Genomic DNA, 288,358 nt, shown 5'->3' on the forward strand with positions numbered 1-288,358 from the left:
ACACTTAATGGGTAGATATGTGGTATTCGGATCCATCTTGTGTGTTTTTTATGAGAAAATTCCTCAAAGATCTGATCATTTAACTTTCATATACAGTCACATCTTTAACATATATGGATATAAAACCACCTTGGATACTGATATATTTCTATGCTTTTCTTCATTCTACCACTACAAAAGCTACAATAAGTTCATGTTAGCAAGTGAGGAAACTAATTGTAACAGCAACTATGAAAGTCTTATATTAAACTTAAATCTTATTTACAATATGACTGAGAGAAAACAGAAGATAGTGATGATAAAAAGCAATATATCCAAATATAATTAGAACCTTATTACACATATGAGAAATTAGTGGCGATATAAGGAAAAATAAACAAAACAAAACCAAAAAAAAAGCCATTACAGCCAATAAAAACGACGTTCAAAAGGATCACTAGTGCACATATGGTCCCAATAAACTGAGACCATAAAATAATGACGATAAAACACTTGGTCCAAATAAAATTAGAACATTATTATTACACACATGAGGAATCAGTGGCAATATAAGTAAAATAAACAAATAAAACCAAAAATGTCATAACAGCCAATAAAACATATAGAGAACTAATTTGTAAAAGGATCACTAGTGTACATATGGTCCCAATAAAGTCACTGAGACCATAATAATTCAATGGAATATTAGCGACTTAATATTAAGGAGGACTTCAATAAGAGGCAGGATTTATTATAACCAGCATCATTGAAATTATACTTTAACATACTTCCATATTGGCTTTGGTTTTAAATTGTGGTTGATAAATATTAACTAAAAACTGATTACTAAATGCAATAAACCTAAAATCAACCAAATATTACTGTTATAACCTTGTGTACTGGAGAGGACCTGGGTATATAATATTGGTTCTGTATTGATATATACACACCAAACTGTTGATATTATAATTCCCAGGTTTCATTCATATCACAGATAAAGGCTGATTTGTATGACTTTCAAATATGTTTAACTGAGTCACAGTCTGGTATAACTGTTTACATCAGTGAATGTGGGTCAGACAAACAGTTTCACGTCGTGTTTATCAAGGAAATGGATCAAATCAAAGATGAAGTTGAAGATTTAAGCACATGTGTTGTTTTGTGACTGTAAACACCTACTAACAGTTAACAGAGTAAGTTCAAACATGCAGTTCAGTGTTTTAGTAGCATGCAGGTTTTACATTATCTTTTAATGTTTTTATATCATTCAGTGCACATTACCAGTTGTTGCAGGACCGTAGCCCAGTGTGAAGAAGGTGCTCCCACACAGATGACTGGCACAGCTGCTTTTGACGCTCACCTTCTGGACCTCTTTAACTGGGGTGACACTGCTGGGCCACCAATTAAAGGTTATCACCTGGAGGCATGAAAAAATGAGCTCAGGTGAGATTAAAAAAAAAAAAAAAAGCAATATACATTCATTGTTTGTTTATTTCCAGCATTTACAGAACACATGCAAATTCAAAATTCCAAAAAAATCATTCATCTACATTCGAAAAGGAGTGGGAAGAAGAAGAAAAAACTTATTAATCCCACCCCCATTCTCATCATCAAATAACTGAACATAATAACTTTTAATTTTTTTGGGTTTCTGTAAATTGGCTTAGAACAGGGGTGTCAAACTCATTTTGGTTCAGGGGCCATATTTTGCCCAATAAGTCTCAAGGGGGCCAGACCAGAAAAATAATGACTTAATAACCTATAAATAATGACAAATCCAAGTTTTTCATTTTGTTTTAGTACAAAAAAACCCCCAAAAAACAATGAAATTATGAAAATATTTACATTTTACAAAAAAGATGTGATCTGAAAAAACAGAAATTTCATTTGAAAAATTAGTGCAATTTTAATAATATTATGCCTCGACTTATTATTTATACATGTACATTACACACAGTGTTACATAAACATTTAGTAACAGGCAGAATATTGTCAACATTTTGGAGTTTGGAACTAAAATTTGAACAATTTCTACAGTATTACATCTTATTATTAATACAACTCCAGATCACAGTGGATCCATGAATGCACCAAACATTTAGTAACAGGCAGAATATTGTTAAAATTGCACATTTCGGGTTGTTCATATTTGTTTTTATGTATTTATTTGCATTTTATTGTGAAAGAATAGTTTTGTTAATGTAAATGTTTTCACAGTGTAATTTTTTTTTTTTACTTAAAATTTTCCCACATAATTTTTCACAAAGAAAATTTGTAGTTGTCATTATTTATGGGTTATTGTGTTGTTATTTTTACTGGAGATCACATTTGTCTGTATGTGGAACCTGAACCAAAAGGATTTTGACAGCCTGGACTGTTCAGGTTCATTTTTGCACTTTCATCCTGCGGGCTGGAATGGAACCTTTGGCGGGCCAGATTTGGGCCAGATTTGGGACCCTGTTTGACAGCTGTGGCTTAGAGTCTGGTTTGACCAACTCTATATATAAAGGTGTCATAGAGATACTTTTTTGGTGTGATCTGGTGCCTTATAAATAAAATTTGATTGATTTCTCCAGTAAGTCGCTTTGGAAAAAAGCGTCTGCCAAATGCATAAACATAACCATAAATACTCACTCCTGTCCATTGACTTCAAGCCAGAAACAATAAACAAATAGGCTTATACCAAATTAGAATGAACTTCATTTGACAGTATTACATTATAGAACCAAAATGTGTGTAAAAAAAAAAAATAGAAACAAAGTACAGTCCTGGTGTGTTACCACAGGTAACAGTTAACCGTCAACTCACATGATAATAACTACATACCACAATGGTAAAAACAAAAAACTGCAATACCACAAGTGGTAAAGAACAGCAATAATTACATACCAACAATGGTAAGAAAAAAGACACAAAAAGCTACAATAGCACTATGGTAAAGGGTAGCACATACCAGTAATGGTGAGAAGGTAATGGACAACACATACGAGGGCCGTTCAATAGTTCATGGCCTCACCCAGAACAGAACAACACAGACTGATAATTATATTTATTTTTCAACATAATCTCCATTTACAGCGTGCACTTGGTCCATCGATGTTCAAGCATCACTATCCCATCACGAAAGAATGTAACATCCTGTATTATAACAACCAGTATTTCTGGGTGAGGCCATGAACTTATTGAACAGCCCTCGTACCAACCAAATGAGGAACAACAAGCACACATTAACATTTAAGACAGATATTGATGGAACATTAGTATTAAGACCATCCATCTTTATACTGGTACTTATATGAGAAGCATTTCTACACTGAGCCTCTTTATTCTGCTGTTTATCACATTAAAGGACTTATTAATGATCTATCTCCTCTTATCCCCAAAAATAGTCTTACTGTGAACAATACATATGTGCAACTTTAAAGGTACCAAGTCCTTTCTACTTTAAAATATTGTGGCGTGTTGCCGCAGTGCATTATGGGTAGGGGTATTTTGTTGTAAATGTTTTATTTTATGTGCAAGAATTCAGCAGTGGTTGTTGTGTTAGTATTGAGTTTGACTTAATATGTGTATGGCAATGTTTATTGGCCTTTTGTTTATTTTTTCTGTATTTTTGTAATTTGTAAAGTTGCACTCTTAGAGCCATAGGCAGAGCAATGACTATCCTGTGTAATTGGTCCAACACTGATCTTATTGCTTGCCAAATTAAAAGCACAACTTATGCTCATACTTAACACAGAACTAACTTCCTGCCAAACTTCCACCTATGCTACAATATGATCTCAAGGTATTTTTAGAGTGTTATGAATAAAGACTCTGAAGTTAAAGCGTGTATTGAATTGTAGTGATATGCACTGATTCTGTCCATATCTGCAGTATGTAAGATTTATGTGACCACTAGAGGGAGTAGTGAGTCAGAGCTCCTAAAAAAACAACTTTTAAGAAAGTGACAAAGTGATGAAAGCTGGAAGCACTGGTGGTTTCACCACTGGACACAACTCTAAATGAAAAAAAAAAAAAACGGAGTTTGATGCTTAAATCACAGCGTTTCTTTATAAAATTTATGAAGGGTATAAAGTTATTATGCAATGGTATTATCTTTGTCAGTTTGCTGATCCCAGTTTGGACCAAGGTTATTATTGTTAGCGAAAACTAACGAAATGATGAAAACTAGAATTGTAAAAACATTTCGTTAACTGAAATAAATAAAAACTATAATTAAAAGAAAAAAACGATAGCTACTGAAACTGTATTGTGTGTTTACAAACTAACTAAAACGATAAAAATTATGGACAAAATTCCCTTCGTTTCGTCTTTGTCAACATCCGACTGATATGAAATCGATTTATTTCCCTCAAGCAATTTTAGCTAGCGGCACCATACGACACTTCACCGTCCGTCACTTCTCGTCACTTGTCATTTAGATTCATCTTCTCGTTCCCACTCTACCTGGAAACATGGAGACTAAAGTTGGGAAAAATCAGCAGAGTCCTGTCGGGGATTTATTTGAATACGACGACGAAGAAGATAAAAGATATGAAAAAACTAAAACTAAGCATTTAGACCAAAACGAAACTTATAAAAACTAGCAAACCTGCTCTAAAAACTAATTAAAATGAACTGAATTAGAGGGGAAAAAAAACTAAATAAAACTGAACTATAATGAAAAATCCCAACTTTAGAACCTTGGTTTGGACCAAACTAGACAGTTCTGACATGTTTGGACAATTCCAAACAGACCTTTAGAGCAGTTATTGACAACACAATCCATACAGAAAACAATGGTGATTTGTGGTTTACTGTGGCTGTTTTCTGTCTAAAACAGAGCTAAGCTAACAGAGCTATATGTAAACCAGGGGTGTCAAACTCATTTTAGTTCAGGGGCCACATTCAGCCCAATACGATCTCAAGTGGGCCGGATCAGTAAAATAATAACAGTTAAAAATTAAAATTAAATTATGATCATGTTACATCACAAAATCTGAATAACATGAACAACTACAAATGTCTTAAGAAAAAACAACTGCAATTTTAACAATACTAGGTCTCAGATTATTAGTTTATCCTTCACACATGTGCATTACAACTTACATTACAATTATAAATACACAAAACATTTAGTAACAGGCAGAATATTGGTAAAATTGGATTTACTTATCTTAAGACACTTGAGGTTGTTCACATTTTTGTAAAATAACAGTTTTTTATATAAACATTTTCATGTAATTTTACTTTTTTACACTAAAACTAAAAGAAAATGTGCTGTTTTCATTATTTATCGGTTTAATATGATCGTATTTACTGGTCTGACCTACGTGATATCTAATTGGTCTGTATGTGGAATCGAATTAAAATAATTTTGACATCCTCGATTGTTAATATCTTCAGTGTAATTTTGTATTTCACAAATTCATTCCAGGGGCCGATTGGATCCTTTGGCGGCCGGATTTGGCCCCCGGGCCGCATGTTTGGACACCTATGATGTAAACTATCAGCTGACACAGAATGTAAAGATTATAAATAGAACTGCTTTAAACTTAAAAACGCTAATCTAATAGTACAAATCTATGTCAGAGCAAACCAATGAGCAACTACAAACCTGTTCTTCATCAAACACGTCATAGTTAGCCACGATATCCTGAACCTCATGACGGCATCGTCTGTCTGGTCTTCTGTAAAACGACTCTCCTCGGTGAACAAGGCAAGGTTACCTTTGCTGCACCCCATATCTTGTTGCAGGATTTCAATTAGTAACTGCCAAAAACAAAAGTTCAGAGTCATTATTAATGAACGTGTAAGTATTACAAAATGTGTCGCTTAATACTTACTGTTTTCCTTTCTCCAGATTCAGTACGTCTGACTTTTGTGAAGCCAACTGTTTGAAGTCTCTCACATAATATCGCTGATAGGCAATTTTAACCTGAAATGTGCATAAGCAAGAAAGATTATGAATGTTTTATCATATATACAGCCATTTTCAGCTTCTACAAATCAAGGTTTTTCTATGATAGCTGTAAAACAACTAATGCCTACACAATTAAAATAAAATTCTGTATGCAATTGAAAAAAAATAAAACAAAAAAATCAAAAACTTAACTTTAAGACTACAACGATTAGATTCATCACTGTAGCTTTTATCTAAAAACAGTTTTCATCATTTACCAATTTTATTAATTTTAACATAGTGAAACTGCTTTTTAGATGCCTTAATGGACTGGCCCAGAAGGCTCTGAGTGCCTGAGTGTTCGCTTGCGAGTCATGGCAAGGTCACCAAGCAGCCTCAAATGGAGATAGCAAAGGTCCTTACAGAAAAAGTGCCTTTGCTTGGTCTGCATTCTCCATGAAAGGAGCTAATCTAGGTGCTTAAATTGCCACCACGATCACTCCACTCGTCGGGGGAACATTGTCTGGTGGTCCCCAGACCTTGTACAAGACAATCCAGACAGGCTCTTTTCATGGGTCGTTCCACGTTGGTGGACGTTCTACCAAGTACTATGAGAACAGAGGCATCCCTGCCTATCTTCAAGAAGCTCCTGAAGACCCAGCTCTTCCAGGAGCACCTCCTGTCCTAGCACTGTCAGACATTCCATTTTAAATATTTTAATAAAGTTCTTCCCAGGCTTATCACAGATTTTCCCAGGATTATCTCTGGACCTGCTGCGTGGTCCCTGCCTCTCTCCTGCCTTCATCATCATCACTCACTTATCCTCAACTGCCTCCATGTGTCTCCCCTGCTCCCCCCTTCTCCCCTTCTCCCCCAGTCTCTATCTCTATCGCTCTCTCTTTCTTCTTTACTCTCTCTCTTTAACCCCAACTGGTCCTGTCAGTCCGTCCATCCTCCAGGAGTCTGGGTCCTGCTCCAGGTTTGTGCTGTTTAAAGGGAAGTTTTTCCTTCCACTGTCACCAGTCCTAGTGTTGCTCCTGGAGGATTCTGTTGGGCTTCTGTAAGTTGGCTTAGAGTCTGGTTTTTGACCAACTCTATATATAAACTGTCATGAGATAACTTTTTGTTGCGATCTGGCGCTATATAAATAAAATTTGATTGATTGAGTGATTTAATTGTTTGTTCCCCTGTAAGTCGCTTTGGAAAAAAGCATCTGCCAAATGCATAAACATAAACATAATCTGTGGAACCTACTCTCTGTTGAAATAAAACTTTGACAAGCTTAGGTTTATTCAAAAAACTTACCAAAAAAAAGGATGTGCCATAAACAGTGTACTCATGTTTAATGCTTGTATAATGTTTATCTGTTTTCTTTGTTTACCTGATTATTTTCTTTCCTGTACCTCAGTTTTGTATTAAAAGGTCATTGTCCTCTTCCATTCCTTTCTGTATTTTAACTTTCATAAAAGCCCATCTAGGGACCGGTACTGCAAATCAGCTTTTTCTATAAGCACTATGATGCATGCATGGGATGGCTGTGTTACAGTTGGTCTATGTCTTTGTATCTGTCCCTATCAAATAACCAAATAAATAAATAATAAAATAAATAAAAACTGATAACCTTGTCTATAACTGTAACTCATATAGTATCCTACATTTGCAAAACTTCAACCGTGGATTGTGATCTATACTCTGAAATCTGCTACCCCCGACACGCTGCAACAATACATCCATGATAAAAAAAAAAAAAGACAAATGTAAAAAAAAAAAAAAAGTGCATGAGCTGACACAGCCATGCCTCTACCTTAGGTTCTGGAGGCTGGAGTTGCTCAGATAGACTTCACATCGGTCATCACAGTTTCAGGTACATATGAAGTTTCCGGTGGATGAGGAACAAACAAACCAGTGTTTCGTGTAACAAAAGTGTCGAGTTCATTAGGAAATAGAACAGGCATGGAGGTCCACCCACTGCGTCCAGTATCCAGTGCTGTTCTCATTGTAGTTCATATGTCGGTCAGTTGGTTGACTCTGGTTTATTCCACCTCCATCAGCAGACCTCTGCTATCTGGGTTTACATCAGAAAGAGGAATAATATAATAAAACTGAATATGATAAAAAGGTCAGTGTCAGAAATAGACATTCAAGAGTTAACTCCACCTCTTTTTTTTTTTTTCTTTTATCCCTTATTTGGCTTCTGCAGCTTTAACCCTTTCATGCATAGTGGTCACCCCAGTGGACAGCTATTCTACAGCTGTTCTTTTGTATGTTCATGGATTTTGTTGTTTCTTTCTTTCTTTGTTTTGTTTTGTTTTTGTTTTTTTTTTTTACACATATCTTTATTAAAGTTTTAAGGACACTACATATATTTTCTGACATGAATTGGTAACATTATGTAGATCTCTCCTGAGGATAAACCCCCCAGAATCACAAGCCCTCCCCATAGTTTTCACACATTTATCAGTAAATACATGTTTCTGTGCGTCAAAAATTAAACGTGTGGTGTCCAGCTGAGTGGACATTTTTTGCAACTTCATGAAAAACACGCTCATAAGAATTATTGTTCATTATTATTATTATTTTATTTAGTTTTTTAAATTATGTTTATTTTATTTATTTTAGTTTTTATGTATTTTTCAGAAGAAAATTTCAACCGCATTGTTTTTTTCATGCCTAAAGAGGAATAAAAACACTCAGGAAAAAAAATTGATTAAAGGTTCCAATAATTGTGCATGAAAGGGTTAAGTTAACTGATTAATTCCAGTCCTCCAGCTTTTTATACCTGTAGGAGTTTCTGTTTTTCATCATCAACAGGAACAGAATCAATGCAAAAGCCAACAGAGCATTATTTCTCTAAATGGGTGCTTCTATGAAACTGGGTTTATTTTAGTACCTGACACTTTACCACCTTTTTACACCCAATAATAAAAGACAAATTTAGACATATTTCCCCCCTGGATGTACCTAATGATGACTTCAGATAAATGCAAAAAAAACTTATACTCTTGCTCTGAGCCATCCCACAATTGAATGAGATTTTAATCAAATAATTGGGGCCAAAAATAGGACCAAAACTGGGACAGGAAAAGCGACCTAGGGTGTGAGTGCATTTTATTTTGAAAACATGGCTTGAAATGATCTCATATACTGCTATAAATAAAGACACTGTGTTAAATTTGATGATGCTAGTGTTTTTTCTAATCCAGACATGCAGGTTTTTCATGACTCTCAGTCTCATTCCAGATTTCGTATGTAACGTATCGTGTCCACTTGCGTTACATACAGAACCTGCCTAGTTAAACGCATATAAATCGCAAACGATTTTGCAACAGCGGTCATTTTTGTGAAACACTCTGCCTTGCATAATTAGTTAAATTGCCAAATGTACCTCTGAGAGAAGAAAGAGATATTTTTTTAAAAAATAGTAGTGCGTAATTTTCGTGTCCGTTTGACCGTGTTACATGCGGATTTTGTATTAAACATAATGTAAAATAATATAAAAATGTGTTTTATCTGATAAATAGTTTCTCTTTTATCTCAGTAAGTATTTATTTTTTAAATACACCCAAAGTGCTTCCAAATTTGCTTCATAACACTAGTCTACATCTGGTTTGAATTTTTAGTCCCATGTCCTGTTTTTAGGGACCAGTTTCATAGAAGCACCCGAAGATGTAGGTGTATTTATATATTTACGTAACTGATATATGTTCATTTTTAATTGTGCAAACACAAATGCACTTTCTGTGACAGGCTTCCTATTATGCTTATTTTGTGTGTTTTTTCTATGATATGTTTGAGTGTGTTTTTCCTTGTCATGTTTAAGTGTCTTCTTTGGTCCTTCATAGATCTTAGATGTGTTTTAATGATTTTTATGGTCCATTACTTGAATTTATGTTGAGAACCTCTGTCTTTGAATAATTTTCGAATATTACCTGGAAGACATTTTGTTGATGCCCTAAACATGAGTTGTGCTGTTTAGTAATCCACCAAATCTAATAATTTGAAGTCTACTGACTGGAGAAAAAGTGGGTTGGTGTGGTCATTGTAATGAGCTTTACGAACTGTTGTAAAAGCTTTTTTTTGAAGGCAAATCAATGGTCTCATATAGCGCTATAAATAAAGACACTGTGTTAAATTTGATGATCCTAGTGGTTTTCTAATCCAGACGTGCAGGTTTTTCATGAATCTAAGTCCTCATTCCAGATTTTGTATGTAACGTATCGTGTCCACTGGCGTTAAATACAGAACCTACCAGTTAAACGCATATAAATTGGAAATGATTTCGCAACAGCGGTCATTTTTGTCAAACACTCTGCCTTGCATAATTAGTTAAAATTCCCAAAATGTCCCTGTAAGAGAATAAAGAGATATATATATTTTTTAAAAATAGTAGTGCGTAATTTTCGTGTCCTTTTGACCGTGTTACATGCAGATTTTGTATTAAACATAATGTAAAATAATATAAAAATGTGTTTTATCTGATAAATAGTTCTCTTTTATCTCAGTAAGTATTTATTTTAAAATACATCCAAAGTGCTTCCAATTTGCTTCATAAACACTAGTCTACATCTGGTTTGAATTTTTAGTCCCATGTCCTGTTTTTAGGGACCAGTTTCATAGAAGCACCCCGAATATGTAGGTGTATTTATATATTTACGTACTGATATATGTTCATTTTTAATTGTACAGCACAAATGCACTTTCTGTGTGACAGGCTTCCTATTATGCTTGTTTTTGTTGTTTTTTCTATAATATGTTTGAGTGTGTTTTTCCTTGTCATTTGTAAGTGTCTTCTTTTGTCCTTCATAGATCTTAGACGTGTTTTAATGATTTTTATGGTCCATTACTGCATATGTATGAGTCATGTGAACAACTGAAAATATCCTTGTTTTACTGATTAAATTAAATTAAATTAAATTAAATTAAAAACATGAAATTTAAGCTTTTATCACTTTCAGACTGTTTTTCCTGGGTAAATTCCACACGTAGAAGTATTTGATAATGAGGTCAGCTCTATTCACAAATATTTTGTATAACGTGTGAGTGGAAACATGTGCCCTTGTTATTGCCACATAGTTTACGATGCTGTCACAGTACACAGCACTTCAAAGTCCTGATGAACTCTGATACGTGAACGTGCTTTGATACGGCAGCTTTGTTGATAAGTAGAAAACAAGATGCTTGAAATTCTTTACAGCGTGATTTGGGCTTAACATGATGAGACAATGACACAGCGTTAGTACAAGACGTATTTATCTTGTCAAAAAAAACAGAAGAGGAATATCTCACATGGGTAGATTGTCCTGGTATCGTCATCGGTTGCTCAGGAGTCATGCATGTAATCATGTCGTCAGATACGCTGATGTCTTCACAGGCAGGCCTGGAAGAAATGAACTGTTAGTGATTGAATGTCGGTCATATTTACGCAACTTTTTCACTGGACCAGCTCCATTGTTTTGTGTTTGATATGCAGATGACACAACAATGTACAAATTTTAAAACAAAGCAATTTTAACCCATGAAGACCCAGCGCTACTTTTATGGCAGATGAATATGAATATTTATATATAATATGAATTTTTACCTCTGCCAAGTGAAATGGTGGAGGTTATGTTTTCATCGGGTTTGTCTGTCTGTTTTTTCTGTTAGCACGATAACTCAAAAAGTTATGGATGGATTTTCATGAAATTTTCAGGAAATGTTGATTCTGACACAAGGAACAAATAGTTAAATTTTGGTGGTGATGGGGGGGGGGGGGGCTGATCTGCCTTGGTGGAGGTCTGAGCTCTCTTGAGTGCTTTTCTATTTCTCTATATTAACCTTTCTTGCTAGATTTATTACCATTTATTATAACATTATCCTCAATATCTTGCATTTTTTCGGTGAAAATCAAGTATTTCCTGTGTTTAATTCACTGATCATGTAGATGTTCATAAAGCTCAGATTAAAGGCAAGGGTTATTATATCAGAAAACAGAGAAAACTGAAGAAAAAGTGACTTTTCAGTAAAAATATATCAATAACTGAACCTAAATCAAGCATGCATGTGTGCCAGTGATGAGTACTAGAAAATTAACCTTTTTCTTACACTTACACATGACTAGTGGCAAAATACAATCTGAATCAGAATCAGTTTATTTGCCATTTGCAGGAAAACTGCATTGGAAAATGAGTTGTAGGAGCTCAACATAAAAATACATAAAAGACAGTACAAGGTAAAAAAAAACAAGAAAAATTACATGAATAGAGTAATAAAAAGACAGGTGCCCCCGTAGATAAACTGACGCTCACTTGGACAAAGTGCATGAATATAAAGTGTGTTATTTATACACAAATACAAAAATAAAACACACACCATACATTATAGTATGTGATATGGAGTTGTTAAGGTTACGCACAGCACTGGGAAGAAACTGTTGGCAGACCGAGAGGTAGAACATTTGAGAGAACGATAGCGTCTGCCGGATGGAAGAAGAACAAAAGACCAGTGCCAGGGTGACCAGTTGAATCATCATTAACTGCAATAATTTATGTAACAATTAATCATCAATCAAAATTTAATGACAGCCCTATCTGTGATTTTGGATACGTTTAAATGAAGTCTAATGTTAACTTTTCTGAACTATTCTAATAAAATATGATCCCAAACTGTTTAACTGTGATGTTTTGAACTTTCTAAATGTATCTCAAATGGACTGACTAATCATTCATTACTTGGACTGCTTTAATATGGCCACAGTTTTTTTCTTAATTTTTTAATTAAATGAACTCTTGTTGATCTTGAACCCTGGAATGAACTCTTAATTGGCACTTTACTGCTGTACACTTTATAAATAATAATCTTAGTTATTTATGGGTAACTTTTTAACTTTTGAGGGGTATTTTTGATTGTTTTTTATCAGTATTTTATCATTTTTATCAGTATTTTACAGTATTTTACTAATGTTGCTGACAATCAGGAGTACAGTGTTTTGTTTCTGTGTATTTTATATGCTGAAATGACAAATAAAGCGTAATGTTAACTTTCTTGAACTATTCTGATAAAATATGATCCAAACTGTTTAACTGTGATGTTTTGAACTTTCTAAATGTATCCCAAATGACTGACTAATCATTCATTACTTGGACTGCTTTAATATGGCTACAGTTTTTTCTTAATTTTTTAATTAAATGAACTCTTGTTGATCTTTGAACCCTGGAATGAACTCTTAATTGGCACTTTACTGCTGTACACTTTATAAATAATAATCTTAGTATTATGGGTACTTTTTAACTTTTGAGGGGGTATTTTTGATTGTTTTTTATCAGTATTTTATCATTTTATCAGTATTTTACAGTATTTTACTAAATGTTGCTGACAATCAGGAGTACAGTGTTTTGTTTCTGTGTATTTTATATGCTGAAATGACAAATAAAGCGTAATGTTAACTTTCTTGAACTATTCTGATAAAATATGATCCAAACTGTTTAACTGTGATGTTTTGAACTTTCTAAATGTATCCCAAATGACTGACTATCATTCATGACTTTGACTGCTTTAACCCTTTCATGCACACTGGTCACTACAGTGGACAGCGATTCTACAGCTGTTCCCTTGTATATTTATGGATTTTGTTGTTCTTTTTTTTTTTTTTTTTACACATATCTTTATTAAAGTTTGAAGACACTACATATCTTTTCTGACATGAATTGGTAACATTATGTAGATCTCTCCTGAGCACAAACCCCCAGAATCACAAGCCCTCCCCATAGTTTTCACACAATTTATCAGTAAATACATGTTTCTGTGCGTCAAAAATTAAACGTTGTGGTGTCCAGTGAGTGGACATTTTTGCAACTTCATGAAAAATAGGTTCATGAGATTTTTTTTTTTTTTTTCATTATTATTTTTTTTAATGTATTTTTACTTTTTTTTTTTTTTTTCAGAAGAAAATTTTCAATCGCATTGTTTTTTTCATGCCTAAAGAAGAATAAATCACTCAGGAAAAAATTTTGATTGAGGTTCTCATAATTCATGCATGAAAGGGTTAATATGGCTACAGTTTTTTTCTTCATTTCGTAATTAAATTAACTCTTGTTGAACTTTGAAGCCCTCGAATGCACTCTTAATTGACACTTTACTGTTGTAGTAGTAGTAGTAGTTTTATTTCAAGCAAATAGAATCATCAGATAACAAAGAACCATACAACATGGTCAAACAAAATTTTTCTCCCCTCCAAAAGGAGTAGGAAGAAGTATAACTTACTGACTCCCACCCCCCTTTTTACAAACTAATACTCAAACTAGATCCACTTTCGTTGCTTTGTTAGCACACATTTTCTTCTGTACATTTTTACAATAACACAAACCATTCACATACACTTTTTTGATCACCTCACACACAATCAGATTTACATAATCAATTATTTATTTATTTATTTATTTATTATTATTATATTTTAATATAAATTATAATATTTACATGCACTTTAACCCTTTCATGCACAGTGGTCACTCCAGTGGACAGTTACTCTACAGCTGTTCTCTTGTATATTCATGGAGTTTGTTGTTTTACTTGCATACCAACCAACACAGTGAATGCTTATGCACCATCCCATAATACACTGCAATTCATACTGTTACTGTAACATTTCCTGTTCTTGATAAACCTGATCTGCAGCAACATATTGAGTGTAAATCAGTTGTTAATTGTTATCAGACTGTAATTAACAGGTTTGTTTGTTTTGTTTTTTTTTAAGTTGTTGTGTTTTGTTGTTTTTTGCATATTATTTGAGTGAGTAATAAGTACTATTATAGTATGTTAAAATGTGAGAAAACATCAGATTAGCAACATAAGAAACATTTATTTCATAGTTGTCACACAGTATGACAGTAAATACATGTTTCTTTGCTTCAAGAATTAAATGCATGGTGTCCAGCTGAGTGGACATTTTTGTAACTCCATGAAAAACAGTTTCATTAAAAAAAAAAAAAAATCAATCCCATTGTTTTTTTCATGCCTAAAGAGGAATAAAAACACTAAGGAAAAAATCTTGATTAAGGTTCTCATAATTCATGAAAGGGTTAAATATTTACTCCAAATATATTGATCAATAAATGTGATATCTTCTTATCATGATAACCAATTAATTACAATAATATCTTATTTTATGCGTACTTTTTTGTTATAACTAGATATTTTCAGTTATTCGGATAATGTTCTATATTTTGTTGTTATAGTGGATTTATACATCCTTTTAAATGCACAAACTGAAGAAGCACTTTAGAAAATAATAATCCTAGTTATTTATGGGTAACTTTTTAGGCGTTTTTTTTTTTTTTATTGTTTTTTTATCAGTATTTTATTATTTTTTTAATCAGTATTTTATTGTATTTACTGAATGCTACTGACAATCGGGACCTGAGAACAGCATTTCATCTCTGTGTATTTTATATGCTGACATGACAAATAACTTTAATTTGATTTGAATGAGTAAAGTTGTGAAGTGATTTTTTAATAGCCCTGTTACAATAGACCTAGATCATATTTTATGCGTACTTCTGTGTTATAACTCGATATTCATTTATTCAGATAATGTTCTATATTTTGTTGTTATAGTGGATTTATACATCCTTTTAAATGCACAAACTGAAGAAGCACTTTAGAAATAATAATCCTAGTTATTTATGGGTAACTTTTTAGGAGTTTTTGTTTTTTTATCAGTATTTTATTATTTTTTATCAGTATTTTATTGTATTTACTGAATGCTGCTGACAATCGGGACCTGAGAACAGCGTTTCGTCTCTGTGTATTTTATATGCTGACATGACAAATAACTTTAATTTGATTTGAATGAGTAAAGTTGTGAAGTGATTTTTTAATAGCCCTGTTACAATAGACCTAGATCATATTTTATGCGTACTTCTGTGTTATAACTCGATATTCATTTATTCAGATAATGTTCTATATTTTGTTGTTATAGTGGATTTATACATCCTTTTAAATGCACAAACTGAAGAAGCACTTTAGAAATAATAATCCTAGTTATTTATGGGTAACTTTTTAGGAGTTTTTGTTTTTTTTATCAGTATTTTTATTATTTTTTATCAGTATTTTATTGTATTTACTGAATGCTGCTGACAATCGGACCTGAGAACAGCGTTTCGTCTCTGTGTATTTTATATGCTGACATGACAAATAACTTTAATTTGATTTGAATGAGTAAAGTTGTGAAGTGATTTGTTAATAGCCCTGTTACAATAGACCTACTTAACCTGTCAGACTCGAAGGTCGAGTGACATGTGAGACTTTACGAAACCCAGTGTCGTCAGTCATTCGTCATGGTCTGATGAGCCTCTGAACATTTGGAAGATTCTTTCGTCTGTGGTGCAACAGCTTCACATCTCCTCTTTTGTTTAAAGAATGCACACACTGAGCTTTGTTGAAGAGGATTATCACCACCGCGTGACTTAACACTCCTGAACAATGCATCATTAAGTGTCTCGTTTGGTGGAAACTCACATCTGTTCATACCGAACATCTCGTGCTATTGATTAAAAGAGTTGGCACGACTCTAGGGTAGATTTAGGTAAAGATAGTGATGATTACCTCCGACCAGAACACGAGCAGGGTGATCGGTTTCATCAAAGAAGCGACCGTGGATGGTTATGAAGGTTCCGCCCATGACGCTGCCGGAGGATGGTGTGACTCCTTTCACATCTGAACAAAACAAATGACAAAAACACTTTACTGTACCTGAAAAGAACGGCAGAACTGGTACTAAAAGCTACCGTTTCACTTGTCATCACATGTTTCTTTCATACCTGCGTAAGTCTGCAACATGCCGAGCTTCCCCAAAGACGTGATCCTGTATACCGACTTTTCGGGCAAACTCCTACAGATTTGAAAGAAAAAGAGTGAAAAAGTGTTGTTTGTGCTGTTGTATTGTTCTTATTTATCAAATTGCAAAAAGTTCAATTGTATTTTTTTTTTTACAGGGTGGGGAAGCAAAATTTATAATATTTTGAAGCAGGGACTGAAAGACAGTGTATGACCAGTTAGTTTATTGAAAGTCATGAGAATTTAAACCTTCAAATCATATTTTACTGCATTTCTAACGGTCTTGTTGTCTACCTCAAGTTCAATTGCCATTTTTCTCATGGATTTGGTTGGATCCTTTAGGATTTTGGATTTGAGAGCTTTAATAAAAGCTTTGGTACGTTTTTTGTTGCTTCCTCCACTTCCAGACTTTCTCGTAATAGTTTTGCTCATAGTCATTCTCTTCTTTCCATTATAAACAGTCTTTATGGACACTCCAACTATTTTTGAAATCTCCTTTGGTGTGACGAGTGCATTCAGCAAATCACACACTCTTTGACGTTTGCTTTCCTGATTACTCATATGGGCAAAAGTTTCTGAAAAGGTATGGATAATAGTGTTAGGTATGATTATGACATCAGTATATGTTTGGTTTCAAAACAATTGACGTAATGCCTACTGAGAAAAAAACAACTAAATGTTCATTGTAAATTTTGCTTCCCCACCCTGTATAAGAAGATATCAAACATTTTTTCAATACAAATTAGAAGATTTTTAGAAGATTTTCCTAAAATAATGATTTGCATAATATACAAGCAGAGGAACAAGACTGTGTTCCTTATTTTAAAAGTGAAACTACTATGACACCTTTTCCTAAGAATATTAAATCTGTCTGAAATAACTGTTTTCTTGCTTGTAATATGCACTTTTTTTTATTTTATTTTACTGGTTTTACTAATGTAACAAATGTAATAAAGCATGACTCCTGCTACTGAACAACTCTTTAAAGCAGGGGTGTCAAACTCATTTTAGTTCAGGGGCCACATTCAGCTAAATTAGATCTGAAGTGGGCCGAACCAGTAAAATAATAATGTAATAATATATAAGTAATGTCAAGTCCAAACTTTTCTCTGTTTTAGAGCAAAAAAAAAAAGTAAATTTACATTACGAAAAGGTTTACATCTGCAAACTATCCTTTCAAAAGATGTGAATAACATGAACAAACTGAAAAAATAAGTGTCATTTTAACAATATTCTGCCTCAGTTTATCATTTACACATGTACATTAGAACTTACAGATCACAGTGGATCTACAAACACACAAAACATTTAATAACAGGCAGAATATTGTTAAAATTCTACTTATTTCTCTTAAAACATTTCAGGTTGTTCAAATTTGTTCAGGTTATTCACATTTTTTTTGCGAAATTATACTTTGTTTTAGTGTAAATACATGTGTAAAAAGAGAAAAATTTGGAATTATCATTATTTTTATGTTTTTATTTTGATAGTATTTGACTGGTCCTGCCCACTTGAGACTGAATTGGTCTGAATGTGGAACCTGAACTAAAAGATTGCTAATATTTTAGTGTAATTTTTGCATTTCATAAATTCATCCCAAGGGCCGGACTGGACCCTTTGGCGGGCCGGATTTGGCCCCCGGGCCGCATGTTTGACACCTGTGCTTTAAAGGATAGCATTACTGTCCTGGCTCCTACTTCAACTTATAATACACCATTCTATGCTATTAAAAAAGGCCCATGGTGCAAAAGGCTCGAGTATCAATTGGACCCAACCCTGTTACAGTTTCGTCCTCTGTTCCTAGAGATGCAAATTGGTTAAATGTGATGCTTTTTGTTTTTTAGAAATCTCTTTGTCACCAGTAAAAAAAGCTAATTAAAAAGTTTAGATTGTAGTTTTAAGGTCTAATATGATCTTTCAGTGGACACATTTTATTCTAGTGTTGTTGTTTTTTTTTTTTTTATTTTAAATCTAGTCAAGCAGAATTTGCTTAACCTACAAGATGATATGGATGTATTTCAGAACTCCTGGATTTGAGGGGAGTTTAAGCCTAATATCTACATGTGACGCATTATAAAATGACAAAGTCCAGCCCCTTCTGGTGAGACCCATAACTCTGGGAAAAAAATGAGCATATTGGGCCACCATTTACACACATAATGTTGTCAAATTAAAAGATAATTTTACAAGCCAATAAAGTTGGAGTAGAAAAAAACACCTTTTTTTTTTTTTTTTCTGTGAAATGACTTTAGGTGTGTAGTTTTTCAATAGAAAGTCGGACACCTTAACAGTTTTCCAAGGTGTGTCTGAATTGACTTGTAAGATTATCTATTAAATGTGTAAATGATTGTATAATTTTAATGGTATGAAAAAAAATGACTTGCCTGGAATATTATTGTTTTCCGAAATATCCCATGGTAATGAAAAGGAATGAAAGATTACAGAATACAAATACAGAATTCTGAAAGACACAATTATTTAATATTTTCCACTCTGTTATGTGTGTTTTTTAGGCTCATAAACTTCTTGGCTGGTTTTACTCATCGAAAACAGACACTGAAAATGAATGAAAAATTTTCTTTCTTTTTTGTCAATGCGTCATTGACTAAATCCATTTGTAACGAACTGTACCAATCTACATTTAGATAATAATAGTGTGTAAGTATTAGAAATAACAGTTATTACGTTCTGTGCTGTTTCAAACCCTGTGATATTTTACTTGGAGCTCAAATACGCATTTAGCAAATGAAAGTTAAAAGTAATTCAGTATCATTCTTTACCTTCCATAGTGACTATCCAAAATGTAACTCATGTTGTGATGCCCTGTTGGACACAAAACATAGTTAGCATATTGGAAAAAGGGTGTTTTTAATATTTTTTCTGCTGACAGTTGCTTTAATCTTACCAACGTAACTTCCCGTCATCCTGCAGCTCATGTATCCCCACCAAGACTGTTCACTGTCCAGTTTCAGAAGGTATCTTAAAAAAACAATGAGTAGTATTAACAAAACATGAATCAAAATGTGATTTTTATTATTACCACTTTATTTTCAGCGAAACTAAATACATTTAAATACATTTAACTCGGAATGATTAATGATGCTATCCTTTTTTTTTTTCATATCTTGACACATAACTTACAGGTCATCTGAGTCGGGTTTAAGCAGCTCACACGGCATTCCTGTCACGTAGGCTCTGCAATACACAAGACCATTCAAAGTTACCACACAAACAATCATATTAACCCTTTCATGCATGAATTACGACAACCTTGGCCACAATATTTTTCCTGAGTGTTTTTATTCCTCTACAGGCATGAAAAAAACAATGCAATCAAGTTTTTTGTTTTTGTTTTTTTTTAAGATGTTACAAAAATGTTCACTCAGCTGGACGTCATGTGTTAAATTTTTGAAGCAAAGAAACATGAATTAAAAACGAATATCAGAAAGTGATATGGAAAACTATGCAATACAAACACTTATCATTCACTTCATTGAGATAATATGCAAAAAAAAAAAAAAACTTACATACTGTTAATTACAGTCTAATAACAATTGATTTACGCTCAAACATGTTTTTGCAAATCAGGTTTATCTAGAACAGCAGAGTTACAGTAATAGTATGAATGTCAGTGTATGGGATGATGCATAAGCATCCACTGTGTTGGCTGATATAGAACTAAAACAACAAAACCCATGAATATACAAGAGAACAGCTGGAGAAGAACTGTCCACTGTAGTGACCAGTATGCATGAAAGGGTTAATGATCAAATAAATAGATTTCAGTTAATGAAAAGTTTTTGTTAGTGGGATAGATTCTCGTCATCAGAACTTTTTCCAATATTACAGGTAATGCTTGAATTAGACAAAAGCTTTAAGTTGATCTAACTATACATCTGTTTCTTTTTACCTCAGAAATCTGGCATTGACACCATTTGAACTCTTTGCAGTGTTGCTCCCGTACACATCAGTAAATATCCGGCCACGTATAGTCAAAACGCTCCCTGTGTTGTTTTGAGAGAAGAGATTTATTTTCAAAGGTTCATTTTTCAGGTGCATTAAGAAAATAAAAATCCCTGTATAATATAGACAGATACTATATTTTACCTGGAAGGGTGCTGACTGGAGTCACAGAGTATATAGTAGGTGTGCGATACCAGGCAACCTGAGAGGAGCAATAGTAAGAATAGATAAAACAGTGTGAAAAAGGCCAAAAATCTAACAGAACGACTGATCGAGAAACAGACCATATTTACATGGTGCCCATTTTCCTCTGACATTACGCTCATGGTTACAAGCTTAACCTGTTAAACCCTGACCATATTTTCAGGCGAAAAACGCCCTAAAAAGACATACCCAAAGTAAATGAAGAATTACTTCACAATAATAAGGTTCATATGGATGTTCTTGGTGTCTGTGGACATTTACAGACCTCACAGAATCTATTCCCATTGTCTAAAATATTGTATCTATTACTATGCCTGAGTAAACTGTAACAAACTAAAAGAGAAATTAGTAATAGCAGTAGTAATAGAAGTTTAATAACAGTAGTAGTAGTAGTAGTAGTAGTAGTAATAGCAGTAGTAGTATTAATATAAATAGCAGTAGTGCTATGGACTGTATAGTGTGTGTGTGTGTGTATGTGTGTGAGAATGAGAGAGAGAGAATCAGATATAATCCATTTTTTATATTATCCAGGTTGGATCAGTAATAGTAGTAGCAGCAGTATTAGTTCTCTCTCTCTCTCTCTCTCTCTCTCTCTCTCTCTCTCTCTCTCTCTCTCTCTCTCTCTCTCTCTCTCTCTTACTCACTCACTCACTCACTCACTCACATTGCATTTACTTCTCTTCAGACATTTCAAGTTGTTCATATTTGTTCAGATTATTCACATTTTTTTGTTTGTTAATATAAACATTTTCATGTAATATTACTTTTTTTTTTTTTTTTTTTTTACACGAAAACAAAGATGAAATCTGCAGTTCTCATTATTTATAGGTTATTTATATAGTATTTTGCTGCTCTGACCCAATTGAGATTTAATTGGTCTGTATGTGGAACCTGAATTAAAATGATTTTTACACCATTGATTGATATTTTCTTCAGTATGATTTTTGCATATCACAAATTCATCCTACGGGCCGGACTGGACCCTTTGGCGGGCTGGATTTCGCCCCCGGGCCACATGTTTGACACCTGTGTTCTACATATTTACATGGTGCCCATTTTCCTCTGACGTTACGCTCATGGTTACAAGCTTAACCTGTTTAACCCTGACCATATTTTCAGGGAAAAAAACGCCTAAAAAGACATACCCAAAGTAAATGAAGAATTACTTCACAATAATAAGGTTCATATGGATGTTCTTGGTGTCTGTGGACATTTACAGACCTCACAGAATCTATTCCCATTGTCTAAAATATTGTATCTATTACCATGCCTGAGTAAACTGTAACAAACTAAAAGAGAAATGAGAATTTTTTATCCTCGCCTGTTTTTTTTTCGGTTGGATTGACGATGATATGCATAAATTAATTGTTCGAGTCGGAGATTTTTAATAGCGTATATTTCACGCCACAAAGATTAAAAATCATGTTTGAACATTAAAGTTTGCACTAAAATACACTTTTGATGTACTTTTATTAACATTAGGGTCTAAACTTTGAGCAAAAGTTGAAAAAAAACATCCATTGTCCTGATTTATTATATTTTTATAGTAGATGAATATTAAATATTGCAAACACAAGGATAACGTCCCACTCTGGTATTTTAGTTGTAAATACATGGAACTAACAAATTGTTACCACTTAATCATTTCCCTTTTGATCAGGAACTGAAAATACAGTGGATATCGAAAATGTGGATGGATATTGGACCTTTTTTTAAGTAGTAGTAGTTTATTTCGAGCACATAGAATTATCAGATAACAAAGAATCATACAATATGGTTAAAAAAATAATAAATAAATACGATTTTTCTGCGCTCGAAAAGGAGTGGAAAGAAGTATAACTTATTGACTCCCACCCCCTTTTTACAAACTAATAATCAAACTAGATCCACTTCCTTTGCTTTGTTAACACACATTTTCTTTTGTATATTTTTTACAATAACACAAAACATCCATACAAACCATTCATGTACACTTTTTGTAGTCACTTCGCACACAATCAGATTTGCCTAATCAACCGTTTTTAATATGCACTCGAAATATTTACTCCAAATGCAATGATCAATAAATATGATAGTATCTTCTAGGGCTGAAAAATATATCATTATCATATCGATATCTAGATATGAACATTCAAGATATTAATATCGAAAAAGCAACGATATAAATGATTTTTTTTTTAAATTTTTTATTTAACCTTTATTTAACCAGGAAATGTCCCATTGAGATTAAGAACCTCTTTTACAAGGGTGTCCTGGCCAAGATAGGCAGCAGCAACACAACACATAGTTACAAGAATACATACAACATACACACACACTCGACAAAAACAGATGATAAAAATTGCATGTACAGGCAGATTAAGAAAAGCAAGTGCAAGATATATATATAGATATAGATTTCCCCCACGCTCACCCTGCATTTACAGCTCTGGAAGTCACAACAAATTTCATTTATTCGTACTTTATGTTAATGTTGATGACTGGCAGTGAGTTCTTATAAATAAACCTGCACTTTCCACATTCTTTTGTATTATGATGTTTGTATTTTTCTGAAAAATGCTTGATTTTCACCGAACCCGTAGTCATATCATATCGTATCGTTATCGAGATATCTGGCATGAATATCGCGATATGAAATTTTGTCCATATCGTTCAGCCCTAGTATCTTCTTATCATGATAACCAATTAACTACAATAATATCTTATTTTATGCGTACTTCTATAATGTTCTATATTTTGTTATTATAGTGGATTTATACATCCTTTTAAATGTACAAACTGAAGAAGACATTTTTAAGTTTTGCTCCAGATTATTCCACAGTTGTACCCCTCTAACAGAGATACACCAGCTTTTTATGTTTGTTCTACACTTAATATTCTTGTAGATTTCAGTTCTCCTTCAATTTTAAGTAAAGAAAGTTATTTGAAACCATTAAACAGATTGTTAGCACAAAGTAGCAACCTGATTTACAGCTAATGCTAACTCAACTTTGGATGTTCAGAGCTGTTGTTGACTGAATAAATCTTATTTTTCCCAGTGATAAGCAGCTCTGTCATAGGAGTTAGACTGACAGTATATTCTGTCATGTCCTGAATTTTAGCAGAACCTAATAACAAAAACTGACATACATTAGGCGCATTAGCTAATGTTAGCATTAATTAACTAGCCTGCTAATGTTTTATTTGGACTTTCACAAATTGATAAAATAAATCCAGATAAAAGATATATCATCAACCTTTTAGTAATATTTGCAAGTTTCACATTCATTGCACTAAATTTGCACATCAGCGTCCAAACATTATTGTTTTTAAAGCACATTTTTCCAAATATTTAGATAATTTGAAGAACATTAGAAACTCTAAAGCAAATAAAATTTTAAAAAAGTCAAACATATAATCTTATTTAATTTATATAATTTATATTTTATACCTTCGAGCTTTTTTTTTATTTTTATTTTTATTTATTTTTCTATTTTATTTATTTATTTATTTATTTATTTTGCGTACATTTGTTTCTATGTATTGGAAATGTAAAATATTTTGTGAAATGTGACTATTTATTTTAATCCAACTTTGATGTATACTGTTATGTATATATAATGTTCAATTGGTCATTGTTCAATAATAATAAAAAAAAAAAAAAAAAAGAAGAAAAAAAAAAACTAGCCCGCTAATTAGCATATGTAGCTAACTTTGGTAGGGAGGTAAGTTTGACATTATTATTATTAAATGTGACAGTAAGTGTAAAGTATTAAATCGCTAAAATTACTTGATATGTTTATCATATCATTAGTTGGTAAGGTCAGTGTTTTTCTATCCTCGCATCCTTCTTTTCATAAAACCAACATTGTTTTACGCTAATTATTATCAGTAATGTTAGTTGAGAAGTGGCCAAATTCTACTTATAGTTGTATACATCCATTCAGATTTTCAGTATCAGGTGAAGTGATTTTTACAAAGCATGAACACAGCAATATATGATTTTAATATATTATGTGTATTATGTCCATAGTACTTCCATCTGTAATGTCATTTGGAGGCTTCTTTTTCACTTTGACTTGTGTAAATAAGTTCAATCAGTCAGTTCGGTCTATTTTTTCAACACTAGTATCTGTAGCTTTCATGTACATGCGTGCAGAACATAAATGTGTGTGCACAAACGATACAGAGGTCAGGTTTTCATTTGTGAGATAGATCCTCCACTTTGGTTCTGACATATTTATTTGGTATTTAAATGTAAAATTTTAGTAAATAGCAAAAAAGGAAACTCACATAAATGCTGCAGTGGTACGGTTTGTAACTGCCTCTGCAGATTTTGCTATCGGGAATGGGAACTCCGTCCACGATGACATGGGCCACGTATTGTCCATCCGGCATTGGTCTGAAACAGATGAGATGAATGATTTTAGACAGATTTCAAGGCTACATAGCATGATGCAGACTGTGTTTTCTGTGAGTCTGTGTTACCTGGTGTAACATGTGATCATGGTGCGTGTGTTGAATCTCTCTCCACGTCACAGGGGACAGACAGAGTGTCTGACACCAGAATCACAGCATATCCAGTGTCAGGGTCTGGATTCAGCTGAAACTGCGATTCCTGGGCAAAACCTGCAAATAATGCAAAAATATTGGACAAAAAATGTATTTAATTGAAGTTTTTTCTGGTTAAGGATGTCAAAACAAGTAATAAATTAAGTAAGAAGTCCTAATGAATAAACAGGTTTAGCATGATGAACTGATTAAACATTTTTATTTTCTCACAAAATTCTTCAACAGCATGAACACATAACATCACATTAGGTGTGAAGCACCGAGGGGTAGGATTAAATAAGTTCATACTTCTTCCTACTCCTTTTTGACCATGCATACTCAGACTTGTTATGTGCTTGAAGATAGATCTGTCCATTTAAATGTTATTTTGTTTATGTCTTAATTTGCTTTGTTTTGTCTTATTTTTTCTTTGCATGTTCGAAATAAAATAAATAAATAAAACAAAATAAATAAAATAAAATACAGTGGCATTACAGTAAATCATTGTGTTTTGGGTTTTTTCCCTTAATTTTGCTTCCTGTTTTAAAAAAAAAAAAAAAATCCTATGAGTCTGGTGTGGGACCTTGTGTGGATTCTGGCACACATAGATTATTGGATGGCAAAAAGTGCACGTTTTCTGTTATTAATTGTTGTGTTATGAGTAGGGATGTAACGATTACCGGTATAATGTATAAACCGTGGTAAAATTGCAAACGGTTAATATAACGTTCAATTCTAATTATCATGATAACCGTGTTTGATTACTGCACTTTTCCAGAGAAAAACACACACCCATACTGACATAACAGAAAAGTATGGATGTCCGATATTGGCTTTTTTGCCAAAAACCGATATGCCGATATTGTCCAACGCTTAATTTCCGATTCCGATATCTACCGATAACCGCTGCCGATATATGTGGATATTAAACTAATTTTAGGTAACATCACATATCTCCTGTCATGGAATTAACACATCATGCCTAATGTTATTGTGATGCCCCATTGGATGCATTCTCAAATGCAACAAGGCTTTCAAAATGTAAACACTGTCTGTGCAAAGAATACATACTTCAACTTAAGTTGTGGAAAAAATGCCATATTTATTTATTTTCTCTCCCTCCCTCCATGAGTCTATTACAGTGTGGCAACTCTACTGTACAATTTTGAAAACTGCACATTTCTTTCAGCTACAAACAATGCTTTGTTTATGTGTCAGTAAATGCCAGCGAAATCAAGGCATTATTTTATCAGTTTTAATGACAGACAAAAAAAAAAACGATAACGATATTCACCGATATTACATTTTTATGCCAATATCGGGCCGATAATATTGGCCCGCCGATATTATTGAACATCCCTACAGAAAAGTACATAAATAAATAAGTACATACATACATACATACATAAGTCCTTGAAGGCAACACAAATGAATACACAATAAAGTAAACAATATGACAAAGTGAACAACAACAGCAATCAAATAAAACATAACAATCAACAAACACCCAAAAAACAAGGAACCATTTTTCTAATGCAACGGAATTTCAACGCCATAAGAGTCTTACCTTCCCCCAAAAGGGTAAGTTCTGTTCCTCCATTCTGCTCCAGTGCGTGGAGAAATGGAGTCCAGGCGCTGAGCATCTGAAGATAAGGATAAGATGATGCACATTTCTTACTTTTCAGCAGTAGGTAAGGAGGACACATTAAAAACGGTTAAATTTATGAAAAAAGGCTGTTCTAAATTACATGTTCATGTCTTTTGAGGTCTACTTACTACAACAGCACCACAGTGTGAGGATGAGTGCTGCAGACCAGAGAAGACTCCTGGAGGAGGACTCCATCCTGGAGATATCCCAGGTTTCCCTGCTGTTTACCTGTGAACGGCTGTTTAGGTGCTACTGTGGAAATCTAGGAACCAATAAAGTACATAAAAAACACACTCAGGTTTGCACGTTTCTTGTTTTGTTCTGATTAACAAATGAAATTCCAGTCACTCATCTTCTGTCTGCATGTGCTTCAAATGACTGTATCATGTTTTAACTGTTGTTTTTTTTTTTACCTCCGCCAAGGAGGTTATGTTTTTGCCAGGGTTTGTTTGTCTGTCTGTCTGTCTGTTTGTTTGTCTGTCCGTTAGGTGCAACATAACTCAAAAAGTTATGGACAGATTTTGATGAAATTTTCAGGGTTTGTTGGAAATGGGATAAGGAAGAAATGATTAAATTTTGGTGGTGATTGGGGGTGGGGGGCCCCACAGGGGGGGCCACTGATCAGCCTTGGCGGAGGTCTGCGCTCTCCGAGTGCTTCTAGTTTATTTGTTCGTCTGTCTGTCTGTCTGTTTGTCTGTCCGTTAGTGTGCAACATAACTCAAAAAGTTATGGACAGATTTTGATGAAATTTTCAGGTTTGTTGGAAATGGATAAGGAAGAAATGATTAAATTTTGGTGGTGATCGGGGGTGGGGGGCCCCACGGGGGGGCCCATTTCCAACAAACCCTGAAATTTCATCAAAATCTGTCCATAACTTTTTGAGTTATGTTTGCACACTAGCGGACAGGACAAACGGACAGACAAACAAACCCTGGCCAAAAACATAACCTCCTTGGCGTGGGGGGGGCCCAAGGGGGGGCCACTGATCAGCCTTGGCGGAGGTCTGTGCTCTCTGAGTGCTTCTAGTTTTATTATTTTACTTATTTCACTGCTTAAAGACCAAAACAGCAACCAGCAATCAATCAAAAGCTAAACGAGCTAAAATCTTGTCAACTTTTTTTAACCACTAACCCTATCAGTAATTTACATAAAAAAGGTAAAATGCAGTTCTCAGTTTTTCATCGGCATCAGACATGGACACATTTATACTCCATCTGTGCAAGTGTGTCCACAGTACTTCCATCTGCCTATTATCTGGATATTATCACAACACATCCACCTGTTTTTATGTCTGAAGTACCACCTTATCAATCAATAAATCAATCAATCAATTAATTAATCAATTCTATTTATATAGCACTTTTCATGCAAACGTGCAACACAAAGGGCTTCACACAATAACAATAAAACACACGCATGCACACATACAGAAAGATCTTCTATTGGTCGGTACTGAAATAAGAACAGCCTTCATGAGAAAAGATGGGAGCTGAGGAAGCACGAGCATAAGTGAGGAAACACCAGAGGCAGGATAAAAACTCAAACTAGAAAGCAATTTAAATCAACCAATACATAAGTAAATAAATAAGTCAAAATAAAATAAAAATAATAAGTAATAAAATAAAATGCCATCTACAAAGCAGATTCATAGAAGTGAATGAATAGATAAATACACAATAATTGTAATAAATACAAAATAAATAAAGAGATGAAGTTTAATTAAAAGCTAGGTTAAAAAGGTAGGTCTTGAGTTTGCTTTTAAAAACATCAACACTCAGGTCTTCAGGCAGGCTATTCTACAAACGTGGATCATAATAATGATAATAACAATAATATCATGTACATACTGCAGATGCTGAACATTCTGCACATATTCTACTACTTATTGCACTTCTTATTAGATGCTATCTACGTTTCATTGACCTGTATTTGTACATGTGTAATAATACAGTTGAGTCAAACCTAATAATAATAATAATAATAATAATAACAATAATAATAATAATAATACTAATAATAAATATATGTACATACTGCAGATGCTGAGTATCTGCACATATTTTACTAATTATTGCACTTCTTATTAGATGCTATCTGTGTTTCATTGCACTGTACTTGTACATGTGTAATAATACAGTTGAGTCAAACCTAATATAAATGAATATGAATGAATAAGATGAATTTCCCCCAAGGGACAATAAAGTTTATTTACTTACTTTACTTACTTTACTTTTTACTTGACTTGACTTGACTTTTTACTTTATTTTACTTTTACTTTACTTTATTAATAATAATAATAATAATAATAATAATAATAATAATAATAATAATAATAATAATAATAACAATAATTGACAAAAAATCTCCGTTTCATTGCCCTGTACATATACATGTGTAATAATACAGTTGAGTCAACTAATATGAATGAATACGAATGATTAAGATGAATTTCCCCCAAGGGACAATAAGTTATTTTACTACTTTACTTTACTTTTTACTTGACTTGACTTGACTTGGACTTGACTTTTTACTTTATTTACTTTTACTTACTTTATTATTATTATTATTATTATTATTATTATTATTATTTTATTGTTATTATTAATACTACTACTACTACTACTACTACTACTACTACTACTACTACTAATAATAATAATAATAATGTCCGACAAAAAAAATCTCCTTTTCATTGCCCTGTACTTATACATGTGTAGTTGAGTCAAACCTAATACTAATAATATAATAATAATAATAATAATAATAATAATAATAATATAATAATAATAATAATAATAAATTAATCCAAATAAAACACACTGATTTCTACAAAAACCCTGCACAACTCAAATCTGTTTAATACAGTAACATCTACAACAATTACCAACAATGCATTTAAATATCAATAAATTCAACTAATCTGATTTTTTTTTTTTTTAAAAGCGGGTTGTTGTTGTAACTTACAGTGGTCTCTGAGGTGGTTTTCCTGTTAATGTCTCCGTGATCGGTACAGTCTGTTGATGGTCTGTGGATGATCTTACCTCTGCACACACTCTTTATATGGGTGTCCGCGCACGCGCCGCCCCTCACCTGTAACAGGGTGGAGTCTCGTGCACACATCCACCCGTGGGACACAGCTGCCATCTCCACCAGAACTGAGCACCGCGTTTTCACAATGACACCCCAGTGCAAGTGGATAAAAATGGACGGTGAGTAACAGCTGCAGACGGGAATCACGTCAGTCACATTTAGATGGAAGTGAAACCTCAAATTACACCCGACCTGTCATGGGTCCGTTTGGAGATTTTATCAAACTGTGGAAACATCCATTTAAAAACTAAAGTTCTGCACGTGCATGTGGAATAATAGGAGAAATAAAAGCGTTCTTTGTTCATAAAATAGTCCCTGGCACATTTGAACTCACCTCAGCTACTTTACTGCCCCCACCTTGATTTAACCCAGGGGTGTCAAACATGCGGCCCGGGGGCCAAAACCGGCCGCCAAAGGGTCCAATCTGGTCCGCGGGATGAATTAGTGAAAACGCAAAAATTACATTGAAGATATTAACCCTCCGGTATCCCGTCCAGCAAGGCCCTTACTAAGCACTGTGGAATAATGTCACAAAAAATTTCATTCAGTTTGTTTTTAATTCTTTTACACTTTTTTCTATTTCATCAACTTGAGCCATAAAGAAAAATACCAAATACTCAATAATTTCACATTTTTTAACCCTTTAATGCCATGTTTGTAATGTAAACAAACCATTTTTTTGGGATTGCAAAAACCACAAAAAATTATTTTTTTCAATATACTACATAAATGTGGATCACATATTATTTGATTTTTTCATCCTGGCATATGTCAGTGATTTACTCCAACATTGGTTAATTTGCATTATTATTTTTGGCGCTAGATCAAATGTTCAAAAATACTAGCATCTGTCACCAAGTGTACGTAAAATGCACACCTATAAATCAACTATTAAATATTACGTATTGATTTATTTTTTCTGCTCTAATTTGATTTTATTTTTGTAAATCAAGGTCAGCCCTAATCATACAGATCAAATGGGAAGAAATAGTGCATTTTAGGCACACTTGGGAGACAGATGCTAGTCTTGTAATTTCCTTTTGTTTACAATGTGCAAATTTGAGTTGGTGGTCAGAATTTTAAAGATCATGCAAAAATGAACAACTTTGAATTCTAACCTTATTTACATTGTGAAAAATAGTAAGAAGTTTTTTTTAACACAAGTGCAAAGTGTGCCTAAAAGGCGCACCTGGATACCAGCGGGTTAACAATCAAGAATGTTAAAATAATTTATGTCAAGTGGGTCAGACCAGTAAAATACTATCATAATAAACTATAAATAATGAAAACTGCAATTTTTCTCATTGTTTAGTGGGGGGAAAAAAAGTAAAATTACACAAAATGTTACATTTACAGACTAGCTTTTACAAAAAATGTGAAAAACCCAAACAAATATGAATAACCTGAAATGTCTTAAGAGAATTAAGAGTAATTGTGTCATTATTCTGTCTGTTACTAAACGTTTTGTGTATTTGTAGATCCACTGTGATCTGTAAGTTGTAATGAACATGTGAAAATGAGAAGCTGAGGCCAAATAATGGCATAAATTGTTAAAATTGCACTTTTTAAAAAAATAATTAATTTTGGTCATGGTTGTTCATGTTTTTCCACATGTTTTTAAAAGATAGTTTGTAGGAGTAAAAATGTTGATAGTATACAGTAATTTTACTTTTTCACTCTAAAACATAGAAATTAGACATACATTTTGGAATCAATATTATTTATGTATTATTGTGTTATTATTGTAATCATCCGGCCCACTTCAGGTCATATTGGCTGTATGTGGCCCCTGAACTAACATGAGTTTGACACCCCTGATTAACCCTTAAAGACCTACACTGTAAAAAAAAAAAAAAAAAAAAAGACTGTAGAATAAGTTAATAAAACTGCAACATAAAAAATGTAAGCGAAAATACAATGCAAAGTTGTTTAATTGAAAAGATTTTTGTGTTAACGATTAAATCAAATATAGCTGCAGTTTCTACAGGAAGAGTGTGTAATCAAAACCAGATTTATATGTAGAAATTATATATTTCTATTGTTTGAGAAAATAAAACTGTAAATAGAAAAACAATGTGGTGCGTTTAAATTACAAGACTATAATATTGAAATAACAGCCTATTTGCTTTTTTAAAAAATAAAATGTAATTTAAAAAGTAAACATTTAACATTTTAAACAGGTAAACCAACGGACAGCTATGGCCCAGTTGGTAGAGGCGGGTCCAATGACCAAAGGATCAGCGGTTCGAATCCCGGCTCCGACTGTCCACGTGCCACTGAACCCTAAATCGCTTCCAGACAGTTGGGCCTGGTGGCTTTGTAAGTGCTTTAGGCAACATGACGGTGTATAAATGTGCCATATAAGTGCAGTCCAGTTAAATTGATGTTACCCTTTCATTGCATACTGGTCACTCCAGTGGACAGTTATTTTCCAGCTGTTTCTCTCGTATATTCATGGGTTTTGTTGTTTTAGTTCCACATCAGCCACACACAGTGGACGCTTATGCACCATCCCATCCACTGTAGTTCATACCATGAATGTGTGTGACGGACTGCAGTGGGACGAATAAGAGTGAATGGTTGGATGTGAATGAATAGTTTATATAGATAGAGTTATAGAAATGCTTTTGTTTTTGTTTTTTTTTACTGTTTCTTAATGTTTTAGCTTTTATTAATGTCTTTTTTTTTTTTTTTAATGAGAACATCAGCCTGTTCAGGGACTACAGATGGAAATTAGCATTAGTATTAGAACCTGGTACACTACATCTGTCCTTTTTAAGGTTAATGAATATTTTGATTTGTCCTTGACTAAATAAATAAATAAAATGGAAAAAAAAACAAAAAAACTTTGCTGTTCTTGATAAACCTGATCTGCTGTAATATGTTTTGGTGTAAATCAATTGCTAATTGTCATTAGACTGTAAATAAACAGTTTTTTGTTCTTTTTTTTTTGCAACATTATTTTTGATTGATTGATTGATGTATTTATTTCGAATATGAATGTCAAACAGAAGAAAATAAATAAACAAACACTTAAACATAAGACATATAATACATATTGGAAAAGGAGTGAGAAGAAGTACAACTATATAACTCCCACCCCTTCTCCTTATATAATGAATAACAATAATAACATTCCTAGTCTAATCGTATCTATACACTATGCCATAATATGACTGATACTTACTAGTAAATAATTAGGTTTCTGGTTTTATATTATTATGAACAAATATAATATGATTTACATAAACACATAATACAATAACACATATATGTACAGGGTGGGGAAGCAAATTACAATGAACATTTAGTTTGTTTTTTCTCAGCAGGCATTACGTCAATTGTTTTGAAACCAAACATATATTGATGTCATAATCATACCTACACTATTATCCTACCTTTTCAGAAACTTTTGCCCATATGAGTAATCAGGAAAGCAAACGTCAAAGAGTGTGTGATTTGCTGACTGGCACTCGTCACACCAAAGGAGATTTCAAAAATAGTTGGAGTGTCCATAAAGACTGTTTCTAATGGAAAGAAGAGAATGACTATGGCAAAACTATTACGAGAAAGTCTGGAAGATACTATTAAAGAAGAATGGGAGAAGTTGTCACCCAATATTTGAGGAACACTTGCGCAAGGTTCAGGAACGTGTGAAGGCAGTTATTGAGAAGAAGAGGACACATAGAATAAAAACATTGTCTATTATGTACCTTTTCTTGTGGCAAATAAATTCTCATGACTTTCAATAAACTAATCAGTCATACATGTCTTTCAATCCCTTTCAATCAAATATTGTAAATTTTGCTTCCCCACCCTGTAAATACATATTCATACACAGATCTATACACACATATACAACCTACAATATATACACAACACACATACACACCTATAACATACATTTACACACACTTACCACATACTTGTATATCTTTATCACAAGCCCTCCCTCATGATCTCCATGAATTGAGTAACAACTAGTATTAGAGTATGATAAAATGTGATAAAATGGCATTAGTGGCTTAAAAATGTTTCATTTCATAGTTTTTACACAGTTTATCACGTTCTGATAATGCGTTTTAAATACATGTTTCTTTGCTTCAAAAGTCAAATGCATGGTGTTCCAGCTGAGTGGACATTTTTGTAACTCCATGAAAAATAGGGTCCATAAAAAATTTTCAGTTGCATTGTTTTTTTCATGGCCAACAAGGAATAAAAACACTCAAGAAAAAAAGATTGACTAAGGTTCTCATAATTCATGCATGAAAGGGTTAAATATATTTGTTTAAAATGTTAATCTACATGTAACTCTGTAAATTTGTTATGGTTTGATGTGGGTTTTTTTTTTACAATATTATTCTGGTAACAACAACTGCTAGTTTTTTCCCATAAAAACAACTGTTTTAAGGCAACTTCAAATGTTTTTTTCTGCATTTTCTCCACATCATTCCCTACATTAACCCTAAAATCCCTATTAATCTTTTCATGCATAGTGGTCACTACAGTGGACAGTTACTCTACAGCTTTACTCTTGTATATTCATGCGTTTTGTTGTTTTAGTTCCATATCAGCCAACACAGTGGACACTTATGCATCATCTCATAAACTGCAATTCATACCATTATTGTAACTTTGCTGTTCTTGGTTGGTTCTTGAGTGGAAATCAATTGTTAATATTTATTTTTTGCATATTATCTCCATGAAGTGAGTTAATAACGTGTTAATATGATATGTTAAAATGTGAGAAAACATCAGATTAGCTGCATTAAACATGGTTTCATTTCATTGTTTTCCTATCACTTTATCATATTGTGTTTTAAATACATGTTTCTTTGCTTCAAGAATAAAATTCATGGTGTAGCTGAGTGGAACATTTTGTAACTCCATGAAAAAACAGGTTGATTTAAAAAAAAAAAAAATCACGTTTTTTTTTCATGCCTAAAGAGGAATAAAACACTCAGGAAAAAAAAAATCTTGATTAAGGTTCTCATAATTCATGCATGAAAGGGTTAAATATATATGTTTAAATGTAAATCCACATGTAACTCTGTAAATTTGTTTATGGTTAGATGTGGTTTTTTTTTTTTTACAATATTATTCTGGTAACCACAACTGCCAGTTTTTTTCCCATAAAAACAACTGTTTTAAGGCAACTTCAAAATGTTTTTTCTACATTTTCTCCACATCATTTCCCTACATTAACCCTTTCATGCATAGTGGTCACTACAGTGGACAGTTACTCTACAGCTTTAATCTTGTATATTCATGGGTTTGTTGTTTTAGCTTCCATATCAACCAACACAGTGGACACTTATGCATCATCTCATAAACTGCAATTCATACCATTATTGTAACTTTGGCTGTTCTTGGTTGGTTCTTGAGTGGAAATCAATTGTTAATATTTATTTTTTTGCATATTATCTCCATGAAGTGAGTAATAACTAGTATGAGAATATTTAAATGTGAGAAAACATCAGATTAGCTGCATTAAACATGGTTCATTCACTGTTTTCATATCACTTTATGATATTGTGTTTTAAATACATGTTTCTTTGCTTCAAGAATAAAATGCATGGTGTAGCTGAGTGGACATTTTTGTTGTTGATTAAAAAAAAAAAAAAAAAAAAAAAAAATCAATTACATTGTTTTTTCTTCATGCCTAAATAGGAATAAAAACACTCAGGAAAAAAAATCTTGATTAAGGTTCTCATAATTCATGCCTGAAAAGGTTAAATACTTCTAAAGCGGTGTAACTACTACAGCTAGTCACCTACATGTGTTACATAATTACATATTTGAATGCTTTTACTGGTGTCTTGTCTCTACCTTTAAGCTTATGACGTCACGTCTGACAAAACTCGATTAGATCTTTACCATTGTATTTGTATTTTATCTATCTGCAAATAAAATAATAGAAATTCAAAATCAGCTTTCCATGTATTCATAAAAAACAGCCGTTCCATCTGTGTGACGGTGCAACAGGGTTTAAGAACATTATTTAGCATAAAAAATGATAATAATTCCTCATAAAGCAACACTTAGAATGACAACAATCACATATTTGTAGATAAAATGCACAGGAAGAAGATGGTAAAAATGTATTTGCCTCTGAGATGTAGTGGAGTAGAAGTATAAAACATTTCATCACAAAAACCATACGACTGACACACCAATTTAACCCATAAAGACCCAGTGCTACTTTTATGTCCGTTCCCAAATGAATTTTTCTCTATATATAACCTTTCTTAAGTGATTTATCACCACATATCATAATAGTATCCTTATACCACAGGTGTCAAACATGCGGCCCGGGGCCAAATCCGGCCCACCAAAGGGTCCAGTCCTGGCCCCTGGGATGAATTTGTGAAATTCAAAATTACACTAGGATATGAATCATTTTAGTTCAGGTTCCACATACAGATCAATTTAACTCAAATGGGTCAGATCAGTAAAATCCTATCATAATACCTATAAATACTTCAACTCCAAATTTTTCTCTTTGTAAATGTAAAAAATTTCATGACATTTACTGTATTATACTAAATCAAACTATCATTTCAGAAAACACGAATAACCTCAACAAATATAAACATTTTGAAATGTCTTAAGTGTAATTTTAACAATATTCTGCCTGTTATTAAATATTGTGTGTATTTGTAGATCCACTGTGATCTGTACGTTGTAATTTACATGTGTAAATGATAAACTGAGACATATATTGTTAAAATTGCACTTAGTTTTCTAAAGAAATTTCAGTTTGTTCGTGTTATTCACATCATTTTAAAGGATGGTTGGTAGATGTAAACATTTTCATCACAGAATTTTACTTTTTTTGCTCTAAAAGGTAAAAGAAAGTTTGGAGTTGACATTATTTATATACTATTATGTTTTATTTCTCTGGTCCGGCCCACTTCAGATCGAATTTGGCTGAATGTGGCCCCTGAACGAAAATGAGTTTGACACCCCTGCTTTATATTTTGCATTTTTTCAGTGAAAATCAAATATTTTCTTATATTTAATTACTAATTACATACTTTAATCATCATGATGAGATTACATTTAAGGGTTATTATGTCAAAAACAGAGAAAACTGAAGAAAAAGATGATGTTTTCAGGTCAAATCTATCATTAACTGACATAAATCAATTGTCTCGATGCACTGTCATTTATATCCAACTACATGGGTTTTACTGGTGAATCAATTGTTATAGAAGACGACGGTGGTTTCCACGGTAACTACAGAGCTTCTGAACGCCAAATGGGTCATATCTGATGGCCATGAAAAGATGACAAACTCTATTTTATGCCAATTATTTCAACATATTGATAAGATTAATGGTTTTAAAGTTATTAAACAGTTAGATCGGTAGATGTTTTAATCAGTGGTGAATATTTGGGTCTTTATGGGTTAATATATAACAGTAAAATGCTTCAACTTGATCACTCAGTCATTGTTAATATTTTATTATACTTGCACTGTATTGCATTATTTTCATTACTTTTTCCACATCTTTTAATTGTGCGATAGACAATGCAGTGTTGCAGCCTGAGAACATTTGTTGCAGCAACGGTAGAGAAAAGACACAACATGTTCAGCTGTAAAAGAGATTAAACTATTATTACTTTACAATCACAAGCCAAACAGACGGTAATTAGGCTGTTAGTGCAGCCTACGGCTAATCATCGGATTTAGCCTCGGTTGGATGCTTTCGTTTGTTTCTCCCTGAGGCTGTCGTCTTCAGGACTCCTGCAGAGAACAATGGAGCGTTACAGAACAATATTACCATCGTGGAGTCTAAATACAAGCAGTAAAATCTACACTTTGAATGAGATGCGGAGGTTGAAGATGCGGCGTATATACAACTAATTTATAATAATAAAGAGGGGAAATTCACTGATTTTTTTATTTTTTATTTTTAAAATTTTTATTCAACAGTATATTTTATAAATGTTGCTTTCGAGTGGGTCTTAGAAGTGATTGAATGCCTTTTTTTCTTTGAAGTCTAGAGGCACCTGAAGATTGAGTTTTATGCAAGAAAAATGAAATGGAAAATGGAAAAATGTAAGAAAAATGAAAAAAAAAATTCCCCAGGCCGTCACTCTGATGAACCCATCCAGTGTCATACCCCCCTGACTCCAGGTCACCAACTCACAAACTTATATTTTGCACTCTTGTTAAAACTGTCTAATTTGCACCTATGTAAAAGCTGTAATTTGGCACTACAATTACAAGGGTGGGGGGAAGCATAAATTTACAATATTTTGAGGCAGGATTGAAAGACAGTGGTATGATCAATTAGTTATTGAAAGTCTGGAGAATTATTTGCCACAAGAAAAATGTACATAATAGAAAAAGGTTTTATTCTATGTGTCCTCCTTCTTCTCAATAACTGCCTTCACACGCTTCCTGAAACTTGCGCAAGTGTTCCTCAAATATTCGGGTGACAACTTCTCCCATTCTTCTGTTAATAGTATCTTCCAGACTTCTCGTAATAGTTTTGTGCAAAAAATATAAGAATTCTTTCAGGACAATCTCGAATTCTATTAGGAGAACTGTCAGATTATATCAAAATGTATGGAAAATAGACTGAATCATTTCACAGCCAAAATTCCAGTCAATTTCAGCATAGGTAAGCATACAATTTCGCCATCACTATTCCAGCTGAATTATTTTCATATCTTAGATACAGTATATGTCCCTTAGGTTAATACACATTGTAACCAGGGTGCCAGCCGTTTGGTCCAACCTTATTCAATGGCCGTATGTAAATGTCATTGGTATGTAAATGGACACATTTGCATAGGGCCATCATGAGTTAAATTCTCCTAGGACAGATTGGAATTCCAATCTTCAGATCCTAATTTATTGTAGGATTTCAGTTTGTCCTAGGACAAACTACAATTCCTATCTGTCCCAGTAGGATTAGGAATCCTACTGGATTTCAATCTCTACTGTGACATATATATACAGGGTGGGGAAGCAAAATTTACAATGAATATTTAGTTGTTTTTCTCAGCAGGCACTATGTCAATTGTATGATATATATATATATATATATATATATATATATATATATATATATATATATATATATATATATATATATATATACATATATATATATATATAAAAACATATATTTTTACAGACTGTATTCCTGTACATTTCCACTCACTGTATAAATACTTCAACTTGCACTTTCTGTACATATTACAATGTAAAACCCACTGTAAATAATATATACATAAACATATATTTTTAATAGACCAGATCCACACATCCACTCACTGTATAAAAACTCCAATTTCCACTGTACATATCACATTGTAAATCCACTGTAAATCTCAACCCATTGTTGTCTCTGTGTGTAGTGGACGGTTTGTCTGTATTATGTCAAGGTCACATGTTGTCTGGGTTCATGTCAGAACTGTATGTCGTGAGCGATGTAAAAACTGAAGCCAAATTCCTTGTATGTGTTCACGTACTTAGCCAATAAAACTGATTCTGATTCTGATTTTTTTTTTTACTTTTTTTTTTTATTGTATACATCAGCAGCAAAGCAGTTTATCAAATCATTTAAGAAGCAATGTGTAGTTCTCCACTATGTGGACATTTAGCTGGCATGCAATTTTTTTTCATAATGCATACAAAAATGTGAAAAAAAAAAAAAAAAAAAACAGAAACAAAAAAACCCCAAAACAAATAAACAAAAAAACCCAAAAAAATATAAATGGGTGCTTACGGTTTCAGTATTTCTCACAAATAAAAAAAAAAAAAACCAATCATAGCATTACAATACTTCTGGGTTCTTCAAACATCACACATATTCACGCAGAAAAACACGAAACGAAGAAAAAACACAGGGAGATTACAAAAAAAAAAAAAAAAACAAAAAACCAAAAAAAAAAAAAAAAAAAAAAAAAGGGACACCTTTAGAGGAATAACAGAGATTCTGGATGGCTAAAGGATACAAACTTGATCCATTTGTCACAAATATGATAAAATGTATCGCTCTGGATTCAAAACCAAAAAAAACAAACAAAACAAAAACAAAATGCTAGACATACCCACACGCACCCCCCCCCCCCCCCCCCCCCAAAAAAAAAAAACAGGGGGGGTTCCATTAATCACAAGACAAAGAAGGAAGTGATTCAAAAAAGTTAAGAAGGGCTGCCATTTATTATAGAACTTAAAAGGGATGGCTTTCAAAGAATACCCAATCTTTTCAATTTTTAAGAAGGACATAATATCTTTAAGCCACTGAGTACTAGAAGGACTCTTTGTGGATTTCCAATGGAGGAGAAGGTGGCGTCTTGCCAATAGTGAGGTGAAAGCGATAACCTCCAACTGGTTAGAACTATATCTGTTGGAATCTTCCGGACAGCCAAATATGCCAATATGAGGAGAAGGATCTACTGTGATTGAAAGTACCTTAGAAATTATGTCAAAGTACTTTTGCCAAAATGAAAAAATTGCTGGGCACAAATAAAACATATGGGATAGATTACAGGGTGAAGTATGACATTTATCACAGCTATCAGTAATGGTGGGATAGATCTGCGACAAGCGCGACTTAGAAAAATGAACCCTATACAACACCTTAAACCGAATAAGCGTAAGTCGAGCACAAGTCGAGCTGGTATGAATTCTGTTAAGAGCAGCATCCCACCAATCGTCCTGTAAAGAAAGCCCTAACTCACTCTCCCAAGCAGTCTTAATTTTAGTAGTAGTTGAGCTGTCTGCAGACAAGAGTTTATTATAAATTTTTGAGATACATGACTTTTGTGAGGGGTCAAAAGAGAGAAACTTATCGCATAGCTGGTTTGAGGGTGAAGAGGGAAAAGTTGGAAATATAGATTTAGCATAATGTCTAATTTGTAAATAACGAAAGAAATGAGAAGGAGGAAGATGAAACTCCTTTGATAAATCTGCCAAAACTACAAAATAAACCATTGTTATAAAAACCTTTAAAAGTTCTGAGGCCTTTATTGTGCCAAATGGAGAAAATGGGGTCGGATAAACCCGGTACAAATGTAGTGATTTTACAGGGTTTATTTACCAGTGTGCAAACAAAAATTCAGAATCATTGAAATACATCACAATAATAGCTTACAGCATGTGTCATGATCAAAATGACCATGTCAGTTGGATAATAATTATTTGATTAAATATAAAATTAAAATTTTTATCAAGATTAAAGGCTGATTTTTTCTTCCTGAGTAAAAGGTGAAGAAACCATAGAATTACTTGTGGTTTAAATTGATTACATATTGTCAGAACTTGACTTATATATTATAAATTTAGAGCTATAACATTTAAAACTATTGAAATGATGAAAAAAAAAAAAAAGAATCAACAGTGAATAACATTTCTGAACCTCTGAAATATTTTGTAATCCTACATGATATGTACAGGGTGGGTGAAAAGTAACTAGGCATTAAAAATTGGTAATAAAATCCATATTCCTTTTTACAAATTCACTGAAACAAATGGTACATGTTCTTTATTACATGGGAAAATTAAGTCAATTTTCATATTTCACATGAGCACTGGCAACCAGTTTCCATAAACAGCCAGGGATGGACTGAACAACCTTCTAAAGGACATTGTCCGGGATATCACTGAGAACCTCCTGAATCCATGACATAAAAAAAATAAGAGATTAAGAAAAAAGGAAAATAAAAATCCCCCTTGGTGTTGTCTGTTTAAAAAATGTTTTTGTCATGACTTCAGTGAAACTAAAAATTTTATAAGCAATTTCTAATGCCCAGTTACTTTTCACCTACCCTGTAAACATGTACCCGAAAGAATTTTTTTTCTATTTTATTTCAATATGGTCTGTAATATGAATTTATATTAGGACATTTGTTATTATAATGTAATAGCCCCATGATAGCAATGAAAAACCCGAAAACCTTTTTTTTTTTTTTTTTTGTATGATTTTATTTAAACTTTTTCAGTCCACAAAACCAAGACATATACTCTTAATGAGTACAAACAAACCAAAACAAACAAACAAAATCAACTTGAGACAAACAAAAAAACCCTGAAAACCTGACAGTGTCAAAAATACTGTCAGTAAAATAAAATAAAATAAAAGAGTCACTCAGGTCAACATAAATAATGATGCTAATATGGCTAGTTATTAAAACACATCAACAAAATAATATTAAAAAGAAGAGAAATTATTTGAATGCATATTCAATCAAAACACTGGTTCTATTGATTACCCCTGGAGATATATTCAAAAGACAAAACATGTACTTTATTTAACCCATAAAGACCCAGTGCTACTTTTGTGGCAGTTCTAAAATTTATTTTCCCTTCTATTTAACCTGTCTTAAATGATTTATCATCATTTATCATAATTTTATTCTCCCCATTTTACTTATTTTTTCAGTCAAAACTGGCATTTTCCCACATTTATTTTACTGATCATATACTTTCATCATCATGCTGAGATTACATTTGAGGGTTATCATACCAAAAACAGAGAAAACTTGACAAAAAGGTCACTTTTTAAGTAAAATCTATCATTAACTGAACATAGTCCAAGTGTGTCCATCCACTGTCATTGATCCAGCTCCATGGGTTTTACTGGTGAATCACTGTTGTAGAAGATGACGGTGTTTCCGCGGTAACTACAGAGCCTCTGAACGTCCAAATGAGTCATATCTGATGACCATGAAAGCGGGAAAACTGCATTTTACCTGAATTATTTACATGTATTGATAGGATTAGTGGATGACCGGGTATTAACCCTTTCATGCATAGTGGTCACTATAGTGGACAGATATTCTCCAGCTGTTCTGTTGTATATTCATGGGTTTAGATGTTTTAATTCCATGTCCTCCTGAGACCCAGCAATGCATTTTTGTCCTCTGTTGGGGACTAAAGTTTGACAGTTTTAATTAAAAAAAAAAAATGCTGTTCATTGCAAAGGACAATCTATTAAAAAATGTAAAAAAAAAAAAAAAAAAAAAAAAAAAAAGAAAATAATTTTTAAAATGTATCTGAAAAAGCTGTTGCTTTATGCAGTTTCCAATCAAGATGACTGTTAATGTAAAAAAGCTAAAGAGTTTCACTTTCCTGGATCTCAGGAGGATATCAACCAACACAATGGACACTCATGCATCATCTACACCGACATTCAGACCATTACTGTAACTTTAATGTTCTTGATAAATCTGATCTGCACTAACATTTTTGTATGTAAATCAACTGCTAATTTTCTCAAACAAAAAGTTGGGTTTTTTTTTTGTTTTTTTTGCGTATTATCTCCATAACTATGTTTATGTTTATGCATTTGGCAGACGCTTTTTTCCAAAGCAACTTACAGGGGAAAACCAATCAAATCACTCAATCAATCAAATTTTATTTATATAGCGCCAAATCACAAAAAAACTTATCTCATGACACTTTATATATAGAGTTGGTCAAAACCAGACTCTAAGCCAATTTACAGAAACCCAACAGAATCCTCCAGGAGCAAACACTAGTGACTGGTGACAGTGGAAGGAAAAACTTCCGTTTAACAGCAGAAACCTGGAGCAGACCCAGACTCCTGGAGGATGGACGACTGACAGGACCAGTTGGGGTTAAAGAGAGAGAGTAAAGAAAGAGAAAAAGAGAGAGCAATAGAGATAGAGACTGGGGGAGAGGGGGAGAAGGGGGGAGCAGGGGGAGACACATGGAGGCAGTTGAGGATAAGTGAGTGATGATGATGAAGGCAGGAGAGAGGCAGGACCACCGCAGCAGGTCCAGAGATAATCCTGGAAGAATCTGTGATAATCCTGGGTAAAAACCTTATTAGAATATTTAAAATGGAATGTTTGAAAGTGCTAGAAAGGAGTGCCTCGGAAGAGCTGGGTCCTTCAGGAGCTTCTGGAAAGATAGGCAGGGATGCCTCTGTTCTTGTAGCACTTGGTAGAGCGTTCCACCCAACGTGGAACGACCATGAAAAGAGCCTGGATTGTCTTGTACAAGGTCTGGGGACCACCAGACTACATTCCCAGACAAGCGCAGTGGTCGTGTGGGTAGTAATAAACTAGTATTATAATATGACAAAATGTGAGTACACATCAGATTAGCTGCATTAAAAATGTTTTATTTCATAGTTTTCACACAGTATATCACTTAATGATGATGGGTTTTTAAATACATGTTTCTTTGCTTCAAAAATTTAACGCATTCCGTCCAGCTGGAGTGGACATTTTTGTAATTCCATGAAAAGTAGTTCATAAAAAAATTCAATCGCACTGTTTTTTTCATGCCTAAAGAAGAATAAAACACTCAGGAAACAAATCTTGATAAAGGTTCTCATAATTCATGCATGAAAGGGTTAAACCACAGGTGTCAAACATGCGGCCCTGGGGCCAAATCTGGCCCACCAAAGGTCCAGTCTGGCCCCTGGGATGAATTTGTGAAATGCAAAAAATTACACTAGGATAGTTAATCATTTTAGTTCAGGTTCCACATACAGATCAATTTAATCTCAAATGGGTCAGATCAGAAAATCCTATCATAATACCTATAAATACTTACAACTCCAAATTTTTCTCTTTGTAAATGTAAAAATTTTCATGTCATTTACTGTATTTACACTAAATCAAACTATCATTTCAGGAAAAACACGAATAACCTCCACAAATATAAACATTCTGAAATGTCTTAAGTGTAATTTTAACAATATTCTGCCTGTTATTAAATATTGTGTGTATTTGTAGATCCACTGTGATCTGTACGTTGTAATTTACTGGTGTAAATGATAACTGAGACATAATATTGTTTAAATTGCACTTAGTTTTCATAAGAAATTTCAGTTTGTTCATGTTATTCACATCATTTTAAAGCACAGGTGTCAAACATGTGCCCGGGGGCCAAATCTGGCCCGCCAAGGTTCCATTCTCCGGCCCCGCAGGAGAAAGTGCAAAAATGAACCTGAACAGTCCAGGTTGTCAAAATCATTTTGGTTCAGGTTCCACATACAGACAAATGTGGTCTACAGTAAAATAACAGCACATTAACCAATAAATAATGACAACGACAAATTTTCTTTGTGAAAAATTTAGGTGGAAAAAATTTAAGTGAAAAAACAATAACATTACACTGTGAAAATATTTACATTTACAGAACTATTCTTTCGCAATAAAATGCAAATAAATACATAAATAAAAACAACGATGAACAACCTGAAGTGTGCAATTTTAACTATATCTGCCTGTTACTAAATGTTTTGTGCATTTATGGATCCACTGTGATCTGGAGTTGTGTTAATTATAAGAGATGGAACATTGTAGAAATTGTTCAAATTTTAGTTCCAAACTCCAAAATTTTAACAATATTCTGCCTGTTACCAAATGTTTATGTAACATTGTGTGTAATGTACATGTAAAAATAATAAGTCGAGGTATAATATTGTTAAAATTGCAATAATTTTTCAAATGAAATTTATGTTTTCAGGTTTATTCACATCTTTTTTGTAAAATGTAAATATTTCCAATATTTAATTGGGGTTTTTTTTTTGTACTAAAACAAAAGAAAAACTTGGATTTGTCTTTATTTATAGGTTATTAAGTCAGTATTTTACTGGTCTGGCCCACTTGAGATCAAATTGGGCTGAATATGGCCCCTGAACCAAACTGAGTTTTGACACCCCTGATTTAAAGGATGGCTTTGTAGATGTAAACATTTTCATCACAGAATGTTACTTTTTTTTGCTCTAAAAGGTAAACGAAAGTTTTGGAGTTGACATTATTTATATATTATTATGTTTTTATTTCTCTGGTCCGGCCCACTTCAGATCGAATTTGGCTGAATGTGGCCCCTGAACGAAAGGAGTTTGACACCCCCTGGGTTAACATTTAGATCAGTAGACGCTTTTGGTCACTGGTGAATATTTGGGTCTTATGGGGTTAAAATGATCCATAAAATCATAGTCATTCTCACTTTCTAGCTGCACATTAATCAGATATTTTGCAGAATCACGGCCTGTATCTATGACTAATATTATGTATGAGTGTTTTGACTGAACCGACTGTGGCCTGCAAACCTATATTTTATTCCGTTCAGAGGTGTGGTAGATAAGAAACTTCTACACATCACATTATTTTTTCACACACACCTCCGTGACATAACATACATAACATAATCACCCACAAGAAATGTTCTATACAAAACATACTTGAGAACAACAGCAACCTTCAGCGCTTCAGGGTAATATTAACAGGATCGAGCGCTGTCCATTCTTTCCTTTGGTTATTTGAGCTCAAACCGTTAATCATCGTGTTTTACAAGACAAGATGGAGACGATGACTGAGACGTACCTGTTGTTTGAACTTTTATCTTGAATGGTATTCACAGTGTCTTTCAGTCCGACAATGAACAGGAAACAAGTTCATACATTTGTGACAAAAAGGAAGAAATTATAACACGTTTTGAGGTTTGAAAGAAATGACTGAAATATTATTTTTCCCTTGAAACATTAAATAACAATAAATTTAAAGTCAAGCTTCTATCATTAATCTAGGAGGTCCGATTTTATCCACAGATTCTAGTTATTATCTGATTTTGACTTTTATTTGACAGGTATGCAGGTTTTTTAGCCCCTAAGCAATATGTTTAAGATTATATTCATATCCATCACTATGTTTGTTCTATAAATTTACTCTTATTTCATGACATTTAAAATACAAAACATACATATACTGTAGGATAATAGGAATATAACTATATAATTGATAGTAAACATGGTTAGAATACTCTTTATGTTGTTGTACAAGGATGTACAACTAAAATATGGGAGTGCAACTCAAACCCAGCGACACACAATGAGACAATAGGAGTAATGACAGTATTATAAGGCGCTATGGTAATAAATTGTAAGAAAGCAGATTAAAATCTATCATTGTGGTCGAAGCTGTGGATAAAGTGCAACGAGTTATGATAGAAGGCGTACAATAAATAAATAAAAGAAATAAAATGAAATAGACTAAAACAGAATAAAATTTGACAACATAAATGGAATCAGAAGTGAATGATATAAGGAAATGACGATAACTACACTTCATAAAATGATGGAATGATAGGGTAGGGCAGAGGTGTGACAAGAATTGTGTGTGTGTGTGTTGTGTGTGTGTGGTGTGTGTGTGGTGTCCGTGAGTGTCGACCGGGGTGGGGGGGTGGGGGGGTCGGCATTGTTCCATTCCAGCTCTGGCAGGCTGAACAGGGGTTGTCAGTTCAGTATAAATCAACAAATCAATTAAATAAGTAAAATAATTTAAAAAAAAACTTGAGTACAATAAATAATATTCTGATAATACTATAATAATAATAATTATATTATTATTATTACAGTAATAATTGTAATAATCTAAATAAATAAATAATATTGACTCACTGATATAGAGTAAATTTAGTATAAATCAATAAATTAATTAAATAAGTAAATAATTTAAAAAAAAAGGTTAAGTACCAAAAATAATATTCTGATATAATAATAATAATAATAATAATAATAATAATAATAATAATAACAATAGTTGTTGTAATAATCTAAATAAATAATAATATTGACTCACTGATGCAGAGTAAATCTAGTATAATCAATAAATTAATTAAATAAGTAAAATAATAAAAAAGTAAGTACCAAAAATAATATTCTGAAATACAATAATCATAATAATAATAATAATAATATAATAATAATAATATAATGTTTTGGTAATACTACACTACTACAACAACTACTACTACTACTAATAGCCATAATAATTGTAATAATCTAAATAAATAAATAAATAATTTTTGACTCACTGATGTAGAGTAAATTTAGTATAAATCAATAAATTAATTAAATAAGTAAAATGATAAAAAAGTTCAGTACCAAAAAAAAAAAAAATAATAATAATAATAATAATAACAACAATTGTAATAATCTAAATAAATAATAATTTGACTCACAGATGTAGAGTAAATTTAGTATAAATCAATAAATTAATTAAATAAGTAAAATAATAAAAAAAAGTTAAGTACCAAAATAATATTCTGATAACAATAATAATAATAATAATAATTGTTGTTGTTGTTGTTGTAATTATCTAAATAAATAAATAATAATATTGACTCACTGATGCAGTGTAAATCTAGTATAATCAATAAATTAATTAATATGTAAAGTAATAAAAAAGTAAGTACCAAAAATAATATTCTGAAAATACCATAATAATACTAATAATAAATAATATAATAAAATGATAATAATAATAATAATAATATTTTGGTACTACTACACTACTACAACTACTACTACTACTACTACTCCTAATAGTATAATATTGTAATAATCTAATAATTAATAAATAAATAATTTTGACTCACTGATGTAGGAGTAAATTTAGTATAAATCAATAAATAATTAAATAAGTAAAATAATAAAAACAGTTAAGTACCAAAAATAATATTCTGATAATAATAATAATAATAATAATAATAATAATAATAATAATAGTTGTTGTTGTAATAATCTAAATAAATAAATAAATAATATTGACTCACTGATGCAGAGTAAATGTAGTATAAATCAATAAATTAATTAAATAAGTAAAATAATAAAAAAGTTAAGTACCAAAAATAATATTCTGAAAATACAATAATAATAATAATAATAATAATAATAATAATAATAATAATAATAATAATAATAATATTTTGGTAATACTACACTATTACAACAACTACTACTACTAATAGTAATAATAATTGTAATAATCTAAATAAATAAATAAATAAATAATTTTGACTCACTGATGTAGAGTAAATTTAGTATAAATCAATAAATTAATTAAATAAGTAAAATAATAAAAAAAGTTCAGTACCAATAATAATAATAATAATAATAATAATAATAATAATAATAATAATAATAATAATAATAATAATCGTAATAATCTAAATAAATAAATAATTTTGACTCACTGATGTAGAGTAAATTTAGTATAAATCAATAAATTAAATAAGTAAAATAATAAAAAAAAAGTTAACCACCAAAAATAATATTCTGATAATACTATAATAATCATCATCATCATCATCATCTAAATAAATAAATAATATTTACTCACTGATTTATCCATATTATAGTTTTACTTTAAAAAGAATTAGAAAAAAATCGTGCAAACAACCTCAACATATGACATTATTTAAATAACACTGATAAAAATGTTCCCAAGTCTCAGCGCTGACAACTGTGAGAAAAATCTGATCAGTGTTATGTGTCAAACTGTCAAAACACTGTGCTATTTTTAAAAAGAACAGTAATTACACATAATAACAGCAGCTTAATCAGCTACTGTTCAACATGATAAATACTCTAATACACAAACAGCCTGTCACGCATATGACCTGTCAACCTGTGACTTATTCCAAGAATGCATAAAACAGGAACGACAGCAGATATAAATACGTCTGTTCGGCAAGTTCAGACGGTGACGTGACTGCGTGTTTTGGCTTCCTCTGTGGTGTATTTTACAAAACATATCCTGTGATGAGAAAACCCAAAAACAGCAACAGGATGAGGTCACTTCACAAGGTTTTTCACCACTTTTACTGGTAAAAAAATAAAAATAATAATAGTATTTTGAAGGTTATTACAGTAAATTATTGTTTTGGGTTTTTGTTGTTTTTTTTTTTTACATTAGAGCCATTTTGAAACATTCACTTATATTTAGAACCTTTCGTGGAAATCTGTGTAAGCACACTCAAAATTGCAACTGCTGACTAGTATTTACTCCAAATGTCTTATGCAACACGCAAACGCCTCAGTTTCTCAACCATGTAAGAGGACACTATGTAACTGTCACCGGACATAGTTGTCATTTCAGCAGAAACCACTCATCCTCCTGTGTGAAATATGACGAAAGATCATTTTAAATTTAACCTTTCCCTGAAACAAAATGAGGACACAAATCACCAAAATAGGCATGACTTTATTATTTTTTTGTCCAAAACTGCTGCATAACAAACTAAAATCAATATGAAAACACACAATACAAATAAAAATAACACTTCAGCATCGCTCACAATGAGAACAGGTATCAGTATCGGGTTTTAATTGTGGATCTATAGTGAGTAAAAAAATGTCTACAGAGGAATTGTCTCGTTCACAAAGTGGCGTGTTGAGCTAAAAACGCTCTGATTCTCTGGAGGAGTTCTTTCTTCACACTGTCTGGAACAAGCGCTGCAGAGGAGAGAGAAAAAGAAGGGATGAAGAACACAGTTAACAGCCTGTGGGTTTATTTATTATATATTCTATAGAGAAGGGGTGTTAAAATTATTATAATTTAGCCCAAAATGATCTCAAATGAGCCAGACCAGTGAAATCATAACATAATAACCTATAAATAATGACAAATCCAAATGTTTTTCTTTGTTTTAGTGCAAAAAAGTGAATTTAAGTTATGAGTTAGCCTATAATATGAATTTAATAGGCTAACTTGAGCTGAAAACCTCAAGTTTTTAAAGAAAAATAAGTGTAATTTTAACAATATTAGATTAATTTCAACTTATCAGGGTTTATACACATTTTTCAAGGTCAAATTCAAGCACATTTCTCTTATTTATTTATTTTTTTAATTTTTTAATTTAATACAGAAAGGTCAAATTCAAGCACTTTAAGCACTTTCAGGGGTTATGTTTAAATTATTATAGTTCAGGGGCCACATTCAGCCCTAAATGATCTCAAATGAGCCGGACCGGATCTGTCATTTTTTTTATTTTATTTTTTATTAGAAAAGATGAAAAAATATCTCCATGTCCTTTTCATGTTTCATATTTTAAAACATACAAAAGTAAAAAACGAACATATGAACTGGGTGCTAACAGTTTCGGTATTCTCACTCAAAAAGAATCATAGTGTCACAGAAAGGTCAAATTCAAGCACTTTAAGCACTTTCATGGGTTATGTTTAAATTATTATAGTTCAGGGGCCACATTCAGCCCAAATGATCTCAAATGAGCCGGACCAGTAAAATAATAACATAATAACCTATAAATAATGACAAATCCAAATGTTTTTCTTTGTTTTAGTGCAAAAAAGTGAATTTAAGTTATGAACATGTTGACATTTCATCCTATTCTTTCACAAAAAAAATTTAATAGGCTAACTTGAGCTGAAAACTTAAAGTTTTTAAAGAAAAATAAGTGCAGTTTTAACAATATTAGATTAATTTCAACTTATCAGGGTTTGCACACATTTTTCAAGGTCAAATTCAAGCACTTTTCTGTTATTTTTTAATTTTATTTTTTTATTAGAAAAGATGAAAAAATATCTCCATGTCCTTTTTATGTTTCATATTTTAAACATACAAAAGTAAAAACGAACATATGAACTGGGTGCTAACAGTTTCGGTATTTCTCACTCAAAAAGAATCATAGTGTCACAGAAAGGTCAAATTCAAGCACTTTAAGCACTTTCATGGGTTATGTTTAAATTATTATAGTTCAGGGGCCACATTCAGCCCAAAATGATCTCAAATGAGCCGGACCAGTAAAATAATAACATAATAACCTATAAATAATGACAAATCCAAATGTTTTTCTTTGTTTTAGTGCAAAAAAGTGAATTTAAGTTATGAACATGTTGACATTTTCATCCTATTCTTTCACAAAAAAAATTTAATAGGCTAACTTGAGCTGAAAACTTAAAGTTTTTAAAGAAAAATAAGTGTAATTTTAACAATATTAGATTAATTTCGACTTATCAGGGTTTATACACATTTTCAAGGTCAAATTCAAGCACATTTCTCTTATTTATTTATTTTTTTAATTGGAAAAGATGACAAAATATCTCCATGTCCTTTTCATGTTTCATATTTTAAACATACAAAAGTAAAAAACGAACATATGAACTGGGTGCTAACAGTTTCGGTATTTCTCACTCAAAAAGAATCATAGTGTTACAGAAAGGTCAAATTCAAGCACTTTAAGCACTTTCATGGGTTATGTTTAAATTATTATAGTTCAGGGGCCACATTCAGCCCAAAATGATCTCAAATGAGCCGGACCAGTAAAATAATAACATAATAACCTATAAATAATGACAAATCCAAATGTTTTTCTTTGTTTTAGTGCAAAAAAGTGAATTTAAGTTGTGAACATGTTGACATTTTCATCCTATTCTTTCACAAAAAAATTTAATAGGCTAACTTGAGCTGAAAACTTAAAGTTTTTAAAGAAAAATAAGTGCAGTTTTAACAATATTAGATTAATTTCAACTTATCAGGGTTTTGCACACATTTTCAAGGTCAAATTCAAGCACTTTTCTGTTATTTTTAATTTTATTTTTTTATTAGAAAAGATGAAAAAATATCTCCATGTCCTTTTCATGTTTCATATTTTAAACATACAAAAGTAAAAAACGAACATATGAACTGGGTGCTAACAGTTTCGGTATTTCTCACTCAAAAAGAATCATAGTGTCACAGAAAGGTCAAATTCAAGCACTTTAAGCACTTTCATGGGTTATGTTTAAATTATTATAGTTCAGGGGCCACATTCAGCCCAAAATGATCTCAAATGAGCCGGACCAGTAAATAATAACATAATAACCTATAAATAATGACAAATCCAAATGTTTTTCTTTGTTTTAGTGCAAAAAAGTGAATTTAAGTTATGAACATGTTGACATTTTCATCCTATTCTTTCACAAAAAAAATTTAATAGGCTAACTTGAGCTGAAAACTTAAAGTTTTTAAAGAAAAATAAGTGCAGTTTTAACAATATTAGATTAATTTCAACTTATCAGGGTTTGCACACATTTTTCAAGGTCAAATTCAAGCACTTTTCTGTTATTTTTTAATTTTATTTTTTTATTAGAAAAGATGAAAAAATATCTCCATGTCCTTTTTATGTTTCATATTTTAAACATACAAAAGTAAAAAACGAACATATGAACTGGGTGCTAACAGTTTCGGTATTTCTCACTCAAAAAGAATCATAGTGTTACAGAAAGGTCAAATTCAAGCACTTTTAAGGGTTATTTTCAAATTTTTCCAGCACAGCACCTTATCGCTAGGTAAAATACATACACTACAAAAAAAAAAAAAAGTTAAGGATAATTTTTTTTTTTTTTTTGTAATTTTTGCCATTTGTAAATAAAATGTCTGTTCATTAAAAAATGTATTTCAATTCAATTCACATAAAAAAGGAAAAAGCGCTGTGCAAGCATCCCAATTAAAAAAAAAAAGCCCAAAAATTAAAAATATCCATAACTTTTTGTTTGTAGTGTGTCTACATGAGCACAAACAAGCATTGATGTTTTTTTTCAGTTTTTACCATAATGATGTACATTGTATTATGCAATAAACATCTAAAATTATGTTTCGTAATAGCAAAAAGTTTAGAAATTCAAGGAGAACACAAAGTTTTATCCAAAAAAAGGGAAGCCACTTGGCGTTCTTCAGACACATTCGCCCCGAGACAAAAATTAAGATAAAAATGTACCTGGAGTCGACCTGAATGCACCTGATAATTTTGTTTTTTGACATAAAGTTTTATTTTTCAAAATCTCCGTTCTACAACTTCATTTCTATATATAGTAATTATTTGTTTTAATCTGTTTATTTCTTCGTATTTTATGGATTGTTTGTTTTATCTTGTTGTGCAGTGTCCTTGGGTGTCTTGAAAGGCGCTTATAAATAAATGTATTATTATTATTATTATTATTATTATTATATTAATAATAAAGTATCACTTCTTGGAAAACAACAGTACATTCATATACAACTACAACAACAACAACAACAACAATAATAATAATAATAATAATAATAATAATAATATAATAATAATAATAATATAATAATAATAATACAAGTAGCTTTGGCTTACCATCTAACCAGGCAGAGTTAATACTAAAAATAAACAAATAAATCACATCTCAGAGTTATAATTGCATGCACTTAAACTGAAATTCAAGCACTTTTTAGACCTTGAAAACACAACAATGAAATTTAAGTATTTTCATGGATTTCAAGCACTCGTACGAGCCCTATATTATTATACATGTGCATTTTACAACATATGCATTACAAACAAAACATTTAGTAACCTGCACACGTAAGATTGTTAAAATTTGGGAGTTTTAATATCTTCAGTGTAATTTTTGCTCTTTCATCAAATTTCATCTCACAAGCCAGATAGGAAACTTTGGAGGGCTGATTTTGGGGCCACGGACCTTATGTTTCACACCCCTGGTATAGAGCTTTGTCTTAGTAGTATATTGTCTTTTTGTTATATTCTTATTTTCATTAAAAGTTGAAGCAGCTCGTTCATTTATAGTGTGTAAGAGGTTATAGGTTGCATTTTGTTTATTTATTTCTTAGATGTGACCACCCTGCTCCTCTCAACCATCGTTCACCGTTCCTTCACCAGACTCCATCGCCACTGCAGACGGCGGCAGCATCGTTCGTTTCTTCCATACACAAACACACGCCCAGACACTCCTCACACTATTGACCTACTGACTCAATAAGGATGTAACTACTCATAAATCACATGACACATCGCTGTTGTCTTTTTACTTGTACTTTTACTGCGATTCATCAAGTGCAGTCTTACCTGTCACAGGCTATACAGGGTGGGGAAGCAAAATTTACAATATTTTGAGGCAGGGATTGAAAGACAGTGTATGACCAATTAGTTTATTGAAAGTCATGAGAATTTATTTGCCACAAGAAAACTGACATAATAGAAAATGTTTTTATTCTATGTGTCCTCCTTCTTTCTCAATAACTGCCTTCACACGCTTCCTGAAACTTGCGCAAGTGTTCCTCAAATATTGGGGTGACAACTTCTCCCATTCTTCTTTAATAGTATCTTCCAGACTTTCTCGTAATAGTTTTGCTCATAGTCGTTCTCTTCTTTCCATTATAAACAGTCTTTATGGACACTCCAACTATTTTTGAAATCTCCTTTGGTGTGACGAGTGCATTCAGCAAATCACACACTATTTGACGTTTGCTTTCCTGATTACTCATATGGGCAAAAGTTTCTGAAAAGGTATGGATAATAGTGTTAGGTATGATTATGACATCAATATATGTTTGGTTTCAAAACAATTGACGTAGTGCCTGCTGAGAAAAAACAACTAAATGTTCATTGTAAATTTTGCTTCCCCACCCTGTACATTTAAATCAGGGGTTAACAGAAGTGTCTTAAATCACATAAAGTGAAAAAATATGAAAGGATGAGTGCATTTTATTAGAAACATGTCTGTTTTAGCTATAACATTACAGTTCTGCTTTTTTAATCTATTTCCACCACTGACTTACTGTGGGGATTTTAGTTTCAACTATCCAATTCCAATCCAACTTTATTTGTAAAAGTACTTTAACCCTTTCATGCATAGTGGTCACTACAGTGGACAGTTATTCTACAGCTGTTCTCTTGTATATTCATGGATTTTGTTTTTTTTTTCTTCTTTTTTTACACATATCTTTATTAAAGTTTTAAGACACTACATATCTTTTCTGACATGAATTGGTAACATTATGTAGATCTCTCCTGAGGATAAACCCCCAGAATCACAAGCCTTCCCCACAGTTTTTCACACAATTTATCAGTAAATACAGTTTCTGTGTTGTCAAAAATGAAACGTGAGGTGTCCAGCTGATGTGGATATTTTTGCAACTTCACGAAAAATTGGTTCATAAGAATTTTTTTGTCATTATTACTTTTTTTAATGTATTTTTAATTTTTTTTTTTTTTAATTATTTTTATTTAATTTTTTAATTTAATTTTCAGAAGAAATGTTCTATCACATGTTTTTTTCATGCCTAAAGACGAATAAAAACACTCAGGAAAAAATTTTGATAAGGTTTCTCTAATTCGTGCATGAAAGGGTTAAACAACCACATTGGACCAAAGTGCTGGACAGAAAAATAAATAAAAAACCAAATAACATAGTGAAATACAAGAGTAGATGAAAAGACATAGAAAAACTGTATAAATAAAAATACAAATTAAAAAAAATTAAAAAAAAAAAAAAAAAAAATACAGAAGATAAATCACCCTAAATAAAAGAAAGAAATACATGACAAGAATTAAAAACAAAACAAAACAAAACAAAACAAAAACTAGGCTGTTGTATCTTCACAGCCTGGTTCTCAGTGATAATGTCCGCCTGTTGTCCTTTAACCTTAACGATAATACTACTAATAGTTGGTTAAATGGATCTAGGGTGATTCTATATTAAATATTTTAAAGTGAAAACTTAGCAAAGGCTAAACAATAATCGTATTTTGTATTATTATGTTGCAACCACAGAAGAAAATATGGGCCTACTTGTGAATTTACAATATGGAAACACATGCATAAAGATATTAAACATATTCCGTTTTTGAGTATTTCATTTTATTATGCCTTCTTTTTAAAATATGTTTTGCACATTGTTATAAAATTGTCATGTTCCTGCTCTGCGTGAACCTCTGTAGTTACATAACTTATGAACATCACCTACATGGTCTATTTACTTCTTACTCTTCTTTAACTCTCTCTTATTCTTTCCTATCTTTATGTTATATTCATACATTTAGCTTGTTTTGTGAAACTGATGTTGCTGCAATTCTGGCCAAGTCTCCCTGAAAGAAGAGATGTTGTACTTGTATCCTTCCTGGATGAGTAAACTCTTCTTTTATATTTTAATAAAACTATTTGTAGGAGCTATTTGTCTGTTTAGTTTTTGGTTCAAAGTTAATTTACCTTTTTTGTTTATTAATTTAGTTTTTTTTTTTTTGCTAATCGTTTATTTTGATTTGTTTGTTTTTTATTTGTTTAATATTTAGACCATATTTTTTTATTTTCATGGTTATTGCTTTCATTCTTTAGTATTTGGCACCTTTTTGTTTTGTGTTTTTTTATTGGTTTAAACCAGGGGTGTCAAACATGCGGCCCGGGGGCCAAATGCGGCTCGCCAAAGGCTCAAATCTGGCCCGTGGGATGAATTTGCAAAGCGCAGAAATTACACTTAAGTTATTAACAATAGGGCTGAACGATATGGACAAAATTTCATGTCTCGATATTCATGCCAGATATCTCGATATCAATACGATATGACTACAGGTTCGGTGAAAACCAAGCATTTTTCAGAAAAATACTAACATCATAATACAAAAGAATGTGGAAAGTGCAGTTTTATTTATAAGAACTCACTGCCAGTCATCAACATTAACATAAAGTACAAATAAATTAAATTTGTTGTGACTTCCAGAGCTGTACATGCAGGGCGAGCACGGGGGAAATCTATATCGTTTATATTGTTGCTTTTTCCATATTAATATCTTTAATGTTCATATCTCGATATCGATACGATAACAATATTTCTTTCAGCCCTAATCAACAATCAAGGATGTCGAAGTTGTTTTTGTTCAGGTTCCACATACAGACCAATGTGATGTCAACTAAAATAATAGCATAATAACCTATAAATAATGACTCCAAATTTTCTTAGTTTAATGTGAAAAACATAATATTACATTACATCTATAAATAAGTAATGACAACTCCAAATTTTCTCTTTGTTTTAGTGTAAAAACTTACATGAAATGATGAAAATATTAACATTTACAAACTATCATTTAACATAAAAAAACCCTGAAATTTTGAAAGTGAAATTTTAACATTATTCTTCCTGTTATTAAATATTTTGTGTCTTTGTAGATCCAATCCGTTAATATGCATGTATAAATGGTAAGTTGAGGTATAATATTGTTAAAATTGCACTTATTTTTCTCAAGAAATTTCAGTTTTTTTCAGGTTATTCACATCATTTTTGTTTGGATTGTTTGCAAATTTATATATTTTTATAATTTAATTTTGATTGCACTAAAACAAAGAGAAAAATTTGGAGTCATCATTATTTACAGGTTATTATGCTGTTGTTTTACTGGTCTGGCCCACTTAAGATCAATTTGGGCTGAATGTGGCCCCTGAACAAAAATGAGTTTGACACCCCTAATTTAGATCATGGGCACCTGGGTGGGCCTATGTTGTTTTTACCAGACAACCAGGCAACCGGACAGACAACCAGATAACCAGATAACCAGTCATTCACAGACAGACAGACAGGATGAACAGGAGAGACAGCACAAAAGGCTTTGGTTGTTTGCTGCAAAATCCTAAAAATAAACCGCTTGAAATACATCTATGGTATGGACATTGTATTTTTGACTGCGTAAACCACAAACCCATGGTGATCTAGTGGTTATTTGAGTTATGTTAAAGTCTTAAGTTCAGTCACCTTTAAGTAGATTTAGTTTTGATGACAAATAGCCGCTACATGATTCTTTTTAGGGTTTTATTGTATTGTGTCTTGTTAAATTTAACATTGTTGTGTATGAATGAATTAGGGATGTAACGATTACCGGTATAATGATAAACCGCGGTAAAATTGCAGACGGTTAGTATTACCATTAAAATTCTAATTATCATGATAACAGTGTTTGATTACTGCACTTTTAGGGAAAAAAAGAACATGTAAAGATATGCTTTTATGTCAAATATTTGAGTATATTTTTTATTTATTACAAATGTTATTTTATATACCTAATATTTGGAACCAATATTTACTTTTAAAGTCTTTGAAAAGGTTCGTTAAGCAACTTTGTGTTATTTATGCAATAAATTATATACATTTTTCAAATTGGATTTTTTTTTGTGCTTTTTGTCCTTTTATGTTGATATAGTAGGTTAAAGTGAAAAAAAATAATAGGTAGATGATATAGATGAAGTTGTGCTGGAAAAAAAGATACCAAACATGGGTATAGTAAACATTTCTTTACATAGTATATAAAGGCAAAATCAAAAGTACTTAAAAACGGCCAAAAAAGGCTCAGACCACTAAGAGTTAATATTCAAATGTTTCTGGCAACAGAAGGTACATTGTGCCTGTTATGTTATTTGTTTGTTTGTTTGTTTTTTAATTTAAATACAATTTGGTTAAATTATTTCAGTGTGTGTATAAGTACTTTTTGAACATTTTGAGCACAATTTCAACAATACCGCGATAATAATTAATGATGTGACGTTCACGAACGAATCGAATCTTTTGAACGGCTCTTTGAAATGAACGATGGGAACCGAGTCTTTGTAAAGAGTCATTCATTTTTATTTTTTATAACAGTGATTAATCACTGTTGTGTTTTGTGCAATTTTTTCTGTATGTTTACACACATTTATTGTTTTTGTTCTGAGGGAAATGCACTACAGTTGATAAGGTATTTGCGTAATTGCAATGATAAATCGCTTTTGTGTTTTGTGCATTTTTTCTGTATGTTTACCAACATACTGTTCTTGTTCTGAGAATTGCACTACAGTTCAGGTATTTAAGTAACTGCAGTGATTAATCGCTGTTGTGTTTTGTGTATTTTTTCCTGTATGTTTACACACATTTATTGTTCTTGTTTTGAGGAGAATAAAATGTTATTTCGTAAGAAAATGTTTTATTTTCTTCTTCATTTTTAGGCTACAGACTAGTCCACATAATGTACCGTGATGTTTTTGGTCAAATTCCAGCATTTGCCTAATGTCACCTCTCATGTCATGTATTTAACTAACTATTCTTTTTTACAGCAAGATAATATTTACTGCCGTGCCAATTAAACACCTTTAAAATGTAATGTCAATCATCACATGTAGCCTATTTAGTCATTAAAACATTGGTGTTTCAAAATAATGCAAAAAACATAAAAGATCCAGTCTTTTGAACAGCTCTTTTCAGTGAACGGCTCCTGATTGAACGGCTCCCTTCAAAGATCCAAAAGTCCCATCACTAATAATAATGATAACCAAGATAATTTTGGTCACAATAACCGTGATATGAACTTTTCATATCATTCCATCCCTAAAATGAATGAATACCTCTGCCTTTGGGTGTGACTTCTGTGACCAGGTCTTCCACTGTGACATGTTCCAGTCCCTTTTCTCTGATCACATCTGCACACAAGAGTTGACCAGACTTGAGAAAAACCTCCCACAAACACAAACACACATACTTTGCCAAAGCAGACACACACTCAGTACCTTTGCAGTGTGCCTTCAGCTGGTCCTTCCACCCACACTCCACCAGTTTTGCCCTGAGTAACTCTTTCAACCTGTGACCACATCCAGTTGACATTACACAGGGTTAGTGTTGTTATTACATAAGTCTCTGCAAAAGCTACTACAGCCTCTACACAACATGCCATAACCGAATCACTGCAGTGGAAGGACCGCTTACCGTTCCCGTTCCCCCATTTCTATCAGCTTCTGGTTTATTGCAGCCCTCATTTGTGAATCTTTACTCATGATCTACCTGAAAACAAACAAAAAAACAGAAATAGCGTCAGTTTAGGCGCAGAAATGTCACAGATATACATTAAACACATGAAAATATCAATAAACCGTTACCTTTGTGAAATAGATCAGCTGGGGAACACACGGTCCCTTTGTAAAATGGCGCCGTCTAAAACAAACAAAAGCTCAACAGTTCCGCCTTGGCTCCGTTTTGTGATATTTTTCTTTTTTCTCGTTTTAAGTGTGTTATAAAGATGCAGTAATGCGATGCAATGACTTTTTAGAAGAGGAACTATAGCATAAGTATGATTTTAACCTTTTCATGCATGAATTATAAGAATCTTAATCAAAATTTATTTTCTTGAGTGTTTTTATTCCTCTTTAGGCATGAAAAAAAACAACAACAATGCGATTGAAAATTTTGGTATGAATCTATTTTTCATGGAGTTCCAAAAATGTCCACTCAGTTTGACACCATGCATTTAATTTCTGAAGCAAAAAAAAACAAAACAAAACACATATTTACTGATACATCATGTGAAAACTATGAAATAATAATAATTTAAAAAATGCTACTAATCTGATGTTTTCTCACATTTTAACATACTCTAATACTAGTCATTACTCACTTCATGGAGATAATATGCATAAAACAACAACAACAACAACAACAACAACAACAACAACCACAACAACAAAAACACTGTTTAATAATAATAAGCAATTGATTTAGACTCAAACATGTCACTGCAGATCAGGTTTATCAAGAACAGCAAAGTTACAGTAATGGTCTGAACGTCAGTGTATGGGATGATGCATAAGTGTCCACTGTGTTGGCTGATATGGAACTAAAACAACAAATCCCATGAATATACAAAAGAACAGCTGTAGAATAACTGTCCACTGGAGTGACCACTGTGCATGAAAGGGTTAAAGTAAGACTTACATTAGTGACTTTGTGGAATAATCTAGAACAGGAGATAAAGGAAAGTACAAACATAAATGTATTTAAAAAGAGGTATAAAGAATTTTTTCTAAATAGGTACATGGAACATGAAGGATAAAAATAGTATTGTCTCAAAGACCAGTCGTGGTTTCTTGGAATTAGGAGCGAGTAATTCGAGTTTCAGAGATTTTCATATGTGTGAGTGGATTAAAGTGAGGGCAGATGTGAATGGAACTGTGGGTGTGAAATTATGGAATGGACCTTATGATGCACTTAAGTTATCTACTCCTTTGGCGAAGTTTAAAAAAAAAAAAAAAAAAGTACTTTAAGTTTAAATTTGTCAGAAATATTGAATTGAGATGATAGATGTGTTTTTGTTGTTGATTTTTAATTTTTTTTTTTTTTTAATTTGTTATTATTATGGTGTGAATGCTCGATGCTGTACACACTTAAGTTGATGTAAGCAGTGTATTAGTTGAAAAGGATAGACAAAAAAATAAGCTTTTGCTTCCTCCCTATTCCTTTTTTGCTTTTTGTGTTTATTACGATTGATGTACTGAGTATAATGATTGATGTAAAACCAAAAATAAATAAATTCATTCATTCATTCAAAATACAACGCAATTACTTTTAAAGCCTGCGTTTGTTGAAGTAGTTAATTTAATGTGTAAGTGCTGCTATATGTTTATGTTTATGCATTTGGCAGATGCTTTTTTCCAAAGAGACTTACAGGGGAAAACCAATCAAATCACTCAATCAATCAAATTTTATTTATATAGCACCAGATCACAACAAAAAAGACACTTTATATATAGAGTTGGTCAAAACCAGACTCTAAGCCAATTTACAGAAACCCAACAGTTATAATGAATAAAAGAATGAGAATTAAAATATATTGAAATGTGAGAATTTATACTTGTGGTTACAGTTAAATAAATAAATTAAGTCTATTTGTGTCAGTGGTCCTTACATCCTCACTAACAACGCTCACCTTCAATATTTAGTTTATTTTTACCTATATATGTGAAATACTAGCTAAAAAAATATTCATAACAGACATAAAACACAGTGAAAACTAGCCTGTAATTACAAGTATTAAACGTCTATTAAACTCAATTTCCCATCAGCACCTAACAACGTTACGTCCGCCGTAAAATGGCTCCGGCAGGAACAAAAATACAAAACGTGTGTCCGGCTGGGTTCATACACATCATCTTTCACCTGTAAAGGAATTAATTCACATTCATTAAAATATGGCTGCGTCGAATTACTCCTTGAAGGTCAACAGAGACCTGTTAGACCCCAACTTTGAAAGCTACAGGTTATCTTGGAACGCCATTCCGACTTAACAACGTGAACTGGATGCTGGTGAGATAAAGTACAGTTCAGTTAGCTAGCTGAAGTTTAGCATCACAGCACAGTGACAGCACAGATTTAACTTCTAAAACATCTGCAAACAAACAAATTAATATGTTCCAGTGAAAAACGAAAGGCTACACGGGCTGCTCATTTAGAAAAAAGTATTTTGTCAATTGTAAATTGAAGCGTTAAAGCTAATTTTTTAAGCGTCTCATGGTTTTAGCTAAATTGTTGTAAGTAGTTCCTCATTAATCTCTAGGGATTTGGGACCCTCCTGAAAAGACTATAATATTTTATTTCAGTATTTATTATCATTAACACAGAATAGCTATAATGGTAGGGACAAAATGAATGTAAACATGACTGTAGTTATGCAGTTGATGAGGGAAAATGTTCTATTTAACCCTTTCATGCACAGTGGTCACTCCAGTGGACAGTTCTTCTACAGCTGTTCTCTTGTGTATTCATGGGTTTTGTTGTTGTAGTTCCATATCAGCCAACACAGTGGGCACTTATGCACCACCCAGTAATAATACACTGACATTCAGACCATTACTGTAACTGTACTGTTCTAGATAAACCTGATATGCACTAACATGTTTGAGTGGAAATCAATTGTTATCTCTTAGAAAAAAAAAAAAATATATATATATATATATTTTGCAAATTATCTCCATGAAAAGAGTAATAACTATCATTAGAATATGTTAAAATGTGAGAAAACATCAGATTTTATTTTATTTCATTGTTTTCATATCACTTTCTGATATCGGGTTTTAAACACGTTTCCTTACTTCAAAATTAAATGCATGGACATTTTTGTAACTCCATGAAAAAAACAAAACAAAAAAAAAACCTTGATCACATTGTTTTTTTCATGCCTATGGAGGAATAAAAACACTCAAGAAAAAAATCTTAACTAAGGTTCTCATAATTAATGCATGAAAGGGTTAATACTAGTATCACCACACACAAAGACAAAGGAAAGTGAAGTTATAAGATACTGTACAGTCAATATTTTCATTGTATTCAGCTGAAATGACTCACATTGCACATCTACTTGTTTAGAGCTCAGTTAGTCATGCACATTTAACAAAATCACTCTATACACATCATCTTTCAAGTATCATCTGAGAAAGCACTTTTTAACCCTTTCGTGCACGGTGGTCACTACAGTGGACAGTTATTCACCAGCTGTTCTCTTGTGTATTCATGGGTTTTGTTGTTGTAGTTCCATATCAGCCAACACAGTGGGGCACTTATGCACCATCCAATAATAATACACTGACATTCAGACCATTACTGTAACTGTACTTTTCTAGATAAACCTGATATGCACTAACATGTTTGAGTGGAAATCAATTGTTATCTCTTAGAAAAAAAAAAAAAAAATTTTTTGCATATTATCTCCATGAAAAGAGTAATAACTAGCATTAGAATATGTTAAAATGTGAGAAAACATCAGATTTATTTTATTTCATTGTTTTCATATCACTTTCTGATATCGGGTGTTTAAACACGTTTCCATACTTCAAAAATGAAATGCATGGACATTTTTGTAACTCCATGAAAAAAAACAAACAAAAAAAAAACCTTGATCACATTGTTTTTTTCATGCCTATGGAGGAATAAAAACACTCAAGAAAAAAATCTTAACTAAGGTTCTCATAATTAATGCATGAAAGGGTTAATACTAGTATCACCACACACAAAGACAAACGAAAGTGAAGTTATAAGATACTGTACAGTCAATATTTTCATTGTATTCAGCTGAAATGACTCACATTGCACATCTACTTGTTTAGAGCTCAGTTAGTCATGCACATTTAACAAAATCACTCTATACACATCATCTTTCAAGTATCATCTGAGAAAGCACTTTTTAACCCTTTCGTGCACGGTGGTCACTACAGTGGACAGTTATTCACCAGCTGTTCTCTTGTGTATTCATGGGTTTTGTTGTTGTAGTTCCATATCAGCCAACACAGTGGGCACTTATGCACCATCCAATAATAATACACTGACATTCAGACCATTACTGTAACTGTAGTGTTCTAGATAAACCTGATCTGCACTAACATGTTTGAGTGGAAATCAATTGTTATCTCTTGGGAAAAAAAAAAAAAATAAAAAAAATATATATATATATATATATATATATATATATATATATATATATATATATATACATATATATATATATATATATATATATAATATATATATATATACATATATATATATATATATATATATATATATATATATATATATTTTTTTTTTTTTTTTTTTTTTTTTTTTTGCATATTATCTCCATGAAAAGAGTAATAACTATCATTAGAATATGTTAAAATGTGAGAAAACATAAGATTTTATTTTATTTCATTGTTTTCATATCACTTTCTGATATCGGGTTTTAAACACGTTTCCTTACTTCAAAAATTAAATGCATGGACATTTTTGTAACTCCATGAAAAAAACAAAACAAAAAAAAAAAAACCTTGATCACATTGTTTTTTTCATATCTATGGAGGAATAAAAACACTCAAGAAAAAAATCTTAACTAAGGTTCTCATAATTAATGCATGAAAGGGTTAACCCTTTCATGCACGGTGGTCACTACAGTGGACAGTTATTCTACAGCTGTTCTCATGTGTATTCATGGGTTTTGTTGTTTTAGTTCCATATCAGCCAACACAGTGAACGCTTATGCGCCATCCCATAAACTGTAATTCATATCATTACTGTAACTTTATGTTCTTAGTAAACCTGATCTGCCGTAACATGATTGAGTGTAAACCAATTGCCAATTGTTATTAAACTGTAATTAACAGTTTTCTTAAACAAAAAGGATTTTTTTGCATATTATCTCCATGAAGTGAGTAATAACTAGTATTGGAGTGTGATAAAATGTGAGAAAACATCAAATTAGCTGCATCAAAAATGTTTTTATTTCGTAGTTTTCACACAGTATATCACTTTCTGATACTGTGTTTTAAATTTATGTTTCTTTGCTTCAGAAATTAAACACAGTGTGTCCAGATGAGTGGACATTTTTGTAACTCCATTAAAAAATATGTTCAATTAAAAAAAAAAAATCTATCACATTGTTTTTTTCATGCCTAAGAGGAATAAAAACCCTCTCACTCATTAAGGTTCTCATAATTCATGCATGAAAGGGTTAAATATCTGAGCAAATATTGGATGGAGGGGAGTCTATGTTATTTTCTTTGATGGATGCAACTCATGACTGTATAACTAATTCCATGTTTTTCTGATAATGTTTTATGTTTTTAATGATGTTAATAATGGTTATCATTTTTAGATTTGCATTGTTTATAATGTGAATTCTGATTGTCATGCATATTATGTATTGTTATGTTCTGTGTTGTGTGTCGTCCTTCTGTGTGGACCCCATGAGGATTAGCTTGTCAATTTGGTGGCAGCTAATGGGGATCCTTTTAAACATTCTATTCTGTATTTTATACTTCTATTTAGGTTTTAATTTTTCTTCTGTAAAGCACTTTGGTCCACTGCAGTTGTTTTAAAGTGCTTTACAAATAAAGTTGGATTGGATTGGATTAAATGTTAAACATAATGTTAAACATTAAACATACACACCTGGATTGGATGTCACCTTACACATTTTGCATTTCAACTTGTTACAAATTGTCATCTTGACTTTTAACATGAAGTGGAAAATGCAGATAAAGTTTCACAGATAAACATACCAAGGTGTTTATTTGCTAATATTAATTTATAACAGTTTAATAATCTTAATCCATTAATGCTATTATTGCCAGATACCAAGAGTATAACAGTATTTGTAGTTGCTAAGCCACATCCCATTATAAAACTTAACTGATAAGAAGATTAGCCTATTAATTGCCATCTTGCTTGGATATCTTCTTGAAGCTTTTTTCTTTGCATCTCTGCAGCTGTGGAGGAGGTGAAGTTGAAGGATACGCAGTACACCCTGGAGCATATGAGGGCTTTTGGCATGTACAATTATCTGCATATAGATCCTTGGTATGAGGACAGTGTTTTATTTGTGGACTGCAAAGGACGGGTTCTCAGTTTGACTGTCACTCTGGTAAGATACGAAACCTGATGATTTAACTGTTTTTGTATGTAGCACCTCTTTTCGCATGTCTCCTAGTAATGCTGGATGATTTGCAGATCTTGTTGTCATGAATACCTTTTAAAAAATACATTTTCTACAGTTTCATGAGAGTGGTAAAAGCTAGCAAGTCAAAAATACAATGCCTTCAGACACTGATTAATGCAAAACTTATGTGCTTATATTCATTAAAAAGACAGAAGACCAGTATGTTAATATAGGAAGAATTCATAAATATTATGTTGGTATTTATTATATATTTGGTGGAATAAGTCATGCTCTCACATTGCTGTTGGCTGCTTTCCGCTGCTTGCATATTTGTTTGGCTTGTGACCATCCATCTTCCTCTCGATCACATTCACTGGGGTTCAGGTGTGGAAATTTTGAGTAATTTTGTTTGTATTTTCCCAGAGTTGCATCCGATGTTTGTTGTGTGGTGTCAGAGAACTCTACAGGACATTTTAATACATCAGACACACCAGTAGGTGGTGACCAAGTACTTACCAACTACTGGTACAATAGCATCCAAGTCTGGTTCAGTGAGAAAACCCATAGTGTTTCAAAAGCAGCACAATGAAACTGGCTTGCTGTAATTGCAAGATTATTATATGTAAGATGATTAAGAGAGGTGTCTCTTTGGAGGGCCAAAACACAGCTTGAGCACAGTTTCAAACAAAACAAAAAAAAAAATCCAACTTTGGATCGACCTCAGCATCTCTTTGATTCATCACAGACATTATTTCGTAAATGACTCAAAGTACAGATCCAGGATTTTTTTTTTTGTGTGTGTAATATCAAGATATTAAGATGAGCAGAATCAGAACAGTGACCCTTTCAGTGAGACTTCTTTGATGTCCAAGAAAATTAGAGATAATTGGTGTTACAGAACTGTTTTTATGTCTAAACTGACCTGAATGATTAACATCAGACTGTAATCCAGAGAGACCAAATCTCTGGCTTTCACCGCTATCATTAAATAACTCTTTATGAAAATGGGTTGGTTAGATTCTAATTACAATCATCACATAATAATTATGCTCCTTGCCAAGCCTTTTGTATACATTAGCAGGCAAGTGATGCTTTGCACATTGCAGCAAAGCAGTTCACACAGTGTTCAGGGCATCAACACTACAGATGCACGAGAAAATGATCTCAAAGGTGCATCATACATTAGCTACCGATATAATAAGCAGTGTCATGTACCATGGCAACAACAGGGCAGCTGCTGCATAGTGCTTTTGAAACACTCTTACCTCACGCAATGAGTAATTGATGCTCATGTGGTGGCATATCTGTCTATTACTAATAAGTCAGGGAGATTCGTGAATCACATGTGAAGGCCAGTCACATGGACCTGGCCACATTGCGTTTTACCACTGTCTATCCTTTATGGAACTTGTTTTCTGTTATTATGTAAGTTATGTCTGTGTTATAATAGGTTTTTTGTTCCTGTAATTTTCTAGGAACAATATTTTACTCTGTGTTTTGATCAGATTTAGAGTTCTGACATGATCACGAAGCTGGTTTTCCTCCTTGGGTAGTTCAAAGGTCCTCTTTTCTATGTATCTCTCTGTGAGTTTCTATGAAATGAGAATCCAACCATCATGGCTTTGCAAGACACCAAAAGTACAGCGCTTGCAGTAGTCGGCCATTTCATGATGTTTCATTTCATTACAAGATTACAGGTTATTTTGTTGCTTGGTCTTGAACAAAGTAGTCCATCTTCTCTCTTCAGGTTGATAAATCAAATCTTCCTCAAAAATGGTTCCCTTTCTGAAGCACAACACAAGGTTTTCATGATCATCCAGCCAAAATAAATCAATTTGAAAGGAAAAAAATTGCACCAGAAAGTAGATTTGTATGTAGCTTTCAGACAGAACATTTTTTCAGTTTAACCAAATGCACACAAGAAATTAATAATAATAATAATAATAATAATAATACATTTTATTTGTTAGCTCCTTTCATGGAACCCAAGGACACTGTACAGAAGAGGACAAAAAAAAAAAACAATACATAGAATACAAAATAAAGAAATAAATAAGTAATTACGATAAATAAAAGATACAAAGGAAAAGAAGTGAAGAGATGCAGTACAAAGAAAGATGTAAGAGAAATAATTATGGTGTGTAGGCAATTTTGAACATGTGAGTCTTGAGTCTGGTTTTGAATATGGGGAGAGAGTCGCTATTTCGGATGGATGGTCCGAGAGAGTTCTAGAGCTGGAGAACAGAGCGAAATAAAGAAATGAAGAAATGAAGTGTCTTCTCTGTTATAGTGGTAATTATACCCTGTGGCCAGTGTAGCCGAGGGTAATGAACCATCTGATCAGATTAGATTAGATTAGATTAGGTTAAATAGAATCTTATTGATCCTTTGGGCAGAGCCCTCAGGAAATTGAGGCGAAATAACATTTCTGAACGTAACAGTGCATATAGTGATCTTTGTGTTGTTTATTCTAGTTATCAACAGTTTGATACCAGTTTCATCCTCAAAGAGACTGAAAACTGATGAATGGGACCAGTACACGTGTTTTTTTTTTCCAAGTTTAGGGACCCAAAATGAGCTGTTTTTCATGGATCGCCAATTGGACCGGTGAAATGTATAACAATAATATGATGTTTGATTTAAAGCTAGGAAATAGAGCCAAAAAATTTACCCTTGACTTATTACGATTTACAATTTTAATCAGTTGTGTTGCTTTATTCACAACCACACAATGACCTTGTAACCTACCTATATTTATCTAGGAGTTAAAGTTTTTCAACCAGCTGCTGTTACATTTCTGTGACAGTGTTGTGTTTTACATCCAGGACACCGCCTTAGGGAAACCCAGAGAGGTTTACCGAATCACCACAGACCCGAGTTCCTGTGAGGATCGTCTCTGTGCCTCCCTCAGCCTCACCTCGGCGACATGGGCAGCCCTGTCGGACGGCGCCGGCAGACTTTACCTCCTCCGAACGGGCAAGAGGGGCGACAGCTCACATATGAAGTGGGACGTGAGTATGGCCGGTCATGTTTACAGCTGTCAGACTACACGCGTCACATGATTCAGTATTTTGCATTCAGTATAGTCTAATATTCAGAGTAAGGATTAGAAGGTCAGTAACTAATTTGTGACCTGTTATTGACCTCTATTGGTGGATAAATGGATGTGCAACAGTGATTGATCCAGTTCCTTTTCTTCAGCGGCTGCCTTTGTCTGATGTCAGTGAGTTAATTTCTTCTTCCACTTACATATCTAAAATTTACAAAAGGCTTAGAGCACAGGTGTCAAACATGGAGCCCGGGGGCCAAATCTGGCCTGCCAAAGGGTCTGCTCCAGCCCGTAGGATGAGTATATGTAATGCAAAAATTACACTGAAGATATTTGCAATTAATGGTGTAACAGTCATTTTAATTCAGGTTCAACATGGAGATACATACAGACCAATTAAATCTCAGTTGGGTCAGACCAGTAAAATATTATTATAATAACATATAAATAATGACAACTGCAGATTTTGTCTTTGTTTTAGTGTAAAAAAAAAAAAAAAAAAAAGTAAAATTACATGAAAATTTTTACATCAACAAACTATCCTTTTACAAAAAATGTGAGAAACCTGAACAAATATAAACAACCTGAAATGTCTTAAGAGAAATAAATGCAATTTTACCAATATTCTGCCTGTTAGCAAATGTTTTGCGTATTTGTAATAATAAACGGAGGCAGAATATTGTTAAAAATGCACTTGAACAGGAGAAGACAAACCAAGTGCAATTTTACCAATATTCTGCCTCAGTTTATCATTGACACATGCGCATTACAAGTTACACTACAGCTACAGGTACACAAAACATTTAGTAACAGGCAGAATATTGGAAAATTGCATTACTTAAGACATTTGAAGTAGTGACTTAGAGTGTGACTTAGAGAGGGAGATATCTGGCTGCAGATGTTTTACCTGATGCACTTTTGTCTACATTTCATGAGCACTTTTTGAGTTGACTTTGGAAGCTTTGACTTGTCTATGTGCTTTTTATGTATTCATTTTATGTATGGAAGTCTGTCTGTAACTATTTAATGTACTGCTGCCCGTCTTGGCCAGGACACTCTTAAAAAAGAGATTCTTAATCTCAATGAGGTTTTCCTGGTTAAATAAAGCTAAAAAAAAAAAAAAAAGTTCATGTTATTCAAATTTTTAAGGAAACTTTGTAGATGTAAACATTATCATAATGTAATATTACGCTTTTCACGGTTATTATTTTATTGGTCTGGCCCACGTGAGATCATATTGGGGTGAATGTGGCCCCTGAACTAAAATGAGTTTGACACCCCTGGCTTAGAGGATCAAGCAGAAACATATTTTGAAGTATCACAATATACTATAGTATACGCCAAATAAGCAAAACATTTAAAAACAGTTATCGTGTAAATTCGCACACTTTTGTTAAAATAGTGTGTTTTCCAGGTTCTAAACTATGACAGGGTATGGTGGAATTTTTCAGACTTAGTCAAAAAAGCTGCTTTTCAGTGTTTGAGAAATCACACCTTCATCTTAGCATGCCTGGGCATAAGACTTACCATATCACATGCAATGTTGTCTTGAGGCAGCCCAGAAACTGGAGGTAAAGCAGTGAAATGTGTGTGGATAAAATTACAATGCGAGTGTAAAGCAGATAAGATGTATTCATCTTAGCACACTTGCATGGCAGTCGCTAGATGCACTGGCAGAGGTAGGGCCTCCAGGAACAAATGTAATCATCAGTTTTTGGCTCACCACCACGTCTCTTTGGCATTGATGAATGACATTTTTTTCCAAAAGAAATTGCTCACTTTTAGTTCTTTATGTGTTACAAACCTAACCAAATTTGGGGGAGTATGGTGATTTTTGAAAGCCTGAAATTATGTGTCCAAAAGCGAACGGCTTAACACCTTGTCATGTAATCACTGAGTCACTAAATAACACTGACAAAGCCCCAAATGAGCAGTAAGACTGTCATTAGTTTTACTAATGTGGAGCATATTCCAACAGATATAATTAATCATGCTTTTTTTCTTCAGAGTTTTTCACTTGTAAGACGTCGGAGTTTATTTGAGTTTCAGAAATTGACTGGTTAAGAATGTTAACCAGGGGTATTGACCTGGTCTCATATGAAAGACTGTAGGTGTATTCAAGGCTTAAACCTTTAGCAATCAATCAATCCAGGGTTCCCGCGGGGGTCTCAAAAAGTCTTCAGAATCTTGAATTTGCAAATCTGCATTTAATACCTTATAAAGTCTTTAAAAGGTATTACATTTGATACGGTAGGTCTTAAGTTATGCTGCCGTTAACTCAGTGGTTCCCAACCTTTTTTGGCTCGTGACCCCATTTTAACATTCAAAACGGAGACATTTTTTTGCTAAAATTAATTTGTTTTTGATCATGTAATAGTTTGCTATACTATGTTGCAAATAAATGTTAATTTTAGACGACATTTAGGCTATATAATGTATATTATTATGGATGGAGGCAGAAAAGCCAGGTGTAGATTACTGCACAAAGTGAGAATTTTATTTTCCCATCTGAAACCGACCACAATGAACATTTGACAGATAAACAGTACCACAGTGCTTCAGTTTCAGCTTCACAGTTTGTCATGTCTTTTATGTATTCTGATTGTCTCTCAACTCACCATATATTTTTTATTAGTAAGTTTTTATTTTTTTCAAATATTAGAAATGTCATGCAACCCCATTTGAATTCCAGGCGACCCCACGTGGGGTCCCGACCCCAAGGTTAAAAAACACTGCATTAACTTGTTGACTGTATTGTGTTTAAATGTGTCCAAGCTGCAAAGATAATGTTTGTCTGCTGCAAACTGAACTAGAACAACTGTTGCTAGAATAATTACCATATTAAGTCATTCATTAAAATACTCTGAAATTCAAAATTTCAACCTTAGCTTGTCATTGGACATCATCATTTCCCTCCTCTTGCCATAAAGCATTCGAGCAGCACTTGCTAAAAAGTAAACACATGCAATAAAACAACTGTTATAAGATCATAAAGCACTCATATTCACTATTTACAGCTTTAAAACTTCTATAAAATCTTTCTGAATCACTGTATATTATTATAAAAACCAACATGCTTCTTGGTCTCTCTTAGGCTCGGGATTGGCCCCATATTTAATGTTTGTGGAAATTACCAAAAATAGTCGCTTGCGCAATAAAAGGGTTAAAGTTTTAAAAGTGACTGAAATAATGAAACCAATTTGGAGTTCTGTTTTGACACAAAGATAGTGTACAGTTTATAAATGTCTGTTGTGTTTATGAGCCTTTAGTCACATTTGCAGTGGACTAGTACACCTGTGGACCTCTGGTAATTTATAATAAATGAAGAGGACATCTGCGACCTCAAGGGCTTTTTGCATGGAACTAGTATAAGAAATTAACCTCATAAAGCCGTGTTTCATGCAGAACATCGGAACAACACAAGTGAGGTCTGTTTTTCATCAAAATGTATTAACCTCATTTTCCAGCTCTGATGTCAAGGGCAGGCTCACCACTTACTGGCAACTGTTGTAAAATAGAAACAATGTTTGTTATTGTGGCTGTCATCCATCGCATCAACTTTTGAGATTGTGTTTTTCTGAAGGATTTAAGTTTATCCATGATATATCGTCTCCTGGATTTCTTCCCAAAACACTTTTAAAACTTTGATGCACCATCCCTACCTCAGCCTCCACCGTCCTCGACCTGGAAATGGACTGAATAAATGCGTGAGAGAAACAGAAAACATTGCAAATCACTCCAAATCACAGAAATGTCAATTTGCATGAGACTAATATTATCACAGGACCTCTCTGTTTGCAGGGTAGGCAATTTACTGTGGAATTTTTATTTTACAATTTACTGACATGGCAGATTGTCACAGCATTCAGATGACAGATAACCACAGCAGTTATTTTTAATCACCAGAGGTCCTTGGGTTATACTAATCTCATGAATCGATAATGCCTGTAATTTGTAAAGTTAAAATTCTGCCACAAATCAGCCAATTGTAGCAAACACAGAGGTCCTCTGACAATAATAGTCCTATGTCAATGCTTGTTTCCTCATGCACTGGCAATTATTAGTGAACATTTTGAAGGTTTTTGGGTGCAAGTTCAGGAGGTTCATGTCATGGAGATCCATTCACTAAAGGAGCAAATGTGAATCCTTGAGAAATGAAGGACATGCATGACTGTGTGCAGTACGGAACATTTTCTACATTTCCAAACACTCAACAGTTGTAGCTATGTAAGTGGAGGTCTATTAGGAGAGAGCCTTCAGATCTGGGAGATAATATCAGCAGACGTGAGGGTTATTTGTTAAATCCTCAGTTCGTGTCAGTCCTGTATGAATAGGGTTTTAGAAACAATGTTCTCCAGCAGATTCCATCAGGGATACAGAGGAACTGTGTAGAAATGGTTGTAATTCCTACATGGTTAGTGTAACTTTAAAATTAAAGCTGAAGGTTAGTGTAGTATGTGTGTTTAAGGAAGGGAGTATTAATGTGTAATGAATGATAAATCATGTTAACCCTCAAAGACCAAGATCTAGAAAGGTTTAATAACTTTTCAACCACTTGTTCTATAAATACATTTGAATAATTCAGTTAAAATGTAGTTTCTCAGCTTTTCAGTGGCATCAGATATGACCCATTTGGACATTCAGAGGCTCTGTTGTGAACACGGAAACACCATCATCTTCTGTAACATTGATTCGCCAGTAAAACTAATGTAGTTTTACAAATAACAGTGGCTGTAGATGCTTGTTTTTATCTTCAATTAATGATATATTTTGTTGAAAAGTCACTTTTTCTTCAGTTTTCTCTGTTTTGATATAATAACCTTTTTAATTTATCAACATGATCAGTAAATGAATTATAAGAAGATACTTGAATTTCACATACACATGCCAAATGCGGAAGATAATGTTATAATACATGGTGATAAATCAATTAGGAAATGTATAATGTAGAGAAAAATTAATTTAGAAGTTGCCACATCGTTCCAGGTCTTTAAGGGCAAAAACCTAGTCCAACTACAGCATATATTTTAATTAGGGCTGTCAAAATTAATGCATTAACGTAGATTAATCCATCATCATGATTAATCTGATCAAAAATTTTAACACAGTTAACCCATCAGCAGTGCAGAACGACTCTGAACGTCTCCGGCAGCACATTTTGGGCAGTTTTTCCAAGTAGAATTAGCGTCACACATGCGCAAATGGAAAGTTGATCCGGTAGTGACAGACAGGAGAACCAACCAATGAAGATCGGTTAAATGCCCTCTGGATTGGAAATTTGAGTACGAAAAACCTCGAGACGGAACAACTGACTCAAGTTGTTTTTTTGAAACTGTTGAAGGTGTTTAATAAACATGTGAAGTGCGTATATATTCCCTTCTTTCTTGAGTCTGTTTGCTCGTGCAAAATGAACCGCGATTAAAAATGAATGATATTTAAACGTGATTAATCAAAATTAATCCATAGCAACCCTGTGATTAATCTGATAAAAAATTGAAATCATTTGACAGCACTAATTTTAATCCAATCCAACTTTATTTGTAAAGCACTTTAAAACAACTGCAGTCGACCAAAGTGCTGTACAGAAGAATAATTAAAACCAAAATAGAAGAATAAAATACAGAAATAGATTTAAAGACATAGAAACTGTACAAAAAAAGAAAAAAGTGTTATACAGAAGAATAAATAAAACCCAAATAAAAGAATAAAATAGAAGAATAGATTAAAAAGCCATACAATTTAAAACAACAAAAATAAATAAATAAATAAATAAGAACAATAAACCACTACCAAATAAAAACAATAGAATTAAGATAGTACCTTCAAACATCTCACATGGTTTCAAAAGCCAAGGAGAAAAGATGGGTTTGAAGAAGGGATTTAAAAACAGACAGAGAGGAGGCCTGTCTGATATGGAGAGGCAGATCATTCCATAGTTTAGAAGTATAATATAGGACTACTGAACCTTTTAGTAACACCTGAACATATTATTAATCTGTTTACAATGTGTTGTAAACTCTATTGTATATAAATGCATTTGTCTATTAAGCATTAAATAGGAAGCTTAATGTAAAATGTGTACCCACAGAATTACAAATGTCCCATTATTCGGTCTAGGCAGCTGTTAAAAGAAGCCTTTTTCAACAGTTCAAATGCAAATTCACGGTTAAGAACCAGTTTCTGTGTTTAAAAGGCTTAGCAGGCCTGTTGAAATTGGCTGGTAGTAGTGAGGGATGGAGTCTTTGATAAGATTAGTCTTTGTGCACTTCATCCTGTTAACAGCCGTGCATGTGGGATCGGCAACAAATGAGAGCTCACCCTCTGAACAAGCGCACTTGATGCAATTCTGAAAGCGGAGTTCAAGAATGGAATTTGTAATGAAGATTTAAGCCCTTGAGTCAGTGGCTTCCAAGGTTGTAATTTTAAGTTTGAGCTCCTAGCAGTGTTAGAAAAGCCACACTGCATCCTTCATTTTGTGTGTGTGTGTGTGTGTGTGTGTGTGTGCGCGTGTGCTAATAAACTCACTCATAAACCAGATCTATTTATGTATGCACCTTCAGCATCTCATCCTGTTTTATAAAAAGACAATGAAACATGATGATGTACAGGGTGGGGAAGCAAAATTTACAATGAACATTTAGTTGTTTTTTCTCAGCAGGCACTACGTCAATTGTTTTGAAACCAAACATATATTGATGTCATAATCATACCTAACACTATTATCCATACCTTTTCAGAAACTTTTGCCCATATGAGTAATCAGGAAAGCAAACGTCAAAGAGTGTGTGATTTGCTGAATGCACTCGTCACACCAAAGGAGATTTCAAAAATAGTTGGAGTGTCCATAAAGACTGTTTATAATGTAAAGAAGAGAATGACTATGAGCAAAACTATTACGAGAAAGTCTGGAAGATACTATTAAAGAAGAATGGGAGAAGTTGTCACCCGAATATTTAAGGAACACTTGCGCAAGTTTCAGGAAGCGTGTGAAGGCAGTTATTGAGAAAGAAGGAGGACACATAGAATAAAAACATTTTCTATTATGTACATTTTCTTGTGGCAAATAAATTCTCATGACTTTCAATAAACTAATTGGTCATACACTGTCTTTCAATCCCTGCCTCAAAATATTGTAAATTTTGCTTCCCCACCCTGTATATATATCGTTTGAGCATCGTCATTGCAATGTACGTGTGCGCAATAGTCACATCGCAGGTCCTGCAATGTAGGAGGTAAATGAACTCAACATGTTCTCATCTAATTTCAAGGGTACCTGACACACTGCACACAGAGATCCACCAATCACAATTGTTCTTAATCACTTTGCCAAAGCAGACCATGCCCCTGCACATGGAGTGAGTCGCTGGTAACATTATTGAAAAATGAGCAACGAACAAGAGAAAATCACCGAAAACAAAGACTTGGGCCCAATCCCAATTCACCCCTTAGCCCCCCCCCCCCCCCCCTTTGTCCCTTGCACTTGGCACTACTCCTTGAAACAGAGCTGCAAGGGTTAGGGGTTGAAACATCCTCCTATGAAATGAGACAATCCTTTCCAGACCTGTTACATCATCAGCAGTCATCGATGCCGCTATAAACAGATGCAAGGCAAGTTTATTTGTATAGCACATTTCAGCAACAAGGCAATTCAAGGTGCTTCACACAGGACATTGAAATAAAAGAAACAAAAAGAAACACATTTAAAACATTATAAAAGAAACATATAAAAGGTGAAAATCAAAATAAAATAAAATAAAAATAAAAACACACACATATTAAAGTAAGAGTTGCAGTGCAGAGTTTCAAAGAGAATATAAAATTTAAAAAGTCAAAAGCCTTTTAGTCAAAGGCAGCAGTGAACAGGTGAGTCTTTAACCTGGACTTAAAAGAACTCAGACTCTCAGCAGACCTGATATTTTCTGGTAGTTTGTTCCAGATATACGGAGCATAGAAACTGAACGCTGATTCTCCATGTTTAGTTCTGACTTTGGGAACACAGAGCAGACCTGCACCAGATGACCTGAGTGGTCTGGATGGTTCATACTGGACTAGAAGGTCTCTGATGTATTTTGGGCCTGAACCATTCAGTGCTTTATATGCTAGTAAGAGAATTTTGAAGTCTATTCTCTGAGAGACAGGGAGCCAGTGCAGAGACCTCAGAACTGGGCTGATGTGGTCCACTCTCTTGGTCTTAGTGAGGACTCGAGCAGCAGCATTCTGGATCAGTTGCAGTCGTCGAATAGACTTTTTAGGCAGACCAGAGAAGATACTGTTACAGTAGTCAACTCGACAAAAGATGAAGGCATGGACAAGTTTTTCAAGGTCTTGCTGCGACATCAATCCTTTAATCCTAGAAATGGTCTTGAGGTGATAGTAAGCTGACTTTGTAATTGTTTGTATGTGGTTTTTAAAATTCAGGTCTGAATCCATGACAACACCCAAATTCCTGGCCTGGTCTGAGGTTTTTAACTGAAGTGACTGGAGCTGCATGCTGATTTTAAGACGTTCCTCCTTGGGTCCAAAAATGACTACCTCAGTTTTTAAGTAATATATCATGATCGACTGTGTCGAATGCAGCACTAAGGTCCAGTAACACTAAAACTGAAGATCTGCCATGATCTGTGTTTAAGCGAATGTCATTAAATACTTTGAGCAGAGCTGTCTCAGTGCTGTGATGTGGTCTAAAACCTGACTGAAAGACGTTAAAGCAGCTGTTGACTGTTAAGAAGTAATTTAGCTGTTGGGACACAGCCTTTTCAATGATTTTACCTAAAAAAGGAAGATTTGATATCGGCCTGTAGTTGTTCATTGAGGTCTTTTCTAGAGTGTTCTTTTTTAGGAGCGGCTTAATAACAGCTGTTTTCAGGGTCTGTGGGAAGACTCCTGAGCTTAGAGAAACGTTTACAATCTCTAACAGGTCAGATGCCATGACATGTGAAACTTTTTTGAAAAAATCTGTGGGTAAAACATCTAGACAGCAGTAGGAAGAGCTCAGCAGATGCGACAACTTTGTTTCCGAAAGTATTCCCCATGTCGTCAGTAGCTGTAACCGTCTCTGCTCCATGGGCTTTGGTCGTCTTTTTACGGCTATCAACTATAAACCACAGAAATGCGATCTTTAACGCATTGAAACGACATTAAACGGTCAATCAAATTATGAAGATATTTACGAAGAAAATCCATACATTTGCGTGTTTCTATTATGTCAATTTTCTTGTGGCAAATAAATTCTCATGACTTTCAATAAACTAATTGGTCATACACTGTCTTTCAATCCCTGCCTCAAAATATTGTAAATTTTGCTTCCCCACCCTGTAGATATACTAAACATGATGCTGGAAGGATAGATCTTACTTTTTCATTACCTAATTTATGAGCTTTTCTAATTTTAAACTCGCAAGCAGAGTCATTTCCAGTTTTACAGCTTCACTTGAAAGCTTATTTGCCCGTCAAGATCATTCGACACGACGATATAGGTGTATTTGAAGTATTTAAAGCAACCTCTCACCCAAATGGGACATGTTTGACACCCACCTTTGAACAGTCCCTTAAATCAGCTGAAGATATATATGTGAGCTCCAACCAGGCCAAATATAAACTGAAAAAAAAAAAAAAGAAATAAGTAATGGAGGATATAAGGCTCAACATTCAGTATTCTCATTGAATTATTTGTCAAAGTCTTACTTGACTTAAGCCTCCTCTCAAAATGTTAAAGCGATACACAGTGGGCGTTATTCCTTTTAACTCATTCAGGGCTCTCTCTCACTTACATCTACATTTTACAGTTATTTTCTTTCCTTATTTCTTTAGTATTTTAATTTTGACCTGAAATTCTATCTCACAACCAATAGCCAGTCCTGTTAACTGCAAAAGAGCAATTGGTGCTACTACTGATTAAACTTACGGTGTTAAAAAACGAAGTCAAAATATGTTACATTAACAGTAAAAAACAAAATTGGGCTGTATATCATACAACAAATTGATTTATTTATTTGTTTTACTAAAGGTTGATCATTACAAACAGCTAAACTAAAATGTCGGGGTTTCAAATGTAGAAGGTACCAAATACAGAATTATCACCATCATCATTTATCAAAGTTGATTTTAGTTGAATTTTAGTTGAAGTTTGAACTGACCCTCATTTAATAAATTATTATAATCGCTATTGTAATTATTACTGTTTGTCATGATTTTCTGTTGATTTATTGTTATAAAAAGTTAAGAAAGTTTTCTGATGATCAACAGATCAATAACAAACTGCTTTTTGCATTTGACTTGACTTCAATATCCATCGTTTTTACAGCTTTGGGAATAATTATTAGACCATTATTACCTATGTTTTTCTGTGGAAATTAAATTGAACAACCTTTAAAAATTGATGATTTTGTCTGAACTTAATCCAAGTGTTTAAATAATTGTACATTTATTACTGTGATCTGATCACAAAGTTTAAAGCAAATTAACCTCAAAGACCTAAAAACCCATCAGCGACCAAAATTATCCACTGATCTAAAATGTTCAATAGATTTTGGGCCACTAATCTTATCAGTACAATTAAAATAATTAGTGTAAAATGCAGTTCCGCAGATTTTCAGCAACATCAGATTAGTCTCTTTTGAGCATTCAGAGGCTCTGTAGTTTAACATGGAAACACCATCCTCTTCTGAAACAATGATCCACCAATAAAACCCACGTAGTTTGAAAAACGCAGACATTTATGTTCAGTTAATCATAAAAATACTTTTTCTTCAATTTTCTCAATTTTGATGTAATAATCTTTTCATTTGCGCTTGAGTTTATCAGAGCATCCTCATTACATATAGAAAAAGACCTGATTTTCACTGTAAAATACAAAGTGCATAATGAATGGTGGTAAATTACTCAATAAAGTTTTAAATGAATTTGAAAATCACCACAAAAATAGATCTAAGTCTTTAAGCTTTACTTTAACCGAAGCAGATTCAGGTGTTATTTTCTGAGGAAAACTCAACAGTTTTAAAGTCATTCCAAGGCAATTTCAATCACACAAATTTATGACATAACCTTCAATACAACACAACTCACATAAATCAGCCGCTGCCATCAGTGAGATATCTTATTTATTGAAAACCGATGTCAATCAACAAGAGCGATATTGGCTGACAGTGATGTTTGGTGGTCTGGGTATGAGACTTAAACAAACAGCTATCCACAGAGGAAGAGGCATAAGATGTGTTTTAGCATAGAACCACTTTGGTCTTGTAAGTATATCCCCGAAACTCCATTTCGGGAATATAATGGTTTTACCCTGAATGCCACTGGATGTCCTTCATGTGAACGTGATAACAAGGACAGATTTGGTTGGATTTCTTTTCCCTTGATAACCAACATAGGGGACCCCTAGTGGAAGAACCCGATCAATTTCAGCTTCTCTAAGAGTATTCTAAGTCATCCAAATGGGGGCAATTTAGTTGAACATCAGTTTTTGGACATAAATCAAGCAATTATAGGCTGATTGAGATAAAATTTGGCTCATATTGATCGTCTTCCAAATGTCCATTTTCCGGCTACCATCCAGAGTTCATATGGTGTCATTTTCATTCACTCGGTGGAGTTTTGTGAGGAAAAATTGGTTCTCTGACCATTATTCTGGCACTATCAGGTCCATGTATCTCAAACTGAATTCATATCGATTGTCTTAGAATTATCTTTCTTCATGCCACTACCTTGAGTTTACATGATGTCATATTTTGACACCAGGTGGTGTGTTTTTTCCAAATGGTTGGGGGATGTTTGATAACACTGGTCTACAATTTTTTAGCAATGATTTGCTTCAGACATTAAATGTGCTAAATGTTATGTATTTTAATAAGATTAATTGGAAAATAAATGACAAAAGTGCCGGTTTGCTGATGTTTTCAAGGTATATGATTAAGTGTTATTGCACATATATATTGGTTTATGTACATTTATATAATAGTTTTATAAAGCTTCCACTAAATAGAACCTGTAAAGTGAATGTATTCTAATGTGCAGACAGTGTTTTGAAGTAGATCTTGTAGCTCTGAGTCAAATATTCCTTTTGAGTCAAACCCATTCTCTCGTTAATTCTTGAATTTCACATTTTGACCCAAGGCTGTATCTTGGAAAGTTCAGCCAACCAGCATTTTTGACTTGATTTGTCTTTATCAGTGACTCTCATGTGGTAAAATTTCATTACTTTTATTCTGGAAGCATTTTCCTTGTAGACCAGTGTAAAGTTCTGAAAATATCAAATGAACAGTTATGGGTATTTCTATACAATGTCAAATTTCATATTAAATCCTTCCACAATCTGCTTTTTGAATAACTATTAAGTTGGTATCTTTTGCACATTGTGTCGTTTATTTGCTTTATCATATAGCAGAGGATTGGTGGGATTTCGGGGATATACCCTTGTTGTCGTCCCCTGACAGCGTAAGCCTTGTTATTTCAAAGCTCTATGTCATCATTCGGTAGTATTATTTAGAATGTATCAAGATAAGAACATACATTATTATTATTATTATTACCACAGATTATCAATGTACAGGTTTGTCTTACTGTCTGATTTAATATTATTTGTTAATTTTTTGGCCGTAGTCGCTGTTCAGTGAAGACATGGGGGAGCCGTTCATCATCCTCCACAGTATATCACATGTTGACGCTGGAGTCCACACCATCGAGGTCCTGCTTCTCCGCATCCAGAAGGACCCACAGGAGACAAAAGGAAGCGGATACTCTGTGTCCCTGGAGTGGATCACGGTTGGCAACACTGCAGCACAAGGTGAGTGGGAAGTGATTCTGATTAACAAGTGTACAGACTATGTGCTTTACTCTCAATAAGAATCTCAATATGAACCTTCCTGGAAATCTTTCTAGTATTTACCCTCTGTGGACAATAGAAATCTGCGTTAATTAAACCCTACAATAAAGTTAGCCATAGTGAGTCTTTTTTTTGCGTTTAATAATTATGTCCCAGATGAAATTAGCGCTCAATGAAGCAAACACTGGCAAGAGGCTTTTCATTAAACTTCTTGGCACCTGGTGTGAGGAGAAACATCCTGAATAACGATTCAAAGATTAGACCGACACAAACACAAGCTGTCTTTGGAGAGTCTCGTTCTCATTTTGTTTTGTTTTTGTGTTTCCATCTTTGTGTAATCCACATGTTTTTAAAGATAATAAGATACACTTGGCCTTCGTCTACAAATTAATTTTACACAAATCTGTAATTCACCAGCCGGAGGTGTAAATATAGACAGTACAGTTGGTGTGGCAATGGGGGGGCTGAGAACCGGACTTGGAAAAAGATTGAGCTAACTTTGTCAAAACAAGAATTGACAACAATAAATTAGACCTGAAAGGATAGGATAGGATAAGATAAGATATTGTAATATAATATAATGTAGGTTAAGATAAGATAAGATTAAGATAGAACTAGAAAAGCACTCTGAGAGCGCAGACCTCCGCCAAGGCAGATCAGTGCCCCCCGCCCCCAATCACCACCAAAATTTAATCATTTGTTCCTTGTGCCAGTATCAATATTTCCTGAAATTTTCATCCAAATCTGTCCATAACTTTTTGAAAGATCCGGATCAGTCTTTGCCATTTGATAGAACACCCCATTGTAAATCCCTGAGTCAAATTGCATGAGATTTGCACAATTCCCCCATATTGTGATTTCCACCATAAATATTTGTCCCATATTTATTTTACCTATATTTTAAGATTCCTTGCCTATGAAAACATACCATTAGCAACTGGATTCATAATTATATCCTTATTAGTTCAGTAGTTATTCACGAAAATCACATTTCTCATAATGGCGGTTTTCTTCTGGATCTAGCTCCTTAAGTATTAAAGCTACATGAAATCCGGTGGCATACTCCCGATGCGGAACTGACTGAGCTACACGATGGCGCTTGTCAGAAATTTCTACCTTTAATATTAAAGGCACAGTAGGCCAAAAAGTAAGGGCACCCCCATTTTTTATATAAATTGAGATAAAATCCGCCTTCTGGATCAGATCCGGATCAGCCTTTGAAATGTGATAGAGGACCCCATTGTCAATTCCTGAGTTAAATTTCATGAGTTTTGGTCAATAATTAAGCGAGATTTTGGGAAACGAAAATTTTGGCCCCATTTACCACAATGTTAACGAAAATTTCAAAGTGATCCAGAATCCAGGATTTCTTCCGGATCACCCCCAAAAGTTAATCATTTCTTCCTTATCCCATTTCCAACAAACCCTGAAAATTTCATCAAAATCTGTCCATAACTTTTTGAGTTATGTTGCACACTAACGGACAGACAAATGAACAGACAGACAAACAAACCCTGGCAAAAACATAACCTCCTTGGCGGAGGTAATAAGATAATGCCTTTTTTGTCCCTCAAAGAGGAAATTTGCATCAGAACACTGCAGAGTAGAATGAAGTGCACTCAGAAATCTAAAATCTCAGTCAATTATATACATCATGCAAGGGAAGAGTAGATATGAATGAGTTATAACCGGAGGGTATTACGCGATGGAAGAATAACTAGCAGGACAGAATAATATGCAGATTCACAGCGGCTGATAAAAAAACAAGGAAGATACAGATTTGACAGATAGAGAGATGCAGATTGCTAAATAATAAACATGTTCTCCTGTTTGATTATGTGACAGGATGATGTGGCATAGTAGCTAGTTTCAGTGCAAAATCTGTCGAGGCTGAGCACATGTTCTGTACAGTGAGCAGTCTATAACAATTTAGAGAAAAGTCAACAGAAAAAAGGTCAGGAGAATTTAAGTGCCTTTGACTTTTCCAATGCAGTAGCCTATGTAATCCACGCATTGTTACCTCCGCCAAGGAGGTTATGTTTTTGCCAGGGTTTGTTTGTTTGTTTGTTGTCTGTTTGTTTGTCTGTCTGTTAGTGTGCAACATAACTCAAAAAGTTATGGACAGATTTGGATGAAATTTTCAGGGTTTGTTGAAAATGGGATAAGGAAGAAATGATTAAATTTTGGTGGTGATCGGGGGTGGGGGGGCCCACGGGGGGGGCCCACTGATCAGCCTTGGCGGAGGTCTGCGCTCTCCGAGTGCTTCTAGTTGGTTAAAAAAACACACTGCATTATTTCAATTTCAGTTTTATTTGTAGAGCCCAGTATCCCAACAAGGTCACCTCACAGGGCTTTACAGAATTTGTTGAATATGAAAATAAGCAACAGTCAAATAATTAGTCAGGTAAACAGTCGATGAAGAAAATGGATTAATGTCCCCCATCCTTGGACCCTCCTTCTCATTAAGGAAAAACTCCAAAAAACCCTGTGGCAAAAGAGAAACCTCAGGGAGAACCACAGTGATGGAGAGATCCACTGCCATAGATGAAACCAGGACTGACGGACTTCCATTTGCTGATATAATTCCAGTCTGTGAGGATGCAGTAGGGTGGGGGCACATAATGTGTTGTTAATGTGTGGCAGATGTAAGTGCATAATGTATTTAATGGAGCTCCCATTACAAACTGCAAATTATAGGGAGGACAGTATCTAAGTGAGCCCCAACAGGTTTGCAACGTTTTTATTTACTGCTGATTATTGCCATTATTTTATGCCAAAGAAAAAGTATGTTTTAACCCATCTGTGCCTGTTTTTTATTTATTTATTTATTTGCACATCATGAAACATCAAGAGAAAATAAAAAAAAAAACATTCAAACAAGTAACATCATTGTGCAGGAGAGGATAGAAGCCAAAAAAGGCTTATGTGAATACCTCCTTGGAAATAAACAATACACAGGGAAAAAAAAAAAGATTAAAAATACAATATAACGGAAATAATAAACTAAAGTAAAGGCAATAAAAATACAAATCATCAAATACAAATCAAATGATATACAGCCTTACATTTTTTCATGACTTAGAGTCCTTTTCAGATGCTTTTTAAATAATGTTAAAGAAGATGTTGATTGAAGTGCAGGTCATAGATTATTCCAAAGATGTGGCCCACAGTATTTTAGAGCAGGGGTGTCAAACTCATTTTAGTTTGGGGGCCACATTCAGCCCAATTTGATCTCAAGTGGGCCGGACCAGTGAAATAATAACAGTAAAAAAAAGTAAAATTCTATTATGATCAGGTTTATGTCTTGAAAGTTTCCTTCAAAATCTGAATAACATGAACAACTTGAATTGTCTTAAGAAAAACAAGTGCAATTTTAACAATATTCTGCCTCGGTTTATCAGTTTATCATTTACACTTGTGCATTACAATTGCACAAAACATTTAGTAACAAGCAGAACATTGGTAAAATTGCATTTACTTTTCTTAACACATTTCCATTTGTTCATATTTATTCAGGTTATTCACATTTTTTGTGAATGTATAGTTTGGTAATGTAAACATTTTCATGTAATTTTACTTTTTTTACACCAAAAAACAAAGTGAAAATTTGGGGTTGTCATTATTTATAGGTTATTATGATAATATTTACTGGTCTGACCCACTTGAAATCTAATTGGTCTGTATGTGGAACCTGAATTAAAATGATTTTGACAGCATTGATTGTTAATATCTTCAGTGTAATTTTTGCAGTTTTTCGCAAATTCATCCCGCGGGCCGGATTGGACCCTTTGGCGGGCCGGTTTTGGCCCCCGGGCCGCATGTTTGACACCTGTGTTTTAGAGAATACTGATTCACAGAAGCTCGGCAGTGCAGAAGATAAAATTTTCTTGAATACGATTGTGATAGTTACACACAGAGAAGGCGCTGGTAGAAGATACACAATTTTCTTGACTTGTCTTAATTTATTTGAAAGGACAGGGGAGCAAATCAGCCATAAAACAGTCCACATTTTCACCTTCGCTTCCCTTGAACTCCTCATCAGACGTGCGCTTACTAATGCAGCGCACTGGCATAACGTTACAAAATCAGGTTCGACTCTCATGTAAAGTCATGAGGCAGAAAATACCTAGATGTAATATTGAAATGTAATGAAATATTCAGTTGACGATGCTTTGATTTCCCAGTCTTTTTCCTGGTTCTGTGGCCGATACAAACAGCACGCTACATTTCCTCTGTTTTACTGGTATTGTGAATCGTGGAATGTCACGTATCCATGCGTCTCTCATGCACTCTACCATCTTCTTTAATTTCCTCTGTGGTGTGCACCTTTCCCCTCCTGTATTTACCTCCCTCGCAATTGTGATCCAGATCTGATTTTATGATATGATATAAGGTTGGACATTGTGTGTATTTTACACTCGGTTAAACCTTCACTTTGTTGTTCAGTAGATTCCCTCTACCTTCATCAGGCGGGTCAACATATAATTGAGGGACTTTTAAGGTATAGTTGACATTTTTTGATGTTTTCAGACCTAAAATCAACATAACATTAACACCACATTGCATTTTTACAGAAAGATTCTTCTAAACATCATATATACATTTGAGTAAAATTGAAATTGAATGTTATTTATAAAGATATTGTAGTAACACTGTTGACGTAAGAGTGCAATAAATACACACTTGACTCACGCACTACTTCATATTAAATAACTAAGAAAGAGGAGAAAGAACATACCTTGGAGTCTTGCCAGTGTTTTCTTCAGGAGGAAATGACATCATGTTGAGCAGGTCATGTGATATGAAATTAGCACACGTCCTTCAGAGGTGTTTTTGGAATGGGTAACTTAGTTGAAAGTGATTTCTCAGACACATACAATTTATTTTCTATTTAAAATTTGATATATTGCCTAAAAAGAAATATCTGTCATGATTATCTCAACTTAATAAAAACAACACAATCAAAACAATTTTTGAAAAAACAAATTATGGTTATTTAGTTTCACTTTTCTCTCTCTCCATTCTTTGCTTATTTGGAAAAGCATGTTATACAAAACTTCCCTTACGGGTGCAATTCAATATCCACAAATCAAATTTGAACGAAGATGCTAATCCAAGATTTTTAGTCGAATATAGAACAAATAAAAAAAGAAAGAAAGAAAAGTGGGCGGGAGGAGAGCGCTTACTCCGCTACTTCATCAACAAGATAAAACTCACTAAGGTGTGTATGTTTACATTAACCTAAACAGAAATGTATATCATATAAATGTTTTCACATAACCCAGGGGTGTCAAACTCATTTTAGTTCAGGGGCCACATTCAGCTAAATTTGATCTGCAGTGGGTCGAACCAGTAAAATGATAACATAATAATATATAAATAATGTCAACTCCAAACTTTCCTCTATGTTTTAGAGCAAAAAAGTAAATTTACATTATGAGGTGGTTTACATCTACAAACTATCCTTTCAAACAATGTGAATAACATGAACAAACTGACAAAATAAGTGTAATTTTAGCAATATTCTGCCTCAGTTTATGATTTCCATGTATGCATTATAACTTACAGATCACAGTGGGTCTACAAATACAAAAAACATTTAGTTACAGGCAGAATCTTATTAAAATTGTACTTACTTCTCTTAAAACATTTCAGGTTGTTCATATTTGTTCAGGTTATTCACATTTTTTGCAAAATTATACATTGTTTTAGTGTAAATACATGAAAATATTTACGTTTACAAAACGAAAAATTTGGAGTTGTCATTATTTATATGTTATTATGATTGTATATTACTGGTCTGACCCACTTGAGATTGAATTGGTCTGAATGTGGAACCTGAACTAAAAGGATTGTTAAAATAATTTTTGCATTTCGCAAATTCAAGGGCCGGACTGGACCCTTTGGTGGGCTGGATTTGGCCCCCGGGCCACATGTTTGACACCTGTGACATAATCAATGTATTCAATTCACATCAATTACTGGTTTTGCATAGTTTGTCCATTTGGACCAAATAGTGAAAAAAGATTCCCTTTGACCCTTAAAATAAAATGTCAATTTCTCCAGAATGTAGATATCCTGTACAATATCGATCCATTCTTCAGTTGTGGGTGATTCAGGCTTTAACCATTTTCTAGTAGTTTCACATTTTAGTATATCTAGTCATTTATTGATTGTTTATTAATCTTTTATTAATAAGTGATTTTTTTTACCGTAATTAAATAATTATGGAATTTTTAAAGACATGATCATAATGAGCATTTTTTAACTTTTAATAAAGATGTATGCAAGATATATCCCATGGACTTCCAAAGTCCCTCAATTATATTTTGACCCAGGTATATCTAAGTGCAGTCTAATTTTCGCTGATATAAAATATTGCTATAAACTCGCTGCGTTTGCGTTTTTGCCACAAAAACTGGCCACTTTTTCTGCTTTTTCTGTCGTAGTAAATCTGTAGTTGTTAATCATCTATAAACATTATTTGTCAAGAAGTGGAGCTGAAATTTGACACAGCTTTAATAATCTTGATCTGAGACATGCTGACGGTCTTATTCCTTTAATACAGGACTAAAATTACTTTGCACCTTGAATACAGTGTCCTTTGTTTTCCACACTCAGGTCAGGAGAAGGTGTATGAGGTGAAGAAGAGGAGGGTCCTCAGGGGGAAGACGGTGCCTCACTACGCAGCGGTGGAGCCGCAGGGGAAGGGGCTTATGGTGGCCTCCGAGAAACCATTTACCTTCACACACGTGGACGGTCGCCCTGTGGAGCAGCCCGACCCAGAACCTATGGAAGTGGAGAAGACAGGTGGGTCAGAGGGGCTGATGGGAAATATGAAGACATACAGAAAATCCTTACTGTGGACAGGGATTCCGCTAAAATCCTAGACGTAGCCATGTATTTACTAACAGTGTTCTGGATCTGCGAAGAAAAAAACTCACTCTCATTTTATGTTTCAATGAATTTTATGTTTCCAATTATGAGTCTATAATTGGGTAGTTTAGTGTAAGTAAATTATTGGGGTAGAGGAATAATTACAACTCGTTTTCAGTCCCAAAAGAGAGATCTACACGTCTCACTATGTCTTTTGTCTTGTTTCGGCTTTTACGTCATTTTTGTCTTTGTTGCATCTTTTATTTCAGTTTTGTCTTGTTACATTTTTTAACAACTGAGGCTTCTTCTCTCATTTCACACGACTTTGTGATGGTCAACAGTTACGAACCATTGTCATACACCAGCAAAATGCATGTGAAATATAGAATAGATTTTTTTTTTTCTCCCAATAATCATACAATTTTATTTCTTTTTGAAAACAGTAGTACTACAACATGAGTAATAAATACCACAATTTTAACTCTTTAAGTGCCAGACAGTTAAGGGGCTAATAAGCCTTAAAAGTGCCACAGAATTTGGCCGTTTTTCAGTATTTCGCGTCGTTTTTATAATATTTGAAGAATCCTGCAGGAAACCGCTCGGTAACATCCGACCGATTGCTGATTAGATCCAAAATGCACCGGACGCAGCCGATTCATTATTGATCGTAATTTGCATAATTTATAATAATAATAATAATAATAATCTTTATTTATATAGCACTTTTCATACATTAAAAACTGTAGCACAAAGTGCTTTACATATCAGTTTAAAAATCAGTACCGCCCCCCACCCACACCCACCCACTCACCCGTGCACACACACACACACACACACACACACACACACACACATATACATGCAAACCCACAAGCTCACACATACTTAAGAAGACTGACTGAGCACGGGTAGACCAGAACAAAAATGTACAAGTAAAAGTAAAACATCAATTTAGGAGGCGCTGTCTCAGGGAGCCATCCGCACCAGGAGGCAGCCGCCAACCCCGGCGACCAGGCACCAGCAACACAGCCCCGCATCCCAACTAGTGGGAGAGGGCCAACTGGGACCCCCACCCACCAGAAAGGAGCGGACCCCAGTGAGAGAAGGCACCGCCACAGCCCCCAGAGTCCACAGCAGCCCCCCCGGCATGGAGGGCTCCCTCTGATGAAACACCGGAGAATAAGAAACATTAAAAAGATATAAAAATATTATTCGGTCGCGTGACCTCAAATTCCCGTCTGCTTGGTCTCAAAAGGGGGACACAGAAAGAACGTCATCGAAATGTGAGAAAGAAATGGGGGTGGATGGTTTGTTTGTACACAAATGTGGCGTGTTCTCCAAAGCCGATCTGATCGGCCCGTGGCACTTTACAGGTTGTTTTCGTAAAGCCGATTTAATCGGCCCATGGCACTGAAAGTGTTAAAGATATGACATACTTCTGATGTGGAGATATACAGCCAAATTTGCTCTGAAGCTCAGATGAAAATTTTTCTGGAAGTTTTTAGCAAATTCTAATTTTGTAAATATGCAAATGTGGATGTGCTTTCATTGAACATTTCATACATTTGTTATGAATAGAATAGAATAGAGTAGAATAGAATAGAATAGAAAGTCAAAAGTATAGACTCATTGAACTAAAAAGGCTTTTTTTCTGTACCACGTTTGTAGAGTTGTCAAGGTCTAACATCTGAGAAACTAATGGAGACATAAGGCTGATATTTTTGTATGGTGTGAAATAGGACTACTCACCTTATTTTCTGAAAGTATGAAGGAAATTGTAGATGGTCAGTTGGGAATGTCTGGTGATTTACAAACATGTCCTGAAGATTATTGATGCCGCACTTACATCAACTGGCAGGCAGTATAAACTTCCAAGTGACAAGTTAAATTAACAACTGCCTTATGTTTCATTGTTTGTATTGATTGTATCCAGAGGCGTTTTGGTCTGGGCCTGTTGGAAATGGAAAATGGCTTATGTGATTCTGATGATGCCATAGTAAGAAACAAGGAGGAGCTTGCAGTCTTCATAACTATAACAATACGACGCCACATAAATCAGAGATTTTTAATAATAACCATCACTATGACCACCTTAACTTACATGTCATGCCTCTGATCTGAAGTTATAAATAGGTTTTAATGAAGGATAAGTGCAGGTTGTCTTTTTGTTTTCTCTACATTATGCTTCATTCCCTTGAAATGAGTTGAAAGTTTGCCCAGAACTAATTTCCCAAAGTCATGATATCACATCAGACAGTCTTGCTCATTTTGAACACTCTAAGAAAACATTGAAAAGGTTTTGGCATTGATCATATTTATACTGAGAAAGTGCCATCTTTTTTTCTCTCGTCAATATCACAGTCTGAAACTGGCCAGAGAGCAAACACGGCTGTCTATGAAACTGTCGAAACCAAGTGAAACGCAAACATCATCTGGGCTCGGTCTTCCCTCCTTCCCCTAGAGATGACTTCACCTCACATTCATTTTGTCTTTTATGTAACATTATTTCCAGTAGAGTTGCTCTTGCATTTGCAGCTGCCTCAAAAAAAAAACAAAAAAAAAAACCTTCACTTCTTATACTCATTAAGAGGCTGAGGTTTGTGACATGGACTGATCTTTTGGGTTGTAACCATAGAAACGTCAAAGTGGGCTGTTACAGAGGAGTATTTCCAGTCTGGGGTCTGTCATGTTTGGTTTTCTCCATAAATAGAAACGGTATATCTACACACCATTTTTCCTACAAATACTCACATCATGATAAACTGTCAGAGAAAGTGCAGTTTGTTTTGACAGCATTCGGCCAAATGTCCACTTAGTAAAGTTAGTGACATTTAATGAACAGTATTCATCACAATTTTTGTTGTACACTTTTTGCTTCATATAAAAATGTCAAAAATGATGACAAATGTTATTCACTAGTCACTTAAGCCCAAAGTGATATCCTCAGTTTTTTCGTTTTTTGTTTTTTTTTTTTTTTTTCCATTTGAACAACACCCAAAGGTGTGAAAAGCATCACATTTTCTAAATGGAACAAAAATATTTGGCTTGTGTGCGTCTTAAATGGCTGTTAAATCAAAATGATCAAACTTGTTCATTTCTTTACCAGTTTCCATTTGTTACAACCAGTTTAAGATGGAAACCCTTTGACAGAAGTCAGAAGATTTATGTATTACATGACTATAAAAATACGTTTGCCTCACAGTGTGACCAGAGCAGAAAAACCCTCCTGCTTAAAAAACTGACCAGCTCTCTCACTTGCTAGGAGTGATATGAAAAAAATGATATCACTCTCATATCACTGGTAAATATGAGGTTATAGCCAAGAGACTGCAGTGGTGGAGAATCCCAGCTCCATAAAGTACAAATCCTGCCATGTATTGGTTCTACCTGTTCACTTAACACAAGTGATTCCATTAATTACACTGGGTTACAAAAAAATGTTTTTTGCAAGTTGTCTAGGTTTTTTCAACTGAATTAGGACCATTTTGCACCGCTAAATCAAAAAATGACATCTGTTTTTCTTAATCAGGTCAGGTTTTTTTGCTAATTTGATTTTGAAAAATTTGATCTTCCCACAAAATTGATTACATTTTTGTGACTTTATCAGTTGATTTTTTTTTATATAGTTCTCACCCAAAATAGGTTTTAAGAGGGAAAAAAATCATTTTCTAACAGGATTCCTGTTAGGTACAATGGTGTATTCACTGCAGATGTAGCAGAATATGCCAGGCTTTTTTTTGCAAGATCTTCTAGTTGAAGCCATTTCATTCACCTGTAATATTAAAAAAACCATTAATCATAAATTGGCAAAAGTAAAATCTTCAGAACTGGTTTATTGCAAGAAATATGAAAGAATTTTGTATCATATGATGTGAAAATGCCCATAAATGTAAGCAAAAATGCTAAAAAGCCAATATGTAGCATAGTTCAGAAAGTTGACCTGATTGAGCAAAATTAATGTGATTTTTGGATTCAGCACACCAAAATTATCCTAAATCAGCTCAAAAAACTTAAACAATAAATTTGTTGTTGACCAGTGTTATCCCATGTACCTGGATGAGGAGTTGTGCTCATCAAAATGGGCTGGTTCAGTGAATGGTTGGAACAAATACATGGCAGGATTTTATTTTATGGAGCTGGGATTCTCCACCACTGAGAGACTATAATTTGTCTAAAGACAGTGACCCTACAAGCATCCATAAAGATTTAGCATAATATATTCAGTTTGTTTACTTGAATAACTACTTACCAAAATGTCTGATTTTGGGTTTATTTAGTGCTTGTTTTAAGCTGTATCTTGGTCCTATGCAGTGAACTCTGGGAATGTTGTGTGTACCAGCAGAGATTTTGCTAAATACAGGGTTCCCATGGGGTCTTAAAATTCTTGAATTTACAAATCTGCATTTAATACCTTAAAAAAGTATTTAAAAGGCATTGCATTTGATATGGTAGGTCTTAATATATGTTGCCATTCACTGCTATAAATGTGCTACATGTGTCTGGGAAATGTCCAAACGGCAACGAAAGTAACGTTTGTCGACTTCCACTGAAATTAGGAACCAGTTACCGCTAACTTTGCAGCCCCCAGTGAGAAATAACTCAGAATGGTAGGAATCAAGGTGTTGGAGTAAATAAATACATTTTACTAAATTCCAGGAGTCACCAATTTTTGCCAGTATGGCCATAAAATAGGCATTAAATTCTGTTCTAAGTAGTTTTAAAAAGGTCTTTAAAAGTCTTACATTTAACTTATAGAAACCTGTACGAACCCTTTAAATAAGTGATATATTTAAGAAACACTTTGGTACATAATGGCACAAAAAAAACCCATCATGTTAGACTTTATTTTTCCACTTTTGGTTTAACAGATTAATCAAGCAAATGCCAGTTTTTGGACATTTATGTAGAACAGTATGTGTACATAAACAAGCAGACAAACGGAACAACAAGACGAAGTCAACAAAATAGGACACAAACCGGACCTAACAGGACTGGTTGTGGGCCTGTTGATGGTCCAGAAGCTGATCAGTGGCTTGTTTTGTGGCAGTCGTCTTATGAGTACGCTTCCTTTTGAGAGAGGAGCTGTTGATTAGAAGTCAAGCGAGGAGGCAGCTTCAAAGAGGATCACAAGTGGTTATAGGACAAACAGAAGAGAACAGAAAGTTAGAGACAGCCTTATGATGCTCTGATGGAGAACAGGAATACTGTACAGATACTGTATATAGTGTATCTGGGTGCTTCCATGAAACTGGTCCCTAAAAACAGGACATAGGGGCTAAAAATTCAAGCCAGACGGAGACTAATGTTATGAAGCAAGTATGGAAGCGCTTTGTGTCTATTTTAAAAATAAATACTTACTGAGATAAAAGAGAAACTATTTGTCAGATAAAACATGTTGTTATATTATTTTTTATTACATTTAATACAAAAATCTGTATGTAACACAGTCAAAAGGACACGAAAATTACGCGCTACTATTTTTAAAAAAAAAAATCTCTTTATTCTCTCACAGGTACATTTTGGGAATTGAACTAATTATCCAAGGCAGTGTTTCATAAAAATGACTGCTGTTGCAAAATCATTCATGATTTATATGCGTTTAACTGGGCAGGTTCTGCATGTAACTCCAATGGACGCGATGGGTTACATACAAAACCTGGAATAAGACTGAGATTCATGAAAAACCCACATGTCTGGATTAGAAAAACCACTAGGATCAGCAAATTTAACACAGTGTCTTTATTCATAGCAGTATATAAGGCCATTTACAGCCATGTTTTCCAGATCAAATGCACTGACACCTAAGTAGCTTTTCATGTCCCAATTTTGGTCCTATTTTTGGCCCCAATATTTGATTAAAAATTCATTAATTTTTGGATGGCTCAGAGCAAGAGTATAATTTTTTTTGCTGTTATCTGAGGTCATCATTAGGTACATCCTGGGGAAATATGTCTAAATTTGTCTTTTATTATTGGGTGTAAAAAGCTAGCAAAGTGCCAGGTACCAAAATGTACCCAATTTCATAGATGCACCCATCTATACTATGTGTTGTCTGTAAGTCTGTAAGTGATAAACACCAAAAACACAGAAAACATTAAATCTGTTCATGTCAAAAGATGGAGCTATGGATCATTTATGTCAATGGATACACTGGCTGTCCAGGTTTTGTGCCTTATCTGTTCAATAGCCGAGTTCAAACAGAAGAGAGAATGTAGAAAATTGAGAGACGAAATTAAATATGTGGCTACTCACCATTCTACTCTTCATTATTTTTTTTTGTGATTCAGCCGACAACAAAAGGTGATGATGAACATGTCTTTTTCTTCACAGCTCTGCCAGACATGTAGCAGGGCTGTTTGTTTGGTACATCATCATAACTGGACTGATTTCAGCCTTTGCCAGTAGTCACAGTGTGTTTCACATTTTACACTCCTGGCACTGATTTCCCTCCAAATGTGTGTTTTATACGGTTTGAGAAAGTGGGCCAACAGTTGTCAGTGTGTATGGATGGTGACTCAGCTCTGGCTAATAGTCTCCTTCTGTCTTATTGTACCTACCACCTGTAATTCCAATTTTCTTTTTTACATGACTTGTATTAAAATGATGATAATAATAATAATAATAATAATAATAATAATAATAAGAGTAGTACTAATAAGCATTTTGATTGACTGATTGGTTGATTGATGTATTCATTTCAATTACGAATGTCAAAACAGAAGAAAATAAATAAACAAAATACTTATACGTAAGACATATAATACATATTCGAAAAGGAGTGAGAAGAAATATAACTTATAAACTCCCACCCCTTCTCCTTAAATAATTAATAACAGTAATAATCTTCCTAGTCTAAGCATATCTATACTATATACTATACTATGACTGATACTGATTAAATAATTTCATGCTCATCTGTAACGTTTTCTGTGATATTCAATTAAAAAAAATCATATAACATGAGGTACTTTGGCAGCCAATTCTCTCTATCAGCACTATTGATTGGCTCATCATCACAATTAATTTCAGTGACCAATGTAAAAGGAATGGTAAATATTATTTGTACTTGATTTATTTCAGTGCTTTTTTTGTTTGGTTTTGCTCTAAAATTTGACATGAAAATCTTCATTTTTATGTTAATTTTTACTGCAAAACTGTTACAGAAATCCATAATTGGTCTCCTGAATTACTAATAACACTGGGTTACAAAAAAATGTTTTTTGCAAGTTGTCTAGGTTTTTTCAACTGAATTAGGACCATTTTGCACCGCTAAATCCAAAAATGACATCTGTTTTTCTCAATCAGGTCAGGTTTTTTTTGCTAATTTGATTTTGAAAAACTTGATCTTCTCACAAAATATAATAATTAATACCAAAATAAGATTGGTAAGCACACTTTATGAAACTTATGACTTGATTCCTGTTAGGTACAATGGTGTATTCACCGCAGATGTAGCAGAATACGTCAGGCTTATTTTTGCAAGATCTTCTAGTCGAAGCCATTTCATTCACTTGTAATATTAAAAAAAAAACATTAATCATAAATTGGCAAAAGTAAAATCTTCAGAACTGGTTTACTGCAAGAAATATGAAAGAATTTTGTATCATATGTATCAATGTAAGCAAAAATATTAAAAAGCCAATATGTAGCATAGTTCAGAAAGTTGACCTGATTGAGCAAAATTAATGTGATTTTTGGATTCAGCACACCAAAATTATCCTAAATCACCTCAAAAAACATAAACAATAAATTTGTTGTTGACCAGTGTAATCAGCCAACTGTTGATATGATATATGATGCATAGTTAAGGTCTTGTCCTTTTTCACTTTTTTTTTTTTTTTTTTTTTTTTTTTTTTTACAGTGGATTTAATGTGAATTCCATAGTGTCTATAGAGAACATCCCCTGATTATGAAGGTTAAAGGTTAACTCATTTTAGTATAACCGCAGGGAAATTCAGTCTCTGTATTCTATTTATCCTAATACATACAGTGCCTTGCATTAGCATTAACATTTAGCACATTAAACCCACTGAGCTGCCAATGAACACACCCAGGGGACCAACTCCAGATCTTCAAATGCACCGACAGGACCATGCACCTTTGTATATCTGTTTTTGATGGTGGGGAAGCTAGAGGACCCAGAGGAAACCCACATGGTGATGTGAGAACAGAAAAAATCACCATAGAAAAGACCTGGTCTGACTGAGAATCAAACACAACTTTATAGCTATGAGGTGGAAGTGATATGAACTACGCCACAGGATTGAATCAGTCCAAAACTAAATGTCATGACCCTGTATTTCAATCCAGAACACATTATTAAGTCAGTTTCCTATCACAATGAGTAGACGTATGTGCAAATTGGATGGTTATGAAAACTAACCCAGCCTGAAATTATGGTTGGAGTTAAATGAAGATTTCCTTTTTTTTTGTCAGACAGATGGAAAAAAATATATTTTTTTATCTACACATGTAACCTTCCTCAGGGGGGTCACTTGACGTTACTGGGACCTTTCATTGTCAGCTGTTTTATCCAGGTTTGCCAGGCAACAAGGGGACGATTATGCCCCTTGCTGCCTGACATCCCACAGAGGACCGCATCCCAGGTGTGGGATAAGGTGTAGGATCCCTCATCCCTGTTCATGTTCCTCGGGGTTCGTTTCCTGATTTCTGTGGCCTCCCTAATCTAGAAGTGATACTTCTTGGATCTGACAAAAAAGAAAAGGAAATCTTTATAATTTCAGGTGACACTATGAATGTAATCGGACTATTAAAGAGTTAAAGTACAAAAGCTTAAAATGACTAAACTGGGTTGATAATTGCAAAATTAATTAAAAATGGGGAAACTACTGTATTAGCACTGGTTGTCGGCTAAATTACTGTTTTAAACATTTTGGTATTGACCCAAAACACCACTTTCACCACAGTGGTTAAACCGAATCATCTTTAAGATAGGTTTGTTAAGATTTGTGCATGTTTATTTTATTTTTCTTAATCAATTGCTCATTTGGATTAAAGATTAGATGTACAAATAATAATAATAATAATAATAATAATAATAATAATAATAATAATAATAATAATAATAATAATACATTTTATTTGTCCAGCGCTTTTCATGGGACTCAAAGACACTTAACATCCAGCAGATAAAAACAGAAACCAAACACATTAAAAACAGATAAAAAGCAGGTACAAAAGGCAGGTATATGAATATATAAAACAATAGTGGTATTGTTATGAAGATAATTCATTTAGTACTAGACAGGAGCAGCCGAAACTAGTCACTGCTCCTGTCTGCTAAATGAATTATCTACACAGTTGTACTTGGTAGACAGTAGGAACCTTTGCCAGAGAAACACTGGTATTAACTCTCATTCGGCCTCTAAAAGCTCACTGTAAAACACCTCTCTGCAGTGTCTGGATCTGAACCTTATCATTTCAAATCCCCCAGCTGCATAAACCATATGTTGTTTTGAAAGTAATGAGCAATGTTTTACAATTAAATAATGATTTTTTTTTTTTTTTGTGTTCTCCGTTTTGCCAGCTGGTGGAACAAGGCGACTTGTTGAGAGGGTCAGTCTGTCCTGCAGCTTGGCAGCTGCATTATGGGATGTAGAAAACCCCTCACCTGAGGCTAGAATTCAGATAAAAGAACAAAATGTAGCCTGAAAGAAAATAATGTATGACTCTGCCCTCAGATCGCAAACAGATGAAAAGAAGAAAGGAAGTTTCAAAGGGATTTTATTCTCTATATGTTTATCCGAGAACAACCTCTGACTCCGTCCTCACAATGCGATATCAAGCATGAGGCGCTGCAATAGTTTCCCATCAGATAATAGCATTGTTTGTTCAGTTTATGATTATATATTTGTCAGAGTCATTTTATCTTGAATCTGCAGGCTGGTGTAGAAAACTTAGTCACTAGGCTTTTCAGTCATTTTCCAAATGAGCTTCTGCTGACTTCTGCTTCAATCATGGTTTACATCTGTTCCCAGCACTGCCACAGATAATTAAAAAACATTTTTCTTTCTGATGACTCCGAATAAATTACCACACTTGTTTGGTTGAGGATCACAAAATGCTAACACGCCAGGCAAGGCGCTGAGTCAGGCTGGTAACAATGTGGGCAATGGTGAGAACAGACTTTTGTTCTGCCAAGAAAACAGTGGAAATGCAGTGGCACAGTTCAGGAAAAATGAGTATAAAGGAAGTCTTATGCCAAAACTTGAACCGTTTGGTCAAATGTGGTATAATTTTACAGCATGTAGTCGCATCCCACTGTGTGATTCAGTTCTACTTCAGTAACGAAAACACAATTGAACAACCACACACCCCCTGTAAGGCTGCACAGTTCTCAAAATTTATCAAACGGGATAAAATTTTTTATATGGATTGAGATAGAAATACATATCATCGCTGTTTGGCGGAAACTTCTTATGTCCAAAGCGATTAGTTTTCAGGAAATTAGAAAAACAATGTATATTCTAAATTTTATCTACCTACCTACCCACCTAATTTTAGTTTTATGTACAGTTATTTATCATTCATGTATTATATTTATAGTTTTTATATAAATTCCATTTATGTGTAAATGTGATAATAAAAAACCTTGAGCATGAGCGTTGAACCTTGAATGTAGCCATAGTTTGGATATTATGATTACATATACAGGGGTTGGACAAAATAATGGAAACACCTTCACCTCAAGATGATAATGCCCCAATCCATACAGCTAGAATTGTTAAAGAATGGCATGAGGAACATTCTAATGAAGTTGAGCATCTCGTATGGCCGGCACAGTCCCCAGACCTCAACATTATTGAGCATTTATGGTCAGTTTTAGAGATTCAAGTAAGACGTCGATTTCCACCGCCATCGTCTCTAAAAGAGTTGGAGGGTATTCTAACTGAAGAATGGCTTAAAATTCCTTTGGAAACAATTCACAAGTTGTATGAATCAATACCTCGGAGAATTGAGGCTGTAATTGCCGCAAAAGGCGGACCTACACCATATTAAATTATATTTTGTTGATTTTTTAAGGTGTTTCCATTATTTTGTCCAACCCCTGTATACTTCATTGCGTTTTCAATTACATACTCAAAAACTCTTATTTGAGTATTTTTTGCCTTTTATATTGGACCTTCGTGGAAATTTTCAATGAAACATGGAACAAAAAGTGTAATATTAGCTTATAAAAAAGGTAAAAAGAAAACTCTTATTAGCTGTATTGGTAAACACATGAAAAGTAAGCTTACAATGCAGATATGTTTCCACACACTGATTTTATTGCAGCAGTTTAAAATGCCTTCTGCATTTATACCATGATGGTTATACTTCATTACACAGCAAGCACAAAACGGGTTGGATGTGGTTATAATTCCTGCAAGGTTATTTGTGCTACTGCTTACCATTTAAAAAGAAAGACAAACTAAAGCAAAAAAAAAAAAAAAAAATCAATTCATATTTCAGACTGAGCTCTGAATAACATTTGTGGCAAATTAGGGTGTCTGGAAAAATACAGTGTGATTTGTTTGTCAGTGGGATTTAGTTAAGGTACATCTCATGGCCTTTTCCTCTTCAGATTCATGCTGTTTTGCGTCACGTCATTTCCATTCTTAGTTAAAAAGGAATGAGACTCAACCAGATAACCTCTCAAATGAATACTCGGCTGATTTGAGACGTAAAAGAAATGTATTTTATTTTAAATACGCAGCCTTTTATACTAAAGGATTACCTCATTGCAGATAAAAGAGGTAAGAAAATCACATCAGATGTTGTTATTCAGAGCATTTTTCACCTGTTTCCCGGCTCCGTCTACCATTTTCTCCTTTTGATTTAAAACCTTGAAGCTGACAGTTTAGATTTTATGTGAATATCGTTTTAGATGCATATTACCTGAGTCATCTTCATCCGCTCACTAGAATTTCTCTCGTCAGTCTGCCAACTTTAGTGAACAGCTCTGAATTGCTGGAGTGTGTCCTGGCTTAAGTGGAAAAAAAATATTGAGTTGAACTGTTGTAAACACTCAAAACCAACACATGATAATTTTCACAATATTGTCAAAAATGGAGTTGAAGCCTGTATTTACATTTTCAACCCTATTGTGGTTTAACACTTTAACAACAGCAATCGCGCCGGTGCTGCATTTTGCACTTTAGAGCATTCATATTACTGTACCTCCTGAACCGTTTGCATTATCCATGGCTACAGAAAGCTGAGATCCTGAGCTTTCACAACACTATATAACACTTTTAGACAGCAGTGTGGGACTCTTTTACAAGTAGGAAGGAAATTTCTCTTTTAACCCTCCGGTATCCGGGTGCGCCTTTTAGGCAACACTTTGTACTTCATGTTAAAAAGCTTCATATTATTTTTCACAATTTAAATAAGGTTAGAATTCAAAAGTTGATCATTTTTGCATGATCTTTAAAATTCTGGCCACCAACTAAAATGTGCACTTTGTAAACAAAAGAAAATTACAAGACTAGCATCTGTCTCCTAAGTGTGCCTAAAACACACTACTTCTTCCATGTGATATGTATGATTGGGGCTGACCTTGATTTACCAAAATAAAATCAAATTACAGCAGAAAAATAAATCAATATATAATATTTAATTTTTTGATTTATAGGTGTGCATTTTACGCACACTTGGTGACAGATGCTAGAATTTTTGAACATTTGACCTAGCGCCAAAAATAATAATGCAAATTAACCAATGTTGGAGTTAATCACTGACATATGCCAGGATGAAAAAATCAAATAATATGTAATCCAATTTTTACGAAGTATATTGAAAAATTTTTTTGTGTTTTTTGCATCCAAAAAAATGGTTTGTTTACATTATAAACATGGCATTTAAAGGGTTAAAAAATGTGACATTTATTGAGTATTTGGTATTTTTATTTACGGCTCAAGTTGATGAAAGAGAAAAAAGTGTAAAAGAATTAAAAACAAACTGTATGAAATTTTTTTTTGACATTATTCCACAAGTGTGCCAAAAAGGCACACTTGGTGCTTAGTAAGGGCCTTGCTGGACGGGATACCGGAGGGTTAAATGAGCCTTGATGCACTTCACTTTATTTTAATTCTTGGGTCCCGGCTTATTTTAACATGGTCTTAACTTATTTATCATTTATTTATTTATTTATTTTTTGTCCCTTGTATTGTATCATTATATCATGATGTTTTTATCATGATTTTTACAGGTTTTATATAGGCATTTTTAGTGATATCTGATGACTTTTCTTTATTCTAGTCTATTTTAACCATGATCAGTGAGCTGCTGGGAGTATCTGTCCATGTCTTTTCTCTGTGCTGTTTTTATTCCTCTCCAGACTACAGAACAAATCTACCTATGGGTGTTAATAGTCACCTTGGAAATGTTTCAGAGACTTCAACCCAGGCAAAAAAAAAAAAAAAAAAAAGTTTGAAAAAGTTTTGTTATGAACATTTACAGATGTTTCTGATAATAAATATGCTAAAAACTTCAAGTCTGTTTTTCTTTTATACTAAAAGACACTGTTTTCAGCATATTGTGTTTTTATTCTTTCTTAGTATTTTAGTCATTTCACTGTTGAACTTATCGCCCAGTTGCTGTTCTGTGGGTACTGACAGGTGAATGTGTATGTGGCTGTCATATGCTGCTATGAATGTTTTGCATTTGCTTGTTTGTCCCTAATTTTTTTTGATGTTCAATAAGACAGGGTAACTGTGAACTGAACTGTCCCTTCTGGGATTAATAAAGTGGTCTGAATCTGAATCTGAAAACACACTATTTTAAGCATTTATTATTTGTAAAAAATGATAATTAATGGCCAGATATTGAAAGTTAAGTTCTTCCTGAAAACAACGGTGCACAAAAGACATTTTCTCATTTTATTTTCATTTTGTTTTATCGTTCTTTTATTGAGTCTGTTTTATCTTTTTGTCTGGTGGCGTGGTTTGGTCAGACCTCAGTTGCAGAGAGAAACTCACTAAATCAAATAGTGAGATGGTCCAGTCGCCTGATTGGTGAGTCCCGGTCTTGTCCCGCCTCCCTGTACACTAAACAGGTACAGAGGATGGCTTCATCAGTTCTTAACAATGACTCCCATCCTTTACGAGGTGAATTTCAACTCCTTTCCTCTGGACGGAGGTTCTTAGTCCCAAGGTGCAGGACACAGCGTTATAAAAACAGCTTTTTTCCTGTCTGTACTTTACTAACTTATTTAGTTATTTATTCCATTTCTTTGCTCTATTTATTACCTCCGCCAAGGAGGTTATGTTTTTGCCAGGGTTTGTTTGTTTGTTTGTTTGTTTGTCTGTTTGTTCATTTGTTTGTCTGTCCGTTAGTGTGCAACATAACTCAAAAAGTTATGGACAGATTTGGATGAAATTTTCAGGGTTTGTAGGAAATGGGATAAGGAAGAAATGATTAAATTTTGGTGGTGATCGGGGGTGGGGGGGCCCACGGGGGGGGCCACTGATCGTTAGTGTGCAACATAACTCAAAAAGTTATGGACAGATTTGGATGAAATTTTCAGGGTTTGTTGGAAATGGGATAAGGAAGAAATTTTTAAATTTTGGTGATGATCGGGGGTGAGGGGGCCCACGGGGGGGCCCACTGATCAGCCTTGGTGGAGGTCTGCGCTCTCCGAGTGCTTCTAGTTATTATTGTGACTTCAGATTTTTAAATTTTTAAATTTTATGTTCTTATCTGGTTTTTATCCCGGATTGTTTTGATCTTTTCTGGTTTTTACTGTGTTTTATTGCATCTTGTTTTTACTTATTTGATTTTATCTTTTTTATTTACTTATCCATGCTGCTATACCGATGAATGGTGGAACACTGAGAACTTTTTGTCCTGTCTGTAAGCGTGATCAAGTGCCTGTCTTGCATGTTTAATGTATGTGTTGTTGTAATGCCAAGGCAATCACTTAGACTGCAAAACAAATCTACCTACGGGTATAAATAAAGTAACCTTGACCTTGACCTTTTTGATACGTTTATTGCGCAAAAAACATCAAGACACCTAGGCAGCCTGTCATAATAGCAGTCCTAAAAGGGTTAAAATGTAAGACTATGCAGGAAAATTGGTTTAATAACCTGACTGTGAACCTGATTTTTGTACTCCTGCACTGCATAATGATAATTCATTTATTTCAATACTCTCCTCTCTCCTGTCACTGAATATTCAGCAGTAATTTCTTTCAGTGTTTGCACCATATGAGATGTTTTATGCATGGCTTTGAAACAGCTGGCACAGCACTGCGATGATCTTTACTGCCATTTCTTTCTGTGTGAATCCAGATCCTATTTACTTCTGGCAGCAGACAGTAGAGGACATCACTGTTTGTGTACGCATGCCTGAAGGTATCGCTAAAGAAGAGGTGCAGTTCAGGCTGACAGCAGACACCATGAGCATTGGAGTTCAAGGGTTTGCTCCTTTGCTTGAAGGCCAGCTGTATGCATCGGTTGACCCTGAGGCCAGCGCCTGGATCATCAAAAATGACAAAAGGTTTGCAGCTTTGTGCCCATTGTTGTTGGTTCTTAGTAGTTGTTTGATGAGCTCTACCACAGAGTACCTTACAGCAGTATTTCACTTGTCTAAAACACTGCTTTGGATTGAGGTCTGTGAGCAGTTTGACAAGTATCGCCTGCGAACATCAATTTTCACCTACAAACACTGTGAAGTACTCATTTTCCTTCTCTGACAACCTCACTTCGAAACATAGATCCAAGTAAATTGTGTGCACGTCCATGAATCTCAGAAAAGACAGTTGTTCTTGGAATCTGTGGCACATTAACCATTTGCAGTACAGGTCTGCGTGACAACTGATGTGCAGCAATACTTTTTACATATGGGTGCTTCTATGAAACTGGGTTCATTTTGGTACCTGGCGCTTTTTAGACCCAAAAATAAAAGAGAAATTTAGACATATTACCTCCCCAGGATGTACCTAATGATGACCTCAGATAAATGCAAAAAAAAAAATTATACTCTTGCTCTGAGCCATCCCAAAATTTATGAATTTTTAATTAAATATTGGGGCCAAAAATAGGACCAAAATTGGGACATGAAAAACTACCTCGGTGTCAGTGCAATTGATCTGGCCCACATGGCTGTAAATGGTCTTATTATCTGCTATAAATAAAGACACTGTGTTAAATTTGTTGATCCTAGTGGTATTTCTTATCCAGACATGTGGGTTTTTCATGAATTTCAATCTCTTTCCAGGTTTTGTGTGTAACCCATCGTGTCCACTTGCGTTACATGCAAAACCTGCCCATTTAAATGTATATAAATCGCGAATGATTTTGCAACAGCAGTCGTTTTTGTGAAACACTCTGCCTTGCATAATTAGTTCAATTCCCAAAATGCACCTGTGAGAAAATAAAAAGATATTCAAAAATATAGTAGCATGTAATTTTCGTGTCCTTTTGCCTGTTACATGCAGATTTTTGTATTAAATGTGATGTAAAATAATTAAAAAATTTGTTTTATCTGAAAAATAGTTTCTCTTTTATCTCAGTAAGTATTTATTTTTAAAATAGACTCTTAAGCGCTTCCAAACTTGCTTCATAACATTAGTCTACATCTGGTTTGAATTTTTAGCCCCCATGTCCTGTTTTTAGAGACCAGTTTCATAAAAGCACCCATGTTTTTCTTCACTTAAGACTTAATAAAACAAAGCAACTAATAAAACAATGATATTAAGTTAAACTTTGGATTGTGTTTGTACAGAGGAGTAAAATTGTTAGGCAAGCACTGAAAAGCGGTTACAGACTCTTAGGATGTTATTTCTGATAATTCTGATAAATACATAGTGAAGTACTGTGTAGCTAATGGACACTAAAAATAGAAATGAAGTGACAGTGGTTTAACAGAGTGTTAATTTAATTAAGGTAGTAATACAACTGCAAACTCCTGTTTTTTCCCTTCCTTCTTCTTGTACCTTGGAAATAGGTGTTGTGCTACAACCGTCTACACAGATTTATCAGTAGGAAAAGTTTGTTTTTTTAATAGGATAGGAATTGATATTGATTGACTTGATAATGATTGGATCTTTTTTGTACTGACTGTGACTTGATGTGCATGGTTCTCGGGATACCAAATGCAATGAAAATGGGGAAATGTAAAACGCAACTATCTCTACAGAACTTGACACAACTGTTGGACACATTTTACTGAATCAAACCCTGCAGGTCTTTTCCACCACAAAATCTTCAAATGCCACATTTTTCTAAATCGTCTCCTCTTCCTTATCCATCATGTTGGCTAACTTTGACCCCTGTTACTCTGAGGTTAGCTGAGTGGTTATCTTTAGTGATGTTCATGTTCATATTGTGGCGACAATTAAAATATGAATACTAGAAAAGCACTCAGAGAGCGCAGACCTCCGCCAAGGAAGATCCCTCCCCGATCACCACCAAAATGTAATCATTTGTTCCTTGTGCCAGTATCAACATTTCCTGAAAATTTCATGAAAATCCATCAATAACTTTTCAAGTTATTTTGAACGCAGACAGACAGACTAACTAACTAACTAACTAGAAGCACTTGGAGAGCGCAGACCTCCACCAAGGCAGATCAGTGCCCCCCCCCCCCCCCCCCCCCCCCGATCACCACCAAAATTTAATCATTTGTTCCTTGTGCCAGTATCAACATTTCCTGAAATTTTCATCCAAATCCGTCCTTAACTTTTTGACTTATCTTGCACACAGACAGACAGACAGACAGACAGACAAACAAACCAACGCCGGCAAAAACATAACCTCCTTGGTGGAGGTAATATCATATGACTTTAAAAATATAAGACAAGTTTGCTTGTTTCCTTAAAGTCACAATAGCTGTCAGTGTTGTAAGCATTAGTTATTCAATGTTTTGCTTTTTGTTTCTTTTTTTTTATTAAACTAAATCCTAGCTGCTGGAATTCTTCATTCCAACTGATCTTCATGATGTAGAACTTGATGTACTTGCACATTAAAGTTGCAGTGCTTGATAGTTTTTAGCATCACTGGGTGGGGGGAGGTGGGGGTGGGGTCCTCTTTACCTTTCAGCATTGTGTTATTTTAGTGATGTGAGCAAATACAAGACACCGCCAGCTCCATTCCTGTGTTTTAGTCTAATCACAGGTATTTTCAGACAGGGAGGTGGTTAAATACATGACAGCTGTAATTACCAATCACTGATCACATTCTGTCAGATGTTACTTGGATGCGATGCTACTTCTCACTCGATAACATGAAATAATGCCAGGTCTGTTTTTATATTTAGCATTTGGATTTGGACCAGCATGAGAGAGCTGTAGAAGACAGAGGTGGACTATTCTGAAATTCTGTCCTTTTTCCCACCTTATTTTCCCTTTTATATACAGGGTTGTGTTTTCAAGGTCTGAAAAGTGCTTGAGTTTTAGTTTAAGGGCTTGAAAGTGGATTCAAGGAACTTTATTGTCATACCAGCATACATTTACACATGAGATGGCACGAAATTTAGTACCTGAGGTCCCAGAATTAGCCCAACAAAATCTATATTTTAAACAATATATCCATAAAAAATACCTTTGTGTAATAAAAAAAAGGACCTCTGTATAAAAACACTTGTGTATGTGCAAAATGTGAGGAGAAGTACTAGCAATTATAACTCTGTAATGTGATTTATTTATTTATTTCTAATATTAACTCTTCCAGGTTACAAGTTAAGCCAAACCTACTTACAGAAAGGTGATACGTTTTGAAAAATTTAACTTTATGCCAAAAAAAGAAAATTATCAGGTGCTCTCAGGTTGGCTTCAGGTAAATTTTATCTTAATCTTTGTCTTGGTGCGAGTGTGCCTGAAGAACGCCAAGTGGCTTCCCTTTTTTTGGATAAAACTTTGTGTTCTCCTTTCATTTCTGAACTTTTTGCCATTTTGAAACATAATTTTAGATGTTTATAGCATAATGTAATGTGCATCCTTGTGATAAAAAAGTGAAAAAAAAAAAAATCATGAGTATATGTATTCTTATAGATATGCATTTTGCCCCAGTGATAAGGTTGTGCTGGAAAAATTTGAAAATGACCCTTAAAACTGCTTGAAAAGTTCTTGGATTTGTACAAACCCTGTATATTCATGTAACAGTCTACAAAATCCCCATTTCGTAAAGGCATAGCAGTATAAAATGAAAAATGCTTTGACACAGCTCAGAAGATGTAGTAACACTGTTGTTGATTTGTTAGAGAGAAAAAGTACCTGTATATTATATCGTGACAAATGAATCCTTTCTGTGAGTTGCAAACCTCTGTGCATGTCTATTTGACTCTGAGCTGAAATGTCTGGGTTTGGAAGTCAGACTGAGCATGAATAAGAAACTGTATGCATCTGCCTGCTGGGAAAGAGTCTCCTCGCCCGGGACAATGAGACTTCACATGCCTGGAGCCGAGCCGGGAAGGGGACGTTTCACACAAATACTTGTACAAATATTTTGTTAGTGGAGGAAGCATTTAGACCAGCAACACATCCTTAACCCTTTAAACCCTAACCCAAATGGTCCACCTGGACTTTTTTTCTTATTTTGACAAACTGAAAGATTAGGAAATGTAAGTGAGTCCGTTTGCCAATTTTTTCAGAGCACTTTTTTTTTCTAGATCTTTCAAAATCTAGCAATCATTTACAATTAGGCAAGGCAAGGCAAGTTTATTTGTGTAGCACATTTCAGCAACAAGGCAATTCAAGGTGCTTCACACAGGACATTGAAATAAAAGAAACAAAAAGAAACATATTTAAAACATTATAAAAGAAACATGTAAAAGGTGAATAAAAACAGCAAGTAAGAAAACAACACATAAAATCAAAAGAAAAAATAGAATAAAATAAAATAAAAATAAAAACACACACATTAAAGTAAAAGTTGCAGTGCAGAGTTTCAAAGAGAATATAAAATTTAAAAAGTCAAAAGCCTTTTAGTCAAAGGCAGCAGTGAACAGGTGAGTCTTTAACCTGGACTTAAAAATTAGAAAAATTAGGGATGCAAATTATCAATTAATCCATTAATCATTAGTTGGTTGACCTTATCGATCAGTTAACGATTAACTGATAAGCACCGATTTTCCTGAGAACCTGAATTTCTCTTTTGAAAGGGTCTAGAAGAATAAAAGCTAAATATTGTTTATATACCTCATGAAAAAAGCATGTAATATTCCTTAATGCAGTGGTTCCCAACCTTTTTTGGCTCGTGACCCCATTTTAACATCACAAATTTCTGGCAACCCCAGACATTTTGTTGCTAAAATTATTATTTTTTGATCATGTAATAGTTTTCTTTACTATGTTGCAAATAAACATTAATTTTAGATGACATTTAGTCTATATAATGTATATTATTATGGACAGAGGCAGAAAAGCCAGGTGTAGATTACTGCACAAAGTGAGAATTTGATTTTCCTTGGTCAGGATATGTACAGTCAGTCCAGCTTGGATTTACAAGGCTGACAATTAATACTGAACAAACAAGAACTCGAACTATGAATTATGAAAGAGCTGCAGCATCTGAAACTGACCACAATGATTATTTTATTATGTCAATTTATGTATTGTGATTGTCTCTCTCAACTTAATGTATGTTTTTTTGTTGTAGGTTGTTTATTTTTATCAATTACTAGAAATTTCAGGCGAACCCAAGTGGGGCCTGACCCCAAGGTTGAAAAACACTGCCTTAATGATTGATTTATTGTACCATTAGGTACAGTACAGGCAATGACATTTATGGAGTAGAACTGAATACATTCTACAGAGAAATTACATAAAATAAATGGATCTAAAGAGGGACAGTTTAGAAGAAATGGGCATTTCTGGCTCCGATCCGATACCGACCCAGTGTATGTAGGTGGGGGTGCACCACTCCTACAAACGGTCTGTGTTTGGCTCCACCATGTCCCTAAAGCGATTCTAACTCATCAGCACCATGATCTGGTTCGATGACCGGCTAGCCCAGCTGCGGCGTCGCAGCGTGGACAAACCGTCAGCCTTTGGACAGGACGTGGACAAGGGCAATTTACCGACAATTAATAATTGAATCGAGCAAATTCTTATTGACAGTTAATTGATAGTCGATTAGTTGTTTACATCCCTATTTACAATTAACTGCATGTTATAATACTGCTAAAAGGGCTTGATGTCCAGCTTCTAGTACAGATGTGAGTGAAATTACCATAATGACTCAATAAAAACTGTAAAGCACAGTTTCTCAGGTTTCAGAAACTGTTGGAATTTTTCCAATTGCACAAACAGTGAAGGAGTTACAGCTATCCAAACTACATATGCGCAGGGTGTGTCAGCAATGACACGTCAGGTTTTAAAGAGTTAATGGAAAGGGGAGATTAGTCTGGACTCACCGAGGTGTTTAACATGCTCTGCAGTGAGAGGAGAGTTGATGAGATTGACCCTAAAATGAGGCTGCATGTTTGGGGAAATCATGTTTGGATTGCAACAGTTCATATCCAGGTAACAATATAGTAGATATTACGATCAAGCACTTTGCCTTTAAATGTTATTAGTAGATATTTGGTGGCCAAGAAAGGACTGTTTCTTATTACACTTTTCACACTTGACAAATAGAAGGTACTTACTTGTATTTGATTGTTTTTTGTGAACAGATGGATATACAGGGTGGGGAAGCAAAATTTCCAATGAACATTTAGTTGTTTTTTCTCAGCAGGCACTACGTCAATTGTTTTGAAACCAAACATATATTGATGTCATAATCATACCTAACACTATTATCCATACCTTTTCAGAAACTTTTGCCCATATGAGTAATCAGGAAAGCAAACGTCAAAGAGTGTGTGATTTGCTGAATGCACTCGTCACACCAAAGGAGATTTCAAAAATAGTTGGAGTGTCCATAAAGACTGTTTATAATGGAAAGAAGAGAATGACTATGAGCAAAACTATTAGGAGAAAGTCTGGAAGATACTATTAAAGAAGAATGGGAGAAGTTGTCACCCGAATATTTGAGGAACACTTGCACAAGTTTCAGGAAGCGTGTGAAGGCAGTTATTAAGAAAGAAGGAGGACACATAGAATAAAAACATTTTCTATTATGTCAATTCTCTTGTGGCAAATAAATTCTCATGACTTTCAATAAACTAATTGGTCATACACTGTCTTTCAATCCCTGCCTCAAAATATTGTAAATTTTGCTTCCCCACCCTGTATGTTAATACAGTTTGAGTTTTACAAACGTCAAAGTCCGTCACATTCTCTCCTCCATGTTAGTTTGTGTGTCTGTAGGGTAGGAGAGGTTTTCCTGGAGCATTTTTTACTATATTACTTAAAATTCCCTTCACACCCCAATTGGAACCAATTAATTAAATGCTCTAACACAAAAATAAAAAGTTTTAGTCACCTGTGGAACGAACAGGACTGAAAAAACACCATCCAATCATTTTAACCAGCCCGTCGAAATAATTGAATGGTGATTTGTCTATCGAACTCAAATACCATTTGTCCCTCCCCCCTCCCCCCTGTGCGAGTACAATCCAGTACTCTGGAGGTGTGGCTTTGGGGGGGATATCTGAAGAAAGGGGTTTGGACTTTTTCAAAATGTAGCTTGCTCTAACTGTTTTCCAGGATCTCCTACCCCACCTTTAACCATTCATAACTGGTTTATCACCATTTATTCTATTCTATTATTCTATTCATTTTGCATTTTTCAGTAAAAATCTCATGTTTTCCTATGTTTAATTCACTGACCATGTAGATGCTCATAAAAGCTCTGAGTGAATTTAAAGGTTGTCATATCTAAACAGCAGAAAAGTGAGTTTTTCAACAGAATATAAGATTAAGTGAACAGAATATAACATTAAATGAAAAATAATTTGATATTTTATTTCATTCGATATTGGATTTTATTGGTGAATCAATGTTGCAGATGATGACTGTGTTTCCATGTTCAATTTGGAGCCTCTGAACGTCCAAATGAGTTATATCTGATCACGCTAAAATGCTTAGAATCTGTATTTTACCTGAATTATTTACATGTATTTATCGTATTAGTGGTTCAACAGTTATTAAACATTTTAGATCAGCTGCTGTTTAGGTCTTCAAGGGTTAAAGAATGCGGTCTGCATCATAATGAAATAAACAATTGAACAAATGATATGAAGCAACAGACATTTTTCAAGGGCCTTCACAGTCCTGCGTTCATTTTAAAATAATTGTCTTTATTACATTCCAAAGGAGGACGATGATTTGAACCTAAATAGTAATGCACAGAGGTTTGCCATTGAATAAACAGACACATTCCTCATTCTATCAATGCGGCAACAAACGCTGGATGGGAGCAATTCTGCAAATCACATTCTCACCAAATCATTACAAATGCAACCCCCGTGACCAGAAACATCACAGAGGCAATATTCAGGATGAAAATAAAATAATGAAACAAAAAAATTAGAAATGTATGCAAATACAATAATAACCAAAACTGGTCGCATCAGGCAAGTCACTGACAAAAAGTAAATGAGTTTCCTATCTTAGTCAGTGTGTGAGCTCATTAAAGTGGTAGATCACATTTAAAACATTAATAAATAATGTTTGTGGTCTTTTTCTGCTGTGTATTATTCAGTATCTGAAAGCACCCCTCTAAAAACCTGAAATTAGAAACAGAAATATACGCTCTAATTACATCCGCAGTGAACTCCAAAACAATAAATTATTATGGAAGCAGAGTCCGTTGAATACTTTTCATTAGAACTGGATCTATTAAACCTGTAGTCAGAGCTGAGTCACATCCTCTGCCTCCCATTTTCCACTCCATCCACTGTGAAGCATGTTACACAGACTGTTCATTTTCAGATAAACCATTATAGGACTGAATTGTGTCATCGGATATAAAAATAATACAGTTCACATTAGTGCTGCTTGACAAACAAGTCTTTATCCTGCAGGTATTTTGTCCTTCTCTGCTTTTTTTTACTAATGATAAATAGTTAGGTGGTAACTCCAGATAGTAAATGTTCCTTTCCTGCCCATTTCATCTGGAAGTACAGTTGCGTTTTGTTTTTTTTTTTTGTTTGTTTTTTTTCCAATTATACATTTACAGAAACATGTACTTAGACATAAGGGACCACACAGACACAATCCAAAAAAAAAAAAAACAAAATTATACAACAACCTACAGACCTATTCAACACAAAAAAGAGAGACAAAAAAACACAAAATACAACAACAAAACAACTAATATTATCAACTCCTCTTTACAATGCTCAATACAGTTGCATTTTAATTAATTAATAAAAAAAAAAAATGCATAAATAAAATTTTAAAAACAGGAAATACAGTTGCGTAAAAATTATTAGACCATCAAAAGTCATCAAAAACAATGGTTATGCCAGGGGTGTCAAACATGCGGCCCGAGGGCCAAAACCAACCCGCCAAAGGGTCCGATCCAGCCTGCAGGATGAATTAGTGAAACGCAAAAATTACACTGAAGATATTAACAATCAAGGATGTTAAAATAATTTTCACCATTTATTCTAATATTATTCCCTGCATTTTGCATTTTTCAGTAAAAACCTCATGTTTTCCTATGTTTAATTCGCTGACCATGTCGATGCTCATAAAAGCTGAGTGAATTTAAAGGTTGTTGTATCTAAACAGCAGAAAAGTGAGTTTTTCAACAGAATATAAGATTAAGTGAACAGAATATAACATTAAGTGAAAATTAATTTGATATTTTATTTTATTCAGTATCGGATTTTATTGGTGAATCAATGTTGCAGATGATGACTGTGTTTCCATGTTCAATTTGGAGCCTCTGAACATCCAAATGAGTTATATCTGATCACGCTAAAAGGCTTAGAATCTGTATTTTACCTGAATTATTTACATGTATTTATCGTATTAGTGGTTCAACAGTTATTAAACATTTTAGATCAGCTGCTGTTTAGGTCTTCAAGGGTTAAAGAATGTGGTCTGCATCATAATGAAATAAACAGTTTGAACAAATGATATGAAGCAACAGACATTTTTCAAGGGCCTTCACAGTCCTGCGTTCATTTTAAAATTTTAATTTATTTTTAAAAAAAAGCATAATAAAATTTTTAAAAAAAGGAAATACAGTTGCATAAAAATTATTAGACCATCAAAAGTCATCAAAAACAATGGTTATGCCAGGGGTGTCAAACATGCGGCCTGGGGGCCAAAGGGTCCAGTCCAGCCCGCAGGATGAATTAGTGAAATGCAAAAATTACACTGAAGATATTAGCAATCAAGGATGTTAAAATAATTTTAGGTCAAGTGGTTCAGACCAGTAAAATACTATCATAATAAACCATAAATAATGAAAACTGCAAATTTTTCTCTTTGTTTTAGTGGGAAAAAAAGTAAAATTACACAAAAGTGTTAACATTTACAGACTAGCCTTTTACAAAAAAAAATTGAAAAACCTGAACAAATATGAATAACCTGAAATGTCTAAAGAGAATTAAGAGTAATTGTACCAATATTCTGTCTGTTATTAAATGTTTTGTGTATTTGTAGATCCACTGTGATCTGTAAGTTGTAATGAACATGTGAAAATAAGAAGCTGAGACCAAATAATGGCATAAATTGTTAAAATTGCACTTAAAAAAAAAATAATAATAATAATAATAATTTTGGTCATGGTTGTTCATGTTTTTCCACATTTTTTAAAGGATACTTTGTAGGTGTAAAAATGTTGATAGTATAGAGTAATTTTACTTTTTTCAATCTAAAACATAGAAATTAGACATACAGATTCTGGAATTGATATTATTTATGTATTATTGTGTTTTTATTTTAATCATCCGGCCCACTTCAGGTCATATTGGGCTGTATGTGGCCCCTGAACTAACATGAGTTTGACACCCCTGGGTTATGCAATCCAGTCCTAACTCCTGTGTGTATCATGTGACTAAAACAGACAGAAAATAAAACATGGAATGCCTAAAAGCACTGTTTTTGTCAGTACAATGCCATAGATATCGATGGAAGAACTGAAGTGATTTTGGTTATTATCAAGAAAACATGGAAAATGAATCGATATCAGCTCTGAAATTTAATTCTTATGAGCTTTTTTTTTGTTTTTGTTATCATTATATTTGTCCAAACAAATGTACCTTTAGTTGTACCAGGCATTAAAACAAGGGTGGTCTCATAATTTTTTTTCCACAACTTGTATGTCAAACAAATCGTATTATTTGCTGAATAAATAAAATGTGTGATATGAGCCAAACGAACTACGAAATACATAGTGTGATCTGTTGTCAAAGTGACTTAGAGATGTGTCGTTTGGATGGAAATCAAGCTGGGGAAAGTGTTTGTCTGCATCTAAATGGCTTTTTACAGCGGAAAAAAATATCCTCAGAAAATATCTCCTATTGTTTGTATTGAGAATATTTTTCCATACCAATGAGTTATTCTCTTTACAGGCAGACAGCTGAGCACCATCCAGCTTTCCTCCGTCCGGAACTGAATTAAGAAGCTGGCTTTTGTGTCTTTTTAATATTTTCTCAATGTTGCCCATATATAGACCTGTTTCATAACCTCCAGCAGTGTAATTGAGTATGAGTGACGCCGGCCCCTGAAGCCTCGTGTTGACATCTTTATATGGAAGCTGACAAAACCTGTCCGGGTTGATGTGTTGAAGAAGTAGACGTCCAGAATATAAACTAAAAACTTTCCCAAACCAGACGGATGTGGTTTCTTAAAGGTGTTGTGTTTGCCCCCTAAACTTTTTATTGAAACCCAAGGTAATATGACATATATTTATTGATTTGTTACGTGGGAAATATGATTTGACACAGCAGTAGTTTGATGATATGTGTGACAATGTTTTTACAATTAACATTTTCATAAAAGTTGATCAATAATTATGTTTTCATCGGGGTTTGTCTGTCTGTCTGTTTGTTTGTCTGTTAGCAAGGTAAGTCAAAAAGTTATGGTTGGATTTTCAGGAAATTTTGATACTGGCACAAGGAACAAATGATTAAATTTTGGTGGTGATGGGGGGGGGGCTGATCTGCCTTGGCAGTCTAGTTATCATTTCTTTCACACTTACAAAATTTCATGTGATTCTTCACTAACATGGATATTTTTTTCTTTTTTTCTTGATTTATCAAAAGTGCTACATCTTATCCGTCTAAAACTGCAGCTGTGGATTCTTTATACCATTAAACCCATAAAGACCAAAAAAACCACTGGTAACCAAAATCATCTACCAATACTAGAAGAACTTGGAGAGCGCAGACCTCCGCCAAGGCAGATCAGTGCCCTGGATTTGGATGAAAATTTCAGGAAATGTTGATACTGGCACAAGGAACAACTGATTAAATTTTGGTGGTGATCCGGGGGGGATTTTTTGTTTTTTTGTCTGTTTGTTAGCAAGATAACTCAAAAAGTTTTGGGTGGATTTGGATGAAATTTTCAGGAAATTTTGATACTGGCACAAGGAACAAATGATTAAATTTTGGTGGTGATGGGGGTGGGGGCTGATCTGCCTTGGCAGTCTAGTTATCATTTCTTTCACACTTACTAAATTTCATGTGATTCTTCACTAACATGGATATTTTTTTCTTTTTTTCTTGATTTATCAAAAGTGCTACATCTTATCTGTCTAAAACTGCAGCTGTGGATTCTTTATACCATTAAACCCATAAAGACCAAAAAAACCACTGGTAACCAAAATCATCTACCAATACTAGAAGCACTTGGAGAGCGCAGACCTCCGCCAAGGCAGATCAGTGCCCCGGATTTGGATGAAAATTTCAGGAAATGTTGATACTGGCACAAGGAACAACTGATTAAATTTTGGTGGTGATCAGGGGGGATTTTTTGTTTGTTCGTCTGTTTGTTAGCAAGATAACTCAAAAAGTTTTGGGTGGATTTGGATGAAATTTTCAGGAAATGTTGATTCTGGCAGAAGGAACAAATTATTAAATTTTGGTGGTGATCCGGGGGGTGGGGGTGGGGAGGGTTTGTTTGTTCATCTGTTTGTTAGCAAGATAACTCAAAAACTTTTGGGCGGATTTGGATGAAACTTTCAGGAAATGTTGATTCTGGCACAAGGAACAAATGATTAAATTTTGGTGGTGGGGAGCACTGATCTGTCTTGGTGGAGGTCTGCGCTGTCTTTTCAAGAAATGCACTGATAGAGCGCAGACCTCTGCCAAGGCAGATCAGTAGCCTCCCTACCCCCAATCACCACCAAAATTTAATCATTTGTTCCTTGTGCCAGTATCAACATTTCCTGAAATTTTCATCCAAATCCGTCCTTAACTTTTTTTCTTGCACACAGACAGACAGACAGACAGACAGGCAAACCAACGCCGACAAAAACATGACCTCCTTGGCGGAGGTAATAAAATGTTTAATACCTGTTGATCCACTAATCCTACCAATACATGTAAATAATTGGTGTAAAATACAGTTTGTCATCTTTTCATGGCCATCAGATATGACCCATTTGGATGTTCAGAGGCTCCATAGTTTCCATGGAAACACAGTGATCCTCTTCAAACAGTGATTCATCAGTAAAACCCATGAAATTTGATAAATGACAGTGGATGGAGACGCTTGGTTTATGTTTAGGTAATGATGATAATACTGAAAAAGTCACTTTTTCTCGAGTTTTCTCTGTTTTTGGTATGATAACCCTCAAAATGGAATCTCAGCAGCATGATTTAAGTACATGATCAGTAAAATAAATATAGGAAAATACCTGATTTTCACTGGGAAAAAATGCAAAATGGAGAGGATAATGTAATAAATGGTGATAAATCACTTAAGAAGTGTTAAATAGAGAGAAATATTAATTTGGATAAATGACAGTGGATGGATACGCTTGGTTTATGCTCAGTTATTGATATATTTTTTGAAAGGGCCACTTTTTCTTCAGTTTTCTCTGTTTCTGATCTAATAACCTTTGTATTTACTCTGAACTTTAATGAACATCTACATGATCAGTGGATTAAATATAGGAAAATACCTAATTTACACTGAAAAAACACTAAATACAGAGGATTATATTATAATAAATGGTGATAAATCACTTAAGAAATGTTAAATAGAGGGAAATATTAATTTGGATAAATGACAGTGGATGGATATGCTTGGTTTATGTTCAGTTATTGATATATTTGTTGAAAATGCCACTTTTTCTTCAGTTTTCTCTGTTTCTGATCTAATAACCTTTGTATTTACTCTGAACTTTAATGAACATCTACATGATCAGTGGATTAAATATAGGAAAATACCTAATTTACACTGAAAAAACACTAAATACTGAGGATAATATTATAATAAATGGTGATAAATCACTTAAGAAATGTTAAATAGAGGGAAATATTAATTTGGATAAATGACAGTGGATGGATACGCTTGGTTTATGCTCAGTTATTGATATATTTGTTGAAAATGCCACTTTTCCTTCAGCTTTCTCTCTTTCTGATTTAATAACCTTTGCATTTACTCTGAACTTTAATGAACATCTACATGATCAGTGGATTAAATATAGGAAAATACCTAATTTACACTGAAAAAACACTAAATACAGAGGATAATATTATAATAAATGGTGATAAATCACTTAAGAAATGTTAAATAGAGGGAAATATTAATTTGGATAAATGACAGTGGATGGATATGCTTGGTTTATGTTCAGTTATTGATATATTTGTTGAAAATGCCACTTTTTCTTCAGTTTTCTCTGTTTCTGATCTAATAACCTTTGTATTTACTCTGAACTTTAATGAAAATCTACATGATCAATGGATTAAATATAGGAAAATACCTAATTTACACTGAAAAAACACTAAATACAGAGGATAATATTATAATAAATGGTGATAAATCCCATAAGAAAGGTTAAATAAAGAGAAAAAATCATTTGGGAACTGCTACAAAAGTAGCACTGGGTCTTTATGGGTTAATACTGTTTAGCAAGAGAGAACAAGATGGATTCAGTGTCAGAAAATAAGTAGCACTGTCGTTTGTTATTCCCACATTGCTGCAAATGGTGTAATTGTCACTGTGTTTTCACTACTTTTACTGACAGACACAGGAAATGTGATGTTACATAGCTGAGGGCAAAATGTGCACATGAAGTACATCTAACAAAGACGGAAATTTATTCCAATCCTATTCAGTATGCATACTGTATTAGTCCTTGAATCCACAAACACTGCTCATGAAAAGAGTCCTTTACAGTCATTTAGTGAAACATAGAGAGCTCATAATGGCGTGTGCGTCCTCGTGCTAAATTTGTCGTTTAACATAACACATTGTATAGAGAAAGACAAGGAGAAGCAGCTAATGAATGTTTGTTGTCAGATGCATCGTTGCTTTGACAACGTAGCAACAGTCATGACAGAAATAGATCTACAACATTAACTGATTATTATTGTAACAGTTATCAGGATGTTTGAACAGTTTCTATCAAGGTTACATTGGATTAAAGACAGTTTAATCTTAATGAATTCCATTTGGTTTAGTATAATATAGTAAATCCGTGAAACAAATGTGAAGATACTTGTCTTGTAGAGGCTTTTAAATATTAAGATTTGACAGCATTTTTTCTTCATACTGAGAAGCCTAACTAGTGTAAAACTCCATCAACCACAGCCTGTTAGTCTAAATATCTGAAGTAGATCTCCTCTGACCTTTCTCGTCACTGCTGTGTTTCACTGCCACTGATTAGTTGTTTATAACATGAATGCATCTTTCCCTGGCAATTTTATGTTTTACTTAAAGCATCTTTACAATGTTACAGATACAGATTTAGACTTTATATGTTATGTATGGGTCTGATCCAGCGGTAACACATGGACACATTTCCTGTTCCACAGTCTGTGTCATGTAAGCAGAATAACTTATGTGCATGTATTATAAATAGTTGGGTGGATATGTATAAGCACTTTAACATTAGTCGCTTTTCCATTGGGCATCTGCGCAAAACTTTACCGATATTTACTAAATGTCGAAAAAACAGAAGTGTGTAATGTTGGTTTTTCCATTAAATCACAAATACAATGATTTGTTTATTTATTAGCGCAAGATGACACGAGAAGTCATTCCATAAACATGGCAATGAACATAAATATGGTGTTGATTTACAGATATATTCATTATTATTATATATTACCCCCTCTAGCCTTTACTAAATTAAAAAATGATTGGGCTTCCTGGTGTGTCCACACATACTGTCATTTTTTATTTATTTGGTTTTTTTTATTTAACCTTTTTTTTTACCCGGGCAAGCAATTAAGAACAGATTCTTATTTACAAATGCAGCCTGATCAAAGAGTAATGGCTCCTTGAGGGGAAGGGGGTGAGGAGGCTAAAAGTAAGAAGTAAAAACAAGGTTAAACAATTACAAAAGCAAATAGTTAATAAATAAATACATTACAGCAATGACAGTGAGATATGTAAAAGACAAATACTCAACAGGTGCAACAGTCAACTAAAATTTGTTCCAGGTTTTGCTTAAAAACAGTGAGAGATGTGAGGACAGTGAGTTTGAGGGTGTTTTGTAGAGTGTTCCAGTCATTAGCTGCAGCAAATCGGAAGGCGCTGCGACTGAAAATAGTGCAGGCTTTGGGGATAGTGAGTTTGATGAGCTTACTGGACCTGAGATTGAGTGCAGAATGGGAGAGGTGAAGAAGGGAGGAGAGGTTAAGAGGGGTTTTTCTTAGTAAGGTCTTGTAAATGAGCTGGAACCAGTGACGGAGCCATCTGGTGTGGAGGGAGGTCCAGTCAACTGAGTTATACAGGTCACAGTGGTGAGTGGAAAAAGGAGCGCCTGTGGCGACACGGATGGCAGAATGGTGGAGAGGGTCAAGTCTGCTGAGGGTGGAACGAGAAGCCATCCTATAGATGGTGTCACCATAATCAAATATGGGCAGGATGGTCATTTTAACAAGTAAGCGTTTAGCTGAACGGGTGAAGGAGGTCTAATTCCAATACAGAAAGCTCAAGGGAGCTTTGACTTTGGACTGCAGGTGCTTAATGTGGGTGGTGAAGGAGAGGGATGAGTCCAACCACAGACCAAGGTATTTGTAACAGGTCACAAACTCCAGTTCAGAGCCATTGGCACAGAGGATTTTAGGGGCAGTGGTGGAATCATGTTTCCGGTCAAAAATAATGCATTTGGTTTTCTTGGTGTTGAGGGAAAGATTCAGGCTATGAAAATACTGCTCGATAGAACTGAGACTGAGTTGTAGTGTGGATGCTGTGGAGTGGAGAGAGGGGCCCTCTGAGTATAAGATGGTATCGTCAGCATATAAGTGGATCTTGGAGTTACCGGCGTTCTTGGCTACATCGTTAATGTAGATGGAGAACAGCGTTGGACCCAGGATGGAGCCTTGGGGCACCCCTTTAGTGATCGTGAGAGGGTCAGACAAGATGTTTTCAGTCTTCACTTGCTGAACTCGGTTGTTTAGATAGCTGGTGAACCAGTTGCAGGAGTGCGATGACAGACCAATGCTGGTGGTTAAACTCTTCTTCTGCACTTGTAACGCTCGTCAACATCTGTTTTTTTTTTTTGTTGTTTTTTTTTACATGACTCTAGTTGCGGAAAAAGGTCTTTCCATTGCAGTTTTGATGATATACCAATTGCTCTACGCCTGAAAAACCACCTCTTGCCAGCACAAAAACTTTTAATTGAAAAATGAGAGTTTGGGTGAAATTGTCATTTTTCCATTAGGCAAATTTTGATGTGCAAGTTATATTCATGCAATTTGAGGGTTAATGGAAAAGTGACTATTATGTATAACAAATTTTTTCACTTTTAGGTGAAAAATATAAAATTGCTGCTCGGTAACATGTGGACTTAAAACGGAAATCAATGTTTTAAGGTTTACACAAACATTCAAATCATGCTGTTATCAACAGAAATTGATATCAAGTAGAACAAAATGTTTTTGATATTATGTTCAACTACACTGAAAATAAATTTAGGAGCAGAATATTGAAAAGTCTCTGTTTTATTGACGTGAGAATGTGGTAACATGTGGACAGGTTGCCATAGTAACACGTGGACGACTCTTTACCATTGTATACATCACCCAAAATGTTGACTTATTTTTTTAAAACAACAAGCCAGATATAATCACAATACTTTATTACCTCCACCAAGGAGGTTATGTTTTTCCCAGGGTTTGTTTGTTTGTCTGTTTGTCTGTCTGTTAGTGTGCAACATAACTCAAAAAGTTATGGACAGATTTGGATGAAATTTTCAGGGTTTGTTGGAAATGGGATAAGGAAGAAATGATTAAATTTTGGTGGTGATCGGGGGTGGGGGGGCCCACGGGGGGGCCCATTTCCAACAAACCCTGAAAATTTCATCAAAATCTGTCCATAACTTTTTGAGTTATGTTGCACACTAACAGACAGACAAACAAACAGACAAACAAACAAACAAACCCTGGCAAAAACATAACCTCCTTGGCGTGGGGGGGCCCACGGGGGGGGGCCACTGATCAGCCTTGGCGGAGGTCTGCGCTCTCCGAGTGCTTCTAGTTTAATGTATTTAATACTACCACAGTGTTGTTTACAACTTGTGCTGGTCCATAGTGATATAGATAAATTACAAATAAAGAGTAATTTCTCGGTAACAGTTCAAGAGTAGTCTTTTTAAATGTGGCCAGCGTATGAATTCACAAACTTCATCATTCAGAATTTTAATTTCTCAAAGTAATAGACATTCTTTTGCATGTCTTTTTGTTAATTTAATGCAGCCTAGCAGAAGGTTGGGAACTTCTCCTATACTGTGGAAGTGGTATTTAAAAAAAAAATAACAGTTCTATGAAATAGAGATCTTTTGCTAAAAAATGAGCCCACTTCATAAATGATGTGTGCAAATTGATGATCACTTTCGCTTGATCAGACCCATATGCTTCTCACTTGTCTTCTTTTTCTTCTCTTCTGTAAAGTAGAACATGGAGAACATTTTTACATGTTTATTGTACACGTGTGTTTGTAGTCTGGAGGTGACCTTGCAGAAGCGCAGTGAGGGACCGATGTGGCCTGAGCTGGTGATGGGCGACAGAAGAGGAGAGTATGTGATGAGTGATGAGCAGGCTGCCCTCATTCATGAAAGACTGACCCACCTCACCTCTGAAGATCTGGTGAGACCACCTTTAACTTCAATAATATGTGCAGTCTGTTGAACCAGCGGTGTCATTAGATCAAAAACCTATGTGTGCACACTGTGTCATGGTATGTTCTACTGGTACCTGATTTCAGGCGAAAAGTGAAGGAAGTTAAATGCCTCCAGTCAAAAAAATGGCATGAAGAAGACCTGCTCACTGATTTGTATTATTACAGGCAATAACTTAGTATGAGCAGAGGTGCTAAATTGATGAATATTTGGGCTAAAATATATTGTGCAATACGATAATGTGTTTACTTTGCCCAACTCTTACTCCCTCTTCTGTACTGCTGTAAAGTGCTGACTACAGTGATCCTGAAACTCTTAACCTATAAATCACTGTTCAATATCTCGCTAACGTTAGCTCTTCATCCCTCACCTTTGCTCCGACTACGAAGAATATCTTGTGCTTCAACTCTTGAACTACAAAATTATTAACCCATTCAGGTGGTAGTGAAATGGTATACAAGTGCAGTACTGTGCAGAAGTCTTATACCACCGTTAGGTTTGTTCTTTTACCAAGATATAATGACCACACATGTATTTCTCAGTCTCTGTATCAAGATATACCTGGAATATACAGAAAATATGTATTAAAAATGTTTAGCAACAATAAATCCTGAAAAAAAAACAGTTCTGCAGACCAAAATGTCACATATTTATTGCAGTCTCCCTTTGCCCTTAATATGTCTGGAGGTGTTTGATACAAAATAATAGAATAGAATAGAATAGAATAGAATAGAATAGAATAGAATAGAATAGAATAGAATAGAATGCCTTTATTGTCATTATACATATGTACAATGAAATAAAAAAAAATGATGTGCATATGCCAAACATTATTTTTTAGGCTACTTTTATTTATATGATCAGAGGCCACCCTTAATAATGACGTTTAGGTCTGGCCAAAAAAAGTCCCCACCTGGTTTTAACTAAGCAAATATGCAAGATCCTTCTATTGGATAATTACTACACTAGTAATATATTTCAGCTGCGACAAGCTAATGCAGTGAGTAGCTTCTCATTTCTTAAACAACCATCAGTTTGTAGAGAGCAAAAAGTTTGGAACGTGTGTTAATGGAAAAAGGTCATGTGGTCTGATGAGTCCAGACTGACTTTGTTCCAGACATGTCAGAGTGAGAAGGAAGGCAAATGAAGGGATTACCCATCATGCCTAGCACCTGCAGTACAAGCCTGTGGAGGCAATGTTATGATCTAGGGTTGAATTTGTTGATCAGGTTCAAGTTCATCAACATTATGTGTCCAAGAAACAATGGAAATAAATACATTTTACAAAGATTATTGAAATGATGCCACAGTTAATGCACGCCATATTTAAGCTGAAGGCTAATTTTTTATTTATTTTTTTGGCCAGGTTGCATATATTTATTCACATATTCTCTATATCTTCTTGTTGTATCGCACTAAAAGAGACTGGTAAATGACAAAATCTTAAGTTTTCACCTGGGAGGCAGTGCAGAGGAAGGTCTTTCTCCATATTATTTCCTGTATACATGATGCTTATGTAAATATTTGGGGGCTCTGGTGGGGACTTTGCTGTTTTTATCATTAAAATACTGTGGCAGGTGCTGTGCATAACAACAATAATAATAATAACAATAATAATAATAATAATAATAATAATAATAATAATTGTTGTTGTTGTTATTATTGTTATTATTATTATTATTATTATTACCTCCGTCAAGGAGGTTATGTTTTTGCCAGGGTTTGTTTGTTTGTTTGTCTGTTTGTTTGTTTGTTTGTTTGTTTGTCTGTCCGTTAGTGTGCAACATAACTCAAAAAGTTATGGACAGATTTGGATGAAATTTTCAGGGTTTGTTGGAAATGGGATAAGGAAGAAATGATTAAATTTTGGTGGTGATCGGGGGTGGGGGGGCCCACAGGGGGGGCCACTGATCAGCCTTGGCGGAGGTCTGCGCTCTCCGAGTGCTTCTAGTTATTATTATCATTATTATTATTATTATTATTATTATTATTATTATTATTATTATTATTATTGTTGTTGTTGTTATTATAAATTGCATTTATAAAGCACTTTTCATTCAGCAGAATCTCAAAGTGCTACAGAATATGTGGCTTGCAAAATATGAAAACCTGCAAAAACCACTTCTGTATTTCTTTATTTGAGAGGTAATCCAAATACTCATGGCTTGGTGTTGGTTTTTGCTCAGGTCACATGACTGAAAACTGTGAATAGATCCAGAGCTCATATTGTCTTGAGGCCTAACCTTTTGGGCTAACCTCGTTTTTAATTACTGCAGTGTTGAATCTTTCCTTAATATATGTTTAAACAATCAAAACATAACATTTCAGTGAATCTGCCTTTGCTCGCTCACGGCGTTTCCGTTGACCTCACATACCTTTTTCTTTCATTAAACCGGTTTTAGGATTGTAGCATCCCTTCCTTTCCTAGAGGCTCCTTATCTCCACCGCTTTCCCCTTCAGTAGCTCTGAGCCCTCCTCTTCTCTCGGTCTACAACACCACACACACACCGCTTATATCATCACACCATGGTCTCTAGAGTCTGCCTCAGTCTTGTGTTTGACAGCATTTTTAGCCACTTTCTCTCACTTTCACCTTTCATTAGCATCATCTGGGCCCACTTGAGACGCAGGCGAAGCAAGCTTTTTACATGTTAATAAATGCAAAACAAGTGTACCCATTGCTTCTGTCGTATTCTGTTCCTCCCCAGAATGGGAACCCTGACAGGGACAAGCCCTCTTGTAACTCTCAGGAGCTGGAGGACTGTGATGGGTTCCCAGAGGACAGCTCCAGCCTCACACACTTTGATGGACAATCGCTCAAACCCACTCAGGTGGTAAGTAACTCCTCTCCCCTTTCCTCGTAAACACTTTCATCATTTGCCAGTCCTTAAACCACGAGCCCTCATATTTAACATTTTCGGCCATCTCTTTCCATCCCTCATTCCTCTCAAGGGTGCTATCAGCTATCTGATACTCGCTGCCTCTATAAGAGCACGATTTTATTCAGCCCTGCCTCCGGCGAATGAGCCGGCGCTGGCCTTAGCCCGTAACAAGCCACTTGACCAAAGAGGCACACACCTTATTTCCATCTCCCCTCCTTGTAACTTGATTAGCAAGAGGCTGAACCCCTGTACAGGATATCTATTTTTATAAACACTTGTGTTAACATATTCCTATCCTGCAAATTGAAAGCAACAGGTTAGAAGTTTCTGTCAAGGTGTGGTACATCTGAAGAGTCAGATTTAATCCTATTTATCTACTTTGTCATTGTCATGCATGACAGAAGGAGAAAAAAAAATATTACCATAATCTGATTTGCATCAAAAAAGCTGAATTCATTGTTACTTTGCTGGAGGTTTCAGACCATTCCCTGACAGATAGAAGAGAAAACAACATTGTTACATTCATAATGTAACTAAAATGACATCTACAGCAAGTAATAACAGTGCACAGCTATGTTTGGGTTAATAGTTTTTGCCGGTTGAAGCAAATAAAATGTTAAGATTTGATGCTTTCCTGTTGTAAAATATCCATTATTTAAGATCAGAGGGATTTAGGGGGTTCAAACTGCAGAGATGGAATAAAATTTTCATAATTATGTCTTCACTAGCGCATAATTATAGGCTTATTGATCCTTTATTTAACTTGGAAGATCCCATGGAGATACAAGCGCTGCGAAAATCCAAATCTTACCAAGTGTATTTTTGTCATTTCTAGTCAAAATATCTCATCATACTTAAAAGAAGACATAATCACCTAAAGAGTAACTTTTCAGTGACATATAAGAAGTTATTTTTAGACAATAGATCTTGAAAATCTCATTTCAAGAAATCTCACCAAGATAATTTTCACTTGTTCCATTGGCAGAATTTTTGCTTGAAATAAGTAAAAAAAAAAATTGAATTAAGCAAAAAAAATCTTGAATTTAGGAGAAAAAAAAAAAATCTGAGTGGAACTAGTGAAAATGATCTTGGTGAGATTTCTTGAAATAAGATTTTCAAGATCTATTGTCTGAAAATAAGTTTTATATCTCAGTGAAAATTTACTCTTTAGGCGATCATGTCTTATTTTAAGTGTGATGAGATATTTTGACTAGAAATTAGAAAAATAGACTTACATCTAGAATTTTTCGTGTGGGGTGTGACCACGGTTTGCGGGTGATTTACAAAGGTTGCTTGCACAAATTACAACAGGTGCAAAGTCTTGGAGACCGCCCTATTTAAATGAGGGTTTTGTGTGTGCTACTGGAGACAATACGCTGTAGAAACTGCTCTGGGATACACCAGCACTAATGGGAACAGTGAGTGAATGATCCAGACGCACGGAAATGTGACGTTGGAGGAGTTTTGTCATAGAAGGTATTGCATGACTCATTCATTCATTTATTTTTCCATTTCAAAGGTGTGTGTGTGTGTGTGTACACTGTAGCCTAATGTCGGTGCATATTTTTAATCACAATCATCAGGAGTGGAAGAGTCCCACAAAGTTTGTGTGGGGGGGTGTGCATACGTCTCAGTTATTTTTTCTCCCGTCACTCCAAAAATGTTCACACAAGGGTGAAAAATGCGTTCTCTGCATCTCGTTTCATCATTTCGATGTCCCCTAACCACTTCCATGTGTGCGCAATTACGCATCCAAACCGTTTGCACCTCCTTTTGAGATGTGTTAAATATAGATGCAGTTTCTATCAGCAAAATTGCTTTCGGGTTTGATAAATCACTTTGCACGTGCTAAATTAATATATTTACATTTTCTTCTCCCAGCACATGCACAACTGTGTGTAAACGCCCCAGATTGCATATTCATTGTGGCAAATGTACTAACTGGATCAGACGCGCTAATTTGCACCTTTGAAAGACGCAACCCTTATTGTGCACTGTTAGTAAATGAGCTTGTACATTTTTTTTTTGCATGTGCGATGAGTTTGCACACGTTTTAATGCATGCAAACCTTTGATAGATCCAGCCCTTTGTAAGATTTTGTTTTTTGCAGTGAGATCTCCTCTTTCAGGGAATACTGGTCAAAATGGCAGCAAGAAACCTGCCATTTGTACAAGACCATTACAGAAATTAAAAAAAGAGTCATAGACTATAGAAGAAATATCCATAAATGGTTGTAATCTTAATAGACACGTATTTCTGTGATGCAGTAAAATGCAGTATTAACCATTTCATGCATTAATTATGAGAATATTAATCAAGATTTTTTTTTTCTTTATTCCTCTTTGGGCATTAAAAAAACAATGTGATTTTTTTTTTTTTTTTTTTTTTTAATGAAGCTATTTTTCATGGAGTTGCAAAAATATCCACCAAGCTGGACACCATGTGTTTAATTTTTAAAGCAAAGAAACATGTATTTACTGATATACTGTGTGAAATCTATGAAATAAAAACATTAGATGCTGCTAATTTGGTGTTTTCTCACATTTTAACATACACTACAAACAAAAAGTTATGGATATTTTTCATTTTTGGGCTGTTTTTTTTCAGTTGGGATTCTTGCACAATGCTTTTTACTTTTTTGTGTATGAATTGAATTAAAACACCTTTTTTTTTAAAATAACCAGACATACAGTCTACTCTCGTTATACCGCCAACTTCCGTTCACAGCCAAATTGGCGGTATAGCGAAAATGGCGTTACAACGGGTTGCGTCCATAATGTGCATGTCTTTACTATATGATGTCTATGCTGCCCCCGTTAACCCGTTCTAATTGCGTTTCTAAATAAATCTTGATTCTGTTATGTTGTAAGGGATCATTTAAAGTGGGGAAACATTTTAAGCATTATTATACCGTGTCGGGAAATGACACCCCATCATCTTGAGGCTTTGGCATAATCCGACGTCCTCTTCCCGACATCCTGACCTACTGAGCGTTCTGCGATAAATGAACGGTGGCCGTTCCGTAGACCTACTCGTAGCTTGTCGCGATCAGCGTCTGGCACGTTTGTTTCAGTGCATTGTTAAAATTTATGTGTACTCGATGGCAATCACGCTGGCGGTATAACGGTCGGGAAATCAATGGTATAAGTGTTGTTTGTGCATGGAACTGGGCTGGCGGATGGCGATAGGCGGAAATGGCGGTAGCTAATAGAATAATGCATTGGGGATTTTTGTGCAATGGTTTTGGTCGGCGGTGAGCGAAAATGGCGGTATAACGGCGGGCGGTTTAATGAGAGTAGACTGTAGTTTTATTTACAAATGGCAAAAATGACCAAAAAAAAAAAAAAATGTCCTTAACTTTTTGTTTGTAGTGTACTCTAATACTAGTCATTACTCACTTCATGGACATAATATGCCAAAAAAAAACCTTTTGTTGTTAATTACAGTCTAACAAGGAATTGATTTACACTCGAACATGTTAGATCAGGTTTATCAAAAACAGTAAAGTTGCAGTAATGTTTTCAATGTCAGTGTATGGGATGGTGCATAAGCGTCCACTGTGTTGGCTGATATGAAACTAAAACAACAAAATCCATGAATATACAAGAGAACAGCTGGAGAAGAACTGTCCACTGTAGCAGGGCCAGATTAACACTTCATTGTACCCTGGGCAACAATATTCAAGGGCCCCATCATCACAACCCCAGGATCCCTATAATCTGGCAAAATACAGAATAAGTTCCAGGAATATATGTAAATATACCCCATACTTCAATATCTAACTATCATCAAATGCATTCTGATGTACAAATGTGTAAATGCTCGTAGAACTACAAGTGCACCACTATAGCCTCTTGTCAAGGCCACTCACTTGCATATGATGATATGAAAACAAAACACATTAGCATCAGTATAATCTAAAATTGATCCACTACATTAGAAAGAGAGGGAAGTGTCCTCCATTTTCACAAAAATAAATAAGAAACCATTTCCAAAGTATCCAGTATTTATTTAAGAACACTTTTTGCCGACACAAATGTATTGAATTGTCAGAAAACGCCCACAGACAAAACACAAACATAATCTGATATGAATTTTAAACAGAAATCCCCTTGTCACCTCAGAATTCAACAAGAGAGTTAAAGTAAGTGCAATGTAAACATCTTGAAATCTGCTTTCTCTCAACAATAAACATATCTCAACATTTTCATGAAGCCACCACAAGGAAAAAATATAATGCAGTATAATCTGCTAAAATAAACATTTTGGTCCCAGTTTAACTTTTAAACAGAAAACACATCACAATTCAAGGCATGTCAAGGCAAGGGTTAAACATTTTAATACTAAATACTACATATACTAAATACTATAAACATCTGGAAAACCATCTTTAAAACCGTTTTTAATGTCCCTCTCCTTTTTTAATTTCGTTTGGCGCTCCCACTTAGCTGCTTCTCCATGTTTGCAATGTTTTGATTCGCGTATGTCGCGTAGTTCTTGACGTCTCACATCCCGCTCAGTGCACGCACGTTGATTCGCGTCACCGCTAATTCGCTTTTTGGACTGACCAATGAGGAGAGGGTCTCAGCTCACGGTCACAGACAGCAGGAGCAGGGTTTCTGTGCAGTGCAATGGCTCCGGGCAGCGGACAGTTTCATTTATAAGCAAAAGATAACCAGATATTTTCGTTATGCCCGAGCTACCCAGGGCCCTTCAGAGGTCACGGGCCCCTGGGCAATTGCCCAGTTGCCCATATGGTTAATCCGGGCTTGACTGTAGTGACCACTGTGCATGAAAGGGTTAAAGGATGGGGGCGTATTCTAACCTCATACTGGCATCACTGGAAGAAAAAAAAAAAAAAAAAATAGAAGTAGATCTAGTGTTATAGATGCTATGATAGGACAAGAGACTATATATACAATTAGGCAGCTTTCCTAACAATGCATTGACAGTAAATAGCAACCTATGTATTTTGTATCTGGTTGTAAAAACCATACAACGGATTCATTGGTTAGTGTTGTGCAACTTAATATGAGTCTGGTTGGAAAGAAGTTGCATAGAGACGTAAAGTGCATCACCAGAATCAGATAGAACACAGATAAAAGTGAGCACGGCACAGTTCTATTCCTGGTATCAAAAAGGAAAAACATAACAAGAAAAAGCATGACTACTGAGGAATCCAAGTTTGTGTGTCAGTGTTTTTCTGCAGATTGTTAGCGTTCAGGTTGTCATCAAGACATGCTGTATGTTTTGACGTTATATAGAGATAGTATAGAGACGGAGGGATGATGGGAAGCCAGAAATCAATCCGATCAGTGTGTGAAGGCCTGGGGTTATGTTGTATGTGCTCTACATGTGAGCCACCAGGGTGCCCCACAGGCTGTTCTCTGTAAACAAACATGTTCCATCATCTGTGGAAATAATGAAATGAGCTGCCACGGAGCAGGAGCACGTGAAGGTTAGGAAGCAAGTCAAGCAGAAATAAGAATGATTGGGTTGTTGTTGTTGACTTGGAATGGGAGTCCCTTTGAACAGAGGTCTCCATGTTGTACTGTTGTTTTCTCCAGTAGCTCAGAATCACCGTCTACCCCTTCACTGTTTCTGTTTGATACTGAGTGTCCTCCAGTGTCAGTGGACGTTATTTAACCAGTTATTTCCTTAACTTTCCTCAACATTTCACAGCTAGATCTTCTTCTAACCCTTCTTCTTCTTCTTCTTCTTCTGCTTCTTCTTCTGCTTCCTCTGCTTCTTCTTCTGCTTCTTCTGCTTCTTCTTCACAGCTAGATCTTCTTTTTCTTCTTCTTTTTCTTCTTCACAGCTAGATCTTTTTCTTCTTCTTCACAGCTTGATCTTTTTCTTCTTCTTTTTCTTCTTCACAGCTAGATCTTTTTCTTCTTCTTCTTCACAGCTAGATCTTCTTTTTCTTCTTTTATTCTTCACAGCTAGATCTTTTTCTTCTTCACAGCTAGATCTTCTTCTTCTTTTTCTTCTTCTTCACAGCTAGATCTTCTTTTTCTTCTTCTTCACAGCTAGATCTTCTTTTTCTTCTTCTTCACAGCTAGATCTTCTTCTTTTTCTTCTTTTTCTTCTTCTTCACAGCTAGATCTTCTTCTTCTTCATAGCTAGATCTTTTTCCTCTTATTATTCTTCTTCACAGCTAGATCTTCTTTTTCTTCTTTTTCTTCTTCTTCACAGCTAGATCTTTTTCTTATTATTATTCTTCTTCACAGCTAGATCTTCTTTTTCTTCTTTTATTCTTCCTCTTCACAGCTAGATCTTCTTTTACTTCTTGCTTTTCTTCTTCTTTTTCACAGCTAGATCTTTTTCTTCTTTTCCTTTTTGTCTTCCTTTTCTTCTTCACAGCTAGATCTTCTTTTTCTTCTCCTTCTTCGTCTTCTTCCTCTTCCTCTTGTCCTTCTTCTTCTTCTCCTTCTTTCTCCTCCTCCTTCAAAAACCAGTTGATCTATCATGAGAATAAATTGTAGAGTTTAACTTCTGTCTGAATTTGTTTACTTTGTCAAGGTTGTGCGTTACAACACAAAAGAAAAATGGTATCTCTTTATCTTTCAAAACACTCTCTGCATCAAAAGGCCTTTATTCACTTCTGCCTTGTTGAAAGAACAGATTCCCCACTGTGTCTGGAAAAAGAGTGTATTTACTGGGGTGTCTTTACCGTCTTAAGCAAAAGGTCACAGTGGATATATAAACAGCATTCTATGGTATTTTGAAAAATATTTTGAGTGTATCCCCAGAATAAACATCTAATATTATCTGCTGTTTATGCCACACAAAAGCCCTGAAAGATCTGCATATTTCTGTATAGCCTATAGTAGTAACGCTTTTTGTTTTCAAAATAAAAGGAAGAGCCACGTTCAAAAGAGCAGCTAAGGAGGCTTGACCTTTCTGCTAATTAATGAGAAGGAAAGCAAGAGAAAATGCTAAATATTTCTCCCTCTGGTATCCTTGTTTTTACCAGGAGAGCTTTGTAAGAGTCCTTATTATAAAGCAGTAGCATTGAGGATTATCTGTTATATGAAGGTCATCCATAGAAAGACTCATTTACCCCATTTAAACCTTTACCAGATCAATAGGGACATTTTCTAAAATGCAATAAGAAATTATAATCTGCAGTTTGGTAATCCATTTGACCTTTTATTTAATTGACAGCATACAGCGCTGTACCAAAGTCCTAGTCCAACATTAAATTCATTCATTTTCATTCATTTATTTGTTTTGAGCAGAAGAAAAAAATTTAACATTTTTTGTGTGCAAGGAAGTAACGACAGAGCAAATACATTTATAAAAAAAAAAAAAAAAGGTGATCAAGACAAAATAGCAATTGCCATGTACTCTAGTAATAACAAAATAAATTCAATATGTGCTGCTCAAAAAGGAGTGGGAAGAAGAAAACTTATTAAATCCCACTCCCATAAATCAAATCAAATTTTATTTATATAGCACCAAATCATAACAAAAGTTATCTCATGACACTTTTTTTTTAGAAATAAAATCCATCTCAGAGTTTAAGATGTTCACCACCAGAATCAAAACCTGGTTAAAGACAAAACAACTGTTCTCATCTGTAAATATTGTGTATATTGTGTGGGAGAGTGGGTGAGTGAACGAATGCCTCATACATAAATGCAACACTGGATTATCGAATTCTATGGTATGACCATTTTAAATGATGTATATTTTATATTGAACTGCAATGTTGTGGAAGAGCCCAACCAGGGACTGGAGTTGAGAATTAGCACTAGCTATAAACCACAGGTGTCAAACATGCGGCCCGGGGGCCAAATCCAGCCCGCCAAAGGTTCCATTCCGGCCCGCGGGATGAAAGTGCAAAAATGAACCTGAACAGTCAAAGTTGTCCAGATCATTTTGGTTCAGGTTCCACATACAGACCAATGTGATCTCAAGTAAAAAATAACAACACAATAAACCCATAAATAATGACAACTACAAGTTTTCTTTGTGAAAAATGATGTGGAAAAAAATTAAATGAAAAAAAATAAAAATAACATTACATTTACAAAACTATTCTTTCACAATAAAATGCAAATAAATACATAATAAATACATACATAAATAATAAAAACAAAGATGAACAATCTGAAATGTGCAATTTTAACTATATTCTGCCTGTTACTAAGTGTTTGGTGCATTTATGGATCCACTGTGATCTGTAGTTGTGTTAATAATAAGAGATGTAATATTGTAAAAATTGTTCAAATTTTAGTTCCAAACTCCAAAATTTTAACAATATTCTGCCTGTTACCAAATGTTTATGTAACATTGTGTGAAAATGTACGTGTATAAATAATAAGTCGAGGCATAATATTGTTAAAATTACACTAATTTTTCACAAGAAATTTCTGTTTTTTCAGGTCATTCACATCTTTTTTGTAAAATGTAAATATTTTCATAATTTCATTGGGGTTTTTTCATACTAAAACAAAATAAAAAACATGTATTTGTCATTATTTATAGGTTATTAAGTCATTATTTTACTGGTCTGGCCCGCTTGAGATCAAATTGGGCTAAATATGGCCCCTGAACCAAAATGAGGTTGACGCCCCTGCTATAAACTCTATATGCAATCACACCAGCTGCAAACTTGTAACTATGTTTGACTGCATCACCCCTGTCAAATAAATAAATAAATACATTTAGAGCTGGTCGAAACCAAGGTCAAGGTTTATTTATATAGCACGCTTAAAAACAGGCATTACTGCCCCAAAGTGCCGTACATAATCATGAAACAGAATAACAGTAAAAGACAGTAAATACAATAAGATAATACTGACACATAGTTCATGCATTAAAAATATTTAAGCAATAAATATAAACACTAAAGGCAATAATGTAAAACTCTAAGGAAAGGAAAATGTCCTGCTCACCTCATATTAAAAGCCAGTGCAAAAAAGCCTCTGAAGCCAATTTACAGGAACAAACAGAGGATTTGTTGGTTCAGTGAAGTTCTAATGACCACGCATATGCATTTCCCAGTGTCTGTGTTAAGATCCAATCTGGATATATGTGAAGTACAGCAGTAAAAACAATGTCCTAAAGGTGGCCTTGGAGTTTTACACTGTACTGTATAGAGAAATGATTTCTGACAAATAAAATAAGACTGATGCCTTGTCCACACTAGCTATTACATATATCAGATATTTTCTTCCTCCATTTAAAAAACATTCCTTCCAAGTGACCTTCATTTTCTAAACTATCTCTGTCCCACTGGTGCCGTGATAAAAGACTTTAGGTAAGTCATTGTTTCTGCTTAGGTTCCTGACAGATTAGCCTAGGGGTCTGTTGTGTCCAGTGTTATCTGTGGTGTCCATACTTTAAAGGGGTCATATTTTGCTAAACCCACTTTTATTAATTTTTCGTACATTTATTTGTGTATATGGACCGTAATAGTTGAAAAAGTTTGAATTTGAACCCTCCAGGTGCTGCAAAGCTATTATATTTATTTCGGCAAAAATCGGTGGTTTTCGGTGGTTTTCTACAACCCGTTTTACTTCCTGCTTAATTTGTTGCGTCACGACATTTGCCCATATAAGGTCAAGACTTCTGACGAACATTTCTCAGAGTACGCCATAGTTGTTTATCAGCAGCAGCGGTTGTAATAAAAACTGAAAATATGTCCAAACTTCGAGCCAAATACCTAAAATGTTCAGTTGTTGGTTGAACAAGACAGAGCAGCACAGCCAACAACCTGGAGGGGGCGGGGCTTAAAGTGGCTCATTTGCATTTAAAGGGCCAGTGCTAAAAATGACCTTTCTGGTGTCATTACTCAGAAATAAGGTTGAAGATGGGCCTGTGGAGTTGAATTAATGAAGAATTCAGACCCAAGCATAGCATTTACAGTTTATGCAGACCCCCAGGGAAATGTTAAATTTAAAAAAAGCTAAATATGACCTCCTTTAAAGTCCACCAGAGACAATGGTTCATTCGAGCTTTTCTACCAGTTTGCAGTCTTTTTGCATGGGAGTGATATTTTGTAAAACCAAGGTTGTTTTGTTAAACAGATCATGTAAAAATATCCACACTTGCAAAGATTAGTCATGGCTCAAACACCAAACTTTATGATAGCCGTCAGTTAGTTCAAAATGAATATTTCCCATCCAACCATAAGCCGCACTTAGTATCTGAGAGCGTTCAGGGAGTCCAGGGTAATTTTAGTTCATAAAGGCCAAGGACAGAAAGCATTGAATCTGTGCGACCTTCGAGCCCTCTGGCGGCATTGTATGAGAAACCATCATCCTACCATGATGATTACAGATACATGGGCTCAGGAGGACTTTGGAAAATGTCCTTAACACCATCCGCTGCATCCAGAAACTGTACACAAGGAGGACAAACACACACTGGGTTCTACACGCAAAAGATGGCACAAACCATCCAGCGAATGGTACAAAAACACCTTCTGTGATGATTAGGGGGGTGTATTGGCGAGAATCTGGCAATACCATACAAATCACAATACTAGGATTACAATACGATATATCACAAAATATATATCATGATACTGTTAAAAAGGCAATTTTTTAAAAATGTCCTGGAAGAATTGAATTACACCAGAAATATGTACAATTACTAAACACTTATTTGATCAGAACAGGATCTAATGCTATATCACAAAATTTTTCTACCGGTAATTCTCCTAGTTTCCAAAGGAACTCACATCCGCCTCTCCGATGGTAAAAAGTGCTTCAAATAACCATTATTTAATAAAACAGTGTTAAATAATAATAAATAAGATAGAAACAATAAAGAAAACCTGAAACAAAAATGAACCTCCACCATATCTGCATTCGAATAAATACCTAAAAATATCGATACAGTACTTTTTAATATCAATACAATATTTTGAAATGAAATATCCCAATATATTGCAGAACTGATCTTTTCTAACACCCCTAGAAGAGAATACAATACAATACAATACAATACAATGCCTTTATTGTCATTATACATATGTACAACGAAATTAAAAGAGACAACTCTTTAGTGATGATATGAGTGTTTCAGTTTATTCTATTTTAGAAAATGTTTCAACTTTTCTGGAAATTAGGTTAGAAATGTAATTATCTTTTTTGAGATATTTTTCTAAAGCTGATACTGGCGTCATTTTTTTTTTTTTTTAATCCAAAATGAAACATGCTCTGTTAAAGGAAGTTCTTAATAACATCTGATAACACAAAAAGTACAATAAAAGTACTCATGGATCATTCCACAAGCTATTTCTAGAAACAACCCTAACTCCTTTTTCACCATGTTTGAATGTTGGAAATGCTGAAAAACATTTATAAGAGAATATTTTTCTTTTACTGGAACAAGTAGAACAAGCTCTATTCATTTGTGGACATTAGTTAATGTCCATCACTGATGCTTTTTTGTCTCTGTGTCTCTGTTTTATCTGTACTAAGTGATTTTAGTGTTTATTCTTCAGAATTATTCATCATGAAAACTCATGCAGTCACAAATGAACCCTTTCATAATGTAATGAAAGGCTGATAGTGAGTATTCAGTATAAGGTACAGTCTCTGTGCCCAGGATTGAAGTGAACAAAAGGCCTTTAATGTTTCATCTTCCATCTATTCTATAAATAATGCACATGGAAAAGCTGCTGTCTTTAAATATGGTGGTTTGTCTCTGTACCATGTGACTATAGAGGGACTATTTGATCTGCGTGTCCACGTTGATTCACTCAGGTGTACATGTACATGGAGGTTTTCCTGTGTTTATCTATACTTTATTACCTCTTTGTTCTTCATTTCCCACCCCCCATCGTGTGTTCCTTAATACTTGAATCCTCTCATTTTTGTTAAAACCTCTCAGCTTAGAAATGCAGCATCTTTGTTGATCTGCTTCTATGTGGTTCCAATCCCAGTGGAGAAGGAGTAGAATGGGCTTTATGTTTGTTTCCCAGGGGGAGGATGACTGATCTGCACTGACCCTATCTGTAATACCTTCACAATGGACTATATCTATACATCTTTTATATATTAAGCTTCGGCTTATCATGGATTTTTCAATAACAGAGATCAAGAAAACCTACCTCGAGCCTGAAATTTAGTTTATGAAAAACTGCCTTGAATGTTCAGTGAGTAGTGTTTACATTGGTTTGTATTTCCCAGTTAATTACACCATTATCCGTAAACTGGAATAAAATATTTTGACCTCTTCACTTGAAATGATTGTGACAATGAGCCCATTTACATGCACACTAAAACTCAGATCACCATCTGATTTATGGAGTTATCAGATTATTCAAGTGATCATGTAAACCAGGGGTGTCAAACATGCGGCCCGGGTGCCAAAACCGGCCCGCCAAAGGGTCCAATCCGGCCCGTGGGATGAATTAGTGAAACGCAAAAATTACACTGAAGATATTAACAATCAAGGATGTTCAAATAATTTTATGTCAAGTGGGTCAGACCAGTAAAATACTATCATAATAAACTATAAATAATGAAAACTGCAAATTTTTCTCTTTGTTTTAGTGGGAAAAAAAGTAAAATTACACAAAAATGTTAACATTTACAGACTAGCCTTTTACAAAAAATGTGAAAAACCTGAACAAATATGAATAACCTGAAATGTTTTAAGAGAATTAAGAGTAATTGTACCAATATTCTGTCTGTTATTAAACGTTTTGTGTATTTGTAGATCCACTGTGATCTGTAAGTTGTAATGAACATGTGAAAATGAGAAGCTGAGGCCAAATAATGGCATAAATTGTTAAAATTGCATTTAAAAAAAAAAAAAAAATTTTAGTCATGGTCATTCATGTTTTTCCACATTTTTTTAAAGGATACTTTGTAGGTGTAAAAATTTTGATAGTATACAGTGATTTTACTTTTTTCACTCTAAAACGTAGAAATTAGACATACATTTTGGAATCAATATTATTTATGTATTATTGTAATCATCCGGCCCACTTCAGGTCATATTGGGCTGTATGTGGCCCCTGAACTAACATGAGTTTGACACCCCTAATGTAAACAGTGTGATCTGATATGCTTCATCAAATAACAGCAGTTACCTGATTATGAGAAATCAGATTAAAAACACTTGGATTTTCCCCCAATACTCTGATGTCCTCGTACATGTATACCTGTTAATCTGATTTTTGTTCTTTTACATCTATGCATGTGTTAAAATAAATAAATAAATGTTAGAAAATGGAAGCATCATAGGAGCAAGCTTCCAAACACTGATAGTTCAGGTCTGTGGCACACTGTCACCGTCATGTTTAATATCTGCCAAAGCTGATAGTAACATGGATCTGCAATGAGGTGTTGACAGTTAACAGTGTTAAACCTACTGTATGTAAAAATATGGCCACAGCTAATTTTGAGTTTAGGTTCATTATAGAAATGTTTATGTTGTTGATGTTGATGTTTATGTTTATTAGATCTATTGAGGTTTCATGTAAATACTGAATCTTGAATACGATCATAATCTGAGATAAGATTCAAGTCTGAATAACGGTGAGTGAAAACAACCTTTGACCACAGTGAAGGTTCTGCACTTTGCTGTGCATGGAATAAAAGCTTTAAAAGAATCAGTCTGCTCCCTGTTTCAGTCTAAAGAAGTGAGACATACAGTGATATCCAGGTCCAACCTTGAGGATCACGTCACACACTGAATAGTAATTGTTCGGCAGATGCCTGAGGCAGGAAAGAGTTGAAGTCAAAAATGTTAATTCGTGAAGGTGAACAAGCAGCCTCACAGCAACATGATGGAAGTGATGATAAAGATGATGACGGTGACGTGGCATTTCAGCTCTTATTGCAGACATCTGTCCTTTCTGAACACTTGCATCTGCTTTTGCTTTTGTCGTGCCACCCTCTCACTTCCTGAGCTCCATTCTAAGCTCAGTGAAAAGGGCAGTATTCATTGAAAGGCTCTTTTTCAGACCGAGGACAGGTGATAGACAATTTCCTGTCCAGCTCTGAGATAAATAGCATTTTTTGGTATTGTATAATGTTGGTTATTTATCAAAATCTCCTAAAGCACATGTTAAACCTTGGTGTTAGAGGTTGTTACGTGCATTCAAATCTTAAGGCAATGGCTACCGCCACAGTACTGTGGCATGAAATATCGATTTGTCTATTGCCACAGAACCAATCAAATGATCTGAATTCTGCACTCTGAACATTATCCCAGTGGCTGATTTATATTCATTAAAAATCAGGCCAAATCCCTCATATGAGGCAAAAGAGTCACCAAATTTCATGTTGTTTTCCTGCATGCTGAAACTGAAAGTGTGAATAGGAATCAAACCAGCCCCCGGTAACTGGTACCCTAGCCTTTTCCTGTAACTGGATAGGCCACATACTGTTCCAGTATAGGGTGACAGGTTACAGGTTACCAGTCTACACATGATAGAACGAGGGCGCTGATCGGTTCTGTGGTAATAGGTTAAATTTTAAGAATGTTTAATTTTAATTATTTTATATAAATACCTAATTTCTCATTTTCTTTTATATTTCACTCGCACTTGTGTTTTTTTTTCTACCTGTCTTTCTCTTGCACTGGTGTGTTGTACGAGGGGCGACTGAAAAGTTTTGTGCCTAACATGGAAAGGATTAAGATATGAAGACCAAATTTGGTCCATGAAATCTTTCACATATCTTAATCCTATCCTCTAAATTTCTTGGTCATAGCGATCTTTTTCCCTGTTTTACAGGTCCCTGAACTTTCTGTATCAAGTGTTTCCTGAAAAATGGACAAACTTGAGTATGGGGCTGATTTGTGACTATGGATGAGACTTAGGTCCATCACTATCAGCCTGAGACCAAGGAGCAGTCCAACCAATGAAAACGTCCCATGTCACCAACCCCAAAGAAGGCAAAGGTCGTACGCGTACTTGATGACAGCCCCATACTCAAGTTTGTCCATTTTTCAGGAAACACTTGATACAGAAAGTTCAGGGACCTATAAAACAGGGAAAAAGATCGCTATGACCAAGGAATTTAGTGGATAGGATTAAGATATGTGAAAGATTTCATGGACCAAATTTGGTCTTCCTATCTTAATCCTTTCCATGTTAGGCTTAAAGCTTTTCAGTCGCCCCTTGTATGTTGCTGCTGTCAACTGTGAAATTTCCCCATGGTGGGACCAATAAGGTTTTATCTTATCTTATCTTATCTTATCTTATCTTGTCTTGTCTTGTCTTGTCTTGTCTTGTCTTGTCTTGTCTTGTCTTGTCTTGTCTTATCTTATCTTATCTTATCTTATCTTATCTTATCTTATCTTATCTTATCTTATCTTATCTTATCTTATCTTATCTTATCTTACCTTACCTTACCTTACCTTATCTTACCTTACCTTACCTTACCTTACCTTACCTTACCTTACCTTATATTCTTATCTTATCTTATCTTATCTTGTCGTATCTTATCTTATCTCATCTCATCCTTAGACAAATGAAAAAATACTGTGGTAATAGCCACTTCGAAATCTTAAAGATGATTCCATATTGTTCCTCACCTTCAGTCTCATGTTTCTTTTGGTTTGTTTTCCGGTGATTGTTACTAGTCTGTTGCATTCACATGAACAGAATGTTACATGGTTTTACAAAGAAATGAACTAGCACCGTTTTAACGCACCTGTTTATATTACTGCAAAAAATCTCACTACCCAATCAAAGATTAGATTTAATATTTAATATTGAAACAAAATGCCACTTGATTGCGATCGTCTAATCTATCTGTTGATATCTACATTTGTTTGTGGCTGTACTGCTTTTTTAAGTGCACACGTAATCTGCCACTAGTCTGTTTTTTGTGTCTAAGTTCCTGTTGCTACGTGACATAACTCCCACGCTGAAACTGTCAGATTTCAACAAAGACATAGATGTTTTTATGTGATGTTTTCCTCAAATATTTGACAGCCAACTTCTTACCAACAGTATTTTGCAAAGGCATTGTTGCTGCATCCTGTGATTTATTAAAAGATAGAAAATGCCAGACTTTTCTCCAGTGTGCTTCTAATAACGCATCTTATAACTTTGTGAAAACACAGTCTGAGGTGTAAAATAAGTATTGTTACTGTGGTAAAACTGCAGTCAGGTAAAAGTAAAGTTGATTGTGTTTGGACATATTGATACCCATAGTATAATCTGTCAGGTCTGAGATTAAATAAACATCACATTAAAGCTGCAGGAGCTGAACTCAGATCATGTCACATTGTTTAATGCTGTTATGGAAATCTGAAGCTACTTTTCCACACATCGGTGTTGAGACATAGAATAGAGCAGCAGAATGATATCATGGTCGCATCTGATCAGCAATTTTTAACCACATGTATTTAACCCTCCTACCTGTCTGAAAACAGATGAGATAAGACTAAAGCGTGGTGTCACACAGTAGATATTCTACATCCTTTCACACTACTTGAACTACAATATTCTCAGAGGTAATTATGACATGTTTTCCCAAAAAAGTAAAAAACAAATAAATAAATTCTTTAACTGCAGCTTTAACTAGCCTGGAATGGTCATTTCTCTGCTCTAGATCATGCTAAATACTGACTGCTTCCTATAAAGGCCATTTAGTTTATATTTTTTGTGAGGTTTTAATGCAGTGCACAATATTCCCCTGTATTTTTGTTGTATTTTAATATAAAAGACTGAAAAATAGATACTATACTTACTACTAGTAAGATGTCTGAATACATCTCTTTTACAGTAATTCAACATTTAGATCATCCAAGTTCATTTTTTTCTTACTCACTAGAAAAAAATCCAAATCTTACCAGGTGTATTTTTCTCATTTCTAGTCAAAATATCTCATCACACTTAAAATAAGACATAATTACCTAAAGAGTAGCTTTTCAGTGAGATATAAATAACTTATTTTCCGACAATAGATCTTGAAAATCTTATCTCAAGAAATCTTACCAAGATAATTTTCACTTGTTCCATTGGCAGATTTTTTGCTTGAATTAAGCAAAATAATATTGAATTAAGCAAAAAAAAAATCTTAAATTAAGCAAAAAAAAAATCTGAGATAGATATCTTGAGATATTTTGACTAGAAATCAGAAAAATACACTTGGTACGATCTAGATTTTTGCAGTGCTCATGTTCATTTCAGTTCATCCTGACTACATGGCATGAATGAGCAGATGATTTGGCGTCTTGGTGTAGGAGACCATTTTAGTTTTGGTATATAGTTTGTGGAAGTAAGACATCTTTGACTAAAGTAGAAACTACAGTTTTCATGTTACTTTCATCTTTGAAAATAGTGAACAACCAAAATAGTTCTTTTGTTTAGCTGCATTGAATAAAAAAAAATAATAACAGCTTCTTTCTTGTTTGCCTGAAATCTCTGCAGAGTTTCCTGTGCTTGGGGCATCTGCAGCCCATAATAACACCCCTCTGGTCCAGAAGATTAAAGCCTTTATTAATTATATTTCTTTGTTTCTATTTTCTGAAGTATAATAGCTTGCAGGTAACAGAGGAATTTGTCCAACAGGTTAATCCGCTGACTGTTAAATCCTCCTCATTCAATAACGTCTTTGTGAAGGAACAAAACACACTAGAAAATTGCCTTTACCTCGGTTAAAAGCGCATTTGTGGGTGTTAGTTGCTTGTAAGATCAGACCACAGTACATATCAGACAACATGAAAAGGCCAGAAGGTGAGCTGTACAATAACAAAGTAAAAGCCTTATGATTGGATTTTTCCTTTTTTAGAATGAGGCTGTTATTGAGTCACAGAGTATCAGAGGAAATGGTTTCATTTTTCTAGACCCAGGCCAGACTTGGGCTGAATGATGTATCAGTCACACAATAGGAATGCTTCGTGACCGACTCCAAGTGTCTCCACTCGGTACAGAAAAACAAATTAAAAGTACAGAGTATCCTCACACTGCGGCTCAGACCCAATTTCAACTTTATTGGAAACTTGATGCCTCATTTAATTTTCATTTTAAGGCTAAATGATGCCTTGGTATGTGCATATTCTTTATGATTCCCATATTGAAAGCTCTGCATCGCTCTGGTTTTACTCAAGACTGCATGGTTTACTGAAACGCCACTTTTTTTTTTTCTCCAATATTTTTTATTGAAGAAAAATAGAACACTTCCAATCACAGAAATACAATTTACTTTGCATTTGTTTTCAAGTATAAACATATATGTGTCACAGTAGAGGTTGAAATCCAGTAGGATTCGTAATCCTACTAGGACAGATAGGAATTTTAGTTTGTCCTAGGACAAACTGAAATCCTACAAGAAATTAGGATCTGAAGATTAACCCTAACCCTAACCCCCTAACCCCCCCTAACCCCTAACCTACTAGGACAGATAGGATTTCAGTTTGTCCTAGGACAAACTAAAATTCCTATCTGTCCTAGTAGGATTACAAATCCTACTGAATTTCAATCTCTACTGTGATATATGCATATAGAGACACATTTACACAAACAAACAAACAAACAAACAAATAAATAAATAAATAAATAAATAAATAAATATACACAGGGTGGGGAAGCAAAATTTACAATATTTTGAGGCAGGGATTGAAAGACAGTGTATGACCAATTAGTTTATTGAAAGTCATGAGAATTTATTTGCCACAAGAAAATGTACATAATAGAAAATGTTTTTATTCTATGTGTCCTCCTTCTTTCTCAATAACTGCCTTCACACACTTCCTGAAACTTGCACAAGTGTTCCTCAAATATTCAGGTGACAACTTCTCCCATTCTTCTTTAATAGTACCTTCTAGACTTTCTCGTAATAGTTTTGCTCATAGTCATTTTCTTCTTTCCATTATAAACAGTCTTTATGGACACTCCAACTATTTTTGAAATCTCCTTTGGTGTGACGAGTGCATTCAGCAAATCACACACTCTTTGACGTTTGCTTTCCTGATTACTCATATGGGCAAAAGTTTCTGAAAAGGTATGGATAATAGTGTTAGGTATGATTATGACATCAATATATGTTTGGTTTCAAAACAATTGACATAGTGCCTGCTGAGAAAAAACAACTAAATGTTCATTGTAAATTTTGCTTCCCCACCCTGTACATATACACACACACATGCATACAAAAACAACAAATGAGCAAGCACTCGAATTAGAGTGTAGCAAAAAAAAAGATAATTTAACTAGATTAAATGTATAATGAAATGAATAAATTGCACCCCCCCACCCCAAACCCTGCCCCACCCCCAGCTCATCCTGACCAGTACAAAGTAATGGTTGCTAAATTTATAAAATAAGAAATAAAGGCTTGCCATTTCTGGAAAAATGAAACTCGACCTTTTTTTTTTTAATCAGCCCAAGTAATGTGTGATTTTAAAATAGCCTTTATTGTCATTGTCTGTATAATGAGATTAGGAATTTTGGTATTGACATTGTCTGAAACACATCTGTACTGATTACACTGGGTTACAAAAAAATGTTTTTTGCAGGTTGTCTAGGTTTTTTCAACTGAATTAGGACCATTTTGCACCGCTAAATCCAAAAATGACATCTGTTTTTCTCAATCAGGTCAGGTTCTTTTGCTAATTTGATTTTGAAAAATTCGATCTTCTGACAAAATTGATTACATTTTTGTGACTTTATCAGTTGATTTTTTTTTATAGCTCTCACCCAAAAAAAATCATTTTCTAACAGGATTCCTGTTAGGTACAATGGTGTATTCACCGCAGATGTAGCAGAATACGTCGGGCTTATTTTTGCAAGATCTTCTAGTCGAAGCCATTTCATTCACCTGTAATATTAAAAAAAAACATTAATCATAAATTGGCAAAAGTAAAATCTTCAGAACTCATTTATTGCAAGAAATATGAAAGAATTTTGTATCATATGATGTGAAAATGCCCATAAATGTAAGCAAAAATGTTAAAAAGCCAATATGTAGCATAGTTCAGAAAGTTGACCTGATTGAGCAAAATTAATGTGATTTTTGGATTCAGCACACCAAAATTATCCTAAATCAGCTCAAAAAACTGAAACAGTAAATTTGTTGTTGACCAGTGTTATTAAACCTTTTCAAATGCCACATAGGAGCTGCTTTTGTTAAATATACAGAGTGGGGAAGCAAAATTTACAATGAACATTTAGTTGTTTTTTCTCAGCAGGCACTACGTCAATTGTTTTGAAACCAAACATATATTGATGTCATAATCATACCTAACACTATTATCCATACCTTTTCAGAAACTTTTGCCCATATGAGTAATCAGGAAAGCAAACGTCAGAGTGTGTGATTTGCTGAATGCACTCGTCACACCAAAGGAGATTTCAAAAATAGTTGGAGTGTCCATAAAGACTGTTTATAATGGAAAGAAGAGAATGACTATGAGCAAAACGATTACGAGAAAGTCTGGAAGATACTATTAAAGAAGAATGGGAGAAGTTGTCACCCGAATATTTGAGGAACACTTGCGCAAGTTTCAGGAAGTGTGTGAAGGCAGTTATTGAGAAAGAAGGAGGACACATAGAATAAAAACATTTTCTATTATGTAAATTTTCTTGTGGCAAATAAATTCTCATGACTTTCAGTAAACTAATTGGTCATACACTGTCTTTCAATCCCTTCCTCAAAATATTGTAAATTTTGCTTCCCCACCCTGTATATAAAGGCAAAATCAAAAGGACTGACAAACGGCCAAAATAGGCTCAGACCACTAAGGGTTAATATTTGAATGTTTCTGCCAACAGAAAGTACATTGTGCCAATTATTTTATTTGGCTTTTTTGTTGTTGTTGTTGTTGTTGTTTTTCCAAAATACATACAATAAACTAATTGGTCATACACTGTCTTTCAATCCCTGCCTCAAAATATTGTCAGTTTTGCTTCCCCACCCTGTGTAGCCTGCGTGAAATAACTTTAGGAGTGTTTATGCACTGCAAATTATTTGGTTCTTACTAAGATAAAAAAAACAAAACAACAACTTAGATTTAGAAGTGTTAGATAATTTATCTTGTTTTAAGAGTTAATTTCTTATTTGAAGTATACATACATATGTAGACATGCTCAGGGTGTGATTTGTCCCAAAAAAAAAAGGGGGGGTATTTTATTTTTTGGAGTGAGGGGGAGCAGGGCAGCAGTTATATACGTGGGGGTGTGGTCCATAACTAACGTAACTATCGCTAGCATGAAATGGAAGTGAAACTTTACATACTTTCAACGTCCAACTTCTGGTTCTGTGCCTCTCTTATACAGCAGATCTCACACAAAATTAAAATTAAAAAATAATTAAAATGTTAGTACAGTTAGAAATATCTGACGTGTTGAATGAAACCTAATATAAATCAGCAGAAAACTAATGCAGTCAATCCAAAATTGTCTGAACAGATGTTTTAAAGACATGTTTAGTGCAAAGGGAGATCACACTAAATACTACTTTTTACCGCTGTACATACTTCACATCCAGATTTATCTTCATACAGAGACTGAGAAATTCATACACTACAAACAAAAAGTTAAGGATATTTAAAATTTTCTGGGCTATTTTATTCAGTTGGGATTCTTGCACAGCGCTTTTTACTTTTTTGTGTGTGAACTGAATTGAAACATGTTTTTAATGACCAGACATAGTTTTATTTACAAATGGCAAAAATGACAAAAAAAACCCAAGAAATATCCTTAACTTTTTGTTTGTTGTGTATGCGTGGTCATAACTTTAGTAAACCAACAAAACTAATGTTGTCCAAAGACTTCTGCACAGTACTGTATAAAAGCATGAATAAATAAGGAGCATCAGTGAACATCAATCAGACTAATCAACAAAAATTGAGGAGTTTCAGGGCACGAATTTAATTATTTCTTCATCTATTTGCTATTTTCTGCTTGAGAGGGCTACTCAACGGCTTAAATTAGTGTCAAATTCTGCTCTTGTTGATTGTAAAACGTCCAATCAGTGTCAGTTAATTGATCGAATTAATCACACTGTCTGTCGCCACTTATAACCAATCACAGAGCGCATCTTTGACCGCAATGAAGCCTCAGAAATCAGCCTTTAAACAAAAGCAGTGAAATAATAAAACAAAGTAAATAGAGTCTGAATCAGAAATGACTTCACATGGACAGTCTTTCTCAGTAGCTGAAAGTTGGATGTTTACTAATATTTACCAAGTTCATTGTATTTGCTGAGTGGCTTTAAGGATTTTGCTGTGAACTTACTGAACCAGCGTTCTAAAGGCTTTGTTAAAACTCCATTTTTTCCATTTTTTAACGCTTTAACAACTGCAGTCTCTCCGGTGTTACGTTTTAGACTTTACAGCATTCAAATTACAGTAACTCCTGAACCGTTTGCACTATCCACAAAATTCAAATGACGTCGGAAGGCTGAGATCCTGAGCTTTCCAACACTTTATAACACTTTACGGTAGCAATGTGGGACTCTGTTACAAGCAAAAAGGAACTGTTTCAAAGACTTCCACACAGGCTAAAAAACACCTGTAAATAACAAAAAAATGCTCTCGTTTGGTCTTTTTATTGTTTTTTATTTGTTTATTTATTTATTTGGTCTCTTTTGTTTGTCTTTGTCTTTTTGGTTACTCTTACAATTCTATATAAAACTCAATAAAGATATAAGTCACAAAAAATAAATAAATAAATAATAATAATAACAAAAATTATGAAGCCATGATATGGGTATTGAATGTTCAAGACCAAAAAGCACATTTGAGCAGATCTAAAATAGTTGAAAGTTTATTTCTACAATCTCCAAAAGTTTTGTTATGTACATTTACAGTTGTTTCTGGTCATAAATATGCAAAAAAAAAAAAAAAAAAAAAAACTTTTCTTTTTTATTAAAACACACTGTTTTAAGCATTTATTATTGATAGTAGTGATAATTAATGTCCAGATATTGAAAGTTAAGTTATTCCTGAAAACAAAATTCAGACTTGCACACACTTGAATCTAGATTCTGTTCATTTAAATGTTAATTTGTTTTTTGTCTTATTTTGCTTTGTTTTATTTTGTTTCTTTGCATGTTCGAAATAAATAAATAAAGGTGGAAAAGAATTGGCAAAAAAAAGACATTTTCTGACACTTTTAGACTTTTAACCCTAAAACTGTCAAGCAGTATTTGTTTTTCGGGATGAACTGACCCTGTTATCGGTTTTCAACAGAAGGTGCTTGAGGAGTAAAAGTAGGTTATTCCATTTAAGGCATTGCTTATGTGCCATGGATGTTTGGCTGTCTTGCATCACTTTTACATCAGCAGATTTCACTGATTGATTAGTATTCCCTGGGTGCGGAACGGTATCTAATCATAGAAATCAATTTACTGAAGGCTTTTAACCATAATTGTATTGGAATTCATTTTAGCAATAAAGCCCCTTGTAACTCCAGCTATGAAATGGACTGTATTAATATTGTAAAAGATCATCAGTCAGCTTAAATCATATCTGGTTTCTTTACTGTCACTGTTTTATTGTTGTTGTTTTTTTTGTTTTTTTTTTTTTATTGTTGATCTGAAGTCATGACCCGAGCGTTCGCCATCGTGTTCATCAGCCGACTCGCACTCGCACACTCATGAACGAACGTCTACGGTTTGATCCAAGACAAACACAAGTGGCAGGAAAATGAGGTTTGGAGTGGAGGAGTGATGGTTTGCTAAAAGGCTTGTCATTGTGCACAACTATCAAACACCAACATATGGACTAGTTTTTGCAGAATTTTCAATGGCTGTCAAGTGCGCGCAGAGATGAGGAGGACAGCGCTGCCTGACAGCTTCAGAAACATGTTGGCGGTCGCAGGATGCGCGTCAACGCCGAGCGAGGGTTCGGCACGAGCAGTCAAATTATGAGGAGTGATCATGTCACAAGTTGTTTTCTTTCCAAAACAAATAGACTGTAGTTATTTGTCATGTTTATTCCTCAAAATAAATGCTATTGTTGAGCAAATACACTGGTCTAAATCGATTCAACTTGAATATTCAACAAAAGAAAAGTGAATTTTGTTTCTCGCAGGGGAATATGAGTGTGCAGAATTATCAGGCAAGTAAATCACACAAAGATTTTTCCCAACTCGTGTGTTTATTTTCAACTTTAAATGTAAAAAAAAGAAGTCCCAAGATTAAAAAAAATAATAATAAAATTCTGGCTTTAGTGCAATGAAAACTAAATTATGAAAATATTTACATTTACAAACTTTTCACCCAAAAGAAGTGAATAACCAGAAAACAATGTAATTTCTAAAGAAAAATAAGCTAAATATCAACAATATTACTTTTTTCTCTTCATTTTAGTGCAATAAAAACTAAATTATGAAAATATTTACATTTACACACTAGCTTTTCACCCAAAAGATGTGAATAACCAGAAAAAAAAATTGAATTTCTTAAGAAAAATAAGGTAAATTTTAACAATATTATGCCTCATCTTATCACTTATACATGTGCATTACACACAATGTTACACAAACATAATATTGTTGAAATTTTCTAGTTTGGAATGTGGAACTAAAATGAGAATGTCTACAATATTATGTGTCAACTTATTAACACAACTTAAAAATCGGATCTACAAATCCACAAAACATGTAGTAGCAGACAGAATATTGTTCAAATTGTACTTCATTTTCAGGTTGTTCACATTTTATTCTTAAAGGGTTTTTAGACTATTATTGGACTTTAGATCACATGGGGCTCAAACCAGTTCAACACCACAGACTGTTCAGATCTTCAGAGTAATTTTTGCACTCAATAAAATCATGCTGTGGGCCGGATTGGAACCTTTGGAGGGCCGGTTTTGGCCCACGGGCCGCATGTTTGACACCTGTGCCCTATAGCAACCATGTCAGCATGAATGTCCTTGGGGCTAACCCCTTTTTCTTCAGACATTTGATAAGATCACGGTGCTACAGATGGTTCACCAAATGTCTCTGGTACTGCTTTTCAAAGTCCTAAATTTATTTATCCAATGTGGGTTTATCTGGAAGGAAACCATACAATTAGTATCAGGAGAGGTTGAATTTAATGTATGCCAAGTTTCATTGCTGTGGAATAACTCCTTCTTCGTCAGGCTATGAACTTTTCAGCCCCCCCTCGTATATTGCGACATGAGGCTGCTGGATCCCCACTTAAAACTCTGATTTATCATCAACCAGGAAATGGACTGAAGAAATATGCAGAGGAAAACAAAAAATGGTGCATATCTCACCAAATTAAAGAAATGTTGATTCACGTGTGTGTTTGCTAAAACAGCGGGAGTAGTAGTTTTTACTTTACAAATCCCATACATGGTTGATCCACATGGGATGGAGATCACAGATGATGACCTCTGCAATGATTACAAACCACTAGAGGTCCTCAGGTAATACCAGTCCCATGCGAATAGAGCAACAGTCAACCTCCGTCATGAGCCTTTTTCCCACGAAATGCGACCGTTTGTACAATTTCTCCTTCCAAATGATGTTCAGAGTGCTGTATAGTCTGGCCTCACTTTGAGCGCTGGAGTTCTCCGTCTCAACATGAGTCTTATTCAGCGGTGATTGCGTTTCAGTCGAGCACTTGACACCGTACATTTCACTCTTGGTTAGTTGCAGATCTGGAATATGGTGTTGCAGGAGGATAATGGGTTTCTCATAGCTTCACATTTAATTTTTCTCTAGTCTTTTTCAATTAATTTTCTTCTTTTCTTGGCCATGCCTCAGTAGTTTTTCTTTTTCAGGAACCTCGTATCTGTCTGAAAGGCACTTAACAAGTCTCTTCTTTGGTCCATTTTACTGCCTAATGATTATACACACCTTAATACCTGTTCACTTTAGGCCACAGTCCCCCTCATCACACAAATACTATCACGGTACCGTCTTCATCCGCTTATCCGGGTCAGGGTCGCAGGGGCAGCAGCCTCAGTCGCAGTAATGTAGCTCAGTTTAATCAGCTTTGAAGTATATATGGTTTGCAGTTGGAAAATGTAACCAGGAATGATAATAAGATTAGAATATTCATCTAATAAGCAGTGAATCACACATTTACAGGCACGTTCAGGAGACACAGATGAATGAAGGTAAATGCATGCAATACTTTGTCTTTGGGTTGAATAGGGGTGTGTATTGGCAAGAATCTGGCGATACGATACAAATCACAATACTAGGATCACGATACGATATATCACGATTAGGGATGTAACGATATGAAAATTTCATATCACAGTTATTGTAATCAAAATTATCACGGTTATTATTATCATGGTATCATTGAAATTGTGCTCAAAATGTTCAAAAAGTACTTATACACACACTGAAATAATTTAACCAAGTTGTATTTTGAAAAAAAACAACAACAACAAAAAAGCCAAATAAAATAATTGGCACAATTTACTTTCTGTTGGCAGAAATATTCAAATATTAACCCTTAGTGGTCTGAGCCTATTTTGGCCATTTTTCAGTCCTTTTGATTTTGCCTTTATATACAGGGTGGGGAAGCAAAATTTACAATATTTTGAGGCAGGGATTGAAAGACAGTGTATGACCAATTAGTTTACTGAAAGTCATGAGAATTTATTTGCCACAAGAAAATTTACATCATAGAAAATGTTTTAATTCTATGTGTCCTCCTTCTTTCTCAATAACTGCCTTCACACGCTTCCTGAAACTTGCGCAAGTGTTCCTCAAATATTCGGGTGACAACTTCTCCCATTCTTCTTTAATAGTATCTTCCAGACTTTCTCGTAATAGTTTTGCTCATAGTCATTCTCTTCTTTCCATTATAAACAATCTTTATGGACACTCCAACTAGTTTTGAAATCTCCTTTGGTGTGACGAGTGCATTCAGCAAATCACACACTCTTTGACGTTTGCTTTCCTGATTACTCATATGGGCAAAAGTTTCTGAAAAGGTATGGATAATAGTGTTAGGTATGATTATGACATCAATATATGTTTGGTTTCAAAACAATTGACATAGTGCCTGCTGAGAAAAAAACAACTAAATGTTCATTGTAAATTTTGCTTCCCCACCCTGTACTATAGAAACAAATGTTTACTATACCCATGATTGGTATCTTTTTTTTTTCAGCGCAACTTCATCTATCTCATCTGCCTGTTATTTTTTTTCACTTTAACCTACTATAAAAACATAAAAGGCCAGGAAACACAAAAAAATATAAAATCCGATTTGAAAAATGCATATAATTTATTGCATAAATAACGTAAAGATGCTTAACAAACCTTTTCAAAGACTGTAAAAGTGAGTATTGGTTCCAAATATTAGGTATATACAAGTAAATAATATATAATATGTAATCAATTGAAACTATACTCAGATATTTGACATAAAGGCAGATCTTTACTTAGGTGTTTTCTCTGGGAAAAGTGCAGTAATTAAACACGGTTATCATGATAATTAGAATTTTAGAGTAATACTAACCGTTGGCAACTTTACCATGGTTTATCGTTATACTGGTGATCGTTACATCCCTAATCACAATTTATCATGATACTGTTAAAAAGGCAATTTTTTTTATTTGTTTCTGTTTTTTAAATCATTATTTCCTGGAAGAATTGAATTACACCAGAAATCTGCAAAAATACTAAACACATTTTTATTTGATCACAACAGGATCTAATGCAATCACAAAATGTTCCTGTGTTAAAACTTCTATTATATTTTACAGACATTACAGATTAAGATCATGTTCAAATGTTCATATTCTATTCATTCATAACTAACATCAGAACATTATTTTTGTGCAATCCCAACAAAGGAACTAAAATCTGCCTCTCCGACAGTAAAAAGTGCTTTTAGGAAGCTTCAAATAACCATTATTTAATAAAACAATGTTAAATAATAATAAGTAAAATATAAACAATAAAGAAAACCAAAAAACAAAAATGAACCTCTGCCATATCTGCGTTTGAATAAATACCTAAAAATATCGATACAGTACTTTTTAATATCGATACAGTATTGTGTAATGAAATATCGCGATATATTGCTGAACCGATATTTTCTAACACCCCTAGTCAGAGAGCGAACTTTAATTGAGTGCAATTCCAACATTTATTTCAATATAAGGTAGCTCTTTGTTTTGAATAATCCCTAATCGTCCAACTGAAGCAAAAAGGAATTTAAAAGTAAAAATGTGGGTCATTTAGCAACACGAATCTGTCAGATTGTCTGTAAAATGTCCCATCAGAGAGATTTTGAATACCTTGTTTTGACCCAAAACTAGGATCATGGTACCATATATCACGATATATCATGATACTTTTAAAAAGGCAATTTTTGTGTCTTTTTCTTTTTTAATTTTCTAGAAGAATTGAATTACACCAGAAATATGTACAAATACTAAACACATTTTTGTTTGATCAGAACAGGATCTAATGCTATATCACAAAATTTTTCTAATTCTCCTAGTTTCCAAAGGAACTAACATCAGCCTCTCAGACAGTAAAAAGTGCTTTTAGGATGCTACAAATAACCATTATTTAATAAAACAGTGTTAAATAATAATAAATAAGATATAAGCAATAAAGAAAACCAAAACACAAAAATGAACCTCTGCCATATCTGCATTTGAATAAATACCTAAAAATATCAATACAGTACTTTTTAATATCAATACAGTATTGTGTAATGAAATATCACGATATATTGCTGAACCGATATTTTCTAACACCCCTAGTCGGAGAACGAACTTTAATTGATTGCAATTCCAACATTTATTTCAATATAAAGTAGTTCTTTGTTTTGGATAATCCCTAATGGTCCAACTAAAGCAAAAAATGAATTTAAAAGTAAAAATGCAGGTCATTTATCAACACGAATCTGTCAAATTGTCTCTAAAATGTCCCATCAGAGAGATTTTGAATACTGTGTTTTGACCCAATGCTAGGACCATGACACGATATATCATGATGCTGTGAAAAAGGCATTTTTTTTTTTTAATTTCATGGAAGAATTGAATTACACCAGAAATATGTACAAATACTAAACACATTTTTATTTGATCAGAACAGGATTTAATGCTATATCACAATTTTTTTACTTATTCTCCTAGTTTCCAAAGGAATTAACATCTGCCTCTCCGACAGTAAAAAATGCTTCAAATAACCATTACTTAATGAAACAGTGTTAAATAATAATAAATAAGACAGAAACAATAAAGAAAAACAAAACACAAAAATGAACCTCTGCCATATCTGCATTTGAATAAATACCTAAAAATATCGATATAGTACTGATACAGTATTGTGGAATGAAATATCGCGATATATTGCAGAACCGATATTTTCTAACACCCCAAGGGTTGATATTGAAGAAGTAACAAGAAACTAAAACGAACAGAATCCAATAAAAAGGAACATGTTAGCTTTATAATTGTTATCCAAAAAAATGACCATAACTAATAATTCACATACTCAGGATTTCTTACCTGTGTCTTATTAAATACGTTTAGGTGTAAAAAAAAAAGAAAAAAAAAAAAAGAAAAAAAAAATATCAGTCAATAGTTGCTTTTCCATTGACCTTCAAATTGCCCAAATATAACTTATAATATATAACTTATAATTAAATATAACTATAAAAATTAAAAACAACAGTTTCACCAAAGTCTCATTTTTCGATTAAAAGTTTTTGCGCTGGCAAGAGGTGGTTTTTTGGGCATAGCGCAAATGGTATATCACACAAAACTGCAATAGAAAGACCTTTTTTCACAACTAGAGTCAGGTGAATTTAAAAAACAGATGTTGACGGACGTTACAACAAGCGAAGACAAAGAAACATGTCACGGTATGTGTTGACACACCAGGAAACCCAATCATTTTTTAATTTAGTACAAGATAGCGGGGTCATATATAATAATAATGAATACATCTGTAAATCAACACCATATTTATGTTCGTCACCATGTTTATGGAATGACTTCTTATGTCATCTCGCAGTAATAAATAAACAGATCATCACATTTGTGATTTAATGGAAAAACTGACATTATGCACTTCTGTTTTTTTGACATTTAATAAATATCGGTAAAGTTTTGCGCAGATGTCCAATGGAAAAGCGACTAATAAATCAGTGAAATATGTACAGTACAATCCAATCCAACTTTATTTATAAAGCACTTTAAAACAACCACAGTGGACCAAAGTGCTGTACAGAAGAATAAAAGCACAATACAAATTAGCCAAAGCATTAAAAACATTAAAATAAGATAAAATAAAACAAGTTAAAATATAAAAAACAGAAACAAAATGTCAACATTGCACGAGTGTTAAAAGGCCAAGGAGAACAGGTGGGTTTTAAGAAGACATTTACAAGAAGGAGATGAAAGTGAAACCTCAGGAAATAAAGATGCAGACTTGTTTGTCAGACTGGTTTTTGGGTTATTTTATATATTCATACCACACGTTCCTGTTCAGACTAAATGTGAGCCCTTGAATAATTCATGCAAATGTGGCCAATGATGTGTTTTTAGAGGTATTTCACATACCGGGAATAATCATCCATCAAGCAGCATTCTTTTCACATTTTATCTAAGTGGATGTGTATTAGATGTAGTTCATGCCTTCCACGGTGCAAATACCAAGATTTTCTAAAGGATTAAAGAGAAGGAAAGTAGCATGTTTCGTTCTCACATCAGTTAAACAGTCCATCTTTGTCTGAGGTAACCTTGGAGAATAATGACAGTACACTGCAAAAATCTAAATCTTACCAAGTGTATTTTTCTCATTTCTAGTCAAAATGTCTCATCACACTTAAAATAAGACATAATCACCTAAAGAGTAACTTTTCAGGGAGAATGACTTGAGAATTTGCTTGAATTAAGCAAAAAAAATCTGCCAACGGAACAAGTGAAAATTATCTTGGTAAGATTTCTTGAAATAAGATTTTGCAGATCTGTTGTCTAAAAATAAGTTCTTATATCTCACTTACAAGTTACTTTTTAGGTGATTATGTCTTATTTTAAGTGGGAGAAGATACTTTGATTAGAAATGATAAAAAATACACTTGGTAAGATTTAGATTTTTGCAGTGTAGCATTACCTGAATTAAACTGTGTATTCTCCGATAGTACACTGCAAAAAAGGGGTGTATAAAAACAAGATAAAAACACTAAATCTGAGGAAATACCTACTCAAAACAAGTGAAATATCTGTCCATGCAGCAAAATAATTTCACTCGACAAGATTTCTTGAATTACGATTGTTAAATAATAATAATAATAATAATAATAATAATAATAATAATAATAATAATAATAATAATAATGGATTGGATTTATGTAGCGCTTTTCTAGACACCCAAAGCGCTTTACATTATTGACCCATTATTCATTCGCTCTCACATTTACACTCTGGTGGTGGTAAACTACATTTGTAGCCACAGCTGCCCGGGGACAGGCTGACAGAAGCGTAGCTGCCAATTTGTGCCCTACGGCCCCTCCGACCACCACCAAACATTCATACACCAGTGTTAAATCTAGAAATAAGCACGTCTACAGATGTATGAACACTGTTTCTACAATCTGATATATTTACAGCTGCAACTGTTGCAGATGTTCATTAATATGCGCTGTCCCTAATAAAAAATAAATAACTAGAAATGCACTCGGAGAGCACAGCCAAGGCAGATCAGTCCTCCCCCCGATCACCACTAAAATGTTATCATTTGTTCCTTGTGCCAGTATCAACATTTCCTGAAAATTTCATCAAAATCCGCCAGTAACTTTTTGAGTTATCTTGCTAACAGACAGACAAACAAACCCCAGTGAAAACCTAACCTCCCTGGTGGAGGTAAAAATAAAAATAAAAAATTAACTCTTAAAACAAGATAAATGATCTAACACTTCTAAATCTAAGTTGGTTTTTTTGTTATCTTGGTACGAACCACATAATTTGCAGTGTAGCGGATGCAGACTCTTTCCTGTGTGTCTGTTTGCAGGTGAATCTGGGCAGCCACCAGTATCTGTTCACTGTCGACGTGAATCCGTCTGAAATGCCGTGTCTCTGCCTTCGACACGATGTCGACGCTCTAGTGTGGCAGCCACGTCCGGACCAACCCAGCAACATGTGGGAGCATGTAGCTACATTTAACGCCTTGGGTAAGACCTTGAGCTGCTGACATATTTCACAACATTAAAATGATGTACATTTATTTTGCACTTTTGAAGGGGCTGTATGTTGTATTTCTACTTTCAAATATTCAAAAATGATCTAAAATTATTATTATTAGAGTGTTTAGAATTAAGATCTGAAGTTATGAGAAAGATGACAATATATAAATATGAAGTGAATATTTACACTGATGGTCTGATTTCAGTGACCACTAGAGGGAGTAGTGAAAAAAAAAGTATTAAATGTCTTGAATTTACAAATCTGCATTTAATACCTTAAAAAATATTTAAAAGTTGTTAAATTTGATATGGTAGGTCTTAAGTTATGTTGCCATAAACTGCCATAAATGTGTTTAACCCTATAATACCAAACGTATCATATTTGATACATGAGTTTTTAAGCCCTCTACATGATCAGTGTGATATTTTTTGTCTTGAAAAACCTGCTGTATACAATTAAATACATGCAATACACAGATAATCCACCGGGGGGAGGACTTCATTCACCAGAGGCCTTTCCAGTGACACTAGAAGATTAAATTAATGAGGAAGGAGGCAGAACTTTGACAATTTTGAAAAGGAATTACCAATTTGTTAGACATGTTTGTGTTATATTGTGTTTTTGTTTGTTCAAAAATAATATTTGAGCATTGAGACCTGATGTATCAAATATGATACAAAATTGAAACTCATACATTGAAATTGATATTTGAAAAAAAAAAATTTTGGGTTGTTCAGAAGGACCAATAAAAGCTCCACTTTCAAAGAACTGGAATTTTCTGTCAATGATTTAATGGTTCAGGCTTTACAGGGTTAAATTTGTCTGTTAAATGTCCAAGCTGCAAAGACAGTAATGTTAGTCTACTTGATTCCACTCGTTCCAACCCGATAATTTATACTGAAATTAGGAGCCAATTATGGTTAACTTTGCAGCCCCGGTGAGAAATGACTGAATGGTGGGAACCAAGGCATTGGAGTAAATAAATACATTTTCCTAAATTCTAGGATTCACAAATTTTTGCCAGTATGGATGTAAAATAGGCATTAAATTCTGTTCTAGGTAGTCTGAAAAAGGTCTTAAAAAGTGTTTAAATGTAACTTGTAGAAACCTGTAGGCACCCTGGATCTTGCTTTTTAACAGCTTATCAAAGCTCAGGTGTAATTCTAAGTATAAGTGTTACTTTACTTTAACTTTTTCAAAACATAGTCACGATACACTTTTTGTCAGTGTGGCTGTGAAATATAGGCTGTGAAACTGGCATTAATTCTGTTCTAAGTCTTAAAAAGGTCTTAAAAAGTCTTAAATGTAACTTGTAGAAACCTGTAGGAACCCTGACTGAGTCACTCTGCTGGTCTTCCATGGTGAAGAAAACTAACACTACGTCAGAAAGTGGCCAGATGGGATGAGAACCGTTAAGAAACAACATTTAGTGTCAGTGAACGTGACGAAGTGTTAAAAGCTAGAAATGGACACAGCTCTAAAAGAACAGAATGGAGTTTGATGCTAAAATCACAGTGTTTCTTCTACACAGATGAGTTTAATTATGAGGCTTATGAAGGTATAAGGTTATTATGGGATGTTATTATCTTTGCTAAGTTGCCGTTTGTTTATTTGATTCCAAACAGATCTTTAGTTCAGCTGCTGACAACACAAACCGGACAGAAAACAGAGGTTATTTATAGTTTTACTGTGGCCGTTTTCTGTGTAAAAACAGAGCTAAGCTAACACAGCTATAATGTAAACTATCAGCTGATGCAGCATGTGAAAATTATAAGACAGTGTTATTTCTACTGGCTTAGTTTGAGGAAGAAAACTTGATGATAACATAACACAGATATGTTAAGAATGAGTTTTACACTTTATTCAGTGAGTCCTACAGTCTGTGGATACGTATGTGGGTGCTTCGATGAAACTGCTCCTAAAATCAGGACAGAGGGGCTAAAAATTCAAACCAGATGTAGACTAATGTTAAGAAGCAAGTTTGGAAGCACTTTGGGTCTATTTTAAAAATAAATACTTAATGAGATCAAAGAGAAACTATTTTTCAGATAAAACACATTTTATTTGACGTGTACAAAAATCCGCATGTAACACGGTCAAAAGGACACGAAAATTACACGCTACTATTGTTTTGAATATCTTTTTCTTCTCTCACAGGTACATTTTAGGATTCAAAGTAATTATGCAAGGCAGAGGGTTTCACAAAAATGACTGCTGTTGCAAAATCATTCACAATTTATTTGTGTTTAAATGGGCAGGTTCCGCATGTAACGCAAGTGGATACGATGGGTTACACACAAAACCTGGAATGAGACTGAGATTCATGAAAAACCTGCATGTCTGGATTAGAAAATCCACTAGAATCATCAAATTTAGCACAGTGTCTTTATGTATAGCGGTATATAAGACCATTTACAGCCATGTTTTCAGATCGAATGCACTGACACCTTGGTAGCTTTTCATGCCCTAATTTTGGTCCTATTTTTGGCCCCAATATTTGATTAAAAATTCATTAATTTTAGGATGGCTCAGAGCAAGAGTTTAATTTTTTTTACATTTATCTGAGGTCATCATTAGGTACATCCTGGGGGGAAGTATGTCTAAATTTCTCTTTTATTATTGGGTCTAAAAAGCGCCAGGTACCAAAATGAACCCAGTTTCGTAGAAGCACCCATATGTAAAAAGCATTGCTGCACATCAGTTGTCATGCAGACCTGTACTTCAAATTTTTAAAATAAATACTCACTGAGATAAAAGAGAAACTATTTTTCAGATAAAACACATTTTATGTGACGTGTACAAAAATCCGCATGTAACACGGTCAAAACGACACGAAAATTACACGCTACTGTTGTTTTGAATATCTTTTTCTTCTCTCACAGGTACATTTTAGGATTCAAAGTAATTATGCAAGGCAGAGGGTTTCACAAAAATGACCGCTGTTGCAAAATCAGTCACAATTTATTTGTGTTTAAATGGGCAGGTTCCGCATGTAACGCAAGTGGATACGATGGGTTACACACAAAACCTGGAATGAGACTGAGATTCATGAAAAACCTGCATGTCTGGATTAGAAAATCCACTAGAATCATCAAATTTAGCACAGTGTCTTTATGTATAGCGGTATATAAGACCATTTACAGCCATGTTTTCAGATCGAATGCACTGACACCTTGGTAGCTTTTCATGCCCTAATTTTGGTCCTATTTTTGGCCCCAATATTTGATTAAAAATTCATTAATTTTAGGATGGCTCAGAGCAAGAGTTTAATTTTTTTTACATTTATCTGAGGTCATCATTAGGTACATCCTGGGGGGAAGTATGTCTAAATTTCTCTTTTATTATTGGGTCTAAAAAGCGCCAGGTACCAAAATGAACCCAGTTTCGTAGAAGCACCCATATGTAAAAAGCATTGCTGCACATCAGTTGTCATGCAGACCTGTACTTCAAATTTTAAAAATAAATACTCACTGAGATAAAAGAGAAACTATTTTTCAGATAAAACACATTTTATGTGACGTGTACAAAAATCTGCATGTAACACGGTCAAAACGACACGAAAATTACACGCTACTGTTGTTTTGAATATCTTTTTCTTCTCTCACAGGTACATTTTAGGATTCAAAGTAATTATGCAAGGCAGAGGGTTTCACAAAAATGACCGCTGTTGCAAAATCAGTCACAATTTATTTGTGTTTAAATGGGCAGGTTCTGCATGTAACACAAGCGGACACGATTGGTTACACACAAAACCTGGAATGAGACTGAGATTCATGAAAAACCCACATGTCTGGATTAGAAAAACCACTAGGATCATCAAATTTAACACAGTGTATTTATTTATAGCGCTATATAAGACCATTTACAGCCATGTTTTCAAAATAAAATGCACTGACACCTAGGTAGCTTTTTCTGTCCCAGTTTCGGTCCTATTTTTGGCCCCAATATTTACTTAAAAATTCATTAATTTTAGGATGGCTCAGAGCAAGAGTTTAATTTTTTTACATTTATCTGAGGTCATCATTAGGTACATCCTGGGGGGAAATATGTCTAAATTTCTCCTTTATTATTGGGTCTAAAAAGCGCCAGGTACCAAAATGAACCCAGTTTCGTAGAAGCACCCATATGTAAAAAGCATTGCTGCACATCAGTTGTCATGCACACCTGCACTGCAAATTTTAAAAATAAATACTTACTGAGATCAAAGAGAAACTATCTTTCAGATAAAACACATTTTATTTGATTTGTACAAAAATCCGCAAGTAACACGGTCAAAAGGACACAAAAATTACACACTACTGTTGTTTTTACTATCTTTTTCTTCTCTCACAGGTACATTTTAGGATTCAAAGTAATTATGCAAGGCAGAGTGTTTCACAAAAATGACCACTGTTGCAAAATCATTCACAATTTATTTGTGTTTAAATGGGCAGGTTCCGCATGTAACGCAAGCGGACTCGATGGGTTACACACAAAACCTGGAATGAGACTGAGATTCATGAAAAACCTGCATGTCTGGATTAGAAAATCCACTAGAATCATCAAATTTAGCACAGTGTCTTTATTTATAGCGGTATATAAGACCATTTACAGCCATGTTTTCAAAATAAAACACACTGACACCTAGGTATCTTTTCATGCACCAATTTTAGCCCTATTTTTGGCCCCAATATTTGATTAAAAATTAATTAATTTTAAGATGGCTCGGAGCAAGAGTATATCTTTTTTGCATTTATGTGAGGTCATCATTAGGTACATCCTGGGGGGAAATATGTCTAGATTTCGCTTTTATTATTGGGTCTAAAAAGCCTGCAAAGTGTCAGGTACCAAAATAAACCTAGTTTCATAGAAGCACTCATGTACGTTAGTTGTTTTGGTAGTTCTAAGTGTTCTAAGAGTGTTTGGAATATTAGTGATAATCAGAAGCTTTGTAACAACACATCATGGGTCTCTCTTTTAGAAAATCTATTTTTAATGTTATATTAAGTGAAAATGTGGCTCTGCAGACTTAATGATATTGGATGTCTGTTTATCCTCATGGCGTATCCTATTTATGTGTCATGCATATATTCTACATCCTTAAATAAGACTCTCAGTGAACGCCTATTTAGATTTCTAATTTTGCAGTTTCATGCTCACTTGTGTTGAAATATGAACTTCCATGACTTTACTTACGTCCCCTGTCGAGCTGTAGTGCAGCAGTAAATAGATGACAGGAAGTAGTAAATGACTGTAATAAAACTGTAGTTAAGACAAGAGGTAATTTGCTGACATGTCTTACAGCCCACAAGGGTAAAAAAAGAAAAAATGAGCGTTTGAGAGGAGGATCTTCAGCTCTGGCCTCTTAATTTAACTCAAGATCTCCAATCAAACAGCTGTCAGTTACGTCCATATTTAGTGAGTCATCAGGTTTCAGCTCCGTCTTTTGCAAATCGATCTGTTCACCCGCTTATTCTCAACTACAGCGTCTGGAACCGGTTGGATTTCAATTTTCCATTTTGACATGTTTGACGTTTTCCTTTTGCCTTTTTTTAACACCGAGCTTTTTGCCAATCTGCCTGTTCCTCTACTGGATATATCATCCAATTTTAGAGTACAGATGGATCTCTGTGGACACTTTTAGAATTTACCTCAGTCAGCCAAAACGAGGCTCAGAGGAAGGTGTTTTGAACGTTGAAATCAAGCCTGTTAAGATGTGAAAGAAAGGAGTTTCTCATTGTAGGTACGCACACAAATTAAAAAAAAAAAAAACATAAAGTAAGAACAACAATGAAAAGTATGTGCATATTCAGCTGTGGGAAAGCAAAGTACAAACATAAATATATTTAAAAAGAGGTATAAAAAAATCTAAATAGGTATATGGAAGATAAGGGATAAAAATTGCTAAACACGAGATATTATACGTTGATATGGATATTTCTGTAGTATATGTGTGTGTTTTATATATTTTTATGGATGTGAATGGATTGGATGTGCATATGAATTGCAGGATATTGTATATATTAAAATATTAGAGATGATTTATAAAGTAAAAAATAATATTGTTCCAAATAGCATTCAAGATTTCTTTAAATTAAAAGAGAGTAATTATAATTTCAGAGGTCTTTATATTTTTGAATGGATTAAAGTGAGGACGAAGGTGAAGTCTAGATGTATTTGGGTTGTGGGTGTGAAATTATGGGATGGACTTGATGAATTTGAGTTGTTCACTTCTCTGACAAAGTTTAAAAAATGCCTAAAGTATAGGATCATTCAGGAATATTAACCCTATAACGCCCAACGTATCATATTTGATACATGAGTTTTGAAGCCCTCTACATGATCAGTGTGATATTTTTTTCTTGGAAAAACCTGATGTATACAATTAGATACATGCAATACGCAGATAATCCACCGGGGGGGAGGGATTCATTCACCAGAGGCCTTTCCAGTGACACTACAAGATTAAATTGATGAAGAAGGAGGCAGAACTTTGACAATTTCGAAAAGGAATTACCAATTTGTTAGACATGTTTGTGTTATATTATGTTTTTGTTTGTTCAAAAATAATAATGTTTTAGCATTGAGACCTGATGTATCAAATATGATACAAAACTGAAAGTCATACATGGAAATTAGTATTTGAAAAACATGTTTTTGGGTTGTTCAGAAGGACCAATAAAGGCTCCAGTTTCAAAGAACTGGAATTTTTTGTCAATGATTTAATGGTTCAGGCTTTACAGGGTTAAGATGAGATGCTCGATGCTGTACACTTTTAATTTAATGTAAGCAGTGGATCGGGGAAAAGGAGAGGCAAAACTAGAAGCACTCGGAGAGCGCAGACCTCCGCCAAGGCTGATCAGTGGCCCCCCCCGTGGGCCCCCCCACGCCAAGGAGGTTATGTTTTTGCCAGGGTTTGTCTGTTTGTCTGTCCGTTAGTGTGCAACATAACTCAAAAAGTTATGGACAGATTTTGATGAAATTTTCTGGTCTGCACCCCCCCCCCCCCGTGGGCCCCTCACCCCCGATCACCACCAAAATTTAATAATTTCTTCCTTATCCCATTTCCAACATACCCTGAAAATTTCATCAAAATCTGTCCATAACTTTTTGAGTTATGTTGCACACTAACGGACAGACAAACAGACAAACAAACAGACAGACAGACAAACAAACAAACGCTGGCAAAAACATAACCTCCTTGGCGGAGGTAAAAATAGCTTTTGCTTCTAGCCTAGTCCTTTTTTTTTTTTTTATATTTAACCCTCCGGTATCCGGGTGCGCCTTTTAGACACACTTTGCACTTCATTTTAAAAAACTTAATATTATTTTTCACAATGTAAATAAGGTTAGAATTCAAAAGTTGTTCATTTTTGCATGATCTTTAAAATTCTGCCCACCAACTAAAATTTGCACATTGTAAACAAAAGAAAATTACCAGACTAGCATCTGTCTCCCAAGTGTGCCTAAAACGCACTATTTCTTCCATTTGATATGTATGATTGGGGCTGACCTTGATTTACAAAAATAAAATCAAATTAGAGCAGAAAAATAAATCAATATATAATATTTAATAGTTTGATTTATAGGTGTGCATTTTACACACACTTGGTGACAGATGCTAGTATTTTTGAACATTTGACCTAGCACCAAAAATAATCATGCAAATTAACCAATGCGAGTTAATCATTGACATATGCCAGGATGAAAAAATCAAATAATATGTGATCCACTTTTTATGTAGTATATTGAAAACATTTTTTTGTTTTTTTCCATTCCAAAAAATGGTTTGTTTACAATACAAACACAGCATTTAAAGGGTTAAAACATTTGACAATTATTGAGTATTTGGTATTTTTATTTACGGCTCAAGTTGATGAAATAGAAAAAGAAGTGTAAAAGAATTAAAAACAAACTGTATGAAAAAATTTTTGACATTATTCCACAAGTGTGCCAAAAAGGCACACTTGGTGCCTTGCTGGATGGGATACCAGAGGGTTAATATATGTATTGTACTAAGTGCAATGATTAATGTACAAACCAAAAGAAACAATTCATTCATTCATATGCATGAGTTAGATGCACTGAAGTTCATGCACATCTTTACAGCTATGTTGTGTTTTCAGTGTTTTGAGTTCATCTTCTGTATCAAGGACATGAGAAAAAATGTTTCCTTGTCCATCCTCGGTGCCATTGAAAGTTATCCATAGACATAAAAACACAAATGCAGAACGCTCAGTTTTTCAAGCAAATAGAACATGTAGACTCATATCCTAAAAAAAGTGAATATCCAATAGGGCTGGGTAAAAAAATCGATTTAATCAATCTTAGATCGATTTCGTTTTAATTTTGCGGAATCGATTAATAGTGGATGAGATCGATTTTTCAGAGCAGAGCCGGGAGTACACGGAAGCGCGGCCGGCTCCGTCTTGCGAACCCCTGGGGAAGACAGGTCTTGGTCTCGCTTGCGACTGCTCTGGCACGGAAAACACGCGGAGGAAGGGTAGGGAAAACCCCTCCAGGCCTCAAGCGCGCACATCCCCCCACACACACACACTGAGTAGAAGCCACCAGCCATAAAACAGAATAAAGATGACAAAGAAGTCCGTTCTGAGCCACTGTAGAAACATGGCAATGTCTTATTTAAGAGCAGATTCAGCTACTTCCTGCTGAAATGTTATATTTATTTCCTTTCTAATATCAATATTGATACCAGTATTGATGTGTTGCATGACTGCGGTACTCAAATAATCAGGTTACAACTCAAAATTGTATTTTGATATCACTAAATTAATCTGAATCAATCAATTAATACTGAATCGAATCGATATTGGATCGAATCGAATTGAATCGCGATTAATCGATTCAGAACCTTATGAATCGAAATCGAATCGATGATGGAAATTGGCCATGATACCCAGCCCTAACGTCCAATATAGTTTTATGATTTTTGTAAAGGTCTGGTATGTAAAATGAGGTGGATCTAATTGCAGAAATCAAATATAATACAATAATCACCTGAAAATTACAATCTTTGTGTGTCTAGACCTGTGAAAGTCAAATTACACAGGGTGGGGAAGCAAAATTTACAATATTTTGAGGCAGGGATTGAAAGACAGTGTATGACCAATTAGTTTATTGAAAGTCATGAGAATTTATTTGCCACAAGAGAATGTACATAATAGAAAATGTTTTTATTCTATGTGTCCTCCTTCTTTCTCAATAACTGCCTTCACACGCTTCCTGAAACTTGCGCAAGTGTTCCTCAAATATTCGGGTGACAACTTCTCCCATTCTTCTTTAATAGTATCTTCCAGACTTTCTCCTAATAGTTTTACTCATAGTCATTCTCTTCTTTACATTATAAACAGTCTTTATGGACACTCCAACTATTTTTGAAATCTCCTTTGGTGTGACGAGTGCATTCAGCAAATCACACACTCTTTGACGTTTGCTTTCCTGGTTACTCATATGGGCAAAAGTTTCTGGAAAGGTATGGATAATAGTGTTAGGTATGATTATGACATCAATATATGTTTGGTTTCAAAACAATTGACGTAGTGCCTGCTGAGAAAAAACAACTACAGGGGTTGGACAAAATAATGGAAACACCTTAAAAAATCAACAAAATATAATTTAATATGGTGTAGGTCCGCCTTTTGCGGCAATTACAGCCTCAATTCTCCGAGGTATTGATTCATACAACTTGTGAATTGTTTCCAAAGGAATTTTAAGCCATTCTTCAGTTAGAATACCCTCCAACTCTTTTAGAGACGATGGCGGTGGAAATCGACGTCTTACTTGAATCTCTAAAACTGACCATAAATGCTCAATAATGTTGAGGTCTGGGGACTGTGCCGGCCATACGAGATGCTCAACTTCATTCGAATGTTCCTCATGCCATTCTTTAACAATTGTAGCTGTATGGATTGGGGCATTATCATCTTGAGGTGAAGGTGTTTCCATTATTTTGTCCAAACCCTGTAAATGTTCATTGTAAATTTTGCTTCCCCACCCTGTATGTTTGGAGACGACCTGAAGCAACTGAACTTTTTGTCTTTGTGTTGTTCTCACCTTTATTCAAGGCCAAATATTTCAGAGCAGGCAGCAAAAACAATAGCCTTTTATATCTTTACATTGACTTCAGATTTGTGCAGGTCGAATAGATGGAAGCAGAAAATCACGAGGCCACAGAGTCGACCTTCAGCCATCATCAGCCGGTCACTATTTGCATTTTCAGCACCAGAAGTCACTGAGTGTAGTCTGCTCACATTTTCATCAATGAAAACTAAATCCCTGTGACCTTCTCTGAATGAAAATCTAAAGGAAAATGGAACTGGTCCATTTCCTCCACCGGCTTATGCCTCCTGCTTCATATTTCCTTCCCTTCATTTCATTTCCTCCTGTTTTTCTTTCTTTTATATTTTAGGTTATGTGCAGGCCTCCAAACGCGATAAGAAGTTTGCGACCTGCGCTCCAAACTTCTCCTACGCCTCACTGTGTGAGTGTCTGCGCCGCGCGTTCATCTACAGGCAGCCTTCACCCGTGGAAACCGTCCTCTTCAACAGGAAGCAGGGTCGTCAGATCGGACAGGTTGCTAAGCAACAGGTGGCCAGCCTGGACTCAGACAAACCAATCCTGGGCTTCAGAGCAACCAACGAGAGACTTTACATCCTGACCTCCAGTAATCTGTTTGTGCTGAAGGTCAATAATAATTAAATCTGGGACTAGGTACATATTAATCTAATTAAAGCAGGTGAGATCATTCCAAAGTCAGGATGTGTTTTATGTCTGACAGCTCAGTCTGTACCTACGTTTGCTTGTTTCTGTCTTTTTTTTTTGTTCGTATAAATCATATATGAGCTGCAAAACATCTTTAAGAGCAAAAACTAGGGCTGGTCTTGAAGAATATGGTAATAAATGTCAAATATTAGAGCAGATTTCCAGAAAATTCATTAATAAAAGATACTGAAATGGTTAACCCTTTCATGCATGAGTTATGAGAGCCTTAATCAAGATTTTTTTTTTTCCTGAGTGGTTTTATTCATCTGTAGGCATGAAAAAATAATGTCATTGATTTTTTTTTTTTTTTTTTAACCTATTTTTCATAGAATTCCAAAAATGTCCACTCAGCTGAACACCACACATTTAATTTTTTAAGCAAAGAAACATGCATTTACTGACATACTGTGTGAAAACCATGAAATAAAAATGTTTTTAACCTCCCGAGACCCAGCAATGCATTTTGTCCTCTGTAGGGGACAAAAGTTTAACAGTTTTATTTGCTGTGCATTGCAAAGGACATTCCATTAAATTAATAAATAAATAAAAATGATTTAAAAAAAATGTCTCAGAAAAAAAAAAAAAGTTGCATTATGTGGTTTCCAATCACAACAATTGTTTAATGGAAAAAAGCGAAAATTTTCACTTTCCTGGGTCTCAGGAGGTTAATGCTGCTAATCTGATGTTTTCTCACATTTGAACATACTATAATACTAGTTATTACTCAGATAATATGCAAAAAAAAAAAAAAAAAAAAAACTCTGTTAATTACAGTCTAATAACAATTAGCAATTGATTTAGATAAAAGAATAGGAAACTTACAGTAATGGTATAAATCGTCCACTGTGTTGGCTGATATGGAACTAAAACAATAAAATCCATGAATATACAAGAGAACAGCTGGAGAATAACTGCCCGCTGTAGTGACCACTATGCATGAAAGGGTTAAATGCTTGAATTTGGGCATGAATCACACTTTCTGACTCCGTGTGTTTCGGTAACATTGTTTCCTGTATGCACTGTGCTGTATTAATTGTCTGCATTGTCACAAATATTTGTAATTCTCGGATTTCTGAGTCATAAATCCACGTGTAAGCATTTATATCAGTGAGTGGATTCTTTGGCTGCCTGTGTTCCACTGATAGTCGGTCTCATATTGTATCAGATGGTCAGTGGGGGGGGGGGGGGACTGAGGAAATCCCTCTCCTTGGCTCCGTTTACAATCATCAGTGTTGAAGTGTGAAAGAAGTAGTCGCATTCATTTGCATAAATTTACATGTTTTACACCTCACACAGGCTGCTGCTACATTAACGTCAAAACTTGGGCAGAAAAGATCGATGGAGGAAGAAAATGACGAGAGACCAGAAGAGTCGATCTTCATCCTGCTGCCACTGTTTATTCTAGAACATTTACACACACTCATACATACAACAGCATAGAAGGATATTAAAGGGATGTAAGTGATTATTATTAACCCTTTCATGCACGAATTATGAGAACCTTAGTCAAGATTTTTTTTTCTGGTGTGTTTTTATACAGGGTGACACAAAAAAACGGGAACTTTTTAACAATCCAATAAAACCAAGAGTGATGGAAGAAAAATATTTTATTCATAGTAATTGAAACCTTAAAACATGCCATTTAAGAAACAATGATGGAATTTTCATTTTTTTTTAAATTACAGGGTGACCCAAAAAAACGGGAATTTTTGAAGTGCGTATTGGCAGACATGAGCAAGTGGCAGCACTGCGAGACAGTGACCTTGAGCAAGTAAACACACCCCCATTTTAGTAACCATTGGCGGCTGTGCGAGAATTGTTCGGTAACCGTGTGATCTCAAGATTCGGTAACGTTCCCTGGCCCCCTAGATCGCCAGATTTGTCCGTTTGTGATTTTTTCTTGTGGGGCTATCTCAAGAGTAAAGTGTACACGACTCGACCGAGAACTCTGGATGAATTAAAACAGAGTATTCAGGATGAAATTCACAGTATCCCAGCTGAGACGTTGCAGCGGTCAATGAGGAATCTCAACAGCAGATTTCAAGAATGCATTCGTACAGGAGGACGCCATCTACAGGAAGTAATTTTTAAAAAATGAAAATTCCATCATTGTTTCTTAAATGGCATGGTTTAAGGTTTCAATTACTATGAATAAATTTTTTTTTTTTCCTTCACTCTTGGTTTTATTGGATTGTTAAAAAGTTCCCGTTTTTTTCTGTCACCCTGTACCTCCTTAGGCATAAAAAAAAAATTGTGATCGAGGTTTTTTTTTTCATGGAGTTACAAAAATGTCCATGCATTTAATTTTTTAAGTAAAGAAATATGTATTTGAAACCTAATATCAGAAAGTAAAATGAAAACAATGAAATAAAAACATTTATAAGGCTGTTAATTTGATGTTTTCTCACATTTTAACAAACTCTAATGCTAGTTATTACCTCATATAATATGCAAAAAACAACGATTTTTGTCTAACAAATAACTGATTTACACTTAAACATGTTACTGCAGATCAGGTTTATCGAGAACAGCAAAGTTATAGTAATGGTATGAATTGCAGTGTATTATGGGATGTTGCATAAGTGTCCACTGTGTTGGCTCATATGAAACTAAAACAATAAAACCTATGAATATATAAGAGAACAAGCTGGAGAAGAACTGTCCACTGTAGTGACCACTATGCATGAAAGGGTTAAGAAATATGCAGATTTTCTTTTTTTTTATGAATGATCTGTCCATAACATATCAAAACATTCTAACAATTGTAAGTTCCCTGATTCAACCAACAGTCCAAAACATTAATGAATTTAATCAGTATCAAAATAGGTGCAGATCTGTGTTTTATAACTGATTTAACTACTTTCTTTGAGCTATTAACCCTTAACAACCCAGTGTGACTTAAGTGTCAGTTCCCAAATTAATTTTTCTCTGTAACCTTCCCTAAGTGATTTATCACCATTTATTATAATATTCTATAATATTCAATATCCTCTAAATCAGGGGTCTCAAACTCAACTTACATGGGGGTCGCTGGAGGTATAGTCTGGGTCAGGCTGGGCCGCATTAACCATTCCACAAAAAAATGGGTTTCCTTTACTTGACATGCAGCTAGTAACATGCACTTTTTGATGAACTCGCCTTCTTTGAATGGCTTTCCGGCCCTAACAATCATCTCACTCACCATGTAGCTAGCTTTGGCTGCTGCTTCATCCTCTATAGTTGCTTTCTTGAATAAATCTTGTTGCCCCAATGGACATTTTTTAACATTGGCGACCCGGTTCTTTCTCTCATCTCCCTGGTATTTTGCAAACTCCTCAGCATGTCTACTTGAGTAATGATGTCAGACAGCGGCACATTTTGAGAGACATGACTGGAACTGGATGATGGCAGATATTTTCCATCCACTTGGTATCACTGTGGAATAAGTTTCAACTAAGTGAGTAACGGTTATAGTTCCTCAGGTAAGTAAGTAAGTAAATTTTATTTATAGAGCACTTTTCACAGACAGTCACAAAGTGCTTTACCAATTCAAATCAGAATCAAATTAAGTTTACAGAGACCCAACAGAATCCTTCAGGAGCAAACACTTGTGATTGGTGACAGTGGCGAGGAAAAACTTCCCTTTAACGGGCAGAAACCTCGAGCAGACCCAGACTCCTGAAGGATGGCCGTCTGCCTTGACCAGGTGGGGTTAAAGAGAGAGCGATAGAGATATAGAGAGACTGGGGGAGAGAGGGGGTGGGGAGGGGACACATGGAGTACGTTATGATGAATACATAGAGTGTAATCAGTCTGTGGTGGTCCTGGGTCAGGTGGGAGACTAAAAAGCCTTTTTGAACAGGAGGGTTTTGAGGTGTTTCTTAAAGCTCTCTACAGAGTCCATGGACCGTAGGTGTAGAGGCAGGTCATTCCATAGACGTGGTGCCACAGCTTTAAAAGACCTGTCACCGCGTGTGCTAAAACAGGTGCGTGGAACCATCAGCAGGTGCTGTCCTGAAGACCTCAAGCTACGAGTCGAGCTGTAGGGCTGGATCAGGGAAACAACGTATGCAGGGGCCTGGCCATGTAGGGCCCGGAAAGTTAGCACGAGAATTTTGAAATGAAGACGATATAGAACAGGGAGCCAGTGGAGAGATTTAAGGATGGGAGTGATGTGGGTTCTCCTGTTTGTGCGGGTCAGGAGCCTGGCAGCAGAGTTCTGGACAAACTGTAGACGGGCCAGCTCCTTCATGTTTAAGCATGTAAACAGGCTGTTACAGTAGTCTAAGCGAGAAGACACAAAAGTGTGAATGATCATCTCGAGCTCATTTATGGACACCATAGATCTGAGTTTGGAGATGTTACGGAGTTGGAAGAAACAGTTTTTAACTACAGGGGTTGGACAAAATAATGGAAACACCTTCACCTCAAGATGATAATGCCCCAATCCATACAGCTAGAATTGTTAAAGAATGGCATGAGGAACATTCTAATGAAGTTGAGCATCTCGTATGGCCGGCACAGTCCCCAGACCTCAACATTATTGAGCATTTATGGTCAGTTTTAGAGATTCAATTAAGACGTTGATTTCCACCGCCATCGTCTCTAAAAGAGTTGGAGGGTATTCTAACTGAAGAATGGCTTAAAATTCCTTTGGAAACAATTCACAAGTTGTATGAATCAATACCTCGGAGAATTGAGGCTGTAATTGCCGCAAAAGGTGGACCTACACCATATTAAGTTATATTTTGTTGATTTTTTAAGGTGTTTCCATTATTTTGTCCAACCCCTGTAGGTATTTGGAGTAGAATTCTAAAGACATGTCCTGGTCAAAGATGACACCCAGATTCCTTGGCTTGGTCTTTACCGAGGAACTCAGGTCTCCAGGTCTCCAGGTACGTCGCGGTTGGCTAGTTTGACAACCGTTGACAACAAATGCTGCCAGAAGCTGTCACAAGAATATCTACGGTAGCCCATTAACGGTAAAATAAATAAAATAAAATAAAAGCGTGGCAAGACGCGTTTGAGACCTATGTGTGGGCCTCACTAACACTGAACTTTGATGTCAAGTAGAGGGCAAAAAATATCATACCGCCGCGAGTTTGAGACCCCTGCTCTAAATTGAGCATTTTTTCCAGTGAAAATCATCTATTTTCCTATGTTTAATTGACTGATCATGTAGATGTTTATAAAAGCTCAGAATAAAGTCAAAGGTTATTATATCAAAACAGAAAAAAAACAAGTGGTGCCAGGCACAACAAACCCTGACCCTCACATGTACAGGTATTTCTCCCCATTATAATTAAATGGGAAGATCTTTTAAAAAATAAATAAATAAATAAATAAAAAATGTGAACTTTGACCTACCTTTCCCAAAATATAATGGGATCTATTCTGGTTCACTGGTAATCTATAAACCCAATTTGGTATGAATTCAACCAATAGTTTTGCTGCTAAAGTGTTAAACAAAGAAACAAACAAGTGGTGTCAGGCACAACAAACCCCGCCCCTCACATGTATTGTAACTTATTTTGACATCGATCCAGCTGATGTCATCATGTCTATGCATGTGATGATGTCAGCATATTAATTGCCTCTGTAGTTATTTATTTATTTAGTTCGTTCATTCGTTCGTTTGTTCATTCGTTCATGGTTGTGCATTTCATCAGTAAACATTCAATAATCATCAAGTAAACAAACATGTACAAACCCATGCTCAAAAAGGAGCAGGATGAAGAAAATCTTATATTTCCTGCCCCCTTCTAAATAATAATAACCTTAATGGTTAGCCATACACAACTAGCTATAAAATCATACTGTATAAAGTCAGACAAACCAACTAAATACATCCAAAGATAGTACCAAATGAATACAAAACCAAGTGCAAAACTACAGAAAGTACAAAACATAGGTAAATATAAAAAATAAAATATAAATGTATATGTGCCAAGTTTGAAGTAAACTGAAACAAAACTGATGTTTTTATAGACATGTGAAATTTGGCCCATTATAAGTAAATGGGAGAAAAGAGATTTTAAAAATTAATTAAAAAAAAAATCCCAAAATATAATCAGATCTATTCTGGGTCACTGGCAATCTATAAACCCAATTTTGGTAATCAATAGTTTTGCTGCTAGAGTGTTTAAAAACAAAGAAACAAACCAAATCAATAACAGTACCCCTTGCCTCCCCTTTGGTGGGCGGGGCAATGAAGAAAATGTGACTCTTTCAGTAAAATCTATCATTAACTGAATATAAAACCGTTGTCTTCGACTGCTGTCATTTACACTGGTCAACAACAAATTTATTAAGTTTTTTGAGCTGATTTAGGATCATTTTGGTGTGCTGAATCCAAAAATCACATTAATTTTGCTCAGTCAGGTCAACTTTCTGAACTATGCTACATATTGGCTTTTGAACATTTTTGCTTACATTTATGGGCATTTTCACATCATATGATACAAAATTCTTTCATATTTCTTGCAATAAACGAGTTCTGAAGATTTTACTTTTGCCAATTTATGATTAAATGTTTTTTTTAATACTACAGGTGAATGAAATGGCTTCGACTAGAAGATCTTGCAAAAATAAGCCTGATGTATTCTGCTACATCTGCGCTGAATACACCATTGGACCTAACAGGAGTCAAGTCACAAGTTTCATAAAGTGTGCTTACTAATCTTATTTTGGTATTAATTATTATATTTTGTGAGAAGATCAAATTTTTCAAAATCAAATTAGCAAAAAAAACCTGACCTGATTGAGAGAAACAGATGTCATTTTTGGATTTAGCGGTGCAAAATGGTCCTAATTCAGTTGAAAAAACCTAGACAACTTGCAAAAAACATTTTTTGTAACCCAGTGTTATCGAACTCAGTGGGTTTTACTGGTGAATCAATGTTGTAGAACAGGGGTGTCAAACATACGGCCTACGGGCCAAAACTAGCCCACCATAGGGTCCAGTCCAACCTGTGACATGAATTTGTGAAATGCAAAAATTTACACAGGACATATGAACAATCAAGGATGTTAATGTAAGGCTCAGAAGTTACAGTAATTTATGTTGAAGAAATGTAAGGTTTAACAGTGAAGTAAATTCATATTACAGGGAATAAGTTAATTCATGTATTTGTTAAAAATATATCGACAGTATTTTCCGAATTAACTATTGACATTTATGTTTGCGAATTATTATTTACACATTTAAATAATCTCATTTGTAGTATACAAGCAGCTAAAATAATCTGTTGAATCTGCCTTTCTAAATCACTTACATTTACTGATCTAAGTACTGCGAGCTCCTGATTGGTTAGTTCAGTCATGTGAGGATATGTGTCAGGAAGTGTTGTGGCGGTAGCTGTCATGTGTGAAAAAGTAAAGCCCTGTTCAAGAAGAAATCTGTCCCTATCCTGCTGCCTCGTTTTATAAAGAATGAACCATTAACTACCAACGAACCCTCACGTTACATTAACATCATTTTAGTTCAGGTTCCACATACAGAACAGTGTGTTCTTCAGTGGATCAGACCAGTAAAATACTATCATAATTACATAGAAATCACAGGTGTCAAACATGTGGCCCAGGGGCCAAAAGCGGCCCGCCAAGGGTTCCAATCCGGCCTGTGGGATGAATTTGCAAAGTGCAAGTTAGGGCATCAAACTCAAAAATAATATCATAATAATCTATAAATAATGACAACACCAATTTTTTCTCTTTAATTTAGTGCAAAAAACATTAAATTATGAACATGTTTACATTAAACTATCCTTTAACAATAACGTGGGAATAACTTGAACAAAATGAAGAAAATTAAGTGCAATTTTAACAATTTTCTGTCTGTTACTAAATGTTTTGTGCCTTTGTAGATCTGATCTGTAACGCATGTGTATAAATGATCGTCGAGGCAGAATATTGATAAAATTGTACTTTTATTTCTTGACAAATTCTGTTTTTTTCAGGTTATTCACATCCTTTTTGTTTGGATAGTTTGTAAATGTAAATATTGGCATAATTGAATGTTATTTTTTTGACTAAAACAATTTAGAGTTGTCATTAATTCTTGGTTATCATGCTATTATTTTACTGGTCTGACCCACTTCAGATTAAATTGGGCTGAATGTGACCCCCGAAGAAAATGAGTTTGACACCCCTGTTATAAATAATAACAACTCCAAATTGTGGCCTTTGTTTTAGTGCAGAAAAGTAAAATTACATGAAAATGTTTACATTTAAAAACTATCCTTTCACAAAAAATGTGAATAACCTGAACAAACATGAACAACATGAATTGTCTGAAGAAAAATAAGTGGAATTTGATCAATATTCTGCCTGTTAGTAAATGTTTTGTGCCTTTGTAGATCTGATCTGTAACGCATGTGTATAAATGATCGTCGAGGCAGAATATTGATAAAATTGTACTTTTATTTCTTGACAAATTCTGTTTTTTTCAGGTTATTCACATCCTTTTTGTTTGGATAGTTTGTAAATGTAAATACTGGCATAATTGAATGTTATTTTTTGCACTAAAACAATTTAGAGTTGTCATTAATTCTTGGTTATCATGCTATTATTTTACTGGTCTGACCCACTTCAGATTAAATTGGGCTGAATGTGACCCCCGAAGAAAATGAGTTTGACACCCCTGTTGTAAATAATAACAACTCCAAATTGTGGCCTTTGTTTTAGTGCAGAGAAGTAAAATTACGTGAAAATGTTTACATTTAAAAACTATCCTTTCACAAAAAATGTGAATAACCTGAACAAACATGAACAACAATAATTGTCTGAAGAAAAATAAGTGGAATTTGACCAATATTCTGCCTGTTAGTAAATGTTTTGTGCCTTTGTAGATGCACTGTGATCTGTAAGTTGTAATACACATCTGTAAATGATAAACTGAGGCTGAATATTTTTACCTCCTCCAGGAGGTATTGCGATCACTTTGCTTTGTTTTTGTTTGTTTGTTTGTTTGTTAGCAACTTTACAGGAAAACTATTCCAACCATCTTTACCAAATTGTACCCACAGATAGGCCTAGGCCCTGGGACCAACCCATTACATTTTAGGCCAAGTAGGCTAATGTTCAAGGTCACAGCAAGGTCACAAAATCAATTTTCGAAAATTCATAAAAAATTCAAAACAACTCCGATTAGCCTCCAATTTGATCCACCCATAGCTTATAACAATATCGTATATCTGACACAACAAAATTGTCCACATCCGCTGTGGAATGTGGACTCTGTGGACATTTCAATTTAACATTGAAAATCCCATTTTTGACACATTTTTCGTTATAACTCAACAAATATTGATTGGAATTTAATATAATTTGACATACACATGACTGGTACAAAGCCTCAACTTTTTCTGCTGTATGGAACAACCTTGAAACCGTTTAATTTAGAAAGAAATAGTCGATCCACACATGCACATCGTTCAGGGTGCTTGGTGGAGGTTTGCGTTTTCTGAACACTTGTTAAAATTGCACTTATTTTTCTCAAGAAACTTCCGTTTGTTCATGATTGTTTATGTTATTCACATTTTTTAAAGGATGCTTTGTAGATGTAAACACTTTCACATGGTAATTTCACTTTTTCACTGTTATTATTTCACTGGTCTGGCTCATTTCAGATCATACTGGGCTGAATGTGGCCCTTGAACTAAAATGAGTTTGACCCCCCGGTGTAGAAGATGACGGTGTTTCCATGGTAACTGTGGAGCCTCTGAACGTCCAAATGGATCATATCTGTTGACCATGAAAAGATGACAAACTGCATTTTACACCTTTTTTTTTTTTTTTACATGTATTGATAAGATTAATGGATGAATAGTTTCGATCAGTAGATGCTTTTGGTCGATGGTGGATGTTTGGGTCTTCATGGGTTAAACTTTGGTAAAAACCCTTTAAACCAGGGGTGTCAAACTCATTTTAGCTCAGGAGCCATATTCAGCTAAATTTGATCTGCAGTGGGCCGGACCAGAAAAATAATAACATGATAACCTATAAATAATGACAACTCCAAATTTTTGTCTTTGTTTTAGTGTAAAAACCCCATTAAATTATGAAAATACTTACTTTTATAAACTATCCAAAAAAAAAAAAAAAAATCTGAAAAAACTGAAATTTAAATAAAAAAAACGCAAGAAAATTTAGCACGGTTTTAACCATATTCTGCCCCCACTTCTCATTTCTCCATGTGCATTATGGATCAGATCTACAAAGACACAAAACACTGAAGAACAGGCAGGAAAATTGTTCAAATTGTGCTTAATTTTCTTTAGACATTTCAGGTTGTTCATATTTGTTCAGGTTATTCACATTTTAGTGTTAGAGGAGAGTTTGTAAATGTAAATATTTTCATAATTTAATATTATTTTTTGCACTAAAGCAAAGGAAAAAAAGTAAGTTGTTAATTCTAGATTTTTTTTTTTTTTGGCTTAATTCAAGATTTTTTTTACTTGAAGATTTTTTTTTTTTTTTTTTGGATTAATTGAATTTTTTTTTTTTTACTTAATTGAAGATTTTTTTTTTTTTGCTTTTTTTTTTTTTTTTTTTTTTCTTAATTCAAGATTTTTTGCCAAATGTGAGATTTTTTTGGCTTAATTGAAGATTTTTTTTTTTTTTTTTTTTTAACTTAATTTAAGATTTTTTTAACTTAATTGAAGATTTTTTTTTTTTTTTTGGCTTAATTTAAGATTTTTTTTTTTTAACTTGATTGAAGATTTTTCTTTTGGATTAATTCAAGATTTATTTATTTATTTTTTTACTTAATGGAAGATTATTTTTTTTTGCTTAATTTTTTTTGGGCTTAATTCAAGATTTTTCTTTAAACTTAATTGAAGATTTAAAAAAAAAAATGTTTGGATTAATTCAAGTTTTGTTTTTTTTTTTACTTAATTGAAGATTTTTTTTTTTATATAAAATTTTTTTTGGCTTAATTCAAGATTTTTTGCCAAATTTGAGATTTTTTTGGCTTAATTGAAGATTTTTTCTTTTTTACTTAATTGAAGACTTTTTTTTAACTTAATTGAAGAATTTTTTTTTTGCTTAATTCAAGATTTTTTCCTTTATTCGAGCTAATTTTTTTGGGTTTTTTTTGCTTAATTCAATTCAAGCCTATGGAATTTTTGCACTTGGCAGAAACATCCCAGGGGCCAAACTGGACCCTTTGGTGGGCCGCATTTGGCCCCCAGGCTGCATGTTTGACACCCCTGCTTTAAATCTTTGAATCCATGATAAGGGTTCACATTTCCGTCTTTTGTTGCCTTCGTCCTTCATTTATCACAGAAGCAGCTGCAACTCACAGTTGCTTTAAATCTTGCCCATTTTTCACATCTTCACGCTGATGCTATTAAGTTTTTCCAGTAAACAAACATTTCCTGCCATCCTTGTTCAGCAGTGACATTTCCTTTTTTCCATTTTCTGAAACGCACTCACCTGGTCGACCAGTCAAATAAGAATGATTCAGGAGACACACTAATGGATGTTTTTTTTTTTTGTAAAGGAAAAAAGACAGTTCACTTCCTCCTCTTCCTGTCTTCTTTTTGTGACATGAGAAAAACTGGCTGATGGAAACTCAACCAGGGATGATGGATGACGGCCTTTACAACCTTCAAAAGGTGTTTATATGTAACATCACATCCATGTTTGGGATTTTGTGGCAGAAATGTTTACAGCATTAGAGTCTTACTGATAGATCATTAACCCATAAAGACCCAAACATCACATCCATCGATTACCAAAACTGCCTACTGATCTAAGGTTTTAGCTCAATAGTTTTTACTCTTGTACTTTTTTCCACATCTTTTTTCCCCTTGTGGGACTAATAAAGGCATATCTTATCTTATCTTATCTTATCTTATCTTATCTTATCTTATCTTATCTTATCTTATCTTATCTTATCTTATCTTATCTTATCTTATCTTACCTTGTTTTATCTTATCTTATCTTATCTTATCTTATCTTGTTCTATCTTATCTTATCTTGTCCTATCTTATCTTACCTTGTTTTATCTTATCTTATCTTATCTTATCTTATCCTATCTTATCTTATTTTATCTTATCTTGTCTTATTTTATTTTATCTATCTTATCCTATCTTATCTTATCCTATCCTATCTTATTTTATTCTATTTTATCTTATCTTATTTTATCTATCTTATCCTATCTTATCTTATCCTATCTTATTTTATCTTATTTTAACTTATCTTATCCTATCTTATTTTATCTTATTTTAACTTATCTTATCCTATCTTATTTTATCTTATTTTAACTTATCCTGTCCTATCTTACCTTATTTTATCTTATCTTACCCTATCTTGTCTTATCCTATCTTATCTTGTCTTATCTTATCCTATCTTATTTTATCTTATTTTAACTTATCCTATCCTATCTTACATTATTTTATCTTATCTTATTCTATCTTATCTTGTCTTATCTTATTTTATCTTATCTTATCTTATCTTATCTTATCTTATCTTATCTTATCTTATCTTAGCTTATCTTGTCTTGTCTTAGCTTAGTTTAGCTTAGCTTATTTTATCTTATCTCTGCTATTATGCAATTAGCCTATTTATCTATTTATTTATTCTTCTCTCTTTTTTTTTCTCCTTTCTCTTCTTCTCTCCTTTTTCTTTCTTTTCTATCTTATTTTCATTTTAGGAAATGTTATTGTGCTTTCAGAATGTCAGCCCTTTTTTTATGTATTTGGCTGTAACTGTCCAGTCTGAGTAAACTTTCCTATATCTGTCATGTTGAACAGTTTTCTTCCCGTATATTTGCACTTCGTAATCTATGCGATGCTTTATTATGTTAGTCGTTTGTCCAGGCCAACAGATGGAAATTAGCTTCTCTGCTAAATCCGGCACATACATCTTGTTCTTTGCGACTAATGCCAATACACACTGACCTGTAACTAAATAAATAAATGCAAAAAAATACCTGTTGATCCACTAATCCTATTAATACATGTAAATAAGTGGTGTAAAATACAGTTTGTCATCTTTTCATGGTCATCAGATATGACCCGTTTAGACGTTCGGAGGCTCTGTAGTTACCGTGGAAACACTGTCATCTTCTACAGCATTGATTCACCAGTAAAATCCATGGAGTTGGATCAGTGACAGTGGATGGACACACTGGGTTTATGTTCAAATAATGATATATTTGACTGAAAAAGTCACTTTTTCTACAGTTTTCTCTGTTTCTGCTATAATAACCTTTGAATTTACTCTGAGTTTTAACCCATAAAGACCCAGTGCTGCTTTTGTGGCAGTTCCTGAATGATTTTTTCCCTATTTTTTTTAACTTTTCTTAAGTGATTTATCACCATTTACTCTAATATTATCCTCTATATTTAACATTTCTAAGTGAAAATCAGGTATTTTCCAATATTTAATTTACTGATTTTGTAGATGTTCATTAAATATCAGATTAAAGTTAAGAGATATTATATCAAAAACAGAGAAAACTGAAGAAAAATATTATTTTCTATGCAAAATATATCCATAACTGAACACAGTTTAACCCATAAAGACCTAGTGCTGCTGTTGTGGCAATTCCCAAATGAAGTGTGGCCTATTTTTAACCTTTCTTGAGTAACTTATCACCATTTACTCCAAATATTATCCTCTGTATTTTGTATTTTTAAATGAAAATCAAATATTTTCCCATATTTAATTTACTGATTATGTAGATGTTCATTAAAGCTCAGATTAAAGTTGAGGGTTCTTATATCCAAAACAGAGAAAACTGAAGAAAAAGATTGTTTTTAATGCAAAATATATCATTAATTAAACATAAAATAAGTGTCTCCATCCACTGTCACTGATCCAACTCCATGGGTTTTACCGGTGAATCAATGTTGTAGAAGATAACAGTGTTTCCACGGTAACTACAGAGCCTCTGAACGTCCAAATGGGTCATATCTGATGACCATGAAAAGATGACAAACTGTATTTTACACCAATTATTTACATGTATTGATAGGATTAATGGATCAACAGGTATTAAACAGTTTAGATCAATAGATGGTTTTAGTCGCCAATGGATGTTTGGGTCTTTATCTACATGATCAGTGAATTAAATATTGGAAAATACCTGATTTTTACTGAAGAAATGCAAAATAAATAGGATAATATTACAATAACATACATACATACATACATACAATAACCCATAAAGACCCAAACATCCACCGGAGACCAAATTATCTACAGAGCTAAATTGTTTAATAACTGTTTGTCCATTAATCCTATCAATCCATTTAAATAATTGGTGTAAAATACAGTTATTCATCTTTTCATGGTCATCAGATATGACCCATTTGGACGTTCAGAGGCTCTGTAGGGAATGTGGAAACACTGTCATCTTCAACAAAATTGATTCATCCGTAAAACCCATGGAGTTGGTTCAATGACAGTGGTTGGATACACTGGGTTTGTGTTCAGTTTATGATGTATTTTGCTGAAAAAGTCCCTTTTTCTTCAATTCTTTCCGTTTTTTATATAATAACCCTCAGCTTTAATCTCAGCTTTAATGAACACCTGCATGATCAGTGAATTCAATATAGGAAAATAGATGATTTTCACTGCAAAACTGCAAAATGCAGAGGATAATATTATAATAAAATGGTGATATATCATTTAGGAAAGGTTAAATAGAGAGAAAAATTTATTTGGGAACTGACACAAATGTCACACTGGGTCTTTATGGGTTAAGAAAGGGTGAATACAGAGAAAAATTTATTTGCGAACTAGCACAAAAGTAGTGCTCCGTGTTCATGGGTTCAAATACCAGTATGTTATCTTGTTATGACCCTGGGTCATAATTTGTCTATTTATATGTATGTGCTTTCCGTTTAGTGTGTGTGTGTTCCCCCCCCCCGTCCTGTAGGTGTGCTGTGCCCCTTTTGTTTCCGTTTGTTGCAGGTTTCTGATTGGTGGAGCATGATTGCCCGGCCCTTTAAAGATGGCCCTGGAGCTTCCATCCTCACTCGCTCTTGCCTCCTGCCAGCTCTCAACCCTGTGTTCGTGTGTGTGACCGTCAGTCTTCGTGCTTCTGAAAAATTCGATTGTTTGTATTTGTAAATAGTTTTGTTAAATTGAACCTTTTTCAGGTAGGAGAGGTCGGCTCTTTTGCTTTTCCCATTTTCTCCTGTTTTTGGTTAGGTAGTTAGGTAAGTTTTCTGTATTTTATTTCTTGCATTTATTTTGGATTAGGTAAGTTAGTTTAAACTAGAAGAGATTTTGTTTGTTGTTTTAGCCGCTCCCTCCCCTAACCCTTCCTTAGTTGTTGAGAAAAAAAATATTAATAATAAATATTGTGAACTTTTAGTTTTTGACTGACGTGTGTGCTTGGGAGCTGGGAGGGGACAAAAGTTGAGCACATTATGTGCGCCCTGGTGAACCCCTAGGCCGGTTAATTTTGCCGTATCACCTTATAAATATAGTCGATATCCCAGTGAGTGTCAGTCTTACTTTATATCCCAGTTCTATTTGTTAAACCAGGCACTTGGTCTTTAGTTTGTGGCCTCTCCTCTCTTGAGACACTTTGGTTTCAGAGGCGATTTGCTTCTGTTCTCTGAGATTGCTTGTGGGTAATCATCCCTCTCTCGGCTGTCATTATTTTGCTCCGGAAAACCTAGCTTTTCTCTTAGGTTTTCTTGACTTATTGGTGTGCAAATTAATTATGGTGCGCCGCTTGTTTTATTGGGTACCCAGGCATCCGTAGATGACTTGAAAGGGGCCTGTCAGAGTGGCTAACGTCTCTGAGGATGGGCTCTGTGTTTACTCCGACTCAAAGCACAAACATGTTGTCGAGCCGTCTGGCTGCAGAGAATTGGATAATGAAAGATAGCTTCACCCAAACCCTCGTATCACCTTAGGGTAAACACAAGTTGTTTCAGGTCAACTTTATCAGTACTTTGTTATAACAGCTTTTCTTGATTCATCTGTGTGTTTTTTTTTTGTTTTTTTTTTTGTAATCAGTGACACTAGGGTGGTCCAACAATCATGGTAAAAAAATAAAGTTTCAGATAACCTCAATTAGAACCCTGCATTAGGTTTTGGCTTTCAAAAGATGATTTAGGAAAAAATTTGGAAGAAAAAGGAGATGTTTTAGAGGTTGCACAAGTTGCTGGAAGTTTCCCGGAAATTGACTAATTTTGCATTTTTAGCATAGCCGAGCTGACCTGCTAAGACACAGGTGTCAAACATGCGGCCCGGGGGCCAACTCCGGCCCGCCAAAGGGTTCAGTCCGGCCCTGGGGAGGAATTTGTAAATTGCAAAAAATTACACTGAAGATATGAACAATCCTTTTAGTTCAGGTTCCACATTCAGACCAATTCAATCTCAAGTGGGTCAGACCAGTAAAATATTATCATAATAACATATAAATAACGGCAACTCCAAATTTTTCTGTTTGTAAATGTAAATATTTTCATGCATTTACACATAAAACAAAGATTAATTTCACAAAAAATATGAATAACCTGAAAAAAATATGAACAACCTGAAATGTCTGAAGAGAAGTGAGTACAGTTTTAACAAGATTCTGCCTGTTACTAAATATTTGGTGTATTTTTTTTATATTATAATGTACATGTGGAAATGATAAACTCAGGCAGAATATTGTTAAAATGACACTTATTTTTTCAGTTTGTTCATGTTATTCACATCTTTCGAAAGGATAGTTTGTAGATGTAAACCTTTTCATCATGTAAATTTACTTTTTTCACTCTAAACCATAGAGAAAAGTTTGGAGTTGACATTATTTATATATTATTGTGTTATTATTTTACTGGTTCGGCCCACTGCAGATCTAATTTAGCTGAATGTGGCCCCTGAACTAAAATGAGTTTGACACCCCTGTGCTAAGAGAAGCAGCAGTACTATCAAAACCAAGGTTTGAGTCACCGACGTTACACTTAACTGTGGGAGAAAATGTGATTTAACAAGTAGACGAAGCTAATTTATTGGTGTAATTGTGGATGGCACATTGTCGTGGAATGGTCAAATAAATAATATATTGTAAAAAATGGGTCAGAGCATAGGAATAATTAAACACTGTAAGAAATTTATTCCTCAGTGGTTGACCAAGCTATTATTTCAGTCATTAGTATTATCTCATATGGATTCTGCCTCAGTTGTTTGGTCAAATACTAATGAAAATAATTTACACAAATTGCAAGTCGTACAGACTAAAGCGGCACGAATTGTTTTGGGTTGCCCATACAGAACTAATAGAACCACAATGCACTACAGTTTGACATGGTTAACTGTAAAACCTAGATTGAAATATTCTTTATTATCATTTATTTGTAACATTATCGCAACACAAACTCCAGAAATTATTCATAGAAAACTGTCATTTTTTCCTGATCAACATAATTATCGTACAAGACAAACCACTGAAACATGGGGTGCTCTGCTTTTAGACAGAACAAATCAGTTACAGAGAACTGTTTTTTATCGAGCAATGGTTGCATGGAATGGACACCAGGGTTTTTGTTGTCGGAAAATAATAGAAAATGTTTTCAAAAGAAATGAAAACTTTTTTTTGTTTACACAACAGGCATGAAATGGAATGAGTATTGCTAATATTAAAAGATGTTTCATGATTTGTATCAGAAAGCTATTGTTTGGTGTAGGAGTACAAATGTATAGTACTTATTTTGTTTGTCTCATTTGTATCAGGCAATTGTATCAATTGGTCGGGCTCTAGAGAAAACTGATTTGAAACATAATGACGACAGACAGAAGGTCAAACACTTTTCTTGAAATATGTGGACACATCTAGTAGGGCAGTCAAAATTAATGCATTAACGCGGATTAATTCATCATCACGATAAGATGATTAAAAATTTGATTGCAGTTAACCCATCTGCAACCAAGGTTATAATTGTTAACGAAAACGGACAAAATGACGAAAACTAAAATTGAAAAAACATTTTCGTTAACTGAAATAAATAAAAACTCTAATTAAAAGAAAAAAACGATTACTAACTGAAACTGTATTGTGATCTTACAAAACTAACTAAAACGTATAAAAATTATGGATAAAATTTCCTTCGTTTTCGTCTTTGTCAATGTCGGATTGATACTAAATTGATTTATTTCACTCCAGCAGTTTTAGCTGCAGCACCATACGACACTTCACAGTCTGTCATGTGTGGTCACTGGTGGTTTCCAGTCGTCTTCTGGTCCCCACTACCTGGAACATACAGACTAAAGCTGGAACACAGCAGCACAGTCCTGTCTGGGATTTACTTTAGTGATGAGTGGGTTGTTTTTTTTGTTTGTTTTTTTTTTTTGTTTTTTTGGCGCACTGTGTGTGTGCCTGAGTGACAGAGACAGAGTGGAGCTAAAGGACAGAGTCAGTGTTGAACTAGCATGCAGGTAAAGACTGGAGAGTTTATCACCATGAAAAGGCCTTCGAAGGCCTTAACTGCACAGTTTAGAAGAGGAGAAAAGAGGAGGATGAAAACTAATCCAATTACAGAGGTATGGAACCTGTTAGAATGTTAAAAAACGTTTGACATTACTAGCTACAGCTAGCTGAACTGAACTGAAGCAAAGTTGGCTAATAATGGAACTGGAGATGATTAAGAGATGACATATCTGCTAAGGTGTGGTTTACTGATGATGGACTGGATTATATATGTTTATAAGTGGTTTATATATGTTTCTATATAGTTTATACATGTTTCTGTGCGGTTTAACTGCTGGTTAGCTGGTTTATATATGTCTCTATCTGGTTTACTGCTGGCTGCTTTGTGCATCTCATCACGCTTTGCACATCTTCGCATTGTTTTCACATAAGTGACGTTATGTATGGATCACACCCCCCCCCCCCCCCCCCCCCAACGTGCTATAGGGAATTTATACATTGTACTGAACATGTGTTTTTGTCTCTGCTCAGTCAATGAGTCGCCCTAACCCGACCCCCAAATAAAGTGTCCAGGGTAACCCATATCCGTGCCTCACTAATTTCTTTGAATAGGATGGTGAGGAAGATAAAATATATGAATTAACTAAAACTAATACTAAAACTAAACTAAACTAAAACTAAGCATTCAGAAAAAACGATAACTAATAAAAACTACCAAACCCACTCTAAAAACTAATTAAAATTAACTGAATTAGAGAAAAAAAAAGTCAAAACTAATTAAAACTAAACTATAATTAAAAATCCAGAACTATTATAACCTTGTCTGCTACAGAATGAGTCTGAATGCCTCTGCCAACACATTTCGAGCAGTTTGTCCAAGTAGAGTTAACGACGCACATGTGCAAATAGGCAGTAGATCTGGTAGTGACAGGCAGCAGAACCAACCCATAAAGATGGAAGATTAAAAAACAGCACGCTGGTCCTTGTTAAGGAAAATATGAGGACAAAAAAAAAACCAAGACGGAACAGTTGACTGATATAAAGTATTATACACACTCTGCAAGAAGGAGGTTTCTTTTCACCGAAGCACTTCCAGCTTAAAATGCCACAATTAGATACGTTAGTCTGGGATTCTGATGGTTAATCCACATGATGACAGCCCGCAAAACTACACCACGGTTGGTCCACGAGATTCAGTCTTTGATGGCCGACGTAAAAATTCAGTATGAGCTTGACGAGACAACAACGAGCGAGTTTATCAGCAACTTTGAGCAGACGACATGGAAGTAACGTGCCGCATCGCAATGACATCCAGGTACTGTAAAGTTGGTAGTATCCTGTAAAGGTGGCCACACACTGTGCAATTTTAGAGACGATTTCTCACTCGTACAACTCTTTCTGGGATCGGGCCAGATGTGTCTCTAATCGTGTGTGGTGCTTGGTGCAGTGTACAGACTAAAGCGGCATGAATTGTTTTGGGTTGCCCATACAGAACTAATAGAACCACAATGCACAACAGTTTGACATGGTTAGCTGTAAAATCTAGATTGAAATATTCTTTATTATCATTTATTCGTAAATTCGTAGATCTGGTAGTGACAGGCAACAGAACCAACCCATAAAGATGGAACATTAAAAAACAGCACGCTGGTCCTTGTGATGGAAAATATGAGGACAAAAAAGGAGAAGCGATTGACACCTCACGACCACCTCACGACCAGCAATCGTGTGTTCGCAAGGAAAATGGAGCTGTTTGAAATCCTGCTCGCTCCTCGTGAGGGTATCGCACTGTCAAAGCAGTGCCACGAGCCGATGTGCCTCAAATTCTCACACTGTGCATGTGCGAACACAAAAGTGTACAGTAGCGTACAAGCTAACAGTAGCTGGCTATTGGCCTAGTGCAGTTTAGCTTGTGCAGCTTACCTCTAGTTCCCGCCGTACCATTAACAGCCCATACTGTCCACGTCTGGACAACCAATTCCTGCACCAAACACGTCTTTGTCTTTTCTTCTTTTTTGATTCCCCGCAGATAATAGCACGTATTGCCAAAGCAGCTCGTTGGTTTTTGTTTAGCACTACCATTTCGTGACTCACGCCAATACACAGTCGTCTATGCACTTTTACGGATTCCTTGGTATTTTAACGTTGTATTTCCGGATCCAACACTCGAACGTGTGGTGCGTCCTCTGGTGTATGGTCCTACAGTGTGAGCAGTCAGGTCGCATACGAGCATCGGTCCGTACATTGTGAGAACATGAATTGTGAGCCTGACTTTACGATTGATTCGCACAATTTGAGATGGAGCTGCGTGCAATGATCGAAATAATCGCACAACGTATGGCCGCCTTAATGGAAACGATCTCCAGGAATAGGACCTGTTACCTGAGTCGAGTTGAGTCGGTTCCATGTAGTGGAAACGCGGCATTTGTTATCTCGAGATAATGAATTAATGTATTTTGTCATTACGAGAAAGCAATCTTTGTTATCTTGTGAAGAGATAACAACCGTAAAATAATGTTAAACCACGGCTGTTCTCAGCTTCCGTACCATAAGTCAGAGATTTATCGAGATTTATGTGATCCTGGAACGCCCACACCTCTTCATCCAAAAAAACCCCAAACAAAACAAAACTGTGAAATACAAGTGAAAGCTAAAGTCATGGACTGATGAGCAGGCCAACGTCTGCTGAACGTGAAGAACATGTTGTCCAGTAAAATGTAGAGCGACTATAAAGATGACCAATCAGTCAGGTTCAGCTTTACGTCAAAACAATTGTGAATTTTAATGAATTATCCAATCAAATTAATTAAACCTGCATGTGAATTATTACTGAATGTCATATGACTCCATCAGTTGCCTGAGTCAATGCTGTATAATCCTTTAAAAAGCATCTAGATTTTTTTGATAAGCCTTAATGTGATTAGCCTGAGTCTGCTGCATCCACCTCATATGAGCCGCTCACAGGTTGACTGTCAGTTTAACGCAGAAGACGTACTCATATATGCATACGTTAAATTAACTATAAGGCGGCAGACGGAGATGATGTCCACTTATACTGAGGAGTTTTTCTGTTTTCCCAGAAGAAAACAGGCTTCATTGGTTAAAGTTTAGAATTTAGAAATGCAGAATGAAGAAATAATGGAGGTGAATGAACTGAACTAAATTTGACCAACACGTTGAGACGATTTCAACACAGATGATTTGTTGTTTTTCCCCAAAGTCAAACTAAATATTTATTCACCCTGTGGTCTCAACCCTTTTTCCATACTGTATTATATTAAAACCCTCTAAAACAACAAACCCAACAGTAGCCTCAGACCTCTGCACAGTACCTATAGATAGATAGATAGATAGATAGATAGATAGATAGATAGATAGATAGATAGATAGGTGGGTCTTTCTATGAAACTGGGTTCATTTTGGTATCTGACACTTTTCCAGCTTTTTAGACCCAATAATAACAGAGAAATTAAGACGTATTTCAACCAGGATGTACCTAAAGATGACCTCAGATAAATGCAAAAAAAAAAAAAGTACACTCTTGCTCTGAGCCATCCCAAAATTAATCATTCCAGGTTTTGGATGTAACCCATTGTGTCCACTAACATTACATGCGGAACCTGCCTTTTTAAGCACTAAGAAATCATGAGTGATTTTGCAACAGCAGTCATTTTTCTGAAACACTCTGCCATGAATAATTAGTTTGATTTCCAAACTGTACCTGTGAGAGAATAAAAAGGTATTTTAAAAAATAGTAGTGCGTAATTTTTATGTCCTTTTTTATCGTGTTACATGCAGATTTTTGTATAAAGAATAATTCAAAAAAATATATAAAAATGTGTTTGATCTAAAAATTAGTTACTACCGCTATATTTACTGTCCACTTCCGCATCTGATTTTTGTAAAACAGCGGGTCACAGAGACAACTCTGACCAATCAGTGGTCTGCAGTGTTTACGTTTTAGTATCTGGTCCCCAGTCTTGAAACCTCGGCGGAGGGGATACCAAAAAACTAGTACCGGGTACCAGATTCCAGGACCTATTTTGTAATGGAAACGCAAAAAGGCTGAGTCGAGTTGAGTCGAGCCGGTACCACATAGTGGAAACGCGGCATAAGTTTGTTTTCTTGTAGTTACTGTAACTTACTTTAAGTTGTTGTTACCTCCACCAGGACGTATTGTGATCGCTTTGCTTTGTGGGTTTGCATGTTTGTGTGTTTGTTTGTTTGCGTGTTTGTTTGTTTGTTTGTTAGCAAGATAACTCAAAAAGTTATGGACGGATTTTGATGAAATTTTCAGGAAATGTTGATACTGGCACAAGGACAAAAAGATTAAATTTTGGTGGTGATTGGGGTGGGGGTGGGGGGGGCACTGATCGGCCTTGGCGGAGGTCTGCGCTCTCTGAATGCTTTTCTCGTTTTGTATTTGCATTTATTTATTTACAGTGTGTGTTCTGCTCTGTACATCACATGTCAGCAGCAGCTCTTGAAGGCTGCGATGTAGAGGATGTGGTACCTGTTCACATACATCTAAGTTCTGTATATGGTTCTCTATTACGAAATAATAAAATAAACTAGAAAAGCACTCGGAGAGCGCAGACCTCCGCCAAGCGCAAAAATTCCCCACATAATCGGTGATACAAATCCTACATTTATTTTTTAAAATAAAATCCGCCTTCTGGATCAGATCCGGATCAGCCTTTGAAATGTGATAGAGGACCCCATTGTCAATTCCTGAGTAAAATTTCATGAGTTTTGGTCAATAATTAAGTGAGATATTGGGAAACGAAAATTTTGGCCCCATTTACCACAATGTTAACGAAAATTTCAAAGTGATCCAGAATCCAGGATTTCTTCCGGATCACCCCCAAAAGTTAATCATTTCTTCCTTATCCCATTTCCAACAAACCCTGAAAATTTCATCAAAATCTCTCCATAACTTTTTGAGTTATGTTGCACACTAACGGACAGACAAACAAACCCTGGCAAAAACAGAACCTCCTTGGCGGAGGTAATTAATTTGTTGTCATGAGTAAATGACCATAAAATAATATGTAAATATGGCTGTTCTCAGCTTCTGTTTTATGGTGTTTACATTCATGGTTTTAACAAGAAGAGGCACTAGAATCAGGTTTCATTGTCCTCTTTCTGATGAAATCAAATGACTTTATATCACCTGAGTCTGTATCTTTTCTTTTACTTTAACAATTATTACACTGGTCAACAACAAATTTATTGTTTACGTTTTTTGAGCTGAATTAGGATAATTTTGGTGTGCTGAATCCAAAAATCACATTAATTTTGCTCAATCAGGTCAACTTCCTGAACTGTTACATATTGGCTTTTTAACATTTTTGCTTACATTTATGGGCATTTTCACATCATACGATACAAAATTCTTTCATATTTCTTGCAGTACACGAGTTCTGAAGATTTTACTTTTGCCAATTTATGATTAATGTTTTTTTTTTTAACCCTTTCATGCAGGAATTATGAAAATGTTAATCAATATTTTTTTCTTTATTCCTTTTTAGGCATTTAAAAAGCAATGAGATGATTTTTTTTTTTTATGAAGCTATTTTTCATGGAGTTGCAAAAATGTGCATTTATTTTTTAAAGCAACGAAACGTGTATTTACTGATATACTGTGTGAAAACTATGACATAAAAACATTAAATGCTGCTAATTTGATGTTTTCTCACATTTTAACATACACTACAAACAAAAAGTTATGGATATTTAAAATTTTTGGAGCTTTTTTTTTTTTTTTTTTTTTTCAGTTGGGATTTTTGCACAACGCTTTTTACTTTTTTTGTGTGTGAATTGAATTGTAACACATTTTTTTAATGACCAGACATAGTTTTATTTACAAATGGCAAAAATGACAAAAAAGAAAAGACAAAAAACAAAAACAAATATCCCTAACTTTTTGTTTTGGTGAACTCCAATACTAGTCACTTCACGGAGATAATATGCCAAAAAAAAAACAACTTTTGTTGTTAATTACAGTCTAATATCGATAACAAGGAATTGATGTACACTCAAACATGTTCGATTTGGTTTATCAAGAACAGCCAAGTTACAGTAATGTTATCAGTTGCAGTGTTTTGGGTATTGTGTTAGCTCATATGAAACTAAAATAATAAAGTCCATGAATATACAAGAGAACAGCTGTGGAATAACTGTCCACTGTAGTGACCACTGTGCATGAAAGGGTTAATATTACAGGTGAATGAAATGGCTTCGACTAGAGGATCTTGCAAAAATAAGCCTGACGTATTCTGCTACATCTGCGGTGAATACACCATTGTACCTAACAGGAATCAAGTCACAAGTTTCATAACACCAAACATCATATTTGATACATGAGTTTTGAAGCACCTCTACATGATCCGTGTGATATTTTTTTCTTGAAAAACCTGATGTATACAATTAGATACATGTAATACCCAGATAATCCACCAGGAGGGAGGAATTCATTCACCAGAGGCCTTTCCAGTGACACTACAAGATTACACTGGTCAACAACAGATTTATTGTTTAAGTTTTTTGAGCTGATTTAGGATAATTTTGGTGTGCTGAATCCAAAAATCACATTAATTTTGCTCAATCAGGTCAACTTCCTGAACTGTTACATATTGGCTTTTTAACATTTTTGCTTACATTTATGGGCATTTTCACATCATACGATACAAAATTCTTTCATATTTCTTGCAGTACACGAGTTCTGAAGAATTTTACTTTTGCCAATTTATGATTAATGTTTTTTTTAATATTACAGGTGAATGAAATGGCTTCGACTAGAAGATCTTGTAAAAATAAGCCTGACGTATTCTGCTACATCTGCGGTGAATACACCATTGTACCTAACAGGAATCAAGTCACAAGTTTCATAAAGTGTGCTTACCAATCTTATTTTGGTATTAATTATTATATTTTGTGAGAAGATCAAATTTTTCCAAATCAAATTAGCAAAAAAAACCTGACCTGATTGAGAAAAACAGATGTCATTTTTGGATTTAGCGGTGCAAAATGGTCCTAATTCAGTTGTAAAAACCTAGACAACTTGCAAAAAACATTTTTTTTGTAACCCAGTGTTATTAGTGAGCATTAACACATTTTGTAATTTTCACAGAGGTGTTAGTCTGTTACAGCTCTAAGAACAGCATATTTGATCCTCCTCAGACCCAGTAAATAAAGGTTTTGGTTTTTTCACGTTTCACCTTTTTTTCATGGACTGTCCTTTGCAGTCTTGTTTTTCAAGTAAAGCTGTGAAAGTCTTGTCCCCTACAGAGGACAAAAATGCCTTGCCTGGTCTCAGAAGTGTCTATAATGACCTAGTGTTCCAGGCAGACGCTGCTGTTGATCAGGTGTGAATGGATGCACCTGTGTTTCCACCACAGCTGAGGGTCATTGTCCTGAGTGGGTGTGGATATAAGGAGGCTGACACTCACTGTTCTGGTTGGTCGTGACCTCTGAAGAGTCAACAGCCCCATTTTGATTTCCCCACATTACACTTAGAAGAAAACATCACCGGTGCATTTTATTTTGTTTATCCCACCATTTATTTGATTTTGTGGGTCCAATACTTTTTTTACCCTCACCCACACTGGCTGCAGGGTATTGTCATCAGTTGATCATCCATCTGTCTGTGACAATCCTGCATCCCAGGAGGAAGAGGGGTGGGAAAAACATTTTTACTTCTGTAAACCGTGTGTGCCTGCATGGTCACGTATTACATCAAGACCACTTGTGCGCATGCGGGTCACTTCAGGGTCACATTCAGTTCATACTCAAAACTGATAGAAGTCACATTTATCCCTGTATAGCTTGAACCATTAAATTGTTAAACGGATCGTATTAAATGGTAGTTGAATGTGACTTTAAATTTTACAATGTTAGGTGAATATCATAAATCGTACATCATGAACCAAAATGGAGGAGGAGAGGAAAAGTAACATCATTAGTTGTCTGCTTAATCTTTACATTACAAAGTTGTTTTGCTTGAAGAATCTTTTATTTTTGGCAGATGTGTCCTCCTTTGTACTGAACAGTCAGTGTCAGGTCAGGTTCGTGTGTGCTGAACTCAGAGAAAAGGTCAGAAAAAGATCTTATCTTGCAGCTTTGTGGTAAAAGCGAGCTGAGTTCATCTTGATTATGAACTTAGGGACTTTCTATGGTCAAGAATTGCTCAAGTGTTAGAACTAGACGTACTTACGGAAACTCTTTGTGGTTTAACTATGCAGTGTAAGCTAAATTGTTGGTGCAAACGTCAAACCGAGGTGTGATTAACTCAGGTGAACTTTGTAATGTGTTTTTTTTTTTTTTGTTAGAATTAGCTAATGTGGAGTTATTGACGTAAGCTGTGACATGTTTTACCCAGCAACAAGTGTTCAACCAATCATTGAGATTATGTACCAAATATGGAAGTCTTCCAAGTGACTGGACACTATAAAATGTGATGACGAGATGAGACAAGGGAGAGACGAATAGTGCGTTTGATGCCAGACTAACTGGTAACTGACTTCTTTCCTTTTTGTAACCTTTTCCTATTTTTTGCCTGAAGCAATAAACCAAACTGTTGTTTTAACTTTTTAAAACCTCAAACCTTCTCTTTGGTGAGTTCTTCCATTTCTCCTGGTTGGGTTCCTCCATCCAAAACATAACTGGTGAGTTAATTTAAATTACGCGACCCCCCCCCCCCCCCCTCTCTCTGGGGCAGCCCGGATTTAACCGGACAGCCATTTTTACGGAAGTATTGGAGTAAGGTGGAGAAACACCGGCAGTCATGTGTTCCGCATGGGCAAGCAGTTTAAGTCAGAGCAAAGTGGAAAGAGTACCCGCTGTATAAAATATAAAGATGTCTGACGCAGTGAATTCATTAACCGAAATTTAACTGTGGTTTTTGAGATTTACTGTTACTGGCGTGTTCAAGAAAATCATTGACAGAAAATTCCAGTTCCTTGAAACTGAAGCCGTTATTGGTTCTTCTGAACAACCCCCAATTTTTTTTTTTTCAAGTATCAATTTCCATGAATGAGTTTCAATTTTGTATCATATTTGATACATCGGGTCTCAACGCTCAAATATTATTTTTGAACAAACAAAAACATAATATAACATGAACATGTCTAACAAATTGGTAATTCCTTTTCAAAAATGGCAAAGTTCTGCCTCCTTCCTCATCAATGATAACACTGGATTACAAAAAAATGTTTTTTGCAAGTTATCTAGTTTTTTTTTCAACTGAATTAGGACCATTTTGCACCGCTAAATCCAAAAATGACATCTGTTTTTCTCAATCAGGTCAGGTTGTTTTGCTAATTTGATTTTGAAAAATTTGATCTTCTCACAATCTGCGCCCAAACTTTATCTTGGTCACCAAGTTTAATACCAAAATAAGACTGGTAAGCACACTTTATGAAACTTGTGACTTGATTCCTGTTAGGTACAATGGTGTATTCACCGCAGATGTAGCAGAATACGTCAGGCTTATTTTTACAAGATCTTCTAGTCGAAGCCATTTCATTCACCTGTAATATTAAAAAAAACATTAATCATAAATTGTCAAAAGTAAAATTCTTCAGAACTTGTTTATTGCAAGAAATATGAAAGAATTTTGTATCATATGATGTGAAAATGCCCATAAATGTAAGCAAAAATGTTAAAAAGCCAATATGTAGCACAGTTCAGGAAGTTGACCTGATTGAGCAAAATTAATGTGATTTTTGGATTCAGCACACCAAAATTATCCTAAATCAGCTCAAAAAACTTCAACAATAAATTTGTTGTTGACCAGTGTAATCTTGTAGTGTCACTGGAAAGGCCTCTGGTGAATGAATTCCTCCCCCCTGGTGGATTATCTGGGTATTACATGTATCTAATTGTATACATCAGGTTTTTCAAGAAAAAAATATCACACGGATCATGTAGAGGTGCTTCAAAACTCATGTATCAAATATGAAACGTTTGGTGTTATAGGGTTAATATGTAATACGAATGAGCACACAAAAATCGGATTTCACCAAAAAATCCGAATTGTGTATTAAGACCTGCTGCTTCATGGTTAAAAAAAAACTTAAGACACACTAAAATATAAAAAATGCTTTTAGTGCACTTTTCCCATACACGCCTTTTTTTTTTTCCTGTTTCGCATGCTATATATACTTGTGTACTCTCTAATAATATTAATAACAACGCATGTCCATATCTTGTGTGTAGGATGTAATTGTGAATAAGCAAATTTGTCTATTAGGCTGTTTTTTTCTTTTCTTTGCTTCTATTCTATTCTATTCTTTTCTTTTTTCTTTTTTTTTTCTTTTACCTCTTTTGTTTTATGAGTACTTTGCTATTTTTTTTATTACTATCATTAAATATGTTATGTAGGACCAGGAGTGGGAGGGTGAGGGTGAGGGGGTGGGAAGAATGGGACATGCATAGTGCCTCAGAAATTGAATATTCAAATGTTGAATGTAACTTAAATCTGCACCAAAAAATGATCAATAAATATGTAAAAAAAAAAAAAAAAAAAAAACTCTAAAAGTGTCAGACTGAAAACCTAAAATCATGAATAGTCTTTTTACTCCACTTAATTACCAGTGTCCTTGAATGTAGCACCCATATCTCTGCTGGTTATGGTGACATCTTAACTGTGAGGACTGAGTGGCCTTGAAAACACAATTGGTTTATGATTAGATCTCGTTTACCCCTGATGAGAATGTTTTTCTCTGCAGGTATAATTGGCACCTTTTTTAAATGATTAAACCATTAAAGTAAACAAACCCACACTTTTCTCCACTACCATCATGTAGGTAGATGGTTTCTGGGTTGATTGCGCATTCTTAAGTAATGAATACATCCCCTCCCCGATGGGATCCGCAGATGAGGGGAAGTAATTAGACATTATGGAAGTCCGACCTGCATGGTTGTATCTCCACGGGCGGTCCATCTTACACATGAATGTCATAATTATCAACAGTTCGCATTAGTCTGGCAGAAAAGCTTTTAATAACGTAAGGATTCGTGATTTATGGTGCAACCGGTTTCAAACTATAGGTGGGTTAGAATAGAGGAGTAATGATGTTCACGGGAAATTTCAGAAAACACAACATGTTAGTTTATGAAAAGGATGCGACAATGTCTGTATTTGTGTTTGGACCCTCGGGACCATCATAGTATTTATTAAATCCTCTTGAGACCCAGCATTTTTACTTAAAAAAAAAACAACAGCAACAAAAATAAATGCTGTCCACTACAAAGAACATTCCATTAAAAAAAATAAAAACAAGTGGTGTCAGGCACAACAAACCCCACCCCTCGCATTTATTGTTGCTTATTTTTGCATCGATCCAGCTGATGTCATCATGTCTATGCATGTGCTGGTGTCAACATATCAATTGCCTCTGTATATGTGCCAAGTAAATTGAAAGAAAATTATGTTTTTATAAACATATGGAATTTTGCCCATTATAAGTATATGGGAGAAAAAAAAGATTTTAAATATTCATAAAAAATATAAATTTTGACCTACTTTTCCCCAAAATACATGGTGGGGAAGCAAAATTTACAATATTTTGAGGCAGGGATTGAAAGACAGTGTATGACCAGTTAGTTTATTGAAAGTCATGAGAATTTATTTGCCACAAGAAAATGTACATAATAGAAAATGTTTTTATTTTATGTGTCCTCCTTCTTTCTCAATAACTGCCTTCACACACTTCCTGAAACTTGCGCAAGTGTTCCTCAAATATTCAGGTGACAACTTCTCCCATTCTTCTTTAATAGTATCTTCCAGACTTTCTCCTAATAGTTTTGCTCATAGTCATTCTCTTCTTTCCATTATAAACAGTCTTTATGGACACTCCAACTATTTTTGAAATGTCCTTTGGTGTGACGAGTGCATTCAGCAAATCACACACTCTTGGACGTTTGCTTTCCTGATTACTCATATGGGCAAAAGTTTCTGAAAAGGTATGGATAATAGTGTTAGGTATGATTATGACATCAATATATGTTTGGTTTCAAAACAATTGACGTAGTGCCTGCTGAGAAAAAACAACTAAATGTTCATTGTAAATTTTGCTTCCCCACCCTGTATAACCACATCTATTCTGGGTCATGAATTCAACCAATAGTTTTGCTGCTACAGACATTTGAAATTTTGCCCATTATAAGTAAATGGGGAAAAAAAGACATTAAAAATTCATTTAAAAAAAAATTAACTTTGACCTATTTTTCCCAAAATGTAATCACATCTATTCTGGGTCATCAGCGATCTATAAACCAATTTTGGTATGAATTCAACAAATAGTTTTACTTCTACAAATATGTCAAATTTTGCCCATTATAAGTAAATTGGGGAAAAAAAAAAAGATTTTAAAAATTCATAAGTATCAACTTTCAAGGTTCAAGGTGACTTTATTTGTACCCGTGGGTAGATTTGTTTTGCAGCAAGCTTTCGCTCACTGCCGGTCGCTGCGTGCGCATGCGCCCAACACAAATCCTTTGAAAGAATTACAGTGGAGATAATGCAAGCACACACATCACAGACATAAGACATTATAAACACAGTACACGTGGTCACGTGATGGAACTTTTTCAATGGATTTGGTTGTGGGAGGGGGACAAGAAGAGAAGAAGAATGTTGTGAGGCAGACGGAGATGGGGGGGGTTAAATGAAAAATAAGAGACTCATCAGTTCTCAGTCCTGAGTCTTGGCCTTGGAAGGATGTTTGGACTGCAAAGGAACAGATTAGACCAGAGAGGCTCCAACTGCTTTACCGGCTCCCAGGAGAAACAGAATTAAATGGAGAAAAATGATTTGATTACCTCCGCCAAGGAGGTTATGTTTTTGCCAGGGTTTGTTTGTTTGTCTGTCTGTCTGTCTGTCTGTCTGTTAGTGTGCAACATAACTCAAAAGTTATGGACAGATTTTGATGAAATTTTCAGGGTTTGTTGGAAATGGGATAAGGAAGAAATGATTAAATTTAGGTGGTGATCGGGGGTGGGGGGGCCCACGGGGGGGCCCATTTCCAACAAACCCTGAAAATTTCATCCAAATCTGTCCATAACTTTTTGAGTTATGTTGCACACTAATGGACAGACAAACAAACAGACAGACAAACAAACAAACAAACCCTGGCAAAAACATAACCTCCTTGGTGTGGGGGGGCCCACAGGGGGGGCCACTGATCAGCCTTGGCGGAGGTCCGCGCTCTCAGAGTGCTTCTAGTTTCTGCTTAATTTAGTTATAACTTAGTTTTTGTTATAACCAGGCCTCAGCATCACTCCTCACTTCAGAGCAGGTAGATCCTCCTGCACAGTTCGTCCTTTTCCCTCAGTCCCGCGATTTGCCAGAGCGCATCCACGGTCTGTCCAGCGACATAATCCAACTTTTTTGTGAGTCCACAGCTCATCATGCAATTGTCTGACTGTGTCACCATCCGCTGTAATACCTTCATGTTGTCACTAACCGCTCCGAAGTGCTCCTTAATTTCGATTGACAGCAGCGGGGTCTCTGTGTGCTGCTGTCTTTACAACTTTGTGATAAACTAGGGCAACTCCAAGACCAATTAGAAGGTGTCCTGTTATTAAAAATCCAAACAGGTAAATATCATATCCTCCACCGACAGAACCCACAGCCATACTACCTCCACTTGTTCCAAGCGTCGATCGCATACTGCAAAAGTTCTGTCAGGGCAGGCGTGCTCCCCCTGATGCCTTTGTTCCTGAATGGATGAAAAAATCTTGTCAATTGCGCTGAGTGTCTAGTTGATCAATTTCATAATTTAGTTGTTCGGGAGTACATCAAGCAGGGGATCCAATGACAAAAACAGACGAGACGCAGAGGCAAAAGCAGGAGAAAAAAAAGAGGAAGGCAGGGACAGCTCAGAAACACGTCTGCTCTCGACAGAGGACAGGAAGGCCTACTTTTCCCAAAATGTAATGACATCTATTCTGGGTCATTGCCAGTCTATAAACCCAATTCAGTATGAAATGAAGCAATGCTTTTGCTGAACAAACAAACTGAACCAAAAACAATACCCCTTGCCTCCCCTTCAGGGAGTGGGGTAATAATAAATGTATCTGGAGGAAAAAAACAAAACCAAAAACAACTGTTTCATTAAGCCGTTTCTAATCAACACAATTTAATGTAAAAAAGCCAAAACTTATACTTTCCTGAGTCTCAGAAGGATAAATTACTTTGAAGCTTTTAGGAAATGCTTTCCTCTGCAACATAAATCAGCAATTTTTTTTCCACTTTTTTTTGCAAAGTAACAGAAAAAGCTTTTAGATTAATACCTTACAGCTCTTTTTGGGTCCTTTAATGGAATAAAAGTAAAAATCAGCCTAATCCTTTAAATGCACGGCTAAAACCTAACATGTGGGCTTCAGCGGACGGGGTTTTGCTGCATTATTGTCGCAGTAGGACATAAAACCTGCTTTCAGTCGTGGTCGGTGGAGAAAAGGTGACTTGTGTACGAACAGTCACTTGACTCAACTCGTCGTCTTCCGTGTGTAATTATTCATAAAAGCCGAGGCTGTTCCCATGTTGTAGGAAGGCTGTAATTACACCACCACTTACTTGTCTTTGTCCAAGGTGTCACAACGAACATTACAGTCCCATTATTACAGAACACCCTGTTTTTATTGAGCTGGAACACATTTATTTCAGAGTTAATGAGCCACAAAGTTTCTTCCTACATACATTTATTCTGCATGTCTCTATTCTCTGCCTGTTCTTTCTCTTTTTTTTCCACTCCTCGAGCCTCTGTTTGCTCTCAGCCTGTTGTAAACTTGATTCTCACGTCATTAGTTACCTCCGCCATGCTTTTGTGACTACTAGACTTGACTATTGTGATGCACTTTATGCCGGTTTGAGTGAAAATGCACTTTCCCGACTGCAGCTGGCAGCTCGGCTTTTAACAGGAACACAGAAACATGAACATATTTCACCAGTTTTAGCTTCACTCCATTGGTTGCCAGTGCGTTTTAGAGTTAATTTTAAAATTCTTCTATTTGCTTTTAAATGTTTGAATGGCCTTGCCCCCTCCTACCTGCCCCCCCCCCTCGTGCTCTCAGGTCAGCAGATCAGCTGCAGCTTATGGTTCCAAAAACTAAAAAGAAGCTTCGTGGGGACCGTGCCTTTTCTGTTGTCGGCCCAAAGCTGTAGAACCAGTTGCCCTTAGATGTTAGACAGGCTCAGTCTGTACCTGTCTTTAGATCACGTCTAAAAACGTACTTTTTCTCTTTGGCTTTTAATCAATGAGTGACATGTCTGGTTTTTTTTGTTTGTTTTTTTTGTTATGCTGTTTTTATCAGATTTTAATTTGTCGTTTTTATGATGGTTGTATTTTGTTTTTCTTAGCCCGCTTTTACACCCTGTGTTATCACTAGTTTTACTTACTTATTTACTTATTTAATCCCTTATTTTATGTTTGGTGTACAGCACTGTGACCAGTCTGGTGTCAAAAAACCAGCATTTTAATCAAAGTATTCATTTTATATTCAAAAGTATTCATTTTATATTCAAAAGTATTCATTTTATATTCAAAGTATTCATTTTATATTCAAAAGTATTCATTTTTATATTCAAAAGTATTCATTTTATATCAAAAGTATTCATTTGATATTCAAAACGTAATTCATTTATATTCAAAAGTATTCATTTATAATTCCATAAAGTATTCATTTTATATTCAAAAGTATTCATTTTATATTCAAAAATATTCATTTTATAATCAAAAGTATTCATTTTATAATCAAAAGTATTCATTTTATATTCAAAAGTATTCATTTTATATTCAAAAGTATTCATTTTATAATCAAAAGTATTCATTTTATATTCAAAAGTATTCATTTTATTATCAAAGTATTCATTTTATATTCAAAGTATTCATTTGCATGCCATAAGTTAAATTTCAGTACAATGTGACGGTTGTAACAGAGTGGTTGACTTTTTTCCTGGGGACCCACAAAAAGAACGAAAATGTGCAGTCATGGAAGGAACTAGTGAATTTATGCAAGTTACAAAATGGGGCGGGTAGAATGAACATGTGAGCTCATGGAAAGTTCCGGAAAACGTGGTGTGCAAAAGAAGTACACGTGTGGATATATTTTCATTTGTTGTATATAAGCAGCTAAAATAACTTGTTGAATGTGCCTTTTCTAAATCACTTACATTTACCAATCGAGGTACTACTTTTACTTTTTACTTTTTAAATTTTATATTGTCCTTCCAAACTCTGCACTGCAACTCTTACTTTAATATGAGTGTGTTTTTTATATTTTTGGATTTTATGTGTTTTCTTACTTGCTGTTTTTAACCCTCCGGTATCCGGGTGTGCTTTTTAGGCACACTTTGCACTTCATTTTAAAAAACTTCATATTATTTTTCACAATTTAAATAAGGTTAGAATTCAAAAGTTGTTCATTTGTGCATGATCTTTTAAATTCTGGCCACCAGCTAAAACATGCACATTGTAAACAAAAGAAAATTACAAGACTAGCATCTGTCTCCCAAGTGTGCCAAAAACGCACTATTTCTTCCATTATAACCACTGTTTTTGAGCCGTAAGCCATTAAGGCATAAATCCTGCTTTTGCTGATATCTGGGCTTCATTTGAGAGGTGAAGGTCTAAATTAATTTATTAACATTGTTAACGGTGTTGTTAATCATTTACATATGCCGGGCTGCAAAAATCAAATAATATGTAATCCAATTTTTATGTCGTATTCTGAAAAAAAAAAACCAAAAAAACAAACATATTTTGTGTTTTTTGCATCAAAAAATGTAGTGACATCATGATGAAAAGAGATCATTTAAAGGGTTATAAAAATCTAAAATGAATGATTATTTGATATGTATGATTGGGGCTGACCTTGATTTACAAAAATAAAATCAAATTAGAGCAGAAAAATAAATCAATATATAATATTTAATACTTTGATTTATAGGTGGGCATTTTACACACACTTGGTGACAGATGCTAGTATTTTTGAACATTTGACCTAGCGCCAAAAATAATAATGCAAATTAACCAGTGTTGGGGTTAATCATTCACATATGCCAGGATGCAAAAATCAAATAATATGTGATCCACTTTTTATGTAGTATATTGAAAAAAAATAATTTTTTGTGTTTTTTGCATCCAAAAAAATGATTTGTTGACATTACAAACACGGCATTTAAAGGGTTAAAAAATGTGACAATTATTGAGTATTTGGTATTTTTATTTACGGCTCAAGTTGATGAAATAGAAAAAAGTGTAAAAGAATTAAAAACAAACTGTATGAAATTTTTTTTGACATTATTCCACAAGTGTGCCAAAATGGCACACTTGGTGCTTAGTAAGGGCCTTGCTGGACGGGATACTACAGGGTGAGTCAGAAAAAACGCTCTTTTCATTTAAAGAAATTGTACCACTGAAATGGAAATGCTTATTTTTCTTTTGATTATACAGTCATATTGATGTGGTCATTGAGCATGTCTGGTGATTGAATCATTGATTTATGGCATAGCATAACAGAGGGAATGTCCATTGTTTATTGTGCACCGAAATATCTGCCAACACAGTTTATGCCACCGTGAATGAAATTGAAATTGTCAACCATTACAGCATGTTTACTCGCCATCAAAATGTTTTGTCTCAACGAAGTCGTCCGGCACGACCTTCAACCTGGCTACCATTCAGATTGATGCAAATCTGTGCTCGTTGTCGCATCTCTAACACAGCTCTTCTCGCCATTCGTGTTCGTCGTAGGGCTTGGATTTCAGCCGTGATGCGATTTCGGAGTTCCTGAAGAGTTTGTGGAACAGTCTGATACACACGGTTTTTAAGATACCCCCACAAGAAAAATCAAGGGGGGTCAAGTCCGGGGATCTAGGTGGCCACTCTCTCTCCTGACCCAAACAGACAACTCGATGAGGAAATAATACCTGCAATCGCTGTGGTCTTGCCATGATGAAAACTCCCTGGGCACTGTCATGTAGGCCTATGTCCTGAGTGTGAAAGCAAAGCCCCGACTCCTGTAATTGTTGTCAATTTCAAGTTTGTTCACTGTGGCATACATTGTGTTGGCAGGTATTTCAGTGCCCAATAAACAATGGACCTTCTCTCTCTTATGCAATGCAATAAATCTATGACTACATCACCAGACATGCTCAATAACCACATCAATATGACTGTATGGTCAAAAGGAAAATCAGTGTTTCCGTTTTAGCAGTACAATTTCTTTAAATGGAAAGAGCGTTTTTTCTGACTCACCCTGTAGAGGGTTAATCACCTTTTACATGTTTCTTTTATAAGGTTTTAAATGTTTCTTTTTCCCAATGTCCTGTGTGAAGCACCTTGAATTGCCTTGTTGCTGAAATGTGCTATACAAATAAACTTTCCTTGCCTTACTGTTAGTTCCTGATTGGCTGGTTCGGTCATGTGAGATGATGTTTTTCAGGAAGTGTTGTGATAGCTGTTACGGTATGTGAAAACTAAAGCACTGTTGTAAGAAGAAATCAGTCTACCATCCTGCGGTCTCATTTTATAAAGAATGAACAATTAACCACCAACGAACCCTCACGTTACACTACTATAATTTTTGACTTCATTTTTCTTTTACGTTACTTTTGAGATGAACATTTGACACTTTATACTCAACCATGAAATTATTAGATTTCAGTGGCCAAAGCTCATGGTTGTCGTGACCCTACAAAGCCCGTTTTTGACCATATCTGCCTGTAATTCGCTGGACTGCACCATCAGATTATGATGGACGGACAGTGGAGACATCAGAACTCATGGTGCTTGTTGTTCTGCTTCGGCTTCAAACAGTTGTGGATGTGAAATAAACAGCAGAAAATGATCAACAGTGTCCCAGGTGACTGTTCAGCTGTTAGATGGTTGATGATTAATACACATGTCTGTGCAGCAAAACATTTGTCATCCTGTGTTTTTCGTGCATCTGATTATTATAATATCAGATCATTGCAGGTGGTTTGGAAGATTCGTGTCGCAAAGAGAAAAAGTAGCTGTGAGGACTTTAACCCTTTCGTGCATAGTGGTCACTACAATGGACAGCTATTTTACAGCTGTTCTCTTGTATATTCATGGATTTTGTTGTTCTTTTCGCTGTTTTTTTTGTTTTTGTTTTTTTCTTTACACATATCTTTATTAAAGTTTTAAGAGACTACATGTCTTTTCTGACATGAATTGGTAACATTATGTAGATCTCTCCTGAGGATAAACCCCCAGAATCACAAGCCCTCCCCACAGTTTTCACAAAATTTATCAGTAAATACATGTTTCTGTGCGTCAAAAATTAAACGTGTGGTGTCCAGCTGAGTGGATATTTTTGCAACTTCATGAAAAACAGATTCATAAGAATTTTTTTGTCATTATTACTTTTTACCTCCGCCAAGGAGGTTATGTTTTTGCCAGGGTTTGTTTGTTTGTTTGTCTGTCTATCTGTCTGTTTGTTTGTCTGTCCGTTAGTGTGCAACATAACTCAAAAAGTTATGGACAGATTTTGATGAAATTTTCAGGGTTTGTTGGAAATGGGATAAGTGAAGAAATGATTAAATTTTGGTGGTGATCGGGGGTGGGGGGGCCCACGGGGGGGCCCATTTCCAACAAACCCTGAAAATTTCATCCAAATCTGTCCATAACTTTTTGAGTTATGTTGCACACTAACGGACAGACAAACAGACAAACAAACAAACCCTGGCAAAAGCATAACCTCCTTGGCGTGGGGGGGCCCACGGGGGGGGGGCCACTGATCAGCCTTGGTGGAGGTCTGCGCTCTCCGAGTGCTTCTAGTTTTTAATATATTTTTATTTTTTTTTATTTTTTTTTTAAATTATTTTTTATTTTATTTATTTTTCAGAAGAAAATGTTCTATCACATTGTTTTTTTCATGCCTAAAGAGGAATAAAAACACTCAGGAAAAAATTTTGATTAAGGTTCTCATAATTCGTGCATGAAAGGGTTAATGCAGTAAAAAAAAAAAAAAAATCCTGCAAATTCTTATTCAATGTTGTAAAATGTACCAGAGTTCATGTAAAAATGTCCTTTTGACATTTCAAGGACACCTCTTTTTTTTTTTTTTTTTTTACCAATTTCCTCTTTTTGCAGCAATGAATACCTGTGAAAACTGTCCAAGTTAGCTTTTTAACATTTAAGACACTGTCATAGAGCATTGATTTAACTCACCCTTTTCCATTTTAATCCACATTTATCTTGATTTTGCTTTTTCAGTTTAACCCAAAGAAACTAGCTTCACTTTCCTGTAGTGTTAAAAGCACACTGGTGCACTGTGTCGCCACTTTGCCGCTCTAAGTCATAATAAAGTCTGAATGACCCTTTAACAAACCAAGTGCCCTCAGTCCTTAATATGAGTTCTTCACCAGCTTCCGAGTCCAAGTAAATGCACAAGGAGATAACTAAAAAAGATACTGAATACCCTTTGTAAATGTTTGTCTGCTTTGTGGTCTTTTTTATAACCATTCTCACCTCTGAGTCTGAGGTTGACATCAGTCTCACATCTCTGCACAAGAAGAGGAGATTCACATCAAAACATTATTTACACTCCACAGGAACACTATGAATCCTTTTGATGTTCCACACGGACCGTCTCATCCTGACGACGGCTGTAAATTAGCCGTTAACTGAAACATCTCTCAGGCGGAGTTTATAAAGCGCAGTGCCTCACAGATATGATGACGAATTCATTGTTCATTTAATGGTGAGAAACAGCGTTTATGCTCTAATGGTCTGCAGTCTGAGGTGGAGCTCATTTAGAAAACATGTTCAATTGAATGTAAAGTGATGAACATGGTAGAGCTGCGGTCTGACACATTTGCAGGTAAAACACAGACAAATGTCAACAAAACTGCATGGATACAGTCCAGTGGCACCTCCTCCACCTGTTCTTTCGCCTCCTGTAACACATTCAAAGGACACAAACTTAAAGCCAATAAGAGATGCACGGTCCAAATTCATTCAATTTAAAATTCTCAATAGACTATACTGGACACCTGTCAAACTATATAGAGCAGGAAGATGCAATTCTAATATCTGTTGGCGGTGTAAACAAAGTCCTGGAAACATGGTTCATATGTTTCTTACCTGCCCGAGTCTGACCTCTTACTGGCATAGTGTCATGGGAAAGATAAATAGTACTTTAACCCTTTCATGCACAAATTATAAGAACCTTAATCAAAATTTTTTCCTGAGTGTTTTTATTCCTCTTTAGGCATGAAAAAAACAATGCAATTGAAAAATTTCATCTGAAAAATAAATTTAAAAAATAAATAAATGAATAAAAATACTTTCAAAAATTTCAAAAATACATAAAAAAAAGACAATGAAAAAAAAAAAAAATATATATATATATGAACCTATTTTTCATGAAGTTGCAAAAATGTCCACTCAGCTGGATACCACATGTTTAATTTTTGATGCACAGAAACATGTATTTACTGATAAATTGTATGAAAACTATGGGGAGGGCTTGTGATTCTGGGGGTTTATGCTCAGGAGAGATCTACATAATGTTACTAATTCATGCCAGAAAAGATATGTAGTGTCTTAAAACTTTAATAAAGATATGTGTGGAAAACAAACAAACAAAAAAAAAGAACAAAATCCATGAATATACAAGAGAACAACTGGAGAATAACTGTCCACTGTAGTGACCACTATGCATGAAAGGGTTAAATCTGAATTTGGTCCTGACACCTGCGTTGTGTCTTCTGAATTTCCTGGAACATGATGTTACATTAGAAGTCAAAAGAGCACATTGGCTTAAAATTGCACTCACTACAGCTAAGAGGGTCATACTAAGGCACTGGAAGGGGCAGAACAACCCTACTTATTCTGAATGGTATTCAGCCTTATCAGAGACCGCCTCATTTGAAAGACTGATCCACAAGATAAATGGACAGATGGATATATATAGAAGTGTGTGGGAACCCTTCTTAACACAGATCGGCTCATATTGAGGGATGCTGATTGAACTCGGCTCATGCTGGAAGATCCAATGTGCCCCCACCCCTTTTTTTTGTTTGTTTGTTTGTTTGTTTGTTTGTTTGTGACTGACTGGCTGGGGGAGAGGGGGGATTGTGGGAGAAAAAGGAAAAGGAAGAGTTGTTCCTTCAACATGGACATCTTAGTAATGTGTGTTCTTTCCAATTTAGTGCAAGATGCAATGTGTTCGGCTCTGTGCTAGGGCTGTGGACTAATTGTGATGTCCTTGATTTATTTTTTTTTTTTAAAATGTGATTTGTGAACTTTTGAAGGACTCAATAAAAATAAAATTAAAAAAAAAAAAAAAAAGGACACAAACTTATATTGTTGGCGTCGGGCGTATGGGCACGTCCTTACCCTTCTGGGTGCAGGATGTTGACTGGATGTCCCTCTAGTGGAGGCACCACCACCACAAATGGCTCCAGAACCCACCTTGGAGCCAGCTGGCCTCTGGCCCTTCTGTGGAAGTTCCGAACCAGGGCCCGTATTCCTAAAGATACTTACAATAACACTGTCTTATAATTTTCACTTAGTTTCACATAGTTTACATTATAGCTGTGTTAGCTTAGCTCTGTTTTTACACAGAAAACAGCCACAGTAAAACTATAAATCATCTCTGTTTTCTGTCCGGTTTGTGTTGTCAGCAGCTGAACTAAAGATCTGTTTGGAATCAAATAAACCAAAGGTAACTTAGCAAAGATAATAACATCCCATAATAACTTTATACCTTCATAAGCCTCATAATTAAACTCATCTGTGTAGAAGAAATGCTGTGATTTCAGCATCAAACTCCATTCTGTTCATTTAGAGCTGTGTCCATTTCTAGCTTTTAACACTTCGTCACATTTACTGACACTAAATGTTGTTTCTTTACGGTTCTCATCCCATCTGGCCACTTTATGATGCTATAGCTAAAGCCTTGTGGTGTTAGTTTTCTTCACCATGGAAGACCAGCAGAGGGACTCAGTCAGGGTTCCTACAGGTTTCTACAAGTTACGTTTAAGACCTTTTTAAGACTTAGAACAGAATTAATGCCAATTTCATAGCCTATATTTCACAGCCACACTGGCAAAAAGTGTATCATGACTGTTTTGAAAATGTTAAACAGAACATTCCAGAATATCAAAGGCAATAAGCCAACCAAAACAAAAAACAAAAAAAACACAATCATATTTCTACTCTACTACATCTTAAAGATAACTACTATACTTTTTGACTTCATTTTTATTTTACGTTACTTTTGAGATGAACATTTTATACTTTATTCTTAACCATGAAATTATTAGCAAAGAGTTGCTGCTAGTGGCCAAATTCTAAGAAAATTCTTAGAATCATGGTGTTTTCTTAGAATTTCCCCTAAAAATGAAGAGTAGATCCTAGTAAAGATAAAAGCTATTCCTAAAGAATCCTAGCCCTTAACTCTTTCAGTGCCATGGGCCGATTAAATCGGCTTTACGAATACAACCTTTAAAGTGCCACGGGCCGATCAGATCGGCTTTGGAGAACACGCCATATTTGTGTACAAACAAACCATCCACCCCCATTTCTTTCTCACATTTCGATGACGTTCTTTCAAATCTTCTTGCAAATTACGATCAATAATGAATCGGCCGCGTCCGGTGCGTTTTGAACCTAAGTAGCAATCGGTCGGATGTTACCGAGCGTTTTTTGACCAAGGAAGAGCTCGCGTTTCGTTTTCTGCTTGGGAAATTTTATGAATGAATTTATGAATGAAATCATATGCAAATTAGATGGCCATTTTGTAGTAATATCGTAAACACAGCGATCTGTCAAAACAGTCCCATCTGCTAGAAAATGAGTTCTGATGATGATTCAGACTTCGATTATAAAAACGACGCGAAATACTGAAAAACGGCCAAATTCTGTGGCACTTTTAAGGCTTATTAGCCCCTTAACTGTCTGGCACCGAAAGAGTTAAGAGAGCTCCTAAGGTGAGATCTTTTAAGAGCAGAGAAGAGGACTTTTCGGGGGCTTAGGAGTTCCCTAAGCAGAGGACAAAATGGCCGACGAAAGAGGAAGGAGGGATATTCTCCAAACACTGGATGACAGTGAATTAATTAAATGCTACAGATTGGATCATGCAGGAATCATGTTTGTGGTTGATCTCATTAATCCTTGTGCAACATCTCTTCTACCTGAGCTTTCCATTCCACAAACTTTGATTCATCACCATTAAACGTACGCACCCACGCTGCCCCCATAAACCACAGCATAATAAACTGTGCAGTAATAGGTGGTATAAGAGTGTTCCTTTATTGGAAGCTCTATGGACGAGTCCAAATTCAGATCGGTCTCAAAGTTGACAAAATTTATTCAGATCACAAATAAGGTGGACACTCAGCACTGAAGACTCAAAGACAATGAGCCCCGAATGTTACATGAGATCTCCATTTATTCACCCTATGGGCCGGCTCACCCGTACAAATGGGTTGGTCTTTAACTCAGCATTATCTAAAACAGGGGTGTCAAACTCATTTTCTTTCAGGGGCCATACTCAACCTGATTTGATCTCCAGCTGGCCGTACCAGTAAAATAATAGCATAATAGCCTAAAAAATAATGACAACTCCAAATTTTTTAGTGCAAAAAATAACATTAAATGATGAAACTATTTCTATCCAAAACCAAAAAAACGTGAATAACTGGAAAAAACTGAAATTTCTGAAGAAAAGTAAGTACAATTTTATCAATATTATGCCTCAACTTATGCATGTGCATTATAGAGCAGATCTACCAAGACACAAAATAGGCAGAATGTTCTTAAAATTGCACTTATTTTTCTTTAGACATTCCAGGTTGTTCATATTTGTTCGGGTTATTGACATTTTATTGTTAAAGGATATCAGAATTTAATGTTCTTTGCAATAAATCAAACAGAAAAAATTGGTGTTGCCATTATTTATAGGCATAATATCATTATTTTCTCACATTAAACCAAAAAGAAAATTTGGAGTCGTTATTTCTAGGTTATTATGCTGTTATTTTTGAGTTTGATGCCCTTGACTGTTAATATCTTCAGGGTAATTTTTGCATTTTGCACTTTGCAAATTCATCTTGCGGGCCAGACTGGAAGCTTTGGCAGGCCGGTTTTGGCCCCCGGGCCGCATGTTTGACACCTGTGGTCTAAAAAGATCAAACAGGTGTGGGGCCTTAACTCCTAAGTTAACTTATGCCAACAATAAGTTCACCCTTATCACCTACAGGGTGGGGAAGCAAAAATTTACAATATTTTGAGGCAGGGATTGAAAGACAGTGTATGACCAATTAGTTTTTTGAAAGTCATGAGAATTTATTTGCTACAAGAAACTTTACATAATAGAAAATGTTTTTATTCTATGTGTCGTCCTTCTTTCTCAATAACTGCCTTCACACGCTTCCTGAAACTTGCGCAAGTGTTCCTCAAATATTGGGGTGACAACTTCTCCCATTCTTCTTTAATAGTATCTTCCAGACTTTCTCGTAATAGTTTTGCTCATAGTCATTCTCTTCTTTCCATTATAAACAGTCTTTATGGACACTCCAACTATTTTTGAAATCTCCTTTGGTGTGACGAGTGCATTCAGCAAATCACACACTCTTTGACGTTTGCTTTCCTGATTACTCATATGGGCAAAAGTTTCTGAAAAGGTATGGATAATAGTGTTAGGTATGATTATGACATCAATATATGTTTGGTTTCAAAACAATTGACGTAGTGCCTGCTGAGAAAAAACAACTAAATGTTCATTGTAAATTTTGCTTCCCCACCCTGTACATATGACGACACTGTGTGAATGTGTTTGTTCAGACAAACATCTAGAAGAACAGAACCTAATTACCTTTTTTAGACAGATGGTTCCTACCTAAACAAGCTCATACTAGGGATAACATATTTAAAACTCCAACAGAATACTACATAAACCCTGGCCACAAAGAACTCCCTATTAACATTATTGAAGTAAAACAGATTAAAACAAAAGGAATCCCTTATTAAAACAATTACTTAATACTAAAACAATTCCTCGTAAAACTTCAATATCTAAAGTAAAATATATTTCAGTGGGGTTGTACTACTCTGAGCTGTATCCATTTTGTTAATTGATAAGTCACGGTGGAGCTGGTAAATCCTGCCGACAACGCCAAATGTGAACCGAGCACGCAAGGTGTGGTTTCTTTAGTTTTACCAGTTTCTTTCCACTGTGACAAACCAGATTAACACAATGGTAAAGTTAAAAAGGATTTATTAAAATGACCCACAAGTGGTCTCAATAAAAGATAGTGAACAAGTTTAAAAAACCATAAAAATACAATTAAAAATGTTCTAAACATAAAAACTCAGTCTCAGTCCGGGGCCTGTAGCTGCCTCCCGGTCGGTCTCAGTCGCTGCACAGTCCCACGGTGGCGGCGGTAGCTCCAAGCGGCACGAGCGGTTAATCCTGTTGGAGCATTTTCAAAGGAGGAGGCGTGTCGGGGGTCCCCGTCTGATCAGTGATGCTCCAGGCTGGCCGACCACTTCCTCATCCGTTCATTATCATAGGGGAAAACATGGGCAATTTGGCTCAGATACTACTGAGTGGTGCACTTCAGGGGGTTTAGAAGTGGGTATACGAAATAATGACGGAAAAATAAGTAGGTATTCTCCATATACCGCCGTATACCCTGGACTACACCACTGAAGCAGGATAATGTACTCTACACTAGTCATTACTCCTTTCCCTTATGAAACAAAAATATATGGCAATATATCGAAAAATATAATGCATTATATTAAAAAATACATTTCCATATATGGGAAAGTGGTGCATATATTTTCCAATATACTGCAATATACAGGGGTTGGACAAAATAATGGAAACACCTAACATTGTGACATCATAGGTGTTTCCATTATTTTGTCCAACCCCTGTATGCTTTAATCATATATTGACACATATAAAACATATTGCAATGAAGACAAAAACTGCCCTATATTTTTACATATAGTTTTATTGAAACTCAATTTCTTTCCATTGACACAAGTTTACATAAAGCAGATATTTATCAACACTTACATTACTTGGTATGCATAATAACATATTTCATGAAAATATGCATCGTGATATACATGAAAAAAGTGTTAACTGAAAAAAGATGCCTTCTTAGTCATTTTGGCAACATAGGATGAAAAAGATGTACATATATATACATGCATATTTTTTGAAGTGTATTACTAAATATATAATTACATATATTTAGTAATACACTCGACAATATATGTATGTATATATTCATACATACATTATGAAGTGTATTACTACATATATAATGACATATATTTACATATATAAGTAAATATATTGTCATATATGTTTCAATATATGGAAAGCGGCAATTCCTTATGTATTTTTCAGTATATTGTAATATAATACGAAATATATTGATACAATATATTATTCTGTATATTTTGAATATAAATATATATTATACAGTAATATATTTTTCAGTCAGTAATATATTGTCAATATATAGAGAAATATATTTTCTTTGCATAAGGGTTAAGACGACCCATAACCTTTATTATGCTTATTTTGCAATATATATTGGTTCAGTGTACATTTTTAATTACATAAAATAACCATTAAACAAAGTTAAATCAGTTCTCTTGGCTGCAGGAGGCAGAAATTAAGGAGAAAATCACCAGAATTTCTCTTTTGCTTCCAAATTGAGACTATATTTAAACAATATAAACATGTCAACTTTCAACCTCAACTGTCTTTCTGTACTTTTGTAATTGCTAATAACTGGTATGGATGGATATAAAGCAAATATGAAGCAACATTTTGATGTAAAGTTGTGTTTTTAACCTCTTAATAAATGAATATCTCCTCTTCATTTAACAAATTTAAGTGTATCGGTGCAAACTAGTTGGTTAATTCTCAGCTGCAGTCGATTTACAACATGTTCTGAGACCAGTGAAGTAAAATAAATACACGAGACACTATGAAAAACAAGAGGTTAAAAGGTAAATACTGAAAAACTGAAACAGCAAAGCATTAATACAATACTACCATAATATGTGCTTTTTGTTACATGTGACACAAAGGTGTAAATACATGTAACAGTCTAAAGCAGAGGTGATGCTCTACTCTGATCATTAACTCTTATGAATGTATTGTGAGTGTTGGTAACAAATATCTTTCAGCCTTGCAGTGGATTTCTCCTGTTTACTCCACTCTTCTGTAGTTTCTTTCTTGTCCTGCTGAGTGTGGGTGTTCAACGAGATGCTACAGGCAACAAATACACTTCCTGGAAATGTACTTGAAACTATGAGCATTCAAGAAAAATAAAAGACCAAAGAATGTCTGTTCTTGTTCCTTTACCTGAGACTTAACAAAGAAAAGAAACACCTTGAATTCAAGAAGCAACTTTATTGGAAACAAAGATAAAATGCGACAATTTCTTTATAACCACCAAACATATTCACAGGGTTACTGGAATCTTAGGCCCCGTTTACACGACAATGGTTTTCAGATGAAAGGCTAAGGTTTTGTCAGGTTTAGACCTCCTGTTTACACAGAAATGTTGTTTTAAATGACCTAAAGTGGGATCTTTCTCAGACATAACATCCATCGTCGCCCTGACAGCGGGTATCGTCGGCTTCCTGATAAAACCTGCTAAGTGACATTTTTGGTTGTGAATAAAAACCTGCTATCTCCCCTGTTATAGCTTCAAATTTCAGTCTCCTGTGAAAGTTGTTTACATTCCGTCATAAGTACCGACATTAAAGGAACAGATATTTTTTTGTCATATTTCAGTTTTTTGTTTTTCCTGTAAAATTTGCCAAAAGTCACATAGCAGGTTTTATCAGGAAGCTGACGGTATGTTTTCTATGCCGTCACATTCTGCTTTGCACATTACACTTTTATTCAAATTACCATGTTAAAAAAAAAAAAATTAAAAAATTACCATGTGCAAACTGGCCGGCAACAGAAACAGCTTCCTGTCAGTAGAGGAACACTTGAGGTGTGTCACTGCAAAGTTCCATCGCCCTCTACTGGCCTGGCATGGACACTTACTGTCGTGGAAAAAATTATTAGACCACCCTTGTTTTCTTCAGTTTCTTGTTCATTTTAATGCCTGGTACAACTAAAGGTACATTTGTTTGGACAAATATAATGATAACAACAAAAATAGCTCATAAGAGTTTAATTTCAGAGCTGATATCTATCCATTTTCCGTGTTTTCTTGATAATAACCAAAATCACTTCTTACATCAATAGCTATGGCATTGTACTGACAAAGACAGTGCTTTTTTTCTTTTCTGTCTGTTTTAGTCACATGATACACACAGGAGTTAGAACTTGATTGCATAACCATTGTTTTTGATGACTTTTGATGGTCTGATAATATTTTCCGCGACTAAGTGTTTTCAGTTGTTTTAGCGTTCCAGTGTAAATAAGGATCGTTTTCCCTCCATTGTTGTGTAAACCCAACACGACAAATCGAAAAATTTTGTGTTTTCAGGTGAAATGGTAGAACGGGTCATCCAATAACCGAAGGGTTGGCGGTTCGAATCCCGCTCAGTCCATGTGCTGTTGTGTCCTTGGGCAAGACACTTCACCCTCATTGTCTCCAGTGCTGCTACTCACACTGGTGTATGAATGTGTGTGAATGTTCGGTGTCGGTCGGAGGGGCTGTAGGCGCGAATTGGCAGCCACGCTTCCGTCAGGGTGCCCCAGGACAGCTGTGGATACAAATGTAGTTTCCCACCACCAGAGGGAGAATGTGAGAGCGAATGAATAATGGATCCTCTGTATGCGCTTTGAGTATGCGTTTGTAGAAAAGCGCTATATAAATCTAATCCATCATTATTCATTACACTGGGTTACAAAAAAATGTTTTTTGCAAGTTGTCTAGGTTTTTTCAACTGAATTAGGACCATTTTACACCGCTAAATCCAAAAATGACATCTGTTTTTTCTCAATCAGGTCAGGGTTTTTTGCTAATTTGATTTTTATTTTATTTATTTTTATTTTATTTTATTGAATTTTTATCTTGGTCACCAAGTTTAATACCAAAATAAGATTGGTAAACACACTTTATGAAACTTGTGACTTGATTCCTGTTAGGTACAATGGTGTATTCACCGCAGATGTAGCAGAATACGTCAGGCTTATTTTTGCAAGATCTTCTCGTCGAAGCCATTTCATTCACCTGTAATATTAAAAAAAAACATTAATCATAAATTGGCAAAAGTAAAATCTTCAGAACTGGTTTATTGCAAGAAATATGAAAGAATTTTGTATCATATGATGTGAAAATGCCCATAAATGTAAGCAAAAATGTTAAAAAGCCAATATGGAGCATAGTTCAGAAAGTTGACCTGATTGAGCAAAATTAATGTGATTTTTGGATTCAGCACACCAAAATTATCCTAAATCAGCTCAAAAAACTTCAACAATAAATTTGTTGTTGACCAGCGTTATTATTATTATTATTATTATTATTATTATTATTATTAAATGTTGGCGTGTAAACGGGGCCTGAAAAATAAAACCAAGGCAACAGCTTCCAAAACATCACAAAATAATATTTATGATGGTTCAATAACCAATAACGAATGCATAAAAATCTTCACAGACAAACAGTTTTTACCATAAATAACAACCAGGTTAAATACACAGGAAACACACACAGAGAAAGGAGTGAATCTACTGATACTGACGCATGTACAGAACAATAACGGGCTGTTTTTCTGACGTCTTCAGCATGCATTCATGATCCATTCTCCTCCTCTGCTGCTGCCCAGTTCCACCCCCCCCATCATGGTAAACGGTGCTCAGAAACTCTTAAGCAGCCGCTGATCTGTCAGAAAATGCCACACCGTTTCAGCATATCTAAACCAATCACATCCATCCACTGGCAGATTTCACAACTAAAAAGCAAGGCGAGTAAAGCGGCAGGTCGTTAAATCCACAGTCCACATGATACGAAACACAGAACGAAACACAAGGCTAACAGCTGGAAGTCACCGACACTGATGCTCAGATGGACGCTGCAGCTCAAATATATGAACAATAAATCTATATGTACAACCTTTCATACTGTAAACCACTGCAACAGAACAAAATGAACACATGACGATAGAAAAGTCATTGAAGACTGAGAGGCACTAGTAGTTAAATGGTTTATAAGCTGTCACTAATGCTCTTTAATGCTTACATTAACAGTTTATTAACACACATACAGTAAATATTGGCCCAGGTTCTTTATTTAATCATCTCCAGAAGGTACCGGAACTTTATTTGAAGGAGTCTCATTTATATATTTCTAATTTACTCTAAGGAGTTGATGCAATTTTAATGTAGCCTCGGATTGGTCTGCTTCCTTTTGTGATGATACAAGTACAACAATGCACTTTTACACACAAATGCAACAATAGTCGCTTTTCCATTGACCCTCAAATTGTGCAAATATAACTTGCGCATACAAAATTAACCTAATGGAAAAATGACAATTTCGCCAGAAGTGTCATTTTTCAGTTAAAAGTTTTTAGTGTTTAAGTGTGTTTAAACAGTTTACATGATTCCAATGGATGTTTGGGTCTTCATGGGTTAAGCAAATATGTCTTTTTTTTTTTTTTAATCTCAATAAGAGATTACAGCCAATATAGAGCAAAATTTTTTCTTGTAGCGATGGTTTGCATGCCAGGAGTGGGAAAAGATTGTTTTTTCCTATTTTAATAATACACAACTTCTGAGTCTAAAAATCTATGAAATAATACTAACATTTATATTAATCTATTGTCATTCACTGGCTTTTCCATTGACCCTCAAATTGTGCAAATATGACTTGCGCATAAAAAATTTACCTAATGGAAAAATGACAATTTTGCCAAAAGTGTCATTTTTAAATTAAAAGTTTTTAGTGTTTAAGTGTGTTTAAACAGTTTACATGATTCCAATGGATGTTTGGGTCTTTATGGGTTAAGCAAATATGTCTTTTTTTTTTTTTTTAATCTCAATAAGAGATTACAGCCAATATAGAGCAAAATTTTTTCTTGTAGCGATGGTTTGCATGCCAGGAGTGGGAAAAGATCGTTTTTTCCTATTTTAATAATACACAACTTCTGAGTCTAAAAATCTATGAAATAATACTAACATTTATATTAATCTATTGTCATTCACTGGCTTTTCCATTGACCCTCAAATTGTGCAAATATAGCTTGCGCATAAAAATTTACCAAATGGAAAAATGACAATTTTGCCAAAAGTGTCATTTTTAAATTAAAAGTTTTTAGTGTTTAAGTGTGTTTAAACAGTTTACATGATTCCAATGGATGTTTGGGTCTTTATGGGTTAAGCAAATATGTCTTTTTTTTTTTTTTATCTCAATAAGAGATTACAGCCAATATAGAGCAAAATTTTGTCTTGTAGCGATGGTTTGCATGCCAGGAGTGGGAAAAGATCGTTTTTTCTTATTTTAATAATACACAACTTCTGAGTCTAAAAATCTATGAAATAATACTAACATTTATATTAATCTATTGTCATTCACTAGCTTTTCCATTGACCCTCAAATTGTGCAAATATAACTTGCGCATAAAAATTTACCTAATGGAAAAATGACAATTTCGCCAAAAGTGTCATTTTTCAGTTAAAAGTTTTAGTGTTTAAGTGTGTTTAAACAGTTTACATGATTAGTTTTGGTCGCCAATGGATGTTTGGGTCTGTATGGGCTAAGGAAATATGCCTAATTTTATCTCAATAAGATATTACAGCCAATATAGAGCAAAATTTTGTCTTGTAGCGATGGTTTGCATGCCAGGAGTGGGAAAAGATCGTTTTTTCTTATTTTAACAATACACAACTTCTGAGTCTAAAAATCTATGAAATAATACTAACGTTTATATTAATCTATTGTCATTCACTGGCTTTTCCATTGACCCTCAAATTGTGCAAATATGACTTGCGCATAAAAAATGTACCTAATGGAAAAATGACAATTTCGCCAAAAGTCTCATTTTTCAATTAAAAGTTTTTGCGATGGCGAGAGGTGGTTTTTCCGGTGTAGTGCAAATGGTATATCACACAAAACTGCAATGGAAAGACCTTTTTTTCGCAACTAGTCAGGTGAATTTAAAAAAAGGATGTTGATGTACGTTACAACAAGCGAAAAAGAAGAAGAAATGTCGCAGTACATGTGGACACACCAGGAAACCCAATCATTTTTAAATTTAGTACAAGATAGAGGGGTAATATATTATAATAATAATGAATATATCTGTAAATCAACACCATATTCACATTCGTCGCCATGTTTTTGGAATGACTTCTCGTGTCATCTTGCAATAATAAATAAACAAATCATCGCATTTGTGATTTAATGGAAAAACCGACATTACGCACTTCTGCCAATTTGCACTAAACAGCAATGAAGATTATAGATACGAGAGAATATCAGTCCATAGATGATCTGTTTTACCAGTCAGTCATCAAACAAAAAACAAAAATCTCTTCAGTCCCGACTCATCCATTATCCTCCGAATACCAGCTTCTTCCATCAGGAAGACGATTTCATATGCCAAAGTGCAAAACTAACCGCCTAAATTATCATTTGTCCCAACGTCCATCAAGCTGCTGAACAATTTTAAGAACTAGTGTAATAGAGCAACAAACACACAGCACTTTAGCACTTAGCACTCTTTACTTTTTTCTTTTTCCTCTCTGCACTTTAGGCGTCTCTATATGTTCTTTGTTGGGATTGTCAAATGTAGTCCATGTCTGTTTTATATGACAGACTAACTGTCATTGTTATAATGTGTCCATGTGATGGTGTTTTCTTTATCTTGTCTTGTGAAGCAATGACATGTAGCACAGTGCCCAAGAGGAATTTCCCCCAGGGGATAATAAAGTTTACTTTACTTTACTTTTTCTGTTTTTTCGACATTTAGTAAATTTCAGTGAAGTTTTACGCAGATGTCCAATGGAAAAGTGACTAGTTTTATCATTACAACATAATAGCTCTTAAGTTTTCAACAGAGAACCCATTCATTGCTGAACAGACCTTTTATTGTGTAAATGTTACAGTTCTGTCATGTTTGTAAGTTTCTACAAATAAAAAGTTTGCTGAAAAAGTAAGACACACACCTGCAGTGGCTGAGATTGAATAATAGAGGCCAGTGGAATGTAAAAATCTGCTGGATAATATTATTAAATGTATTAAGTTAAACTTGCAGAAGTGAACATTGTGCTCAAATGGCAGCACATTATACGACATGCATTAGAAATGTATCTATATTATTTATACCCTGCCTGTAATGGAAAATCGACTATTATATCTATCAGCCTTGACACTGCTGATGTGCTCACCTGGGTTTTATTTAAGGAAATATTGCGTAAATGTAATGACCAGTTTTACACACTGTAGATTTCAGTGGTGATAAAAAGTGGAATGAACTGTATAAAAGATGGAAATATGAATCCAAAGCATCTCTATTTGGCTAATGTGGTACAGGTCATAAATCCCGCCTCCTTCATTGTATTCAGTGTGACATGGATCAAACCGAAAACTCAAAGTACACATCCAATAAACTGGATTTCTGAACTGTATGCATCGGGTAGCTTTGCGTTCAAATCGTCACATTTCTGATGCATTTCTTTTAAAGTTATTTGTTGTTGTTAAAACAGGTGATTGACAGCTGTACTGACAAATCACAATCCTGATATCTCCATATTTCTATGGAATCGTCTCTGGCTCCAAACTGCATCACACAGGCAACATATGGATATATATTATGTTCATTAATCCCTATAGAAAACTCATATGTCCTTCAGCTCAAGAAAGGAAAAGAGACAAAAAATTAAAATGAATAATTGCAATGACATGGCAACTCCTGCGACCATGTGACTGTTGGATTTAGGCTTAATTTTTACGCAGTTGGAAATAATGGTATCCTCAGGTCCATCTTTTACACAATACGTGATCAGCGTTTATATTATTAATAGCATGTTAATTATGGATTATTGCACTTAATTTTTAAGGATTTTGTACCCTACAGTAACTCATCACCTCTGATGTTGTTAATGTAAATAACAGGCTAATCATTAGACTGTCATTCTTCGTTTTCAGAAGAAAATTTTCAGGTCACCTATATGTTCAGCCTTGTGATGAATTGGTGAAATGTCCAGGGTGTACCCCGCCTTCGCCCCTATGTAGCTGGGATAGGCTCCAAGCGACCCCCGTGACCCTAGTGAGGATAAAGCGGGTTCAGAAAATGAATGAATGAATGAGTTTTCAGGTCAAAAAAGAAAAAAATGAATCCAAGAAGACAAATCAGTTGTTTAAGGGTGTGATCATGACCATTGTTGACATCCTTTTTGTTATATCTGTAGATATGATAGAATATCCGACCTGTGGACTTCAGAGATTGGTGTCTACATCCCAACTCCAGCTAAAAGTGAATATTACTGTTTGTTATTAAAACTACAGTCATATTTCAGCCTTATGCACCATATTTTACCAACATCAACCTGAGCACATCTTTTCCATATCACTGTCACAGCCTGAACAGCAGTGACTGTGTACATGATACTGTCCTCTTATCTGTCTGTCTGTCTGTCTTTATGGGCACTAAACCATTAAAGCAGTGATATTTTGCTTTTTTAAATGGAATTATGCATTTAAAACATTTCCCTGTGGTCCACATAAACTGTAAATGCTCTGCTTGGGTCTGAATTCTTCATTAATTCAACTCCACAGGTCCATCTTCAACCCTATTTCTGAGTAATGACACCAGAAAGGTCATTTTGAGCAGTGGCCCTTTAAATGCAAATGAGCCACTGTAAGCCCCGCCCCCTCCAGGTTGTTTGCTGTGCTGCTCTGTCCCATTCAGCCACTTGTGTTCGTTAATACAACCAACAACTGAACATTTTAGGTAATTAGCTTGAAGTTTGGACATATTTTTAGTTTTTACTCCAACCGCTGCTGCTGATAAACAATTATGTCGTACTCTGAGAAATGTTCGTCGGAAATCTTGACCTTATATGTGCAAATGTTGTGACGTAACTAGTTATAAACATAACAAAGTAAGAAGGAATTCAAACAAGTTGTAGAAATCCGCTTGATTTTTGCCAAAATGAATATAAAAATAGCTTTGCAGCACCTGGAGGGTTCTAATTCAAACTTTTTGAACAATTAGCATCCAAATACACAAATAATTGAACCAAAGACTAATAAAAGTGGGTTTAGCAAAATATGACCCCTTTAAGTTAGACAGGGAAATCATACATATTGTCGTATAGGAAGTAAATGATACTTGACTTATTCTGTTTTTTAAGTGTGAGGACACATTTGGCATAAATGTGAATATTTGTATGAGAAGAATTCTACATGGAGTAGATGTTAGTGTAGAAATAAAATGAAATTCAGCATTTTGTCTAATGCACAGGTGTCAAACATGCGGCCCGGGGGCCAAATCTGGCCTGCCAAAGGGTCCAGTCCGGCCTTTGGGATGAATTTGTGAAATGCAAAAATTACACTAACAATCCTTTTAGTTCAGGTTCCACATTCACACCAATTCAATCTCAAGTGGGTCAGACCAGTAAAATACTATCATAATAACATATAAATAATGACAACTCCAATTTTTTCTCTTTGTAAATGTAAATATTTTAACGTATTTACACTAAAACAAAGTATAATTTATCAAATTTTAAAAATGTGAATAACCTGAATAAATATGAACAACTAAATATTATGTGTATTTGTAGATCCACTGTGATCTGTAAGTTATTATATTATTTATCATAATAAAATTGTTAAAATTACATATTTTTTCAGTTTGTTCATACAATTCACATCTTTTGAAAGAATAGTTTGTAGGTGTAAACCTTTTCAGAATGTAAATTTACTTTTTTCAGTCTAAAATAGATCAAAGTTTGGAGTTGAAATTGAGAAATGTAAAAATTACACTAAGATATTAACAAACATTTTAGTTCAGGTTCCACTGTCAGACCAATTCAACCTCAAGTGGGTCAAACCAGTAAAATCCTATCATAATAATCTATAAATATTCACAACTCCAAATTTTTCTCTTTGTAAATGTAAATACTTTCATGTATCTACACTAAAACAAAGTATAATTTCACAAAAAATGTGAATAACCTGAACAAATATGAACAACCTGAAATGTTTTAAGAAAAGTAAGTACAATTTTAACAATATTCTGCCTGATATTAAATGTTTTGTGTATTTGTAGTGATCTATCAGTTCTAATGAACATGTGAAAATGATGAACTGAAGCATAATATTGTTAAAATTACACTTATTTTTTCAGTTTGTTCATGTTATTCACATTGTTTGAAAGGACAGATTGTAGATGTAAACATTTTCATTGTTTAGTTTGACTTTTTTCACTCTAAAACGTAGAGAAAATTTTGGAGTTGACATTATTTATATATTATTATATTATAATTTTACTGGTTCGGCCCACTTCAGATCAAATTTAGCTGAATGTGGCCCCTGAACTAAAATGAGTTTGACACCCCTGGTCTAATGTATTAATCAGTGTTTAATGTCATTTTATAAAACCACATGTGACAGAAACAGAAAAAACAAAGATCAGTATAAAATGCAAAAGATTTGTTCCTCAAAAACTACAGAGTATTTTTTTTTTTTTTTTCATTTATGAAGTTGAATGAAGTTTTCTGGGCCTCTGTACAAACCTGTCTGAATATATGCTTTACTACATATAAATAAAAGCATTAGTGACAGTAGTTATTAACCTTTTATCAAGTGTGCCTCTGTAGAAGGTGGATAACCTGCAGGAGATTCATCCCCAGACACATTAGTGCTTATTTTTATGGCACTTTTTTGAGGTTAAATCACAAAGCGTGTTACTCTCCACGCTCCTTTCTCTTTTCTAGTGGAACATTTCCACATGCTGCGCCATGAACAGACTTGATCCTGGCCTCGAGCACACCCAGCACAGTCTGTCTTAGTTTCCACATGATGTTCGAGGTCGCACACAAGTCCCTCACAATAAAAATAGGGATGTTTTTCCTGTGAAGGTTCAGGTGTGAGTCACCCTTTAATGGACTGCCTGGCCTGAAAACACCAGGGGGCAGGATGGAGGTCAGTTATTAAAGCTGCACAGACCGAGGGAAAAAAAAAAAACTTAACACCTGTCTTCTCAGTAAGGACCGACAGGATGTTTCCTATCTTGGATGTTAGCATCATGTGGAGTTCAGTCACCTATGTCAGGGAGGAAATGTAACCTAGAAGAGGAAAACACTAATCAAATGGACGTGTCATTTCATGTTTTGTAAAGTAGAGTTTCACTTACTTACAAAACCTTTCTAAACCAGCTCAGACTCTTATCGTCTGTGCATAAATGAACATCCCTGACCATTTTACTGCTCTTTGCATCACCTTACAGGCATTTAATAGAGATGTGAGAACATACCTCATAGGTTTTTTTAGCCACCTAAATAAAATATGCTGGAAATTTTAATTTTCAGTTAGTGGTTTTTTTTTGTTTTTTTTCCACCTCAACCACTATGTGGCGTATTTTTGTTACTAAAGGTGAGAATAAATCAGCTACAGGTGATTCTGACTATGAGGCAAACTGTGTTTTAACATTGGGCCCCTACTTATATATGCAGTGCTTTATTTTGTTGTGTTTTACAAATATATATTATCTGTGTGGACATAATAAAATAGAATGGACTTATTAAATAGGAACCCTCTGTGACCTTTTACATGTTTAAACCCATAAAGACCCAAATATGCACTAATATCCAAAAGCATTGACTGATCTAAAATATTTAATAACTTGAGAACCATTAATCCTATCAATACATGTAAATAATTGGTGTAAAATACAGTTTATCATCTTTTCTAGTGATGTGACGTTCACGAACGAATTGAATCTTTTGAACGGCTCTTTGAAATGAGCATGGGAACCGAGTCGTTGTAAAGAGCTGTTCATTTTTTATTTATTTTTTATTTTTTTTAAGGAAGGAGTGTCCAATTGCCTGTCAATTTACCACATACTGTTCTTGTTCTGAGAATTGCAGAACTGTTGTGTTTGTGCAATTTTTTCCGTATGTTTACACACATTTATTGTCTTGTTTGAGGAGAATTAAATGTTAATTCATAAGAAATGTTTTATTTTCTCCTTCATTTTTAGGCTACAGACTAGTCCACATAATGTACCGTGATGTTTTTTGTCAAATTCCAGCATTTGCCTAATGTCACCTCTCATGTCATGTACTTAGCCCACACATTTGAACTAACTATTCTTTTTTACGGTAAGATAATATTTACTGCCACGCCAATTAAACACCTTTAAAATGTAATGTCAACCATCACATGTAGCCTATTTAGTTATTAAAACATTGGTGTTTCAAAATAATGCAAAAAACATAAAGAGCCAGTCTTTTGAACGGCTCTTTTTAGTGAACGGCTCCCTTCAAAGATCCAAAAGTCCCATCACTAATCTTTTCCTGGTCATCAGGTATGATCCATTTGGACGCTCAGAGGCTCTGTAGTTACCATGAAACACTGTCATCTTCTATAACATTGATTCACCAGTAAAACCCATGGAGGTGGAGCAATGACAGTGTACAAACATGCTTGGTTTATGTTCAGTTAATGGTAGATTTTACGGATAAAATCACTTTTTTTCAGGTTTTTTTCTGTTTTTGGTAAAAATAACCCTCAAACGTAATCTCAGCATGATGATTAAAGTACATGATCAGTAAAATAAATATAAAAAAATACCTGATTTTCCCTGAAATAAATGCAAAATGGAAAGGATAATATTGTGATAAATAGTGTTAAATCACATAAAAAAAGGATTAAATAGAGAGAAAAAATTAATATATGAAATCTGACAAAAGTCCCACAGGGTCTTTATGGGTTAAATAGTCTTAAATAGTCATGCTTCGTTTATGTTATGTTCAGTTAATGGTAGATTTTACTGATAAAATCACTTTTTCCTCAGGTTTTTTTCTGTTTTTGGTAAACTAACCCTCAAATGTAATCTCAGCATGATGATTAAAGTACATGATAAGTAAATAAATATAAAAAAAAAATACCTGATTTCACTGAAATAAATGCAAAATGAGAGGATAATATTGTGATAAATAGTGTTAAATCACATAAAAAAAAGGATTAAATAGAGAGAAAAACTAATATATGAAGTCTGACAAAAGTCGCACAGGGTCTTTATGGGTTAAATAGTCTTAAATAGTCATGCTTGGTTTATGTTCAGTTAATGGTAGATTTTACAGATAAATTCACTTTTCTCAGGTTTTTTCTGTTTTTGGTAAAATACCCTCAAATGTAATCTCAGCATGATGATTAAAGTACATGATAAGTAAAATAAATATAAAAAAAATACCTGATTTTCACTGAAATAAATGCAAAATGAGAGGATATATTGTGATAAATAGTGTTAAATCACATAAAAAAAAAGGATTAAATAGAGAGAAAAACTAATATATGAAGTCTGACAAAAGTCGCACAGGGTCTTTATGGGTTAAATAGTCTTAAATAGTCATGCTTGGTTTATGTTCAGTTAATGGTAGATTTTACTGATAAATTCACTTTTTCTCAGGTTTTTCTGTTTTTGGTAAAATAACCCTCAAATGTAATCTCAGCATGATGATTAAAGTACATGATAAGTAAATAAATATAAAAAAAATACCTGATTTTCACTGAAATAAATGCAAATGAGAGGATAATATTGTGATAAATAGTGTTAAATCACATAAAAAAAAAGGATTAAATAGAGAGAAAAACTAATATATGAAGTCTGACAAAGTCGCACAGGGTCTTTATGGGTTAAATAGTCTTAAATAGTCATGCTTGGTTTATGTTCAGTTAATGGTAGATTTTACTGATAAATTCACTTTTTCTCAGGTTTTTTCTGTTTTTTGGTAAAATAACCCTCAAATGTAATCTCAGCATGATGATTAAAGTACATGATAAGTAAAATAAATATTAAAAAATACCTGATTTTCACTTAAATAAATGCAAAATGAGAGGATAACATTGTGATATAATGTTAAATCACATAAAAAAGGATTAAATAGAGAGAAAAATTCATATTTGAAGTCTGACCAAAAGTCCCAGAGGGTCTTTATGGGTTAAATAGTCTTTAAACTATCTGTGTGTAAGAATAAGTACTGACATTATAGCAAATAACTGGCATTAGAGAAGTAGAAATGGTTGTTTGGGACACATTCATGTTTCCTTAACCTTATGTTGATGAATCCACAACCCCAGAGTGCTTAAATGTCAATATTTGTGACTTAACACCATCTAAAATCACGGACAATGAAGAGGGTGTTTATCTTGGTGTCTCAAATACTGCCATTAAATGCATCAGAGGCTATAATCTATGTTTACATCTCAAGCAAAAGCAGCCTGGTCTTGAAAAGGTCAGTGGCCACTCAGGAAACAACCTTCCCTCTTATCAGACTCCATTAAGCCCCTTTTACATCCACGGGTTTGTTCCTCCGGCTGTAAACTGTCTCCTCAGGCTTCAGGCGTCGCTGAAATCCACTTTACCGTACACACAAGGGTCTGGAAACATCATTTTCTGATCCGACAGCAGTTCGTCGGTGACGGTGAGCTCCTCCAGCTCCGTGGTGAAGTGGTCGGTGCTCTCCACCATCGACGTGTCCTTAACGGCGCTGTAGGTGAGGGCCACGCTGTAGGCCGCGGGCTTATCCGAGCCTTTCCTCCCGCAGCGGCAGATCTTACGGAAAGCGGCGCGAAACTTCTGTGACATGGCGTTGTAGATGACCGGGTTGATGGCGCTGTTGAGGTAGATGCAGACCCGCAGAACAGGAGGAACCAGTTGTCCAGGTAGGCCCGGTCCAGGAAGGAGTTCACCACCACCAGAGTCCGGTACGGCATCCAGAGCACGGCGAACAAGACCACCACCACAGCCAGCATCTTGGTCACCTACAGCCAGTGATGGGAGTAATGGGTTAGAAAAGTAATGCATTACAGTACAGGTGTCAAACATGCGGCCCGGGGACCAAATCTGGCCCGCCAAAGGGTCCAGTCCGGCCCTTGGGAGGAATTGAGAAATGTAAAAATTACACTAAAATATTAACAATTATTTTAGTTTAGGTTCCACATTCAGACCAATTCAACCAGTAAAATACAGGCTGACAAAAAAAAACGGGAACTTTTTAACAATCCAATAAAACCAAGAGTGATGGAAGAAAAATTTTTATTCATAGTAATTGAAACCTTAAAACATGCCATTTAAGAAACAATGATGGAATTTTCATGTTTTAAAACTACAGGGTGACCCAAAAAAACGGGAATTTTTGAAGTGCGTATTGGCAGACATGAGCAAGTGGCAGCACTGCGAGACAGTGACCTTGTGCAAGTAAACACAGTCAGCGTCATATATTCAGTGTTAAAGTAAATTGACTCTCAAAGTTGCTTCAACACTGATAAGAGCAAGACACCTTTCAGTGTTAAAAAACAATGACTCTGAAAAGCCCCGTCCACCTACCTCTGCGCTCAAACTGAGTAAGAAGTTGGACTCTGGCATCGCCATCTTCCTCGCATCGAAAAATTGCGTTTGTAAGTTTGTGGAAAATAAACTATTGCTTTTGTTGTTTCATCCAAGCAGATTCTGTGTGCGAGAATATAGTTACGTCGTCGTCGTCAATGTTGGATACGTGTTTTCAAAATACCGAATTACAAATGGAAAACGTGATACCAGGTCGGCGGCTTTCATTTTACATGTCATTTTAGGTTTACTTTTAATTGCAATATTTAATTTTTACTTAGAATAAATTGGGTACAGAAATAATTGTATCTTTTTTTCACCCCTGCAGACACTGGGACTATAGTACATCACATGTAACACTGGTAGGAGGCAGTTAGAAATCAACACTCTTTGGAGTAATTTATTTATTAACATGTAGTGTTAAGTAGGTTTAACGCTGGAAAAGTTATTTCTTAACATTTAACTCTTCAGTGTTGAATGTGAGTAACACTATGGATGTTACTTCTCACATAGTGTAAAACTTGATTGACACTAATTAGTGTAGTGTAGTGTAAATATTAACTCTTACAAGAGTAAGTTGACTCTGGAAATGTAACTTGCACAGCCGCCAGTGGTTACTAAAATGGGGGTGTGTTTACTTGCTCAAGGTCACTGTCTCGCAGTGCTGCCACTTGCTCATGTCTGCCAATGCGCACTTCAAAAATTCCCGTTTTTTTGGGTAACCACTGGCGGCTGTGCGAGAATTGTTCGGTAACCGTGTGATCTCAAGATTCGGTAACGTTCCCTGGCCCCCTAGATCGCCAGATTTGTCCGTTTGTGATTTTTCTTGTGGGGCTATCTCAAGAGTAAAGTGTACACGACTCGACCAAGAACTGTGGATGAGTTAAAACAGAGAATTCAGGATGAAATTCACAGTATCCCAGCTGAGATGTTGCAGCGGTCAATGAGGAATCTCAACAGCAGATTTCAAGAATGCATTCGTACAGGAGGACGCCATCTACAGGAAGTACAGTGATCCCTTATTTTTCACGGTTAATGGGGACCGGCGCCCCCCCGCGAAAATCGAAAATCCGCAAACTGGAGCCGGAGCCCCCTGAGCCTATCCTAGACCTAGGTACATGTACATATGTATCTATAAATAGTATATAAGTACTGCAAATGTAATAATTATGAAATAAATGAGATATATATAAAAGAAAACAATGATTAGTACATGTATACATGCATATATATAGATCGGATACATGTACATGTACGTACTGTAAACATCTGAAAGAAAAGAATGTAGAAAGTAAACAAAACACACACACACATGCATACGTACTAACAGCTGATACATCTCTCTCCTCTCTTCATTCGTGACGCTTATCCATCGTATACGTACACACGAACACACGCACATCTACTCCCAGCTCTCTTTTCCTCTCATACGCACAAGAAACGAATCAGTTCTCCCTCTCGCCTCGGGGTAAGCGGTTGCTGGGCCGTCTGCGTTTCTCGTGTTGCTTACAGGAGGCTGTGAGTCATCGTTTGACGTTTCGCTGGCAGCTGCGGCCTCTCGTCTGCTGTGGGGTGGATTTTCACGGAATTTCCGCGATTTTTTTTCTTGATTTTTTTATTTTTTGATGAATATTTCTGAAAAATCCGCGAATAACTAAACCGCGGAACTTAAAGCGCGAATTGGCAAGGGATCACTGTAATTTTTAAAAAAGGAAAATTCCATCATTGTTTCTTAAATGGCATGTTTTAAGGTTTTAGTTACTATGAATAAAATATTTTTCTTCCATCACTCTTGGTTTTATTGGATTGTTAAAAATTTCCTGTTTTTTTTGTGTCACCCTGTACTATCATAATAATCTATAAATATTCACAAATCCAAATTTTCTCTTTGTAAATGTAAATATTTTCATGGATTTACACTAAACAAAGTATAATTTCACAAAAAAATGTGAATAACCTGAACAAATATGAACACCTGAAATGTTTTAAGAAAAATAAGTACAATTTTAACAATATTCTGCCTGATATTAAATGTTTGTTTATTTGTAGTGATCTGTAAGTTATAATGAACATTGAAAAGGATTGAACTGAAGCAGTAATATTGTTAAAATTACACTTATTTTTTCAGTTTGTTCATGTTATTCACATTGTTTGAAAGGATATTTTGTAGATGTAAATATTTCATTGTTTTAATTTGACTTTTTTCACTCTAAAACGTAGAGAAAATTTTGGAGTTGACATTTTATATAGTATTATGTTATTATTTTCACTGGTCCGGCCCACTTCAGATCAAAGTTAGCTGAATGTGGCCCCTGAACTAAAATGAGTTTGACACCTCTGCATTACAGTAACAGATTACTTTTTGCTGTAACGCAGTAGTGTAAGGCATTACAAATCAGTTTTCAGTAATATTTTACTCGGTACATGTTCAATAGTACTTTTCACCCGTAACGTAACTGCTCAACTGAACAAAAAAACAATGCACAAACAAAGCAAGACCGTGAGACCTTAAAGATGTAAATGTTGAAAAAAATGCAAGTGTTCCTGCTGGGATTCAACGTCGTAGACCGAGCGTTACTTAGTGAGCTATCTGTCCACATGGACTCAGGGGCGCAAATAGAATCGAAGCTTTATTGTCATGGCATAATAAATACGACGAAATGCACATGCCCCCCCACATAAAAAACACAAATAACATTCATACTACACTCTTCCCACGCATAAATACATTCAACAGGCACAACAAACACACCGAGAACACTTCACTATTAAAATACTACTATATAAAAGTGGGCAATTATATAAAAATGCAACTGTATAAAAAGTCCTCTGGCTAGGATTTTAACCCTTTCATGCACAGTGGTCACTCCAGTGGACAGTTACTCTACAGCTGTTCTCTTGTATATTCATGGATTTTGTTGTTTTACTTGCATATCAACCAACACAGTGGACACTTATGCACCATCCATAATACACTGCAATTCATACCGTTACTGTAACATTCCTGTTCTTGATAAACCTGATCCGCAGAAACCATATTTGAGCGTAAATCAATTGTTAGTTGTTATTAGACTGCAATTAACTTTTTTTTTGTTTGTTTGTTTTTTTTAAAGTTGTTGTGTTTTGTTGTTTTTTGCATATTATTTGAGTGAGTAATAACCACTATTATAGTATGTTAAAATGTGAGAAAACATCAGATTAGCAACATTAAAAAAAACATTTATTTAATAGTTTTCACACAGTATGTCAGTAAATACATGTTTCTTTGCTTCAAAAATTAAAAGCATGGTGTCCAGCTGAGTGGACATTTTTGTAACTCCATGAAAGATAGGTTAAAAAAATAAAATAAAATAAAATAAAATCAATCACGTTGTTTTTTTCATGCCTAAAGAGGAATCATGCACTCAGGAAAAAAATCTTGATTAAGGTTCTCATAATTCGTGCATGAAAGGGTTAATGTGCTGGTGCTGGTATTTGGGGGGGGGGGGGTATTATTGACTTTGAGGGGGGCGCCATTTATGATGAGAGTCTGTATGTAACCCCAAAGTAATCCAGGAGTAGTGTAATGCATTACAGCTCTGAGACAGTAATATTGTACGGTAAGGAACTACTTCTACATAATGGTAAAAAAGTAATCTGTAATGGATTACAGTTTGGAAGTAACTTGCACACATCTGCCTACAGCCAACAACTAGAAGCAGAAATATAAGAGCTGTAACGGTGGAAAACCTCCCACAGGAGTCTGCAGAGGAAGCATCAGACGGATCAATACTGTGGAGCGATGAAGAAGTAAATAAAAATAACAGCTGTGGGGCCACACATGACACGATGATGAAAAACAGAGCTGTAAAATGTCCTGACATTTACAACTCATATCGAAGCACACGATTTATGGTTCACAGTGGAAAAATTATGATCTGTTTTTTAGCGTCCCTGTTTGAAGGTGAAGTTCAGTTCGTTACAAGCACGTTTACATGTGTCGTACCTGTGGCAATAGACAGAGGTAACATGTCAACAGAGTCAAAAAACAATAACAAGTCAATATACAAACATTAATCACAAATACTTCATGACAACAATAATAAAAAAAAAAAAAAATAATACTATTACGACTATTATTACTCCCCAAGGAGAAGGTTGGAGTACTTCTGCCACTGGGATGTACACTGTTGTCCACACTGTAAAAAATAACTGTAGAATTGACACAAAAAAATTGTAAAATTGCAACATAAAAAAACTGTAAGTGGCAATACAAAGCAAAGTTGTTCATTTGAAAAGACTTTTGTGTTTACGATTAAACAAATATAGCTGTAGTTTATAGGAAGAGTATATGTGAACAAACCCGAGTTGTATGTAGAAATTATGTATGTCTATTGTTTTTAGAAAATAAAACTGTAAATTGAAAAGAATGTGGTGTCGTTTAACCCTTTCATGCATAGTGGTCACTCCAGTGGACAGCTATTCTACAGCTGTTCTCTTGTATATTCATGGATTTTGTTGTTCTTTTCTCTTTTTATTTGTATTTTTATTTTATTTTTTTTAGACACATCTTTATTAAAGTTTTTAAGACACTACATATCTTTTTCTGGCATGAATTGTAACATTATGTAGATCTCTCCTGAGCATAAACCCCCAGAATCACAAGCCCTCCCCATAGCTTTCACATAATTTATCAGTAATACATGTTTCTGTGCGTCAAAAATTAACTTGTGGTGTCCAGCTGGGTGGACATTTTGCAACTTCATGAAAAATACACTCATAAGATTTTTTTTTTTCTTGTTATTATTATTATTTATTTTATTTTTTTAAATTATTTTTTATTTTATTTTATTTTATTTTATTTTTTATTTTTCAGAAGAAAATTTTCAATCGCATTGTTTTTTTTCATGCCTAAAGAGGATAAAAACACTCAGAAAAAAAAAATAATGATTAAGGTTCTAATAATTCGTGCATGAAAGGGTTAAATTGCAAAGACCATAATTTTGAAATAACGGCGTATTTGCTTTTTTTTTTTTTTTTTTTTTCAATAAAAGGTTATAAAAAAGTAAACATTTAACAATGTAATATTTTACATTTGTAAATTAATGGGTTGGTAGAGTTGGTAAAATGGCTCGTCCAGTAACCAAAGGGTTGGTGGTTCAAATCCATATGTCAAAGTGTCCATGGAAGACATTCATTTTCTGAACCCGCTTTTCCTCACTGGGGTCACGGGGGTCGCTTGGAGCCTATCCCAGCTACATAGGGGCGAAGGCGGGGCACAAAGCAGGGTCCATGAAAGACACTGAAGCCTAAATTGACCTGATAGCTTTGGACACCATGAAGGTGTAGAAAATGCACTGAATAAGTGCAGTCCATTACCATTTAAATCCAGTGTTAAATGTACATGTTTAACCCATAAAGACCCAGCGCTACTTTTGGATCAGTTCCCAAATGAAATTTTCTCTATATTTAATCTTTCTTAAGCAATTTATTATATATTAGTTCTGTATTTTGCATTTTATCATATAAATCTAGTATTTTTCCTATATTTAATTCACTGATTGTGTAGATGTTCATAAAAGCCCAGATTAAAGGTTGAGGGTATTATACCAGAAACAGAAAAAAACGCAAAAAAGTGACTTTTCAGACGCATATATCATTAACTGAAGATACAACCAGGCATTTCCATCCATTGTCACTGATCCAACTCCATGGGTTTTACTGGTGAATCAATGTTGTAGAAGGTGACGGTGTTTCCACGTTCACTACGGGGCCTCTGAACGTCCAAATGGGTCATATGTGATGACCATGAAAAGATGACAAATTGTATTTCACACCGATTATTTACATCGATTGATAGAATTAATAGATCAACAGGTATTAAACAGTTTAGATCAGTAGATGCTTTTGGTTGGTGATGGATGTTTGGGTCTTTATGGTTAAAATGTTAAATCTACATGTCACTCCATAAATACGTTTACAGTTGGATGTGTTTTTTACAGTATTGTTCTGGTAACCACAGCAGCCAGTTTTTTTTTTTTTCCGTAAAAACAACAGGATTTTTTTTTTACAGTGCATAAAGTTGGAATTATTTTGTTTTCCTTCTTTTTTTTTTTATCCTATTAATACACATCAGTAATGACCTTTAACCAGGCGTAATGATTACATACTGAGTCCCTGTTACACTTAATATAAAATAAGAAAATACATTACATTGTCATAATAGTCCCTTTTACACAGCACTTCTGTAGCGGGAATATTTCCCCTTTATTCCAAAACGACGTCTGTGTAACATATGGTGGGATCATTTGGTTCCACCTTTATCACAGCTTTGATTACGCCTCTGGAGGTAGTAACCGAGCCGTGATAAAGGTGGAATCAGGATCCTGGAACACTGTGTAAAAGGAAAACCTCGAGTTACACAACCAAGATGTAATGTTTTGATGATATATTATGTGTGCGAACCTCATGCCAGGGGGATTTAACAATGAGCACGAGCCATTTACGGTACAACATATCAATGTGACCAGAGAGATGTCAACTGGGGAGACGCCCACATCCATTAGCTCACAGGTGTCAAAACATGTGGCCCGGGGGCCAAATCTGGCCCGCCAAAGGGTCCCATCTGGCCTTAGGATTAATTAGTGAAATGTAAAAATTACACTGAAGTAGGGATGTAAGGATACGAAAATTTCATATCGCGATTATTGTGACCAAATTATTCATGGTTATCATTATCGCGGTATTGTTGAAATTGTGCTAAAATTTTCAAAAAGTACTAATACACACACTGAAATAATTTAACCAAGTTGTATTTTGAAAAAAAAAAATAAATAAATAAATGCATAGATAAATAAATAAATAACAGGCACAATGTCCTTCTGTTGCAGAAACATTCAAATATTAACCCTTAGGTGGTCTGAGCTATATTTTGTCCGTTTTTCAGCCCTTTTGATTTTGCCTTTATCATACTATATAAACAAATATTACTACACCATGTTTGGAATGTTGTTTTTCAGCACAACTTCATCTATATCACCTGTCTATATTTTTTTCACCTCTTAACCTACTTATCATCAACTAAAAGGACAAAAAACACATAAAATTTTTAAAATCTGATTTGAAAAAAATTTGTTTAATTTATTGCATAAATAACACAAAGATGCTTAATGAACCTTTTCAAAGACTTAAACTGAATATTGGTCCAACTATAAATATATTAAATTGAAAATTGAAACTAAATTAAAATGTACTCAAATATTGACATATAAAGCAGATTTTTACATAGGGTTTTCCCCTAAAAGTGTGTAATCAACACGGTTATCATGATAATTAGAATTTAATCGGTAATACTAACCGTCTTCAATTTACCATGGTTTATCGTTATACTGGTAATCGTTACATCCTTACACTGAAGATATTAACAATCAATAGTGTAAAAATCATTTTAATTCAGGTTCAATACACAGATCTCATTTGGGTCAGATCACTAAAATAGTATCATAACGTATAAATAATGACAACTGCAGATTTTCTCTTTGTTTTAGTGAAAAAAAGTAAAATTACATGAAAATGTTTATATTAACAAACTATCCTTTTACAAAAAAATGTGAGAAACCTAAACAAATATGAACAAACTGAAATATCTTAAGAGAAATAAAAGCAATTTATCAATATAATACCTGGTACTATACATTTGGTGTATTTGTAATTGTAACATAAGTTGTAATGCACATGTGTAAATGATAAACTGAGGCAGAATATTGTTAAAATAGCACTTATTTTTCTTAAGACATTTGAAGTTGTTCATGTTGTTCAGATTTTTAATGAAACGTTGTAGATGTAAACATTATCATAATGTAATTTTACTTTTTTTCACTGTTATTATTTGACTGGTCCGGCCCACTTTAGATCATGTTGGGGTGAATGTGGCCCCTGAACTAAAATGAGTTTGACACCCCTGCGTTAGCTGTTGTCACTTCAGGCACAGGACCCTAAGCATGATAACATTTGTGGAACGGTGAAAGACGGGAAAGACTCTGGAGAGGTTAGCAACACCGCTATGATTGGGGTATTTCCAGTGCGCAAGTTATATGTCACACTATACGCAAGGTTATAATAGTTTTGGATTTTCATTATAGTTTAGTTTTATTTAGTTTTGACTTTTTTTTCTCTAATTCAGTTAGTTTTAATTAGTTTTTAGAGCAGGATTGCTAGTTTTTATTAGTTTTAATTTTTTTTTTTCTAAATGCTTAGTTTTAGTATTAATTTTATTTATTTTTTTCATATCTGTTCTCTTCTTCACTGTCGTATTCAAATAAATCCCAGACAGGACTCTTTCTCCCAACTTTAGTCTCCATGTTCCCAGGTAGAGTGGGGACTAGAAGACGACTCTAAACGACAAGTGACGGACCGTGGAAATGTCATATGGTGACGCTAGATAAAATTCCTCAAATGAATAAATCCATTTCAAATCAATCTGACATTACAAAGACGAAAACTAAGAGAATTTTATAAATCATTTTTAGACATTTTAGTTAGTTTTGTAAACACATAATACAGTTTCAGTTAGTTATTATTTTTTTTCTTCTACTTATAGTTTTTTTTTTTTTATTTCAGTTAACAAAAATGTTTTTTTCAGTTCTAGTTTTTGTCATTTCGTTCGTTTTTGTTAACGATAATAACCTTGACTATACGCTGCACTGAGTCACCGCCCCTTTGATTCCGTAACGCAGGTCCGCTGTGTAAAAGTCTCACCTCTGACCGATTTCCCACAGTCAAGCCGAAGGAGTAACAATGGCAACAAAAAAAAAAAAAAAAGGTGGGATCACAATCTTACCTTTTTTCTGGGATCTCTGTGTAAAAGTGGTGAATGATTTTAATAAAAAGAGCTAAATATTTTATCCAAAGTTGTGGGCAACACTATATATAGTCATGAAAATGCTATGAAAAATTGAGTTCAGTAATCAGCAATAAAATGCTAAGTTACATGGAAAAAATATTGACTGAAAAAGGTGTATTCTACCTTTACAGATGTAGCTACATCTCATTACACTTTCTGTATTCACTGTATTACAACAAACAAATATTTAAGTTAAAGCACACTATGACAATAACAACATTATTTTTTTTTCTCCCAACAGTTTCAGTAATAGTTTGCTGCCTATATATAAAAAATGTATGTTTTTATTTGGTGAACTGACCCTTTAAACCTGGTGAAACAAAACAATTAAGCTCTGAGTGAATTAAGTCTAAATCAGAATGAATTAAGTCAGTGAATTTCTAGTGGTTTTATTGTGGTTTGACACATTACATACAGTTCTGTGCAGAAGTCCTACACCAACATTAGGTTTATTAGATTAAGAACGTTCTAATGCAGGGGTGTCAAACTCATTTTAGTTCAGGGGCCACATTCAGCCTAATATGATTTAAAGTGGGCTGGACTAGTAAAGTAATATAAATAATAGGATAAGAACTTTTGAGTGAAAAAAGTCACTTCCGTAATGAAAATGTTTACATCTACGAACTGTACTTGAACATAACATGAACAAATATGAACAACCTGAAAATTTGTTAGTAAAATAAGTGCAATGTTAATGATATTACGCCTCAGTTTATCATTTATACATGTGAATCACAACTTTAGAGATCACAGTGGATCTACAAATACACAAAATATGAAATAACAGGGAGAATTTTATTAAAATTCCACATACTTCTCTTAAGACATTTCAGATATTCACATTTTTTTGTAAAAGGATAGTCTGTAAATGTGAACATTTTTGTGCAATTTTACTTCTTTTTTCACAAAAACAAAGAGACAAATTTACAGTTTTCATTATTTATTGGTTATTATGATAGTATTTTATTGGTCTGATCCACTTTAGATTGAAATGACCTAAAATGATTTAACATACTTGATTGTTGATATCTTCAGTGTAATTTTTGCATTTCACAAATTCATCCCAGGGGCCGGACTGGACCCTTTGGTGGGCCGGAGTTGGCCCCCGGGCCGCATGTTTGACACCTGTGTTCTAATGCATTTGTCAGTGTTTGTATCAATATCCAATGTGGATATGTGAGAAGTACGTACAGCAGTAAACTAAGTCGAATGTTTGTATGTAACATTAAATATTATTTTAGCATTATGATAGTTTATATTGTTTTCAGTGTTGGTGTGTCAATATGTTATGTTTGTCAAAGTTGAAGATGTGCTCTAAGATAATGTATAAAGCTTTAGCCTACTCCTTTTAAGTCTGACTGCACAAATTAAATATTTAACTGGTGAAGTTTGTATTTTACATTTTTATTCTCATGGAGTGATTTATTGGATCTATGGACTGGATGGATCTGTGGATTGTATTTGTTCTTCAGACTGAAATTTAATAAACGCAACAAGCAGTAAAACACAAAACCCAGCTTTTATAAACCAGTGATAGTGTTTAGTTTGACCTTGTGTGAGATTTATTGTGTTCATTTTCTGATGTTTTATACCAGGTTTCATTCAACACACCTCATAATTTTAAGTGGGACCAAATGTTATCAGAAACAACTCTCTAAGACAGTGTTTTTCAACCTTGGGGTCGGGACCCCATGTGGGGTCGCCTGGAATTCAAATGGGGTCGCCTGAAATTTCTAGTAACTGATAAAAATAAATAAAATCTTACTAATAAAAAATATATGCTGAGTTGAGAGAGACAATCCCAATACATAACAGACATGACAAACTGAAGCTGAAACTGAAGCACTGTGGTTCTGTTTATCTGTCAAATGTTCATTGTGGTCAGTTTCAGATGCTGCAGCTCTTTCATAATTCATAGTTTTAGTTCTTGTTTGTTCAGTATTATTTGTCAGCCTTGTAAATCCAAGCTGGACTGACTGTATATATCCTGACCAAGGGAAATAAAATTCTCACTTTGTGCAGTAATCTACACCTGGCTTTACTGCCTCCATCCATAATAATATATAGTATATAGACCAAATGTCCTCTAAAATTAATATTTATTTGCAACATAGTATAGCAAACTATTACATGATCAAAAACAAATTAATTTAGCAAAAAAACAAAAAAAGTCTGTGTTTTGAATCTCTGGGGTCGCCAGAAATTTGTGATGTTAAAATGGGACACGAGCCAAAAAAAGTTGGGAACCACTGCTCTAAGAGTTAAACCAGGGGTGTCAAACATGCGGCCCGGGGGCCAAATGCCAAGGGGTCCAGTTCGGCCCGTGGGATGTTTTTGCCAAGTGCAAAAATTCCATAGGCTTGAATTGAATTAAGCAAAAAAAAAAAAAAAAAAAATTGGACTTGAACTAAGGAAAAAATCTTGAATTAAGCCAAAAAAAAAATCTGCGATTAAGTAAAAAAAAAAAAAAAAAAGTTCAATTAAGCCAAAAAAACAAAAAACTCCAATTTTTAGCAAAAAAATCTTGAAGTAAGCCAAAAATATTTTCAATTAAGTTAAAAAATCTTGAATTAGGCCAAAAAAAAATCTTCAATTAAGTTAAAAAAAAATCTTGAATTAAGCAAAAAAAATCTTGAATTAATAACTTAATTTTTTATTCTTTGTTTCAGTGAAAAAAATAACATAAAATTCTTCCTAAAGTTTTTCAGAATTTCTTTATGTTGTCTTATGTTATTCACAACTTTTCGACACAATACTCAAGCACATTTTATCTTCCGTACTGCTGAACTTCAGTCTGTCAGTATTCTCTAAAATACCGTGGACCAAATCTGTGGAATAATCTAAGACCTGAATTTCAATCAACATCTACTTTATCATTGTTTAAAAAGCATCTGAAAAGGACTTCAATTCATGAAAAAATGTAAGGCTGTATATCACTTGATTTGTATTTGATGATTTGTAATGTGGATTACATTTTTGCTGTTTTTATTTTAGTTTATTGTTTCAGTTATATTGTCATTTTTAATTCTTTTTTGTGTATTGTTCATTTCGGGGGAAGTATTCATACAAGCCTTCTTTTTTTGGCTTCTAACCTCTCCTGCACAATTTTGTTACTTGTTTGAATGTTGTTTTTTTTACCATTGCTGTTTTATTATGTGCAAATAAATAAATAAATAATGAAAATATTACATTTACAAACTATCCTGTAACACTAAAATGTGAATAACCTGAACAAATATGAACAACCTGAAATGTCTAAAGAAAATTGAACTCAATTTTAACAGTTTTTCTTCCTGTTCCTCAGTGTTTAGTGTCTTTGCAGATCTGATCCATAATGTACATGTAGAAATGATAAGTTGAGGAATAATATTGTTAAAATTGCACTACACTGTAAGCCCGGATAAGTAGAGTTTACTCAAAAATTTTAGGCGAGTGATTGCACTTAAACGATTTGAGTAATGATCGACTAATCAGTTGGTTTAAGTAGGTTCAACTTTAATGCTAAAAGTATTGAACTTAAACTTTTAAGTAGAAAACACTAAAAGACAAGTTATTCGTACTTTAAATCTGCTGTAAAATCAACCCCACTATCCAACCATTCAACTCAGCATTTTAGGTTAAACCGACTAATTTTCTCAATTGTGCCCAGATTAATTTAACATTGATTAAAGAACTCTATTTAAGATAATCAAACTCAAAATCCTATTCCTGATCAAGATATTTACAACATTTTTGACTTAATATTGTAGTATGATTGGAAATTAGCTCAATGTCTTTTGGCAGTACAGGAAGAGCTTTGAAGCAACAAATTATTAAAATTTTTATTGTACACAAACAATTTTTGAGGAATAGTAAAGCCATTACTCTTCCTATGGCTCTGACACATGGTGCAGCTCTACAAAAATACAAAAACAAACACAAAAAGGCCAATAAACACTGCCATACACACATTAAATCCAAATTAACACTAACACCACAACCCCGCTGAACCCCTGCACAGAAAAATAACACATTTTCAACAACATGCCCAATACCCACAATGCAATGCGAAGATAAAAAAGGTGTGGTCATGACTAAAACTTAGTGATTTAATTCCATTCAACTTAAACTTTTTCGTACTTTCAACTATGTCTACAAATTAGTAGAATATACTGAACATTTTATGGTAACATCATAAAACTTACATCATTAACTGCATAAAGCATTTTAGTAAATACAAATTCCGGGCTTACAGTGTAAATTTTCTTATGTTTTTGAATTCAAATTTCAGTTTTTTTAAGAGTTTTTTTTTTTTTTTTTTGGATAGTTTATAAAAGTAAATATTTTCAGAATTTAATGTTGTTGGTTTTTTTTACACTAAAACAAAGACAAAAATTTGGAATTGTCATTATTTATAGGTTATTATATAACACTGGTCAACAACACATTTATTGTTTAAGTTTTTTGAGCTGATTTAGGATAATTTTGGTGTGCTGAATCCAAAAATCACATGAATTTTGCTCAATCAGGTCAACTTTCTGAACTATGCTACATATTGGCTTTTTAACATTTTTGCTTATATTTATGGGCATTTTCACATCATATGATACAAAATTCTTTCATATTTCTTGCAATAAACGAGTTCTGAAGATTTTACTTTTGCCAATTTATGATTAATGGTTTTTTTAATATTACAGGTGAATGAAATGGCTTCGACTAGAAGATCTTGCAAAAATAAGCCTGACGTATTCTGCTACATCTGTGGTGAATACACCATTGTACCTAACAGGAATCAAGTGATCAAATGATTTTTTTTTTCTCTTAAAACCTATTTTGGGTGAGAACTATATAAAAAATCAACTGATAAAGTCACAAAAATTTAATCAATTTTGTGAGAAGATCAAATTTTTCAAAATCAAATTAGCAAAAAAACCTGACCTGATTGAGAAAAACAGATGTCATTTTTGGATTTAGCGGTGCAAAATGGTCCTAATTCAGTTGAAAAAACCTAGACAACTTGCAAAAAACATTTTTTTGTAACCCAGTGTTATTTTCATTTGTTGTATATAAGCAGCTAAAATAACCTGTTGAATGTGCCTTTTCTAAATCACTTACATTTACCAATCTACTTTTACTTTTTACTTTTTAAATTTTATATTGTCCTTCCAAACTCTGCACTGCAACTCTTACTTTAATGTGTATGTTTTTATATTTTTGGATTTTATGTGTTTTCTTACTTGCTGTTTTTAATCACCTTTTACATGTTTCTTTTATAATGTTTTAAATGTGTTTCTTTTTCCCTTGTCGTTGTATTTCAATGTCCTGTGTGAAGCACCTTGAATTGCCTTGTTGCTGAAATGTGCTATACAAAATGTTCCTAATTCAGTTGAAAAAACCTAGACAACTTGCAAAAAACATTTTTTTGTAACCCAGTGTTATTATTTTACTGGCCCCGGCCCACTTCAGATCAAATTTAGCTGAATATGGCCCCTGAACTAAAATGATTTTGACACCCCTGAGTTAAATTGACACTGTTTTTTACTGTGTGTGTGTATATATATATATATATATATATATATATATATATATATATATATATATATATATATATATATATATATATATATATATATACATATATATACAGGGTGGGGAAGCAAAATCTACAATGAACATTTAGTTGTTTTTTCTCAGCAGGCACTACGTCAGTTGTTTTGAAACCAAACATATATTGATGTCATAATCATACCTAACACTATTATCCATACCGTCTCAGAAACTTTTGCCCATATGAGTAATCAGGAAAGCAAACGTCAGAGTGTGTGATTTGCTGAATGCACTCGTCACACCAAAGGAGATTTCAAAAATAGTTGGAGTGTCCATAAAGACTGTTTATAATGGAAAGAAGAGAATGACTATGAGCAAAACTATTACCAGAAAGTCTGGAAGTGGAGGAAGCAACAAAAAACGAACCAAAGCTTTTATTAAAGCTCTCTAATCCAAAATCCTAAAGGATCCAACCAAATCCATGAGAAAAATGGCAATTGAACTTGAGGTAGACAACAAGACCGTTAGAAATGCAGTAAAATATGATTTGAAGTTAAAATCTTACACAAGAACACCAGAACACTTGTTGACAACAGCAACAAATCCAACTTTATCAATTTTTGGGAATCATGTTTATGGCCGCCTTCTAGCCCAGATCTAAACCCTCTGGATTCTGCTATTTGGGGCGTTTTAGAACATGCTACCAATAGAACATCACACAGCAATGTCGACTTTCTTAACCCTTTCATGCATACTGCTCACTGCAGTGGACAGCTACTCTACAGCTGTTCTCTTGTATTTTCATGGATTTTGTTGTTCTTTTCTGTTTTTGTTTTTTTTTGTTTACACATATCTTTATTAAAGTTTTAAGACACTACATATCTTTTCTGACATGAATTGGTAAAATTATGTAGCTCTCTCCTGAGCATAAACCCCCAGAATCACAAGCCCTCTCCATAGTTCTCACACAATTTATCAGTAAATACATGTTTCTGTGCATCAAAAATTAAATGTGTGGTGTCCAGCTGACTGGATTTTTTTTGCAACTTAATGAAAAATAGGTTCATAATATTTTTTATTATTTTTTTTTTTTTTATGTATTTAAAAAAAAAAAATTTAATTATTTTTTATTTTATTTTATAATTTATTTTCCAGAAGAAAATTTTCAATCGCATTGTTGTTTTCATGTCTAAGGGGAATAAAAACACGCAGGAAAAAAATTTGATGAAGGTTCTCATAATTCGTGCACGAAAGGGTTAAAGATACTATTGAAGAAGAATGGGAGAAGTTGTCACCCGAATATTTGAGGAACACTTGCGCAAGTTTCAGGAACCGTGTGAAGGCAGTTATTGAGAAAGAAGGAGGACACATAGAATAAAAACATTTTCTATTATGTACATTTTCTTGTGGCAAATAGATTCTCATAACTATTTGGTCATACACTGTCTTTCAATCCCTGTCTGAAAATATTGTAAATTTTGCTTCCCCACCCTGTATATATTTGAAAAATCTGTGAAACTGCATTTAAAACTTTTGGCATCATTTGCAGAAAAGCAGGACATTTTTGTAAACTAACTTCAGATGGACACTTTTGGAGCTGAAGCTGTGCGTCAGCCAGGATCTCACACCACCCACCTGTCTGCGGGAGGTCGCGGTGGAACTGGAGTGACGTGAGTTTTTACAGCTGGTGTTGTTATTGATGGTGTGGTTATTGTGTCCGTTCTTCTTCTTCTTCTTCTCCTTGGTGTCGGAGGGTAGCGGGTTAAGGAAAAGGATCCTGGCAATGAGTCCGTACAGAACCGCAGAGAGCAGCAGAGGCACCACAAAAAACACCCCAAAGTCAAAAAAATAAATGGGTAAATAAAACTTCCTGGGGACTCTGTAACCGCAGGTGATGATGGTGATGTTATCATAGACGAGCTCCTGGATGTCTGAGAGGTAGAACCACATGACGCAGTACAAAGAAGTGAAAGCCCAGACGAATAAAATAATCTTTTTGGCTCTGGATAGGGTGCACAGAAACTGGGCTTTAATGGGATGACAGATGGCGATGTATCTTTCGATGGTGAAGGCTGTTATGGAGCAGGAGGACGCGTTGATCCCGAGGTACTGGAAGTAGGTGATGCAGAGGCACCCATAGTGGCCGAACACCCAGGAACCGAAGATGCTTTCTGTAATAGCGGGTAAACCAGCTGCTGTGAGCACCATGAGGTCAGCCACAGCCAAACTGACCAGGTAACAGTTAGTAGGAGTCCGCATGTGTTTGGTAGTGAGCACCACCAGGATCACCATGACATTACCAACGATCCCTAAAGCGCAGATGATGAAAAGTAACAAACTACTAATGACTTTGTACTGAATACTGTGGTCCATCCAAACCCCTAAAGTGTGATTCACCTCCGGAGATGTTGTAAAGTTTTCCATCCTGTTTTAAATCAGGCTCAGATATCCAAAAAAAAAAAAAAAAAAAGTCGAATCCTGGTTTTTACGCGTCCGTGCGTAACGCTTCGGTTTTTACGCACGGCTAAGAGGAGAAATCTACAAACTCTACGAGTCTAAAGAAACGTGTGTGGAAGCTTTCAGCAGCATCCTGTCGTGTGATGCACTTCACTTCAACGCTAAGTGACGAAGAGTAGCTCGGAATGATGATGTGCCGTGCGTAAAAGGCGACGCGTCGTCTTGATCTGGTCGGAGCAAACTGTGCCTGATGGACAGATGGTGCTTTGGTTTTGAGCCCTGATTTTGGCACGAGCTCTCATTACGCATGCGAGGGGATAAGCCCATCATTACATTTTCCAATACAGACCTCCCCCATCAATATAAATAACTGTTTGAAAACCAAAAATATATTAACCCTTTCATGCACGAATTATGAGAACCTTAGTCAATATTTTTTTCTTGAGTGTTTTTGTTCCTGTTTAGGCATGAAAAAAACAATGCAATTGATTTTTATTTTACTTATTTTTTTATTTTTTTATGAACGTATTCTTCATGGAGTTACAAAAATGTCCATTCAGCTGGACACCATGCATTTAAGTTTTGAAGCAAAGAAACATTTATATAAAAATCATCATCAGAAAGTGATATACTGTTTGAAAACTATGAAATAAAAGCATTTTTAATGCCACTAATTGCTAAATTGCTGCTGTTTTCTCACATTTTATCATACTCTAATATTAGTTATTACTCATTTCATGGAGATAATATCCTCCTGAGACCCAGGAAATGGACAGTTTTAGCTTTTTTACATTAAAAAAATTGCCTTGATTGGAAACTGCATAATGCAACAGTTTTTTAAGATACATTTTTAAAACTACTTTTATTTATTGATTGATTTTTTTTAATGGAATGTCCTTTGTAATGGACAGCATTTTTAAAGTAAAACTGTCAAACTTTTGTCCCCTACAGAGGACAAAATGCATTGCTGGGTCTCAGGAGGATATGCAAAAAAAAAAAAAACAACAACCAAAAAAACAGACATTTGTTTGTTAATTACAGTCTAATACCAATTAGCATTTGATTTACACTAAAACATGTTACTGCAGATCAGGTTTATCAAGAACAGCAAAGTTACAGTAATTGTATGAATTGCAGTGTTTTGGATGAAGCATAAGAGTCCTGATATGGAACTAAAACAACAAAACCCATGAATGAACAATAGAAAAGCCGTAGAATAACTGTCCACTGGAGTGACCAGTGTGCATGAAAGGGTTAAATTTATCTATGTTTTTGTTATGACAGTTTTACAGGTAGTCTGGAATAAAAACTCTGAAAGCGATAAAACGACTAAAGGGAGATTCTGTTTTGTGTTTTTCAAGGACAGCTGAGTCTCTTTACAACAGTTTTTGTGTCAAGTTTTTATTCTGAAATATTTGGCATCGGTGATTTTTGAAGGTGACAGAGAAAAAAAAGTCACCTTTCTTCATATTTTTGTAACATTTTCCCTTATAAGTCTATATTTACTTCAGTTAAAGATGCATAAATCATAAAGTCAGAAGATGAAGATGGGTTTGCTTTACCCATAAACACCCAAAGATCCACTACTGATCAAAAGCATCTACTGATCTAAACTGTAGATCCATTAATTCTATCAATCCATGTAAATAATTGGTGTAAAATACAGTTTTTCATCTTTTCATGATCATCAGATATGACCCATTTGGATGCTCAGAGGCTCTGTAGTTACCATGGAAACACTGTCATCTTCTACAACATTGATTCACCAGTAAAACCCATAGAGTTGGATCAATGACAGTGCTCGGACATGCTGGTGTATGTTCAGTTAATGGTAGATTTTACTGATAAAGTCACTTTTTCTCTTTTTTTTTCTGTTTTTGATAAAATAACCCTCAAATGTAATCTCAGCATCATGATTAAAGTACAAGATCGGTAAAATAAATATCGGAAAATACCTGATTTTCACTGAAATAAATGCATAATAATAAATGTTGGATCAATGACAGTGAATGAAGACACTTTTGTTAATGATAAATCGTACTTTTAAGTCACTTTTTCTTCATTTTTACTGATCTGATATAAAAACTTTGACTTTAATCTGAGCTTTTATGAACATCTACATGATCAGTGAATTAAACATCGGAAAATAGATGATTTTCACTGGAAAAAAATGCAAAATTTAGAGGAGAATGTTGTAATATATGGTGATAAATCTCTTAGGAAAGGTTAAATAGAGAAAAAATCATTTGGGAACTGACACAAAAGTCACACTAGGTCCTTAAATGCTAAATAGTTTCACATTTTGCTGCCTTTCCTTTTCTTTCCTTTCTACTTTAATTCTATGAAACTAAAACAACTCATCCCTGAACATCCTACAACTACAGCTAAAATATGAGCCTATATTTCACATCAAGACTGTGCACAAATAAAATCCCTGTTACACAAACTTATTTCACGCTATGCTTCACTGTGTGAGAAGCTGAAACAGTCCAATATGTAAAACCAAAAAGGCAGAGGGCCAGATCTGCATAACCTGCATTATGCTGCCTCACTGTCCAACAACATGGGAATGTGCAGTTGTCTTTTTCTCTGCACAACACTGTGGAGGTGGGAAACTCTCCTCCACACCAACTGTGCACATTCACAGAGCTGAGCTGAGAATGGTGACGATCACGCCAACACTCCACTTTATTTCTGCAATTGTGCCTCAGAGCTTCCTGCCATCCGTCCCGAACAACAGGTGGATAGAGACGGCAGGGAATTACATAATACCGCCTCCTTTTTCTCCCATTATTCCCATTCAGCTCCGAGAACATGAAGAAATAACGGGTTTTATCTTTTCTTTGTCAAGCTGTGTGAAGTTTCAGACGAATCACATAATCACATGATCAGGCTGTTTATTTTACAGGTTCAGGTCAAAGATGAGGGTTTTTTTTTAAGAGTTTTCTGTCTCTATAAGATTAATTTAGTGAGATTTATTGTCTGAAGTTTACAGTGAAGCCATCTGTCCTTGACAAACGCTGTGGATAAAATGAAAGGTTCTTATGGAGACGGAGGCTTTGAAAGGACGCACAGTACAAGTTCAGCCATCTGTTCGTTAAAATAAAGAATAACATACATTTGATGTCCTCAGATCAGCTACAGCACAGGTGTCAAACATGCGGCCCGGGAGCCAAAACCGGCCAGCCAAAGGTTCCAATCAGGCCCGCGGGATGAATCTGCAAAGTGCAAGTTAGGGCATCAAACTCAAAAATAGTATCATAATAATCTAGAAATAATGACAACACTTATTTTTTTCTCTTTGATTTAGTGCAAAAAACATTAAATTATGAAAATGTTTACATTAACAAACTATCCTTTAACAATAAAATGTGAATAACCTGAACAAATATGAACAACCTGAAATATCTAAAGAAAATCAAGTGCAATTTTAACAATATTCTGCCTGTTACTAAATGTTTTGTGCCTTTGTAGATCTGATCTGTAATGCATATGTATAAATGATAAGTTGAGGCATAATACTGATAAAGTTGTATTTATATTTCTTAACAAATTTCTTTTTTTTCAGGTTATTCACATCCTTTTTGTTTGGATAGTTTGTAAACGTCAATATTGGCATAATTTAATGTAATTTTTTGCACTGAAGTAATTTGGAGTTGCCGTTATTTATTGGTTATCATGCTATTATTTTACTGGTCCGGCCCACTTCAGATCAAATTGGGCTGAATGTGACCCCCGAAGAAAATGAGTTTGACTCCCCTGAGCTACAGAATCCAGTCTTTACCATTACAACACTGTCTAAAGCACAGGTGTCAAACATGCGGCCCGGGGGCCAAATCCGGCCCACCACAGGGTCCAGTCCGGCCCCTGGGATGAATTTGCGAAATGCAAAAATTACACTAAGATATTAACAATCCTTTTAGTTCAGGTTCCACATTCAGAACAATTTAATCTCAAGTGGGCGGGACCAGTAAAATACGATCATAATAACATCTAAATAATGACAACTCCAAATGTTGCTCTTTGTAAATGTAAATGTTTTCATGTATTTACATTAAAACAATGTATAATTTCGCAAAAAATGTAAATAACTTGAACAAATATGAACAACCTGAAATGTCTTAGGAGAAGTAAGCACAATTTTAACAATATTCTGTCTGTTATTAAATGTTTTGTGTGTTTGTAGATCCACTGTGATCTGTAAGTTGTAATGTATGTGTGGAAATGATAAACTGAGGCATGAAATTGTTAAAATTACACTTATTTTTTCAGTTTCTTCATGTTATTCACATCTTTTGAAAGGATAGTTTGTAGATGTAAACCTTTTCATAATGTAAATGAACTTTTTTCGCTCTAAAACAGAGAAAAGTTTAGAGTTGACAATATATATATTTTACTGGTTTGGCCCAATTCAGATCAAATTTAGCTGAATGTGGCCCCTGAACTAAAATGAGTTTGACACCCCTGGTCTAAAGGATTATATTTACCACAGGGACAATGTCCAGACTTTGATTGTTGCCTTATGTTCAGTCACATCTCAGCTGCAGAGAATTCTTTGAAGAAATAACAAAGAGTTTTACTGCCACCCAAAGGACAACGCTGACTAGTACCAAACTGCAACAACAGTTTTAGTATTTCATTAATATAATCATGTACTACAATGACAGCAGCTTTGTGTGCATTTTAAATATTTATTAATAATCCCCAAAGAGATATTTTCTTTACATTTATTCCTGCACATGAAAAGACAAGACATGGTGTTTTATGTTGAAATAAAGTCCTTGATATCGTATGAATGTATTAAAAATTCAGTACCGTCATTACTAAATGAATGGTGCAAGTACCCTGTTGGCCATAAAGCTGGAAAAATGAACATTTTTACCTCTACTCAGGAAATGATTGTGACAATGTGATTTATTCTTAATGGTTTAAGTGTAACTGGGACTCAGTATGTAACTATTATATGCCATTAATGCCTGGTACAACTAAAGGTACATTTGTTTGGACAAATATAATAAAAACAACAAAAATAGCTCATAGTAGTTTAATTTCAGAGCTGATATCTAGACATTTTCCATGTTTTCTTGATAATAACCAAAATCACTTTAGTTGTTAAATCAATATCTATGGCATTGTACTGACAAAAACAGTGCTTTTAGACATTCCATGTTTTCTTTTCTGTCTGTTTTAGTCACATGATACACACAGGAGTTAGGACTGGATTGTATAACCATTGTTTTTGATGGTCTAATAACACTGGGTTACAAAAAAATGTTTTTTGCAAGTTGTCTAGGTTTTTTCAACTGAATTAGGACCATTTTGCACCGCTAAATCCAAAAATGACATCTGTTTTTCTCAATCAGGTCAGGTTTTTTTTTGCTAATATGATTTGGGAAAATTTGATCTTCTCGCAAAATATAATAATTAATACCAAAATAAGATTGGTAAGCACACTTTATGAAACTTGTGACTTGATTCCTGTTAGGTACAATGGTGTATTCACCGCAGATGTAGCAGAATACGTCAGGCTTATTTTTGCAAGATCTTCTAGTCGAAGCCATTTCATTCACCTGTAATATTAAAAAAAACATTAATCATAAATTGGCAAAAGTAAAATCTTCAGAACTGGTTTATTGCAAGAAATATGAAAGTATTTTGTATCATATGATGTGAAAATGCCCATAAATGTAAGCAAAAATGTTAAAAAGCCAATATGTAGCATAGTTCAGAAAGTTGACCTGATTGAGCAAAATTCATGTGATTTTTGGATTCAGCACACCAAAATTATCCTAAATCAGCTCAAAAAACTTAAACAATAAATTTGTTGTTGACCAGTGTAATTTTTTTGTTGTTTGTTGGCTGGATCAGATCATATGATAATCCTACTGTTGTACAAATAGAAACACATTCTTTTACAAAAAAAAAAAAAAGTAATCTATTACACTGGTCTACAAGTAAAATGCCTCCAGAACAAAAGTACTGAAACTTTACCATACTTAGTCACTAATAAAGAGAAGTTAAGTCAAAAATGTTAGTTGGCTGTGCAGTTTTGGTTGAAAATGTGAAATTGTGACAATTTATTAGAAAATGGGTTTCACTTTTTGTCTCAGAGTTACCAGATCTACTTCAAAACACTGTCTGTTCACCACAATACATTCACTTTATATGTTCTTTGTACTGGAATATTTATAAATTTATTATATAAATGTACATAAATCAATATAAAGAAGTGGAAAAAAATTATTAGACCATCAAAAGTCATCAAAAACAATGGTTATACAATCCAGTCCTAACTCCTGTGTGTATCATGTGACTAAAACAGACAGAAAAGAAAATATGGAATGTCTAAAAGCACTGTTTTTGTCAGTACAATGCCATAGATATTAATGTAAGAACTGAAGTGATTTTGGTTATTATCAAGAAAACATGGAAAATGGATAGATATGAGCTCTGAAATTAAACTACTGTGAACTTTTTTTGTTTTCATTATATTTGTCCAAACACATGTACCTTTAGTTGTACCAGGCATTAAATGAACATGAAATTGAAGAAAACAAGGAGTGGTCTTATAATTTTTTCTGCAACTGTATTAGAACATGTCATAATCCTGCTGTTTTACAAATAGAGGCAAATTCTATTCCAAAAAATAAGTAATCTATTACACTGGTCTACAAATAAAAAAAGGCCTCCAGAATAAAAGTACTGAAACTTTACCAAGTTTTAGTCACTAATAAAAAAAAAAAGTTAAGTCAAAAATGTTGGTTGGCTGGACAGTTTTGGGTGAAAATGTGAAATTGTGACAATTTATTAGAAAATGGGTTTCACTTTTAGTCTCAGAGTTACTAGATCTACTTCAAAACACTGTCTGTACATTGCAATACATTCACTTTACAGGTTCTTTCTACTGGAACATTTATAAATCTATTATATAAATGTACATAAATAAACATATAGTTGTGGAAAAAATTATTAGACCATCAAAAGTCATCAGAAACAATGGTTATACAATCCAGTCCTAACTCATGTGTGTATCATGTGACTAAAACAGACAGAAAAGAAAATATGGAATGTCTAAAAGCACTGTTTTTGTTAGTACAATGCCATAGATAGTAATGTAAGAACTGAAGTGATTTTGGTTATTATCAAGAAAACATGGAAAATGGATAGATATCAGCTCTGAAATTAAACTACTATGAGCTATTTTTTGTTGTTTTCATTATATTTGTCCAAACACATGTACCTTTAGTTGTACCAGGCATTAAAATGAACAAGAAACTGAAGAAAACAAGGGGTGGTCTAATATTTTTTTCCATGACAGTATCAGAACAGGTGATAATCCTACTGTTTTACAAATAGAGGCAAATTCTATTCCAAAAAATAAGTAATCTATTACACTGGTCTACAAGTAAAATGCCTCCAGAGTAAAAGTACTGAAACTTTACCAAGTTTTAGTCACTAATAAAAAAAAAAGGTTAGGTCAAAAATGTTAGTTGGCTGTACAGTTTTGGGTGAAAATGTGAAATTGTGACAATTTATTAGAGAATGGGTTTCACTTTTAGTCTCAGAGTTACCAGATCTACTTCAAAACACTGTCTGTACATTGCAATACATTCACTTTACAGGTTCTTTCTACTGGAACATTTATAAATCTATTATATAAATGTACATAAATAAACATATAGTTGTGGAAAAAATTATTAGACCATCAAAAGTCATCAGAAACAATGGTCATACAATCCAGTCCTAACTCCTGTGTGTATCATGTGACTAAAAAAGACAGAAAAGAAAACATGGAATGTCTAAAAGCACTGTTTTTGTTAGTACAATGCCATAGATATTAATGTAAGAACTGAAGTGATTTTGGTTATTATCAAGAAAACATGGAAAATGGATAGATATGAGCTCTGAAATTAAAACTACTATGAGCTATTTTTGTTGTTTTCATTATATTTGTCCAAACACATGTACCTTTAGTTGTACCAGGCATTAAAATGAACAAGAAACTGAAGAAAACAAGGGGTGGTCTAATATTTTTTTCTGCAACTGTATCAGAACATGTGATAATCCTGCTGTTTTACAAATAGCAACAAATTCTTTTACAAAAAAATCAGTAATCTATTACACTGGTCTACAAAAAAAAAGGCCTCCAGAATAAAAGTATTGAAACTTTAACAAGTTTTAGTCCCTAATTAAAAAAAGTTAAGTCAAAAATGTTTGTTGGCTATACAGTTTTGGGTGAAAATATGAAATTGTGACAATTTATTAGAAAATGGGTTTCACTTTTAGTCTCAGAGTTACCAGATCTACTTCAAAACACTGTCTGTACATTGCAATACATTCACTTTACAGGTTCTTTATACTGGAACATTTATAAATCTATTATATAAATGTACATAAATAAACATATAGTTGTGGAAAAAATTATTAGACCATCAAAAGTCATCAGAAACAATGGTTATACAATCCAGTCCTAACTCATGTGTGTATCATGTGACTAAAACAGACAGAAAAGAAAATATGGAATGTCTAAAAGCACTGTTTTTGTCAGTACAATGCCATAGATATTAATGTAAGAACTGAAGTGATTTTAATTATTATCAAGAAAACATGGAAAATGGATAGATATCAGCTCTGAAATTAAAACTACTATGAGCTATTTTTGTTGTTTTCATTATATTTGTCCAAACACATGTACCTTTAGTTGTACCAGGCATTAAAATGAACAAGAAACTGAAGAAAACAAGGGGTGGTCTAATATTTTTTTCTGCAACTTTATCAGATCATATGATAATCCTACTGTTTTACAAATAGAAACACATTCTTTTACAAAAAAATCAGTAATCTATTACACTGGTCTACAAATTAAAAAAAAAAAAAAAGGCCTCCAGAATAAAAATACTGAAACTTTACCAAGTTTTAGTCACTAATAAAAAAAAGTTAAGTCAAAAATGTTAGTTGGCTGTACAGTTTTGGGTGAAAATATGAAATTGTGACAATTTATTAGAAAATGGGTTTCACTTTTAGTCTCAGAGTTACCAGATCTACTTCAAAACACTGTCTGCACATTACAATACATTCACTTTACATGTTCTATCTACTGGAACATTTATAAATCTATTGTATAAATGTACATAAATCAATATATATGATTAATAACACTTTATCAGATACATTTTTAAAACATCAGCTAACCAGCACATATGTTTTTTGTTTTCCAATTCATCTTATTAAAGTACATAAGATTTAACACATTTAATTTCTGAGGCAGAATTTCTTAATAACTGTAGACTGGTGTTATTTTGTTAGTGATTGAACAGTCAGGATGAACCCAAAACATGTACTGTCAGACACAGAAGAACAATAGCGTCAATTGTCAGAATCCTAAGAAAGAAAGAAGCGCAGGAGGTGGATGTGCAGAGATGCAACAGATGAATGTAACTCCATATGTGAGTGCAGAACCACAGGATGTAACAGAGCACAGACCCACAGACCATTACCTTTGAATTAAACCCAGAGCAGTCAGCAGCGTGGCTCCTGAACACAACTCCACCAGCACCTCAACAGATGACACCCAGGAAAGAATAGGTACGATCTGCAGAATCTGATGCATATTAAAGGACTGCCTGATGGTATTTGTTCCTTTCAGGTGATTAGGTGTGACTGTGAACGTGGAGGATTTATAGAGAAAGGAAGAAAACGTGCACTTTTGACGACTGCATGTAGTGTTCAGCATCATATTACGCACTGGTTTCTGTACATAATTAAGAAAAAATCAACACCTTCTCTCTTGTTTGCATCTATTTACATATTTGGATTTTGGTTTACAGGAAATGATGATTATTTTATTATTTTTGAATCAGGAATTGTGCTTCGCATTCAAACAGAAGAAAGAAAAACAGGTGGGACAGTAGCTTAAGTTTCTGTCTAAATAACAATAAAAATGTCTCTTTTCGCATTAATATTCAGTTTTTTCCGAACTTTCCAAAAAAGACAATATTGCAAATAACCTGTTTATATGTCCAGTAATATGATGTTTCTTTAATACTGTTGTTTACATGTAGACGTACATACCTCATTTAAAATACAGTTTTTCCAAAGTTTACTTTAGCAACCAATAATGCAAGAATGGCTTAAGAAAATGCTTCAGACATACAGGGGTTGGACAAAATAATGGAAACACCTTAAAAAAATCAACAAAATATAATTTAATATGGTGTAGGTCCGCCTTTTGCGGCAATTACAGCCTCAATTCTCCGAGGTATTGATTCATACAACTTGTGAATTGTTTCCAAAGGAATTTTAAGCCATTCTTCAGTTAGAATACCCTCCAACTCTTTTAGAGACGATGGCGGTGGAAATCGACGTCTTACTTGAATCTTTAAAACTGACCATAAATGCTCAATAATGTTGAGGTCTGGGGACTGTGCCGGCCATACGAGATGCTCAACTTCATTAGAATGTTCCTCATGCCATTCTTTAACAATTCTAGCCGTATGGATTGGGGCATTATCATCTTGAGGTGAAGGTGTTTCCATTATTTTGTCCAACCCCTGTACACTACCAGTCAAAAGTTTGGACTCACCTGATTTTTCTTTATTTTCATGACTATTTACATTGTAGATTTTCATTGAAGGCATCAAAACTGTGAATGAACACATATGGAATTATGTAGTTTAAAAAAAGTGTGACATCACTCAAAGCATGTTTCATATTTTAGATTCTTTAACCCTTTCATGTACAGAGGTCACTACAGTGGACAGTTACTCTACAGCTGTTCTCTTGTATATTCATGGATTTTGTTGTTTTACTTACATATCAACCAACACAGTGGACACTTATGCACCATCCCATAATACACTGCAATTCATACCATTACTGTAACATTCCTGTTCTTGATAAACCTGATCCGCAGAAACATATTTGAGAGTAAATCAATTGTTAGTTATTATTAGACTGCAATTAACAGTTGTTGTTTTTTTTTTTTTTTAAGTTGTTGTGCTTTGTTGTTTTTTGCATATTATTTGAGTGAGTAATAACTACTATTATAGTGTGTTAAAATGTGAGAAAACATCAGATTAGCAACATTAAAAAAACATTTATTTCATAGTTTTCACACAGTATGACAGTAAATACATGTTTCTTTGCTTCAAAAATTAAATGCATGGTGTCCAGCTGAGTGGACATTTTTGTAACTCCATGAAAAATAGGTTCTTAAAAAAAAAAAAAAATCAATCACATTGTTTTTTTCATGCCTAAAGAGGAATAAAAACACTCAGGAAAAAAAAAAAATCTTGATTAAGGTTCTCATAATTTGTGCATGAAAGGGTTAAAATAGACACATTTTGCTTTTATTACTGCTTTGTACATTCTTGGCATTCTCTGGATGAGCTTCATGAGGTAGTCACCTGACATGTTTTCCAACAGTCTTGAAGGAGTTCCCAGTGATGCTGAGCACGTGTTGGCCATCTGTGGTCCATCTCATGTCATTTAAATGAGAAGGTGAGTCCAAACTTTTGACTGGTAGTGTAATTAACTCTTTATAGGGTATTCAGAAATACTCTGAAATTTAAAAACCACATAACTTTTGTGAAATTTTTCAATTTTTTTTATTGTTATGTAGAAAATCAAGGTCAATGAAGTTACCATATTTGGTTCCTTATCCATAAGTGAGACTGCCGATTTATTGGGGGCAGCCGTGGCTTACATGGTGGGAAAGTTGGCTTGTGACCGAAGGTTGGATTCCCTGGACTGGCAGAGAGTTGTTGGCTGATGTACCCTTGAGCAAGGCACTTAACCCCCCCATTTTCTCCCCGCGTGCCTGGCATGGCGAGCCCATTGCTTCTAGCTTGCAGTGTGTGTGTGACGCATGATCTGGTGATGGGTTAAAGGCAGAAGACAAATTTCGGTGTGTGGTGCATGTTTACATGTGTGACATACTACTACTGACAAAATAAAGATTCTATTCTATTCTATTCTATTCTATTCATGAAAAACCCACGTCTGGATTAGAAAAACCACTAGGATTAGAGCTGCACAATATACACTGAACAAAAATATAAATGCCACATTTTTATTTTTGCTCCCATTTTTCATGAGCTGAACTCAAAGATCTAAAACTTTTTCTACGAACACAAAAGGCCTATTTCTCTCAAATATTGTTCATAAATTTGTCTAAATCTGTGTTAGTGAGCACTTCTCCTTTGTCCTTTGCTGAGATAATCCATCCACCTCACAGGTGTGGCATATCTAGATGCTGATTAGACAGCAGGATTATGGCACAGGTGTGACTTAGGCTGGCCACAGTAAAAGGCCACTCTAAAATGTGCACTTTTACTGTATTGGGTGGTCCAGGGGGGTCAGAAAACCAGTCAGTATTTGGTGTGACCACCATTTTCCTCACGCAGTCTTCTTCATGAATTCTCTGAAACACCTTTGGAGATGGTTTATGGTAGAGAAATGAACATTCAGTTCACAGGCAAAAGCTCTGGTGGAGATTCCTGAAGTCAGCATGCCATTTGCATATTCCCTCAAAACTTGTGACATCTGTGGTATTGTGCTGTGTGATAAAACTGCACATTTTGGAGTGGCCTTTTATTGTGGCCAGCCTAAGGCACACCTGTGCAATAATCCTGCTGTCGAATCAGCATCTGGACATGCCACACCTGTGAGGTGGATGGATTATCTCAGCAAAGGAGAAGTGCTCACTAACACAAATTTAAACAGATTTGTGAACAATATTTGAGAGAAATAAACCTTATGTGTACACAGAAAAAGTTTTAGATCTTTGAGTTCAGCTCATGAAAAATGGGAGCAAAAACAAAAGTCGTGCATTTATATTTTTGTTCAGTGTATATATATATCGTTTGAGCATTGTCATTGCAATGTACGTGTGCGCAATAGTCACATCGCAGGTCCTGCAATGTAGGAGGTAAATGAATTCAACACGTTCTCATCTAATTCAAAGGGTACCTGACACACACTGCACACAGAGATCCACCAATCACAATTCTTCTTAATCAGTTTGCCAAAGCAGACTACATGGAGTGAGTTGCTGGTAACAACATTGAAAAATGAGCAACAAACAAGTGAAAATCACTGAAAATGAAGACTTAGGCCCAATCCCAATTCACCCCTTCATCCTGGGGTGAAATATGTCTACATTTACCTTTTATTATTCAGTCTAAAAAGCTGGTAAAGTGCCAGGTACTAAAATAAACCCAGTTTCATAGAAGCACATATAAAATATCTCCTTTTCATGTGATGAACACAGTGTTTAACACAAACCATTCACCTCACCATTCTCAGTCTGACTGAAGATGAATCCCAGCCTCTTTTCAGAAATGGAGGAACCATGTGGTGATATCACTACTGAAGCACATCAGGGCAGGATTGGATTATAGTCTGCTCTGAATTCATGATTTTTGAAGCGCTGTCTTTGAAACCATGAACATTTGAAGCCAGTGCTTTTACCACATGTGTCCAACTGCACGATTCTGCTTTGCAATATAATAACACACTTAGAACCAAATTATACAATCTGGTCTGTATGCATGTGTTGAGATGAGATAACTTTTTATTTATTTATTTATTTATTTATTCAGAATGTTTGTAGTTTGAGAAATTGTACTGATTATGTGTCATGTTCATCCATGCTTCACACATTTGGATACATGTTTGCTTGTGTGTTTACTATATATTTACTTTCACATTTTCACCCAACATTGTACAGCCAACCCATATTTTCCACTTAACATTTATTTATTAGTGACTAGATATGGTAAAATTTCAGTGCTTTTGTTCTGGAGGCATTTTATTCATAAACCTGCGGCGGCCCAGAGGTGCAACTGCCCAAAAAAATTATCCACTATAAGAAAAAACAGAGAACAGCCCAAAAAATTATCCAGTATAAGAAAAAAAAGAACAGCCCCCAAAAATTATCCAGTATAAGAAAAAAAAAAGAACAGCCCAAAAAATTATCCACTATAAGAAAAAAAAGAGAACAGCCCAAAAAATTATCCACTGTAAGAAAAAAAGAGAACAGCCCAAAAAATTATCCACTGTAAGAAAAAAAAACATCATCCACCTTTTCAGTTAAGGGGGTGCTGTTTCCCCAAAGGTCTCTTGCTTTAAAATTAAGACCACCAGAAAAAATAAAAGCATAGGCTGAACATTTTTTAAGGCCTTCAGCTAATGTGGCTAATGCTAAGGAAGTAACCCAGCGGAAGTGTAGGTCAGTGCGCTAAAAATAAAATTATTTCAAAATATATAGTGGATCATTTTTTGGGCTGTTCTCTTTTTTTTTCTTATAGTGGATCATTTTTTGGGCCATTCTCTTTTTTTTTTTCTTATACTGGATAATTTTTTTGGGCCGTTCTCTCTCTATTTTTAGTAATAGTAGTAGTAGTAGGAGTAGTAGTATTTTTAGTAGTGGTAATAGTAGTAGTATTTTTAATAGTAGTAGTAGTAGTAGTAGTTTTAATAGTAGTAGTAGTAGTAGTATTTTTAGTAGTGGTAATTGTAGTAGTATTTTTAGTAGTAGTAGTAGTAGTAGTAGTAGTAGTAGTAGTAGTAGTAGTATTTTTAATAGTAGTAGTAGTTGTAGTGCTATTTTTAGTAGTAGTAGTAGTAGTAGTAGTAGTATTTTTAGTAGTAGTAGTATAGTAGTACTACTACTAGTAGTAGTAGTAGTAGTAGTAGTAGTAGTAGTATTTTAGTAGTGGTAGTAGTGGTAGTATTTTTAGTAGTAGTAGTAGTAGTAGTAGTAGTAGTAGTAGTAGTAGTATTTTTAGTAGTGGTAATAGTAGTATTTTTAATAGTAGTAGTAGTATTTTTAATAGTAGTAGTAGTAGTAGTAGTAGTTCTAGTAGTGTTTTTAATGGTCGTAGTAGTAGTAGTAGTATTTTTAGTAGTGGTAATAATAGTAGTATTTTTAATAGTAGTAGTAGTAGTAGTAGTATTTTTAATAGTAGTAGTAGTAGTTCTAGTAGTGTTTTTAATAGTAGTAGTAGTATTTTTAGAAGTAGTAGTATATACATTTCTGCATTTCATAAGCATACAACAGGCATTTGTATCCTTGCAGAACACTAAAAACACAGAACACCCACTGCTTCTACTACATGGGGTATGTCAGTGTTCATTTGCTTCACAGAAATATTTATTTATCTGATGCTGTTTGTGTCAAATAATCACAGAGAATATGAATAATCTGAGAAGATCTCACAGCAGTGTTGTTTTTGCAGAGAACTGTGCTCTTTTGAGCTTTGCATTTGTTTTTGTTTTTTTTTTTGTTGCATTTTTATGAGAAAATGAGTGATACTTTTAGAAAATATGTGTTTGGCAATGCAGAAAAACTGTACGAGACTGTGCCTGATGACATTTTTGCACCGTGTACGCCTGTAATATACAGTGTAATTGTCTGGATAAGCCATAAAATGTGGCAATTCTTTTGAGTTATACTGCCGTTACACAATACGCACTCCAATTGAATGTATAAATTTACGCCTATATTGGGGAGTAAATCAAAAATAAGTGCTTGTTGGGAAAAATATTGCTTTTGTGTTTGTGCTTAGGCAAATAATGCATCTCCTGGAGACGTACTGTATTTATAGGATAACTCACCGTGACAGTACGTTCAAATGTTAAATGACCCCTGACAGTGATTTACGGACACGGTGGCAGGTCATTTGAACAGGAATCAGTCACAGGCAGCCCGGGCCCATATGGCTGTCAGCTGTTCACATACACACCCAGCACAGATAACTCAAGGTCGCCCGTAAACAAGCTGCTTGGCACTTCAACCCTGACCTCCTGCAATTAATAGTAAGCACGCTATAAGATCCGGTCTATAACCTCCTCCTCCTGGTGCTTAACTCTTTCATGCACGAATTATGAGAACCTCAATCAAAATTTTTTCCTGAGTGTTTTTATTCCTCTTTAGGCGTGAAAAAAACAATGCGATTAAAAATTTTCTTCCAAAAAATAAAAAAAATTAAAATAATTGTAAAAAAAAAATTGTAAAATACATTAAAAAAAATAATAGTGAAAAAAAAAATTCTCATGAACCTATTTTTCATGAAGTTGCAAAAATGTCCACTCAGCTAGACACCACACGCACAGAAACATGTATTTACTGATAAATTGTGTGAAAACTATGGGGAGAGCTTGTGATTCTGGGGGTTTATGCTCAGGAGAGATCTACATAATGTTACCAATTCGTGTCATAAAAGATATGTAGTGTCTTAAAGCTTTAATAAAGATATATGTAAAAAAACAAACAAACAAAAAAAAACAACAAAAAGAACAACAAAATCCATGAATATAAAGAGAACAGCTGTAGAATAGCTGTCCACTGGAGTGACCAGTATGCATGAAAGGGTTAAAGGCAGAGCTCCATCTCCTTCTTCACCCACTCTCACCTAAGATTGTTTGGTGCAGATTTAAGCATTAAAGCACAGGTGTCAAACGTGCGGCCCGGGGGCCAAAACTGGCCCGCCACAGGGTCCAATCCGGCCCCTGGGATGAATTTGTGAAATGCAAAAATTACACTGAAGACATTAACAATCAAGGATGTTAAAATAATTTTAGGTCATTTCAGTCTAAAGTGGATAAGACCAATAAAATATGATCATAGTAACTTATAAATAATGAAAACTGTAAATTTGTCTGTTTGTTTTAGTGTAAAAAACAAAAAAGTAAAATTAACCAAAAATGTTTACATTTACAGACTAACCTTCTACAAAAAATGTGAATGTCTGAAATCTTTAAATAGAAGTATGTGGAATTTGAATAATATTCTCCCTGTTCTTTAATCGCTTATGAAACAAAAATATATGGCAATATATTGAAAAATATAATGCATTATATTAAAAAATACATTTCCATATATGGGAAAGTAGTGCATATATTTTCCAATATACTGCAATATATGCTTTAATCATGTATTGACACATATAAAGCATATATTGCAATGAAGACAAAAACTGCCCTATATTTTTACATATAGTTTTATTGAAACTCAGTTTCTTTCCATTGACACAAGTTTACATAAAGCAGATATTTATCAGCACTTACATTACTTGGTATGCATAATAACATATTTCATGAAAATATGCATCGTGATATACATGAAAAAAAGTATTAACTAAAAAAAATGCTCAAAAAGATGCCTTCTTAGTCATTTTGGCAACATAGGATGAAAAAGATGTACATACATATACATACATATATTTCGAAGTGTATTACTAAATACATAATTACATATATTTAGTAATACACTAGACAATATATGTATTTATATATGCATACATACATTAGGAAGTTTATTACTAAATATATAATGACATATTTACATATATAAGTAAATATATTGTCATATATGTTTCAACATATGGAGAGCGGCAATTCCTTATGTATTTTTCAATATATTGTAATATAATACAAAATATATTGACACAATATGTTATTCTGTATATTTTGAATATAAATATATATCATACAGTAATACATTTTTCAGTCAGTAATACTGACAGTCAGTATATAGAGAAATATATTTTCTTTGCATAAGGGATGTTTTGCGTTTTTGTAAATCCACTGCAATCTCTAAGTTGTGCTTCACTTGTATAAATGATAAACTATGGTGTAATATTCTTAACATTGCACTTATTTTACTAACAAACTTTTAGGTTGTTCATATTTGTTCACTTTATGTTCAAGTACAATTCATAGATGTAAACATTTCCATTATGAAATTTACTTTTTTCACTCAAATTCTTATGCTATTATTTAAACTATTTTACTGGTCCGGCCCACTTTAGATCATATTAGGCTGAATGTGGCCCCTGAACTAAAATTACTTTGACACCCCTGCATTAAAGGAAGCAGTCTGGACTATTTAATGCACTATTTGCAGTGATATATTACAAGACATCATAGAACCACAAACAACACAAAGCATATTCAAAGCCAAAAATAACACAAATGTTTTTTGCAAGTTGTCTAGGTTTTTTCAACTGAATTAGGACCATTTTGCACCGCTAAATCCAAAAATGACATCTGTTTTTCTCGATCAGGTCAGGTTTTTTTTTTTTGCTAACTTGATTTTGACAAATTTGATCTTCTCACAAAACTGATTACATTTTTGTGACTTTTTCAGTTGATTTTTTTATATAGTTCTCACCCAAAATAGGTTTAAGAGAAAAAAAATCATTTTCTAACAGGATTTCTGTTAGGTACAATGGTGTATTCACCGCAGATGTAGCAGAATACGTCAGGCTTATTTTTGCAAGATCTTCTAGTCGAAGCCATTTCATTCACCTGTAATATTAACCCTTTCATGCACAGTGGTCACTCCAGTGGACAGTTATTCTACAGCTGTTCTCTTGTAGATTCATGGATTTTGTTGTTTTACTTGCATATCAACCAACACAGTGGATACTTATGCACCATCCCATAATACACTGCAATTCATACAGTTACTATAACATTCCTGTTTTTGATAAACCTGATCCGCAGAAACATATTTGAGCGTAAATCAATTGTTAGTTGTTATTAGACTGCAATTAACATTTTTTTTTGTTTGTTTGTTTTTTTTAAAGTTGTTGTGTTTTGTTGTTTTTTGCATATTATTTGAGTGAGTAATAACCACTATCATAGTAAGTTAAAATGTGAAAAAACATCAGATTAGCAACATTAAAAAAACATTTATTTCATAGTTTTCACACAGTATGACAGTAAATACATGTTTCTTTGCTTCAGAAATTAAACGCATGGTGTCCAGCTGAGTGGACATTTTTGTAAATCCATGAAAAATAGGTTTATAAAAAAAAAAATTTCAATCACATTGTTTTTTTCATGCCTAAAGAGGAATAAAAACACTCAGGAAAAAAAATCTTGATTAAGGTTCTCATAATTCATGCATGAAAGGGTTAAAAAAAAACATTAATCATAAATTGGCAAAAGTAAAATCTTCAGAACTAGTTTATTGCAAGAAATATGAAAGAATTTTGTATCATATGATGTGAAAATGCCCATAAATGTAAGCAAAAATGTAGCAAATGTAGCAAATGTAGCATAGTTCAGAAAGTTGACCTGATTGAGCAAAATTAATGTGATTTTTGGATTCAGCACACCAAAATTATCCTAAATCAGCTCAAAAAACTTAAACAATAAATTTGTTGTTGACCAGTGTAATCTACTACCAGGAAACACACAGAAATTATTCACTGAAAGGGAAGGGAGTTATAATTTAAGGGGTAGATTTAATCCTTTCATGCATACTGGTCACTACAGTGGACATCTATTCTACATCTGTTCTCTAATATATTCATGGGTTTTGTAGTTTTAGTTCCATATGAGCCAACACAGTGGACACTTTTGCACCATCCCATACACTGACATTCATTCTATTACTATAACTTTGCTGTTCTTGATAAACCTGATCTGCAGTAACATGTTTGAGTGTAAATCACTTATTTGTGAGACATAAAGGTTTTTTTTTTGCATCTTGTCTCCATGAAGTGAGTAACAACTAGCATTAGAATATGTTAAAATGTGAGAAAACATCAGATTTGCAGCATTAAAAATGTTTTTATGTCATTGTTTTCATATTACTTTCTTACGGAACAGGATTAGGGCCACTGGACTTTAATCTCAGAATTCTGACTTTAAACTCAGAATTTGGACTTTTTTTCTCAGAACTCTGACTTTAAACTCAGAATTCTGACTTAACACTCAGAATTCTGAGTTCAGAGTCAGAATTCTCACTTTAATCTCATAATTCTGACTTTTTTTCATAATAATAATTAAAAATATACATATATTGGGCCTTATTTTAATTTATTGTATTTTTTCCAGTGGCCCTAATCCTCTTCTGTACTTTCTGATGTTGGGTTTTAAACATACGTTTCTTCACTTCAAAAATTAAATGCATAGACATTTTTGTATCTCCATGAAAAAAAAAATCGATTGCATTGTTTTTTTTTGTTTTTTTTTTCATGTCTAAGGAGGAATAAAAAACACTCAAGAAAAAATCTTTACTCAGCTTCTCATAATTCATGCGTGAAAGTGTTAATACATTCTTGGAGAAATGTGACACTGAATGAATGAATAGATGGTTTTATGAAGAAAACTCATCAAAAGCTGCTTTTCATTTTTGTACCACTGACACAGTTATCTGTTACTCGTCTTGAGTGTCTACAGTCTGCTTTGGATATCATTCACTTTCATTTAACTCAGACAAAACCAAGCTCATGGTTTTCACAAATGGCAGTTAAAGTTTACATCTAATAGCCTGAATATGAAAATGATTGGAATGGAACTGCAAATGGTTACAGTATGCACTGGGGATGGATGGATGGATGGATGGAGAGAGAGAGAGAGAGAGAGAGAGAGATAGGTGGGTCTGTCAGTGAAACTGGGTTTATTTTGGTATCTGACACTTTTCCAGCTTTTTAGACCCAATAATAAAAGACAAATTTAGTCATATTTCAACCAGAATGTACCTGATGATGACCTCAGATAAATGCAAAAAAAAAAGTACACTCTTGCTCTGAGCCATCCCAAAATTAATCATTCCAGGTTTTGTATGTAACCCATCGTGTCCACTTGCATTACATGCGGAACCTGCCCATTTAAGCACCAAGAAATCGTGAGTGATTTTGCAACAGCAGTCATTTTTATGAAACACTCTGCCTTGAATAATTAGTTTGATTCCCAAACTGTACCTGTGAGAGAAGAAAAAGGTATTAAAAAAAAAAAAATACTAGTGCATAATTTTCGTGTCCTTTTTTAACGTGTTACATGCAGATTTTTGTGTAAAAAAATAATACAAAAAAACTATAAAAATATGTTTTATCTGAAACATAGTTTCTCTTTTTTCTCAGTAAGGATGGATGGATGGATGGATGGATGGATGGATGGATGGATGGATGGATGGATGGATGGATGGATGGATGGATAGATAGATAGATAGATAGATAGATAGATAGATAGATAGATAGATAGATAGATAGATAGATAGATAGATAGATAGATAGATAGATAGATAGATAGATAGATAGATAGATAGATGGGTCTGTCAGTGAAACTGGGTTTATTTTGGTATCTGACACTTTTCCAGCTTTTTAGACCCAATAATAAAAGACAAATTTAGTCATATTTCAACCAGAATGTACCTGATGATGACCTCAGATAAATGCAAAAAAAAAAGTACACTCTTGCTCTGAGCCATCCCAAAATTAATCATTCCAGGTTTTGTATGTAACCCATCGTGTCCACTTGCATTACATGCGGAACCTGCCCATTTAAGCACCAAGAAATCGTGAGTGATTTTGCAACAGCAGTCATTTTTATGAAACACTCTGCCCAACTGTACCTGTGAGAGAATAAAAAGGTATTAAAAAAAAATACTAGTGCATAATTTTTGTGTCCTTTTTTATCGTGTTACATGCAGATTTTTGTATAAAAAATATATATATATATATATAAAAATGTGTTTTATCTGAAAAATAGTTTCTCTTTTATCTCAACATGGATAGATAGATAGATAGATAGATAGATAGATAGATAGATAGATAGATAGATAGATAGATAGATAGATAGATAGATAGATAGATAGATAGATAGATAGATAGATAGATGTGCAGCCTCCATTCACTGCCAGTCTGAGGCGCCATCGTGCAGAAATATGACAGAAAGAACAGAGGAAGTACTTCTAGTTGACCTGTCAGTGTAATACAGTATTATAGAATATATTGTGCAATAGTAAATATTCATTCACTGGGTAGGGTGCAGCAAAAATAAAGTACAACCCCATTCCATAAAGCTGTGACCTTGTGTAAAATGGAAATAAAACAGAACACAATGATTGGTAAATTTCATAAACCCATATTTAATCCACAAACCACAATCCTGCCACCACATTTCCACCTCCGCTCAGTTAAATAACTCTACCCCTTTCACATACAAAACCCTCTTTTTTGCATCCAACCCAAGAACAAAGAAATCCACCTCCAGTAATATAAAAAAGGCTTTAAAACTTCCATTTCATCTAGTTCTACTGCTGTTATATCTTATATTGTTACACTCCATGGTTGATGGGTGTATTTATTTTATAGAGTTTCCCACTTGATCAGAGATAGAGGATGCATTAAATAATTAAGTTTATGTTTGCGAAATAATTCAGCTGTATTTGTCATCTTATTTGACTTATGAGTATGTTTATTCTGACTTTACATATTTAGTTTACTGCACTGAAAAAGCATTATGTATCATCATGTCATGTTTTCAGCATGTGCTTCAATGTGCACACCACCTTAATGCATGAACCTAGAACATAGAAATCACATCAAATGTTAAAATATACTGTATAAAGTCATTGACAATATGATGGCAGCAGCAAGTCTCCAAAAAAAGCAGCGACAGGGTTATAGTTTTCACAAAGAACTTCAGATTTCCATTAGTCTGACCTCAGAACAGTTTTCCACTTTGGCTACGTTCAGACACAATTCAGATTTTTTTGGTAAAATCTGATTTTTTTGTGTGTGCTCATTCATGTTACACTTTAAAAGCGACTTCTATCAGTTTTGAGTGTGAACTGAATGTGATCCTGAAGTGACCCACATGCGCAAAAGAGGTCCTGATGTAATACGTGACCACGCAGGCACGCACTGTGTTTACAGAAGTAACACTCCTGGGATGCAGAATTTTGACGTTTGTCACATTTCAATGACGTAAAGGTCGGGTTAATGCGGCTTGGCCGTTCAGACTGAAGTTGCATTGAAAAATATTGGATTTAGGACCACATATGAAAGTGGTCTGGGTCGGATCTGTGCTGTTCAAACTGTCTTTAACCTCCTGAGATCCAGGAAATGTCAGCAAAGTACAAGGTTTTTTTGTTTTTTATTAAATAAGTGCCTATATTGGAAATATCATGATGCAACAGTTTTTTCAGATGTAGATTTTAACATTTTTATGGAATGTCCTTTGTGGTGGACAGTTTTCTTTTCTTTTGTTTTTTTGTATAAAGTTGTGAAACTCTTGTTCACAAATGTGGACAGAAAACCCATAGCTGGGTCTTAAGAGGTTAACAGATCAGATACAGGTCACATTGGTGTGACCGGTGGTGTCGGACTCTGTGTTGTGTTTAAGGACGAGACCCACACATACAACTTTGGAGGCAGTCTTCGTTTATTCTTTTTCGCTCCTGACAAAAGCAGCACAGATACAAAAACCTGTGGTCAGGGCCATTTCTAGATATCTGGAGGCCCTAGGCAAGAAAGTAAAGTGAGGCCCCTAATACGCAAAGATGTGGTGGTCGAATCACCGAAGAAGAAAAATAAAATCCAGATGCGATTTCCTGTTTTCTGGTGCATTTAATGAGTTATGAATTACTCTGTATTATGCAACACAGAGTATCCACCAGAGTGTAGTAAAGGACACAGTGTCTTCAATTAGGCATTGTCGATGGGAATGACACAAACTGTCACTATCAGTTGGCGCTGACAGTAATTTAAAGGTCCCGTATTATGCTATTTTTCAGTCACGTCATATAGGTCTCAGAAGCCCAAAAACATAGTATTTAAGTTTGTTCGCCCCAAAATCATCCTTTTTTCGGAGTTTCAGCGGTCGAAAAAGTCACTCTCACCAGCCCTCCTCAGAACAGGCTGTTTCTGGGCCTGCTTCCGGGTATGCAAATGAACGCATCTGTCCACGCCCACTCCCCCTCCCCTCTCTGGGAGAGGATGCGGCTTCCGCTAGCGGTACTACGCGCTAATGTTGACTGTGAAGCCATGGCTCTCTCGTCTACAATACACATGTCTCAGACAGAACGTCTTTCCAAACACTGGCTTTCTTTGCCTTGAGACGTGATTGAGCCCCGACGGAAAACGGCGGTGTTGTGTCGGGTTCGTGGACCTGACACGGAAAGACGCCTGCCGCCACTAATGCAGGCAGCTACTAACAAGCTTGATGCTAACTATACTGATGCCAACCACAAAAGGCCCGTGTTCAAAGTAGTTCTGTTGAATGTCTCTCGATATTATCAGCTCTTGCATGTTAACAGGGATGCAAACGTTAGCAGCAGTAACCGAGCTATGTTAGCTGCCATGCTAACGTTAGACGTACACATCAACAACCACCAGCTTATCCGTAATGTAGGGTTATGTAGTAAAGATACAAAAAAATGATAAGAACTTACATCTCCCACACTTGTACTTGGGTCACGAAGTGTTGGTACTGCGTCCTTCTTGATTTGGAGTCTTTGTGCTAAGCCGGAGCTGTATGGGCCCATGTTAAAAAAAACACTCGTCCGTGAAATGCCGGGCACACACATACAAGCGTTTGGGAATGTTGTTTGGTACATGACCATCACAGATATAATCCAGCCACTTTTTACGGAGAGGCTCGGAAGTGGGGAGCAAAAATAAACTTTCGTGTTGGTGTGTGCAGCCAACAACACCACAACTTGCATGTCTCGCCTTCGCCATGTTTGTTGTCCAAGAGGTACTTTGCCAGGGCGGGGCTCGCTTTGCCAGGGTGGGGGCACAGTCAGGGGGAGGAGTTAAATCCGCTTATGTCGTCATAAGCAGACCCAACTCAAACTCGGCCGTTTGAGCAGGCATTTTCACAAAATGTGGCGTAGCAAGGCAGGGGGAAACAGACAGTTTTCAAATTCGAACCTCATAATGAGGCTACTGCAACACACACTACCATAAGAAAACTGTCACAAAGTCAGATTTGCATAATACGGGACCTTTAAGCAAAGCGCCTAAAAAAGAAAAAAAAAAGGCATTTGGTGAGTAGGCTTACTTTTGTCCTTATTCTAGAAGTATATGATTAAAGTGCGGAGGATTTCATAGTAACTTTGCAGGAGAAGAACTTCACTTCCCATAATGCACCAAAATGTAACATCAGACCTCATCGGCAAAACTACCTGAGCACATGGTGCAAAGTGTTGTGATGTGTTGATGGGCGAGTGTGGGAAATATAGATAATGACAGAGTTTAAAATGTAGGATTGTGATTACATGGTTCACAGACATGGTTCACAGACACCGCCATTCATTTTTTTGGATGTTGTATTTGAATATTCTGAATATTTGACGATTTTGAAAAGTGTTGTAATTTCCTAATTATTCTAATTGTTCCTGAACGCCTCATGTATTGTTTACGTGTGCCTCCTTGAACGTGAACACAACTCAGTTCGGCAGTGAGGGCACACAGCTGATGTGAGGGACTTTAACTAATGTTGGACTGAAAATCCAAACTTTTGCTGCAGTCCTACTCTAGTCCTCTTCTGTGCCTAAACCAGCTGACACACAAGGAACAGACGTATGGATGAGACGGACAAACGCAATGGAAAAGGGACATTTTTCTCCTAATGGGATGGACAGATCACCAACGGAAATTGCTAGCTAACCGAAAATGTCCACTGAACTGGATGGATTATTTGTCCAAACTGGATGGGATTCATAGGACCAGACGACTTTGTTTGGAATAAAGTTGTGTGGGTGACCGCAGCAGGAGCAGACAACCGTCCAGAGTAAGTGAAAACACTTCAGTAGGCTTAGCTTTGGCTTTTCAGGACTAAATACTGTTAATACTGTCGTACTTCGGTCCTCCACATCCAAATTATTTAGCTCCAAAGAAGTTTTGGAACGCTATACAACAGTAGAAAAGGCCGATGGAGAAGTTGTGTTTATTCTGTCCTTAAATTCTTCCAACAGAACACAGTTATATGAGTGTGTATATGATTAGCTCTTGAACTGAATCCTCTCCCTCTCATGCTAACATCTATCTGTGTGTTTGGTCACTGATGTGAGGGCTTTTGTTCGCACACTTTCAAACATATCACACAGTTGTAGCCTATTTGGAGAAAACAATGGTTTACTTAATACTTACCGCTGTGTTGTTGGCGTTTTTCCTCTTCTTCTTTCTTTTATTTGTCTTTTTCAAACCCTGAAGGGTAGGAGAGCTTCAACATTGACATTATTTTAAAATGTCCGCCGCCGTGCTCAGTGTGGACAGACCGTTAGTTCCACTGACAGCAAGTGGGGGGCGTGATGGGGGGTGCGCGAGGGCGGATGTCACTTCTACATGACCCTCATAGTGTTTGTCATTGCATAGGGGGAGTCCCTCTAGTTTGGGGGCCCCAGTCACAAAACAGTACAGGAGAGGGTTAGCGCTGCCTCACTGTGGTGGTTTGTTTACAATGGATGGTTTTGAATAAGTTGTACAGATAAATGACCATGTGGCCATTGGGGACCTCTTCAGCGAGGGGACCCTAGGCAGCTGCCTACCTTGCCTACGTCATCCCGACTGCTCTGCCTGTGGTCAGCGAACCCCACAAAACATGCCCCTCTCCCATAGAGATCAAGAACAATAGGGGAGATAATACATTAACTTAACAAAACAGAACTTAGCATACCTGACAAAAGTAGCACAAACGTAAAAACCTCTAGTCAGTGAACCCCACAAAACATGCCCCATTGCCCCGACACAGACCAAATGACACAGAAATGTGTTTCAGCACATCATAAGCACCTCATACGCAGTTTGAACAAGCCAGTTCATTACCTCCGCCAAGGAGGTTATGTTTTTGCCAGGGTTTGTTTGTTTGTTTGTTTGTCTGTCCGTTAGTGTGCAACATAACTCAAAAAGTTATGGACAGATTTGGATGAAATTTTCAGGGTTTGTTGGAAATGGGATAAGGAAGAAATGATTAAATTTTGGTGGTGATCAGGGGTGGGGGGGCCCACGGGGGGGGGGGGGGGGTGGCACTGATCATTAGTGTGCAACATAACTCAAAAAGTTATGGACAGATTTGGATGAAATTTTCAGGGTTTGTTGGAAATGGGATGAGGAAGAAATGATTAAATTTTGGTGGTGATCGGGGGTGGGGGGGCCCATGGGGGGGGCCACTGATCGTTAGTGTGCAACATAACTCAAAAAGTTATGGACAGATTTGGATGAAATTTTCAGGGTTTGTTGGAAATGGGATAAGAAGAAATGATTAAATTTTGGTGGTGATCGGGGGCAGGGGGGCCCACGGGGGGGGGGGGGGGGGGGGGGGGCACTGATCGTTAGTGTGCAACATAACTCAAAAAGTTATGGACAGATTTGGATGAAATTTTCAGGGTTTGTTGGAAATGGGATGAGGAAGAAATGATTAAATTTTGGTGGTGATCGGGGGTGGGGGGGCCCACGGGGGGGGGCACTGATCAGCCTTGGCGGAGGTCTGCGCCCTCCGAGTGCTTCTAGTTTAAAAATAAAATTAGCAGAGGCTAAAACAGAAATTTCCCCTGACTGCACAGCTGCTTACCTCTCCCATAGAGATCAGGATAAATATTAAATAAATAAATAAATAAATAAATACTATAATTACCTCCGCCAAGGAGGTTATGTTTTTGCCAGGGTTTGTTTGTTTGTTTGTTTGTTTGTTTGTTTGTTTGTCTGTTCGTTAGTGTGCAACATAACTCAAAAAGTTATGGACAGATTTGGATGAAATTTTCAGGGTTTCTTGGAAATGGGATAAGGAAGAAATGATTACATTTTGGTGGTGATCGGGGGTGGGGGGGCCCACGGGGGGGGCCACTGATCAGCCTTGGTGGAGGTCTGCGCTCTCCGAGTGCTTCTAGTTCATATTAAAAATGGTTGATTATGCGTATCTGATAGTGTGTGAGGTGACTAAAAAAGTGTATATGAATGGTTTGTATGGATGTTTTGCGTTATTGTAAAAATATACAGAAAAAAAGTGTGTTAACAAGCAAAGGAAGTGGAATTAATTTAATTATTAGTTTGTAAAAAGGGGGGGGGGGGTGTCTATGAGTTAGACTTCTTCCCACTCCTTTTCGAGTGCAGAAAAATTTAGTTTGACCATGTTGTGTGGTTCTTTGTTATCTGATGATTCTATGTGCTCGAAATAAAAGTACACTACTACTACTATCAGGAACAATAGGGAACAGGTAAAGGCATGAGGCAGGCAGTGTCACACTATAAAGTACTCATTGGGGAACCAAGGTTATAATAGTTTTGGATTTTTCATTATAGTTTAGTTTTATTTAGTTTTGACTTTTTTTCCTCTAATGCAGTTAGTTTTAATTAGTTTTTACAGCAGGTTTACTAGTTTTTATTAGTTTTCGTTATTTTCTAAATGCTTAGTTTTAGTTTTTTTTATATCTTTTCTCTTCTTCACTGCCAAATTCAAATAAATCCCAGACAGGACTCTGCTGCTTTCTCCCAACTTTACTCTCCATGTGTCCAGGTGGAGTGGGGACCAGAAGACGACTCTAAACCACAAGTGATAAGAAGTGACGGACCGTTAAATATCATACGGTGCCAGCAGCTAAAATTGCTTGAGGGAAATAAATCGATTTTATATCAATCCGACATTGACAAAAGATGAAAACGAAGGGAATGTTATCCATAATTTTTATACATTTTAATTAGTTTTGTAAGCACACAATACAGTTTCAGTTAGTTATCATTTTTTTCTTTTAATTATAATTTTTATTTCAGTTAACGAAAATGTTTTTTACAATTCTAGTTTTCGTCATTTCGTTAGTTTTCGTTAACGATACCACTGGGGAACATAATTTTTGTTGAGTTAGGTCTGACAGCTGTTTCTAACTAATTTTTGGGTGTGGAATCCAAAACTAATCTCAGTTTTTCTCCATTACGTCAAGTTTTTGAACTATAGGATCCCCGTTTTCTTAAAAAAAAATATGAAAAATACTGTACTTAACAGATATGTGCTTGTTTTATAAAAATTTTCAAATATTGACATTCAATGAAATATGAAAGAAACAGGCATGACTGCAATGTTTATTTAACACTATTATGTTTTTACAAAGGATATGGCTACGGTAATTATAATTGTGTGCAAGTAGTTAAGGTAAAAATTTACGTTTATAGCTCTTTCTGGTTATAAGGTTAAGAGAAAAGCCAGCACAAATCCTCTTAATTCCTACTATACTAGCTTTCTGTTTGCAGATATTGATAGTACTGACCTATTGGGAGCTGCACACACCTCTCCCACACTGTCTCAATTGTGACTGCACAAACAAGTTGCCACGTAGCTGTAGATGAATCTAATCGTAATCAGCTGGCAAGTCTTACAACAGCTAATCAGTGGAATTTTGCTTATCTGGAGGGTAAGCTGTGGAGGAAAAACTTGACGTGCTAGAAAAAAACTGACTGCAATTTTGGAATCAGCATGCCAATTTTAGTTTTAATCAGCATAAAAAATCTAACTCAACAAAAATTTTTTTTCAAATTGTTCCCCAGTGTAATAACCTTGTGGGGAACAGACTCAAATTAAAAGTTCCACATACAGACTCAGAGGCCCAACCTGTCAGGCAATAACCAAAACAAATGAAAATAGAATGAACAGATTTTGTGTAATTATAACAACAACCAATACACAATACCATCTGCACACACACATTGCTGCAAAATAATTGACCCTGTAACATATGAGGGAAAAAAAAATCAGATTTGGGCTGTATTTGTCTGCAGTTTGAACCAAGGTTATTATCGTTCATGAAAACTAACGAAATGATAAAACTAGAATTATGAAAACATTTTTGTTAACTGAAATAAATAAAAACTATAATTAAAAGAAAAAAAACTATGTCTCAAACTGTATTGTGTGTTTACAAAACGAATTAAAACGTATAAAAATTATGGATAAAATTCCCTTCGTTTTCATCTTTTGTCAGTGTCGGATTGATATGAAATCGATTTATTTCCCTCGAGCAATTTTAGCTGCTGGCACCATACAATTGTTGTCACTTGTGGTTTAGAGTCATCTTCTGGTCCCCACTCTACCTGGAAACATACAGTGCCATGAAAAAGTATTTGCCCCCTTCTTGATTTCTGTTTTTTTTTTGCATATCTATCACACACAAAGGTTTCATATCATCAAACCAATTTTAATATCACTCAGAGACAACCCAAGGAAATACAAAATGCAGTTTCTACATGATGATTTTATTTACCAAGAGGGGAAAAATTGCAAATCTATCTGGCTCTATGCGAAAAAGTAATCCCCCCCCCCCCCTTGTTAAATCACAAAATAACTGTGACAAACCACAAATTTGGGAAAGATGAGTTCAATTTCACAAGCCACACCCAAACCTGATTACCACCATACTTGTTGAATCAAGAAATCACTTAAATAGAATCTGTCAGAGAAAGTGAAGTAGGCTACAAGATCTCAAGAACCAACGCATCATGCCACGATCCAAAGAAATTCAAGAAGGAATGAGAAAAAAAGTGATTGAAATCCATCAGTCTGGAAAAGGTTACAAAGCCATTTCCAAGGTTTTGGGGCTCCAGTGAACCACTTTCAGAGCCATTATCCACAAATGGAGAGAACTGGGAACAGTGGCAAACCTTCCCAGGAGTGGTCGACCAACTAAAATTACTCCAAGAGTGCAACGACGACTCATCCAGGAGGTCACAAAAGAACCTCGAACAACATCTAAAGAACTACAGGCCTCACTGGCCTCAGTTAAGGTCAGTGTTCACGACTTTACCATAAGAAAGACACTGGCCAAAAATGGCATCCATGGGAGAGTTCCCAGGCGAAAACTCCTGCTGTCAGCAAAGAATACAAAGGCTCGTCTCACATTTGCCAAAAAACATCTTGATGATCCTCAAGACTTTTGGAGAAACATTCTGTGGACTGACGAGTCAAAAATTGAACTTTTTGGAAGGTGTGTCTTGTTACATCTGGCGTAAAAATGGCACAGCATTTGATAAAAAGAACATTATGCCAACAGTGAAGCATGGTGGTGGCAGTGGGATGGATTGGTGCCTTAGGACCAGGACAACTTGCTGTGATTGATGGAACAATGAATTCTGCTGTCTACCAGAAAATCCTGAAGGAGAACCATCAGTTTTTGCCCTCAAACTCAAGCGTTCTTTGATCATGCAGCAGGACAATGATCCAAAACACACCAGCAAGTCCACCTCTGAATGGCTCAAAAAAAACAAAATTAAGGTTTTGGAGTGGCCAAGTCAAAGTCCGGATTTAAATCCAATTGAGATGCTGTGGTGTGACCTAAAACGGGCAGTTTATGCTAGAAAACCCTCCAATATGGCAGAGTTGAAACAATTCTGCAAAGAAGAGTGGGACAAAATTCCTCCAAAGCGATGTGAAAGACTCATCACCAATTATTGCAAACACTTGATTTCAGTTATTGCTGCCAAGGGTGGCAACAACCCGTTATTAGGTTCAAGGGGCAATTACTTTTTCACATAGGGTCAGATAGATTTGAATTTTTTATGCCTTAATAAATTAAAATGTCATTTAAAAACTGCATTTTGTATTTCCTTGGTTGTCTCTGAGTGATATTAAAATTGGTTTGATGATTTGAAACCTTTGTGTGTGATAGATATGCAAAAAAAAAAACAAACCAGAAATCAGGAAGGGGGCAGATACTTTTTCGCAGCACTGTAGAGACTAAAGTTGGGAGAAAGCAGTAGAGTCCTGTCTGGGATTTATTTGAATATGATGGCAAAGAAGAGAAAAGATACGACAAGACTAAAATTAATACTAAGACTAAACTAAAACTAAGCATTTAGAAAAAAATGAAAACTAATAAAAACTACCAAACCTGCTCTAAAAACAAATTTAACCCTTTCATGCATACTAGTCACTACAGTGGACAGCTATTCTACAGCTGTTCTCTGTATATTCATGGATTTTGTTGTTCTTTTTGTTGTTTGTTTGTTTGTTTTTTTACACATATCTTTATTAAAGTTTTAAGACACTACATATCTTTTATGACATGAATTGGTAACATTATGTAGATCTCTCCTGAGCATAAACCCCCAGAATCACAAGCCCTCCCCATAGTTTTCACACAATTTATCAGTAAATACATGTTTCTGTGCGTCAAAAATTAAATGTGTGGTGTCCAGCTGAGGGGACATTTTTGCAACTTCATGAAAAATAGGTTCATAAGAATTTTTTTCTTTATTATTTTTTGTATGTATTATTATTATTATTATTATTATTATTATTATTTTTAATTTTTATTTTTTTATTTATTTTTCAGAAGAAATTTTCAATTGCATTGTTTTTTTCACTCCTAAAGAGGAATAAAAACACTCAGGAAAAAATTTTGATGAAGGTTCTCATAATTCATGCACGAAAGGGTTAAACTAACTGAATTAGAGAAAAAAAAAGTCAAACTAAATAAAAGTAAACTATCATGAAAAATCCAAAACTATTAGAACCTTGGTCTGAACATAGCATTAGTCTCAGTCCTTTCTGAACGAGCTGTGGCCCAGAGAAGACATCTGTGTTTCTGAATCCTGTTCACATATGCTTCTTTTTTGCTTGATGGAGCTTTAACCAGCATAAGTGTGTGTGTGTGTGTTTGGGACGGTGAACTGCACTCACACTCATTGTTCTCTGGAAGTGTTCCTGAACTCATGCAGTGATTTCCATCTCAGAGTCAAACCTGGGTTTAATGCAGCGCCACCTGAGGGCATCCAATATGGAGACTTGGCCTGGTCCTTTATGCACACAGATTTCATCACACTCGTGGAATCTTTTAGGAACTGTAGATGATGAGATATTCAACATTTTCACCATTTGTTTAACACAGGGGTGTCAAACTCATTTTAGTTCAGGGGCCACATTAAGCCAAATTTGATCTGAAGTGGGCCGGACTACTGAAATCATAACATAATAACAAAACAAATAATGCCAACTCCAAACTTTCCTATATGTTTTAGAGCAAAAAAAATAAAATTATGCGAATGAAAATGTTTATATCTACCACTATCCTTTTAAAACACTATGAATAACATGAACCAATGAAAATTTTAACAATGTAATGTCTCAGTTTATAATTTACACATGTAAGTTACAACATACAAATCACAGTGGATCAACAAATACACAAAACATTTAATAACAGGCAGAATATTGTTAAAATTACACTACAGACATTTCAAAATGTTCATATTTGTTGAGGTTGTTTGTGTTTTTGTGAAAATTCTGTTTGTTTTAGTGTAAATACAGTAAAATGACATGAAAATGTTTACATTTACAAAGGGAAGAATTTGGAGTTGTGAGTATTTATAGATTATTATGATAGTATTTTACTGATCTGACCCACTGGAGATTTAAGTGGTCTGTTTGTGGTCCCTGAACTAAAGTGATTAATATCTTCAGTGTAATTTTCGCATTTCACAAATTTATCCCAGGGGCCAGACTGGACCCTTTGGCGGGCCGGATTTGGCCCCCGGGCCGCATGTTTGACACCTGTGGTTTAACAGTTTGTTGACACAGTTTTTCACAGATCGCTGAACCTCTGCCCATCTTTAGGTCAAAAAAACGGTTTCCAATGTGAAGATAAAAACTCTGATTTGTGCGTTTCTGTGTGTTCAGAGAGAAAACAGAATGGAAAATGATGGTGTCACATCCAATTCAGCTAATGCCTGTTATTGGTTTGTGTAAGAGGCTGCACCTGAAACATCAAATCCAGGAGTATAAATCAGTGTATGAACCACAGTGGATCGAGGTCAGCACAGATACACTGCAGAAAAAGAGTAAAAAAGCCTGTTTCTTATTTTTGTCCTAAAAATGAGAATATCCTTGACAAGTGTTTCGCATTAGAATAGAAAATTAGTCCTATTTTAACCCATAAAATGGCCATTCCCAAATGAATTTTTCTCCATATTGAACCTTTATTAAGTGATTTATCACCATTTATGTAATGTTATCCTCTGTATTTTGTTGTCCTTTTTTTTTTTTGTGAAAATCAGGTTTTTTTCCCACTGATCATATAAATGTTCACGAAAGCTCAGATTAAAATTGAGGATTAAACAGACAAAGCGGAAGAATAAGTGACTTTTTTTTGTAAAATCTATCATTAACTGAACATTAAAACAAGTGTCTCCAATCCACTGTCATTGATCCAACTCCATGGGTTTTACTGGTGAATCAATGTTGTAGAAGATGACAGTGTTTCGATGTTTACTACGGAGTCTCTGAACGTCCAATTGGGTCATATCCGATCACCATGAAAAGACGATTAATTGCATTTTACACAATTATTTGCATGTATTTATAGGATTAGTGGATCAACAGGGATTAAACAGTTTACATGATTAGTTTTGGTTGCCAGTGGATGTTTGGGTCTTTATGGGTTAAGGAAATATGTCCAATTTTATCTCAATAAGAGATTACAGCCAATATAGAGCAAAAATTTTCCTTGTAACAATGGTTTACATGCCAGGAGTGGAAGAAGAAGTTTTTTTTCTTATTTTAACCCTTTCATGCATAGTGGTCACTACAGTGGAAAGTTATTCAAATCTGTTTCACTTGTTCCATTGGCAGATTTTTTTTTTTTTTTTTTTACTTAATTCAAGATTTTTTTTTTGCTTAATTAAACAAAAAAATCTGCCAATGGAACAAGTGAAAATGATCTCGGTAAGATTTCTTGAAATAACATTTTCCAGATCTGTTGTCTAAAAATAAGTTCTTATATCTCGCTGAAAAGTTACTCTTTAGGTGATTATGTCTTATTTTAAGTGTGATGAAATATTTTAACAGGAAATGAGAAAAAATACAACTTGGTAAGATTTAGATTTTTGCAGTGAGGTGCATCATTCATACACTGACATTCATACCATTACTGTAACTTTGCTGTTCTTGATAAATCTGATCTGCACTAACATATTGAGTGTAAATCAAATGCTAATTGTTATTATAGATAACGGGTTTTTTTTTTTTTTTTTAAAGAACATTTTTTTCATACTATCTGACTAATAACTAGTATTATAGTATGTTAAAATGTGAGAAAACACATTAAAAATGTTTTTATGTCATAGTTTCACACCATATGCCAGTAAATGCATGTTGTTGTTTTTTTGCTTCAAAAATTAAATGCATGATATCTGGCTGAGTGGATATTTTTGTAACTCCCTGAAAAATAGGTTCATAAAAAATTGTCAATCACATTGTTTTTTTCATGCCTAAAGACGAATAAAAATACTCAGGTAAAAAAATCTTGTTTAAGGTTCTTATAACACTGGTCAACAACAAATTTATTATTTAAGTTTTTTGAGCTGATTTAGGATCATTTTGGTGTGCTGAATCTAAAAATCACATTAATTTTGCTCAATCAGGTCAACTTTCTGAACTATGCTACATATTGGCTTTTTAACATTTTTGCTTACATTTATGGCATTTTCACATCATATGATACAAAATTCTTTCATATTTCTTGCAATAAATGAGTTCTGAAGATTTTACTTTTGCCAATTTATGAATAATGTTTTTTTTTTAATATTACAGGTGAATGAAATGGCTTCAACTAGAAGATCTTGCAAAAATAAGCCTGACGTATTCTGCTACATCTACAGTGAATAACCATTGTACCTAACAGGAATCAAGTGATCAAATGATTTTTTTTTCTCTTAAACCTATTTTGGGTGAGAACTGTATAAAAAATCAACTGATAAAGTCACAAAAATGTAATCAATTTTGTGAGAAGATCAAATTTTTCAAAATCAAATTAGCAAAAAAACCTGACCTGTTTGAGAAAAACAGATGTCATTTTTGGATTTAGCGGTACAAAATGGTCCTAATTCAGTTGAAAAAACCTAGACAACTTGCAAAAAAACATTTTTTTTGTAACCCAGTGTAATTCATGCATGAAAGGGTTAATAACACACAACTTCTGAGTCTAAAAATCTATGAAATAATTCATAATACATTTCAACATTTATATTAATCTATTGTCATTCACTAGTAGCTTTTCCACTGACCTTCAAATTGTGCAAATTTAACTTGCGCATAAAAATTTACCTCATGGAAAAATGCCAAAAGTGTCATTTTTCGATTAAAAGTTTTTGCGCTGGCAAGAGGTGGTTTTTCGGGTGTAGCGCAAATGGTATATCATGCAAAACTGAATGGAAAGAACTTTATTGCAACTAGAATCAGGTGAATTTAAAAAAAAAAAAAAACAGTTGTAGACACATGTTACAACAAGTGAAGAAGAAGAAGAAGAAGAAACATGTCATGGCATGTGCGGACACACCAGGAAACCCAATCATTTTTTAGTTTAGTACGAGATAGAGGGGTAATATATAATAATAATAATGAATATATCTGTAAATCAACACCATATTTACACTCGTCGCCATGTTTATGGAATGACTTCTCGTGTCATCTTGCCATAATAAATAAACAAATCATCGCCTTTGTGATTTAATGGAAAAACTGACATTATGCACTTTTGTTTTTTTGTTTTTTTTTGACATTTAGTAAATATCGGTAAATTGTGCGCAGATGTCCAATGGAAAAGCGACTAATGACTGCTGTTAAAATTCAGTCAGATGTGCACTGCAAAAACAGTCCAACTACAAATAAGTCAAATATTCTTAAATTTGATAAAATTTATAAGAATATTTGACTTATTTTTAGTAGGGCTGTTTATCATCTTTTTTGGCTTCAATAACCTGAACCAAAACTTAATGTTACCTCACCTTCATGACAGATTAAAACCTCTGCATCTGCTACGTCCACTGTTATTCATGGTGGCGAGTGACTATTTTTGGTAATTTAAGCAAACATTAAATATGAGGCCATCCTATGCCTCAGTGAGGTCAAGAAAACATGTTGGTTTTTATAACTATACAGTGACTCAGAGATTTATAGACATTTTGAAGCTATACATAGTGAATATGAGTGATTTTTGTCCGTTTCTGACCTATAGCAGTCATTTTATTTCATGGTGTTTACTTTTTTAGCAAGTGCTGCCAGATGGTTTAAGGCAAGAGAAGGGACGACTGTTGTCACGGCAACCGACGAGGAGGTAGATGGCAAGAACACACTAAGTAGAAAGTTTGAATATCAGAGTATTTCCATGAGTGTCCTATAAAGGGTTAAAGTCCAGTAGAAACAGTGGTTTGTCTGAGTTTTTGGACTGGTTTTTAGTCATTTTTTGTGTTGTGTTGTGGGAATATTTTGTAAGATGAGGTCCTGTGGGCAGAATGTTTTTATTTTTTACACAGAGGAAGAAAATATCTGTTTAGAAAATCGTCTGTAGTAGGACAGGGTTTATATTTTCTTTTTATACCTGATCTTGCTATGACCTGTTGCCAATTTACCTAATTAATTGCAAAATGTTCCTCCAGCTTTTGGTTTTCCAATCCTAACTCTGCGGAGACTTGTTGTTGCAAATTCACATTGCCTTATTGCTGTATTGTTTTTGGTTCTGTTTGTTTGTTAACACTCTAGCAGCAAAAATATTGGTTGAATTCATACCAAATTGGGTTAATAAAGCTAGTGACCTAGAATAGATGTCATTACAATTTGGGAAAAGTAGGTCAAAGCTAAATTTTTTAGGAATTTTTCAAATCTTTTTTCTTCTCCTATTTACTTATAATATCTGAAATGTCATCATGTTTATAAAAACATCAGTTTTTGTTTCGATTTACTTTAAACTTGGCACATATATAGAGGCAACTGATATCACTGGTCTATAATTTTTTTAGAAATGATTTGCTTCAGAGATTAATGTGCTAAATGTTACATATTTTAATAAGATTAATTGGAAAATAAATGACAAAAGTGCTGGTTTGCTGATGTTTTCAAGGTATATGATTAAGTGTTATTACACATATATGTTGAGGCCCAAAACGGAATCTGGCCCGATTCAGAATCGGGCCGGCCCAGAATGGAATTCTATTCTAGGCCGGCCTAGAATGGAATCCTGCTGCTATAATGTTATTTTTATACCATGTTTAATGCTAATGATCTAAATTATTACAAAAATCAATACATGGAATTTGCAAATATGTGAAAAAAAAGAAACAAACAACATTTTAATTGTAAACTATAATACACTTTATTTACAAATAGAACCCTAGTGGTACTCCCCACCAATATATGGTACAGTGAAATCGACTGAAATTGACAATAGTTACTCAAGGTATGTAAGACTGAAAATGTAAAATTATGACAAATTATGGAATTATGGATCATTTGCATTAAACATGGTATAAAAATAACATTATAGCAGCAGGATTCCATTCTAGGCCGGCCTAGAATAGAATTCCATTCTGGGCCGGCCCGATTCTGAATCGGGCCAGATTCCGTTTTGGGCCTCAACATATATATTGGTTTATGTACATTTATATAATAGTTTATAAATCTTCCACTAAATAGAACCTGTAAAGTGAATGTATTCTAATGTGCAGACAGTGTTTTGAAGTAACTCTTGTAGCTCTGAGACAAATATTCCTTTGAGTCAAACCCATTCTCTCGTTAATTCTTGAATTTCACATTTTGACCGAAGGTTGTATCTTGGAAAGTTCAGCCAACCAGCATTTTTGCCTGGATTTTTCTTAATCAGTGACTCTCATGTGGTAAAATTTCATTACTTTTATTTTGGAAGCATTTTCCTTGTAGACCAGTGTATGCTGACATCAGCACATGCATAGACATGATGATGATGTTTTATGTGTCTTTTATACTTCTAATGACATTTTTTATGGCTTTTTTTTTTTTTTTTTTTTTTTTTACATATTTATGCCGTCAGGGTTTTTCTTTCATATTTAGTTTTTATACTCTTATATATATATTATTTATACTTTTTATGGCACCTAGGACGATTGCACTTTTCAATTTTGTTGTACCTGTACAATAACAATAAAGGCATTCTATTCTATTCTATTCTATTCTATTCTATTCTATGATGACATCAGCTGGATCGATGCCAAAATAAGATACAATACGTGTGAGGGGCGGGGTTTGTTGTGCCTGGCACCACTTGTTAATTTGTTCTTAATATGGTACATTTTCTCAGTTTAAACATTGTATATGTTTTCTATATCCATTGCAAATAAAATATTGGTGAACAAGTTTCCAAATATTTGGATTTTATGCAACTTTCCAAGATTTTTGGAATTGGGTTTGTACAAAAGGAGACAAATTTGTGATTTTTGAGCCATTAAACAGAGAAAAATTGGTCAAGGAAATAAACTCCATGTGCACTGATGTTAGCTTCAAGGTTAAGGCTGTGTTTTTCAACCTTGGAGTCACCTGGAATTTAAATGGGGTCACTTGAAATTTCTAATAATTGATTAAAAAAAAACAAAAAAAAAAACAACGTACTAATAAAAAATATATGGTGAGTTGACAATCCCAATCCATAAAAGACATGACAAACTGTGAGTCTGAAACTGAAGCACTGTGGTTCTGTTTATCTGTCAAATGTTCATTGTGGTCAGTTTCAGATGCTTGCAGCTCTTTTATAATTCATTGTTTGAGTTCTTGTTTGTTCGTTGTTTGTTCGTTTGTTAATTGTCAGCCTTGTAAATCCAAGCTGGACTGACTGTAATATCCTGACCAAGGAAAATAAAATTCTCATTTTGTGCAGTAATCTACACCTGGCTTTTCTGCCTCCGTCCATAATAATATACGTTATACAGACTAAATGTCACCTAAATTAATGTTAATTTGCAACATAGTATAGCAAACTATTACATGATCAAAAAAAAAATTATTATAGCAAAAAAAAAAAAAAAGTCTCTGTTTGAATGTTTGGGGTCGGCAGAAATCTGTGATGTTAAAATGGGGTCACGAGCCAAAAAGGTTGGAAACCACTGATTTAACTCTCCGGTATCCGGGTGCACCTTTAGGCACACTTTGCACTTTGTGTTAAAAAATGTCATATTATTTTCACAATTTAAATAAGGTTAGAATTCAAAAGTTGTTCATTTTTGCATGATCTTTAAAATTCTGGCCACCAACTAAAATTTGCACATTGTAACAAAAGAAAATTACAAAACTAGCATCTGTCTCTCAGTGTGCCTAAAACGCACTATTTCTTCCATTTGATATGTATGATTAGGGCTGACCTTGATTTACAAAAATAAAATCAAATTAGAGCAGAAAAATTAATCAATATATAATATTTAATAGTTTGATTTCTAGGTGTGGCTTTTTGACACATTTGGTGACAGATGCTAGTATTTTTGAACATTTGACATAGCGCCAAAAATAATAGAAAATTAACCAATGTTGGAGTTAATCACTGACATATGCCCAGGATGCAAAAATCAAATAATATACGATCCACTTTTTATGTAGTGTATTGAAAAAAAACATTTGTGTGTGATTTTTGCATCCACATAAATGGTTTGTTTACATTACAAACACGGCATTTAAAGGGTTAAAAAATGTGACAATTATTGAGTATTTGGTATTTTTATTTACGGCTCAAGTTGATGAAATAGAAAAAGTGTAAAAGAATTAAAAACAAACTGTATGAAAAATTTTTTGACATTATTCCACAAGTGTGCCAAAAAGGCACACTTGGTGCTTAGTAAGGGCCTTGCTGGACTGGATACCGGAGGGTTAAGGTATGTTAATTTTCCTTGTGGATAATTTGATTCACAGTCATTGTAGACATTTGCATTTATGCTAAGGATGTTTGACAACATGATATTCAGATATTTTCCATAAATAAAACTCATCGGGTGGATTCATCCATCCTCCATTCCAATTTAAACAGGTTTAGTCTGAGCTCCACAAAACCACCAGCATCTAAAGTCTTCTAAGAAATATGGCGCAACAGCTGTTCAGACAATCTGGTACACGAAAAATAAATAAATTCCACTTTGGCCCGATTTTCTGAAACACAACCACCTTCCCTAGACAGACTTTCACACACAAAGTCACCTGAATGTACAGCGATGTTCCCAAACCCAGAATTTCAGTCACGAACACGTCCAATAATTGATGTATTAAACTCATATGTGTTTATTGTGGGTGTAAGCAGAGACGTTTGTCCTGGATGAAATATTAGTTAAGTCCAGAGAAGATGAAGGGGGGGCCTGTAAGGAGATGCTGTCATGGAATCAGTTTCACAGAGATGTTTTCCCACTGGTCTCATTGTCCAGTTAAGACAAAAATAAGAAGTTAGAAACACAACGCAGAGCTGATACCACCGGTCACATACGCATATATATAAAATTCAATTTATTTATTTCTGACCACTCCCAGCCTGTGTTTTGTTTTAATATTGTTGGTTTGTTGTTTTGTTTTATTTTAACATCAGGGCTCCTCGACTTTGGAATGGCCTACCCGAGGAGATAAGGCTTGCAGAATCAGTGACATCTTTTAAATC

General features: G+C 34.6%; 3 protein-coding genes and 1 pseudogene across 3 annotated transcripts; 1 reads left to right on the forward strand and 3 right to left on the reverse strand.

The window, feature by feature from the left end:
* Window positions 1-16,178: 16,178 nt before the first annotated feature.
* Window positions 16,179-25,332, reverse strand: LOC115428348 (fibrocystin-L-like). Its single transcript, XM_030147343.1, has 9 exons — window positions 25,313-25,332; window positions 25,118-25,226; window positions 20,786-20,843; window positions 20,589-20,682; window positions 19,820-19,873; window positions 19,584-19,657; window positions 19,459-19,501; window positions 16,663-16,733; window positions 16,179-16,558 (listed from the first exon to the last, which is right to left on the reverse strand). The coding sequence occupies exons 1-9, from the start codon at window positions 25,330-25,332 to the stop codon at window positions 16,413-16,415; spliced, it is 669 nt and encodes a 222-aa protein (XP_030003203.1). The 3' UTR covers window positions 16,179-16,412.
* A 24,841-nt stretch (window positions 25,333-50,173) lies between these two features.
* On the reverse strand, window positions 50,174-60,652 carry LOC115427861 (transcription and mRNA export factor ENY2-2-like). Its single transcript, XM_030146570.1, has 5 exons — window positions 60,559-60,652; window positions 60,389-60,463; window positions 60,193-60,263; window positions 60,031-60,105; window positions 50,174-50,353 (listed from the first exon to the last, which is right to left on the reverse strand). Exons 2-5 carry the CDS (start codon window positions 60,454-60,456, stop codon window positions 50,277-50,279), a joined length of 291 nt encoding a protein of 96 aa, XP_030002430.1. The 5' UTR covers window positions 60,457-60,463; window positions 60,559-60,652; the 3' UTR covers window positions 50,174-50,276.
* Window positions 60,653-62,643: 1,991 nt separating this feature from the next.
* Window positions 62,644-169,632, forward strand: nudcd1 (NudC domain containing 1). Its single transcript, XM_030147011.1, has 10 exons — window positions 62,644-62,711; window positions 66,665-66,842; window positions 69,683-69,868; window positions 82,507-82,690; window positions 89,351-89,539; window positions 104,899-105,106; window positions 123,571-123,715; window positions 126,456-126,581; window positions 158,506-158,665; window positions 169,087-169,632. Exons 1-10 carry the CDS (start codon window positions 62,644-62,646, stop codon window positions 169,374-169,376), a joined length of 1,734 nt encoding a protein of 577 aa, XP_030002871.1. The 3' UTR covers window positions 169,377-169,632.
* Window positions 169,633-229,285: 59,653 nt separating this feature from the next.
* Window positions 229,286-247,191, reverse strand: LOC115428496 (thyrotropin-releasing hormone receptor-like; annotated as a pseudogene).
* Window positions 247,192-288,358: the final 41,167 nt, after the last annotated feature.

Source organism: Sphaeramia orbicularis, chromosome 11 (assembly GCF_902148855.1).
Source record: "Sphaeramia orbicularis chromosome 11, fSphaOr1.1, whole genome shotgun sequence".
Classification (NCBI taxonomy): domain Eukaryota; kingdom Metazoa; phylum Chordata; class Actinopteri; order Kurtiformes; family Apogonidae; genus Sphaeramia; species Sphaeramia orbicularis.

What these genes read in the sequence shown, in the direction of transcription:
- LOC115428348 (XM_030147343.1), bottom strand. Translation starts at nt 25,332, where the DNA reads ATGATCACATGTTACACCAG. An exon ending in AAACCCGACTCAGATGACCT is followed by an intron (nt 19,658 to 19,819) that starts GTAAGTTATGTG and finishes TGTTTTTTTAAG; the next exon opens with ATACCTTCTGAAACTGGACA. An exon ending in GATGACGGGAAGTTACGTTG is followed by an intron (nt 19,502 to 19,583) that starts GTAAGATTAAAG and finishes TGTGTCCAACAG; the next exon opens with GGCATCACAACATGAGTTAC.
- nudcd1 (XM_030147011.1), top strand. Translation starts at nt 62,644, where the DNA reads ATGGCTGCGTCGAATTACTCCTTGAAGGTCAACAGAGACCTGTTAGAC. An exon ending in ACCTCACCTCTGAAGATCTG is followed by an intron (nt 123,716 to 126,455) that starts GTGAGACCACCT and finishes GTTCCTCCCCAG; the next exon opens with AATGGGAACCCTGACAGGGA. An exon ending in CGCTCAAACCCACTCAGGTG is followed by an intron (nt 126,582 to 158,505) that starts GTAAGTAACTCC and finishes GTCTGTTTGCAG; the next exon opens with GTGAATCTGGGCAGCCACCA.
- LOC115427861 (XM_030146570.1), bottom strand. Translation starts at nt 60,456, where the DNA reads ATGAGTAAAGATTCACAAATGAGGGCTGCAATAAACCAGAAGCTGATA. An exon ending in GCTGAAGGCACACTGCAAAG is followed by an intron (nt 60,106 to 60,192) that starts GTACTGAGTGTG and finishes TCTTGTGTGCAG; the next exon opens with ATGTGATCAGAGAAAAGGGA. An exon ending in AGTCACACCCAAAGGCAGAG is followed by an intron (nt 50,354 to 60,030) that starts GTATTCATTCAT and finishes TCTCCTCTGCAG; the next exon opens with CGCTTGTTCCAGACAGTGTG.